The 288,292-nt window shown below is 34.0% G+C and overlaps 16 protein-coding genes, 1 long non-coding RNA gene and 1 pseudogene across 37 annotated transcripts; 8 read left to right on the plus strand and 10 right to left on the minus strand.

Annotated features, from left to right (window-relative positions):
* Window positions 1-795: 795 nt before the first annotated feature.
* LOC105221147 (ninjurin-A) lies at window positions 796-8,482 on the plus strand. Its single transcript, XM_011197884.3, has 4 exons — window positions 796-1,153; window positions 7,170-7,272; window positions 7,967-8,166; window positions 8,238-8,482. Exons 1-4 carry the CDS (start codon window positions 1,094-1,096, stop codon window positions 8,412-8,414), a joined length of 540 nt encoding a protein of 179 aa, XP_011196186.1. The 5' UTR covers window positions 796-1,093; the 3' UTR covers window positions 8,415-8,482.
* A 2,768-nt stretch (window positions 8,483-11,250) lies between these two features.
* On the minus strand, window positions 11,251-47,694 carry LOC105221148 (nocturnin). 6 transcript variants are annotated; one of them, XM_011197891.3, is made up of 6 exons: window positions 47,141-47,694; window positions 14,153-14,376; window positions 12,825-12,890; window positions 12,530-12,651; window positions 11,734-12,453; window positions 11,251-11,668 (listed from the first exon to the last, which is right to left on the minus strand). In XM_011197891.3, the coding sequence occupies exons 1-6, from the start codon at window positions 47,203-47,205 to the stop codon at window positions 11,546-11,548; spliced, it is 1,320 nt and encodes a 439-aa protein (XP_011196193.1). In that variant the 5' UTR covers window positions 47,206-47,694; the 3' UTR covers window positions 11,251-11,545. The 6 variants fall into 6 exon arrangements, with proteins under 6 accessions (XP_011196193.1, XP_054085430.1, XP_011196189.2 ...); XM_054229455.1 differs by lacking the exon at window positions 47,141-47,694 and adding an exon at window positions 37,920-38,390; XM_011197887.3 differs by lacking the exon at window positions 47,141-47,694 and adding an exon at window positions 28,429-31,054.
* A 1,941-nt stretch (window positions 47,695-49,635) lies between these two features.
* LOC105221144 (phospholipid scramblase 1) lies at window positions 49,636-58,136 on the minus strand. Of its 4 annotated transcripts, none has more exons than XM_011197877.3 (6): window positions 57,980-58,136; window positions 57,692-57,920; window positions 55,262-55,583; window positions 50,782-51,272; window positions 50,552-50,710; window positions 49,636-50,177 (listed from the first exon to the last, which is right to left on the minus strand). In XM_011197877.3, the coding sequence occupies exons 2-6, from the start codon at window positions 57,824-57,826 to the stop codon at window positions 50,118-50,120; spliced, it is 1,167 nt and encodes a 388-aa protein (XP_011196179.1). In that variant the 5' UTR covers window positions 57,827-57,920; window positions 57,980-58,136; the 3' UTR covers window positions 49,636-50,117. The 4 variants fall into 4 exon arrangements, with proteins under 4 accessions (XP_011196179.1, XP_011196180.1, XP_011196183.1 ...); XM_011197878.3 differs by having other exon boundaries at window positions 57,976-58,112; XM_011197881.3 differs by lacking the exons at window positions 55,262-55,583; window positions 57,692-57,920; window positions 57,980-58,136 and adding an exon at window positions 53,365-53,868 and having other exon boundaries at window positions 50,782-51,259.
* Window positions 58,137-58,948: 812 nt separating this feature from the next.
* On the minus strand, window positions 58,949-60,125 carry LOC105221145 (phospholipid scramblase 2-like; annotated as a pseudogene).
* LOC105221143 (phospholipid scramblase 2-like) lies at window positions 58,949-85,626 on the minus strand. 2 transcript variants are annotated; one of them, XM_054229480.1, is made up of 8 exons: window positions 85,222-85,626; window positions 83,503-83,737; window positions 81,274-81,725; window positions 81,054-81,212; window positions 62,586-62,691; window positions 59,634-60,267; window positions 59,413-59,571; window positions 58,949-58,995 (listed from the first exon to the last, which is right to left on the minus strand). In XM_054229480.1, the coding sequence occupies exons 1-6, from the start codon at window positions 85,306-85,308 to the stop codon at window positions 60,182-60,184; spliced, it is 1,125 nt and encodes a 374-aa protein (XP_054085455.1). In that variant the 5' UTR covers window positions 85,309-85,626; the 3' UTR covers window positions 58,949-58,995; window positions 59,413-59,571; window positions 59,634-60,181. The 2 variants fall into 2 exon arrangements, with proteins under 2 accessions (XP_054085455.1, XP_011196178.1); XM_011197876.3 differs by lacking the exons at window positions 58,949-58,995; window positions 59,413-59,571; window positions 59,634-60,267; window positions 62,586-62,691 and adding an exon at window positions 75,736-77,903.
* LOC128921540 (uncharacterized) lies at window positions 62,938-64,647 on the plus strand. The gene is made up of 2 exons (XR_008470980.1): window positions 62,938-63,136; window positions 63,223-64,647. It is a non-coding gene; the product is annotated as an uncharacterized LOC128921540 (long non-coding RNA).
* On the minus strand, window positions 67,671-75,796 carry LOC105221146 (phospholipid scramblase 1). The gene is made up of 5 exons (XM_011197882.3): window positions 75,661-75,796; window positions 74,398-74,458; window positions 69,627-70,105; window positions 69,406-69,564; window positions 67,671-68,862 (listed from the first exon to the last, which is right to left on the minus strand). The coding sequence occupies exons 1-5, from the start codon at window positions 75,772-75,774 to the stop codon at window positions 68,836-68,838; spliced, it is 840 nt and encodes a 279-aa protein (XP_011196184.1). The 5' UTR covers window positions 75,775-75,796; the 3' UTR covers window positions 67,671-68,835.
* A 155-nt stretch (window positions 85,627-85,781) lies between the features above and the next one.
* Window positions 85,782-87,436, minus strand: LOC105221142 (phospholipid scramblase 2). The gene is made up of 4 exons (XM_011197875.3): window positions 87,052-87,436; window positions 86,490-86,980; window positions 86,241-86,399; window positions 85,782-86,178 (listed from the first exon to the last, which is right to left on the minus strand). The coding sequence occupies exons 1-4, from the start codon at window positions 87,134-87,136 to the stop codon at window positions 86,155-86,157; spliced, it is 759 nt and encodes a 252-aa protein (XP_011196177.1). The 5' UTR covers window positions 87,137-87,436; the 3' UTR covers window positions 85,782-86,154.
* Window positions 87,437-87,588: 152 nt separating this feature from the next.
* On the plus strand, window positions 87,589-89,183 carry LOC105221135 (peroxiredoxin-2). 3 transcript variants are annotated; one of them, XM_011197867.3, is made up of 5 exons: window positions 87,589-87,733; window positions 88,174-88,352; window positions 88,417-88,534; window positions 88,594-88,999; window positions 89,059-89,183. In XM_011197867.3, exons 2-5 carry the CDS (start codon window positions 88,181-88,183, stop codon window positions 89,116-89,118), a joined length of 756 nt encoding a protein of 251 aa, XP_011196169.1. In that variant the 5' UTR covers window positions 87,589-87,733; window positions 88,174-88,180; the 3' UTR covers window positions 89,119-89,183. The 3 variants fall into 3 exon arrangements, with proteins under 3 accessions (XP_011196169.1, XP_011196168.1, XP_028901927.2); XM_011197866.3 differs by lacking the exon at window positions 87,589-87,733 and adding an exon at window positions 87,898-88,118; XM_029046094.2 differs by lacking the exon at window positions 87,589-87,733 and having other exon boundaries at window positions 87,898-88,352.
* On the minus strand, window positions 88,807-91,024 carry LOC105221137 (spliceosome-associated protein CWC27 homolog). The gene is made up of 4 exons (XM_011197868.3): window positions 90,843-91,024; window positions 90,245-90,789; window positions 89,778-90,185; window positions 88,807-89,718 (listed from the first exon to the last, which is right to left on the minus strand). Exons 1-4 carry the CDS (start codon window positions 90,882-90,884, stop codon window positions 89,184-89,186), a joined length of 1,530 nt encoding a protein of 509 aa, XP_011196170.1. The 5' UTR covers window positions 90,885-91,024; the 3' UTR covers window positions 88,807-89,183.
* A 104-nt stretch (window positions 91,025-91,128) lies between these two features.
* Window positions 91,129-92,986, plus strand: LOC105221138 (protein CLP1 homolog). Its single transcript, XM_054229479.1, has 5 exons — window positions 91,129-91,269; window positions 91,376-91,541; window positions 91,599-92,151; window positions 92,207-92,711; window positions 92,777-92,986. The coding sequence occupies exons 2-5, from the start codon at window positions 91,443-91,445 to the stop codon at window positions 92,886-92,888; spliced, it is 1,269 nt and encodes a 422-aa protein (XP_054085454.1). The 5' UTR covers window positions 91,129-91,269; window positions 91,376-91,442; the 3' UTR covers window positions 92,889-92,986.
* LOC105221139 (YEATS domain-containing protein 4) lies at window positions 92,974-93,976 on the minus strand. The gene is made up of 2 exons (XM_011197871.2): window positions 93,297-93,976; window positions 92,974-93,233 (listed from the first exon to the last, which is right to left on the minus strand). Exons 1-2 carry the CDS (start codon window positions 93,853-93,855, stop codon window positions 93,073-93,075), a joined length of 720 nt encoding a protein of 239 aa, XP_011196173.1. The 5' UTR covers window positions 93,856-93,976; the 3' UTR covers window positions 92,974-93,072.
* Window positions 93,977-94,312: 336 nt separating this feature from the next.
* On the plus strand, window positions 94,313-110,116 carry LOC105221141 (neurexin-4). 3 transcript variants are annotated; one of them, XM_011197873.3, is made up of 14 exons: window positions 94,313-94,792; window positions 96,747-96,863; window positions 101,786-101,982; window positions 105,214-105,355; window positions 105,429-105,799; window positions 105,858-106,665; window positions 106,725-106,850; window positions 106,918-107,121; window positions 107,195-107,786; window positions 107,871-108,208; window positions 108,274-108,453; window positions 108,531-108,875; window positions 108,942-109,076; window positions 109,144-110,116. In XM_011197873.3, the coding sequence occupies exons 1-14, from the start codon at window positions 94,711-94,713 to the stop codon at window positions 109,332-109,334; spliced, it is 3,828 nt and encodes a 1,275-aa protein (XP_011196175.1). In that variant the 5' UTR covers window positions 94,313-94,710; the 3' UTR covers window positions 109,335-110,116. The 3 variants fall into 3 exon arrangements, with proteins under 3 accessions (XP_011196175.1, XP_011196176.1, XP_028901923.1); XM_011197874.3 differs by lacking the exon at window positions 101,786-101,982 and adding an exon at window positions 102,889-103,085; XM_029046090.2 differs by lacking the exons at window positions 94,313-94,792; window positions 96,747-96,863 and adding an exon at window positions 102,889-103,085 and having other exon boundaries at window positions 101,841-101,982.
* On the plus strand, window positions 97,943-99,234 carry LOC105221140 (L-aminoadipate-semialdehyde dehydrogenase-phosphopantetheinyl transferase). Its single transcript, XM_011197872.3, has one exon. The coding sequence runs from the start codon at window positions 98,191-98,193 to the stop codon at window positions 99,091-99,093; it is 903 nt and encodes a 300-aa protein (XP_011196174.1). The 5' UTR covers window positions 97,943-98,190; the 3' UTR covers window positions 99,094-99,234.
* Window positions 110,117-113,671: 3,555 nt separating the features above from the next.
* On the minus strand, window positions 113,672-144,990 carry Inpp5b_0 (uncharacterized). Of its 4 annotated transcripts, none has more exons than XM_054229482.1 (3): window positions 144,789-144,990; window positions 124,946-126,063; window positions 113,672-119,106 (listed from the first exon to the last, which is right to left on the minus strand). In XM_054229482.1, exons 2-3 carry the CDS (start codon window positions 125,378-125,380, stop codon window positions 118,747-118,749), a joined length of 795 nt encoding a protein of 264 aa, XP_054085457.1. In that variant the 5' UTR covers window positions 125,381-126,063; window positions 144,789-144,990; the 3' UTR covers window positions 113,672-118,746. The 4 variants fall into 4 exon arrangements, with proteins under 4 accessions (XP_054085457.1, XP_011196167.1, XP_054085458.1 ...); XM_011197865.3 differs by having other exon boundaries at window positions 144,714-144,990; XM_054229483.1 differs by lacking the exon at window positions 144,789-144,990 and adding an exon at window positions 132,940-133,192.
* A 12,909-nt stretch (window positions 144,991-157,899) lies between these two features.
* Window positions 157,900-167,386, minus strand: LOC105221179 (neuropeptide SIFamide receptor). The gene is made up of 4 exons (XM_054229534.1): window positions 165,707-167,386; window positions 162,211-162,399; window positions 159,720-159,850; window positions 157,900-159,519 (listed from the first exon to the last, which is right to left on the minus strand). Exons 1-4 carry the CDS (start codon window positions 166,642-166,644, stop codon window positions 158,645-158,647), a joined length of 2,133 nt encoding a protein of 710 aa, XP_054085509.1. The 5' UTR covers window positions 166,645-167,386; the 3' UTR covers window positions 157,900-158,644.
* A 92,717-nt stretch (window positions 167,387-260,103) lies between these two features.
* Window positions 260,104-279,839, plus strand: LOC114805345 (carbonic anhydrase 1). 5 transcript variants are annotated; one of them, XM_054229211.1, is made up of 6 exons: window positions 260,104-260,310; window positions 261,155-261,485; window positions 272,062-272,109; window positions 277,374-277,786; window positions 277,872-278,099; window positions 278,856-279,839. In XM_054229211.1, exons 2-6 carry the CDS (start codon window positions 261,431-261,433, stop codon window positions 279,105-279,107), a joined length of 996 nt encoding a protein of 331 aa, XP_054085186.1. In that variant the 5' UTR covers window positions 260,104-260,310; window positions 261,155-261,430; the 3' UTR covers window positions 279,108-279,839. The 5 variants fall into 5 exon arrangements, with proteins under 5 accessions (XP_054085186.1, XP_054085184.1, XP_054085185.1 ...); XM_054229209.1 differs by having other exon boundaries at window positions 260,111-260,310; window positions 261,175-261,485; XM_054229210.1 differs by having other exon boundaries at window positions 260,113-260,310; window positions 261,178-261,485.
* A 1,389-nt stretch (window positions 279,840-281,228) lies between these two features.
* LOC105221178 (carbonic anhydrase 6-like) lies at window positions 281,229-282,439 on the plus strand. Its single transcript, XM_029046195.2, has 3 exons — window positions 281,229-281,687; window positions 281,757-281,984; window positions 282,164-282,439. The coding sequence occupies exons 1-3, from the start codon at window positions 281,352-281,354 to the stop codon at window positions 282,437-282,439; spliced, it is 840 nt and encodes a 279-aa protein (XP_028902028.2). The 5' UTR covers window positions 281,229-281,351.
* The last annotated feature ends 5,853 nt before the right edge of the window (window positions 282,440-288,292 follow it).

Genomic DNA, 288,292 nt, shown 5'->3' on the forward strand with positions numbered 1-288,292 from the left:
CTTACAAAAAAAAGCCACAGGTCTTGATATTCTCATATCCGGTATTTTGAGGTTTGGAAATGTACAAACCAAATTAGGTCAAGTTTAGATAAGAATTAGCATACATTAGGTGTTCTAATACACGCATTTCAAACCCATTCCCCGAAACGTCATCAGAAGTTCACTTTAAAACCCTCGCATTTTCAATGAAACAACCTTTGGATTTGTAGTGAGAATTAGTTAATTAACTTTTAATATATGTACATACATACATACATCATACTATATGTACACAATCAATTCATTCATAATTCCGTTACACGTGAAATGAGTAATCAAAATATTTGTGTGTAAGTAATTCAAAGTGTGTATATTTGGGGGTTTCTCTACTATAATGGTTTTTCTCCAATTTCCTTCTTAATGTTTATCTCACATGGAGTCACATATGTACATATGTATAATAATGCATAATAATTACATACAATATATGTACGTACATCATACAAATTCATATGAATTTGTTTTTGTGTTATGAGTTCTGCAAGAAATCGATGCTCTACGCTTGGCCATTGCAATAGTACATATAGAATATACACTTTGAAAGCGCTCTTGTTTTTCTTCTTCTTATTTTTCCGTGGGATTTCACCGCAAAAGCTTTGTAAACTTACTAACAAACATAAATACATACATCCGTCTACAGATACATATGTACTTGACATAGCGTGCTGAAGCGTTGCTCTTTCTCGCATCTCGTTGCTAGCAAATGAGAATGGACAGTAGTTGTTTGATCGCATATTAGTTGTGCTTGTACGCTGAGCATTTATAAAAATCAGTTCATCGGGAGCCGCAAAAGCGAGTGCACACTTGACTCGTGGTACTGTTGTGAAAAAGCATCCAAAAAAACACATAAAATAAAACAAACAAATTATAATAAGAAAGTACATATAATATACTCATTTGCTTATAACACAAATTTAGCAAAGCAATAAAAAATATACTCTGCAAAAAAATATAAAAAGTTAATCGGCTCCGTTTTAATACATAGCATATACATAATTTCGCAACTTTTATCAGCGCTCGATTGAATTCAGATTCTAGAAGTATAAGCCTAATCATGTCCACGCTACAGCAGCCAAATGGATTACTTGACACTAAAACCGGCTTCAAGGGAGAGGTAAGCTAATTTATCATTTATCTATTTATCTTTTTCCCTTAAATTATGACTAATGCTATCGGCTATCGGCTATCGTGTGCGACTGTAAAGTCAACCGAAGAATTATAGTATGTATTTGCTTGTGTGTCTGTGTGTATTGTCTGCGATCATGTCACTAAATATAAGTGTTTTAATTAGAATTGAACGTACATAGTTGTAAGTTAGTGTTAAATACGGTAATTAATGATGAGTTATTGTCATTTTTCTGTACTAAAGTAGGAAGCATTCGCTGCTTGTGTAAATGTTAACTAAATTACAAAAAAATATATACATATACAGTATGTCAAGAAAGTGTTTTGACAAGAGAACATATTTCTCTCATACTTCTATTGTCACAACACTTTCTACTTTAATTTTAAATATTTTTTAAATGTAATAGTGCTATAAATTGTTGCATACATATATGAACAACTTAATACAATGTATGTTCATATGTGTATATGTATATCATACAACGCTTGAAAAAATAACAAAACATTTTGGCATTTATGAAATTATTCTAAAGAAGAAAGAAAAGTCGGGTGTAATCGAACATTTAATACCCTCGGAATTTATTTATTTTATTAAGATAACACGCAATTTGAGCCGTATATTTGGCATAAAGTCCCCTTTCGACGAACCAAAATCAAACTCCACAAGTCCCTTATCATTCCCGTCCTGCTTTATGGTGCAGAAGCTTGGACGATGTCAACATCAGATGAGACGACACTAGGAGTTTTCGAGAGGAAAATTTTGCGCAAGATTTATGGTCCTCAGAACATTGGCAACGGCGAATACCGCAGACGATGGAACGATGAGCTGTACGAGTTATACGACGACATTGACATAGTTCAGCGAATAAAAAGACAGCGGCTACGCTGGCTAGGTCATGTTGTCCGAATGGACGAAAACACTCCAGCCCTGAAAGTGTTCGATGCAGTACCAGCCGGAGGAAGCCGAGGAAGAGGAAGGCCTCTACTCTGTTGGAGGGACCAGGTGTAGAGCGACCTGGTAACACTAGGGATCTCCTACTCGCGCCGATCTGCGAGGGAAAGAGAGGAGTTGCGCGCTATCATCGATTCGGCTATAACCGGCTAAACGGTTGCAACGCCAATCACATACATACATACATTTGGCATAAAGTCCACTAGAGTGACGAAAATTGTTAAATTTATGGAGCCGACTTCAACTACATATGTTTCCCATCTACTTTATATATAAGATTATACGCTCTTATATAAATTCACCGTATGTTTGAAAACCCATATATTAGATATATAGGGCAGTTATTACCCGATTTTAATCATTTTTGGCACAGACACAAATATTTTCTTCGAATTTTTATGAAATATAGGATAAATTTATCGATATTTGCGGTAACAAATTAGTCTCACTGAGGTCACTAATGTCTTCATATACGATGTTGGGGGCCTATGAAAAGTTGTTGTAGTCCGATTTCGACTATTTTTAAAGGAGCGATGACACACCCCCAACACTACTTGTATTCCGTTATCTTCGTTGGTTCTCGGCTCATATATTCCAAAGCGAAGGAATCAGATTGAATTTAAAATATGAGTTATATGGGAAGTAGGCGTATTTGTAAACCGATTTTACCCATTTTCCATACGTATTGAAACGTTCTGTACCATATTTTCTATAAAATTTTAAGTTTCTGAAATTTAATGAATTAACGCACATATGTACCTCATAAAGTACCAAAAAATGTTGTAGGTGGCGGGACCACGGCCACTTTCTCAAATTTGATCCAAATATGACCGTCTTTAGTGTGTTCCTCTGTATTAAATGGATTGTTAATGGTGTGAAATGGACACAAAAATATATATTTTCGACGATTTTACGATCGTTATCTCGATTTAACGATATTAGAGGAAAATGTTGGATAATGAAGCTCATGAATATTTTGATTTAATAAAGCTGCATCCAAACTGGGTTCTGCATAAGATCAGAATCCATCTAAAACTTTAAAGAATCCATAATAATGAGTAATGTTAATTGTCATATGTGACATGTCAAAGATCAATAGCAATGATCGTCAAATTGCATAAATTGTGCTTCTGCTTTATAACAACAGCGGTTCATTTAACGTAAGCAAAATTTGCATTACCCGTTCGAATGAATCTCTCATTTTTGAAAGAATATTTGCAACGCTTTCTATCATAATTTATTGCTTGCCCCTATTTCATTCCACAACAATTAATTTAATTATTTAGCAATGCATTTAAATCATTTATAATGATTATTCATTTATATAATATTGTAATTGATTGCAGTTATAATTTATTCAAAATACTTGAGTATAGTATATCACTAAAGTGAACACATGCAAACAAACATATTTCTACATAAGCTGTTATCGTATGCTTTTATTTTTTAAAACAGAAAGAGAGGAATTACTAAACTGCACGCCTTTTTAATGTTTCAATGTCTCTGCGCATGTGTTGCGTGTTTACATCTCACAATAAAATGTTAATTTATTTATTTATTTGAACAGAGTCATTAGCACTACAAGTAGTTCATTTCATTTCTTTACATTTTCTCTTTAATTTACAAAATATTACTTCGAATTAATTGTTTTAACATTGATCACCATCTGAGGTACAAATCCCATACAATATTATTCAAATATACTAAGCATCTGTAATACACATATACACTGTGCGACAAAACTAAAGCACGGAATCCACCCCGTCGGTATTTATATGAATAAAATCATGAAGTGGGCATTGAATGATTTAATTTTTTCTTTTCATTTTTAGACCAATTAGTCTTCTTTTTAAATTAGTAAACAGAAGATATAATTTTTTATATGAAAAATTCCAAAATTTTGGTGCGATAAAACTGAAGCACATGGCTGTGATTTTTAATTTTACTCATTAATTTTTTGGCTAACTGTTTTTAATGATTAGCAATTTTTCGAATTGTGTAGTTATTAGGTAAATAGAAAAACAATTAGTGCATTTTCAGTTGCAATTCGATATTTAATGAGGTTGGTTGTACATCAAAGTGAAAAGTTGTTCAATGGGTCGAAATTAGTATTCTGCTCATTTTAGTGAAAAAAAATCTTAATGTTAACAGAGAATCTGTTATGACTATTGCAAAAGAGTTTAGAACGATTCATATTCTTTTTTCCCGAATATTAAGCTGATTTTGCACATCAGACTCTTTAGTTACTTTGCATAGAGGTGGAATGACGTGGAAAATAACTGAATTAGAGCGTTCAAGCAATAAAAAAAAAAAAACATTTTCTATCTGCAACATCTATTGCAAGGTAATTACGGTTAAATATAACACAGAAATCCATACAACGTCGAGCTGTGCACGGTGGCTTTTCACGCTACAGGAGGAAGTACATAATATGGACGATTACAAAATGTCGTACTGGACTTTTTTCTGACATATGAAAGGTTCGGACGGATTGAAGGTGGTACACAAGCCGCAAGGTCAACGCCTCAATCAACGTTATACAACAGGCACGGTGATGCGCAGTGTACTAGTGTGGGGCTGTTTTTCACTTCATGGAATAAGGCCAAATCATCGTATTAATGGTATAATGGACAGATTTAAGTATAACAAGTAAGGAAGGGCTAAGTTCGGGTGTAACCGAACATTTTATACTCTCTCAATTTATTTATTTAACTTCATTTATATTAATGATACACAATTTGACCCACATATTCGTCATATATATTGCATAAAGTCCATTGAAAGTTGGAAACCATAATATTAGGCTAGAAGCACCGAGGTCCTCGTGTTCGATATATGGGGCCTTAAAAACCTATGGCCCGATTTCGGCGGTTTTTAGAATGGGGCTGCCACACTATTAATATAGTATTTGTGCAAAGTTCTGCACCGATATCTAGTGCTTACTTTATATATTGTAATGTAAACGATTCAGATCGTCTTCAAAGTTCTGGTATATAGGAAGTAGGCGTGGTTGGGAAGCGATTTGGCCAATTTTCACAACATATTATTGGGAGGTAAGGAAACTATTACAAGCCAAGTTTCATTGAAATCGGTCGAGTAGTTCCTGAGATATGGTTTTTGACCCATAAGTGGGCGACGCCACGCCCATTTTCCATTTTGTAAAAAAGTCTGAGTGAAGCTTCCATCTGCCATTTCTTAAGTGAAATTTAGTGTTTCTGACGTTTTTCGTTAGTGAGTTAACCCACCTTTAGTAATTTTCAACCTAACTTTTGTATGGGAGGTGGGCGTGTTTATGATCCGATTTCTTTCATTTTTGGACTGTATTAGGAAGTGGCTAAAAAAACGACTGCAGAAAGTTTGGTTTATATAGCTCTATTGGTTTGCGAGATATGTACAAAAATCTTAGTCAAGTTACCGCTTGTACAGACGGACGGACGGACGGACGGACGGACAGACAGACATTCGGATTTGAACTCCACTCTTCACCCTGATCACTTTGGTATATATAACCCTATATCTAACTCGTTTAGTTTTGGGTGTTACAAACAACCGTTATGTGAACAAAACTATAATACTCTCTTTAGCAACATTTGTTGCGAGAGTATAAAAATATTCTTTAGAATATTATAGTGCTGCATGTTGAAGAAGAAATGCCTCTAAAATGGATTTATCCACACGACAGCTATCCGCAATACAATCTTATTTGTGTAAAACAATGGTTTTTTGATAACAAGAATGAGGTTTTGAAGTGACCCGCACAAGCGCATAATCTAAATCACATAAAAAAGCTATGGGAAGTTTTAGATCCAAGAATTAATCCTGAAAATTGTAAAAATAAGGTCGCTATATTCATACAAGTAAAGGAGGCATGAAAATGCATTTCAAGCGACATATTAAATTAATTAAACGAGTCCATGCCTCGCCGATGTGCAGCTGTATTGATAAATAAGAAATATTAAAATATAAACATTTTTCAATCAAAAATTTATTTCGTGCTTTAGTTTTGTCGCACTAAAATTTTGGAATTTTACATTTAAAAAATTGTATCTTCTATTTTAATAAGTTAATTTCTTCAATGTTTACTAATTTAAAAGGAAGACTAATTGGTCTAAAAATGAAAAAAAAAAAAATAAATCATTCAATGCACACTCCATGATTTTATTCTTATAAATTCCGACAAGGTGGATTCCCTGCTTTAGTTTTGTCGCACACTGTACATAACACACACAAACGAAAAGCTATGGAATCAGAAATAATTTATTTAGAGAATGAAGCTGCAAATTTTCTCTCATCAATATGATATCACGTACATGTCCGGCGTCATACAAATCGTTGATAATCTTTGTTCAAATGCCGAAGTTTCATCTTAAATTGCATAAGAGAATATAATGATAGAGTAGATAGTAAAGTTCTCATAATTACATTAATTTCACTAATTCAACTACTTATCTTACAACCTAAGTACTCTTGGCGAAGTATCATTGTCTGCAGGTGCATCTCTTCGTGTACTAATAATATAAAATATGTCAATGAGTCATGATACGATGTGAATTTAAATAAGGTTCCGCATTTGCATTGCAAATATACTTATATTTCAGACCGCTTTCGCTACTACATAGACTGGGACGGAACCATGTTTGATAGAAATGACCCATAGTAGTTGCAGCCATGCCTCTAGCATACAATTGTGAAGTAAATAATATTTTGTTGTTGTGGTTATAATTGATTATGATGAATCTCAGAACACTCACCGCATGTTCCCACGAGTAGTTTTTTTTTCTGAAAGCTCTATTGATTGATTGTCTATATTCTAGCCAATCTTAAACAAATTCAGTAAACCTTTCTCAACATTGCAAAATTAAATAACAATATACATATGTATATATAATTCATTAGAAGACAAACGTACTCAAATCACATATGAAATACTTACACATATTACTTATTATAAACTCCTTAATGAACGCATTATCACGTTACTACCGCCCATGTTATGTCCAAATATTATATTGCACATATCCATTAATTGATTTATAATTTGAAATATTTGCAGGAGTTTATTGATATGGGAGAAGATCACTCGGAGAAACACTCGCTTAACAATGATTTCATGGATTCGGAACGCAGTGAAGTAGATGGCGCCGTACGACACCCAGGTAAGCATTAAAAGAATACAGAGTACCAATATGAACATTTAAATTGCGATTACAAAAGTAGGAAATTCATATCAGAAAATTGCGGTTCTACACAAGTATAATATTTAAATGGAATTCATATTTGCATGCTAGATGTTGTTAGGCGCCTAGTTGAACTTATACATTCCTTTTGAAAAGTCCCCATAAATTTCAACATGTATTACATATTGACAGACGATAATAACAGAATGGGGAAATTACGCAAAAAATAATTAAATCATAGAGTTAATGCAACTGCATTGAATATTAACACGCTATGAATGCGCTTGTTTCTCACCGGTTTCATTTGCAGTAACTGCACTCATTAAATGAGAATATGTATGCATTTCAGAGGCTTGTTACGGTTGGTTGGCTAGACGAGTGAGTGCTAGCGTTCAGCATTTAGTGAGAAATATAACACACACATTTATTAAAAAAATAATAATACCATGTATTTCACTTTAAGAAGCGGATACATGCGGTGTATTGCTTTTTAACGATATATGTTGATCCTAAAGGAAATCGAGCACTGTCATTCAACATTATAAAATAGCTTAAAAATTTTTAATCTATATTTAAAACATTCTTCCTAATGAAATATTTGTCGTATTATCATACTCTCCATTTATTATCGATTATCAAAATCACTTAATAACGAAAATTTTAAATTTTCCAGAGGAATTGGATGCTCTGGAAGAGTACGCTGCTGTCGATGTAAATGCTTACGCTCATAAGAAAACATTGGCGCAGGGTATGATGGATTTGGCATTACTCACGGCAAATGCCAATCAGTTGCGCTATGTGGTGGAGACCTATAAGAATCATCCATATTTCTATCCCAGTTTGGTATTATTGATACTTAGTATTGGCTTCCAAGTAAGTTTGTACTTTTATTCAACCGTTTTAGACAGAGTATCTGAATAATTTTGTATTTTCTAAAATTTCAGATAGCCGTTGGCGTTGGTTTGATACTCAACAGCCGTTACAATATTGAAGACAAAAAGGAAGTGTGTCATGCTGAAAAAGTCAGCAATTATACAATCTGTGGCATTTTTATAATAACTGTGATCAATGTCTTCATCTCTGCCTTTGGTGTGGCGGACGCCCCCGATGGCAAGCAGTAGTGGAGACCGTGCCCGTTCATCTGGGTTGCGATAAAGAAACCAACAAAAAGCAACGTGATATCCAATACTATATGGTCGTCTTGTCGCGATACATATCTCATTTTATAAAGTGCATTAGACATTTAGATATGTACGTTTTAATAAGCTAACTTAAGTAGGCACAAATAATTGTAATTCTTTTATAAATGTATGTAAAACTACATATGTACAAAAGCATAAATGTATATTAATTAGGCTCGATCATTTCTCGAATACTCTATGCACATTTAACACATGTATATTATTATATTACATATATATATATATGAGTATATTCTTATATTAATTCGAAAGTTTTTTAAATATATGTTTTTTTATATTTTTAATTCGTACTTCGTCTTTTTTTTATAATTAATATTAACCCGATTTGAAGCATTGTAAGATTGTGTTAATTTCGCTTTGAACTTTTTACCTCAAATAGTAATGAGTTTACTCATTCTTTACTTTGTTCAATACCTTTTGTTCAAAGGCTTTCCGTATCGTTTTGGGCACTCTTTAGCAATATCGTGATTCTATATATTTTTTGTAGCAAAATGATTAAGAAGACGATATAATATTGAACCGGCTATAAGTTAAATTAGTTCCTAAATTATACCAGGCTTAACTTTAAATATTCTCTCGCATATTAAAAACCTCAAACCTGAATATTACGTTGGTAGCATGAACATTTCTGCATTAGATTCCATAAGTTTCATCCTATATGGATACATATGATTTTTAATCTTGTTTAGAGCAGAAAACTAGATTTACATTAGTTTTCGAATTTGCCATAACTTAGAATTATTTCTTGGGGCAGCGATTTTTAAAGAAAATTCAAATGTTAACGTCTCAGATGGTCCGTTGAGTCTAATTTTCGATGACTCGTTCGAGCATTTCGACTGGTAACTGGCGAATGACAGAGAATGATGTTTTTTGAATTTAGATTTTACATATCCCCACAGGAAAAAGTCTAATGAAATTATCATCTCACTAAAGTGTTCTCTCAATAAATAAATTGATTGATGTGGTGTGTGGGAAGTTGCGCCGACTTGTTGAAACAAAATGTCACTGAGATCAGAGCTTCAATTTCAGGCATTAATTAGCGACGGTTGCTGCGCCGCGGCGCCGAACCGACTCTCCATGCTTATCTTGATCATAAGTTGAGCGAAGCGCGAGAAACACATTCTACAGCACGTGAATTTTCGTAATGAAGTTGAACAATTTGTAAACGTTTGGTAATGGACCATAAGTCTATTATTGTTATAAAAAATGAATTAAAGGAAATAAGAGTAATTTCGGACATGTTCAATATGTTTCCGCATTAATATCATCTACAATAAATTTGGTGTTTAAATAGTATGTTTTATAAATTTTTATAAGATTACATAACCTTATTTATAGATTTAATTTATTTTTTCTTCTGGTAAAATTGTCGTTTTATTATTGAGATATCTGCATAACTATCCTATATCTACTACAGTTGAATGAAAATTATTCATTGTAAGTATTGTATGGAAGCTAGCCCAATGTTTTGTGATGTTTGAACACAGTTTGACAATAAACCATATTGCGATCTGTCTACCGCCTTAATATACCTCACATATTGGCCGATATTTATGGCATAATAGGGGCTAGGGCATAGGGCTATTTTCGGGTGTAACTGAACATTATATACTCTCGCAATTTATTTATGTAGTTTTACTAAGAGAACACATAATTGCACCCGTATATTCAGCAGAAAAAACTTGAAAACAAAAATCATTAAATTATATATAGTTCCCAGACCGATTTCAACTATTTTTGCTACCTAGCTACATCATATCCAAGATTTTTCGGTCAACTAACTAACCATTATATGTATAAAGTCCACCAGAAGTTTGAAAATCCGTATATGAGGGCTATGAGGGCTATAGGAAATATTGGCCTGATTTTTCCATTTTTGGCAGTTTGAATTTCTTTAAAATATCTAAGAGATTTACCAATACTTTCATTAAAAAATTAACTCAAACTTTGAAGTCCACTTGTTCGATATCTGGGGCCAATTTCGGTGGTTTTTATACGGGCTCTGTGCAACATGTTGCGAGAGCATAAAAGTGTATATATTAATGCCATTTTTAGACCAAATCCACGTTATCACTTAAAATAATTAGATACCTCACAAATTACCCGTCATTTTCAGTATAAAGTCAGCCGAATTAGCATTAATTTAAGTGTTAAAATAACCCTAAAATTGTCTCCTTGCCATTTTGATTTGTCTATCATGATTACCATTTCTCTTCAAATTGAAACCACATACTTAGGTTAGGTTAGGTTAGGTTTGTAGGCAGATCTCTGCAAAAACAGAAGATCTCACTTAGACAGCCTGGCGTGGTCCATTGTGGTACCAATAAAACTCCCTATAGATCAAAGACCTTTAAGATTCAGCAAAACGCTTGGAATCCGTTACAAATTTCTTAAGACGGCTAATATCGATTCTAGCCAATTCGCTAGGATCGCCGAAAAAGGGCTTTCCGAGGTGTTTCAATCTCAGTCTTGCAAAAGCTGGACAGTGAAGAAAGAAATGCTTAGATAATTCCATCTCGCCTTCCTCCATACAGCATTGGCAACTTGCATCTGCCACGATCCCAAGTCTCACCGCATGGGTACCCATTGGACAATGTCCAGTAAGTACACCAATGATCGCGCTGAGATGGACTTTGAAACCACATACTTACTTATTTCACGCCCATAATGGTATTAGAACATACCTCATTAAACATCTTGCTTTTCCATAATGAAAAGAAGGCGCTTATTTGTTCCACATACATATCCATACACATATATATTTATTTATTGATTTATTTAAGGTTTATTGCTGTCAATATTACAAAAAATGTATCAGTTTGCATTCTACTCGGTTTGTTGGTATGTCAATGAAACTACGTGTGTCTAAAGTACTATATATATCTAACAACTAATATCACAATTATTTAATTGATTTCGTGAATGCCAATGAAGTGAAAGTTGTGCGGCTCCAGCAAATCTGAAGAATCCCATTAATGCTATGCTCTCATTATGTTTGTTGTGATGTCTGTTGTACTTCCAACGTCGCATTACAAAATCAACAAACATATTTATTGCTTATCTAATAATTCGAAGTCGCACACCAGTGAGAAGTGATCGGATGGATACTGGAAGCTCGGTGTGCGATTTTTGCCAACTTCATCGTCTCGTGGAAACTCCAAGCAATTGCGCACCTACAAAAAAGAGAAAGAATTGTCATTAAAAATGCTAAAATTTTTACAAACGCCTAAGTACTCACCTTAAACTGCTCAGGTGTGTAGAACACATAATCGATTGTGTGACATTCTTCACCATCTTCACGTATTTTCCATGTGGTATAGGGTGGTTCACATTGTATGGATTTGATCACTTTATCATCGCACAGTTGCACCTGCTCCGCGTCCACTTCTTCCTCGTCCGTCGATTGTGCCTGAGCATCATCACTTGACTCTGCATTCTCCTTGTGCTCCCTAGCGCTATCATTATTACACTCATCGCGCTCGGCTTTAATATCTGCATAGGCGCTGGCCAATTGCATTTGCTTGCCGCTCAATACTGTGGCATAGACAGGTTCTGTGGGCTCAGCATTGAAGTCGCCGCAAATTAAGACGGGCATTTCGCCACAGAATTGTTTCACGAAATTCAAAAGATCTCGTCCTTGCTCATTGCGTAGTTTCGCCAATAAGGAACCGTGGCGTGCCTTCAGATGAGTTGTGCAAACGCAGAACTCTTTGCCGGTACTTTTCACGACAAGATTGACAACAATTGCCACTTGATTGCTTTGTACACGCCACACCTCCAAAATGCGCGTGTCGAAATTCTTCAATTCGAATTTGTCGCGCCTAAAGAATATGGCACAACCATCGGGGCCGTTATTCTCTTCGATATACAGACATGGTGAATCGGGTTTCGGAAAGAAAATGCCCTCATAATTTTGTGTGCCCAGAATTGTTTGTAGGAATTTGAAGTGATCCACTTCCTGTAGGTTCCACAAGCAAAAAAAGTCTTATATGAAAGTATTCAGCACAATTTGCTTCAAAATAAGAAGACATTACCTGTAAACAAATAATATCTGGATTGTATTGTAGTATCTCTTGTACGATCAGAAATTTGCGATGCTCCCATGTCAGAGCCTCCTCTGGGCAGCGCACGAAACCGTCATTGTTCTGTCCCAATGCTACAAATAGTGAAAAACAAAAAACAAAAAAAATGCAAAAATAAGAAAATAAATATTTTAAAATTCAAAAATGTTAAAAAATGCATGCGAATGATATCTGCGCCTCATGAATTCTTCATAGTCTCACTCGGCTGGCAGACAAAGAAAATTTGAATATCCTGTTTAGAACTTACTTTGTGATAAAATATTCCACTGCAAAACGCGTATATGATTGGGTAACGACGAGGCCACGTTATAATCTGAAAGCGTAGAAAAACAAAATGATCATTATCATCACTGAATTCATAATCAAGAACAGATAGTAGGCAGTCTCGAATTGCTATCGTTATCTCGAGTTTGTGAAACAAAATAGATTTTAAATTGTATACAAAATTACATATATAAAGAAATAGATATTCCACGGAAATTAACTTTATTCCTAATATTTAACGATCACTATAAATGTTCTAAGTTAATTATATAACTTAGTAACGGGTGATTTTTTTGAGGTTAGGATTTTCATGCATTAGTATTTGACAGATCACGTGGGATTTCAGACATGGTGTCAAAGAGAAAGATGCTCAGTATGCTTTGACATTTCATCATGAATAGACTTACTAACGAGCAACGCTTGCAAATCATTGAATTTTATTACCAAAATCAGTGTTCGGTTCGACAAATCGAAAAATCGACAAATCGACAAATTTTGTTCAGCGATGAGGCTCATTTCTGGTTGAATGGCTACGTAAATAAGCAAAATTGCCGCATTTGGGGTGAAGAGCAACCAGAAGCCGTTCAAGAACTGCCCATGCATCCCGAAAAATGCACTGTTTGGTGTGGTTTGTACGCTGGTGGAATCATTGGACCGTATTTTTTCAAAGATGCTGTTGGACGCAACGTTACGGTGAATGGCGATCGCTATCGTTCGATGCTAACAAACTTTTTGTTGCCAAAAATGGAAGAACTGAACTTGGTTGACATGTGGTTTCAACAAGATGGCGCTACATGCCACACAGCTCGCGATTCTATGGCCATTTTGAGGGAAAACTTCGGAGAACAATTCATCTCAAGAAATGGACCCGTAAGTTGGCCACCAAGATCATGCGATTTAACGCCTTTAGACTATTTTTTGTGGGGCTACGTCAAGTCTAAAGTCTACAGAAATAAGCCAGCAACTATTCCAGCTTTGGAAGACAACATTTCCGAAGAAATTCGGGCTATTCCGGCCGAAATGCTCGAAAAAGTTGCCCAAAATTGGACTTTCCGAATGGACCACCTAAGACGCAGCCGCGGTCAACATTTAAATGAAATTATCTTCAAAAAGTAAATGTCATGAACCAATCTAACGTTTCAAATAAAGAACCGATGAGATTTTGCAAATTTTATGCGTTTTTTTTTTTTAAAAAGTTATCAAGCTCTTAAAAAATCACCCTTTATAAGTATATCATATGACTAATTTCTTCTCAACTTTGTTTAGAATAAACTAACGCACCAAAAAAGGGAAACCTCAACAGCAACTCACCTTTGGCTACCGTATTTAACTTTAATGAGCGCAATCCATCAGTTACGTCACTAGTTAAAGATGGCTTAATAAAGTAACGGGAAAGCAATTGCGGCTGATGTGGACCTCTCAAATGTTTGACGTGCTTCAACAGTTCGGTGGTATTCAAGCCTTTCGGTATCTCTAGACTGTCATCCTGCGAGTCGACATTGTTGATTTTCGGTGCTGAGTTGAAAGAGCCCATCCTAGTAAAGAAAGAAAACAGAAAATATACAAATTAAGTTGGTTGAAATAAATAATAATAAAAACTGGTTATTAGTTAGCGAAAAAATAACAGACTAAACACAAGAGTAAGTTGGCAGTAAATGTGATTAATTTATAGTTCTCTAGGTAATCATTTAGAAAAGTCTTGGTGGCTATCTTGTTTCTGATTCTATTTTTATACCAATTCTCTTTAATAGCGACTTAAAGACTTCCATAACCCAATAAGGTAGGGTGCTAACCAAAAGCGCCAACCGCATCTATTGACCAATCTTGTGCTAAATTGGAGCACAAGTATTTTTATACTCTCGCAACTTGTTGCACCGAGTTTAACTGTTTTGATTTGTAACACCTAAAACTAAACGAGCTGGATAATAGGCTTATATATACCAAAGTGAGCAGGGTAGCGAGTAGTGCTGAAATCAGGATTTTTGTCTGTCTTGCTATTGCAAATGGGCGAAATCAGACCATTGCCATGCCCATAAAATAGTGTTAACCGAAAAGCTATACAGTTGTAAAACTAAGGCATAAGTAAAGCTATAAAAGTGGTACAGTAAATCACCAGGTAGGGTATATTTGAGCGAAATTTTTATATACTATAAACCTACTAGGCACAGTTCCATTTAAATCGACTAACAACCACTCCCACACTCCAATGTCACCCACTTTTTGATCAAAATTCATATCTCAGAACCAATTCGACCAATTTCAGAGAAATTTGGTGCATTCTAGTGGACCTTATGCCGAAAATATAGGTCAAATTGTGGGTTATCCTAATAAAATTAAATAAATGAATTGCGTGAGTATTAAATATACAGTTACACCCAAGCTTGGCCCGTCGATACTTTTTATTTTTTTCTCTCTAATTAGAGTTTAGTTAGAAATCGTCTACATATCATATTACCTTGGGCGGTCGGAGGTTTAAACTTTAAAGTACTTGAATGGATTAGAATGATGCTCATAATAGAGAATATTTACAATTATGGCTACATTTATTAGGCCTACAACTTTGCTTCCGCCGTTTTTTTTGTAAATTTAAGGCTTTTTTTCACTTAGGACAGCCTCACAGTACGTATCCGAAAGCAGTCGATGACCCTCAGCCGAATTTTTCTTGGAATTGAAAAAGAAAAGCAAAATTTCCCGCAAATGTCGAGAATTCGGCTCAAAAAGTGACATTTTCAGTTGAGAATAAGTTTGGCATGCAAAAAGATCTGTTGTAGGGTTAATGTTGACACAAATGTCCATGATCGATATAAAAAAAATCGATTTAATCGACCAGTGCTTGACCCTAGAGACATCTATTGGAAAACGGCAGAAGCAAAGTTGTTGAAATTGAATTATGTAAAAATTACTATATATTTATAAGCGAAAGAAAAAGTAATTGCAATTGTGGTCTAAGAGGAGTGAAACTAAATTTAAGCGCACGGGCGTGATTCCTTTTCGGTATCAATTGCACAAATGGAATAGGGGTTTTATCCATACAATGCAAAATACTATCGAATAAAATAGGTAAAATTTCCATTGTCAATATTAAAAATAAGTTTGTGACAAATGCAAAAACAACTAATTCATTTTACAAGCTCAATTTTCAATAACAATACATTTTCAATATTAGTTACGTTATTAGATATACGATGTTTAAAGAACTGATTATTTAAAGCAACCATAGAAAGAATAAAATACTATATATTAATTTTAGAATATTAAAAAATTGTAAATCAATGATTTTTATTATTGTGGAAAATAAAAATTTCTATACTAAACAATTGGCTTAATTATATAAACTGTATAATAATTTAACTTTCAAATTTTAATTTTAAATTTTAAATAAAATATTTTTAAATGCCTTCAAACAAACGGACGTGGTTTTAATGAATTATAGCAAGTTCATTGAAATCATATATAGTCAAATGATTAAATATTCTTTTGAATAACTAAAAATAATATTCATATTAATAATTATCTAAAAATGTATTTTTATTATAAATAATATATAATTTCAATTTTATTGGCGGCGGTTATGCTCTGAGAGAAACAAGACCACAACGGCTACTTGTATTATGATTGTGATTTGTGGGAATACTTCAGCAGTGAACGCACAAAAAACATGCATAAACTGAATTCATTCACAAAAACGCATATAAATAAGTACATACGTGCATATGTTTGTACTCACAATGCCTTGCGTAAGTATAAAGTTGCCATAAATACACTATGGTTATGCCTTACGTTCATGATATGCAACATTTCGCTTCTAAAGAAAGTACAAGTATTACAAATCAAGTTTTACTCTTAGCAGTCAAGTGCCAAATTGAATGAAGGTGAATAAGTGAAGTGAATGCTGGTAAATGCTATATTTAAATTATGGGGTTAACGTTAATAACCGAGGATTTTAAAGGAAAATAACCATTTATTTTATGACTGCTGTGTGAGCTGTAAAATTACAGTATAAATACTCTTTTATTTAAAGATAACCGTTACACATTTGCAGTTTGCATTAATTTTAAGGAGTTGCTATCGTATTTTCTTGTTAAATTTCCTTTATAATACAGTAATTTCATAGATTTAATATTTAATGCAAATTTTATAAATGTGAAGCAGATAAAGTTTTGTTCTTGAAGATATTGGAATCAGACTTTATAAGAATTTTATTTTTTTGTCTTTGGCGTATATAATAGCAACTGCTGAAGTAGTACGGTGTATTTATGTATAATTAAAACCAATTAAGAAAATTACTCATAATAATCAGTAAAAGTATATCTTATAACTTTAAATTGGGTCATGCCTATTGGGTGAGAAACGAACCATAATGGGATATCTATGAGAAAACAATTTCAAGGAATATTCATTCACACTTTTGAACGTCATGCTAACTATCTCACAGGCTTTTTGAGCTATCAGAAAAAATATTTTTCTTGATTTCTGTGAATTTAGTGAAGCAGTTAACTTTACTTAAATCTTTGGTAATAAAAAATACCCACAAATATAAGTGAAAATAACCACTGAAAATGTATTAATTGTGGCTTATTTTTTTGAACAATTACATTTACTATCAAAATATTTAAATTATGTTTAAAAAAGTAACACCAAAATGGACAATTTTAATTTTTTTGGAATAATATTAGAAAATATAGTTTGAAGTGTTGGAAATTACCCTTTCCACATAGAAAATCGATAAATTCGGGAGAAAGATAACAGTATGGTAGTGGTATGACATATTAAACTTTTCGAAATTTTAGTGAGTAACAGTTTTTGTTCAAAAGCGTCGTATTCTTTATTCATTTCCATTTTCTAACTATCCGTTAAGTATTTTTTTGTTTTAACAAATCTATAATATATAAAGTCGTTTTTAACAAATTACAATAAGAAGTGGATTTCATTGACAAAATTTAAGCTGCTAATATGTTTTATTTATGTCAATTATATTTGATTGCCGATTGTTAAGTAGTGACAGGATTCATCTTTAAAAGTTGATACATTTGCTTCATATGAACTAAATCTTTCTTTTTTATTTTTGCTATTTCGATTTTTAATTTTTTTTTAATAATAAAAACTGTCATAAAAGTAAATTTTCATGGTAATGAAAATACACTTTGTTTACAACAACAATAAAACGAGTAATTATTGTGCTAATTTTCTCAGTTTCTTTGTTTTTTTTAATTTTTTTTAAACAAATAATATTTCAAATAATTTCTTTAACACTGCTTTTTACAATGATAGACCCATTGAAGCCTCAAATATATTATATATATCGCTTTTTATGTAAATATTGTTATAAGTACTAAATTTTTAATCACAAAGAAATGTGGTGAGATTGTAAAATTTTATATAAAATACTTATTTCATCGTTTTGTATATATATACATAGCTACAGAATTTTCTGTAATTCTTCTATGAATAATAATTTGCCGGCTTCAAATAGTATACTAATTTGCGTGGCTACAACTTGTCTAAGGCCAAACAAAATTAGAAGAGAAGCTAGGCGTATGAGTAATACGTGAATGAACAATGTCTGCAAACCTGATTTCGTATACAAACAAACCAGCCGCTCAACAAAGTAGCGTCAATGAGTTGGGAAAATCCCAACCACAATTGAATGCTGGTTTACAAACACAACAAAAACAAAATGAAAATATAAAATAAAAATGCCGCGATTTTTACTGCTACATACAAATAATGTGCAATAAATAATATATAATTTATTGTGAGAATCAGAATTTCGCAAGCCAAAATTACCTAGTTAACATCACTTTTTGCAAATACGACTTCCGATCATTTTTGCAAGGCATTTTATTGGCGCGTTTTATATGCATTGCCTCCTCCATTTTCACAAATAGATTTAAAACACGTTCCTTAATTGTACAGAAATTCACTTTTACTTTCGATATGCCGCACAAAAATTATTACGTTACACTTCTACACACAGTTTAGCGAGAAAAAAAATAAGAATTTGCTCTTTCACTTAAGTTGAACAGAGTTCGTAATGAAAAATCAATGCTTTGCTTTGCGTATATTGTCGTTGTTTGTGCTATTTGAATGTTCTTTTAGACATTTAGTCAAACCGTTCTTGAAAGCCGCTTGGATGAAACTGACTCGAATCGAAATGTGACTTATTAGAAACTGGTATTTCAATAAGTATTTAACAGCGATTTGGTTGGGTTCGAAATCGCTTCGATTTTGATTCTCACGTGTGCCAAACAACAATGAGAACACGGTTGACATCTTGTTTCGAGTTTACTTCGGCGTCAAGCTGGACAGAGCGCATGGAGCGCTGCTGTTTCGTTTTCTTTTTTCTTTCATTTTCAATTTGATGTTCTTTTAATGCTTTGTTTTTTGTTTTTTGTTTTTTGCTTTTTGTTTGTCTCAGTTCGTTTTTGTTTTGTTTGTTTTTTGCACGAAGTTCTTTTTATACTCCTTTTTTGTAGCTGTATTTCCATATTCTTCGCATTGTTTTTATAACTTAGGGTGAGCGGTAGTATAAATAAATATATTTAAATATATACATATAAAGAGCTACGTGCTTATATGTATGTTTGTAACATTTGTAAACGCACTTATGTTTTTCATATTCTCCGGACAAACGCTGGGTCAGCCGCCGGACAGCGACGCTGAGTGCTGGACCATATCTAACTCGTTTAGTTATGCATGTACGTATGTATGTATCGATGTGCATACCCATAAGTACAGTGTTGTACAAAACGTTAGCACAGTAAGTGTTAACAAGCCGTATTTCTTTTATATAAAGTAAACTAATATTTAATTATTAAATTTTTATTAAATAAATTCATCATAACAATTAACAAGTAAGGAAGGGCTAAGTTCGGGTGTAACCGAACATTTTACAATCTCGCAATTTATTGAAGTAATTTTATAAAGATAACACAATTCGACCCATATATTCGGCATAAATTTCAATAGAAAACGAAAATCATCATAAATAGTATATGGGGACTAAGGTTACATTAAATTACCTGAGGGATATACCGATATTTTCGGTGAAAAATTACCCTTAGGCACTGAGTTCTTCATGATCGATATCAGTGGCCTTGAAAAGTCATGGTGACAGATCATATATAGTATTTGTGTAAAGTTTTATTCCGCTATCTTCATTGGTTCCTAATATATATATTATAAAGTGAACGAATCAGATGGAATTCAAAATTGAGTTATATGGGAAGTAGTCGTAGTTGTGAACCGATTTCGCCCGAATCACCCGTGTCATCAGGGTGTCAAGAAAGTGTTATATACCGAATTTCATTGAAATCGGTCGAATAGTTCTTGAGATATGGTTTTTCCATTTTGTAAAAAAATCTCAGTGCAGCTTCATTCTGCCATTTCTTATGTAAAATTTGGTGTTTCTGACGTTTTTCGTTAATGAGTTAACGCACTTTTAGTCATTTTCAACCTAACCTTTGTATAGGAGGTGGGCGTGGTTATTATCCGATTTCTTTCATTTTTGGACTGTATAAGGAAACGGCTAAAAGAAATGACTGCAGAAAGTTTGGCTTATATAGTTTTATAGGTTTGCGAGTTATATACAAAAAAAATATTTGGGGGCGGGGTCACGCCCACTTTTCCAAAAAAAATACATCCAAATGTGCCCCTCCCTAATGGGATCCTATGTTCCAAATTTCATTTTGATAACTTTATTTATGGCTTAGTTATGACACTGTATAGGTTTTCGGTTTCCACCATTTTGTGGGCGTGGCAGTGGACCGATTTTGCCCATTTTCGAAAGCAACCTCCTCAGGGTGCCAAGGAACATGTATTCCAAGTTTCATTAAGAAATCTTAATTTTTACTCAAGTTACCGCTTGCACGGACAGACGGACAGACGGACGGACGGACAGACGGACGGACAGACATCCGGATTTCAAATCTACTCGTCATCCTGATCATTTATGTATATATAACCTCGTATCTAACTCTTATATTTCTTGGTGACACAAACAACCGTTAGGTGAACAAAACTATTATACTCTGTGCAACAGTTTGCGAGAGTATAAAAATTAATATCTGTCTATTATAAGATCAACTTTTATAACATAAAGTCGCTTAAATATATATATACAGGTAAACTTCCCTAACTCCATAATCCAAAAAAAAAACTTCGAGTTAGGCTCAATCCACACCGGCTTATTCAAAAACGTCTTTGACTAATAAGTCACAAAAAAGTATTTTGCTCAAATCCACACTAAACGAGCATTCGTTTTTGTCTCGTCTTGTTTGATGTGGGTTGTCGCATATGAAGCTATGGGATGCTGTCGTATCAGACAAGAAAAGGCGTCTTGACTAATCCGTGGTTTGTTGAGCTTTAGCGAGACTTCGAGTTTTAGAAGATAATTGTGTGAAATTTTACTTCTATTGCCAATTAAAGAGTTCGAGTTATGGAGAAATTCGATTTATAGAAGTTCAACTGTATTTAAATAGCTACGATCAACATACCAAAAATTGTATTTAGATTTTTTTTATTAAATTTTTTTTTTCGAAACCTTCTTTTATAATTTCAGTACTGAAGGAGGTATAGTCCAATTGCATCATATCATCTAACATTGAATACATTTGGAAGAATTTGTTTCTAGTATTTTCCTCAGCACTGTATATATATTATTATACACATTGACACACGTATGTACATATTATGATCCATGTGGGCGATAAGTTTGAACTCAACCACATACACACACGTACATACATATGTCCTTCTCCACACCTCTCAGACGACCCCCTACGAAAAGAGTTCGGGTGCACGTATAGGTAAGTCACCCACCACTGTCTGTGCTCCGTGCGACGGCATGCCTTCGGTGAGCGCGTGGCTCAATTTTCACAATGTCCGATACTGTTTACAAACCCAAATATGCAAATCTATACACACACACTCGTACCTATATCTCGTATATATGTAAATAAATTTGTTTAATTGTATTCTTCGAATTCGCACCCACTCAGAGCTTCGCGGTCTTTTTGTTGTTGTTGTTGTTGTTTCCGATTTTTTTGTTTCTATTCTATCTTTTCTTCGATATATGTCGTCGCCGCTTTGGCTCTTTCGCTATAAATATTTACATTCTTGTTTATTTTCATTTTGTCTCTAGGAAATAACAACAACAACAACTATATATATATTTACATGTAGATATGTATATGAATTAATAAGATGCGGCGCGCCAAAAATTTTACTCGCGAATTTAAACAAAGACAATAAAGCCATAGTAATCTGCATGGCATTTACATACATACATATGTATGTCGGATATGCACATATCTATGAAGCTAAGCGTTGCCTAATGAAATGCTCGGGATAAATTCGATTTTTAGTTGATGGAGCTTTGACGTTGCTCTTGCGAATGTATGTATATCCATGTTTGTACATATATACATATGTAGCTTGGATGAATATATTATTTTAAAGCAACTGAGTTTTTGTTCAAAAAATGCTAAACCATTCTTATCAACTGAATATAATCAACGTTTAAACTTTTTTGACTTCTATTCAGTACTTGTTGTTGTTTCGGATGAACGCACGTATTGGAGGTCGAAGGTAGCACCTTTGCATAAACATTGTTGCATTCGAAGTTTTATTGTATTTGTAGTTGTGGATAATTGTATAATTGTAATAGATTTCTTTGGCCATAGCTATAGGCTTTATCTCGGCAAGCGTTTTGAAATTTTTACGTTTTCTTATTCTTTTGTAAACCCCACGAATAAAAATTTGATATCCATGAAAAACAAGGAAACGCCATTACATAAGCAAAAGGTGACTAATTGGACCGTTTGTCAAAACGAGAGGTTGTTTGAAATACATAGTGTACTTCAGAACTATTTCAATTGAGGTTCTCAAAAAATCACGAAATCACTATTTAATATAAATTAAATAAACTCAGTACAAACGATTCTTATAGTGAATTAAAAAAATAAAATGATTATTCCTAGAACATTTCTCAAAATGACCGAAACATAAAATATATCTATATATGTATATGTTACTTAAAAATGACGGTATAGTCTTGCAAAATGAGGTCTTGTCATTCTCGAACTCAGAAAATAAATCTTACACTTCTATTACGAGTGTCGACTGGCAGTAGATAAGCGACTACAGAGACATTATCAACTACTCGTGCTATTGTAAGCGTCTTTCAATCGCTCAACCATTCGATCATTTGTCGAGAACTATTTTTCAGTCATTAAACTCAAGTAACACAGTCGATACTCGCTATTTTTATCAACAAATATTGAAGAAGCACACTCCAAGCGTGAAAATTCAAAGATCGGCGAATGTTTAAAAAAAAAAGTGGGTTTTAAAATTTGAAAAAAATAAGTAGTGCAATATTTTTAAAATATTATCCAAAAATATCAAATCAATCCGAGTAATATTGTAAGAGATATACCCTTTGGAAATTTCGTACATCAGGGCAGATCAGTATGAATGTAAAACTTTAAATGCGTTTATCTCCAAATTCAATTTTGTAAGTCAGTCGACACGATTTCTCGAAAAGTTATGAATCGATTTTTTTTCAAATTTTTCACACATCTTTAGAATAGTTAATCTAATTAATGAAAGAAGGAGTTTTTATATTTTTATTACAACTATTTTGCAAGCCAATATATTGCAAAAATTTTACCAAAGAAGTTTTCAAAAATTCATATTTTAATATTTTATTTTTTCCTTCGTTCATTAACTAGGTTTATCCACTTACTATCGAAATATTTTTGGTTTATTGTTTTTACAAAAACCAATCATGACTTATGATGTTCAAGGGAAAACATTTTTTTTGTCATGTCATTGGAGATGAGGTGCGAACAGCTGATAAATGAAATATATGATTGCATGTATTAAAAAAAAAATTCTAAAAATACCCTTTTTTTAGTCTCTGAAACCCATCTAACCCCTTAAATGACGGTAGACCTATTTCAGTATCTAAAACAATTTAGATGAATAATGTGCCTTTTAAATATTATATTTATAATATGGTGCTTATAGCACAGTTAAAAGCTAAACAATTTTAAGGATGCGGACAAATAAGTCAAAATATATAATAATGTATATATGCTCTTCTATATCGTTCCTTCAAAAAACTACAATAAATGGTATTTGATATATATTTTTACAAGCTCAAAAAGGCTGTTGCATAAAAATCACAGCCTAAATGTTCATGGAACAAATGTATTGAAAGCATTACTAAATAAAATGTGTTTTTGTTTGTCATAATTTGTCATCATATACAGAATTTATCATTATTTTCAGATCTAGAAACTGTGGTACTTTTTGCTTAAAAAAGCCCCTGTGCTAAATGTATTGCTATATGAGATAAAATATAGATACGCATTTCGCTGGAATATAAGTTCCATGAGAAATTTCACTTATATGTCTCTTGCTAATTTCAACAATAAATCTCTCTTGTTAACACACATTAAGAATTTCAGAATTTCATGTATTTAAATATTTTTTTTTATTTTATATGAGCATGAACACAACACAAAGGATGAGTCAGATACGTATAATTGATCCAGTTAGCCTTACCTTGGTATGGGCACTGCGACTCGTCGACGCGTGAATGTGCGCAACGTCACAATGAGACGCGATGACTTAAGCAAAAACTCCATATTGCAGCTAATTTGTGTGTGTGTCTGTATTTTACGTGTGTGTGCGTGTGACAGCTTTTAGGCACAAATTGATTGCGTCAATTAAAAATACTAATTACCACTGTTAATTTTTTGGACGTAATATATTGATATATATGTATGTATATATTATTTTATCCAAATACATAAATCAACATTATCATTTTATTGAAAACTGAATTCACGTGGCAAACAAACGGTGCTTATCAACAAAGGTATGCCACGAAATACGAAAATAACACACGCTGACACAATAACTGCTTTATATAATATACTATAGTGGTTATGTGGCAATTAAAAAGTACTTGTACGACGTGCTATAGATATTGACAGTATCATAATGTCAAAAAGTTTCAGTTTTAGCAAATGATCCTGCAAGAAGAGAATTGGAAATATAAAATCAAATAATTGTGTTAATTACAAACAGCTGTGGAAATGATGTTTTTTTTCAACTTTACGACTGTAGTGGTTTGCAAGCGTGTGTTGCACTTTTGAACTTGCACTGACAACATTTCAGTTAAATAGTTGCGCTGTATAGATAAGCACTCCATATGTGCCTCACTTACATATGGTTCGTAGGTTTGTGCGAATGACTTTTAGGCGCGTGCAATTCACACATATGTACATATTTACATGATCTCATATAATTCGTAATTGCAATTAAGTAACTGTTGAAATATTATATGGCATTTAGCGATAACAATGTTCTATTAATTAACCCTTGGATGTTCATATGCTTACACATGTGTGTGTGTATGTCTTCATTTATTGTAAGTGTGTAACTAATATTCATGTCAATCACTTTTGCATGAGATTTAGTTTTGCTTACTCAGTATTATAATTGAATATGTATAGCAAAGCGTCAGTGATTAACAAATTGACAATAAAAACCAAATACTTTGTAAATGCACTTTGAACGAATTTCGTAAGCACATGCATGACAATTTTTTCACAAATGCTAATGGATAACAATTTTCCAACAGATCGATTAATTGATATTTTTTTGGAACTTTTGTTTTTTTTTATGTAATTCATCATGAATTCATTCATCAAGCATAAAAGGAATTTAAAACATTTTAAGAATTTATAAAAGTCAACTTAAACTATTTTTCTACGAGTCAAAATTGATTAGATAGTGACGTATATTTTGTTAACTTCCCGAATTCAAATTCATCTGTCGAGATCGAATATATAAATCTAGATCTTATTACTACTTAAAAAAAATTATTAAACATACATATATATGTCATGTTCCAATAATGAGAGATCATTTTTAGAAAGTAATTTAAAGTCGAAAACAGTAATTGAGAGTTGAAAAAAAAATTCATAACGTGCAAAGGCTAAGTCTCATATATATGTATGCGTATGTTTTCCATTAATTAATCAATCGTATTATCATATTCCAGCTTAGAATATTTAGTTGGCCTATTCTGCGATAAGGGAACTACAGGTCGTATGAGTAATAAGAAAAATTTCTTTAATGCTGCTTCAAATTAATGGCGAAAATTATTGTAAAATTTTAACTTATAAATGTCTTTTCTTTCTTTACATACAGCTTAAACATATTCATAGTAAATTAAACCCACTTATAATATAAAGAACATTATTAATTCTATATTGAAGGAGCTACCACCAGGTCGTATGAGTAATACCAATTTAGAGAGTTTTTCAAAAGGCACAAAAGTAGACCGATAGGGACAGAAAACGATGCCATATTTTTCCCGCTCTTTTGACATTTCACTTCAGTAAGGTTTGCTATTTCATCATGAAAATATATACGACCCAACAAGAGCGCTACGTCCAATTTATGTTCGGCTCATTTCTGGCTGAATGGCTACCGCTTAAGGATAACCGAATATTTTTGGCCCAAATTGGTTGATATGGACTTGGACAATACGTAGTTCGTAGAGAACGGCGAAAATTGGGTTCAGCGTCTGGACTTCTGCAGGCATGCCCGTGGTGGACATGCAAAAGAAATTGAGTTCCAGACATAATGGCATCGAGTATACTTTCACAAGAATAAAGAATTTCATTGATATCCCAAACCGTTTTTGTTTTATTTATCTCTTATCTTATCTCTTATTGAAAACCCCTATATAATATATTGAAATTCTTTTAACAGAAAGTTTGCGTCCATTTTGAAATAAAATAGTACTATTTTTGAGATATTTGTAATAATAATATTTGTTCTTTCAACAATGATCCCCAAAACTAAATTTTTATAAAATTTAGTATTTTAAGGGTGACCATTTGAATTAATTCTTATTGAAATAGAACTGTAACAGACATGTTTAAAATTTAACTCATATCGTTCTTTAATAACTACTGAAACTTTTAATACGTAAATATAAGATCATACAATGTGGAATAAAAACGTACTTGCAAAAAAGAAAGTAAATATTAATTTTGTCTAGCCAGTAGCATTATCTTTTGCTCATTATCCAAACTCTGTACACATAATAAAGTATCGTTGTCGTATATATGTACGTATGTATATAAATGTATATACGTAAGCATGCAGATACTTGTCAAAAGACAACCTTGCCGCAATTAACCCATTATTGCTGCTCATAATACACTTATCATAATCAATCTAAAATATTTGCACAGAAAAGATACGAATACATACTTAGATTCTTAAGTACTCTATCGCGAATATTTGCGCGCACATATGCACTTATGTACATAAATATTTACTGTATCAACAAAACGAGAGCGATACATACATACATACATTTCATAGTATCCGTGAGTGAATTGCGAAATGTTGTAGAAGTCTATATTTTATGTTAGTCGACCTTGAACTTCAGGCTTACTTTTGTGCTTAGTTTTTTGTTTAATTCATTTATATTTATACGTACATACAGATGTATAGAGTTATTGTGCGTGCGTTAATGTTTATCTTGCGGATATTCATTCAAGCATTTTAAATCGATTGTTGCTCTCGTTACTGAAGTAGCAGCACTTTTGCGCGCTTAATAAGCCAATTATTTCAAATATTATTCAATTGTTGTTGTTAGATGTATGAAATATATTTTTCGTTATTGAAATATCACTATGTACGAGTGACCTTTATAAACTTTTGTTTATTGCTTGTGATCCTCAGAAATTAATATATTCATAAATCGAATTAAAGCCATACGAATACGCTATATTTGCGAACTAATATACTAAAATAGTTTATACGCAGAAATATATTTGTATAAATAGAAAAATTTCAATAAATTAAGGTCAGTAGTTCTAGAAGTAGAAACACAAAACCTACGCTTAGATAGGTCTTTGACCTAACCAAATGGTCTTTTCAATATTGCAGCAATAGTATAACCTATAAGGAATATTCGCAATTTTGATTTATCCAATACAAATAGTAGTGACAATGGTTTCATTAACTTGTCTAGGCTAGCGAGTCAGAGAACAGAAGACTGATTTGCACTTAAGAGGCTTACTTTATGTTAAACAATGAATACTACTACTACTTATCAGTATTAAGAATACTACTTATCCATATTAATTATATCTAAAAATATCCACACAAAAATTAGGCTTTCAGATTTCAGAAATAGAGATAAAATACATGAGTATGTACATATCAATTAATGCAACGTAAATTAAAAATAACGTAATATTAGTATCTTCTCATAGATTGATCAGTTACGCCTTAACCCAAAAACCAGACTCTGTGGTGAATTAATATTATTTTCATTAAGTACACTACCAAAATATAAAAAATTCGCCAAAACCAACCGAAAACAGCAGAGGTATCAAAAGCTATCGAGCTATGTATACCTATGTACATATATCAACCGCATAACCGAAAAACTGGCATTAACTACGTGTATATGAATTGCCACTTATCGTAACGACGCCTAGTCTTTTAAATGGTTATGTGATAAGTTACTTAAATTACATGGCAATTACCTCACAAGATACAAAAGCAAGTCCCGCGGTGGCTCGTAATCGTTTACAACATACTCCTCTTGTTGCTGTTGTTTTCTGGTAGCCACATTGTCTGCGTCGACGATACCAAACGCGTCGTCGTCGTTGTCATTGTCACTGTCAGAGTCACAATCACAGTCACAGTCAGAGTCACAGTCACTGTCACTGCCATTTTTGTCGTCGTCATCGGCGTCGTCGCGTACATCGCCTTCGCTATGCACATTTTCGGTGCAGTCGCTACGACGAACGGCGCTTGCATCTTGACAGTTGTTGTATTTATCGTTGTTGTTATCAGTGCGGCTGTTTACATCGATCGCATGAAACGCGTTGTTGTTGTTGTTGTTGTTGTTGGAGTGCGTTAATGCGTTATGTGCTGGCGCAAAATTGGCTGGCGGCACACCTTTTTGTTGGTTTTGTTGTTGTCGCTTTTTATGTTGCTCACCACGTCGTCGATGTCGGTGCTTTTCTTGTCTCGCTTTTTGCTTTTTCGTCGGCGACACACAACCGTCTTTGTTTGCCACCGCTACGGCAGCATCGAATGCATGCGCCGTTACATTGCCCGCCAACGCCGCAGCTGCTGCCGCTTTGGCAGCATTCGCATTGGCGTTCGTAATTTCCAGTTGTCGCGCCGCCAGACGCTGTTTCATTTGCACCGTAGAGGTCATTGCTGAGGTCTTTGCCAATGCTTCCGCAATTGCGAATTTCTCACGGAAGTCCTTCAGCATGGCCATCTCATGTTGATCAACGATTGGGGCATTCATACTTTTATCGTTGTGACAGTGAGCGCGACCACCATCGTAGCGCTCGTCGTCGTCGTCGTCGTCTGATTTATTCGTCGTAGTTCCATCAGCCGCATCACGTGCTGGCTTACCTAAATTATTGACAAACTGAATGAATTTTTTTGCATTGTCTCCAGCCTTCTCCTTTGGTTCGTCAACAAAACTGGAATCACTGTCTGTATCGTTCGTGCTGGCTGTTAAAATATCCGTGAGAAATTTTTTACGCTGAATGGCAATACATGAGGGCGGACGCATACTATTCGTAGGCGTCTCTGCTGTAGTGGCGGACGTGACTAGGTCCGTGCCGAAAGTTATTGGTTTTTCTACAGCTGCGGCAACTCTATCCACTTCATCTACAGTACGCGCCTTCTGTTCTTCATTTATACTGGCACACACTGTATCTTCTGAGAAAGTGTGTTGCAGCTGTGGTCGCTGCTGTAGACATGTCTCTTTCACATACTCAGCCAAGGCCTCCTGCGATTTCAAGGCCATCGCAGATGGCGGTTCTAAACCAGCCAAACTCAAACGCAAACGACACTCATCCGTGCACAGCCGACGACACATCTCATTGATGGCTGTGGCGCGTGCACCCATATCGCCTGGCGCACTGTCAGTACAGGTCATACAGGGTGTATAGAAAACTGAATTGCCTACAATGGATACGGCGTGCTCATTATCTGATGCATCATCATCGCCATTACTACTACACTCCGAAACGAGTAAGTCGTATTCCTTTTCAAGGTTGAGTTCATCACTTGAAGATTGCGCGTCGTCATTTTTATTGGTCTCCTTTTCGGCGGTATGTTCATCTTTCATATGTGATGAGAAAGAGCTGGGTTCTAGTTGGAAGAATAATGGCGGTCGCTCATCATCCGGCGTGCGGCCATCACGCATGCTGGTACGCATAGAAGACACTGTGGGTGGCGGAAAGTGTAGGAGCAATGATGTGACAGGCATAGCTTTGCCCAGCGTTGGAGTACGGCGATGACCATAACGTTTGGTCGTCTCAGCGCCGAAAGTATCCTGATGAGATTGCATGGTGGGATTCTATTGAGGGATTGTCACGAGTTAAGGATGTGTGTAAGTGTTTGAAGAATTCAAAAAACAGTTTTCATATATTCTCCATGCATTCAGTATGCTGTCTTATGTATAAATCAAATCACACGCTACAATTAAGTTTTATTTGGAATAACTGTATTTACTTAAAGTTCACTGGCACTTCACATTATTTATGAGTTTCTCTCTAATGCTTTCTATATATATTCGTATTTTTTATTAACTTCCAATTCACTTAGTATTTTTGATAAATTTTTATTTGTGTTAAAAAATTAATCTCGTTGATCTTCACTTTTCCTTTAACCATTCGAGTTATTAGTCAAATATCTGTCAGCTAAGTTCAGCTCACTTTGGTTCCGCACAATTCAACTCGCGTGTGCACTTTACGTTTAGAACATTGAACTAGTAATCCGAGCAGCAAGCGGCATTTCTTATTTATATTCGCTAGATCGAGGCTAACAGCATTCACAACATCGGCTAGCAGGCTGGCTAACTGGCTGGCTGTTTGGCTTGGTGGGCTGCTAGTCACGGCACAGTGTTAAAAAGCCAACATTTATGCGCATAAAATCTTGTTATTAGAAAGATTGGCACGACTGATTCTCTTACGTTAGTAGGATGATTGAACATTTTACAATCAGGCAGCAAGGTAATGTCGTCTAAAAATGCCCTCAATAAATGCAGGAAATGTGGTGGCTGAGATCTGTTGTGTAATTTACTATGAAGGAAGCAAGTACCAGAAATTAGTACCCTTTCGACGTCGATCCCAATCATGAGGCAGATATATTATTATTTATTACCATCTTTCTTTTCTTGTTTTCAGTCTCCGATTCTCTTTCCATCTGATTTATGACATTAAATAATGTACTTGTCAAGATAAATTTTGCTCGTAACCATTTTAATGAATTTTCAAACACTGTATGAGTTTTGAAGGGATATTATATACTTAGGCTGATTTTATAATTTATTTCTAACACAAAAGTATTCAGGAATTTTGTGGTGTTATATGCTGGAACATTCAAAAATTTTTTTTATTCGAAAATCAGCAAATACAATACTTATTTATAAATAATTTCGAAAATTTTCGATATCACATTCTGGACCACAGTGCACGGCGTCGTTGCCATATAAACATCGTCATTGTTGCAATTAATGCTGTTGTTGTTATTGTTGTTATTAGCTGTTGTCCGATCGCACACACACTCCGTCAGCATATATATTTACCTACAGGTAAGCACTACAGCGTTGCTTTATGTCAGACTGTCAAACAGTCAGATGTTGGAAGTGTTTTTGTTGTCAATTGATTAGTTTGCCAAAAGTGCGCTTGAATTTCTTACTGTCATTGTTTTTGTTGGTTAACAGTGTAGTTTTTTTTGCAATTGATCATTACTTACGTTTTGAAGTGCATTTATTTGTGTGTTTTCAAACCTTTAACTCAATTTGTTGTTTATAATTTGTGTTGTGACAGCAACGTAATATCAGTCAAAATAGTAAACAAAACACTGCAACTAAGGATGAACAAACAAATTTCGGGTTTTCTCAGGGAGTAATGATGAGTTGGTCATTAAGACGAAATCTAACAACACTATGTAAGTAAGTGTGGTGCAACAAACGTAATTGTAATGTTAGCAAACAGTTATATGTTTATTATATTATTAATTTCATATTTTTAACGTTATAAAATACTTATGAAAATTTGTTGTTTACGTATTAATTGACGTAAATGATAACCTTTCTTCATATATACATATAGTATAATATACTTCTTCCTCAAAATGCCCATTCATCTTGGATTTCATTAACGAAAGGGATACTCCCCTTTTCCTAACACACCCATTTCTATATGGACTTAGATATGAGATGATGATTATGTAAATAGCCTTATTTCATTTGTTTTTTTTTTTAGTGTCTATCGCATACTGCTGATAACGATCTTTATATGGAGAAGTGATAAGTATGTAAAGCTTTAAGTTAGAGAAAAATAATTAGCATCGGTTTCCATAGAGACCCCATAAAAATTATTTTCACTAAGTTTAAAAACACGTGAAGTAGTTTTGTACTCGTGAGAAATTTGGATATACAAGTAATTAATAACTCCCGCTAATATTTTTTATGAAAATATCAACAGGACCCTATGCCCTAGTCTGAGCCTGAGTAATATTTCAAGTAGTATTTTTATACTTTGATTAAGAACAACTTAGAATCTAATGACAATATGAGATCGGAATTCATCTAATATTCGTATAATTAAGGTCCACAACATCTCTGTTCGGAGTAATTAAGATTCATCTCAATGAGACCTTAAGACTTGAATGATTCCAATAAATTCGATTATTTACACTTAACATATTTAACAGTTATGAACTCTTATAACTTCAGCATCCCTCCACAGTACCTCCCGATATACATATATACATATATTGATACTTTTCCAAAATTACTTTGTTAGCTTTGAAAGCTTGGCCCAAAACCTTCACTACCTCATTTTTAGTATTATTTCTTGCTTTCAACCGTTTTGTTTACAAGTTCACAAAATCAACTCGCAATTAAGCTATCAAAAGTGTTATGAAAATTCCATTTATTTGATTTGTTGTTTATCAATTTAAAGAGTTCTTCTCGCTGTTGAAGCTGCACATCAACACTTTTATTGTACATAAATATTTATAATTCTGTGTAACTAATGTTGTTGTTGTGGGATGCTCGCGGTGATCGATCTTTTGTTTATATTAATATTTATTAATTTAATTTTTTCTTGAGTTTCCTGTTTGCAGTTCAAGGCCACATCTCTTGCAGCACGTGCCATGTTAGTTTGTTGTATTTTAAATTTATTTGACTTACTGCTAAATTAGTGATTAGTAATTATAATTGGTAGTAAAGCCTTTTAAGTATGTTTGAGTAACTTCTAGCGACGAAGCTGATATTGTGAGAACAAATATTTATTGTTCAAATATCATTGAACATGCATTCTTTTATGCCTTAGCAAATCCGAGGAGCTACATATAAAATATAAATTTGTATACATAAATAAACACATAAGCATATATGCATTAATATGCAACAAACATACATTATATGTTGCACGCATACATGCAACACACATACATTTATATGAGGCACGCATGCATCTATATGCAACACGCATGCACTCAACTACTAATTAATAAACATATTTATATGTATGCACAAGATAACCTATTGGTTATAAAAATACATTGGGGCAATTGCTTGTGTGCATTTGAAATAACCCCTTATCGTGCAACATATAAAATATACATATAGACATACACACATACACACATACACATATAATTAGTTCTTAAGATATTTCTAAAATTTGTATATAAGTAAGTAAAAAACCAAAATAAAACTAGAATGAAATAATTTCTCAATAAGGCTAGACTATCATTTATTTTCCCCCACCAGCGGTAAGAAATAATTGACACAGCTAGTCTTAATATTTATAGAATTCAATCTTAATAAAATACAATAAAAAAATTTCATAATAAGTGTTATGCAATATAAAGTGACACACCCTTTTAAAAAGCGGATTAAAAATGTATGTCTGGATTCACAACTCAAAAAAAATGGGGTTATGTTTGAGATTCTCGCAAGCAAACATATGGTTTGGAGCTTAAATGAATTTTAGCCGATTTATGTTATAAATATAGAGTGATTCTCAATTTTTTTTTTCAAATAGTTTTCGTTTGTACTTCTAGGTTGCCACTTATAACCATTACTTATATATTATTTTATTTTTTAATTTAGATAGCAACATTCTGTATATTTCTTCATTTCCAATATCTCAAAATAGCTTTCACGCGATTAACTGATCAAATTGTTACATAAAAAAACATTAATTCATAGCAACAACACTACAAGCTAATAAGCCTTGGCTATTTTTATATTTATGTCTCCTATTTCTCTTACATTAAAATTGCTTATAAAACTCTTACATATCAAAAGCATAAACAGACCCATACGCCTACATACACGTACATATATGTATAATACGAGTATATGTATTCTAAGTTCTAAGCAGTCGTGATTTATTAATATATAATATAATAAACGGCAATTCAGTTGCATTTCAGCGATTGGCATTCTCAAAGCACTCAAGTGCACTTTCACATGCTCGTAGATAAATCTAATTTATTTCCGGCAAACAATTACACTTGCCGACAAAACAAAAACAAAAACAAAACAAAATAATGTAATAAAATCCGAGCGAAATGCAATTGAAATGCATAAGAGTCAATCTAATATTTGATCGAAATGCCTACATATATGTAAATGAATATTGACACAAATAGACATAGTAACGGTATTCACTAAGAGCTAGTTATTTGCGAAGAGAGGTTAGAGTTACTTTTTATGAGAAGTTTTACATATTTGTAGGCTGATAAATGAGATAGTGTTTATAGAAATATTATAAATTAGCCATCTTCTATTCGGCTGAATATCCTACATATCTAAGATCTAAAGATATTTAATAAAATATTTCACTAAACTAAAAGCTGTTTTGAATTCCATAATTCAGTGATAGCCATTCCGAGAACTAACGTAAGCAATATACTAATTTCTGTGATTCAGATTGACAGATATCAAGCAGGATATCTTAACGAAACGATAGTATTTGAAATAGAATTCATAGATTAGTATATGGTGGTATTTGATTTAAGGTGTAAAGGCAATAATATAATACAATTTTTAATGCCAAACATTATGAAGTTTAATATTTTGAACGAATCCTACGACAGTAGAATATATAGCCCTAGCTCTAGATCACCACAAAAATATGTATTCCTGAAACTCAGGAGTCAAATACATAATATCCTTATTTAGCAGTCAAATGCGTTACAACTGAAATTTTTAATACTGTAAAAACGGAAAAAATTGATATTCCCATATTTAAGGCACACCTTAATGGCACAAACGAGTAAATTATGAACTGATGCTGCCTAGAAGTATGCCATATTCTCAATTTATTGTATTCACGAGCATAACATACATATAAATATGCTTTTGTAAATATGTATGCAAAATATAAATAATTCCACAAATTTACGCCCGGTTACAACAAATACATACAAACATACATATACACATATAAATAATATATTTATATTCATAATATTTTTCAGACTACCGTTCATATATGTATGTATGTATATGGGACGGAATAAGTCCGAATAAATATTTTTATAGTTTATTGGACTTTAAAAGGCTATTTTACTATGTGTTTACTAAAGAAATAGGCACCTTGAAATACAGATCAAATGCGAATACTTTTACTTCCAGCTGGCAAACTTAGCCGCTGATAAGCTGTCTACACATTATGTACATACAAACATATGCGATCAGAAGTGTCAAAATGCCTATGTGTCGTGCAATCCTTTATAGAATATTTTACTTGTTATATATATTTGTATTTCCACACAGCCACTATCGCAAATACTAAAATTTCAACATGAATACACACATACATATAAGGCATACAAGAACAACTACTTTTAGGTGAAATGTGTCAAATCAAGTAGCTGCTGGTTTATTTTTAAAAGCAAGACATACGAGTGGCATTCTTAATGATGGTAGCTGTTATCAATTGCCTTATTTACCACACACTTGTTTCACAATTTCTATTTGTACGTACATATGTCTGTATGTTTGCATGAACACTCACCGTGCCAGACTCTTATCGATCTCTTGGCCAATTCGCAATTGCATGTCTCCCAGCGCGTAAGCAAAAATAAAAGCATTGGAAGTACACTCACATACAAAAACATACGCTCATACATGTGTATGTAGAACAATGGCAAAATATATATATATATATGTAGATATATACGATTCTTTAATTATTTTATTTAGTTATTCACGCACGCACTTTTAGTTGCTAACAGACCGACTTTTGTTTTGTCAATTTTGTACTATGTGGCGCGTTTTTCATTGAACTTGTCTGCTTGGTGTGTCTGAGAGGAAGCAGAAACTGTGGGAAATCACTGTCATTGCGTTTGATTTCGTGATCTAATAATAAACAATGAAACAAGAACAAGAAATGTGTATCTTTTTGTAGGCAATGTAGCCACATCTGTGTGAATTTACGATAAGCGCGGCATTTCTGGGATTTTACTTGGGTCTTATAGCCATAACTATAAACATCAATATTGTTGGACATCTCTTTTACACTTCATTAGATTAAGTGAGCCGAATCAGCTTTTGCAGAATATTTATGGTTATGGCACTCTGACATCTCTACAGCATATTCTGTTAAGAGCAAGGACTATGATTTAAAATTTGTTGTATTGATTATAATTGAGTTGAACTAGTTGAAATTGAAATCTCAGAAAGAAATTCGACACATACAATCACTCGAATAATATTCTCACATTAAATAGTTTGTAAGAGGAATCATTCCATTTTAATGAGTAACCTTGTAATTTTTAAACATCCCTCTTGAAGATAACACCAAGAAGCGATCTATATTCAAATATCTCACAAATTATAAAGTCGAAAGCAATCAAATCACATATGATTAGCAGTAGATTTTTATGGAATTTTAATTTTTATTAATTTCATTTCGATAATCATTTTCCAGCTCCGCGTACTCACTAAAACGTACCCGCGAACCAACACAACTACACAAGAGTAATACATCTCCCAAACTAGCTATTTTGGAACACTTAAGATAAGCTATATCATTTATAAGGTGTGCTTGATGATTTATAGAGTATTAGTTTCGGTAGCAAAGGTAGGCCTTTGCTTCTCAATTTTATACCAAACCAAACTATCGCCACTTGATTTTCAAGTATTACACTCAATATTTCGTGTGTGTCGCTATCATTTGGTGTGTTCGAAGTCTGAAGTTTTTTTTTCATATAAGCGCAAGTCTTCGCAGACAATATCGCGACCTTCCTTTTTTTAGCTATTATTGACGATATGATTAGTTCAATCAATAAAGAAATTGTACACCTTGTATGAATATTTGTTATCAAAAGTCACTGAAAATTATTTGAGTGTTAGAGAAAGTTTAAGTGCATCTGATATACAGTTCATATTTTCAACTCACTCAAATTTACTGTGTTTTCGAAAGGATCTACAATTGTATATATGTATAAATAGTTCCAGAAAAGTTTGAGATCCATTTCTATTGGAACACTTAACATTTATACTCAAAGAGATAAAAATAATAAGAGGGCAGTTTGAACATAAAACTGGCTTCCCATTATTAGATAGTTGCAAAGTAAAACAAGTTTACAGCACTTTGAAGATGTATCCATAGTGGGAAATCTAAACTAGCGAACAGAGACCTGTAGAATGAAATACGGTTAATATTTTGAAAAAATGTTTTCAAAGTACATAATTTTAAAGGTTTTAAATCATTTTTGTTTAAAAAAAACGTTTACAAACAACTATAGCAGATATAACAACCATTTTGTGGTATGAATACAACTGACGAATAGAAGAATAGCAAGTAGCGAGTACTTTATGTAGTATAAAGCAATTATGTAGTTTTGTTCTACATCATTGACCAGATGCATATACATATGTACATGTATATATAAGCAAGTAATGTGCGAATGCAACACGCTCGCCCACTATCAGTCGCAGTCGTAAATGGGTTCATTATGATGTTATGCTTACCATTTCCATGGATTGACTTCAAAGTGCACTTGTTTCGAAACAAGTAAACAAAACCAGCGTGAATTTCTTGAAACCGGATAGAATTGCTTTTATGCGCTTAGAAGCACTTTTTCTGTTGATTTCACTTTAACTGTATATATGTATGTATATGATACACTAGACTTCTGCACAGGTTATATTGATTAGCAACTTAGTACGCAAATCCGTACACAAATTTTCGAAGAATGTCCTTAAAAATAGCTCAGCACAGTTACACTTTTGCTTGTGAGACACTCTTTGGAGGAAATACACGTACTTTTTTCACTAAAGGCACACATGTCAAACAATTTGCAAATGAAAATATATGTATACGAGTATAGAGTAATGTGAAAAGGCTTCCAACTAGCGAACAGCACCGGACCAATGGCGAGACTAAAGTGTACCAAAGCGTTGTGGTAAACCTTGTGAGATCAGTATGCGCACTCAATTCGAAATCAAATTTAAATTATACATAGTACCAACTACATACAGATATACACATATATAGATCACACCGAACATACATATAGCGCGACACGCTTGTCGGCGTTCTCTGATAAGGATAATCAAGTGTAAATAGTACTCGCTTTAAAGGAATGAAAGCAAAAAAGCGAAAATGAGAAGCATAGTACTAGCAGCAGAAAATTCAATTTGATTGTGCCGAGCATGTATTATATAAGTAAACAGAGCGTAAAATGAATGACGCGCTTCTGGCAAAGCTCCCGCGACTTTTTTTCTACACGAGTACGAGTACACTTGTATGTGGTAAGTGCTGTGCGCTGGTTTACTCACATTTGCCCTTTGTTGGCAATCACCGTAAGCATTCTCAAGCATGTGTAGCTACGAGAATGGTGTGATTCGTCATTCACTTTATTTTTCTGAGGCAAAGGAGAGCTCCCCCAATTCGTTTCAACAATGTTCCCTGTTAGTCATGGTTTCAAAGGAGTATAAAAGTTTCCACGTTTTAAGAACTTTCAAGTCGGAAGGGTTCCTCAAAACTATTTAGAAAATGTTTGAACTTTTCTACCAAATGGGGACTTTAATTCTGAAGACTCTCAATTTAATATATATTTGAGTACTGAGAGTTTTTCTAGAGTAGTAAATAACTTCAGTATCCCAACTGATACCTAATTAGAAGAAATTATTATTATACTCTCGCAACAAAGTTGCTATGAGAGTACTATAGTTTTCTTCACATAACGGTTGTTTGTAACACCTACAACTAGACGAGTTCGATATAGAGTCATATATACCAAAGCGATCAGGCTGACGAGTAGATTTGAAATCCGGATGTCTGTCCGTCCGTCCGTCTGTCCGCCTGTGCAAGCTGTAACTTAAGTAAAAATTAAGATATCTTAATGAAACTTGGAACACATGTTCCTTGGGGCAGTGAGAGGGTTGCTTTCGAAAAAGGGCGATTGCCACGCCCACAAATTGGGGAAAACCAAAAACACATAAAGTGTCATAACTAAGCCATAAATAAAGTTAAAAAAGTAAAATTTGGAATAAGGGATCGCACTAGGAAGGGGCATATTTGGCTGTTAGGTTGAAAATTACTAAAAGTGGGTTAACTCACTAACAAAAACCGACAGAAACACTAAATTTCACAGAAATAATAGTAGAAGGAAGCTGCACTCAGATTTCTTCTAAATGGAAAATGGGCGTGGCATCGCCCACTTATGGGTCAAAAACCATATCTCAGGAACTACTAGACAGATTTCAATGAAATTTGGTATATAATATTTTATTTACTCCGGATAAAAAATGGGCGAAATCAGTTCACAACCACGACTACTTTCCTTATAACTCAAATTTGAATTCCATCTGATTCCTTCACTTTATCATGTATACATAAGGAACCAATGAAAATAGTGGAATAAAACTTTACACAAATAGTACATATCATCTCAGACTTCACTTGTGAAAAAATTGTGGAAAACGGACTATAACTTTTCAAGGCCCCAGATATCGAACATGTTGAACTCAGCGCCTAAGGGTAAATTTTAACCGAAAATATGCGTAAATCTCTCAGATAATTTAATGTAATTCAGAGGAAATTGTTTTCTTCTAATAGTGTTCTGTTAAAAAAAATTATTAAAACTGGGTCATAACATCTCCTAGCTCCCATATACCTAATTATAGGTTTTTCAAAAATACGGTGAGCTTTATTTCTTAGCAAAATTAAGTGAGCGTATAGTCTTGGATATAGTGTACCCTGCTGGTGAAAATGAAAGAATTACCTCAGCCCTCATATAGTATATATTACGATTTTCGTTATTCTATTAAACTTTAAGACGAATTTATAGGTAAATTTTGTGTGTTTGTAAGTTTCTTCAATAAATTGCGAGAGTATAAAATGTTCGGTTGCATCCGAACTTAGCCTTTCCTTACTTGTTCTGATTATAATTTTTCCATCATGGAAGAAAATAGGCATAAACAAATGAAAGTCGGTTCTCACTATACACTCACTACTGTTTATTACTCAAGATCGGCTGGTGGGATTTAGACGATCTCTGGTTTTTTGAAGTTATCTTCGAATAACTAAACTAAATTATTTTTTTATGGAACCACATAGATGTTTCCTATAGCTTGAATAGTATAAAAACAGTTTAAATAAAATATATACCTAATTATCGAGCTACCCTCGTATGTATGTAAATTTGTGCGTTAATTTGCCAGACGCGGCAGTTGGGGTTCAACTTATCAACAGAACGATAGACTGATTGATTAAGTGATTCACTAAGTCATTGCATAGTAAAATAAATTTATTAGTGCAAATGTAACATACAAGTACTATATACCATAATCGAAATAATTTTTATTTTCTCCAATACAAAATTGATTCAATTTGATTAAATTTGAATCGTTCGTAAAGTAACTTATGACCAAGGTTAAAAAGGATTAAAAATCTTAAAAACCACCAAATTAAAAAAATAATTGTAAATGACATGTTTGAAAAAAATTTTTCTTAATTTTATAATATTTTTATGTTCTCTATTGTTCCTGAAAAAAAGTAGTTTGCCTTTTTTCTTGATAGCAGAATCAGATGTGATGTAGTATTTAAAGTAGCGAAGATTACAAAGAAAGTCCAGTCTGACCTATCGTTAGCTTTCTAGTAAGTCAAAATGTCTGTAATCATTATTTGAAGGTTTGCTTTTGAATGTTCTTGTTTGGGGTTAATATTTTATAATTCGTTAGTATTAATATAGGAGGTTCATTTTATGACTATATAAAAGTCAAGTGATTTCTGAATTGAGAAAGCCTCTTCCGACATTGATTTTTATCAGAAGATTAAATGCGTAAGATCTAGTTACTATATAATTAAGCAATAAAGGAGAACATCAATTAAAATTATTAGGATCATAGTGACCTTTAATATATTATATGAGCTTGACAATTAATGAATTTGCCTAGAGAACGTTTTGCTTCATGATGAACATGAACCTAAGAATGCATAACAGCTCTTGAAGAAACTGTAAATGATTCCCCCCTGTGTTAGAGCACTACCTCTATCACGCCTTTATCCAGAAAAATGTTTTCTTTCAAAATTAAATATATTTGTTGGGTATAGAAATCCTATATGTATTAAAATGATTTTCAGTGTTGTTACGCAGATAACTTTCAGGGCTATATTAGCCGTCTCCGACTATATACATTCATACATATATATATATTATACAAATGTACGAGCTGGTGTTATCAGTTCACAATATGGCTCGCAGACTTAGATTGTTGTGTATGTCCCCCGCGCGTGTTCTTTACCTTTATGTTGCTACATTTGGGGGTAATATATATATTTTTTTTCACACAATCAACCAGACGGTCAAGTGAGTTCGCTGACAATACATAAGTGTAATTGAACATATATTTGTACAGTAACCACTTACAATTCTATTGGCACACGCACGGTTTTGATGTATTTTTCTGCTGGTTCCCAATACTCTGGTATTACATTGGCCACTGAACTTAGAAGTCATGACCATGGCACAAATTTAAGGGAAAAAATTTTCGCTAGGAAATTCACGGAGATGCGAAAAACAAAGAGATGTCAGAACAGCTCATTCAAAAAGTTCAGGTAGGTAATTATAGTTGGCAAGGGTTTAAAAGCTTAAAATAGGACCTTTTATGAATCTATTGAGTCTACTTCAAGCCGTTTAATGCTAATATATCGACTTCTTGTAGGGAGCTTTTGTTAATTTAATTTTGAGCGCACACCGTTCATTTTTATACCACTTAAGAGTCACTTTTTTGTACCATCTTTACCATAAAATTATGGCTTCTGCCTTTTTTCCTTTTTAAATTAAAGGTCTTTAAGCAATTTTCAACAGATCCTTTTTATGAGTGATCTACTCGTCACCCTGATCATTTTGATATATATAACCCTATATCTAACTCATTTAGTTTTAGGTGTTACAAACAACCGTTATGTGAACAAAACTATAATACACTCTTAGCAACTTTGTTGCGAGAGTATAAAAGGAGATACCAGCCCAACTGTAACCCTTCTAATTTGAAGTGGTTATAATACTTTAGCATATCAGTTTACGTTCTTCTGGGAACCGCTATAAATATATATCACCGCTATAGCCGGTGTATATAAATTGTTTGCTCACGCCAACTTCAACAGCCAAACCATTTGATAGGATCAACATAACCAATAAACTTCCTAAATTTATAAGTTGACGAAAATAGAAATTTACTTAACTAAAAAAGTTGAATTAACACACCTGTTATCAAATAATAAAATACAATTAATGATAGCTGTAATTGCGTAAGACAAATCTGTCAATGTATTTGTTTTCACAAGAAATCCAAATAACGAGTTATCACGCTCCAAAACGTGATCGAATTTGGATGTCCTATAGTTTTGTAAATAATATGTACTATACATATGTATGTACAATACGAGTATATTCCGTATAATTATATATATTTATTTACATACATACATATGTACATATGTATTTATTACTCCGAATTTGTCATTATTCACTCGTTCTCCGTGTGGTTTAATCACATCTGCGTCTGCTTCCATTTCTGATAACATTCCTATACGGCAATTCAATGTGCTCCACTGGGGTGCGATACGATCAGTTTTTATTCTGGTTTGTTCTTATTGTAATATTTTTACTGTATTTATCGGTGTGAACAGGTTTCAGGCAGTAATCCCTTACTGTAAACTATCTTATTGAATAACTATTGTAATTAATATTAAATTTTTAACAAAAATACGAAACACTGTTAATTGTCGAAATCGAATATATGTATACGTAGTTACGGCGGGTATTACAGATACAGATCGCATCCATTTTCGATATATTCCAGATATATGTCTAAAAATAAAGGCCTAGTTTAACTTTCCAACGCTGAGGAGACTAATCTTCATTAAATATTTTCAGATCTGGAGATGACTCAGAGAATGAAATACATCCTATCGCCAATATATGTATGTATGTATGTATATCATTCAAAGCAGTTGTTGTTAATCGAAGTGATTCTACTTTACATCCTAAGGCAGACATTACGGTGTTTATGGTGCTATGCTGGTTTCAATGAAAACTCTCTGCTCAAGTATTAAAACAACACGCGTACCACTACCTTTCAAACACAACTAAGTCAAATATTCTTCTGAACTATTCCATGTTCTATTAATCCTGCTTACGTAAGCAAACCAAACCTTTATTTCAGAGTATACTCAATGGATTAATAGAACAAGGAATAGTTTCAGCCTCTGTAAAGGAGAAAGTCATATCATAATCATTAGCTTTAAGGGGTTAGGTGGGTTTCAGACGCTAAAGACAAGGGTATTTTACATTTTTTCCTTTCATGTAGATTATATATTTCATTTAAACAATTTACCATATACAAGATATTTAAACAGTATTTTGTGAAATTTTTATTTACAAATTTTGAAAAATCAGCCTTATCTTCCATGACGTGTCAAAAAAAGGTATTGCGGTGGACATTATATCTCATGATGGATTCATCTAAAAATATTTTGATAATAATTGGATAAATCTAGTAAATAAACGAAGGAAAAATTAAAGTACTGTAAATTTTTGACAGAATTTTATTCAAAAAACTCACTTTCATGATAAAATTTTCGCCATATATTGGCTCGAAAAAAATAGTTGTAATAAACGTAAAAAAAATCCTTCGTTCATTAATTAAATAATGTTATTCCAAAGATGTATGCAAATTTGAACAAAATCGCTTCATAACTTTTTGAGTTATCGTGACCTCCGACTTGAAAAATTGAGTTTTGAGATAAATGCGTTTAAAGTTTTACATTCATACTGATGTGGTCTGATACCTCTTAGAATATTTCTCGGATTGATTTGATGTTTTAAAACTCTCGCAACAAAAGTTGTTAAGAGAGTATTATAGTTTTGTCCACATAACGGTTGGTTGTAAGTCCTAAAACTAAACGAGTTAGATACAGGGATATATATATCTAAATGATCAGGGTGACGAGTAAAGTTCGAATCCGAATGTCTGTCTGTCCGTCCGTCCGTCTGTGCACGCTGTAACTTGAGTAAAAATTGAGATATCTTGATGAAACTTGGCACACTTGTTTCTTGCAACCATAGGAAAGTTGCTTTCGAAAATGTGCAAAATCGGACCACTGCCACGCTCACAAAATGGCGAAAACCGAAAACCGAAAACACGTAAAGTGCCATATTTGGATGCAATTTTTTGGGAAAGTGGGCGTGGCCCCGCCCCTACTAAGTTTTTGTACATATCTCGTAAACTACTAAAGGTATATCAACGAAATTTTCAGGAGTCGTTTTTTTTCAGGCATTTCCTTTTACAGTACAACAGGAGGAAATCGGATTATAACCACGCCCACCTCCCATACAAAGGTTATGTTGAAAACTACTAAAAATGCTTTAATTAAATAAGGGAAAACACCAGGAACCTCAAAAATTGCACTATAAAGAAGGTACAGAAGGGCCCCACCGAAATTGGTATACACAATTTTGAATGAGTGTGGTTCCGCCCACTTATGGGTCAAAAACCCTATCTCCGAAACTACTCGACCAATATCAATGAAATTTGGTTTGTGATATTTTCCTTGTTTCTAACCTAATATTAGGGTTTCCAACTTTCAATGGACTATATACCATATATATGACGAATATGTGGGTCAAATTGTGTATTATATTAATATAATTAAATAAATTAATTGCGAGAGTATAAGTTCGCGAGAGTTCGGTCACAACGAACTTAGCCCTTCCTTACTTGTTATTTTTTTCAAATTTTGAAATTTGAAATACACCTAACCCATTAACATAGATAAAAATTGGTCTATAGAAATTTTAAAGATAATTCTCTCGAAGTTGTTAATATGTAAAATGTATTCAACACATTATTATTGAAAAATAAAATAAATCTTAAATTTTATTTTAAAACGACATGCAAGGGTTAAGCCTGTTGATAGCTTCTTCAACGCCGTCACAACGAAATAGCACATGCGTATGGAGAACTTAATTCACTGGAGAGCTCTGCTACACTGAGCAGAGAATAAAAGTGCTCTCAATTGGCTTTGCAGAAATTGAGATGAGAATAAGAGCCTCTACCAAGTATGTACCTATACAAGGGCATATGAAGGAGGAGTGGAGCAAAGCAATAAATTAGTGGAGGAAAAAAGTATCAATTGTTTATATTTTTTTTATTATTTGCAAGCGATTTGAAACAGTTATTGTTTGTAATGCCTCTTATTAACTGATAAAACAACTTGCTGAACACCATAAAAGCATCAGCATTTTTTTCGGAATTGTCATATAATATACATGCATGTATGTATGTATGATTCATATGCCTCGAAAGCTAAAATCTATTTAATCATGCGTTAAATACATAGCTCTACATATCGACCTTTAATCAAGAGTTCAAATTAACCAATATTAGTTGAGCAGAAATGTGTAATGTTGTAAGTGCTTTCCTACATTTAATGTAATTATTATTCTGTTTCACTGTCTATCATTTTTTTCACACATTCGTTCGTCTTATGTTGGAAAAGTAAACAAATGATCGAAAGTATTGCAAGTGTGTAATAATATACTTGTGTATAATGCATGAGGGTGTGCCCTTTTCTAGCGAATCGTCTGCAATATAGTCGGTATTTTAATTACATTTTAATTATTAGAAAAATGTGTCTCTCTGTTTGATTATTAAATGGAAAAATAAATTTTAAGTGACTGAAAACCTCTTCATAAGATCTGTGAAACGTTTAGTAAATATAAAAGTTATTTTTTTTTAAATGGAAAGGCTTTGGAAGTCGGTAACAATTTATTAATTGACCCGGACTACTTTAATATACGGGTATGGCTACTAAAATAAGCTCTATATACATAAGATTACAATATTGAAATTCTATCCGATATTAGAAACTTTTCTCACTCATTTTTGTCATCTCATCTTTGTATTATTTTTTTTCGAAATGCAGCCGAAGATATTGAATGATTTTAGAGCCTAAATGACAGTAAAATCGCTTAACTGTTTTTCTCATCACAAATTAAGGTACAACAGTAAACATCTTCACGTTTTTATCGGGGCTAGTTACCATTGCTTTTCCACGTTATAGTGGATAAAAACGTTCACCGTTATGGTCACTGTTATATATATTGTATATGTGAACAAAGGACTGGAATAATTAAAAAAAAATTCGCATAATCAAAGAGAATAGAAAACCATTATAAGTCTTTAATGAGATGATCTCTTGTATTAGATTCAACTGGACAGCTCTTTTATTACTCTCACATTTAATATTTTTGACAAGAGAGTAGCAGTCAATCACAGCTATCAGATCATTTGACGATACGAAGATGCCTTCTATGTATGTATAGTTTTCAAGTAAAATATGTATTCCACACAAAGAAGGCTCACCCTTATGTGCATTCAATAGTAATACACACGTTGTTTTGTCGATATTACTTTGCATTGCTGGCGCACTGTATGTTTGTGTGTTTGCACGTTTAACGGGCAAAACTTTCTACGGCAAACACCAACGTCTTAATGAAATTAGGTAATATGCAAATGAGGACGAATAATGACTGACAAAGTGGTGAATGGTGAGTGGTGAGTGTATCAAAATCACGCGATGAAAGCTGCAAACCGAGAAACACCCTATACACATAGATACGTTTTTACTGGACATTAAATTGTTTAATATTTAACTATTTTTTTTTCGCTCAACTCACATGAATTTCTTGAAGAGTTTGTAAAGCGCCACCACGTAATGGACAATCGTCGAGATCAGGAACATATTGCAGCCACATTCGAAGCCGCGTGCTTAGGTCAAATTGATTTAATTTCCGTTGCCCCAATGCACTTGCACTCAATTAACTTGATATATGTATTTTGTAACACTTGCACTTAAGGTGTGTGCATACTTTTCGCAGAAATATTTTTCAATACTTATAGCTAATTTACAGCGCCTTCCCCATAAGGGATAATGCACCAGCGCATACACTTATCACTCAATAATAAATTAGCTTGTACGTTTCATCACACTAACACTTCACCAGTTGTATTCATACGATTCATAATACACGCGAAATCGAGAGATTTGTTGGAAAAATCAATTAAAAATGCTATATTAGTATGTAAGTAATCACATGCGGCTATTACGCGACGTGATGCGCTACAACGCTTCCGATGTTTGGTAATGTTTGTGCAGAACTGTCATCAATGTCATTTCCGTAATGAGGCGGCAGTGGCATGCCCAAGTGAGACGTCAAGTGACTGCGCACACTAGCCACGCCAGAGACATGCAAGAGCGAACTGCTTTCTCCGGCCGAAACACTATACACTGCTTCTTATTACAGCTAATGCCTTGCATTGTTGGTAATTTCTATTAGCTTCGCTGATTGGTTCAATGCGTTTGGCGTCTACGTTGACGTTAGCTCCAGTGAGTGCAAGAGAGCTGAATCACAACTACAAATTTGACTTTATTCCACTGTTTATTTTTGCTATATCATTTTGGAATTTTTTTCTTTTGGCATTAAAGAAGCATTGTATTTAGCGTCTGAAGAGAGCGGCTAAAAACCAAAATGTTTGATAAAATGCTTCATTTACTTGGACCTTTCCCTTAGTATGTTGATAAGTAAAAATTTTTATCGACCTCAGCGACTTGGCCAATATCAACTGTTCAGCTTATGTTAAAGTTGATGGAATTTTAAAGGGTTTGAATTTAGAAATGTACTAATCAAAGTAAGGTGATTTTGTTTACAAATGATATGCAATTAGTATTCTCCCACCCAACTTTGTTCAATCAATAATTCTAAAAGGAATTTGCAAAGAAATAAAAATAATTTCGAGGAAAATGATAAAACTATTTAGTCTTTAATGGTTTAGAATGTTGCCGTTCTATGTGAAAGAAACTGGTTTATGTTTGGTACCAGACTTCGGTGGGTAAATCTATTTGTCATTATAGTAGTTTTTTACATTAAATACTTATTCCATCACTCGATCCTCTATGCAAATTGCTTTCTATTACTCATCAGTTAGTGAATTATAGCGTTTAATCCAAAACTTTCCAGATCTCAAGGTGTTGGTGGGTTTCAGAGGGTAAAAACAAGGGTATTTCTAAATTGTTTTTATTATATACAACCATATATTTCATCTAAACAATTCCAAGATTCATATATACAAGTGTATTAAAGATACAGTATTATTTTTTTGCCGTTGGCACCTCATCTCCAATGACGTGTCCAAAAAAAATGGTCTTGCGGTGGACATCAAACTCATGATTGGTTCATTTAAAAACAATAAACCAAAAATATTTCGAAACTATCTCTAAAATAGGATAAATCTAGTTAATGAACGAAGAAAAAAAGAAAATATTGAAATTTGAATTTTTTACAGAGTTTTAACCAAAAAACTCACTTTTTAGAATATTACTCGGATCGATCTAATATTTCTGTATACTATTTTAAACATATTGCACTATATAAGACAATTGTTTTCAAATTTTGAAGTTTTGAAACTCACCTCACACCTTTAAAAAACTATTACTCCAAAACTATTACTAGGATCGATATTTTAGAAATATTGTAGAGATGTTGAGGAATTTAATAATTTTTAAAACGTTCAGTTAACTTTAGTATCGCCGTTCCTATCACTTATTAAATATCTAATTTACATATACTCTACCTAACGACAACTCTGTAAAATCCGATTGAAGTACATACAATATAACCAGGATTAAGCCTATACAAAAATTTCAAATCAGATAAGTTGTGGAATCTTATCAATATAAAATAATAATTAATTTTGAGAAATTTTTAAATACTTGTCTTATGAATTGCGCTCATCCTAAAAGTATGCTGTACTATTTTGACGCAAATTCAAATGATTTCGACAGAGAACGTATATATAAGAAGAAGAATGATATACGTTCTTTGGTGTAGATACGCGTTCTTTCGGAGCGTCAGTTGTATTTTATTGTATGCATTTGTATTACAATGGTATTTTTAATGTTCTTTTGTGTATTTTATTATACACAACAATATCAGACAATCAACAGCAGAATCAAAAAAACTTTTTATTAAGTATTAAGTTGGACATTTATTTAGACTGTTCTTTCATCTTTTAATAGGCATATTTAACAATTCAATTAATACAAGATTCATATATACATACATATAAATATACATAAATAGTATATGTACAATTGCACATACATATATATATATATGGCGATAAGGCAACATGTATTTAATTATAAACGATTATTAAAAAAAATGTACATTTATAAAAATAACAGTAAAAAATTCGTACATTTCAAGTACTTTGCCTAGCTAAACTCTTTATAGTTATTGTACATGAGTATATACATTCATTACATTTGTTATTAAGGAACAGCTTACATCAAATGCATAGTTAAATAAATAATTTACACTTTACAAGCGATCAAAGCATTTTAATTGACAACAAAAACTTTTTTCCTTAAATTCATAAGTTCGCTGTTTAATAATAATTTTTTAAATTCACTTTTGTTTTTTACTTTGGTTTGAAAGTGACTAGTACGTCATAATATATCGAAAAAATTTGTATTCTATACATTCGAATGGTTTGTTATTGAGATAAATTTTAAATTTAATATCAAATAACACCGACTGGTGTCTATGTTTTGATTGCAATAAATATTTTTATTATCTTTAAGCGCCGTATTGTTTAAAACATGCCTGGCCGGTCGGATTCACGATTTCCTTGTTTCTCAAAGAACATGGCATCCTGGAATAAATAATAAATAAATACAATTTAATATATTATATACATATATTCAGTGCTTTAGTTTAATACTAGCTTAATACACTGTCTGCAAGCAGCTAATATTTCAAATCATTATTCATATGGGGTATATACACATAAATGAATACATACATACATTTATTAGCCAACTACTGTTTATACACTTTTAATAATTATTTAGTTTTTGGTTTTACCTCAGTCCTCAAATTCTTCGACGCACACGATTTAACAGTTTCAAACGATAAAACTTAACGCTATATGCCTATTCAGTATAATATACATGTATATACACAAATATGAAATTTGAACGCTATATGTAGTAGCCGAGTCCACCTGAAAAGCTTACGAATACTTACAATAAGGAAGGTAGCGCCCAAAAGAACAGCTTTCATGCGCACATCCAAGTCCATCGGAAAGGTAATACCGAAGAAATCGGCATCGGTGAATATTTCGCGTGCTAAACCAGACCATTGTTTTGAGATCTTCCCCACAGACTCACCGGTTAGAGAAACCACCTAATAATAAATAATAAAAATACATGTTAATAATAATAAACAAATTCAAAGTGATATTAAAGTGATTTTACCTTAAATTCTACATCACCGCACATTGAGAAGGTGCAAATAGGACCCTCAATGCGTAACACAGTATCGCCGATGTGATTTTTAATACGAAATGAAGGCGAACAGATGGACCATTCTTGCTCGATACTGCCAATTACATTGCCCGGTGGTGCGGACACTTCCATTGTTTGTAGGCAACAGGGGAAGCAACATGCCGAACAGGCTAATGGACGATACATATGGATGACTTCGTTACGGAAATTATCGAAAACTTTCATATCAAACGGACGTGCTGGCCCACACATATTACGAGTGCAGCAATCGTTATCCTCTACGGCGTAATAGACTTTCTGACCAAGCGCATTTTTAATTGAGAATTTATTATTGGTTTCGAAGCCGGTGAAGGCTTCGAGTAATTCGACTTTTTGTTTAACCAAAAGCTGGTCGACCATCGTAAGGTACTCCAAGCCGCGTGGACAATTCGGTATGCCGGCGGGTATACTCATCCAGTCGCCTGAAAATACATACATATATAAACATGATTCATTTGTTACATTAATGATCAATTTTGAGTTCAGTTTTTAAATTATTCCACATATATATTACTAAAACGTCAATTTGAAACCATTGAGCCTTCAGGAATTCTTAAGTTCCGTGCGCAGCGGGTTCCGATCCGCTGAAAGCTCAGAAAGGTAGAGAGAGAGGAGTCTCTGTATAAGGAAATTAGGACATCAACTCGAAAACAAGATGCGACTCGCAGAATACAAGTAATAGAAACACAAGAGGACTTCAAGGAAAGCATACAGCGAAAATCTATTCTCGCAAGAAACTCTACACCCTTTGATATCGCAGAAACGAAGTTGCAAATTGAATTTCAGATAGTGCTACTCTTGTACGCTAGCTTTGAACTGCACCCATCTACATTGGATTGTTACCATAGCCTTTTCTGAAAATGGCGTTCAAGTCAAGGGCTTCTCATTCTATGCAACCCCTTCTTACTATTATGGAATTTGAATTTTCTCGATAATGGACAGTTGTTAGAACCCTTTCTCATAAAATATCTTTTTATGGGCCAATTTAAATTCTATAGAAAACAGACAATCTTTATCAAATGAAATTAAATTTAGAAATTCCTTATCAAATTAAATCAAACGATTAATTCAATTCAGAAGAATAATAATAGTATAACATTGTCATTTTTGCAAGTGTGATAAGTTTTATGGTACTAATGCATTATCATTCTTATGTATGTGTGTACATTTGTAATGTAAACAAAACTGAAAGCATTACCATTTGAATTAAAAAAGCATGCCAATTAAGCGACAACAATTGAACAATATCATTTGAGGAAAGACACACAATGTAAGTGTAAACGTACACAAGCAAATAGAATCAATTGTACTAGAACTTGCTTAGATTTCAAAGTCAACAATAATTGAGTTAGTTTAGTATTAGGCTTTTGTCATTCATATGTGTGCAACGGTTATTTTTTCATTCTTAGGTATTTGTCTGATTTCATGTGTTAACCCATTGAGTGTAATAAATTAATTTTTAATTTTTTATATATTTATGTATGAGGTGTAATGATCAAAAGTAAATCCCCCGAGAGTCAGAGGTAACCTAAATACAATCATTGTCACTTGGACACTTTCGAGCTCCACAGCGATAATGATCTCAACAAATTTTCACTTGAATTAAAAATAACAATTTCTGGTTGTAATCAGTAAAAAATTAATGTGTACGAAAGGTACATTTCGTTTACATAAATAACTGTAAATTCATAAACACTAATTGTATCTGGTATCTTATCAATTACCGATATCATAAGTGCTTCGTCATTGTTTTGGCCGGACTGAACTTACGTTCTGCTTAATTTTTAGCTGATTATTTGTCTAGGTTTGAAACCAGTAGTAGAGAGTTTTAGAAGATTTTTCACTTCCTTTGGATAGGGTGAAGTCAATACTGGCTTTTTTAACAAACGGTCATAACAGTAGTTCTATACAAATATATGGTTTACATATTGCGTTATTATAACGATAGCAACTCGTCTTCAATAAATAACTTTTATTGAATTTACAGATTCATTATTTCATATTCCCACTTTGTTCATTTCCAACTCAATACCTGGTTCATTTAAATACTTTTAACGAATAATACAAAAATAAAATGCTGTCAAACAAAAAGTAATTTCGTTAAATAATAGTGGCGATTAATGGGTTAAAATTAATATTATTCATACGATGTATATATTAGAATGTCCAGTGTGAAGAGTAGATACGAATATACATACACACACTTATCAGTATATATTCCAAAATGAAAAAAATCATCGTAATATCTTTAAGTGGCATCAATATAAAGACATGCATAAGTACTATTTCTTGCTTCTGAAAACGGAATGTCTTTGTTCCTCATTTATAGTGTCATAAAAGCCTCTTAGTGATAAGAATTTCATAGATAATTGTTTTAACTATCACGCTTGCATCCGAAGATTCATACGATAAGTATACTTAAAAAGTATTTATTCACTGATTATTACCAGCTATATTTAGATTCACAAACTTTTATCTCAGCTATTTAGCCTCACTTCAGACATTTGCGCTCACCTCTTATCCTCATCGCTTATGAAAAATTCATATCCTTTCTGTTTTGCTGATTTATTTAAACGCAGTGAGCGGCGAAATTTCTTCGCCAAAGGTTTGTTCGCCTCACGTTCAACAATAACTTTTAAATTTCCACTGCGTCTGCGCAGATAATCGTATTTCTCATACAGACTATGCCAAATGATGCGCAGCACACTGGCGCCCACATCAACGAAACCGTTACTATTCGAGTTACCAGCGTTATGCACTTTCTTAGAAGAAGCAGCAGTTGGAGCATGCAACTGAACTGTGGAAGCATATAAATTTGTAACCGTTTGAGATTCGCACATTATGTTTGACTAGCTTTTGTAGCTTTAGTTTGTTGTAATGTCAGCACTTGCTTTCGATAGCTTTAATACTAGTCAAATTGAACATTTAAATGTTTTTCTTTTATTTTTGTATTAATATGTTAACGCATGGTATTGTCCAGCTGGACCGTTGATGGCACACTAAATGTCGGTGAGAAAATTTCCAGCCGACGAAGGCGTAGCAATCATCACAAACGCTTATAACTGACGGCTGTGCGCGCGCGTTTATCACTTAATTTGCTCAATTAAAGAACTTAGTGATAAGATGTGAAGGTATTCATATAGCAGAATTTACAACGCGCAATGTAAACACAACACATATGATTTTATTATTTTATACAACCACTTGCGTGTATCGTGAGACAGAAGGTTACGGCGGCTGGCGAATTTGTAATTACTGAAAACGATAGTTATATACTAGTTTTAGCATAACGACAACTAATTGTTGTAGCATGTGTGCGAGCGAATGTGTAATTTAGGCTTACTTCATGCTTTTTTCTTAATAAAGTAGGTCGATGCTCTGCATCGCTAGCACACGAGTGCGTGTTTTTTTCACATACGTTCAATTCGAACTTAAAATATGCAGGAAAAGTACAACAGCATCTTTATTGATTTGTCTCATCGTGGCTCTTCATTTCATGTTTGTGAATACCAGGTCATTGACTATGTGCCTAACGAGACTATCACATATTTGTTGGTGGGGCTTATCGCAAGAAGAAACAAGTGAGTGCTTTCAATAACGACTTCAATGGTCAACGATGATGAAATACATAGTATGCAAATAAAAGTGTTGTATATTAAATACGAATTAATAAACTTGCATTTATATTTATAAATGTACATACACACATTTCCAGATAATAACTGTCAACAATACGTTAATCCTACCCTAGTTAACTTCATGATGGTTCAAAAAAATCTTTCTAAGTACATAAATATGTATGTATACTTATTTAGGGATGTACATGAAATAAGGTGCTGTATTCATTTGGTTGTTATGCGTTATAGTTAATTATAGTTATCAAAGTAATTACTAATATATTTTCATGTAGGGAATATTCAACATCAAAACTAGGCTGGTGAATGGAATTTTTCCTCAACAGAATTTACTCAATAACTTTGGCATATATATTCATGAATCACATCAACAACGAACAAAAAATATACAAATCGAAACTAGAAAACTTTATGGGTATCAAAAACAAAATACAAGCAAATATTTCAAATTTCCACTCACAGCAAAGGCTTCTACGAGCACTATGAGGCAAAAATTAAATACGTAATATGTGTATCTTCTTGCTAAGCGCTTAAAAGCTTATTAGATTAGTTAGATTTATGTGCACAAATAATAATTTAAATAACAGTTAAGTTAGTACACTTAAAATATGTTGTGCAATAACTTGCGGTTTTATATAAACGGTAAGCCTTTCGATAAAAAAAATGCAAAACAAAACAATCACAGAAAAGCTATGCAACACACACCTAACTTCTCAATAGAAAAACATATGATTTTATGCATATTTCGTAAATAAAAATGTACAAATAGTACTCACCTGCTGGTCCCATTGGCTGTCCAGGTGGCCCCATTGGCTGCGCTGGCGGTGGCATTCCTGGTTGCGTAACTATTGGCCCCTGTGGCCCATAACCAGGTCCTGGTTGAAAGCCACCTCCACCATTATATTGCGGCTGTGGTTGAACCATGCCGCCATAAGGTGGTTGCTGACCCCCATAGGGTGGCTGTTGACCACCATAAGGAGGTTGTTGGCCGCCGCCATATGGAACTTGCTGACCACCGTAATTCGGTGGAGCTTCACCGTAGGGCGGCATTTGTGGTACGGGCGTATAACCGCTTTGTGGCTGTCCTGGCACAAAACCCTTTAAAGCAAAAAAATTACGTTAATATCAACAAGTAAATTAAAATATTCTCTATTATTTTTTGGCGAATTTATTATTTCGCAATAGAGCGTGTTCGTCAAAACTCATTTCGTTTATAAGCATTAATCTTACATTAAATACTCAGAAACAATTAAATAAAACCATTATACCTGTAAAAAAACTAATTCTTATCATTCGTATAATGTAATGCTTGTAATGAATAAACTCGAAAACTACTGCGCCGATTTCAAAAATTCTTTCACCATTGGAAAGCTACATTCACCCCGAGTAACATATTTATTGCTAGAATCTCAAATTTCTGGAAATAGAGAATCTTAATCTGTAACTGAAAATCGTCTTACAAGTCATTCTCTTCGCATCCCAATCGCGTGAAAATTTTAAAACCTATAACTTATAACTTTTGAAATGTTTGTTTAAACACGTGCGAAGTCGGAGCGGTCTGCTTGTATATGGGAGATTCTATGATAAGAGGTAACTTGTGCGGCAATCACTTATGCGAATAACGCAGATGATGGAACGTTGAGCTATACGACGACACTGACATAGTTCAGCGAATAAAAAGACAGAGGCTACGTTAGCTAGGACATGTTGTTCGAATGACGAAAGCGCTTCAGCTTGGAAAGTTTTCGATGCAGTACCCGCTGGTGGAAGCAGAGGAACAGTAAGCCCTCCATTCCGTTGGAAAAACCAGGTAAAAAGAAACCTGGTTTCTATTGGTATTTCCAATTGGCGCCAGACGGCAAAAAAGAGAGAAGACTAGCGCAAAACTAGATTTGCCTATAATCGCATAAGCGGTGCATACGCCAAACATGTATATATATCTTTTGAAAGGGCAGAAGATATATTACGTCTTTAAAAAGTCAGAAATGTTTTTGAAGGATTTTAAGATTTTAATATTTAATATTTGTTTCGTTTATTTAGGATAAAGAGTGAATATTATTATTATTTTAATTTTATGGTTTATTCATCTAGGAGAGTACCTTTCATTTGTAATACTATTTTACATTAATTTTTTGCTTTTGGTAAAATAATAATCTAAAATAAAATTTACGTCTCTCCCCTGGCCGATGTATTTACCATGGTCGTCGATAAAATAATAAAATATGTATAAAGTGACTTGCCCTTACGTGAGAAGATCAATAAAAGGGACAAAAATCATAATACAGAGGTGTCATGAAAAAAATCCAAAGTTTTTCTTTGGCCGTTTTCTCTATGCAATTGAAACCTCTTATCGTTGAATCACCCATATAATAAAGTCTAATGTCGAGTTAGGCCTACATGTGGTTTACCCTTATTACTCATTTAGAGAATAACAATATCAATGCGGTTTCGCGTCATCATTGGAGACATAACATTATTCGTTTCATTTCTTTTATACTAACTTTTTATTTGCTCTTTAAATTTGTTTATGCATTAATAAAAAATTTGCAACAAATAATGTCGACTTTACAATTTTCCTTTAAATTTAACTTATTTAACTTTAAATTATAACACTATAACGGCAATAGCGTTTTCTTCATACAAAAATTGTGCATTTATTGTGCCCTATTCTTGGTCTGTCAAATTCACTTGTTCTTTTCTCAACATTTTTGCGTTTTCTTTGTTCTTTTCTCAAAATGTTACACTCTAACCAGAAGCAAGTGCAACATTTTCTACCCTTCGCAAAACGTAAAGGTGACAGTCGTATAGCATGAGAGTGTGACATTCATATTGTTCTTTCGTCATGAGAAAATGGAACATTTTCACAGGATGTTGAATTGTCGTTTTTCGTCCTCAAGTTAAAATATGCAATTTGTTTAACATCATGCATATCCGCATTTGTATCGGGTGCTTTTAGATCATTGATGTCGTACTGCTATTTTTTCAAACACTACTGTATATACAATATTTTTACATAGCCTGATAATTTCTTTTGAAGCTGACTCAATCATTGTACCAAAATGACTACCAATGCATTATAAATATAAAAAAATGAAAAATTAATAAACTTGTATTAAAAATTAAGGTACATATGTGTGAGAAGCAAATTTCAATGACGTATATATGTTTACGCCCCTTTTGTTAGTAATTACAATATTGTTACTTACATATGCTCCCGGTGCTGACGGTTGATAACCGTCCACTTTAGGCACGTTAGGGTCATTCCCTCCAGGTGGATATCCAGCTCCAAATCCCGGTGGCACATATCCGCCCTTATTTATATTACTCATTGGCATTGACATTATGCGATAAGACGTCTAACAAGCAAATTTTTGTTAATGGGGCTTTCTCTGGAAAACTCTCGCTCTTTTAATGAGACACAAGCAATTTGTATACCTAAAATAGTATTGGCTATTTCGTCATCGTTTTAATATATAAGCAAACTTTTTACAAACCACCGGTTGCACTAGATTCTAGTTGACCAAAACTTTTTATCTTCGCACAACAAATATTAAACTTTTCTAAAATTTCTAATTTTGTTTCCAGTGCAAGTAAAAACACTTGTGATCTACTGAATAGTTGTTTTTCTTTGAACAGTGTTGCCCTTCTGCACGAATTTAGCCCTTTAATGGGTATTCACAATTGAAGTAATCTTTTGTATTCTGAATGGCTTATAATTTATTATTTATAAATAAATAATTAAACATTAATTACGTTTATTGTGATTTTGTTTTTCTCACTATTTAATTGTATATATAACAAATGAAGAAGAACTACGTTCGAGTGTAACCGAACATTTTATACTCCCGGAATTTGCGAGGCTCAAAGCTGTGAAAAGCTGGTATTGCAATGGACGAGACAAGCACGGAAGAAGATGCGTCCTTGTGATATCTACTACAGCGCCCATATAAAGGAGCTCAGCGCTGTTAGTTCTGCTTTTAAAAGAGTCCCTCTATATCTTATGGAGGCGAACATAAAATATCATTTTACACTTATGGATTGAATAAATTATGTAACAAAGGCATGACATATAGATGTCAAGACCCAAACAAAATCACAGAATACATTTTTTAACATTATGTACATAAAACTTTTAGCTTTATAAATATATTAAACTGTGTCTAAATCTAAATGTCATTGAGTATTAAAGTGGTCATTTATTTAGACTGTTCTTTTAATTTTTTGGTACGATTATATGACAATTTAATTATATAGTGTATTAATTATTTAGAAAAAAAATTACATTTATAAAAATAACAGTAAACATTTTTATAACATTTATAGTTATTGTATATGGTATACATATATAATGAGTTCACATATGTGTACATTAAAATTTTTTAGTAATTTTTTTGAATAAGTACCACAGTTTCTACAAAATGCATAGATAAGGAAATAAGTTATAATATTTATAGATTTATAGATAATAGATTATAGATTGAGATTATTTGTTTTCAAAGAACATGCCATCCTGGAAAAAATAACAAAAATATTAAAAGTTAATATGTAATAAATAATATATAGATATGTGTTATTATACATATATACTCAATGTTATCTTTATTAGAGAAGAAAAATTATTTTTAGAAAAATTATTTTCACTCCGAAAAATTTAACAAATTGAAATAACTCCGATTATAGGAACCAAAAAAAAACGTGTACACTTACGTTGACAACACTTTAAATACAGTTATTTACTAATTAAAGTTATTTTTGTCTGCTATTGATTGCGTATCGCCAAACCGCATATGTCGGTATGCTAATTTCATTTGACGAACGTTTTTAGTTTTTGGAGGAAAAATTATTTTTTAATTTTTCGTATAAAACTTAATTTTTTTTAAATAAATTTTATTTACTTTCAAATAATTATAATTAGTCGAATACTTACAATAAGAAGGGTAGCGCCCAAAATAACAGCTTTCATGCGCACATCCAAGTTCAAAGGAAAGGTAATACCGAAGAAATCGGCATCGGTGAATATTTCGCGTGTTAAACCAGACCATTGTTTTGAGATCCTCCCCACAGTTTCACTGGTTAGAGAAACCACCTAATAATAGTAAACGTATATATAATTATGAACTTATTCCAAATGCAATAGTGTTATTTTACATTAAATTCTGGTGAAATTCCTTCGATGCGTAACACATTTTCGCCAATGCGATTTTTGACATGAAATAAAGTTGAACCAAAGGTCGGTTCTTCCTCGACAGATCCAATTACATTGCCTGGTGGTGCGGACACTTCCATTGCGTGTGGATCACTGGTGAAACAACATGCCGAACAGGCTAATGGACGATACATATGGATGATTTCGTTGCGGGAATTATCGAAAACTTTCATATTAAAAACACGTGCTGGCACACACATATTACGTGTGCACCAATCGTTATCCTCTACGGCCTAATATACTTTTTGGCCGAGCACATTTTTAATTAAGAATTTATTATTGCTTTCAAAGCAGGTGAAGGCTTCGTGTAATTCGACTTTTTGTTTAACCAAAAGCTGGTCGACCACCGTAAGGTACTTCAAGCCGCGTGGGCAATTCGATTTGACGGCGGGTATACTCATCCAGTCGGTTGCAAGTATATTAATAGGAATCATTTGTTAAATCTATGATGAATTTAAATTTAAATTTTAGATCCCTTCAAATTGCTATTCTAATATGAATGCCATCGTTCATGATAAGGTTCGTGATCGACTGCACCAATCTTGATGGAATTTTCAGATGTTGTTCGTTGTGTATCTGGGAAGGTTTAGAAAGTATAATTTTCCTGAGGAAAAGTCGGAAAATTCCAAAAACTAACTTTTTTCCATAAAATTTTTTTTTTTAATTGTTATACTCTCGCAACACAGTTGTTAAGAGCGTATTATAGTTTTGTTCACATAACGGTTGTTTGTAACGCCCAAAACTAAACGAGTTAGATATAGGGTTATATATGTATACCAAAGTGATCAGGGTGAAGAGTGGAGTTCAAATCCGGATGTCTGTCCGCCCGTCCGTCTTTGCAAGCTGTAACTTGAGTAAAAATTAAGATATCTTGATGAAACTTGGCACACTTATTTCTTGGCACCATAGGAAGGTTGCTTTCGAAGATGGGCAAAATCGGACCACTGCCACGCCCACCAAATGGCGAAAACCGAAAACACATAAAGTGCCATAACGAAGCCATAAATAAAGCTATGGAAATAAATTTGTTACAAAGGATCGCCCTAGTAAGGGCCATATTTGGAAGTAATTTTTTTGGGAAAGCGGGCGTGACCCCGCCCCCTTCTAAGTTCTTTGTATATATCTCGTAAACTACTATTGCTATATTAACGAAACTTTCAGGAGTCGTTTTTTCAGGCATTTCCTTATATACATAGTCTAAAAATGGATATCGGATTATAACCACACCCACCTCCCACACAAAGGTTACGTTGAAAACTACTAAAAATGCTTTAATTCAGTAAGGGAAAACAACAGAAACCTTAAATTTCATTATAAAGAGGGTACAGAAGGGCTCTACCCAAATTGGTATACAAAATTTTAAGTGGGTGTGGCTCCGCCCACTTATGGGTCAAGAACCATATCTCCGAAACTACTCGAATAATTTCAATGCAATTCGGTTTGTAATATTTTTCTTGCATCCTAATGATATATTGTGAAAATAGGCCAAATCTGGTCACAACCAGAACTTTGAAGTCGACCTGAATCGTTTACTTTACAATATATAAAGTAAGCACTAGTGAAGATAACGGTGCAGAACTTTGCACAAATACTATGTTTATAGTGTGGCAGCCCCATTCTAAAAATCGGTTTTCAAGGTCCCATATATCGAACATGAGGACTTCCGTGCTTCTAACCTAATATTAGGGTTTCCAATTTCAATGGACTTTATAATTACGAATTATTTATACGAATATCAAATTGTGTATTATATAATATTTAATAAATAAATGGCGAGAGTATAAAATGTTCGGTCACAACCGAACTTAGCCTTCCTCACTTGTTTTTATTTATTTTTTTTTTTAAATCTATCTATCTAAAAAATTCGGAAAAGTTTCAAAGTGGCAAATGGCAACAGGGAATTCAGAATTGCGAATGAACGATGATTTGCTGTTGATTGAAAAATTGTTCATTATTATTAGTGGCAAACTATTCACTGAAATTTATATGCCAGCGACAAATCGTCAAACCAGAGATGTACCGAATGTACCAACAAGTACGAAGAATTGTTCCATTATTGTATGAGCAGCAAAAGAGTATTCGATATCATTGATTTTGTCAACAATACGATCTCAAAATGGCATTGCGTTGACTCTCGCATCTACAGGAATTGCTGCAACGCGACTACAAGGTGGAAGAACGTCACTTTCTGCACTAAAGCTTCCGTTAAACATGCAAATCAATGAAACACCTAGCAAAAGTGTTGAAGAATTGTAAACTGATAATATGAGATGAGTGCATAATGGCTCACAAACTTGAAGCACTTGACAGAACAATAAAAGATCTGTGGAATAATAATCGTCGCTACTAGGTGGCCCAATGATACTTTTAGAAGGCGATTTTCGACAAACACTACGACAAACACTACGTGAAAACCATACGATTGACTATGAATATGAGAGTGTTCCTGCAACAGGACAGCACCGCAGAAGTTGATGAATTTAAACTATTTCCGAAAATATTAGAAATAACTATATAATATTCATTTCTTAGAAGAAAATTTAATAAGAACCGATATTCATAATTTAATGTAATAAATATATATTACTAATTTGAGCACGGAAGAGTTTTAAGTTTATTATCTATCCGAATACAACTTTATAGTTGGTAATTTACTAAAAACTCTACGAATATATTTTAATTGTTCCAACATATTCGCCCGTAACCATATTATTTGAACAAATAATAAGTAGGAACTGCTAAACAATAGTTAAGGGGGCACAGATTAAAAATGTGTTGTGTAAAAAATTTCGGTTTTATATAAAACGTGAATTCTTTTAATCTAAAAAGATAAATGCAAAACAAAACCTTAATCGATTTATGTATGTACTGATGTACTGATATGTAGAACTCACCCACTGGTACCATTGTCGGTTCTGGTATTTCCACTTCCGGTTGTTTAACTATTGGATCTCGTGGACCATATCCAGGCCCTGGTTGAAAGCCACCACCACCATTATACTACGGTTGTGGTTGGACCATGCCGACAAAAGCGAAAAAATAAACATAAATTAATTAATAATAATTATATATTTGAACATATGTAAATATTTAAGAGTAGTGGACTGTATGTGTTCTTACATATTGCTTATCTTACATATTTATATTCTTATTCTTTATATATATGTAGAATAATAAAAAACTAAATATATCGATGTGTAATATTATATTCTTTGTTCTTCTCTTTTAAAATTATGCCTCGATAGTAAAATTTTAAATGTTGTATTATGCCCTGGTCGAAAAGTTCGATTTATGGAAGGAAATTTTTATGAAATTTGATTTCTAAACGATATTGCCAATTAAAAAGTTCGAGTTATGGAGATCTTCGAGTTATAGTAGTTAGAGTTATGGAAGTTCCACTGTATTTAAGAAATAACAATTAAGTCGAATGTGCACTCTAGAAAATGTCTGCCGTTACGATGTAGCAAGAGACAACCTAAAAGTAGCCATTATTGACGGCAACTCCTCCTCACCAAGCACAATGCAGAAAAGATGCGTTAAAATCGACGTCAGACTGTCGGGATCCTGCGGGTCCCCACCTGGAGTTTGACTCCTCTTAAACTCTTAGGGATTATAGGGTCATTAAGTGCGCGGACCAGGCCTCTCTGGATTTCCTAAAGGGTAGCGTTGCTAAAATCAGAGACACCTTTGTAGGCCTCCAACTCAAACTATAAAAAGCAGTCAGAAGAGCCAAAAATGACTCATGGTGTTCGTTCCACACATCAATAGAAAGTTGCAGAGAATCCGCTGGCTGAATAAAATGCTAGCAGCAGCAAAATGTTAATGCAGCAAACGGCAATAACGGAGGTTCAACCAGAATCACCTGCAAACGCAGCTGACTACCAAGACCTGATAGTAGACAAAAGGAGAATTCAATACGCCACAAATAGTTTCTCACCATTCAAAGCGGCAGGTCCAAACGGAATTATGCCCATAATGCTGCAAAAGGCTTGAAAATATATACAAAGCAAGCATCATACCAAGTCTTACATCTTAAGTTGGAAAAGAAATAAAGTGGTATTCCTACCTAACCAGGCAAAAGAACACACGAAAATGCTAAGGATTTTAGACCTATAAGACTCACATTATTCATACCGAAGATACTAGAAAGGTACAGGAATGACAAAAAAACGGAACACTTACATGTAGTGACTTTAAATCGATGTAGTATCAACAAATCAAACTCTCATATAAAAGAAAGTATTTATTATACTAAGTACATTATTCAGATTCAAGAAAACACTTTTATTTATTTTCCTGAGTGTACACGTCATTGCAAATAAAATGAAAAGTGCAAAAAGGCCAAAATTGAGTGAAATTCAAAGAGAGTCAAATATGTTTGCTTCAACAGTCAATGAGATTAAGGAAAGGGCACTACGCAGGTTAAACCTATGGGCTACGAACAATGGACTAGGTATTAACCCTATTAAAACAGGACTGATGCTGTTCACAAGCAGAACCAAAATTCCCCAGTTTTATCTTCCAGTACTAAATGGTACAACACTGTCTCTGACTCCCACAGCTAAATACTTGGGGTGGAGTTTGACATCAAACTAAACTGGAAAACGAATATTGAAAATAAGAACAAAAAACCTATATGGTCTACTACATTTGCAAGAATATCGCCAGCAGGAATTGGGGCCTTAAACCTTGTATAATCATGGATGTATACGGCTTTCATTAGACCAATACTTACATATGGAGCATTGGTATGGTGGCCAGCGCAAAAGAAGCAATACAACATCAGAAAATTAAATGGAATACAAAGAGCAGCATGTGCAGTAGTTACTGGTGCACTCAAGTCATGTCCGACTGTTTCTGCATCAGATGTCTTGATATTCACAAAATAGCAGCATGTTCTGCAATAAGAATAAAGGAATTGTTCTCCCAAAGTTGGATTCCAGTAGTAACTACCAGGTGAGGTAAAAAAACTAACGAATTTGTAGAAGCAAAAACTAGCAATAATATCATATTTATGTTAGAAATTAGTGTTACTTACATGTACCCCCGGTGCTAACGACTGGTAAACGTCCGCTTGAGATATGTTATCTATATTAATTATTTCCAATGACATTGTGCGTAAAGACGCTTAACAAGAAAATCTTTGACAAATGAGACTTCAATTTCCGGTTATTTAATGAGACACAACCAATTCCTATAACGGGATTGGTATTTTGTAATGTTTATGAAAACTTTTTACAAGACACCAATATCACCAGCGTTTTAACACCGACTTAAATCGACCTTAACGTTTCATATCTGCCCAACGAATGTTTAAACTTTTTTTGTTTTTATACTTTAAACCAGTGGTCGGCAAACTCATACACCCAAACAATTTATTTTGCGAGAGTGTAGAGTGTTGAGAGCTACTCAACTAACCAAGTAATACGTTCTACTGGTTCTGAACTTTTTCAAGTCTAGTGAATTTAGGCCCAACACTGGTTTCATAAAAATCGTTAGTTTCACACATATTATCAAACGATATTACTGCGTAGAAATATGTATAATGTCTTCATAAATGCATAAGTAAATTTCATGTAATTTATATTTTTTATGGGAAACAAATTCGATAGTTTCTCTTCTAATTAACAAATCAATTATTTATTATATTACTAACATTTAAAAAAGTGAATGGAGTTGGAAAATTAATAGTTGTTTTTTTATGAACTGAATTACAAAAAATAATAATAAATTAAATAATGAAAATGTTATAAAAATTTTTATAAAATCATTGCATTTGGTTTTATACGTATAATTTTACCATACGTCTTACTCGCTGTGAAAGATGACATGATACGAATGTAATTTTTCCACAATCCGAATTCACTGATCTCTCATTTTCAGTTGGTGGCAATGCAAGTTGAAGGAATTTTTGACAGCTCATGTCAGAAAAGTCAGTATACCAGAAGTATTACCGTTAAAAGTATTGATAAAATCAGTGGAAAATAAAATAAAATAAAATCGACCTATTTATAATTTTTTTGAACAAAAAATTTCACATGGTATAAAATATGTAAATTTTATTGAAATGAATTTGCTATTTGATATGTCCCTGCGGTATTCAAAATGTTCAAGGCGATAGCTTCAAAGCCACATTTCTAGCTATGTCTTGTCGTGTCGTCATCTTTGATGATGCTCTGAAATCAGTGCGCACTCAGAGAGAGCTCGGCGATCAATGCCGATCACTGGCTTAAACGGTGTTGCAACTGCATTGGTATTAATCCCTCCAATGGATATTCACTACTGGAAAGTTATTTTGTATTTATTCGAGTTTATATTAAGTGGTAACTGTAACGATGTATTGAATCCTCTTAATCTAGCTTTATGAGAAACTTAACTTAATTTATGCAATTGTATTATATATTATATGGAAATAACAAACATATAGAATTAATGATTTCTTGATTTTTTTATTATCATTCGTCAGAAATATTGTCACACGGTTTGAGGCTGATCGACTTCGCTGCGGTCCGATATATGGTTGTCTGTAGTACCAGATTCCGATTCCAACCAACTCGGCTGTGGATCAGTCTTGTAGCAGTGAAGATACGCATTCGCGTCTGTACTGTAAAGAACGCCCGTGAATAAACCCAAGAAACGATGTACGACGGAATGTTGCAATTACAACAGACAGACGAGCAGTTTTCTACTCGCCTTACACATCTGCTCATGAACATCTTGATATAAGGGAACTTTGGAAATGCATCTCAAACTCACTACCTTTTTATCGACTTTATAGCCCCGTTCGAAAGCTCCAATTGGACCTGCCTCCATGCCGCTATGTCAGAATAAGGTATCCCAAAGCTTATACGGCTATACATACTAGCGTTATCGGATATATCGGATTCGGGAATGACCTCTCCGAACCGTTCGGTATCAAAAGAGGTTTTAAGGAGCACGACTCTTTATTGTGTGATTTCTTTAACCTGATACTGGAGAAAATAATAAGAGCCGCAGAGCTTGTCTATTTACAATATTTTACAAAAATGTAAGTTGTCTGCATATGTGGATGATATCGATATCTTTGGCATTAATAACGAGGCAATACTAGACAATTAACAGCAGAAACAAAGAACCAAAAAAAATTTTTTTTCTGAGTATTACAAGGCACATTGATTTAAACTGTTCTTTTTTTTGAGTTGCGTTTATAAGGCAACACATATTTGATTATAATAATTATTAAAAACAAGTAAGGAAGGGCTAAGTTCGAGTGTAACCGAACATTTTATACTCTCGCAATTTATTTATTTAACTTTATTTATATTATATAATACACAATTTGACCCACATATTCGTCATATATATTGTATAAAGTCCATTGAAAGTTGGAAACCATAATATTAGGTTAGAAGCTCCGAGGTCTTCGTTCTCGATATATGGGGCCTTAAAAACCTATGGTCCGATTTCGTAGATTTTTAGAATGGGGCTGCCACACTATTAACATAGTATTTGTGCAAAGTTCTGTACCGATATCTTCACTAGTGCTTCGTTTATATGTTGTAAAGTAAACGATTCAGATCGTCTTCAAAGTTCTGTTATATAGGAAGTAGGCGTGGTTGTGAAGCGATTTGGCCTATTTTCACAACAAATCATTGGGATGTAAGGAAACTAGTACAAACCAAGTTTCATTGTAATCGGTCGAGTAGTTCCTGATATATGGTTTTTGACCGATAAGTGGGCGATGTCACGCCCATTTTCCATTTTGTAAAATAATCTGAGTGCAGCTTTCATGTCTTAGTTATGGCACTTTATGTGTCTTCAGTTTTCGCCATTTTGTGGGCGTGGCAGTGGTCCGATTACGCCCATTTTCGAACTTAACCTTCTTATGGTGCCAGGAAATACGTCTTCCAAGTTTCATCAAGATATCTCAATTTTCACTCAAGTTACAGCTTGCACGGACGGACGGACAAACAGACATCCGGATTTGAACTTTTCTCGTCACCCTGATCATTTTGATATATGTAACCCTATATCTAACTCGTTTAGTTTTAGGACTTACAACCAACCGTTATGTGGACAAAACTATAATACTTTCGTAGCAACTTTGTTGCGAGAGTATAAAAAGTTATGAAAATAAAATTTGGAACATAGGATCGCATTACATTTGAATGTAATTTTTTTGGAAAATTGGGCGTGACCCCGCCCCCAAATATGTTTTTTGTATATATCTTGCAAACCAATAAAGCTATATAAACCAAACTTTCTGCAGTCGTTTTTTTAGCCGTTTCCTTATACAGTCCAAAAATGAAAAAAATCGGATAATAACCACGCCCAACTCCTATACAAAGGTTAGGTTGAAAATGACTAAAAGTGTGTTAACTCACTAACGAGAAACGTCAGAAACACCAAATTTTACATAAGAAATGACAGAAGGAAGCTGCACTGAGATTTTTTTACAAAATGGAAAATGGTCGTGGCGTCGCCTACTTATGGGTCAAAAACCATATCTCAAGAACTAATCGACAGATTTCAATGAAATTATATTATATAGTATTATATTATATAGTATATAATATTTTCTTGATACCCTGATGACACTGGTGGAATATGGGTGAAATCGGTTCACAACTACGCCTACTTCCTATATAACTTAATTTTGAATCCTTCTGATTCGTTCACTTTATAATGTATACATAAGGAACCCATAAAGATAGCGAAATAAAACTTTACACAAATACTGTATTTGAGCTGTGACATCACTTGTGGAAAAATTGTCAAAATCGAACCATGACTTTTCAAGGCCTCTGATATCAAACATGAAGAACTCAGTGCCTAAAGGTAATTTTTCACCGAAAATATAGGTAAGTCTCTCAGATATTTTGAAGAAATTCGGAGGGAAAATCTTTCTTTTAATAATATGTCTCCGTGATGGACTTTATACAATATGTATAACGAATATGTGTGTCAAATAGTGTGTTATATTAATGAAATTAAATAAATAAATTGCGAGAGTATAAAATGTTCGGTTGCACCCGAACTTAGCCTTTCCTTATTGGTTTAAATTTAGTTTTCGTTTTTACTTCGGTTTGAAGGTGACGGTGTCTAGTACGTCATAATATTTTCAACCATTCGAACTTTTTTATTCGAATAGATTATAGATTGCGATTAGTTGTTTTCATAGTACATGGCATCCTGGAAAAATAATAAAAATAGTAAAAGTTAATAAGTAATAAATAATATATAGATATGTTGTATTATATATACTCAATGTCATCTTTATGAGTTATTTGAATGTACTTAAAATTAATTTTAGAAAAATTATTTTCTCTCCGAAAAATTAAAATAACTCCGATTATAGGAACCAAAAAAACGTGTACACCTCCGTTGACAACACTTTAAATACAGTTATTTATTTACTAATTACCGTTATTTTGGCTGCTATTGATTGCGTATCGCCAAACCGCATATTTCGGTATGCTAATTTCATTTGAACGTTTTTAGTTTTTGAAGAAAAAAAGGTCAATAAACAAATACGGAGTTATTTTATTTTTTTATTTGTCGGAGAAATCTTAATTTATCTCACTTTCGAATTCAAGTCAATATCTTAATTAGTTTAAGAGATAAGTAACTTCAAAGTCCAAAGTCAAAGTCTATGTATACGATTTTTTGGTTCAATGTATGTATGTAGGTATATACAAATATGAAATTTGAGTGCTCTAGCAGTCGAATACTTACAATAAGGAAGGTAGCGCCCAAAAGAACAGCTTTCATGCGCACATCCAAGTCCATCGGAAAGGTAATACCGAAGAAATCGGCATCGGTGAATATTTCGCGTGCTAAACCAGACCATTGTTTTGAGATCTTCCCCACAGTTTCACCGGTTAGAGAAACCACCTAATAATAGTAAACGTATATATAATTATGAACTAATTCCAAATGCAATAGTGTTATTTTACATTAAATTCTGGAGCAATTCCTTCGATGCGTAACACATTTTCGCCAAAGTAATTTTTGACATGTAATAAAGTTGACCCGAAGGTCGGTTCTTCCTCGATTATGCCAATTACATTGCCTGCTGATGTGGACACTTCCATAGTTTCTGGGACACAGGTGAAACAACATACCGAACAGGATAATGAACGATACATATGGATGATTTCGTTGCGGGAATTATCGAAAACTTTCATATCAAATGGGCGGTTCGACCCAGACGTATTGCGCGTGCACCAATCGGTATCCTCAACGGCGTAATATATATTTTGACCGAGCGAATTTTTAATTACGAATTTATTATTGCCTTCAAAGCCGGTCAATGCTTCCAGAAATTCGACTTTTTGTTCAACCAAAAGTTGGTCGACCATCATAAGGTATTCCAAACCGCGTAGACAATGCGATATGCAAGCGGGTATACTCATCCAGTCGCCTGAAAATACATACATATATAAACATGAGTCATTTGTTAAATCGATGATGAATTTAAATTTAAGATTTTAGATCTCCTCAAATTGCTATTCAATAATAAATGATTTCGTTCATTGCGATAAATGTTTGTAGAATATTTTACATTATCACAACAACATGAATCATTAATAATTTCCGAATGAATTAAAAGCAAAATATACTATATCCAAGTTGCACGAGAAATCCACCAGCTTCAGTAGCATACATACTAATGAAACGATGAAATCTCAAAGTCAAAGTCAAAGTGCGGTTATCGGATCTGATCACCATCTTCTAGTTGGAAAAGTTCGATTGAAGATAGCTTGAGAGGGAATATAAAAAACTCGATGCCGATAAGGTCAGGTCGGATAAATTAGATTATCTTTTAGCAATGCGTCTTCTACATACAATAGCCATCAATCCGATTCGGATCGGTGGGAATACTGTGGAAAAATTAAAAAAAACTTGGAAACTGGGGAAAACTTACTGTGAACTGAAAGTCTTATCACAAAATCAAAATCAATGGATACATTTTGTTGCAACTAAGAAAAATCAGTTAAATATGGCGTTCGTTGTAATGCATAATAACGAATCTATCTCAATCTTCAATAATAATCTAATTATTGAGTTTTCTATTTTTATACTCTCGCAACAAATGTTGCTAAAGAGAGTATTATAGTTTTGTTCACATAACGGTTGTTTGTAACACCCAAAACTAAACGAGTTAGATATAGGGTTATATATACCAAAGTGATCAGGGTGAAGAGTGGAGTTCAAATCAGAATGTCTGTCTGTCCGTCCGTCCGTCCGTCCGCCTGTGCAAGCTGTAACTTGAGTAAAAATTAAGATATCTTAATGAAACTTGACACACTTATTTCTTGGCACCATAGGAAGGTTGCTTTCGAAAATGAGCAAAATCGGACCACTGCCACGCCCACAAAATGGTGAAAACCGAAAACACATAAAGTGCCATAACTAAGCCATAAATAAAGCTATGGAAATAAAATTTGGTATAAAGGATCGCAATATGGAGGGGCATATTTTGATGTAATTTTTTTGGGGAAGTGGGCGTGGCCCCGGCCCCTACCAAGTTTTTTGTACATATCTCGCAAACCAATAGAGCTATAATATATAATATATAGGAAAACCGCCAGAAACACTACATTTCACATAAGCAATGGCAGATAGAAGCTGCACTCAGATTTTTTTACAAAATGGAAAATGGGCGTGGCATCGCCCACTTATGGGTCAAAAACCATATCTCTGGAACTACTCGACCGATTTCAATGAAACTTGGTTTGTAATAGTTTCCTTACATCCCAATGATATGTTGTGAAAATAGGCCAAATCGCTTCACAACCACGCCTACTTCCTATATACCAGAACTTTGAAGACGATCTGAATCGTTTACTTTACAATATATAAAGTAAGCACAAGTGAAGATATCGGTGCAGAACTTTGCACAAATACTATGTAAATAGTGTGGCAGCCCCAATCTAAAAATCGCCGAAATCGGACCATAGGTTTTCAAGGCCCCATTAATCGAACACGAGGACCTCGGTGCTTTTAACCTAATTTTATGGTTTCCAACTTTCAATGGGCTTTATACAATATATATGACGAATATGTGGGTCAAATTGTGTATTATATAATATAAATAAAGTTAAATAAATTGCGAGAGTATAAAATGTTCGGTTACACCCGAACTTAGCCCTTCCTTACTTGTTTATTACTACGTTAAGTGCATAAATAGTATAAAGTGCGGTACTTATTTGGAATCCATTATAGCTCACACAATAGGCGAAATTACCAAAACAATTACGAATAGTTTATCTTAAGGTCATATATGGAATATTTTCAAACTACAATAATTTGGTAATCGAAAACTCTACTCCATAATAGAGTCCGACCGATTAATCGGCATCGGCCACAAAATTCAACATCGGCATGTCATTCGCCATAGATGGGAACAGGTAATAATCATTTGGTGCTGGTTTGGACTATGAGGTGTATGTAAAAGAACCTCCCAAAAAAGCTTTCTTTCTGTCCTTAAGGAGAAGGGAAAAAAGCTCTATTGCTGACGTAGAACTTGTTTTGAGAAAAGAAAATATTATTTTTTCTATCTAGATTATAAAAATAAGTTATTAGATTTGAATATTAATTGAATTAAAAAACACTTTCAATTTATATATGAACTGATTTTTTTTACTTATTATGTGATGTTATTTGTTTTTGTTTTTCTTTTGTTACTATACTAGTTTACTAAATAAATTTGTTCATGAAAGAATGGGCATCAGCCAAAAATTGGGTATCGGTCGGACACTACTCCATAATTATTTGAACTTTCGAAACATACATGATGGATTTCCGAAAATATTACAAAAAATTTTTTCTTTATTATTTCTTGAAAGAAAATGTACTAAGATCCGATATTCATAATTTAATTTAATAAATATATATGTAACACTAATTTGAGCACGGAAGAGTTATGAGTTTATTATCTATTCGAATACAACTTTTTAGTTGGAAATTTAGTAAAAACTCTACGAATATTTTTTAATTGTTCCAACATATTCGCCCGTAACCATATTATTTGAACAAATAATAAGTAGGAACTGCTAAACAATAGTTAAGGGGGCACAGATTAAAAATGTGTTGTGTAAAAAATTTCGGTTTTATATAAAACGTGAATTCTTTTGATACAAAAGGCAAGTGAAAAACAAAACTTCAATCGATTTATATATGTACATATGTATGTACAGTAGAGTGGGTCAATTTTTTTCTTCACAAAGCGGTTATCAAAATCGTAAACTACAATGAATTCTAAGAAAATTTGCCCAAGAAACCATGGGTCTAAAATGAAAATCGAGCTTCCGGTTTTTAACGAGAAACTTTTGTATATTGTATTTTATAAAAAAAAATCCAATTTCTATTCCACTGTCGATTGTTTGCTTGTTTTGTAGATATCGAAGCTAATTTGTTCAAATTTGGTATGTGATGTTGTATTTAAGCAGAAAATTCGACGGTACAGAAATTTTTTATAGGGGGCGTGGCACTGCCCACTTATGAGTTCATATGTATATCTCTGGAACCACCTCACCGATTTTTTTCAAATTCTGTATACGTATTACATTATGCCTATGTAAGCGATATTTGGAAAATTATCAAAAGCGGCAAAAACCACGCCCACCTGCCATATAACGGTAATTTTTGAAAACACTAAAGATCAGAAATTTTAATAACTGTTGAAGAGAAACATCTTGAGTTTGGTATTCGGTGTTGTATTGCAGCCAGAAATCCGATTATATGAAAATTTTGGCAGGTCACCGCCCACATTTGAGTGCATATATAAATCTCTGGAACTACTTTATGGATTTCGTGTAAATTTGATACACATTTTAGATTGTACCTAGTTAGGTGAGGTTATGAAAATGATTAAGATTGGGCAAAAACTACGGCCACCTCCCATATAACGGTATTTTTAATATTTACCACAAAATCTGCTCGAAATTGTAAATAATGTTGTTCAAAATAACTCATATCTTGCACATTCAGAAAATGTTCTACTAACAATGCTTTTTGATGCCAGAAAAGAAGTGCGCCAGAGGGCTATAAAAAAATACTATCGTGAAATACTTTACGACCCAACAAAATTAAGAGCTTACAAAAAACCAACTATAAATTTTGACTGCACTGATTATGTTGAGATGATAAACTTAGATAACAATAGCATTTTGTCGGAGCCGCCCTTCACTGCAAACACACCCTATGACCATTTGCTCGAATACATAGAATTTGGCAATCCTCCACTTCCGGATCCACAAATTCCTCCACATATTCAAGGAACCGAGCGCTTTGTGCAACTGCTAACTAGCGTTTCACGTCGAACTATAGAAAAAAATCGTGATGGTGTTATGGCAGTCACGTTTGCAAGTCGAAACGCAACATCTAGGATGGACAGCAAACAAGACCTTAAACTAATTAATTGTGAACTTTAGAAGTATATTATATTTTCTTTGGCCCTTAACAGTTAAGTTTTTGCTTTATATATAGATATAAAATGAAATTGTTAATTTTTATGGGTGGATAGGTTACATATGAAAAAAAAAAACAAAATGAAAAGTTTCTCGTTAAAAACCGGAAGCTCCATTTTGATTTTAGACCCATGGTTTCTTGGGCAAATTTTTTTAGAATTCATCGTAGTTTACGATTTTGATAACCGCTTGGTGCATTTTTTTTGCTCCATACAAATTGACCCACCCTAATGTACAGATATGTAGAACTCACCTGATTCTGGCATTCCCGGTTGCTGAACTATTGGACCTGGACCACCACCATTATACTGCGCCTGTGGTTGGACCATGCCGCCAAAAGTGAAAAAATAAACATTAATAATAATAATAATAAATATAGCGCTTTTGTTTAATTTTATTACAAAATCCAGGTTATTATCAACATTTTTTGGTGATTTTAAGCGTTAATCATACAGGAAATACTCGAAACAATTAAAACACTATACAACAGTTGTAGTAATATATGGACATGTTTCCAAATACAAAATATATGAGTAGGCACATATGTAGATGGCTTTTAAATACATATCTCAAATTCGTATTATCTTGGTATTATACATACCAAAATCCAATTCCAGCTTACACATTTGTATGGTTTGGCGATACTAATTATTTAAGAAATATCAATTACGGCAAATGTGCTGTCCAGAAAATGTCTGCGGTTACGCGAGAGCATTCACGACTTATCTTCAGGTTAAGAAACTTTTATTAAGTTTTTATCCGCTTTATAAGCTCGTGAATTGTTTAAGCGTTAATATGTGTAAAATGTTCAAAAAAGCTATTTAATGGCTGCTTTGCAAATCTCGTTGAAAATTTCATATTACGGTATAACAATATATGTACCTTTTATATTGAAATTTTCATTTCAGAAGTCTGAGGCGTTCTTAGGATTAATTGAATTTTATCACACTTCCAAAAACTTTTTGAGGTAATTTCTGTCGATCACATACTATGAAGGTAGTAGGTAGAGGATTACAATAGCATTACCAAGATAATTAGGCCTACATAATGGGAAAGGAATCGGCTGGATAACCAAAGACGATCAACTCGGTATCATTGATTAAATTTATTTTCGGAATATCGAAAGTTTCAGAAACAACATATCGCATTCATTCGTCCTCATGTTATAATTGAATATTTCATTGTCAGCACTCTGAATATCAGAAAGAATTTAAAGGCCACATATAACGAAATAACCTCAAAAATAAACTTAATAATGGTATTTACGCATTTGTAACGGGTTTCTTTAAATTATGAATGTCGTCCTGCTATGTTTACATACACTGCTATATGTATAATCATACAGAATTGCTCTATTTTTTTTTTTTGATCTTCACTCATTTATAATACTAAAATATCTACCAAGATGAATTTATATGTTAAATAATGTATTAATAAACCTGTAAAAAAATTAACAATATACAACAATAATAAACCTCTAAAGTAGTATCATATGTTAGAAATTAGTGTTACTTACCCTAGGTGCTGACGACTGGTGAACGGCCGCTAGAGATGTGTTAACTATATTCGTTCTCGTTGCATATCTAACTCCATATCTGGACGCATATCCGCTGTTACTTAAATAACTCATTGGAATTGATATTGTGCGAAAAGACGCTTTACAAGAAAAGCTTTGACAAATGAGGCTTCAATTCTCGCTTATTTAATGAGATGCAACCAATTCATATAACGGTATTTCCGAATATTTATGAAAACTTTTTACATGTAACCAATGACACTACCGTTTTAACACTGACTTAAAGCGACCTTAACATTTCATATCTGCACAAAAAACATTCAATTTTTTTTTGTTTTTATACTTCAAACAGTGTTGCAACTCAATACCAATTAATCCCTCCAATGGGTATTCACTACTCGAAAGATGTTTTGTATTTAATATAGTTTATATTAAGTAGCACCTGTAACGATGTATTGAAATTAATAGATATAGCTTTATGAGAATCTAAACTCAATTCATGCAATTGTATAATATATAGAAATACCGAAAATATAGAATTCATGATTTCTTGCATTTTTTATAATCATTGGTCAAGAAATATCGTCACACGGTTTGAGGCAGATCGACTTCGCTGCGGTCCGAGAACTACGTGGCTCATGAATATTCTTGTGTCTTGCGAAAATCGCTCAACCAAATCGATCATGTTGTGATAGATAGAAAGATATGTTTCCAGTGTTCTAGACGTGCGTGGACCAATATAGCAAAGAACGCCCGTCAACAAACTCAAGGAAGGTTGTACGACGACAAGTTGCAATTACAACAGACAGCCGAGCAGTTTTCTACTCGCCTTACACTTCTGCTCATGAACATCTCGATATAAAAGAACTTTGGAAATGCATCTCAAACTCACTGCGTACGATGAGGATTGCCGTTTCGCAGTGGAGAGAAAGCAGACTTCCGATCTATCAGCGTTGCGATCGAGGAGGATAGATACCCAAAAAGAGGCCGAAATGCGTGAGTAAGAGAGCTTGAAAAACTGGCAGAATGCTTAACAATTTAACATTTCTAAGACCGGAGCATTCTGATATAGGAACCCAGGAGATATTCTAATCACTGATAACCAGTGTACACTGATTTTATGGAAGGAACACTTTTCCAAACAGCTGAATGACAGTGAAAGTTTCGAAAGCACGAAATGGAGCTGCCGCCATGTCAGAATAAGGTATCCCAAAGCTTATACGGCTATGCAAACTGACGTTGGATAATATCCGAAGCGCAGTTCGGTATCAAAAGGGGTTTCAAAGAGGACGATTCTTTATTGTGTGATTTCTTTAACCTGATACTGGAGAAAATAATAAGAACCGCAGAGCTAAATAGACAGGATACAATATTTTACAAAAGAGTAAAGAGTGCGATATCAAGGTCTTTGACATTAATAACGGCGCTGTTAGTTCTGCTTTCTCCAGGCTTGTCATCAAACAAACAATTGGCACCAAAACCAAACTCTACAAGTCGCTCATTATTCCTGTCATGCTTTATGGTGCAGAAGCGTAGATGCTGTCAACATCCGATGAAACGGCACTAGAAGGTGAAAAGTTTTGCAGAAGTCGAAATGAATGGCAAGCTATTATTGATTCGGCTATACTCCCGTGGTTATCCTTATTGTGCAAGATGTAAAACTATTTTATTGAGATATATATAAATTACGATAGTGAATTCATTTGTTGTTGTTATTGAACTTTGTTGTACAGCAGAAACAAAGAATCAAAACAATTTAATTAAGCATTAAAGTGGTCATTTCTTTAGACTGTTTTTAAGTTTTTTTGGTACGAAAATTGTTATTAAAATTTAATTAATACAAGCTTGATATGACGATTATTTAATAATGTACATTTCCGGTAAATCAATTCGTAAAATTCAAGAACTTTGCTTGGCTTTAATCTTTATAGTTATTGTACATAAATATTTAGTGAATATATACATACGTACATTAAATTGCTTACTAATGATTTTTTTAACTTAGTACATAAGCTTATACAAAATGCAAAGATAAATGAAAAAAGCGATCGAAGCGTTTTAATTGACACCAATCTGAAACTAACATGTTTGCTATAGTTGAATGCTATTTACTTAGGCTTCGTGACGTACTAGTCATAATTCATATATGTATCCTAAAAATTAGTGTTTTTTCACATTCGAATGGTTTGCTATTGTGATAAATTTTACATTTAAATTTCTTATGTTTTAAAGAAGATTACATGCTGAAATAAGTAATAAGAATATATATATATTAGATATAAATATTCAATGTATCATTTTAATAATAGCTAATAAAATATAATATATGGGCATTTTCGTCATTACAATCGCATTCATATTGACTCCATTTGTACTATTTTGTGCACATTGATATTTTTGCTCATATGTAAATAAATAGTGTAAAAGTATCTATTCACATACTTAAGTCAATTTTATAAGACAAAACATAATTTCCAATTTTTAAATTTTAAGTAGTTACCCGAATCACAAACCTTCTATTTTTTGAACAAGGTTTCTGTTTATACTCTCGCAACAAAAGTTGCTAAGAGCATATTATAGTTTTGTTCACATAAGGGTTGTTTGTAAGTCATAAAACTAAAGGAGTTAGATATAGGGTTATATATATCAAAATGATCAGGGTGACGAAACGAAACAAAATCCGAATGTCTGTCTGTCCGTCCGTCCGTGCAACGGATAACTTGAGTAAAAATTGAGATATCTTGACGAAACTTGGTACACATGTTCCTTGGACCGTGAGAGGGTTGCTTTCGAAAATGGCCACAATCGGGCCAATGCCACGCTCACAAAATGGCGAAAACCGAGAACACATAAAATGTCCTAGTAAGGACCATATTTATATGCAATTTTTTGGGAAAGTGGGCGTGGTTCCGCCCCCAAATAGGTTTTTTGTATATATCTCGCAAACCAATAGAGCTAACTTTCTGCAGTCGGTTTCCTTACGTACTCCACCATACACCATGAAAATAGTTGAAATCGGATAAAAACCAAGGGCACCTCCCATACAAAGGTTAGGTTGAAAAATACTAAAAGTGCGTTAACTCACTAACGAAAAACGTCAGAAGCACTAAATTTTGCAGAAGAAATAACAGAAGGGAGCTGTACTCAGATTTTTTACAAAATGGAAAATGAGCGTGGCATCGCCCACTTATGGGTCAAAAACCATACCTCAGGAACTACTCGACAGATTTCAATGAAATTCGGTATATAATATTTCCCTGATGACGCGTGTGGAAAATCGGATGAAATCGGTTCACAACCACGACAACTTCCCATATAACTCTATTTTGAATTCCTTTTCATTCCTTCACTTTATAATACAGTAGAACTTCTGTAACACGAACTTCTTTATCTCGAAGATCTCCATAACTCGAACTTTTGTATTGGCAAAAGAAGGCAAATTTCATAAAAATTTCCTCCTATAAATCGAACTTTACTACAAGGGCAAATTCAAAATTTCAAATTTTATTATCGAGGGACAATTTTAAAAGAGTCCCTCTAAATCGTATGGAGGCGAACAAAAAATATAATATTACACTTATGGATTGCATAAATCATGCAACAAAGGCATGGGATACAGATGTCAAGAGCCGAACAATACCAAAGTGCAACAAAAACAAGTAAGGAAGGGTGTAACCGAACATTTTATACTCTCGCAATTTATTTAACTTTATTAATATTATATAATACACAATTTGACCCACATATTCGTCATATATATGATATAAATCCATTGAAAGTTGGAAACCCTAATATTAGGTTAGAAGCACCGAGGTCCTCATGTTCGATATATGGGGCCTTGAAAACCTATGGTCCGATTTCGGCGATTTTTAAAATGGGGCTGCCACACTATAAACTTAGTATTTGTGCAAAGTTCTGCACCGATATCTTCACTAGTGCTTACTTTATATATTGTAAAGTAAACGATTCAGATCGTCTTCAAAGTTCTGGTATATAGGAAGTAGGCGTGGTTGTGAACCGATTTGACCTATTTTCACAACATATCATTGGGATGTAAGAACCTATTACAAACCAAGTTTCATTGAAATCGGTCAAGTAGTTCCTGAGATATGGTTTTTGACCCATAAGTGGGCGACGCCACGCCCATTTTCCATTTTGTAAAAAAATCTTAGCGCAGCTTCCTTCTGCCATTTCTTGTGTAAAATTTGGTGTTTCTGACGTTTTTCGTTAGTGAGTTAACGCACTTTTAGTAATTTTCAACCTAACCTTTGTATGGGAAGTGGGCGTGGTTATTATCCGATTTCTTTTTTTTAATTTTTGGACTGTATAAGGAAATGGCTAAAATAAACGACTGCAGAAAGTTTGCTTTATATAGCTTTATTGGTTTGTGAGTTATACACAAAAAACCTATTTGGGGGCGGGGTCACGCCCACTTTCCAAAAAAATTACATCCAAATGTGCCCCTCCCTAATGCGATCCTATAGTCCAAATTTCATTTTCATAACTTTATTTATGGCTGAGTTATGACACTGTATAGGTTTTCGGTTTCCGCCATTTTGCGGGCGTGGCAGTGGAGCGATTTTGCCCATTTTCGAAAGCAACTTCCTCAGGGTGCCAAGGAATATGTGTTCCAAGTTTCATTAGGATATCTTAATTTTTACTCAAGTTATCGCTTGCACGGAGAGACGGACGGACGGACGGACAGACATCCGGATTTCAAATCCACTCGCCATCCTGATCATTTATGTACATATGTATAACCCCATATCTAACTCTTATATTTCTTGGTGACACAAACAACCGTTATGTGAACAAAACTATAATACTCGGTGCAACAGGTTGCGAGAGTATAAAAATATACCAATAAATTTCGAGAGTATAACATGTTCGGTTGCACCCGAACTTAGCCTTTCCTTACTTGTTTAATTAAATTGTATAAAAATTAAATGTAAAATAGGAGCTACAATGCGACTTGGCTTTCGTATATCTTAATTTAATATAAATTTAATATAAATAAATTTAAATATTTCCCTATGAAAGTATGCAAAAACTTTGTAATTCTAATAATGTTTAATATTTGTCTGTGGTGGACCTTCTGGCGGAAATGCCCATATGCAAGAAACTAAAATTTCAATATTTATTATATACATACATATAATTAATACATATGTAAGTGCATATGTACATTTATTAGCCAACTACTGTTTATCACTTTCTCATAATTATTTGAGTTTTGCTTTACCTTAGTTCAAACAATTTTCGCCACGACGCATGCGATTTAACGGTTACACTATAATATGTATTTTTATATGTATATATTTACACAAATATGAAATTTGAACGCTATATGTAGTAGTATGGCCCAGCTGAATAATAAACGAAAATGTACTTACAATAAGGAGGGTAGCGCCTAACAGAACAGCTTTCATGCGCACATCCAAGTCAATCGGAAAGGTAATACCGAAGAAATCGTCATCGGTGAATATTTCGCGTGATAAACCAGACCATTGTTTTGAAATATTCCCCACAGTTTCACCGGTTAGAGAAACCACCTAATAATAGTAAACGTATATATAATAATTAACCAAATCCATAATCAAACGTGTCATTTACCTTAAATTCTACTTGACCGCATATGAGGGAGCAAGTAGAACCCTCAATGCGTAACACAGTATCGCCAATGTGATTTTTAATACGAAATGAAGGCGAACAGATGGACCATTCTTGTTCGACAGTGCCAATTACATTGCCCGTTGGTGCGGACACTTCCATTGATTGTAGGCAACAACATGTCGAACAGGCTAATGGACGATACATATGGATGACTTCGTTACGGAAATTATCGAAAACTTTCATATCAAAAGGACGTTCTGTTCCACACATATTACGAGTGCAGCAATTGGTATCCTCTACGGCGTAATATATATTTTGACCGAGCGCATTTTTTATTGAGAATTTATTATTATTATTGGTGAAGGCTTCCACTAATTCGACTTTTTGTTGAATCAAAAGCTTGTCGATCATTGTAAGGTGCTCCAAGCCGCGTGGAATACTCAGCAAGTCGCCTGAAAATATATTAACATGAGTCATTTGTTAAATTAATGATCAATTAGAGACTGTTCAAATATGAATGCTATCGTTCTTTGTGATAAATGTTTGTAGAATATTTTACATTATCATAACAACAACATGAATCATTATAATAACTTTAATATTATAGTAAATTAAAAGCAAAATATATCTCCAAGTTGCACGCGAAATCAACCAGCTTCAGTAGCATACATACTAATGAAGCCGCAACAACCGGTTACAAATCAACAATACATGTTTGTAACAAAATTGTTTGAATGATGTCTGGGAACATTCCTCCCTCACAGCTCCTGGCAAAGAATGATAAGCCGCGGAACTTTAAAAATGATGGGAAAACATGAACTCGGCTGACACGGAGACCCACAGTTATTGAAAGAGGTGATGAGGTGCCTCATTGTTCTCGTAAGGAGTGTCACAAGGCGACATAGGTGTCCCCAGACAATGTATCCGAAAACCAGATAGAGAATTTCTGCATTTTCAGTTTAGGGAGGCGGTTATCGGATCCGATCACTATCTTCCAGTTGCAAAAGTTCGATTGAAGATATCTTGAGAGGGAAAATAAAAAAATCGATGTCGATAAGCTCAGGTCGCATAAATTCAATTCTTTTGACAATACATCTTCCACATACAATAGCCCGATATTCGGTGGACGTGGGAATCCTTCAGGCATTTCCTTATACAATCTCAAAATGGAGGAAACTACGCCCACCTGCTATACAAAGGTTGTGTTGAAAATCACTAAAAGTGTGTTAACTCTCTAACGGAAAACGTCAGAAACACTAAATTTGACAGAAGAAATGGAAGAAGGAAGCTGAACTTAGATTTAAAAATAATGGAGAATACTTTCTTGACACCCTGATGATACGGAATATGGGCGAAATCGGTTCAGAACCACGCCCACTTGCCATATAACTAAATTTTGTATTCCATCTGATTCCTTCACTTTATAATATACACACATATGTACATATATATTAGGAACCAATGAAGATAGCGGAATAACACAAATATTATATTTAAGCTGAGGTATCACTTGTGAAAAAATTGTCGAGATCGGACTATAACTTTTCAAGGTCCCTAATACCGAACATAAATAACTCAGTGCCTAAGAGAGATATTTTAAGTAATTCAGAGGGCATCTTATTAGCCTTTCCTTGCTTGCCGTAACCATATTATTTGAACAAATAATAAGTAGGAACTGCTAAACAACAGATAAGTGAGCGCTGATTAAGAATATGTTTTACAAACAATTGCGGTTTTACAAAAAAACCCTAAGTTCTTTTGATATAAATAGGCAAATGCAAAACAAAAATAGTTTTTGACGTCGTAAAAAATAGTTGTTGTAATCATGTCTTCATAGAAAAAAATACGTCTGAATATGTGCTTTGTAAATAAAATACAGTGGAACTTCTTTACCTCGAATCACCATAATGCAAAAAAAACTTGGAATTAGAGAGACTTTGAGATGATTTATGCAATCCATAAGGGTAATATCATATTTTTTGTTTGCATCCGTACAATATAGAGGGACTCTTTTGAAATTCTGTCTCGATAGTAAAATTTTGTATTTTGTATTATGGCCTGACCAAGTTCGATTTATGGAAGGAAATTTGTATGAAAGTTGCCTTCTATTGCCAATTCAAGAGTTCGAGTTATGGAGAACTTCGAGTTATAGAAGTTCGAGTTATGGAAGTTCCACTGTAGTTACAATCGATTTATGTATGTACGTACAAATATAAATGTAGAACCTACCCGCTTTTGACATTGGTTGCACTACTGGTGGCATTCCCGGTTGTTTAACTATTGGACCTTGTGGACCACCATTATACTGCGGTTGTGGTTGGACCATGCCGTTATAGGGTGGCTGTTGACCACCATAAGAAGGTTGGTGGCCGCCGCCATATGGAAGTTGCTGAACACCGTAATTCGTAAGAGCCTCACCGTAGGTCGGCATATAACCGCCTTGCACTTGTCCTGGCACAAAACCCTTTAAAGCGAAATACATTAATAGTAAAATTATATATGTATGTAATTTTAGAGCTTTTGTTTAATATTATTGCGAAATCGAAGGTGTTATCCAAAATTGTTTCCATTTTTAAGCGTAAGTCATACAGGAAATAAACGAAAAAATTAAGATAAAAACTGTATACTTTTGGTTAAACTAATTCTTATCAGTTGAATTAGTATATGTACATACATGTTTCCAAATATAAAATATACTATGTGTAGATTCATGCATGGCTTTTAAATATGTCAAACTACAGTGGAACTTCCATAACTCGAACTTCTATAACTAGATCTCCATAGCTCGAACTTTTGTAATGGCAATAGCGTTTGGGAATTAAATTTCATACAACCTTCTTTCCATACCTCAAACTTTCCGAACTCGAAGTTCTCCATAACTCGAACTCTTGAAGAGGCAATAGAGTGCCACTTTCATACAAATTTCCTTCCATGAATCTAATTTTTCGACCAGGATATAATACAAAATTTAAAATGTTACTATCTTGGCCGAATTTTAATAAAGGCCCTCTATATCATATGGAGGCGAAAAAAAAATATCAAAATTAAAACTGTGTATAAATCTATAGTTTACAGCTTTTTGAAAAATTGTATGTTTTAAAAAAAATTCTATAACTCAAAGTCTCTCTAATTCCAAGTTTTTTTTTTGTTATGGCGATTCGAGTTAGAGAAGTTCCACTGTATTTTGATTCTATTATACATATTAATCCAATGCCGACTAATATACATATGTACGCTAGATGTGATTTGGCGATATTAATTATTTAGGAAATAACAATTATGCCGAATGTGCTAGAACGCGGTTACGCGAGCGCATTCACGGCTTAACTTAGGTTTTTAAGTTTTTTACTGTTTTATAATGTCTTGAATTGTTTATGCGTTAATATGTATAAAATGTTCAACAAATAATGGCTGCTTTTCAAATCTCGTTGAAAATTTCATATTACAATATAACTCGGTATCATTGATTAAATTAATTTTCGGAATATCAAAAGCTTCAGAAACAACATATTGCATTCATTCGTCCTCACGTTATAATTGATTTTTTCATTGTCAGCACTCTGAATATCAGAAAGAATTTAAAGGCCATATATAACGAAATAACCTCAAAAATAAACTTCATAATGGTATTTCCGATCCAAACAGGGTTAGATCGCCGAAAGGGCAGCCCTTGACCGGATAAAATCCGGTCAACTCCGGTGCGTAGAACCGGCTGCTGTGGGAGTTGAAGGTATTTGCGCCGGTAACCGGTTGTAACCGGTTTTTTTAAATCATGAATGTCGTCCTGTTTTTTTTTCGGACGCTACTGTATGTATAATCTCACAGATCTTCACGCATTTATAATACTAAAATTTAAATATTAAATAATTTATTAATAAACCTGTAAAAAATTACATTAGATACAAAAAATAGCAATAAAATCAGATGTTAGAAATTAGTGTTACTTACATATGCCCCCGGTGCTGAAGGCTGGTGACCGTGTCCAAATCCGGTATTATATCCGCTGTTATTTAAATTACTCATTGGCATTGACATTGTGCGAAAAGACGATTGGTTGTTAACATTGGTCTATGACAAATGAGGCTTCAATTCTCGCTTATTTAATGAGACAAAACCACTTCTTATATCAATAATGGATTTGATATTTTCGAAAACTTTTTACAAGTCACCAATGACACTAGCGTTTTAACACTGACCTAAGTCGACCTTAACGTATCACAACTGCCCAACAAATGTTCAAAATTTCTAAATATTTTGAAAAGTTGTTTTACTTTAAACAGTGTTGCAATTCAATACCAATTAATCCCCCAAACGGGTATTCACTAATCTAAAATTTTTTTTGTATTTAATACGGTTTATTTATATTAGGTGGTAACTGTATAATAGATTAAACAGACGGCAAAGTTAATTCGCTTTTAACTGTATTATATTGAATCATCTTAATCTAGCTTAATGAGAACCTATACTCAATTCATGCAATTGTATAATATATAGAAATACCAGACATATAGAATTCATGATTTCTTGCATTTTTTATTATCATTCGTCAAGTGTTTGCAAAAGTAGCAACATTATATATATTTCAAAATATTTGCAATATAAGTGTAAATTTAGTCTTATTATATATATTGTAATTGTAAATACTAAAAAAATATATTGTCAAATGGTGTAAAAAGGCTTTCTCGGTGTCATCTTTTTTGCGTAGGTGAGTTTGTAAGTACTTTGTTAGCATTAAATTGACGAAAAGCATAAAAAGTGTACGCTTTATGGAAGAAAAAAATGTTAATGTGCGCGTTGAGTATAAGTATTTTTTATAAGTCCTTTATGTTGAAGCAATATTTGCTATACTGGCTAAGCTCAAATGATCATTATAGCATATTTCTAATACTCAAAATGCACCATGTCCTGGAAAAAATAGAAAGATTAAAATTAATAAGCCAATCGGAATTTGGAAAGACTCAAATTACAATAAGAAAAGTTGCTGCCAAAATAACTGCTTTCATTCGCACGTCTAATTCAATTGGAAATTGAACCCCAAAATAATCGGCATCAGTGAACAATTCCTTATTAATACCGGTCCATTGCTTTGAAATTTTACCAATCTTATCTCCATTCATAGCAAAAATCTAGAGAAAAAAAAATTATTAGTCAATCTTGATATATTATTGCTGTTATATATTTATGATTAAGTGATTTAAAAATCTGAAATTCCTTACATCAAACTCCACATTAGCACAGCATTTGAAAGTACAGCGTGGTCCACGTACACGCAAAACAGTTTCACCATAAGCATTTTTTATTAAATACAAGGGGCGCAACAATGACCACTCTTGCTCCACACTACCAATAACTGAACCGGGCGGTGATGATACCTCTAATGTCTGCAAACAACATGGAAAGCAACAGGATTCACAACGCAATGGTCTATATATATGCAGCACTTCATTCTGAAAGTTATCAAGAATTTGTATATCGAAAGGTCGACAAGAACCGCACAAGTTTCTAGTCAAGCAGTGTGTATCTTCCACAGCTAAATAGACATTCTCGCCAACAGAATTCTTTATTTTTGATTTGTTTTTCATTTCACAGCCAAAAAATACTTCAACCAAATCCACTTGTTGCTTTATAAGCAACTGATCCACGGCTGTTAGATATTCTAATCCAGTTGGGCAGTTGGGTATGCCAATAGGAATACTCATCCAAGGTTCTATTAGTATGGAAACCATGAAGTGTTTAGAAGATACTTCATCCAAAAAATTCATTATTAAAATAAATTACCTGCTGGGTACATTGTAGCTCTTGGTTGCCTAACGATTGGTGGAGCATCTTGTGGTACGCCTTCATAGTCCCGATTTTTTTGCATTGCGAACGTTAATTATACTTTTTTGATGTGGATGAAGTAATCGTAAGCACTTTGAATATTACTAGTGTTGGGAGTCCGGCATTCGCAAGGCTTGGTAGGGGTTTTAGAATTCCTCTAACCAAAATCTTAACTTTTATTTTATAACAATTTCAATTGCACTTCTTTAGCTCTATTTTTGATAAATCTTAAAACATTTCTTTTAAATTAAAACAACTAAATAAAAAATGCGTAACAGACACTCCTTAAACAAAAAAGGAAAATTAAACTACAACAACAATCCAATTGCCAATATGAATGATAGAAAATGTTGATAAAAACATAAATTAAATATGTACGGGTGTATTTGAAAGGGAACATATTTTTGTTTTGTTAAAATCGTTTTTAACTGCAATAAGTAATGTTAGATGCTCAGATGTATAATAAATAATTATTATATACACAAAATTGTGTTATTGTTTTTTGATTTATATTGAAAATGCAATAGTTTGCGTAAATTTTTGTGAATATATTAGATACTTATAATGCAACCCTGTGTTTAGTTATTTTTTGCCGGTTCAACTACTTCAATCTTCATTTTACTTTTACTACTTCTACAATGTGAGTAACGCTAGATTTTTTTCTTATATTATAAACAAATAAATATAGAAATATCCTTAATTGTAAAAAAAAACAATAAAATTTGAATAAGTTATACAATCACAGAAGCATATTTTCATGAAAATAGTAAAAGCTGTTTCGAAAACAGAATTTTATTTTGTTATTATTCCCTTATTTGCTTCCGTCATCAAATTACTAGTGCCCTCTCGTTTTCCTTCAATGTATAAAAAACAATTTTAACTGATAAGTTGTTATTGCGTGAAATAAGCCGGTATCAATCAAAAACTTTATCAATAACATACGCAAGAGTACTATGTATGCACGTATATAGTGTCCGCATAAGCCCATTCGATTTGATACCACTCTATCGTAGTTAATAAAAATTGTATGCGTGGCTTGTGTATGTACGTGCCGATACTCCTACTAATTGATATCTTCAGATTTCAGATGCTACCACGTACAATGTTGCCGAAACTTTGTATTCTTATACTGTGTTCAGTACTAACAGCGGGCAGCAAATACGAGGAAAGTGGGTCGTGCCATTCCTTTGCAGGTGGCTCTGTTTATCCTTCTGAAGGACCTCGTGGCGACCACAAGCTGCAAACCACTAAAGCCGTCAGTAAGTATTCATTTATTAAATTGTTTGTGATAAATTTCATCGCATACATATATTCTTTTTGTAGTATCCAAATCAGCTCCAACGTTTGAAGGTACCGCTGTTGTCAAAGGGGAATTTGTCAAATTATCCCTTTCCCAATATCATGGAAAATATTTAGTACTCCTTTTTTATCCACTTGACTTGTAAGTTGTAATTTATTTTCACCAGTTCAACAAATTTCTTCAATACTTTTTTATTTTAGCACCTTTGTGTGTCCCACCGAAATTATAGCGTTCTCCGACCGCATCGAAGAATTCCGCAAGATAAATGCAGAAGTCGTGGCAATCAGTGTAGATTCGCATTTTACCCATTTAGCTTGGATTAACACACCACGAAAGGAGGGTGGTCTTGGATATGTAAAAATTCCATTGCTTTCTGATTTGACACATAAGATTAGCAGGGATTATGGAGTTTATTTGGAAGACTTGGGTCATACACTACGTGGTCTATTTATCATTGATCATCGTGGTATTTTGCGACAAATAACTATGAATGACTTGCCGGTGGGACGTTCAGTAGATGAGACGATTCGTTTAGTGCAAGCATTCCAATATACCGACACACATGGAGAAGTTTGTCCAGCTGGCTGGAAACCCGGCGCAGAGACAGTAATAAAATAAACAAGCACATTTTCTCAATTACAAACTAACATATTTTGTATTTTCAGATTGTACCAAATCCCAAAGAGAAAACAAAATATTTTGAGAAGATTAATAAAATTCCATAATTTCGCCGCACTTTACTTCCAAAATTTATATTTTGATATCAAAATAAATATGTTTCCAATTTTAACTACCGTCGTTTTGAACTTTTACTGCTACTTCCTCCGCTTTTAGAACCTTCTCCTCTTTTACGTTTGTTCAGCGGATTCCTGGGATCATACGCATCGTACCAATCGTCGCCCTTCGTGGATGCATCTTTGGCTAAAATAGGTGCTACTTCTTCGAACTTCAATGTGTGCGCCAACCAATCGTCTCCTTGAATTTCTTTCTCTACAATTCCATCATCTAGAGACTCAGTGGCGGTGACTTCATTTGTTTCACTTTGCTTTTGTTTGAGTGCATCCAATTTATTTCGAAATTTCGATAGTAAACTTAATGTAAAGTCCTCTCGACTAGCCCCTTTTTTGGGTATTTTCGTCTTTAAGCCACTGTATTTTACTTTTTCATCGACAAAATTTTTTATGAATTCATTATTTTCAGCGGCATTAGCATTGACTTCATCAGTTTTGCTCTTCTCAGTTTTTTTATCACCCAGATTTTCTCTTTGACGTTTTTCTGTTTGATATTGTTTTTTCAGGTTTTGAATTTCTTGTCGAATTTCATTCCTAAAAAGTGCCATTAATTATTTTTCAAAAAATGTTCAGGAAATATAGTTTTAATTTACCTCTTTTTTTCGCTTTTTATTTTACGTTCCTGCTCCTGCGTCAAAAGTACATCTTCATCAGAATCAGACAATTCCTCTTTAATTTCAATTGTCTCCGTTTTTATTAATTTTTTAGTCTCATTCGTTTTTAATTGCAATTTATCTTTGATTCGCTGGCGACGCTCTTCCATATCATCATCATCCAACGGTTCCTTTTTGACAAGAGCCAATCTCCGTTCTTCTTCTAACTCCTCTTCATCATCTGATCTAGTGTTGCTACCTTCGATAGGTAAGGCATCTTTGCTAAGTTTGGGATCGTCTCCAACGTCGTGCATTGATTTTGCTTTCCCCGCATTTTTTTGTACAAATTGATTAGTTTCTTCTTCATCTTCTTCAGCCTCTTCACCAAAGGAAAGCAAACCAAAATTTCTGTAAAGGAAACCATATGTAAAAGAAGTCACTGTTATATTAGTATTTATTGTAATTACTTGACTCCCTTTTCGCGTTTTTTTGTCTTTTCTCTTTTGGTCTCTTTTGCTATTTTTCGAGGTACTATATCTTCAAAGGGATTACTTAAAATTTCGGCACGCAATATTTTTTGAGGATACATGGGGCGTTCATTGTGATCCACTAAACCGTCCTCCAGTTTCAGCATATTGTATAAAGTATCTCCTGTCACTTTGCCGAAAAGTGTGTTCTTGTTTTGAAGCTCTGGTGTAGCGGCCAAGGTGAAGAAAAACTGTGAGCCATTATCATCCTTATCGGCATTCGCCATTCCAACAAGTCCACGTCGCGCATAACGTAGACGTGAATGAAATTCATCCTTAAATGTATGACCGTAAATAGATTCTCCACCAGTTCCATCGCTATTGGGATCACCCCCTTGTACGATAAAACCTTTTACAACGCGATGGAAAATGGTGCCATTGTAGTATCCTTCCATGCATAGTTGTATAAAATTGCGGCATGCTTTTGGACATTCTCGAGACCAGAGTTCTATATCTATATCACCGACGGTAGTCTTGAGGAGAACCTGAAACGAAATCTTATAATTTTACTGTTATTTTGTTAAAATAAATAGCTAACCTTTCCCGAAGTCGGCGGTTCCTGAATGTAAATGTTGCTCATCCTTCAATTATTTGTTTACAGATTGATATTCTATTATTTATTATTTAGTTCTGATAAATATTAACAATTCACAATAGAAAATGGCAAATTCACAAATAAACTCGGTACTATATTCCGACGTTTAAGGTGACTACAGAGTTTAACATTTTTGTCAGAAATTATTTAATTGAGAATAAAGAATTTCATAATTTTATATTAAATTCATTTTTAATTGACAAGTTTTAGAAAAGTTCTATAGATTTCAACAAAACGTTCTTGGGTCTATTAATTGTCTAATAAATTTTTTGAAAATACTTTGTTGAAAAATTAATTTGTGGAAAATTTATAAAAACAAGAAAATTATAACGCAAATTGCATGACATTTCTCTTTGCACAGACTTTGCGGGTATAAATCCATACAACTCTGCATTTGTAATCAGCTGTTTATAAACAAAACAACTTGGTTTGAATTAATTTTATATTTCCTTAATTCACGAAATTCTTGTCCACAGAAAGGATTCTAGGATATACTCTGTTTATTTTTCGTGTTACTGTTCGTGTAATAATCTCTTTCGAGCAATGTCTGACGAGGCCAAAGAAGGTGAAGAATTTACATTGGAAGCAGATTCTGAACTGCGTTTTGAAATAGAAGACAAGGATGCGAAAGTTTACGTTACGGTAAGTTTAATAACATAATAATAAAAATAAGCAACGTTATTTAGTGTTTAAATTTAGCTCATTTCTGGTTTTGCCGAAATGTTCGGTACAGAATTGGTAAAGAAGAAAAAATATGAGTTTCTAACAGGCGCGAAAGTGGCAATTTTTACCTATCATGGTTGCGTGCTAAATGTAAATGGCAAAACTGATGTTAGTTACATTTCAAAAGAGACTCCAATGGTACAATACTTAAATTGTCATGCCGCATTGGAGCAAATGCGTGCCAGTGCCGAGGAAAAGGATGAACGCGGACCGATCGCAATGATTGTTGGACCCTTAGATGTAGGGAAAAGTACGTTGAGTCGCATATTTCTTAACTATGCTGTACGGCTGGGTAGACGTCCGCTATACGTTGATATTGACGTTGGACAAGGATCAATCTCTATACCGGGTACCATAGCTTCCATACTAATTGAACGACCTGCCAGTATTGAAGAGGGCTTTTCTCAGACGGCGCCTTTAGTATATCACTTTGGTCATAAAGGCCCTGGCAGCAATAATGTACTATACAAAGCCTCAGTATCGAAGATGGCAGAAGTAACGCTGGAATCAATGAATGTCAACAAGAGAAGTAAGTAAATTTTTCTCTTAGTAGCAGTAATATATGTAAATGCGTATGTTTATAGCGAAACATTCCGGAATGATAATAAACACATGTGGATGGGTAAAGGGTGACGGCTACGCTCACTTATTACACACAGCACAGGCCTTCGAAGTCAATGCGATATTTGTATTGGATCAGGAACGTTTGTATAATGAGCTTTTGAGAGATATGCCTTCATTTGTACGCGTTGTTTTGTTGCCAAAAAGTGGTGGTGTTGTGGAACGGAGTCGCGATTTGCGATCTGAACAACGCGATCTACGTATTAAAGAGTACTTTTATGGTCATCGTACTCCTTTCTATCCGTTCTCGTTTGAAGTAAAGTTTCAAGATTTGAAGTTGTACAAAATTGGTGCTCCACCGCTGCCGGATTCCTGTATGCCGATTGGAATGAAAGCGGAAGACAATAAAACAAAAGTTGTGGCGGTAACTCCAAGTCCCTCGTTACTACATCATATCTTATCGATTAGCTTCGCTGAATCGACTGATGAGGATGTTATTGGGACTAATGTGGCCGGTTTTGTTTGCGTGTAAGTAATATAATAAATATAACTAAATAAAGTAGTAACAAATTTGAAATTTTTTATAATTTTAGTACTGATGTGGATATGGACAGACAGACTGTTACTGTACTATCACCACAACCGAGACCACTGCCTAATAACGTGATGTTATTATCCGAATTGCAATTTATGGACATTGTGTGAAAGCATTACATATTTATATATGCCAATTGTTCTATTTTAGACATAAATAAAATGTATATTTTTTCATTCAAATAAAAAAGGCATATTTTTATTCATAAGTTTACTTTCAGTTCTTTAAAGTTCAAGAAAATTGCATATTGCATAGGGTTCCATATTTTGTTTTATGAAAGCTTAACTTGTATATTTATGAAGTGGGTGGCTTTTGTATTTTAGCAAGTTCAGCTTTGAACTTAGCTATTGTCTCTCGTGCTAATTTTAATTTGTCCTTCAGTGAGTTTATTTCACTTTTTACTTTTCCTTTTACATCAATAATGTTTTCCAATGTCTTCTCTTTTTTCGTTTCAACTGAAAATGTATTAAAAATAAACATTTGCTATAATTTTAATAAATAAAGTTTATAATACTTACAATCGGTATCATGGGTGTATGATCCACTCGTTAGCGGCTGTACATTCATGAGAAAATGCTGCATTAACTGTGTGGGCTCTTGGAAAACGATTTCCTCATAGGACTCGGATACCAAATGAACATTAGCGGCACCCATTCGTTTAGTATTGTCCAAATTTGTACTTGATAGCTCTCCATCAACCACTGGACTTTGGAAGAGTTTCAATATATGGTAACAAGTTACCGGCCTTTCGGTCGGATCGTGGAAATATATTTTGATGACTACTTCAAATTCACCCCAACCGGTTTCGGTAATTTCATATGGTGGCTTCGTTACAATTCTATTTGGATTGGCATAACTTTCGTGTAATTTAAAGTGCACCTTTTTTACATAAACAGACATATCTTCATTGTGATACGGTTTTACATATACTTTCCACTGATGTGTATGTCCATCTTCGTTCTTTTTGCCAAAGGATCTTGCAATATTTCCATATACAATAGGCTTAACTATTACCAAACCTTTTACACGTCCACCCGAATCTGGACCAAAATCCGTGGGTATATTGAGGCTGTTCATGTTTACAATGTGCCTTAATTAACCTTTTCACATACAATTAAAGGTTTTTGTTTTTAATCGTGAAAAAAAAATCAAAAAATGTTTCGCGAAAGGTTGTCAAACTACTAAACAAAACAAAATTGATGTATAAACAAACAAATGAAATACGATTGCAATCATTAACCACCCTGTGTTGCGATGCTACCAATTCATAATTAAGCTTTTATTACATATTTTATTACAAGGTATGAAGTATATTTGGTTTAACCAAATATTATAATAACGTATAAACAACAACATGAACAACATAACGTAGTTTTTCAACAAATTTAATACATTTAAATAAAAAATAAACTCACATTTGTGATGCAACCCTGTAGTGCAATGCTGCCAACGTCAAACGTTTCTTTCCTATTGCTTCGTACAATTTTTCTTATTGGAATGTCAAATTAATCAAGAGAACTTATAGAAGAGATCATTAACTCTTGGATTCAAATTCGATTCGAACGTGGAGTTGTCAAGTTGTGAAGAACATTATTCGACTGCTGCGGTGTGACGGTTTTGTTTTATTTATTGTATTATATTGTAAGAAAAGAATTCTATAAAAATTTAAAAATACATTTGAAAAGAGGAATAATTTTACGCCTGCTTTATTTGCGTGCATTACGCTGAAAAAGTTTCGGTGCGTGAGTGCTGTAAATTGTGCTGGTGTGTCAAGCTAGCGCTCCGCTGGGCAGCAGAAGTAAATTTCACTGCCAACAGCTTAAAGGAATTAAAAAGTGGTCAAGTGGACGCCTAACAAGTGCAACATATTTCCATGCATTCATAAATGCACTAAATGAATTCTAGCTGAATATTTAATTATATTATACAATAATGAATGCTTTTGGTTTGACGACAGCGCTGCTTTGTTGTGGAATTTTTTTCATAAGCTGCAACATACGGAATGTGACTGCAGGTAATTATAGAATTGGAGAAAAAGAGATTTTGTTTTATTTGCACGCTTTATTTTACATACCAATAAGTAAAATAATGTGAAAACTTAAAAATATTGTAAAAGAAAATATTGAAATTCATAAATTTTTTGGGTGTGACTCCACATTGAGATCGTAATGGCGATGTCTCATCATTCGTTCGTTGCTCTTGTTGTGGTTAATTGAACATGTTGGCTATTTACGGTAACAAATTATTTGTCCATACTCGCTCAACGCCATTTACGTGTGATCAACGTTGAGAGCATATTCAAGCTGAGCTTGCTTGCTCCAACGCTAGATAATAGCGTACGAACTAGGTAGCCAAAACAGAGAGCATAAAAGCAACACCCATATTTGAAGCCAGAGTGAAGGTATACTCAAACTCGGTGTTGTCTGTGTTTTTTTTATATTTTTTCCAGACTTGAGCTGATAAAATATTCTTATGCAAAAAAGGTGATTCATAAAACTAACTTAACTAGTGATACCTTTTAGTTGAGATTAATTAAAATTATTTTCCAGTAGCATTAAGTACTTCAAAATGCATGTATTTACATATGTATATTGATGTACGTAAAAATTGCAATCAGTTTGCTGCTGGATATGCACACATTGTACCAAGGACAAAACGGCACCGGCTTTTAAGGCATACTGCCGGAACAGTTAATGCGCATGCGAAATATTTTGGTCAAAGCTTCAGCCGCATTTCAAACACGTGATTAAATGGGTTCGCGGCTATAAAAGCACTTACATATAAATTTAGAAAAAAACTATGTTATCATAATGCTCCAGGCAATGCTCCTTTGAATTCATATTGGGAACAGTTAGTAAACACTAATAGTGACTTCGATTTAACAAATGCCATGCATATTTATAAACTCCTAGACAACACAATAATTGATCAAGCAAAATATGCATAGCCAAACATGCATTGATACATATGTATGTGTGTATTTCTACTGTACTAAAAGTTTGGGATTAACCATTTTATTGCTATAGTTCAAATACTACATATGAAATGAAATAATAATTATTAAAAAACGGTGTTTATATTACTGAAATTTTTTTTAATAACTAAATTCTATATGCATTTCATGGTAGCTTAATGAAATTCTCTAGTTATTCACTAAAAAAGCTTAATTCTAGCACATACATTCGTACGTATGTATATAAATTGTTGCATTATACTTTGGTTGGTTGTCGCACTTGAGTAGTGGCACTTAGCCAGGATAAGGCGGCATGAAAACAACATAGACCAAACAATATACACATGCGACGGCGACAGCCAGCTTGTCTACACCATTCAACAGCAAAGGGTGGTTTATTTTGCAAGCGTAGGTAGGGTGTTGTTGGTCTTGTTTATATAAACATGAGCAGATGCTCATTCATATATAAATTTTATATATACTTACATATGTAGATGATATTGGATGTGTTCATGAGCAGGATAAAGCCTTAAGTTTTCTACTTACATTACCTACATTAGTATATATATGTATTTATATAGTGTGTATGATTACTGCTTTAAGGAGTATTGCATGACTTTCATGTTGAGCTATCAAAATGAAAAGTTTACTGACTTGTATGTTAATTTCACTTCAGAGTAGGTATTTTCGTCAGATTATGACATATTTAAACAAGTCTGCTTACAGCAAGCATAACAATGATTTTTTGCTACTATTTCTATAAATATGTATGAGAAATGTGAGAAAATCCATTTCTTTTCTTTTTGAGTGAAATAAAATAGCAGATATGAAAATTTAATTACAAGAACTGACAACTTCAGCTGGATAAGTGCCAGAAAAGAAAACCTTGTGTTTATGAATGTGGGTCACTATATAAGAAAAAACAAACAATAAATTAATTTTGGGAAGCACATAATTGTGCGTTTGCTTTACATATTCCACACTTTATTTATTATAAATTTAATTTCATTTCCAGATTCCTATAGCGACTACTTTTCTGATTACGATTGTAATCAGCCACTTATGGAGCATGCCGTCCTCACGGCCACTTCTTCTTTGAACGATCGAGGACCGGAGAAGGCGCGACTTAATGGTAAGTGTTGATGGAATATTGTGTATATTGGTTTTCTTTTTTAATTCCACCATTTATACATATACATATGTGTGAGCCCATTTATCAAACACCGCGCTAGGTGGTTTGCCAATTTAAAAATATGTATGTTCGTTCACACATACTTTTGTTTTCATTAAGAATTCCACTATTTTGTACTTAAACAAATAATGTGTACAGTAAAATGTGCTTTCAATAAATTTCATTGAAAAGACTACATGCAATTTTGAGTACATTTTTTTTATCAGCAGATATACTTATGCATATGTATAAAATTTAATACACATATTGTTTAGTTATAAAAAATAGCAATTAATAAGTATTTTTATCAAATAATTTATATAAAAATATAGTCAAGGTTAGCTATTGTAATATAGCAAAAGGGAGTTCATGTGTTCTGATTTCTACTGTACCAAAAGTTTTATACAATAATTCATATATTTAAGTACAATCGCAAAGTTTTTGTTGTGTGAAAGAAGAATGAAAACATACTGTTGGCTTTTTAGTAAATGCTACAAACATTTTTGTTTTATATGAATATTAAGTTATCTTTAAATTTGCTATTTATAGTTGATTTATGAAATACCTAAGTGCGAGATTTGTAGCTAGACACGTAAGAATGTGTCTATGCGGATACAAGTTATGAAATTTTGGATTTTATTTTTTGCAATATTTTTTACAGTACTTTATTTTAAAAACGATTGTTAACATACGTATGTACATAGTGGCTACAATTGAATATTGCTCATATATTTTTAGTTTTCTGTGTACGTATGCATTTCATTATTTTAATAGTAATTAATTTATTAGCTGTATAAATCATTTATTCTTTTTTATTGTGAAATTGTATTCAAATATATTTGATTATATTATATAAATAGTAACGCTAGATTCACATTTATTATTATTTTTACTTAAAAGCATATTTATTTAATTAGAAATTATAAACATACATATATTTATTTATATAAAAGTATGCGGTTATTTTTAACCACTATTGTTATTATTTTTAATTTCTTTCGAAGTAACTCCTTAGCGCAATCTGCCCTTACCACGGTATGTTTACGTTTTTATAGCTTTGTAATTTAGCGGATGTTGGCAACACTGCATGTACTCAGTGTGAAAATTTTCTCTCTTACACTGTCTCTCTTCTTTATCGCTATTTGTGTTTTTATTATGCACAATTTGACATTTTGACAGTTTCCAATTGGAATCAACTTGTATGACTCGTTAATTGTTATTTTAATAAATTTTTAACCAAAAGTATAAAGTAATATTTCTATAAAATACTTTACCCAAGCTTAAGGCAATGAAACAACATAAATGCATTCGTTGGGCTTTTGATTTGGCCAGTTGGAATCCTACATTAGCGCAGTTAGCGCAAGCGGTGGCTGTGATTCAGCCTGAGGAACGTAAACGTTTGATGAAATTTGTTTTTCTTGATGATTTCCTTTCCTCGCTAGTTGGACGCCTGTTAATGCGAAAGTTCGTCAGTGCGCACAGTGATATTGACTATAAAGATGTGCGATTTGCACGTGATGTGCGTGGAAAACCTTACTGGTTACAAGCAGACCATAAATACCGCAATCAACTCTCCTTCAATGTATCACACCAAGGGAAGTTTGTAGTGCTTGCAGGCATTTCTAGCGAAAGCAGACAGGAAGCCACAGCTACAACACCTACTACAACCGCCATACCAAAAGTGGGAGTTGGCGTTGATGTTATGAAAATTGAGTACAGTGGAGGTAGAAATCTAGCTGAATTCTTTCGTATAATGCAGCGTAAATTCTCGGACAATGAATGGCGGTACATACGTCATCCACAGCATAATGAGTACGATCAGCTGAAAGCATTTATGCGTCATTGGTGTCTTAAGGAGGCGTATGTTAAGGAGCTTGGTGTGGGCATAACTGTAGATTTGCAAAAGATCAGTTTCACTGTTGATACAACGCATGAATTGGATGTTGCGGCATCACCACTAACTGGCACAACATTACGTGTCAATGATTTGCCACAAAATGATTGGCACTTCGAAGAGCATTTACTACAACCAAAGTATTGCGCTGCAATTGCATTTAAAAATTTCAAACCAGAATTGGAAAAATTTGAACTTTTGAAAATTGAACAACTTTTGGTGGTGACGGAGAAGGCAACAGACGCTGGGATAGTCGACTACTGTAGGGAGGCGTTAAGGAAGCGACGGAAGACATAGTTTATGCATGTGTTTATCTCTCAATCTAGTTTTTAGGTATAAATGTGTTATACTCTTGCTGATGTATGTTGTTGGATAAAATATATATATTTTTTATATTGATTGCATTTATTGTAATATAAAATGTTTTAGCTTTTATAACTGTAGTTGCAGTTAACAAACTCTGTTGAAATTGTTTGGAAATTTATTAAGATTTTATAGAAGCCTTATATTCGTTTTTCCTATGTTTTTCCTAAAAAACATGTAAATGGTGTATCAAATTTCCCCTAAACCAAACTATCAAAACCATTTACCTTTATTGAACTAACCGAAAACTATTTATGTGCAATATCATAAAACTTAACGAGGCGGAAAATCCTTTAAACAAATTCAACGAATTCTTGCCGTGTGGTCGATCAAAAATAAAAGGGTGTCTGACATTCAAATATTCACAAGTCCTTCAAACTCACACTAGTTCGCACCTGCCGCTTCGTGTTTTGCGATATATGATCGGTTCAAATCATATTCAATGAACTTTAAACGTTTCAATGCAAAAAAATGTTTTTTTTTTTTCAAATTTGTGAAACCCTTTCAATTGCTATTTTGCTTTGCGAGCTGCACCATTTATTTTAATTGTTGTTTTTGTTTTTATTTTCGGAGCGACCGCAGTGCCCCGTGCCGTCGTCGCCTCCTCACATTACGATTTCCTATACTTTGGTTAGCATTACCCTTTTCAAAAAGCAATTGCGCTGCGGCAAATGCACGTCAATGGGCATATGAATGTACCTTGCCTCCCCTAGTTGTGTGAAAAATTCACAGCTTTTGAGTGTTCCTTTGAAACGTTGAATTGTTAGCTGGCAAGCATATTTGTTATGCCGCGTGACCATTTAGTTTTGGCACTGCTGTCATGCTCGAAAAGGAAATATCAACTATTCGAACTTGTGTGAGCCGGTAACGTAAAAGTGTATGTTTTATGAATGTGCACAGAGTTCGATGCTGCGCCATATTGCAATTTCGTGTCCTTCCAAAGAGCACTACTGCACCAAAAACCAAAGCGATAACAAAAAAAAAAACTGAAAGGAATGATTTCATTTCCAAATATTGCACTATCCCCCTAGTTGGCCTGTATTTTGGGTTGTTTGTTGTAAGGGTTGTTTTCTTGCAGAGCGTCCCCTTTACATTTCATGCTCTTTGTTGTTTCCTTTGTGTTGTTATTGTATGTAGTTGTAACAAATTTTGGGTGATTTTGATAATCATTTCAATTAGTTTTAAATTGTATTTTGCACTCCTCTCTTCTTTAGCTGTTTTCTATAGTTTGGCACCTATTCAACTTCAAATTTATTGTTTTCTCCCAAATCACCCGTAGGTCTGGTCGTTTTATCTTCGGTCTGCGATTTTGACACCGCTATTGTTTACTCCTACAAAAGCTGTTAGTTATTTTCTGCATAGAGTGTGCTGCATTAGCTACCCCCTGCTCCTTATAACAAATTTATTATTATTTCAATTCATTCACCTACTTTGGCTTTTCGCATGCCCTCAATCGTCAACATCCATTCGTCCTTTTAATATTTTGGGATTTCGCGTTGTTATTGTACGATTGTTTGTAAGTGCCTCCCTTAGTTAATTCATCGTTTCGGCGTTCACGTGTTTATATTTGAGCGGCACGCCACAATTGTTAGAACGTGCCTAATAATGCGAGGGTGTCACGCTTACAAATCAATCGATACACTGGTTTGCTCTGCGTAAACAAAACTGGTACTAAACTAATTGTGCATGACTTTAGACTATTCAGCCGAAAGTAGGATAAAGTTAACAAATTTTTTTACTATAAATTGTTTGTGATTTATGTGTCTATTGATATTGCCGGCGGTATTTGTACAACATTTGAATTGATACAACAACCGAGTGTGATCTCAAACTATAACCCACTCCCTGCTTTGAAATAAGTTTTATTCAATGACAAGTAAACTAGGAACTCAACCCATTTGTAACTAGAAGCGGCATATTTACAATTATTCTATTAAAACCGTTGCTATCAGAGTTCTCCGAAACTAATCTATCCAAAAGTATTTCTTTAAATAAAAAACCGTTCTATCGGAAATATTTGCCGGCTTGCAAGATCTTGGCATTTAATTCGCTCACAAAAAAGTTAATTAACTATGCCCAGCCTCTTATATCTGACACCAGATCAATTTCACTCGAAATTTTCTAAATTTTTTTTCTCTTTTCGGTTGTTGTTTTAACGGTTATCTAAACCATATTTGAAGAAAAGGTTTTGATGATGTCGACCTTAAGGAAAGGGATGTCAGATGAGTTCCACTATCTTATATTAGCCCAGACTTGTACCCCACTAGGCCGTAGAATGTTGTTTTATCTATTTTTTAATTTCCTTCTGCATTGCGACTGATTTTAAGCCTTAAATTATTATTAACTAAACTTGCGTAATAACTACAATTACTTTTTATTTTTAAGTTTAAGCGTAAGTGAATATTTAATTGTTTCTTTTAGACCATTTAATTAACATTTTTAGAAAATATAAAGTATTACTTTATTGTTATTGTAAAAATATTTTTGTAATTTATTTTTATCATTTGAGTGCTTTGTTGTTTGCTTTATTTTTTGTAGTTAGTATTTTTGTTTATGATTTCTTTTATTTCTTGACTACTCCCGCACAAACATTACACACAACGCCCATACATGCATCTTTGTCTAGCCGGTACTTCGTGGTCTGCGAAAAATTCCGATTTCGATCAACGGCTTATCATCGATTTGGGTTATGTGAGAAATGTGACACACATCGCATTGCAAGGACGACCGCACAGCGATGAGTATGTCACTGAGTATTCAATTAGTTATGGCATATCTGATTTGGAGTTTGCCGACTATAAAGAACCAGGTGGCAACATTAAGGTAAGCCACAGCTTTACAGACATCAGCACACAAACATACATATGTACATATGTATATTGAAAATGCTGAATAACAAAATGGTGAATGACTTGGAAAATGTTCAAAAAAGTAATTAAAGATAACAAAAGCTGGTCAAACTAATTATCAAAGAATATATGCATGACATATATGCAGAATTATTGCATTCCAATTTGAATTATTACACAAGACTGACATATGCTGTGCTGTTGTAAGTATGTAAGTGGCTGCATTTACATATTTGCAGCGGCTTACTGCAGTATGGTGCTTGGGTGCACTCAGCAGGACTTACTACCACTTTTTACCCACACGTATTTCCTCTCTTTTTGTAACGGTAATATTGTGCTAATCCGTAGTTATGCTGCTAATGCGCTTATTTCAATTATTTGCTTTGGATTTTGTACGGTTTTTATTTTTTTTTAGAATTCTGTAGTATTCATATTTTTCTTGTAGAATATAAATAAAATGGTATCTTTTTGTTTCTTACATATTCATTTTCTAGATTTATTTTTTATTTTCCAGTGATTTTTTTATGGTGTGAGTGTGATTGCCATTTGCACGGTGTGTGTTTAACAAATTATCAAGAATATTAACTAATAACTTATAACTAGTAAACATTTTAGTATAAAGGGTGCATAAAGCAGAGTTGTAGCGTTACAAAAAAATAAGAAATTTGACAATTGCGAATTGTTGGGAAATGTCATATCATTGAATGTTGTAAAAAGTAATATTCACCAACTCCCAATGGATATGCACCCTTTATACCCATATGCCTATATGTATGTATACCACATCGCTTCACTAACCCCTACACATTTTCTTCTATTTAAATTAAAATTTAATACACAAACTGCTGCGTAAATAACAAATAACCCATTAACAATAAAGGCGACTCCGCTTGGACACCGATCGAGAATACTTACAATCACTTTCTAACACTCGATCTGGGTGAAACACGCAAGACACGTAAAATTGCCACAATGGGCCGTAAGCATACACAAGAATTTGTCACCGAGTATATTGTGCAGTATTCGGATGATGGCGAATACTGGCGCTCTTATGTGAATCCGTCGAATGAGCCACAGGTAAAGTACGAGTTTTTGAAATGCATAGATGCTTGTGGACACACAGTCCATATAGATTTGTCGTATTGTCTGGTCCAATTGTTTTTTTTTTTGTTGTAATTATATTGGTTAGTTTTTAGTCCTTGTTTTTTAGTGTTACAAAAACTTCAACTGTCTTTGAATTTGTAACAAATGTATCTGATCATCGTATGTAGTACAGATTTCGTAATATCTTATCCAAAATTTAAAGTAATTGTATACGAAAAAAATATCCAGTTTCGAAACCAGGTTAACTATGTTTTTGACATAATGTTAAGTTCTTCTACGCATTTTTAATATATCCGTGCTGTAAACAGAAGTCTAACAAATAGCATTGAAATTACTGGACATTTTTAAACCCATTGATTAAAATTTTTAACCTCCGATTTTTAGGATAACATTGAATTAAGTTTTTTAGTGTGATTTAACCATTGGATCACATTCTATAGCGTATTCTCCCTCTTTTACAATATTTGTTTTATGTAAAAGTACGATTTTGTTGTGGTAACAGCATAAAACTTTTCTTAAATATATTCGGCAAATGCTACTGAGAAAACCACTCTTACTCGGATATAAATTTGGATTATTTTCAATTGTGAAAGCTGTGGTATTGATGTATTTGAATTATAGAATGTTTGAAACGATGTAACTATTGCACCATAAAACGTTTTTCAACTAATATTGAGTCAAGTTGACAATCCTTTACCGGAAATAAGCCCAAATTCGATCCAGTTACTTAGAATTTTATTCATTTAACCCATGAAATATATAACAACTCTTCTCTATATATATCAGCCTAGTAAAACCATTTAAAATATAATAATTTTTAATTTTTGATGAAGGTATTAATGGAAATTGAGTGATTTTCATAGGTTTCAGTATTAGTATTACAAGTTGACATTTTTGATTTTATAAAAAAATTAAGATGTTTATGTTTATTGCGTCGATAATTTTGTTTATAGGAATAATTTTATTGTGTAGTTAGTTTGCCTCGGTTTTCCTTTGCAGAATTGATTTATACTTACCATATAACAACTTTACATCAGCTTGCAGAAATAAGTTTTATGCCCGGTTTCACAGTTCGTACTTAAGTTGTGCCCAAATAAAATCTTAGCTAAGCATTGTTGTTGACTGAGTAGTCATTTGCGTTTCACAGTCAATGCTTATTTTCTATAAAATTCTATTATGATATATGGCAGGACAATGAAAAACATTTGTTTAAAAATACCATCAGACAAATTGAAATTATTGTTGATGAAAAATAAAATTGCGACGAACAAATTTAGAATCTGGGAAATGGATGGAAACAATAAAAGGACACCGAATTTCACCGCAAGCGAGTGGGGGCACCTATCGCAACTCGCAGGAAAGCATGTAACCGTTATTGAATGCAAGAAATTCCAAAAAATTTTTCAGCAAATAATTTTTATTTTATTTTTTTGACAAATAAGTCAATATTCAAAACAAAAATCAGCTGTTACTTAAGCACTGCTTAAGTCTCCCATTTTCAGTACTTAAGCAGATCTTAAGTATGAACTGTAAAACGCAATATTTCTGTTTTATCTTAAGCACAACCTAAGCACTGACTGTGAAACCGGGCATTAAGCTTTTTCGTTCTTAATTTTTATAAAAACATATATTTATTTATGAAACACTAATAATGAATTTAGAGTAGTTAAAAAACAGACCAGCTGAAGTAAATACCACCAAAAATAATAAAATAATTAAAATTTTAAAATGTTTAAAGTGGTTGTGAATTTTTCTCTATAATCCATCCATTATAATTTTTTTTGTTATCATTCATATTATTCTTTATTATTCATTTTATTACTATTTATTTTTAAATTTATTTAATTTGTTTTATTTTAATTTTCACAAATGTCTTTATGTGATGCATTTTTTATTTGTAGTTTTTACATTTGTTTACTTATATACTTTTTCCAACATATTTTAATTAATTCATGCAAATCACACTTGGTTAACGGTTACTAAAATCTACACACTGCATGTTTTTCCACTCTACTTTTTGGTGATTTTGTTTTGATTGTAGTTGAATTCATTAATTTTGAGGTTATATTTCTAATACAAAACATAACATAAACCTCCACAGATGTTCAAGGGTAACTCCGATGGCAATTCCATACACTACAATGTCTTCGAGGTGCCCATAATTGCGCAGTGGGTTCGCATTAATCCAACGCGCTGGCACGATCGTATTTCAATGCGTGTCGAACTCTATGGCTGCGATTACGGTGAGTCTGATTACAGACATTTTAATATGTATAATATACGGAAATCTAAAAACCTTTTCTTTATTCACTTTAGTTGCTGAAAACCTGTACTTCAACGGCACCGGTCTCGTCACCTACGATCTGCAGTATGAGCCAGTGGCATCCTCACGCGAATCAATACGTTTCCGTTTCAAAACCGCTTTCGCCAATGGCCTACTAATGTACTCACGCGGCACACAAGGCGATTATTTTGCGCTGCAGCTTAAGGATAATAAAATGATATTGAATCTGGATTTGGGCAGCAGTTTGATGACTTCACTTTCCGTGGGCAGTCTGTTGGACGACAATGTGTGGCACGATGTGGTGATCTCACGCAATCGTCGTGATATTATCTTCTCTGTGGATCGCGTCATAGTACGTGGACGCATTAAAGGCGAATTCACGCGCTTGAATTTGAATCGTGCCGTAAGTATTGAGATTATGGTTACGAAGTTAATTTGAGCTAACGAATTCACCATTTTAGCTCTACCTTGGCGGTGCACCCAATATTCAAGAAGGCATAATTGTAACGCAAAATTTCACCGGCTGCATGGAAAATATATTCATCAATTCAACGAATTTCGTGCGCGCCATGAAGGACAGTTTCGAATATGGCGACGCGTATCGTTATACGAAATACCACACCGTTTATGCATGCCCCTCGCCACCGATATACCCGGTTACATTCACCACACGCGGCTCATATGTGCGCATAAAGGGTTATGAAGCGCAAAGCACCATGAATGTTTCCTTCTATTTCCGCACTTACGAGGATAGAGGCATAATGTTGCATCATGATTTCGCTTCTGGCGGCTATGTGCGCGTATTTTTGGATTATGGTAAGGTGAAAATCGACATGAAATTGGGCGATAAGCCACGCATCATACTGGACAATTACGATGAACAATTCAACGATGGCAAATGGCATTCGTTTGTGCTGACAATTGGGCGTAATCGTTTGGTGCTCGACATCGATCAACGGCCGATGACCACAACAAAGAACATACAAATATCTACGGGCAAGGTTTACTTCATTGCGGGCGGTGTGGATAAGAATGGCTTCGTCGGTTGCATGCGGCTGATATTAGTCGATGGCAATTATAAGTTACCCAAGGATTGGGTGCAGGGTGAAGAGGTGTGTTGTGGTGATGAGGTTGTGGTGGACGCCTGTCAAATGATTGATCGTTGCAATCCGAATCCATGCCAGCACAGTGGTGTTTGCCACCAGAATTCAATGGAGTTCTTCTGTGACTGTGCCAACACCGGCTATGCGGGTGCTGTGTGTCACACATGTAAGGCTTTCAAGTGATTTAAACACAGTGCTTGTAACTAATTATAAACATTTCTGCAGCTAACAATCCACTCTCGTGTCAGGCCTACAAGAATGTGGGACATGTGCATCAACGCGTTAATTTGAAGATTGATGTGGACGGCAGTGGTCCACTCGAACCGTTCCCAGTTACTTGCGAGTTCTATTGTAAGTATAAAATAGGCTTTGGGTACATTTATAAAGTATGTTCTTATCACTGTCTCTTCTCCCGCAGCCGACGGTCGCGTTGTTACCACTCTCAGTCACAGTCAAGAGCACACAACCACCGTAGATGGCTTCCAGGAGCCTGGCTCGTTCGAACAAAATATCATGTATGATGCCAATATGCTGCAAGTCGAGGCGCTGTTGAATCGCTCACATACCTGCTGGCAGCGTTTGAGCTATGCGTGCCGCTCATCGCGTCTCTTCAATTCGCCTTGTTAGTACTCAATCGTGTGCTTCAATATTTTCACTTAACCTAATACTTTGCCTCACTAAATACTTACTTACAGCTGAAGTGGGTAATTTCCGTCCCTTCTCTTGGTGGGTGTCCCGTCACAATCAACCTATGGACTATTGGGCTGGCGCTCTGCCCGGTTCGCGTAAATGTGAGTGCGGCATTTTGGGCAAATGTCACGATCCCACAAAATGGTGTAATTGCGATTCTAACAACCTCGAATGGACTGAAGATGGCGGTGATATACGTGAAAAGGAGCACTTACCGGTGCGTGCGGTGAAATTCGGCGACACTGGCACACCGCTCGATGAGAAACAAGGCCGTTACACCCTGGGTCCACTACGTTGCGAGGGTGATGATCTATTCACCAATGTGGTGACATTCCGTATTGCCGATGCCACCATTAATTTACCACCATTCGATATGGGTCATTCGGGTGATATTTACTTGGAATTCAAGACGACACAAGAAAATGCGGTGCTCTTCCATGCAACTGGACCGACAGATTACATCAAATTGAGCATAAACGGCGGCAACAAATTGCAGTTCCAATATCAAGCAGGCAGCGGACCACTTGGCGTGAATGTCGGTACAAGCTATCACTTGAACGACAATCAGTGGCACACAGTGAGCGTGGAGCGTAATCGGTGGGTAGTACTTAATTCTTTTTAGTGCAATCTTGCCAAATTTGTACAAAAAACTCATTTAATTTCTTTCTGAAACCTTAACAGCAAGGAAGCTCGTCTCGTTGTTGATGGTTCCATCAAAGCGGAGGTGCGTGAGCCACCAGGCCCAGTGCGCGCTTTACATCTCACCTCAGATTTGGTTATTGGCGCTACAACGGAGTACCGTGACGGCTATGTGGGCTGCATACGCGCTCTGTTGCTCAACGGCAAAATGGTGGATCTGAAACAATATGCATTACGTGGACTGTACGGTGTGAGCGCCGACTGTGTGGGCCGTTGTGAGTCTAGCCCATGCCTGAACAATGGCACATGCATCGAACGTTATGATGGATACTCATGCGATTGCCGTTGGAGTGCATTTAAGGGACCCATTTGTGCTGATGGTAAGGCTGCCTCGTTTATAACAAAAATAGTGCTTGTTTAACAATTTTTTTTGTTTTTCGTTTAGAAATTGGCGTCAATTTGCGCACCAGCTCTATTATACGCTACGAGTTCGAGGGCTCCTTCCGCTCTACGATTGCCGAAAATATACGCGTTGGTTTTACAACAACAATACCAAAAGGTTTTCTACTAGGTTTCTCGTCAAATTTGACTGGTGAATATTTGACGATACAAATATCAAATTCAGGTGGGTGTAACGGGTTTTCCGAAAAGCCAATACTCCTATTGATTTTCGCATGCTAAACTCAGAATTTGCCTTTGCAGGTTTCTTGCGTTGTGTTTTCGATTTCGGTTTTGAGCGTCAGGAGATTATATTCCCTAAGAAACATTTCGGTTTGGGTCAATACCACGATGTGCGGTTCTCACGTAAAAATGGCGGTTCAACGGTGGTGCTTACTGTGGACAATTACGAGCCGGTCGAATATCATTTCGATATAAAAGCCAGTGCGGATGCGCAATTCAATAACATTCAATACATGTATATAGGCAAAAATGAATCGATGACGGACGGTTTCGTGGGCTGTGTGTCGCGTGTGCAATTCGATGATATCTATCCGCTGAAGCTGATGTTCCAACAGAATCCACCATCTAACGTGAAATCATTGGGCAGTAAGTGTCGCAAATAAACTGATTGATGTTGCATTTGATTTATATTTTTACTATTCTCATACGCAGCTCAACTAACGGAAGACTTTTGCGGCGTGGAACCCGTTACACATCCGCCCATTGAAATTGAAACGCGTCCACCACCACTTGTGGATGAGGATAAACTGCGCAAGGCATATGGCGGCTTCTCCATTGTTTTGGGCTGTAAGTAATCATACACACGTATGCCTCTAAAAATCCATTTTACTTACATAAAACGCTTTCGTTTCAGTCATTTTGGCTATACTGCTGCTACTATTGCTGCTCATGGTCTTCTTAATTGGCCGTTACGTGCACCGTCATAAAGGAGATTATCTGACGCATGAAGATGAGGGCGCCAACAATGCCGATGATCCGGACGAGGCCGTGTTGCACTCGAGAACAGGTCATCAAGTGACGAAACGAAAAGAGTGGTTCATATAGTTCGGTATGCAGCACATAGGCAATTGGAGCACGTAGTCGTCGCGGTAGCTACAACTCCATATAGCCTGCTGCTCACCACTATACAACGCACGTATGCGTACGCACCCACACACACACAAACATACACTTGTAAGAATCAGAAATTGTTGAATGGATTTTTCAAAAGCAACTCGTTGCCGTAGAGTAGCGTCAAATACATTTTACACATAATAACTATGTAATTATATTAAGCATGACATGACAAACGGCGACGCAGACGTTTAGCCATAGAGAAGTATAACGTAATGCGTGTGAAAAATTAAAATTGTAAACGAAACTAAGAATTTGCAGCAGTACATTAAGAAAAAAACTGTGAGCGAAACGAAAGTAATATTCATTTAACTCAACGAATGAAAAAATCAAAAGCAAATCACAATAAATTAAGCGAAATTAAAGTGAGAACATTTCTCGTTGGACGTTGCGTGTCACACTGCCAATTTTGAAATAAGAAAATACCAGTTGGAAGTGGTATATTACGCAAAAGGGTCTTAGACGTCGCGGCATACCTATAAAGTCAAGTGTTCTTATCTACATAAATTGAAAAAAAAAAACCAAAGGGCATATACCATATACAGATATTGCCCGAAAATTAGACCCACTAACTTTTTCTTCCAACTGGTTGTTTGATTATGAGTAATTTTTGTGGTCATTCTTTTTGCTGAATTCTTCGTACTGTGTTCGGTTGCTTACTTTAGCTTTTCGTTTAGTTGCATGTTTCCATCGCGTATTTCTTAATTATTTTTTACAAAACTTTTATAGGTTAGTTTTTGAAAAATAATCTTTCAAAAGATAGGCATCTCACAAAAGTAAATTTATACCGTCCATTTTTTCTTATTTATTTTAAGTTTTCTATATGAATATACTTTTTTAAATTTAATTTGCGCTAAAAATATGTTTAAGCAAACAACAAAGAAAAATCAGCAAATGAAGTATCTAACTGAATATCTAAATTTTTTTTTGCCTAAACCACTTTAGGTTTTTTCTATATTTTTGTATATAAATGCTTTGTGCTTTAAGTAAGAAATTTAATTTCACAAATGTCTCTTAAGTAACAACAAATAAACTTGTGTTTTTTACCGCTATTTCCGAATGACATTTGCAGTGTGTGTTGTAAAATTGGTACCGTCTTTTACGGTACGGCCACTTATGAAACCCAAGAGATAACGTGCATTTGATTTGAATTGTTATAATACCCGTACATTCCATTAAATCATAAACAAATTTCACATCGACATGGTATTCACCACATACTTGAATATATACGAAGTAATACGAAGTATAAAAAACGAAGTTTTTAATTTTTTTGATAATTATTTTCCAAAATTTGTATTCGTATTTACTGTTATGTAAGAAAACATTTGTATTCGAAATGGAATTCGTATTTTAAAACAAAAAATATATGTGGCAACCCTTATAATTGTACAATATTTTTAAAATTGTATAATAACTCAAACGCATAGATAATTGTGCACATAATTATTTGGTCTGAGTAATATTATTACACTCACAAATAATTTTTAAGCAACTGTAATCAGCTATTGTTAGGGTTCCAAACAAGTTGTGTAAATTGTCTATGTCATTCATTTTTGAAACGAAAAAACAAATAATCGAGTATATAAATTAAAATTATTATGAAATTGAGCTAAGCGTTTAGACACAAAAGCAGAATTGTAAAATAAATTGCAACAATTAATGTAACAACAACGTATTAGAAGTATGCATATGTTCATAGATCATACTAAGTTATGAAATAGGTATTAATTTTTAATAAATTTTCATTAATACACACACAATAAACGCATTGCTTTTATTTAAAAAATAATAAATTTGAATATACGTTTGTATAAAGTGGAATACGGCCACTTTTGAAAATATTTTTAAACAAGTGCGATGGCTGTTACACGAGTTTACGTAAAACTTCATCGGCCAAATTTGCACCTGCGATTTGAAACAAAATCGATAAATTTCTCAAATGGATGGTTACTGTTAAAGAAAAGTGGTTCAGTAACGAAAAGGTCAAGCGAAAACGGTCGTAGTGGAATTGTGGTGAGACGGCGCAAACGGTGGCCCAGCAAGAGTTTGTTTAGTGGATTTGACAGAGCATAACTTATTTGCAGCTGCTTAACTGGCCAAACTTAATTCGAACCTGTACTGTCAACAAAGGAAATAAGTGCCTAGAAGCGATCTGCCAATAGAAAAAAGAGTTTTGTTCCATCAGGACAACGACATATCACACATATCGATAGTGATTCGATAAAAGCATCGGCAGCTTTTCTCGGAGTTTCTTTTGTATCCACCTTGTAGTCCAGACCAGGCAAAAAATGATTGCTTGTAAAAAATACGCCTCAAGAGAAACTTGAAAAAATAGACTTTATCAGACCTCTTTGTTAATACATAGCAACGAGGGTTTCTAGTAGCTTCAAAATCTCAACAAGTTGTTGAACAAAACTGTGCTAAATAAATCCTTCAACTTAATGCTAGAATTCAATATAATGAATTTCTTTTTACTAGACTTTATATTATTATCCCGATTGTTTCAGTCAAATATTTATCTTATAAGATGAATTTATGTTTTAAGCTTTAAAAGGTCTACTCAAATATCCACAACGTAATTGCGAGAAGGTAGGTCTTTCACTAGAGTTCTGAGGGTCTTGTTGCGGGTCTGTACTATGACATTATAGCGGTCGTATATGAAATGAGGGATATGAAATGACTAACAGATATAAGACCCAAAATTTTGGAGTTGTTAACTAACGTAATTTGGTTGGTGGTTTCGGGATATAGAAGTTCGAAGAAGGTACCAACCTGCAAATCCCGTGTTTAATTTTTCAAATGTAGATTTTCCCTGCCTTGATTTTTTAATTACATCCAAGTATTTTACAGGTCCAACGCTTCCAAAATGGTCTTTTCATATTTTGTGTTTATCTGGTGTGTATGCCGTTAAGTGTTAAATTTGTTGGTACAAATCCTAATACAATATCGACCTTTCGCCAGCGCTTCTTCCAATCGTTGAAATACTTCTCAAACTCGATTTTTGGAACCGCCTTTATCTCTTTCAGCGATTTCTTGTTTGCTTGTAAAACGGCAGCTTTCTCTTTGTTTGTGGAAATAGGAAAAAAATATACGGAGAGTGTCTGGCGAATATCAGATTTGTAACCGTTATAGTATTGTTTTTGGTCAAGAATTCACGAACAAGCCATGCTCATAAAAACATATCTAACCTTAGCGGCTGCTAAGACAAATTTAGCAATGAATACAAATACATTATTATAAATATTTTTTATACACAAACCCGTGACATTTTAAATTTAGTTTTTTACATAGCTAGACTATGGTATTTTTTTTTTTAAATTAACCAATGCAATTCAATTAATAGTATTGATTTTATGATAGTTTGTGAACTATTGAACTTGAAACGCTTTGAAATACCGAATCCCTATACAATAATTTTATGATCCGCAGTATTTATAATTTACTACACATTAAATGCTAAATAATTTAAAAAATTTTATACTTACTATTTAAAAAAATAATTTGAGAGAAAAAATGCGTTTTCTACAGATTAATTAAAATCCAAATTTATTTCGAAATTGATGTCTAAAATATCTAACTTTAGTAAGTAAGTATCTATTTATTAACGTTTATTGTTTTTTCATATTGTTCATAGTCAGTTATTGTGCTAATTATTTATATATTATGTAACAATGTTATACATAAATATTTTTTTATTGGTTGCAAACTACATATGATTTTTTTGGTATTTACCGTAATAAGGTATGTACTTATTTTCGGTAGTTCCAAGTATAACTTTTGAATATAAATTGTTCCACTACACATAACAACTAATTTTGATTCTCTAAATCCTAGGGAGCTAACTCATCATATTTCGATGTAAATCTAAATAAATAAATTATATATATACTATATATGTATTAAATGGTAAGACTCCACTAATGTGTACATGTGTATTTAAACTATGTATTTCTAGTTATATACTTTGTATATTTGTTGTATAAGTATTGCATATATGTATAAGTGTTTGGTGATATTTGTTTTTGTTTTTAATTTTAATTTCTCTTTTTATATAATAGTATGTGTATGCTTTGATTTGCGTTATGCACAATTTATCATTATGTCTGTGTATTTGTATAAAAAATGTAATCTCTAATTCCCACTGTTAATAAATATGCAAATACGAAAGACTAAACCATCAATGTGTTTAATTATCCTTTGATATACCATTTTTTAGTATTTAATTGTATCTCAATATATGTATTATACGTATACCATATATGTTATGTGAGTCTGTGCATATATTCATATGAGGTCCTCTAATCAACGCACATATTCTAAATTATTATTTTTTTATTCCAACACTTCATACTAATTTTATGATATTTTTTATTTATTTTTTCACATACATGTGTCTTTTATAGTCTCTAAGGTTCAGAAGGATATTATTATTTTTCGCTCGTCTCGCTGAAAGCTAAATATAGTTAATAAATGATTGAACTGAATGCGACCTGGAGCTTCGATTAAAAATTACATTAAGTTTGAGTTTTCAAATTTTATTGGAAATACGAAGGCTGAAAAATAAATAAGTTATTTTTGGTAGAGGAAGGTAATCTAATAATTTCATGTTTTGCAACTAAGTGATATCTTTCAAAATATGTGTCGAAAATTTCAACTGAATCCTTTTGAACTAGAACATTTCTTCAGGGTTGACAACGCGATCCTATTTGTTCCACACCTTTTTGGTGGAGTTCATTGTTTGGGCTGCATCTTGAATAATGCTGTTTTTTTGTTAGAAATATAGAATATAGAAATATATATACACAATCGATTGTGGAATCCTATGGAAATCACGGAATTTATCTATGGCTGCTAATGTGATTACTTCATCGAACCATTTTGGAACTAAAGAAAATTATTTCTTTAGGATATTTCAATGATATTGTTTAATTTTCTTCAAACAATGAATGTTTAATAAAAATGAAACCCCGATTTTTGGTGAAACATATTGAACATGCCACTTGTGTGAAAGCGGCAAATCATTATATAAATGTAAGAAAACTTGTTTGGGTTTAGAAAATTGGTTAATGTTTGTCAACGACTATTATTCCATAATAATTATGCTGATAAGCATGATACAATAATCAATATGTGGTTCTATAATATCTTTACGGTCGCTAATGTCATCAAGAAACAAATCTTAGCCTTGAAATGATTTCAAATTAAGGCTCAGATTTGTTAAAAGTATCGATGACTTGAGGACTTATATTCGATCAAAACATCTGGGCATAAAAAAATAACATAAAACCCAAATATATTTAGAAATGCTTATTGGAAATATATAGAGCTCTCCTCAACCCCAATCCCGAACATATCCAAGTTTTGAAAATATCTGCGCAAAGGACAACAATATGGTAATAATAATATGCTAGATTCAGATTACACTGTGTTTCACTTTTTAGTAACAAAAAATATCCGAAAATAAGTTAAAATTTACTGTCAAGAACTCCACTTTATTAAATCGATGCTATAAAATTAATGAATACTCTTATATACGATTTCCTCGAATACACAAATTCAATCAATTCCTATTTTGGAAAATATTTTGCGGACTTTTGTTTTTAGTTTTTAAATTTACTATTTTTTTGTTTCTTGGTATTTATATATGTACATATGTATTTCGATATTCTTTTATATGTATATATGTAGCGATAAGACGATATGTGCTCAATTCTTAAATTTTGTCAGCTTAAATTTGAATTGGTTTTTCGTTACTTTATATTTATTTATTCGAAGATTCAATAAATTCAACGCTTTTTGTAGATTATTTGCTCAAAAATATTTCACTTTTTTCATATTTTAGTTGAATGTGTATTATTTGCATCAACACAGTTCCTCAACGTTGTACAAATTTTTAAAATATTTAGTTGCGTCTGAGAGTTTTCAATACTGTTCGGTTTTTTCATTGTGTATAACAAGTTTAGAGGTTATTGAAATCTAAAGAATTGTAAACTATTGAGAGTAATAATAACATATAAATAAAGATTCCAAGAGTGTCAGTGATTATTGATATGAAACGAATTAAAAGTTCAATTAGTTTAGCTGAGAACATGGAATACTGTTGCTTATTAAAGAAACACAAATCTCAAACCATAATGTACTAATACGAGAAGCTATTTACGATTTATATTAGATCCTATGGTTTTCTGTTGCTTTCATCAGCTAACAAGGTGACTTTGGGAAAGACTTTATGTTTTTAGCTTCAGCTTTAGATCCCATCAACATCTTTTTAAATGGTTATTAGGTTAATAGCTGCAGAGGACTAGTAGTTTTATAGATCACTCTTTATTCATCCCAATCCAAAATATGATGTGTATATTATACCAGAATAATATGGTTTAATCAAAGTTAAATTCGATGACATCATTCAATGGAAATCTGATGAATGAATCTTCACTGAAATAATTTTCAGAATCATGTATTTCTAAGTTTAGGTCAGATATACGTAGTTGTAGATTATCACCTTACTAAGCTCTCTATGGAAGACTAAACGGCATTAGTATAATGCAGTTCCCAAGATAATCGGCTTTGTAACCGCCACGAAACATGAGCCAAGACATTTGCTGAATTGTTGACGTCTATTACTTGCATCTCGTTTCAGCAAGACCAAAATCAACTACAATAATGTTTGCATCATGAAAGGAAGTTTTGATGTAGTAGCAGTAGTCGAAAATGGAAAAGCATTTGATTTTTAAAAAAATATTATAAGGAACGAAAATAATTGAAAGCATGTGAAACGGTTCAACAAATACTGAGTACGTAAAAATAAAAAATATTTGAATATCGGTATTTTCTTTAGAATTGGTACTCTGACATTGTTCCAAATAAACCATTTTGACTTATGGATTTCTTTGAACGTAAATTACTAACACATTTAGTAACTAAATATGAATTTATATATCTATGTAAAATTACTGATATGTAATAGTACATGTGTATCTACTTATGTATTTTCTATATATTATAGATGTATATCTGTATTATGAAATTTTGTTGAGTGTCATCTACGGTGTACAAAGTTGCGCTATGATATGACTTCATTTAAATACAATATATCATGTCTAAATTTATAAAAATTTTTAAAATTAAATATTTTCCATATAACATATGACATTATACTAATAATGAAGATTTATTTAAAACTAACTGTTAGCTAGTTTATCTAATATCTTAATTATAAAAAATCGCTCTGTCAAATATATTTAAGAACTGAGTATTTGAATTGTAATATTGGCACGCTGCATGTTCGGTAAGGTAATTAACGGTACTTCATTTATTAAAAAAAAACATGTTTTTACCATAGTCATTGTAGCGCTTGGACCTACTCATATAAAAGTTAGTCTAAGTATTTCGTTTTGTGAAGTGATACTCGTATTAGCTATAAGTAAATTTTGGTAAAAATATTATGGTTTAATGCCCGGTTTCACAGTCAGTGCTTAGGTTGTGCTTAAGATAAAACAGAAATATTGCGTTTTACAGTTCATACTTAAGATCTGCTTAAGTACTGAAAATGGGAGACTTAAGCAGTGCTTAAGTAACAGCTGATTTTTGTTTTGAATATTGACTTATTTGTCAAAAAAATAAAATAAAAATTATTTGCTGAAAAAAATTTTGGAATTTCTTGCATTCGATGACGGTTATATGCTTTCCTGCAAGTTGCAATAGGTGCCCCCACTCGCTTACGGTGAAATTCGGTGTCCGTTTATTGTTTCCATCCATTTCCCAGATTCTAAATTTATTCGTCGCAAAGTTATTTTTCATTAACAATAATTTCAATTTGTCATATGGTATTTGTAAACAAATGTTTTTCATTGTGCTGCCATATATCATAATAGAATTTTATAGAAAATAAGCATCGACTGTGAAACGCAAATGACTACTCAGTCAACAACAATGCTTACCTAAGATTTTATTTGGGCAGAACTTAAGTACGAACTGTGAAACCGGGCATAAGTGTCTAATAATGTATCAAAGTTTTCGACGAAAGTTAAAAAATGTATTTATGTGAGAAATTGTTTTGTATACTCTCTGACTTTCTGGATATAGTATTTTAGAATGAATGCTGCATTGCAATTCCGAGACAGTTGTCGGCATTTCTGTAATTAGATTCGCCACTGTTTTAGCAGTCTAAATGAAATTGTTTTGATGTTGAAGGTTCCTCTCGTCAATCTAGTTGATAAAATAATGTCGAGAACAATACTAGGTGTATCGTAAAAATTAAAGGGTAACAATTAGTAACCTACCGGTGATCTAAAACATAATGTACTACTGGATCATATTTATTATGACCAATTTTAACGTTGTCGAATTGAGGTTTTTTCTTAAAGCACTCCGATTTTTTATTCTTATTTACACCGAAGTGGGATCTGCATTGCTTTTGGGTATCATGTGTTGTTTTATTAGAAATTGAACTTCCCAAACGACTACTGATGTTTAGATATATGTGGTTCAGAATATGTTCCTTCAAAACGAAGATTAACACAAGTTTTTTGAAATTATTCTAGAAGGGTGTTTAATATAGAACATATACCATGAATTTCTTTAATGATTAACTTAGTGAGCATCTAGCTATGGATTAATCAGATTTTAGTAAGTTAACTTGCTATGATATCTAAATAATTTTAAGGTTAAGGAAAAGAGAGTTTGGTAATAGAACTTTTTTTGTAGATTTGATAAATTTCCTGCAAGAAACGGAACTCAGTGTTTAAAAATATTTGACGAAATGCATGTAGATTAGAGTGTGTATGCCAGCTAAACATCATGTTCCTTCTAATATTGTTTAAATTAATTAACTTCTCTCATAAGTAAACTAAACAATAATCACTATATTGAAAGAAATAAAAATAAAAAAATATTATTAAATTTGTTTAAATCTAAGAATATCAAAGAAACGTACACATTTATCACATGGTTAGAGAGGGGAAAAACTTTGTTCTTTGAACTACGATAATCTATGTAAATATATATATCTATGTATATATACGTATATATGTAATTATGGTTTGTATTTGTTGCTAAAACTAACTACAGCTAGACTTACACGCCAACGTTTAGTTTCAGCAAAAAGTGTGTGTCACCGCAACCTCAGAGCACTCCACCAGCCAATCCACCGTCAAACGTTTACAGCTCGCACTTCAACACTTGATTGTTATTGCTGTAACTCAGACAGACGTATGCATGTATAGTATATACATTATTTACCTTACACATTGAAGTACAGACGAGCCATCAGATTCATGCGTCTGGTAGCGCGCGCCTCCTCCTCACTATTCATCATCTGTAGATATTGGAAAATTTTATCTCACAAAATCGTACAGACAACAAAGAGCGCCAGCACGAAGAATAACATCGCCACAATGTCTTTGTGCAGATTGCGGTCCCGGTAAAAGGGGCGCGTTGTGTACGATTCCTTGCGCGTCTTGCGGAAGAGCCACAATGGTATGATTAATTGCAGTATATCTGGCACCATAAAACCGATATCTCGTACTATTTGATGCGCGTACCCTTCGCCACGCACCACATTCAAAAAGAACTGATCGAAACTGCTGGCTGTGATGTGGAGTATGGCGATGCCAACAATACAGAAGACCTTCTTCGATGTGACGGTGTTGGTGGTGTTCGCGAGATGCATGACCAGCAAGGAAGATATCAATTCGGTCACCTGTAATAAAGTGCGAAACGCAATAATTAAATTCACATTGCTTGAAAATATTATTTAAAATATTGTTTTTGCTAGTCACAACTACCCTCTTGGCGGGCTGCTCACTTAAAATAAAAAAATGTAAAGTGTTTGAAATAAAATTGGAATTTTTTTCGCAAGATGGAGATGTTGAGTACCGTTTTTTCGAATCGTAGAGTTAAATTATTTTGAGCACAGTTTAATGTAAATACTTATTTATATTTATAAATTAAAGCCATGTAGCCATTTTCCATCAAATCTGCTAATACTACTTACGTTTGCTTATTTGCAGTAAGTTGAATAAGCATTTTTCTCTCAAATGCCTTGAACAGTTCATAAGCTTATAAGCTCATAACTCACTTATTATACGGTTCTGGCAAAAGTTTGGTTAAGTGCAAGTTTGCTTTTTAGAAACTTTGCTTTTGTTTAACTTTTTTTCTCTCCAGTAATGAAAAACTATAGATATGTGATGATTTAATTTCAAAACTATGTGCGCAGAGAGGTATGATAGAAAATGTTAAAAAAAAATAATAAAATCACCAAAGGTCATCAATAAAAGAAGTTTTGAATGCAAGTTTTTTTTAATGAAACAGTAGTTTCTGGATATAGTATAGTTTATTAGGTAATCACTAAAAATGTGACATATAAATACTTGTTACCGTTATGAAGTTTATATCCCTGCATAAAAATACTATTTACTTTTTGGAAAATGTTGTGTGTGGCAATTCTACTGGTTATGGTGTTGATTTGAGGTGGACACATAAATAACACATTTTTAAATATTAAGTTTTTTTAATATTGAGTTAAGTTCTGGTGGTTCTGGCAAGTCTGGTTAGCAGGGCGGATCAAAAAAGGAAAACCTCCTGTCGAAATGTTTGAAATAATGTTTTTCTATCCAAAAATTTTATGTAATGCTCTTAATGCGGTAAAAAAGAACCATCTTGTGTAAAAATAAGATTCCATGAAAACCTAAGTCACGTAAAACCGATATTAGTGTTGACGAAATCATATTAAGGACGATCAAAGCTGATACTTTCGAGTCTGCAAAACAAATTATGTTCGAATTTAATGAAGAATCTTATGTGGATGTGTGTAGAAAGCTTGTAAAGCACTCCTGTGTAAACGCCACATCAAAAAAAAAAGGTACGCTGGTATTGGAAAAGGTCCACAGAAACAACCCTTCTGAATTTTGACAGAAAGTGCTTTGGAGTGACGAAAATAAGATAAATAGGACGAGTTCAGATGGAAAAAATTGTACGTCGTTCACATGTTAATGTTCTTTATCCTAGTAGAATCAAATAAGCCATTAACCCTAGGTAGATCACAATGGTGGAAGCATGATGGCCAGAGTCGCGGTTTCTTGATATGGCGTTGTGCAAATTGTATTAGGTCCACAACTTTGCTTCTGCCGTTTTTTTTGTAAATTTAAGGCTTTTTTTTGTAAAAAAAACGGTTACACAAATGTTATTCAAAATATTGGACGTCGCTAGCTACTACTTTTGACCATCTTTCTGGCAACATGCGTTTCCGTGCAAATTCGGCTCATAAATCGACATTTTCAGTTGAGAATAAGTTTGGGATGCAAACTGATCTCTACAAATATTTTGTTGGGTTAATGTTGAAACAAATGTCCAAGATCGATGTAAAACGATTTAATCGACCAGAGTTGTAGACCTCCGAAACACACCGCAAAGGTAGTAAGGCAAGGAAAATGTTAGGCTATTGGATTGAATCAAAGTGATGACATACCCGTTTTTGAGAATAAAATAGTAAACAATTCAAGTATTTGTTTACATTAACCCGTCTATTTTATCTTGAACAATATAATATATATTGATAAAATTGTTTGCAATTTGTCAGTTGGAGCACAAAACATTAGTAAATTGCTTCCATGAGTTGTTTTTCATAAGCAGAAAGTATTCGGCATTTTCTTTTATTCATTTAAAAAATATTTTTTTTTTGGTTTGAAATTTGTTTACTTTTGAATTTCAAAATTTGAATTTTTGAATAAACGTAAGGGTTAAATCGATGGCAACAAACATGTCAAATTCGGGTAAAAAAAATTAAATGTCATATACTTAGTTCACTTTGTTGAATACACTTTGGATTGAATGATATCAAAACACAAGTAGCATAGAAAAACTCAAAATTTTGGGTGATTTATGGGCTGGAGTTGAGGACGCTTGATATACAATCTCAAAGGAGTGATCTCAAAAAATGGGGGAAAGTGTGCATCAAAGTTGGGAACAAATAACTAAGAATAATGGATGCACATATGTGTACAAAATACTAACCAAGGGAACAATTTATGTGTCCCAGCTGTTTCGAGGGCTATTGAATTTTTCGTCTATTTTTTAAATAAATTGAATAATCTACTGTTTTCGTGTTTTCATAATATGAAAGTGAATAATTTGCAAAATAAAACGAATGCCTCTTCAAATACTTACTTGATAAACTTAATGAATAAATTAACGTTTTTGTTATTGAAGACCACGTGTGCTATTTATATGCCCATGGCTGTATATAACAATACTATGTCACGTTGTTTGTCCGGGATTCACGTCAAAACTACTGAACCGATTTTAGCGAAAATTTTTCACACTGTGTACAGTTTGATTCAACTTGAGGGAAGCGATACCCTCGTTTAAGGTATGTTTGGCATTTATGTTTACGATACTATGACAAAATTCCATACGAATACTTAAATTGGATAAACATTACAAAGCGTGGAAATTTATTTCCAAAACCTTTCCAAAGCGCAAATGCACTCAACATTCAACATTTGATAAACATTATGATTTATAACATTCTGATGACAGACAGCACAAACACTTTGCTCAAAGGCAAAATATGTAATATGAGCTATACTACAGCAACCAATATGTGTGTATTAAAAAGTGCATTTTCATAAAAGAACATAAACCATTTCCATCATCATATTTATTGGATTTTTACCTTGATTCTGCATATTATTAACTTTAATTAATATCGTCGAATACACGAAAACTAACGTGTAAGCGTTTAATTAAGTTCTTAATATTTATAGCACCTATTTATCGAAATGCTAACCATGTATCCTTGTCTACATATGTATATGTATAATAGTGCTCTTGTACAATTATGTGCATACACATAGTAATATGTGTGCATGTTTGCTAGTTAATGACGTGCCTCTGCTGCGCCTATGTCGCAGTCTTTGGAAAATCATTTGTGTATAAAATATGTTTAATTAGTTTACATTTAACGAGCCACTTTGCGCGTAAGTAAACGAACGTGTGTACAGTTATGATCCAATTAACAGGTACGACGCAACGAACAATACATTAATTGTAGTTGTGTGACTAATGACTAAGGAGTTTTACAGGTTACTACAAATACTGAATAAGAGAAGAGTTGTAATAAGTTGCCTAATAACTGATATTCATCGTATGGAAGTAAGGTTTTATGATTATGCAATATAATATTATCTAATTTAACATGATTTAATCTAATAGACGGAAAAGTTAACGAGTCTCACAATGTTTGCTGATCGTCTCTTGGCTCCTATGAAAAATCATATTGATGACAACAGCTGATCCTATTGAATTTTTTCGCAGCTAACTTCACACTTTACCGCTTTACAGTTATATAATTGAACAGCTGATATAGTAAGATTTTTTGTTAAATTTTTTGTTTGGTGTCCTGTTACTGTAATGTTTTACTATCAAAAAGGTAAGAATGGAGGTCAAGGAAGTCGAACATTATGTGATATGTACGGAGAAGATGTCTTGACCGATCGATAATGCCATAATTGGTTTGCAAAATTTCGTTCCGGCAAATTTCGATCTTGAGGATGCATCACGTTCTCAAAGGCCTCCTGCAGCCGATGTCAATAAAATCGTTGGTCGATCCAAAACGTTAAATAACAACTCGAGAGATGGTTGAAAGATTAACGCGACCGTTCACAAGCACATGAAGCACATGTCTAGGATTAATTTCGAAACTTGACATATTGATTTCCTTAGCTAACATCAAATTTCCAGACTGGATAAGGAAGCGAAGCGTTTGGGCCTGGTGGTGAGTGAGGACAACACGAAATATCTCCTGTCGTCAAACAAACAGTCAGCGCATTTGCGTCTTGGCTCCCACGTCACTGTTGACAGTCATAACTTTGAAGTTGTAGATAATTTCGTCTACCTGGGAACCAGCATTAACAGCAATAACAATGTCAGCCTGAAAATCCAACGCAGAATCACTCTTGACAACAGGTGCTACTATGGACTGAGTAGGCAATTGAACAGTAAAGTCCTCTCTCGACGAACCAAAATCAAGCTCTACAAGTCCCTCATCATTCCCGTCCTGCTCTACGGTGCAGAAGCATGGACGATGTCAACATCCGATGAGACGGCACTAGGAGTTTTCGAGAGAAAGGTTTTGCGGAAGATTTATGGTCCCTTAAACATTGGCAACGGCGAATACCGCAGACGATGGAACGATGAGCTGTATGTGTTATTCGACGACATAGACATAATCCAGCGAATAAAAAGACAGCGGCTACGCTGGCTAGGTCATGTTGTTCGAATGGATGAAAGTGCTCCAGCTCTGAAAGTATTCGATGCAGTACCCGCTGGTGGAAGGCGAGGAAGAGGGAGACCTCCACTCCGATGGAAGGACCAGGTGGAGAGGGACTTGGCTTCGCTTGGTATAACCAATTGGCGCCAAACTGCCAGAAGGAGGGATACGTGGCGCGCAGTTTTGGACTTGGCTATAACCGCGTAAGCGGTGTCTACGCCAGTCAAGAAGAAGAACATCAAGGAAGTGATTCATTTTAGAGCGCATTGTTACTGGCGACGAAAAGTGGGCTGTTTTCAAGAACGTAAAGCGTAAGAGATCATGATGTAAAATGGATGAGCCAGCTCAAACCACTTCGAAGCCGATACCCCCAAAGAGGTTATGATGTCTGTTAAGTGGCATTTCAAATGGATCGTTTTTTGAAGCTTTAGCCCGACAATACCACAATTAATTCTGAAGTGCATTGGAACAATTCTGAAGTCAGTTGGACAAATATAGTGTTGCACTGAAACAGATGACGACAGAATTGATCAATAGGATATGTCTGGTGTTCCACCAAAAAAATCGTTATAAATATGTGTATCATTTAACAGTGGAAAAAACCTCGGGGAAAACTACATATTGTCTGTATAATTCCAATTAAGTAGTGCCACAGTCAGATCAGTTGTTGAAGAATCCATAGATCCACACAACACATTCAGAAATATTGAAAAATACTCTAGACGTTTAATGTTCGTTATTGTAATTTCAATAATTGGTGTTCGGAACAAATAGATTAGTTAAGATCATATGGGTAGATCTAAATATAATTCTTTGTTCAGTGAATGAAAATGTAAAGAGTCTGATCTTAATTTAAAGTATTCACGAAATGGTTAAAGGGGCATGAAAAGTAATATTTTATTAACTGATTAGTTGGGTAATTTTAGCATTTAATAATTCTATTATCCATAATTGCTCAGACTTACTTACACTTACACTTTCAGCATTAACATTGTTAATATGCTGTAAATTTTTCTAACAATATTCTAAACGTCTAAAAAACCTACTCGCTTTATCCACTATGAATATTAAATTTCATGAAAACGAGTCCAAATTGACACATTTAGCACTGAACCTGTACTGACATATTTGCTCAGCATTTGGGAGGAAGAGCTGAAAGTGGTATACAGAACATAAACTGCTACAGACTTTGCCTTCAGATGCTATTATTACTTACAGCAATCGACTCACACTCACATTCACACCCACTGCATAACTGCAAAGGACTTACCGTAAAAAATAGCTGATGGTTCCATTGCTGGTAATAGTCATCGTTGTAGTAATTTATGTACGCCCACCAGGCATAATAGTGTGAAAATATCGACAGCGAGAAGAGCAACAACATCGAGTAGCGACAACGTTGTTGCAATATCAACGCAATCAACTGTTTAATGCATTCATAAAGCGCAATAACAGCGAATACAGTGAGCAGCCACATTTTGAATGAATTTTGTGTGGCATTGAAGTAGAGATGCTTGTACGAGGCAACACCCGACTCGTACGGCCCCTTGAATATGGTGTCCCAGCAGGAGCATGTACAAAAGTGCTTATCAACGTAACGCGAATAATTCTCCCAAAAGTAGGCCAACACCAACATGTGAGCGGGCGGTATAAGAGCGGGTGCCAAACTGCCACAGGCGGCAGGCAACCATTTCGTATCGAACATCTTGCTGCAATCTCCGTCTCTCGGCTACCTTCGCTATGAGTTGTTCAAATATTTTAAGAGTCTCGCTGCGGTTTGCGCACCCACTTCGACTGCGACAATATGTTTCTATGCCTCAGTGAGTATTGGGTAGTGACTTTGTTAAGTGGCTAAACTAGTGGCGTGAACTCACTTAAATCGATGTAGAATGCATTAAAAAGCCAGTTACCAGCATTATTTAAATTTATTTCTGTGTGATCGCTTTGCCGTTGCCTGCTGGGCTGTTCGGCTGCTGTGCTGTCTGCTGTTGCTCCGTTTCGTAATGATGATGGATGCGTTGTACTTGTTGAAGACGAACTGTTGACATTGGCGTGATTGACGGTGGTGCAGATTTTCTACTAGATATGATGATTGCTGTCGACAGTCACGCACTCGGCGACATTACCCAGCCTCTCACTTACTTAAACAGGTGTGGTGTTGGTGTCTTCACGCATGTGTTCTCGCGGGGTAATTCCTGCGTAGTCGCACGTTTTGGTTCTGCCTTTATGAATATTTCATATTGCCAATGCCTTAAACGGATTTGCTCATTTGAGCACTTGGAATATTTGTCATATATCTATACAAGTAGTAGGGTTTCTTATGTAAGTAACTGTTGAGTGGGTATATTTTTTTGTACGTTATTTACTAATTCCATTTTTTATGTATCACTGTAAGAAGAAAATTGAAAAAAAAGGTTAGTAACATAATGACTTTCTACTTTAGTTTTCTTCAGTAAATTCAAATAGAAAGATCATCTGATATCTTAATGTTTTTGATATGTGACAACCCTTGTTTGAAAATAATTACAAATTAACAATCTAATCTGGCCATTATCTTAGTGAAATTAAGTCTGTGATGACGCGGTCTTCTGGGCTGGGTCTATCTCGGTATATAGTTCTGATCGTAAAATACCTTTAAAAGTTATTTAAACAGCATATTATGTCAAAAGTACTTAAATAGATTTGATGCTACTTTTACAAAGGTTAAGCACCGATTGTTGAGGTTTATATTTCGTAAGAAAGATAACTCGCGTTTTGGTGTGGTTTCTCGTATGCTTGTAAATCGGCCTTTAGAGGTTCTCTGTATTTATGGAAATAGTAAAAAGTAACACGTAGTCATATTTGGCGAATATGGAGGCAGGGGCACCATTACATTATTGTCACCATTACATTATTGTCTTCCCGTTATTTTTTGAACACACCTCGTATAATATTCAGAAAAGTCTACTATACAATTCGTTTTCCATGCAGTCCAGTCCAGTCCAGTTTTTGACTGCAACACAAATAGACAACTTCGCTAGAGCCTTATTGTATTTCTAGATTATTCGAAGCCATAGAGCCCAGTTTATCTGCCGGCTTCACTCATATTGTGAAAAAATAAATAAATATCGAGGTTAAGAGAGTAGTAAAGTCAAGTGCAAAGGAATTCTTCATTTTCTCTTTTTTTTTGCTTTAATTTTGCCTTTTAACACCAGCAGATATTATACTGAAAAAAGCGCTGAATTTTACTCTGCATCCCTTTGGCTGAAAGTGTTAAAATTCATAAAATTTTAATCCCCTTTCGTGGAGTCGTACTCGTGCAGTGGAAATGTATTTGATGAGTTCGCAAAAAGTTTCAAGCGAATTGAATAAAGTAAAAGTACTCTTTCAATATTTCATACCAAATACATATATGGTTCGCAGCAGGCTTTTGTAAGAGGTTGGTTTGATAAGTCAAGGCTTTTTTAAATTCATATTCAAACGGTGCAAAGTCAATTGGTGTACTTATACCTATATATTCGGTATATGAGACCAAGGGATGGATTTAAACGAAATTTATCCATTTTTGGTACTTGAAATACTTTATATTAATCGTGACACCCTTATTGAGATATCTATCTCATTTATTTTTAACAAAAATTCATTGACTCCCGAAACCTCTCTAGTACTTTGTTTACAATACGAGTGTAAATATGTACCAATAGTGTATGCATTCGTTGAGAAATTCGGTAATAAGTTTTAACTGTTGAAACTTCTGTGCAATTGCTGTTGAATGGCATTTTTTGTAGCCAAGTGCACACACACATACGTGGAACATATATAAGTTCAGAAAAGCAATATTTAATTAAGCAAGGGGTTAGTTGCACCTTTAGTTGAGAAGTAAAGTATTCTTCTTATGAATTTCGAGCAGTTGGCCAGCTCAGCAACTTTGTACGTTACTGAAACTGTGAATTTTTCTTTTAATAATCCATATCGCATGAAATCCAATAAGAAATATCATTATTATACTCATACTCTCGCAACAAAAGTTGCTAGAGAGAGTATTACAGTTTTATTCAGATAACGGATAACTTGAGTAAAAATTGAGATATTTTGACGAAACTTGGTACACATGTTCCTTGGGACCGTGAGAGGTCACAAAATGTCGAAAACCGAAAACAGATAAAGTGTCATAACTAAGCCATAAATAAAGTTATTAAAGTAAATTTTGATACAAATTTGGTAAAGTTATTTTTTTGGGGAAGTGAATAGGTTTTTTGTATATATCTCGCAAACCAATAAAGCTATATAAACCAAACTTTCTGCAGTCGGTTCCCTTACGTACCCCACCACACACCATGAAAATAGTTGAAATCAGCTAATAACCACGCCCACCTTCCATACAAAGGTTAGGTTGAAAACTACTAAAAGTGCGTTAAGTCACTAATGGAAAACATCAGAAACACTAAATTTTACAGAATAAATAGCAGAAGGAAGCTGCACTCAGATTTTGCAAAATGGAAAAAAGGCGTGGCATCGCCTTTTTTATGGTCAAAAACAATATCTCAGGAACTACTCGACTGATTTCAATATAATTTCATATATAATATTTTCTTGACTCCCTAATGACACGTGTGGAAAATGGATGAACTTGATTCACAATCACGACTACTTCCCAAATAACTCAAAGTTGAATTATCTCATACCTTCACTTTATAATATGTACATAAGGAACCAATGAAGATCGCGGAATAAAACTTTACACAAATACCGTATCGGACTATAACTTTTCAATACCCCGGATATTGAATATGAAGAACTCAGTGCCTTAGGATAATTTTTCACCGAAAATATCGGAAAATCTCTCAGATATCTTAATTTAATACAGAGGGAATCTTTTTCTTATAATAGTACGTCTCTGCCCCAGAAATGGTTAAAATCGGGTCATAACTTCCCTAGCTCCCATATACCAAAGAATAGGGTTTTCAAAAATACGATGGGTTTAATAGCTCATTAATCGGTTAATATGTGAAATATCTTAGCCAAATTAAGTGAGTTATAATCTTAGATTAATGTATGTTTGTGGTGAAAATGTGCGAAATCGGTTCAAGAATTACCTCAGCCTATATACTAAATATGATAATTTTCGTTTTTCTATTTGACCTTATGCCGAATATAAGGGTCAAATTGAGAGTTGTCTTAATAAAAATATAGCAATAAATTGCGATAGTATAACATATTCGGTTGCACCCGAACTTAGCCTTTACTTACTTGTTTAATATTATTATTTTGTTATTCCTCTATGAAACTTGTAGTATTTCCTACTATTTGGCAGAATTTTTAAATTTATATTACAAAATCTTCAGTGAAGGTACAATGTTGAATCCGCATAGAGCGGAATGGATTTGGCGTTAATTGAACAAAATTTCGAGAAGTAGATGAACGTACGATTTTCAAGATTACTCACACATAGAAAATGAAATCCTCTTGTTTATAAGTAAGCTGTTTTAGTGAAAAAAATATATTTGTTTTAAGAGAAAAAGATTCCGATTGGAATGCGGATCCGAGGGGTTCAAGAATATGAAATTTATTCCTAGTTCAGCAGGATAGCAGACATCTCCCGAAAACACCCAAAGAACAGTTCCACTGATATTCGACGTAAATGCCCGTATGAATTTAATGCCCATATAACCAGGAGGACAACTATCCACAGTTTGCTCGAATTTGGACTGCATAGCATGAGGCTCCTTCTAATTATAATTAAACGAAAACGACGATTTGTAGTGTCCCATTGGCCTTTGGCTGGAAATCAATGGAAATATGTCATTTGGAGCTTTTAACCACAAAGTCCCGATCTATCGAAGGTATGTTTGAAGGCCAATAAATCAAAAATTAGATTGAAACATACATGAAGTGAAGGAAGTGTAACGAAGTTTTTGATGGTATGGACCATACCATACCATACCGTATGGTGTTTCTTATGGGATTGATGGAATTTTCAATACAGAGAGAAACGTCGATATTATGAAAATGTGATGATGCATTGTGAAGAGAATATTTGCCGGATATATGAAAAATAGAACAGGATAATTATTCAAAGGTAATGAGAAACTTACAGATAATGTATTTCAAAGAAAATTTTATTAATGTTTTGAAACGGTAATTGCACAATTTGTTAACTGAGCTGATATTTATTACTATTTCACCTTCTCTAAACTCTATGAAATGATATGTACTGTGTAGAAATTAGAAAAATGTAATCAATAGTGATGTTATTAAGCATAGCAGGTTAGATTTGTGGTCGTCGAATGAACACGGTAGGGGTTGGACAACGACCAGTACCTGTGTGACTGCGAGATCATTCTGGCCTAAGGTGGATCGTAGGAGGTCTACTGATATATTTGCTCTGAGCAAGGTTTAGCTCGCCGTAATGGTAGGAGTCTACTAAATATTGCTCGCTGGGAATACATGTCGTGAGGCTAAATACTCTGTCGGATGCAAATTGGCAAACCTTCATGGATCGTGACTCTTTCTCCTTCATTATCCTGCTTTTCCTAGACTACAGCTGAAACATCTTCACAGGCCGAACTTCGGAAAACCAGTTGAACTGTCCTGTTAATTGCCTCAACAAATTCGTAAAAAGCTCAAAGCACTCTGTCGTCACTTGAGGGTCTCGGGCATCTATTTTGCGGAGTTTGCGACATCACAAAGGACTTAGCCGTCCAAGTGAGATCTCTTGTGACACACTGATCCGCACTTTAACCGAACCTAAAACGAATACTGCGGAGTTGACAATTCTTAATCGGATATAAAACGGTAGGCGCAATTGTCTCGACTGTATTTCGAAAATAATTAAACTATGATAATTATAATTGGCAACTCGATGTTAAGGTTGGAGCGATCCTGTTTCATTTAGGCTATGTTCACACGTCATTTATTGTAATATTCAGTTATTCAGTTATTTTTTCTAGTTTTATAATAAATTAAGGATATTACTAACTGTAGCACTGAAATCCTTAAAACCTGAACTTTTGTTTATGTAGTGTATATACTCAGCGGAAATGTACACGAATTTATGAACATAAAAATAAAATATGTAAATTATTTGAAACTAACGGTATTGTAATAATTATTGTTTTTTATCGCCTTTTTGTTAGCAAACGCGCCACCCACATAATCAAACGCACAAACACACACCAGTGTGTATGCGTAAGTGTGCCGTAGGTAATTACATAAGATTGCGTGCCAATTGGTTATATTTATTAGCATACCTTCACACCAACGGCACTTTTATCCACTTCATTTGCATACTCGCCTGCCTATCGCCATATTTAATCAGCCGAATAAAATTAGATATGAGTGAAAGACTGCGAGTAAGGTATTTAAGGAAGTCACGCCAACCGGATGTGAAGCAAAGTGAAAAATCCATGCAATGCGCTAAAGCATTTCAACGACTGCTTAGTTCCTAGCGGCAAGCAACAATGATTACCTAGGCATGTACTTATGTATGTACGTTTGTACGAATATGTTTCCCAATGGATCCATTCGAATGCCCAACTAACCATGTAATTATTGTGCTTTGGCCCTTCAGTTTGCATTCCTTCACATTCACAGTCAAATGCATATATACATATTTACAGCTGTGTACTGATATACTTGCATGCACACAAGTATATATGTATGTACTTCTCAGTAGTTTAAGAAACCTATTTTGGTTGTTGCCACTGCATGCTTGACTCCTGTGGCATATTCTCGGCATAATTTCAGCGTGCAACACGGTTGAACGTCTCGTATACGCCACTTGTTGGCACTTGTTTAGTTTTGGGCATATGCATACTCGTACACATACAAAAATAGCCCAATTAAATTCTCTGTCTAATTATAATTCAACAAAACGATGTGGAAACGCACAACCATATATATACATATATATATATATATATACATCTGTGTAAATGTGCATGCAAGCGTGGAATTTGTGTTGCATGCAACTTTCTACAGAACACATTTAACAGGTTATGAACAGGAGAATAAAAACACATAAGATAGAAATATTTTAATTTTTGTGTTTGATCTCTATAGTCTAAAAACTTTATCACAAACATACGATTTTCACATTTTCGAAATCCAAGGTCATTTCAAAGGTTTTGTTTTTTGCGTCTAGCTATTAGGATACCTGATAAGTATGAATGTTCTGTTTTTCTTATAAGCACGATAAAAGATATGGTTATGACCAGTAGAGCTAAAATTTTATAAAACCTTTTTTTAGTTCCAAATTTCAGGAGACTGGTTGTCCATTTGACCACTTTAACTGGCGCTGTGTATGGGTCTCGAAGTTATCCACAAGGTGTGAAATATATTAATGACTATAGGTTGTGAGTAAGATATTAGATTTTTTTTTAATCCAGAAATTGATAAACAACAATACTACAGACGAGAAAATGTAGTTATCTGCTTCACATTACCCTGGGAACAGTGAATATAGAATGTAGAAAGTTAGAAGAAGAATAACAACTACTTGGTCTCCACCTAAATATTTAATAATTTTTATACTCTCGCAACAAATGTTGCTAAAGAGAGTATTATAGTTTTGTTCACATATACCAGAACTTTGAAGACAATCTGAATCGTTTACTTAACAATGTATAAAGTAAGTACTAAGGAAGATATCGGTGCAGAACTTTGCACAAATACTATGTTAATAGTGTGGCAGCCCCATTCTAAAAATCGCCGAAATCGGACCATAGGTTTTTAAGGCCCCATATATCGAACATTAGGGCCTCGGTGCTTCTAACCTAATATTAGGGTTTCCAACTTTCAATGGACTTTATACAATATATATGACGAATATGTGGGTCAAATTGTGTATTATATAATATAAATAAAGTTAAATAAATAAATTGCGAGAGTATAAAATGTTCGGTTACACCCGAACTTAGCCCTTCCTTACTTGTTTGGTTTCTAGTTAATTTCCAGCAATATTGACTTCATAGAATGTTCTATTTAAGAACTACTTCATATGAATTTCCCTACAGGGTGTTTTTGATAAATTATGTGTATATGTATATTCTTGACAGTTGTCTGGTATCTACTATAAACAATGTCAAGAATTTGGCGGGTCAGCGATTAATTGTGTGCCGGCTAACTCAGCAATGACTTCAGAGCATACATACATATTCATATAAGAATCTTTACATTTTCTTATGCACATAATTTATATCTATGCCTAACTGACCATTTATTTATAAATAAGAAATTATACATATTTATGTATGTGCATAAAAAATAATATAAATATTCACCTACTTGATGTTCTGTGTACTTATGTTCATGCCCAATATATGTATATGTATGTGTAGATGTGGCGTTTGTAATTTATTATACTGTGTGTATTGACGTCATAGTTGCTTTATTTTGTTTATTTCACTTTCTAGTTTATTAATGATATTTTTTATATTTTTAGTTTTGATATCATTTTTATTTATTTTATATTTTTTATGTGATACATATATGTATGTATGTCTACCTCATTCATGCGTATGTCTCTTTGAAGGAAATATTGCGATGAGATTCTAAATAGTGTTATATGAGAATATATTCCAATTTTTACTCCAGTTATTACTTACACGACTGGATGAATAAACAGACATTGAGATTTAAACTAGTCGGCCATGCTGATTATTTTGATATATAGTATACTTGTATAACTCTGTTACTCAGAAGTTATCTGGAAACGACTAATATGCCAACATAACTAATTTACTCTGCCATAAAAAAAAGCTTCTACAACTATTTTCAAGGCCCACATGATATCGAAATTGTATGGACTCTATAAGGTTATGGACATTTTCAAATAAAATTGTATTATTTTTAAAGTTCCAATACAATCCTGATGATGGTCTTACTTTCAAGGGAATAGGGAAAAACAATGAAAAACTGCAGTCACATTTGGATTACTATTGTTATATGGACAGTAACACGAATAGAATATTAATCTTATCTAAAGGGTTTTCCAATAAGAACGAGCAAGAAAAAAGAAAAGAGCAACGTTTTTTTAAATAAAATAAAAACGGTTTGGTATATCACTGAAATTCTTTATTCCTGTGAAAGTACATTCGATGCCATCATGTATGGCACGACCTAGGCGGATAATTGGCTGGGCCATTTCGTGAGATAACACGTTCACCAAACTTGGTTTTCATTAAATCAATTTTGATATTCGCTGTTTGGTCCATAAATATTCGAAAATTATTGAGAGGTTGCGATTGCTATTCTCAGTAAAGTGCCATTCTTTATCACTATGGAAAAAGTACGGCCGAAAGACGCCGCCGGCCCATTTTCCGCACCAAACCGTAATTTTTTCGGGATACAATGATGATTCAAGGAGTACGTGTGGATTGCTGCCTGACCAACAGCGCATATTTTGCTAATTGGCAAAGGCATTCAGCCAGAAATGAGCCTCATCGCTATGTAGAACGTAGCGCTCTTAAATTTGAGGCTACTGACTCTGAATTTCGGTAGTAAATTTTATTAATTTCGACTCATTGTTAGATCGTATATCTTTCCATGATGAAATGGCAAACCTTACTGAAGAGAAATGTCAAATGAGCAGGAAAAAATATGTCGTGGATTGCTGTCCCTATCGGTCTACTTTTGTAGGGTCCCTTTTGAAAAACGCTTTATTAATATAAATCACAGTTAAAGCAATACCAGAAGACTTATCCAGATGGTGGAGGAAAACATTTTGCTTTTAATTTCAAGAGATTTCATAGAATTGACCTTAATGCCTTTTGATAACTAGATTTAAAATATATGGAATATAGGATTAGTTTTTGATATTCAAGAATGTTTTTAAGTCCAACTTCTGGAAGATATTCCTAAAATCGATTTCATTTCTGTCCCCTTCAGCATTAATATGCGATCCCTCCGACTATCTTAGTAGTTCCAATCTCTGATTTGATGCTTTATACTCGTCTAGTGTTCAAACGCAAGCACAACCATTTGTTATTTGTTAGTCTCTTGGTATCACCAAATGTAAATTCCGGACAAATTCCTTTCACATACACACACGAGTATACTTTAGTAAATTTGCATATCGAAGGCATTAAATATGTCCAAAGAGTAGCGCACAACAAGTATAGAAGCGATTTGGTATGTTAAAGCTCACAGTAATATCCTGCTAACGGAACTTGTTTTACCATTTTTCAAACATGCAGAGGAGCACCTACTAGTACATATTGTATATATAGAACATGTTATACCTATGTGTATATATTGTATTTATGTGAGTACATAAATGCGCATTCGCTAAGGTAAGTTTCTTCTTGCTGGCGAAGCAAAAATCATTACGCGCCAGCGGCTTCCGGCAACTTTGCAAACTGTTAACGGAAAATATTTGTAGCTAAAGTTTTTGCTATAGGAAATGTTCAGGGCTTTATTTTTACATATTTATATGACCGCTACACGCAAACGCCCTCTCTTGCTGGTAAATACTCGTACATTTCAGTTTAGTGTCTGCTCCATTTTTCGCGCTTTTATTCAACCCGTTATTGTTTTCGTTTCTTTTCTCAGTTTTTACTGAGTTTCGCACAGTTTCTGACAGTTAAATTGCAGGCGCGGCTGAATTTTTTTCCTTGCATAATGACCCGATAGGAAATCAAAATGTTATTGGTAAAGGTTGGTCTCAAACGAAGGATATATTGTAAAATTATATAAACACATGGTTCTTCGAAACGCTATGGATCAAGGTTATTGGATTTGATAATATTTTTTTCGACTCTAATAGGAAACATAGTTCCCTAGTTTACTGCTCTACTATTCTAACATACGTTTAAATGGAAGGGATCCTATTTTAAATGAATTAAAGACTGTTTCATTGAAGTCATCGTGGCATCTTCACTTCACTTCAATTTTGTATTAGCATTTCTAAAGAAATCGCTGCAGCTGCGATATTTTACAAATATATCTAGTGCAACACATTTCTCACATGGTGGATTCCGTACGAACCACTGTGTACATTTATCGGTCATATTTCACACGAAGTAACGCTTTAAGCAGCCACATGACATGTTTTTAACTTCCCTTTATGTAGGTTGTGCACTTTTGTTTATCTTCTTTTGCGTGGGAGTTCTTTTCTAGTGATATGGCAGTCATCTTATAGTTTTGGTATGGGAATAGCGTGCGCTATATATGTCTAGACATCGTTGTCATGTCTCCAGGGAGGCTAAATAGCGTCATTAAGCACATCAAATACATATAAATGATGTAGATGGAAATAAATGTAGAAAGCAAAACTCCGCTTGATAGTGATAAATCGTAGGTCAAAACAGAGAATATGTAGGAGATTACATTGCAATTTTGAGATTCTGTTACGGAGATTTGTATTAATCATTGATTACTTACGAAGCTATTCACACGCTTAAACGCTTCAGAGTGTTAAAGAAATTAAAACACTGACGGAGGTGAGTGCTGATCCAAAAAGTGGTAAGATTTATAAACTGAAATTCTTATTTCATTTATTTTATAAATAATCAGATTACGTGTGTTTTCGTTTTCATTAATTATCTTACTAGAAATGTATTCGGACACATTTATTAATAAATGAAGTGGTCATTTAGGTGAGGCAATTAAGATGAAAATTGATTTATTACGCTTGCAATTCATGTGTTCGCAATTTAGCTTAAACAATTCAACTTTTATGAATTATTTAAGTCAAAGTCCATATTCTCATCAATTTTCATTTCGAATCTTCCGCTGTTAACGTCAATGTGTGTTTATGTACAATGATGCATTTCCTCTCTTGCTAAACACACTCCATTGCTTTACTTTGACACTTCTAATTAATTACTTAATTGCTCTATTTAATGGTAAAGTGAAAACAATTAAGGATTAAATTGTAGAATTCTCTTTACTTATTTCATTTGAACATGGAATAAGTTTATTGCTAATAACGAGAGTGAAATAAGTTTGGTCACAACCGAATTTGTAAAAATTGAAATCATGCAAATATTTCATGGTGTTTGTAAAACTTTATTTACAATTGTAAATGTATACAGTGATCTGAACATTCGAAATGTTTTGTGCGAAATGTTTGAAACAATTTCGCTCGTTTTTACAACTAATAACCTTATGCTATAGACAATATGCACACTCATATCCCTTAAGGAGTTATCTAGATTAATATATAAAATATTAGCTCCAAAGCTAAATTATTAACAAAATTCTGTATTTTTGCCAAGATTAACACTGGCGGATGAAATTAGACAATTTTTAGATACGAGTTTCTACATTTCAGGAGTTTTGGTTTTCTAAGTTCATCTTTGATTTCTTCATTATTAAGAGTTATATATTGTAGAGTAGAACAAACTAAAATTAAGATGATGTGTATTGAAACGTTTGTGGCGTGTTTCAGGTTTTAGTTATTTTGAACATTATATGATTTTATCCACTTTCAATCTATATACATATGTATATTTCACAAACCGATTTCGACTTTTAAATGAGTGATGTCACGCCTCAAATTCAGTGTTTGTAGAAAGTTTTGTACCGATATCATCACTTGTGGAAAAAATGTCGAAATCGGACTATAAATTTTCAAGGCCCCGGATATCCAACATGAAAAACTCAGTGCCCATGGGTAAATTTTCACCGAAAATATCATTAAATCTCTCAGATATTTTAATGTTATTCAGAGGAAATCTTTTTCTTCTAAAAGTGTGTCTCTGTACCAAAACTTGGTAAAATCGGGTACCTAATTATAGGTTTTTCAATAAATAAATATAGTGTACCTTGGTGGCGAAATCGAGTCAGGAATTACCTAAGCCCTCATACGATTTAAACCATCTGCAGAAGGCTGGATACACAAAAAAGCTTGATGTTAGCCGCATGATTTGACACAAAAAAACCTTCTAGATAGAATTCACGCCTGCGATATGCTACTGAAACGGAATAAACTCGACCCATTTTTGAAGCGGATGATGACTGGCGACGAAAAATTGTTCACATATGACAATATCAAGCGAAAACGGTCGTGGTTGAAGGCCGATGAATCGTCCCAAACAGTGGCCAAGCCGGGATTGACGGCCAGGAAGGTTTTTTTTCTGTGTGTTTGGTGGGATTGGAAGGGAATCATCCAGTATGCTCCCATATGGCCAGACTCTTAATTCGACCATCTACTGCGAACAACTGGACCGCTTAAAGCAGGCGATCGACCAGAAGCGTCCAGAATTGGACAACAGTGAAGGGTGGAAGGGTGTAGTGTTCCATCAGGACAACGCCATACCACACACTTCGTTGATGACTCGTCAGAAGCCACGGGAGTTCGGATGGAAGGTTTTATCGCATCCACCATATAGCCCGAACATAGCGTCAAGTGATCACCACCTGTTCCTGTCCATGGCGAACGCCCTTGGTGGTGTAAAGTAAAGTTGAACGCAGTATTATGAAGTTGCCGTCTAAATGGAAACAGATTATCGAACGAAACGGCGCATATTTGAACTAAATCCCATCACTGTACCACTTTTTATAAAGCGTTGAATAAAGAGCAAAAAAGTGGTAGCGGATATTTGCCAAACCTAATAGCGAACTCGTTTAGTTTTAGAACTTAAAAGAACCCGTTATGTGCACAAAAATATTATACTTTGTGCAAGATGTTGCGTGAGTATACAAATATTACATCCAAAGGTAATCTATAAATACTTAGTATTGTTGTTTCTTGAAGCAGTTAATAAAATATTATGAGCTGTTTCCCAGTTCAAAATTATAGAGTTTAGGCACTATCTTTAATGTAGCAAACATGATTTTACTATTTTATTTTACTATTATTTGAAATATAAGCCTGATAGTGCTTGTCGCTAAAATTATTTATGTCGCTGACAACATATACTAGTTTTACTAGCCCCTGACCTTTCCTAATTATGTTGTAATGTTCACTCCCCTTTTAAATACATGTATATGCTGAGTATACTACTTATCCGGCTTATATTCTTTAAAAATCATTTATTAACAATTTTTAAAAGTCATAAAGAAAAAGATGATTGTATGATAAAATGACTTTTTTACTTTTCGAATATAATTGGAATACAGAACATTCCGGAAGTGTCAGTCAATGCATATTCTTTAAATATACTAAAATAAATTATCGGAATTTTTTTTTCTAATTAAGATTTGGGCCTAGGTAATCCTATGCTAAAGACATCCTGCTATAATTGCTTAATTTTGCCTGCCTACCGCTTAAAATCCCTACGAGCCAATTATTAACCATGGCAGCTCTAGGTTTTGCTCCCCACTGGGTTACTAACATTGCCAGCTAAAAAAGCAATAACCAGCCAGTGACGGCGGTGCAACCAATATGAGCCGTTAAAGTGTGCGCCGACACATATTCATTGGTTTTCGCAACTATGCAAATATAAAGGAAAAAATCTATGAAGAATTCCAAGTAACGGAAAGCACAAAAGCATGCGAATGCTGCAAGTTGTGCCGTACCATTTCACGGTAAGAAAGAAAAAGCAACGGTACAATTTATTAAAGCCATAACCAATGCTGAGCAGCAAACATGTGAAACGTCCAGAATGACACTGCGCTGTGCTCTGCTTACACAACCGTTTTCATATATTGTTGTTGTTGGCCCATGCTTAAAGTTGGCAAAAAATAATGTTGTTCCGTGTACACATGAGTTTTTTTATGTGTTTTTTTTTTTGTAGTAAAGCAAAACTACTGATCCACACACGTACATACGTATAGAGTGTTTGATGTGCGTGCACCGGTGCGTATGAGTGATGTGTGCGGAGTGAGCTCATTCGGTTGTAGTTGAATGTTCATCATACGCCCTGCCGTGCAAGCTGGTGTTAGTGACGGCTCATTATTTTTGATTTAATGTTCGGTTTTTGTGTGCGTTTTTGCTAAAATATAAAGTTTTATGTCGAGAATTTAGCCGAGTTTAATTTTTTTGACATTGATAAATTTAAATTCCATTGCGCACACCTTTTGAATGTCCTTAGAAATAACTTAATGCTGCTTCGGCAGTTGGATGCTCGTTTAAAGCAAGTAAATGGATATTAAACGGTTATGTGTTAGTGACTCTTTTAAAGTCAGAGTTTAAAGTTTTGATGCCCCAAAATGTGTGCAAATATTATTCTGAGATTTAGTCTCCTTAAAAACTCTCGTTTCATATATAAAACTCTTCGTAAGCCTTTAAAATTTCTCCACAATGTAGTTACCGTGCCCATATGTCTTAAATAACTACCTTAGCTGTAATCCTAAAATTACTTGTTTATTGGGAATTTTGCTTCGCCTTTGCTAATAGATAACGGTAAAATTGTGAAAGTATAATTCTCATTTTTCTTTTAAAAACAAACACGTGTAAACAATCATGCATCCTAAACTTTTCCACGAAGCCACTTTTCGTATGAACTATCTTCAGGCAGCTAAACAATCAAAGTTGAAGTATCGTAAAATCAACAATAATCAGCAATAATACGTTACTATACTATATATATTATAACTATTGGTCTACAACTTTGCTTCCGTTTTCTAATAGATGTCTCTAGGGTCAAGCACTGGTCGATTAAATCGATTTTTTTATATCGATCTTGGACATTTGTGTCAACATTAACCCTACAAAATATTTGTAGAGATCCCAAACTTATTCTCAACTGAAAATGTCACTGTTTGAGCCGAATTTTCGTAATTTGCGGGAATGTCTCTAGGGTCAAGCACTGGTCGGTTAAATCGATTAAATCGTTTTATATAGATCTTGGACATTAGTGTCAACATTAATCCAACAAAATATTTGTAGAGATCTGTTTGCATCCCAAACTCATTCTCAACTGAAAATGTCACTTTTTGAGCCGAATTTTCGACATTTGCGAGAAATTTTGCTTTTCTTTTTTAATTCAAAAGAAAAGTGGGGCTGAGGCTCATCGAATGCTTTCGGATACGTACGGTGAGGCTATCCTAAGTGAAAAAAGCCTTAAATTTACAAAAAAAAAAAACGGCGGAAGCAAAGTTGTAGACCTACTAACTAACTATATAATAGGTTATGAAAGAATTGATTCGAAACAGCGCCACTCTTTGAGCGATACAGCGAAAGCTATCTAAGTAAAATTACGATAGATATTCGTCATCTTATGGAAATTACTAGAAAAAGAGAAATAGAATTGTTCTAGTAAGAGGTCTTCGAGATATAGACAATGCACAGAACATATTAGAGTTGTTGTTTATTCTGATGACTTCCAGCTTTTACAACTAAAGTTGCCCAAATACTTCTAATATGGAATATGAATCCATCTTTATCATAAAAAGCTATTTTGGAAATCGCCGAATTGTGTTGTGAAATTTTAGTTTGGAATCTCATCAAACAAAATACCAGAGTTTATCTGACGGTCCATTAAAACAGGACTGATTTAAGTGAAACCTGAATTTTTCTCGAACAGTGTTAGTTGTGGTAATAACATTCTTTAATCAGTTACTGATTTGATATTGTGCAAAGGAGGGATGACCAAAAAAGCTGGATGCTAAAGAAACAAAAAATTGTGTTTATTCAAGACTGACACCGAATTAGAAGATATTAGGTTAGGTTACTCTGGTAGTAAGAGGCTATAAAGCCACACATAGACCACTTTTGGTCCTTTGGGATACCAGATGGAGTGCCTTCACGTAGTTGATGAGGAGTAATCATTCTTTAGGATGCCTGAGCTTGTTGCGAATTTCAAAAGGCTTTGTGGCTGAAACAGTTGTCTTTAAATGCTATTAAAAGATATATACACATTTTCAGCGATAAGAGCTCAAAAAAAAATATAACAGGAAATAAATCCATGAATTTGTGCATTCGTTTTCCACAATATTTACATTCACTTATAACTGTAATCACTTCCGTGCAACTTGAATTCGTGAAAATGGTGGAGGATTTATTTTTATAACTGTTTATATATCCAATGCAGGATACAAACAGAGTCGCACTACTAATATGTGCTTAGAGACAGCTGTATTTAGGTGTATCTAACGAATGTGAAATATCTGTTTAGTCAATATTGATATAGTGAGTTGAATGTAGAGAACTGTTGCCGAGTTTATCCGTCATTGTTGCTACAAGAGAAACAACAATGCAGTTACTATGCACATATTTGCAGGGGAACAGCATTAAAAGTAAAGACTTTGCGTGGGATATTTATGCGTTGGCTAAGTGCAGTTGCAGGCATGATTTTTATGAAACTATGACAATGGTAAACAGTATACTTAGTAAATATGTATGCACATAAATAAATTGTTATTGCGCGAAAATATAATAAATTTCTTCTTAATATATCTTGTTTATTATATTTTCAATGTTATTTGAACTCTTTTGTTTATTCTGAAATACAGTGGAACTTCCATAACTCGAACTTTTTAATTGGCAATAGCGTTTAGAAATAAAATTTCACACAAATTTCCTTCCCTAACTCCAATTTCTATAACTCCAAGTACTCCCTAACTCGAATTCTTGAAGAGGCAATAGAGTGCAACTTTCATACAAATTTCCTTCCATAAATCGAACTTTTTGGTCAGGACATAATATAAAATTTAAAATTTTACTGTTTTAATAAAAATTCTATAACTCGAAGTCTCTCTAACAAACTCTAAGTTTTTTGTGGATTATGATGATTCGAGGTAGAGAAGTTCTACTGTATTTGTTATCTTGAAAATTTTAAGTAATTAAATAAGAGGATTTTCAACTATGTGTTGTTTGTAACACTAATGTACTCAAGTCAGATACATATATATAGGATCAATTCAAAATTATCTGATTTCCAAGCAGGAGGTTTTATGATAAGAAATACTACATATGTTCCTAAGCCATCTTAAGCTAAAATCAAAATTTTTTGATGAAAGGCCTATGTAGTATATTGCTTTATGTAGTTTAAAAAATGGGTTAATGTCATAAAATAAAAACTAAATTTTATTGTTTTATCAGAGTGTGAAAATGGCTCAAGTATAACAAAGCCCAATTTTTTAAGTACATTCTTCTGTGCGTGTATATGTCATGGAACTCCTCCTAAACGGCTGGACCTATTTGAATAAAATTGTTTGTGTGTCTTCAGGAGGATTCGAGAATGGTTTGTAGTCAACATTCGTTCAAATTTAAATAGTGCATTTAATTAATTTTTAAATTATAAATTTTTTGTGATGATTTATATTTGCCAAAAATAGATGACGCCATTCTTACTGTATAGAAACCGCCTGAAGGTAAATAAAACTGTTTTTGATTGGAAAATGTTTTATAGTTGGATGTTGCTACTGTCGGTGTACCAAATCTTTAATCCAATCATATATTAATTCCAATTATTTTATTAAGTGTGTGTCATTTCGCTAATTTTATATATGGAAGATCGTATCGTAAGATATTGTTTGGAATAGAAAGTATGTTCTTAGTTTATTGTATTTATCAAGAGCTAAAGGAAGCATCAGTGTAGATTTGGAGATCAAAAAACTTTCCTGACCCTGACCCCATAAAAGGGATGTCCGGACATCCGTTGTTACTACTCATACGATATGAGACCGCTATCCTTTCACCTTAATATGTAACAACGATATCCAATAAATTACTGGATTTCATTCGGTTTATTTATTTAAGTGTATCTAAATTTAGGCCGAGTCTATACGTAACTATTCGATCTCATCTTATTGTGTTTAGTATGTGATTCACTAATATGAAATTCAAATATACATTTAAATATGAAGAAGTATTCGATAGAGCAGTTTAATTATGCGTCTGTTGACTTTAAGTAAGCGCAAATGTATTTCAAAGGAACTATTTGAAGACAAGTTTGATATTTATAAAAGTTATATACATATGTATGAAAGGTTATGTTAGTTAGTATTTCTAAGGATAGGAGGACACGCCGGCAAGCTGAGGATACCAAACAATGATTACTGCAGGAGCTGCAGAGAAGTAGAAGAAGACGATACTGTTGTACACCTTCTATGTGAATGCAAAGCATTGTACAAGAAAATAATCATAACAATCGGATACTTTTTTCTTGACGACATCTTGGAAATTGCACACATTAATCTTTTTGAGTTATTCAACTTTACAAAGGCTGCAGAGTGGTTCAAAGATAATTCTAATCCCGGTGGATTCACAATGGGCCTCCTAGGCTCTAGGTGAGTCATCTGACATCTAATATACCTACCTAGCTACCTATCTAGTATTTCTAATTGTTGATTATTTTGCTCTCTGAATGCTTTTAAGTAATTTTTTTTTATATTTTCAATATTATATGTCTAGATTAAAAATAATTTACAAATTTATTTTTCACCCCTTCACTTAAACCTTCTTTCGTATGATGTGGAATTTGAGGTCAAATAGCGACAAAAAAATACATATTTCTTTGTTTTATCTTCTAATGATGCAATAAGAAAGTGAAATTCTAAGAGTGTTGCATATATATTCTCAGAGATAACACCATGCATAACACATTGTATACATATGAATGCATGCAATTAAACAATTTGTAAACAATTAGCCCCCACACTTGCAATACTTTCAACACTGCACCACTTTTCACTGCTTCATTTCCAAAGAAAAAAATCGATTGGCTGAAAATTAGATAATCTTTACATCGCTGCTAACCACCAAAAACCACTTTCACTAATTGCAGATGCAAATTGAATTCTTTTAATGTCATTTGCTTTGTATTTTACTCTTCATCACTTTTTCTCTGCTTATATGTTGCGCTTTGTAGCTTCGAATATGCAATATGCAATATGTAATGTGTCCAACTGTGAGTATGTATGCATGTATTTGTGCGTATGTCAAATTTTGCATTTTCATAAGCGGATGCTTCGTATGCTGCTCATTTTGCTTTGCGTGCGAATCCCACAGCTCCTTTCATCTTTCGTCCTTCGCTTGCACTTCACAGCACACATTCACATGCACATGTGTGTATGTATACATCACTGTAATCACAACACCAACACATACAAGTAACTTATTTTTTTGTTTTTCATTTCTGTACTCTACTCCTTTTTCTGCTTCTTCTTCTTCATTTAAGTAATGCTTTACACTTGATTATACTCCTTTTTAATAAAATTTATTTATTTACAATTTCTTCGCAAGCGCCTATAATTTTCCAACCGCGTTTTGCACAATTTTTCCTTATCCCAGCAAATTATCTCACATGAAATTCAATAAAATAAAAAAATGTAATTTTCTTTGACTTGAAACTTGCTGGCAAAAAATGTTGTATACATTTTACAAGAGCAACGCAGAGACTAGCCGAAAATGTTGTGCTTTGCCAACGACGATAACGACAACGTCGACGAGTCAAACAGCTCCCACGAACGCAATCAACGAGCGCGAGCATACGAGCCAATTTGCACCAACGACGACGAAATGTTTTGTATGGAGCAGACACAGAAGCAGTGGAGAAAACTGAGGTGATTTTTGGCTTTGCTGCGATTTTGATTGCTGCTGTGTGGTGGCTGTGAGCGGTGCTAAAGCGTTAAGTAGTGCGCACCGTGGACGATTCTGACTTTTTTCTGTGTACTATTGTAGTTACCATTAATATAATTTTTAACTTTTAATTAATTCTGCGATTCTAATTCAAAGTTTAAGAAAACTCCGAGCTTTGTGAAGAGCGTGGTAGAAATATGCCCAGATCTTGGAGTGATAGCATGGTTCCTAAAAAGACCTTCTTGTGCCTCTTCTAAGGCTATCACATATATCTAATATATCAAAGTCTAAGCAATATGTGAAATTTTGCTGAAGTCTTTTGAAATTCCGATGACTAATCAAAAAATTGTCAAATGAAGACCACAAATACATAAATAACTATTAGTCTATGAGTCTTTTAAAATATCTCGAAATTATTTTTTTACTGACTCAACTCAACTGGCATCCTAAAATGGTGACCAACATCAAAATTCTTCTACAGCTCGATTCTATTACCAATAAGTTGAATGAAAGACAGAACAGTGTGACTCATATGTTGCCCTGGATTTTCAGAAAAGTTATGGGTGAAAATATTTGCTGAAATGAGTTCTGGATCAGAGCATAAGGCTTTGGGGAAAGGCAAATAGGAAATATTTTTTTCCAAAATCTTATTTAAGAATGTATTACTGATCTTGTTGCTGAAAAATCAATATTAAATTTTAGTTCCATTAGAATTTAGGTCCGTATATAAGATTAATACATTTTTTATAAATTCTTTCGACTTTCTTCAATGAATGAAACTTCTTAAAAATTTAATTCAATTTTTAGTGTCTATTATTTTCATAAAGAAATCGGGGTTTCATTCTCTAGTTAATAAAGTGGATACCACAAACTCCTGTCATAGATACTACGATCGTTAAGAGTAGTCTCCATTCTATTAAGCTTGTTTCACTATTAAATACAGTATTAAGTTTTTCACTACATTCACTAGATCACATATCCATAATTATTAATTCTTACAAATAACCGTTTAAATAACAGTAACAAAGACAAAAACAGCTCCACTGTCTGAGAAGTGCGCACAGGCTAAGGCTCTCAGCGTAGGTGCGTTGCCATAGTTGTTGCTGCCGTTGCAGACTTTGCTGTCAGCTGCTCGCACGAAAATACTGGGAAATCTAACAGTATTCGTGAGAAGAGAGCGCGCATTTTTTGTTGTAAACAGTTGTTTGTTTTTGTCTGTATTTGCTTGGTTGGCTGGTGGGTGGTTGTTTGACTTCTTACTTTGCTTGGTAATTTTGGCATTTTTGTTGTTTGTTTTTCCAGCTTTAGTCTTCAGCGGGCAATTACAAAATTATTTAGTTGCTTTTTGCCGGCATTGTCTGGTTATTGTTCGTGTGCCTTTAATGAGTACACATATATGTATGAATGTATGTATATGATGGTATATATGTATATGCATGTACATACATAGCTTGCAGGTGATTGCAAAACAAATTAAGCAAATTGTTGCAGATCTAAACTATTTATTGCTTTAAATCTCCAAACGAAATGTCCGGTATTTAATTAAATCTTGAATGAACAGAGAGTGAATAAATGTTTAAATGTAAATGATTTATACAGAAATTGCAATACGAATGGTGGTATTTTAAAACTATCAAAAACACAAAAACTGAAATTTACAATTTAGCTAAGTCCTTCTTTAATGGCTTATACAACGAATATGCGTGAAGAAAGTATGACATAGTTATCGAAATTTTTCGTTTTACGAACAGGTTCCAAATTTATAGGTAAGTTTCAAATTAAAAGAACACTTGAAACATAATGTTTTTTTATAAAATTCAGAATCCAAAATTCGCTTTCTGGGTTACTGTGGAAGTGGAATATCTTCTACTCTGAACGAAATATTGTACTTATTGGAATTAGGTTACCGAATATGGTACAACCTGCATTATTTTTGGGAGAAATTGGAAACTGAGATTTGGTCATCCACCCAACGAATGACTTCTAGCAGCTTAGAAAACGATTTTGATTCTGAAGAAGAAGTTATTCAAAACAAGTAAGAAAGCGCTAAGTTCGGGTGTAACCGTACGATTTATACTCTCGAAATTTATTTATTTAAATTTATTAATATAACAAACGATTTGACCCACATATTCGGCATAAAGTTCAATAGAATAACGAAAATCATTATAAATAGTATATGGGGACTGAGGTAATTCCTAAACCGATTGAACTCGTTTTCATCACCAAGATACAATATATCGAAGACTATACGCTCCCTTAATTTAATATTACTTATAATTAGGTATATGGGATCTGGGGGAAGTTATGACCCGATTTTAACCATTTCAGGTACAGAGAGAAACTGTTATAAGAAAAAAACTCAGAGAGAATGTATTACATAAAAATATCTGAGGGATTTACCTATATTGTCGGTGAAAAATTACCCTTAGGCACTGAGTTCTTCATGTTCGATATCAAGGGCTTTGAAAAGTCATGGTTCGATTTTGACAATTTTTCCACAAGTGATGTCACAGCTCATATACAGTGTTTGTGTAAAGTTTTATTCCGCTATCTTCATTTGTTCCTAATGTATATATGTATTATAAAGTGAACGAATCAAAAGATTTCAAAATTGAGTTATGTGGAAAGTAGACGTAGTTGTGAACCGATTTCGCCCATATTCATCAGGGTGTCAAGAAAGTGTTATATACCGAATTTCATTGAAATCGGGCGAATAGTTCTTGAGATATGGTTTTTGACCCATAAGTGGACGACGCCAGGCCCATTTTTCATTTTGTAAAAAAATCTCAGTGCAGCTTCCTTTTGCCATTTCTTATGTAAAATTTGGCATTTCTGACGTTTTTCGTTAGTGAGTTAACCCACTTTTAGTAATTTTCAACCTAACCTTTGTATGGGAAGTGGGCGTGGTTATTATCCGATTTCTTTCATTTTTGGACTGTATAAGTAAATGGCTAAAATAAACGACTGCAGAAAGTTTGGTTTATATATCTTTATTGGCTTGCGAGTTATATACAAAAAACGTATTTGGGGGCGGGGTCACACCCACTTTTCAAAAACAATTACATCCAAATGTGCCCCTCCCTAATGCGATCTTATGTTCCAAATTTCATTTTCATAACTTTATTTATGGCTTAGTTATGACACTGTATAAGTTTTCGGTTTCCGCCATTTTGTGGGCGTGGCAGTGGACCGATTTTGCCCAGACGGACGGACAGACATCCGGATTTCAAATCCACTCGTCATCCTGATCATTTATATATATATAACCCCATATCTAACTCTTATATTTCTTAGTGACACAAACAACCGTTATGTGAACAAAACTATAATACTCTGTGCAACTGGTTGCGAGAGTATAAAAACCATCCAAAAATTATGTTATGTGTTCCTTTGCAATGAAATGAAAACTCGAACTCGATTATTTTTGTGGATTATGACTATTCAAATTAGGGAAGTTCAGTGTATAGAGTATAGAGTTTTTATTATTTTCGAAACATCTGTCATATTATTATGTATGTATATGATTGGCGTTGAACCGTTTAGCCGGTTATAGCCGAATCGATGAGAGCGCGCCACTCCTCTGTTTCCTTCGCAGTTTGGCGCCAGTTGGAGATTCCAAGTGTAACCAGGTCGCTCTTCACCTGGTCCCTCCAACGGAGCGAATGCCATCCTCTTCCTCGGCTTCCTCCGGTGGGTAGTGAATCGAACACTTTCAGAGCTGGAGTGTTTTCGTCCATTCATATTATTATAGTCCATTGACATAAGAAGGCTATATATGACACCATACTTTTAATGTTTTGGTAATTGTATTCAGTAATTAATAATAAGCCTATTTTCATACTTTGAAGGTAAATATTTCGATAATGAGAGCTATCTTCGAAAAAACGGGGAATATACTTTATTTACTTATGACTCAATTTCCGGAAATAATAGCTTGGTCCAATACTCAACCGAGTATACAGTGCTGTACAACAATAACAACTGTAAGACTGTTTACTATATATGTGCTGACAACTCGTATCTTCTATCCTTAACAGAAAACTAACCTGAACAAGAATTTTTTTTCTTCGGATCTGCAACTCTGCACCTCGTTTATAGAACCAAACAATACCAATGAGCCATTCATGATGATGAGTTACTTCTGAGAGAAATTTAGAATAAATATGTAAATTTTATTGGGAAACAAATTCAAATTTTAGTACACTGTACGTTTACTTTTGCGTCGTACTGTCATGTTCACTTCTAAGCTTTTCACTTTTTACATGCCATGCAATTTTTGTTGTCATTGTTGATGTGGGAATTGGTGATGAATGAAGGTGTTAAAGGCGAAGAGTGAAGTGAAACAGACGGTAAATGTTGAGAAAACCATGGACTATTATTATTCTGTGTGGGGTTATGCAACATTGCTATTGTTGTTGGTGTTTTTGTACAATTTGTACAGATTTGCAAAATTTATAATATACCTGTTGGACGAGGTGACAGATGTGACGCTTATGCAATTTGTATGCATTTGCATGCAACGTACATCATACCCACACATCATACACAAACACACTGAGTACACTTGTTAGCGCATATGCCACTATGCATTGCAAATGTAATTAGAATAATAAGGCTGATAATAGTTTGAAATATTTTATTGAATCGTTCATTCAAAGATTAAATTTTTTGTTGTAAAGTTGAAAGACAATTTGATGCTGATTACCAAATGTCGTAGGAATAACTTATCATATTTTTTCTATTTCTCTATAGATTAATGATGGGATATAAGATAAAAGAATTGTAAAACCGAGTATTTAGAACTTGAGAAATTTGATAATTGTTTCAGCAATCCAGCATCAAATCGACCCTATAACTCGACTAAACAATCATACATTTATCCAAAACTAGTCACTCGCATACTAGTTCAAATCTGATCATTAAATTATTCATCTGACCAAATAATATTTAATGTACTAATTTAAGTATCTATTAAGAATACAAAGTCATGTTTACGATTGCCACTATTTATTAGCCGCAAAATTACCGCAGCGTTGAAGTTGCCGTCTGAACGCCCTTTGGGTGTTAAACGATTGAAATGTGACAGCAAGAAGCTATGTAGAAGCGGAGAAAGTGTAATTGCTACAACAAAAGTAAAAACTTTACGCAGCATCTTCAATTGCAATTATCCACCACTCCACACTACACTTAAACGATTCGGGTTTCGTTCGATGATTGGATTTCCAATTGAGCATTTAATTTCACTTGTTCAAATCGTTTTAAAATAAATCGACGGAGAGAACTATTTAACGATGCATACTCATACATACAGATATATAAATCTATATGTGTGTTTGTCCTTATTCGCTATACGAAATCAAAAGTTTACGGATATATGTATGCAGTAAGGATATTAAGGTGACTTGATTTTGTTTGGTGATGGTGTTCTTCTAGCAAAGTTTTTTGTAGTTAGTCAACTTCAATTATCAAGCTGTGAAAAATGATTCTAACAGAGATCGCTTTAGATCTTATATTGGATCGTGTCACAGAAATGGCCAAGTGATTAATGTTCGAGATTTTAAAACGCAATTTTATTTTATTGTTAAATCCATAACCATCCCTATTCGGTATGACATTGTCTTTTATTGCTCTATTGTACAATCTGCAGAGTTCCTCAAAGGTTGTTTCACGTCAGTGATTTCGCAGAGGACCATTCCAATTCCCTACTCCGTAATATGGTTATTGTTGCAGATCATTACAATCGAAAATATAATAATATGCTTAATTGTATATGTCATTAAGACCTATATCTTTCGAAAAATTAACAGAAAAAAACCTACACACACAATTTGACTCATATATACGGCATAAAGTCCAATCTAATAACGAAAACCAACATAAATAGTATATGAGGACTGAGGTAAGTCCTGAACCGATTTCACTAATTTTCACCAGCAAGGTACACTATATACAAGACTATAAGCCCACTTAATTTGGTTAAGTCATTTCACATATCAGCCGATTTATAGGGAGTAAATCTTATCATATTATACAAAAACCTATAGCTAGGTACATATATAGGAGCTAGGAAAATAGGCACTGAGTTCTTCATGTTCGATATCAGGGACCCTAAAAAGTTATAGTCCGATCTCGACAATTTTACCACAAGTGATGTCACAGCTCAAATAGAATATTTGTGTTATTCCGCTATCTTCATTAGTTTCTAATGTATCTATACTAATAAATAAAGCTGAAGAGTTTGTTTGTTTGTTTGAACGCGCTAATCTCCGAAACTACTGGTTCGAATTGAATAATTCTTTTTGTGTTGGATAGTCCATTTATCGAGGAAGGCTATAGGCTATATAGGTGTAAAAAATGGGGGAAATTATTTATCTTTGAGGGCTTCCGTTCCTTGCGCTGCGAAAGCGGTTCAAGATTAGATACGCTAAGGATCGAGAACGGTTGAACCATTCTTGATGAAATGTTCAGAGGTTGTTCGTTGTGGATCTTGGAAGGTTTAGTCGGAAAATTGTAAAATTCCAAAAAGTGACTTTTTTCCATACATTTTTTTTCAATCTATCTAAAAAAAAAAAACAATTCGGAAAAGTCGGAAATAGGCAAGTGGCAACAGAGAATTCAGAATTGCAAATGAGCGGTGACATCTACAATGAAGCATTGAAATTCATATGCTATCACCAAATCGTCAAATTAGACATGTACTGAATCGTGCATACGACAGAATAACTTTGGAACAACAAGTATAAAGAAATGTTACATTATTTAATGAGCAGCAAAAGACGACCTATGATGAATTGATTAAGGCTGTCCATGATGGAAATGGTGGACTTTTATTTTTTGATACGCACGGTGGAACTGGGAATCCTGATTGATTCTGACATCATTGATTTTGGCATTACGTTGGCTCTCGCATCTACTGGAATTGCAGCAACGCTACTTGAAGTTGGAGAAACGGCACATTCGACATTGTAGCTTCAGTTAAACATGCAAATCTATGAAACATCTATGAGATGAGCGCAATTTTCTAGAATTTTCTAGAAACTCTTGACAGAACAATGAAAGATCTGTGGAATAATAATCGTCGCTTTGGTGGCGTATTGATACTGTTATTGACAAACACATGCTGTTATTTCGAAATCAATCGAATATGCGTGTGCTCCTGCAACAGGAAAGCACCGCAAAAGATTTGCAATGAACTGGGCAAATTCTGGTTAATACTTCTAATAGTTTGATATCAATTCGAACATTAGCCAAATTTATCGTAACTACGATTGGTTGAGTGCACGCAGATTTTTAACTGGCAAAAATACCGATGTCGATGATTTAATCTATACGACTTAAAGTCAACTTCCGGTGTTCATACACATCGATCGATCATGTTGAAAATGAAGACGAAGCTGTGAATTTTCCAGTGAAATTTCTAAATTCTTTGTCATTATAATGCTTTGTCATTTATTTTGCTTCGCAATCTTCAAGCAGCTATCGAATAATGTAAGAATTGCAAGAATTTTTTAAAAGGAACTTACAAGAGGGCAAAATGCTTGATTCCACGAATTTCTTTGAGTTCCAACGATTTGCCATTTCAGTTCAAACGTATTCAGTTTCCAATGAGACTTGCATTTGGAATGACAATAAACAAGTCTCAAAGACAGTCGCTGGAGGTGTGTGGCATAAATTTCATTCACGAGTTGAAAAATCATATTCTCTGTACATTTACGCACCGGAACAGAAAACAAAAAATGTTGTTTATTAAGCTGAGTTACATTGAAAAAAAATTAGAGAAATCACAAATAAATGTTTTCCAACACTATACAAATTCAACTTTGTTTTCAAAACAAATAATTTCACGCAGTGCAAGGACTGCGGAGTCAGCTAGTATATTATAATGTGATGATGGATGGAATTCAGAATTGAGTTATATGGGCTTGTAGGCTTGGTTGTAAACCCATTTCGCCCATATTCCGTCCGTGTGATATGGCTAGCTTTATTTATGGCTTAGCCACATTTTATGTTATTGGTTTTACTACATTTTGAGGGCGTGGCAGTGGTCCGTTTTCGCTCATCTGCAATACCAACCGTCTCATGGTGGCAAGGAATACGTGTAGTTTCATTAAGATATCTCAATTTTTACTCAAGTTATCGCAGACGGACGGACAGACATCCGGATTTTAAATCTACTCATCATCCTGATCACTTTGGTATATATAACCCTATATCTAACTCGTTTAGTTTTAGGTGTTGCAAACAACCGTTATGTGAACAAAACTATTATAATCTCTTAGCAAGTTTGTTCTAAAACCTAAAACAATAAGTAAATAGTTTTTAGGAATTCTCAAATCTCCTTTCAGTTCCCGAAACAATGTGCGTTGATTTTAGTTCTGATTTACTCAACTTGGATTGCTAAAATATAGGCTATAACAGTAAGTGCTCATAAGTGGTGTTATGAGGTTGTCGAGGTGTTTTGCAGAAAAATATAGAAGACACGCTGCTTTCTATTTTCAATTCATGATAAGTGATGTTTTTTAGAGGAGTTTTAATACCAAAGCTAAGATCCCATCTACTGCACACAGTATTTATACAAATATTTGCTGACAGTATCTCGAATCCTATAGTTTCATTTGGACATCCATTTTAATTAGTTTTAATATAATGCTTTCATTGGTAAAATTCCTTTATTTTTCATTCTACCCTTATGTGCAAAATGTATTTAATTGCATACACATACGAGTAAATATATAATTGTGCTTGATCTTTTCCACTCAACAGGATTTGCTTAAGTAAATTGCGGTAATAGTAGGGTAATTAAGTAATTAAGTTTCATTGACGAGTGCTGGTAAATATACTCGTATGTAATGAGTACACACTCGTGTATGCACTTGAGAGTACCTACATACTTACGGGTATCTTTTTGATGTGAGTTTTCTTTTACGGAACATTTCTGCAGAAATCTTTTGTGAATGAATTTCTTAATGGGCAAGTTATCAAAATGAAAGTCGCAATTATGTCTTCGGGATAGCCGAAATGAAAACGTTTAATACATTATATATTATATATTTATTTATATTTCTTTTAATTAATTACAAATACATTACTTACAAATACATTTACATTGACGTATTTTCTGACATTTTCATTACACTTCAATTCATACATTTAACAAATTCTTAAATTAAAAGAAACATACAGGCTTTTGTACTTATGCGTTAAGTTTACGTTTAAAAGGTACATGTTTTCACGTATATTTAAGTTAAAACACAGATATGTTAGTACTTTAATGTCAATTGAAGTAGTTGCCTTAAATAAATTCCATTACAATTCATATCTTTTTATTTCTTACTTGTGCTTAGTAACACTTTGTACTACTGCCTGTAGTATTCGCAGGTTTCAAGGTTTCTTAACCCTTTCATGCCCAATGTTGCCTATATATACATTATACTTACCGGTTTCTAATTCACGTTATTTAAATTTTTTTGACCAGCGATTTTTTCAATTTTCTGATATGAGCTGTGCACGTGTTCATTCAATAGGCGTTCTCAACAGAGTGAAATTGGAAAAAATCGTTTCGCCAAAAGAGTTATACATAAAGTGTTCAAAAACACAAAAATAACTGTTTTATTTTAAAACAAAGTGAACCAAATAAATAAAGATAAGAGAGTTATTAAACAAAAACAATGTCATTAGAAAACTGTTTAGTTTATTTATAATAATTTATACTATAATCAACATCCTGTAACTAATGTGCCAGGATACATAGAACTTTGAAATTTTTATCACTTCGTATTTGAGTTAAGACTAATATATATCTGTCCTAAAAAAATGTTAGCTCCGCCCAGTTTAATTCGGGCATGAGAGGGTTAATAGGGATATGTTACGAAGATTGGAAAAATTTATAGCCAATCTCGGGAAAGTAGAAAGAGAGAACGACAGGTTTTTTTTTTGGAATGGACGTTTTGATTACTCCCTACTCTCATCTAGATTATTATTGGTTATTGAATGAAATACTCGTACTAAAATTACCCTAATTATTCATTTTGGATTTTCAAACACGATCAAATAAAGTTAAATTGCATTTCACACTGATAGTGCGTAATTAATAGCAATTACTTTCCATCAAATATACATATCATACTCGCATATTTAAAAATTTAATACTTTTACATTCTCAATTGCATTTTACATTCAGCCGTCTGTCGCTATAAGCGCATAATTATTGCATAGACAGTACAGCTATTACATTACAATTACTAACAATGCGTCGCTTTCATTGATTTTATTTCATTATCATTTTTATTTCTCAATATCTTATTTAATTTGTCGTCTGATTGTTTGCATTCGTTGATTTCTCCTTTCATGGCATTACAATAAGAAAACAATTACAACAAAGCGTACAACAAGGCATAACGCAAATTCTCTATATAACGGCAGATTTGACATACTTACACACAAAGTATGTATATATAATACTGATATAAATTGTGGCTCAGAACTATTAGTCTGATGTCTTCCTCTTCATTTCCCTTTGGTCAACATTTTACCTTTGTTTGTTTGTATTCGTGGAAGTGTAATTTATGTTTTTTTATATTATTTGAATTTTTATTTTAATATTGTTCCGTTGTCTTTGTTCTGCTTTGCCACCATTTTCATTCCTCTGTTGTCCTTAATTACGATTAACTTAACATTACAAATGCTCTTAAATATATGTATATGTAGCTCTAAAGAACAATGGTTATAAAAGTAAAGTAATGAATGGCTTTTTTTGCTTTGGCATTATCCTTTGATTTTGCGTGCCCATGTACTTGGCGTATTTACAGTAGCGTCCATTATTACAGGGGTAGACAGTAGAACTATAGGATTTATAAAATCTTATCAAATTTTTAAGAAAAATAAGTCTATACTTGCTTCAGGTTTAATCTCCAATCACTAATCTCTATCGACCTAAACTTTTTTCCGCTAATTTAGTTCCTTAGACTATCAGTTCCTAGTTGGGAGTCACTCCAACTAAGTCTCATTCAACAGCTCGATAAAAATGATAAAATTTCAAAGTTTTTTCCACCCCAGCTGCTCAATTTCATGAAAAATGGTTCATAGAAAGATATTCCGTCTCAACCGGAAGAGTGCACGCTGTTCTGAATTGTTGAAACCCTGGGTAATTTCTACCCATATTTTCATATTCCATATCTTAAATATATTGAAAATAATAATTTAAGCAGCTAGTACTCTTCGATAAATTACTAAATCACTTCTAATAACGATCAAAATGCGAAGCACTTATATTTATATAATTTAGCAATGAGGTATTAATATAATATTTTATTAAATTAGTCTACATTACGAGTTGTCAACATACAACTTAACGTTCACAACTCGTTATCATTTGTAGCAAATAAATAAAAACAAATTTGTTTAATTGTCCCTATTTGAATGTTCATCACTGTAAGGATTTCTATGTCAGCTTATTGCTGCTCATTAACAATGATGCTGGTAAATATTTTCCTTTTGCAATAATTATCTTTTATCATTTTCAGTTGGCGGATGCGTCGTAAGCCCAAAACGCAAAACAATTTCATACAATGATCACACAATGTACTTTTTTATTTACTAAGGATATGAAAAACGTTATTTGTTTCAATATGATTTTTAGTAATATATATAGACATATGTATGTATGAACGTCTATTAATATACATGTGTATGTACTTAAAAGTAAACAATAATACCTATACAATGCATATTTTGAAATTAGTGTGAGTATTTATGACATTCCTTATTCAAATAATTTTTTATAATAGTACATATTTCATACGTTAATGATAAATTATTCAAATTACATTAATAGTAATTACAAATTACAAATTCGTTCAATTTCAATAGCAGGTACTTCATTTTAGTAGTATTGTAGTCCTAAACAAACCTTCATCTAACATGAAATAAATTGTGTGTAGTTGATATATCTACTCCTTTCTTATTTGACAATTTATTCTTTTTTTATTTATTATGGTTCAAATTCCGACTTTAGTTAATTCCATGATTACAAAAATTATGTTCATCTCACGCTCGCCAATATGACTCTGCCCATATTTCTGACACCCAATATTCTAAATATTATAGTGCGGAAAATTATTTCAAATATATTTTGAATGGATAAAAATATTTTAAATACCCTGGGTTCTAATGCTGATTTAACCTCAATATCTTTATCACTTATTTCAAAAGTAACTCGCAGTTTGGGTCAGATTACGTCGATGCAAGCTTTATAGTTTACTTGAAGAGTACATGTCTATATTTCTAGGTAATTTATTCTTAACATGAATTCAAAAAATAATACATATTTGTTTTAACTGCATTTACAGACAAATATCTCTAAAGGAAGTCGGCCTCAAGGGAACTTAATGGATGTTACGCCTATACCAAATTAAATAAAGTCACAGTCTTAAACTGATCTATCTATTGGTAGTTTCAAAAGATTTGCTCTCATATTTACATCCATATATAGGAGCTTTCTTTGATCAATTGATGGTACCAAAGTGGTACAGACTGATTGAGTCAGAATTTCTCTTGATTTTCAATTGTTTTTAGTTATTCTGCTTAAAAAGTCTAGCAAGATTCATGATTCACTTATTCAACCAAAGTTCAAATAGATCCTTTTAACTTCGACTATATTGGCAACCAACTTTTTTTGAAAGTAAAACCAATCAAATACTGTTTTAAAGATATTCGATCTTTAGTTGCCGCTACTAATCAAGATACCCTATAGTTTATAAGGCTAAACTAATTATGTGATTAAATGCGTTCTGAACATCAATTCTGAAAGATACTCAATTTAGGATACTTTCATATACATTAATACATAATCTGAAGGAACTTGTCTTCACCTCATATTGGAGCGATGTCAATCAAGAAGAAACACAGACGTAAACTTGAAAGATCTATGTAATTATTGTAAAATAAATATTCTGATCTGTGTGTGGTCTTTAATGAATATGTATGTATATATTGTATATATAAAACTCTCTATCTAATTATAGTTTTCGGTGTAGATCCCAATTTGACTTTAATGATAAAAGGCATTCCTTAGCCATTGTACTGAAATTAAAATCATTCACGTTTTCGTTTAATAATTCTCAGAGTTCATCTTCGTAGGTACGGATCAGTATTAAAGTTCGATTTCCCTAATTTAGCCCGAAAATCTTTTAAAAAATACGCTAATTACATTACATAATTAATGCTTTAACTGGCATACTTTTAATTCTCTATGTTGTCTCTAGATTTAACTACGCTATTCAACAGATAAATTCCATTACATATATATACTCAGGTGGTTATTAAGCCTAACATAAACCATTATACGCATCAATGTACATATACTTTTAAATTATTTGAGATTAAGAATGTATACATTATCTACTCGCTCATAATTCACATATTATCTACGCACAGTTAAACATTTAAATAATATAATAATAATATGCATATACTTAGAATACTTACGTATATTTTGTTTGGCTATAACAGCATTTTCCAGCAACTACAACAACTACAACAATTGAGCTATTTACATGTCATTATATACACATCTTTCTATTAAAAACGACTTTGCTCAATCCCATCACTAAAATTTCCCCTTATTGAAATATCATATTCCTCATCGTTCTCCTCTGTCACTTCTTGAAGAGCCTGTAAATTATTTTGCTTTTTCGCATTTTCAATGCTGCGATTTCGCACGTCCACATCACTGATAACGCGTAAACGACGCGTGGACGAACGTGTTAGATACGAGGAGCGTGTCGTTGAGGTGCGCCGCAAATGGCCGCGTCCCAGCCACAAGCGTCGAAATTCCATGCGAAAACGCGGATGTGTCGCCGCATAGAAGTAGGGATCAATACAGGCGGCGGTCTTGCAGAAGAGCGCCGGTATCATGGAGCCCAGTGGCGTTAGATATTCTTGTTTGCCAAAAACGCCCAGCATAGCAACGATGGAGTACGGTGTCCAGGCTAGAAACCACAAGCCGATGATGCCCACCACGATAAGCGCCAATTTTTGTTCAGTCTTATTTTTGTCTTTGCTGGATTGTATGCGATTGGCGGCGAACACCACTTTCAGTATGTAGAAGTATGAGAAACAAATGATGCCGAAGGGCACACACCAAGCGGCCACAAAGAATGAGAACATAAATATGCGTGGCCCCAAACCTTTGTCGAGATAATCGAAACTACAAGTGGTGAGGAAACCTTCGGGCACATACACAGACAGGCCTATATCCAGCGCTGGTACAATGGAGAACGCAAAACTGTAAATCCAAATCAATGTGATTATGTACGCTGAACGCACCTTGGCCGTCTTGCGAAGTGGGTCAAGTGGATGCACGACCACATTGTACCGATCGAGTGCTATGGCTGTGAAAGTCCCTATGGACGCGGTGCCACTTAGTCCACCAACAAATCCGTAAATGCGACAACCTACGAAGAGAAGGTAAGAAGGTAAGTAGAAAACCAAATATATGTAAATAAGTTTTAAATTAATAGATCCTGAATCTGGAATTTATCTAATACATAGTTCAATCATGACATAAATCGAGACAGAAACTGTTAAATTTAAGATTTTAAAAAATATGTTTTATTCTATATTCTACATACATATCTATATGCTTCGTACTTACCAATATCACCGAGCGCTGGCCCCTGCTTGAAATTATTAAAGACCGCTATGGGACATTTCATTAGCATGAGAAGATCACTCACAGCCAAATTGATAACCAATGTGTTAGCAGGTGTGCGTAAAGATTTGCAGCTGTGGAAATACCAAACATATTAAAATGGATTAATTGAAAGCAAGAACTATTAATCTGTAGTATTTCGAGAAATCCTTAAAGAAAGTTATACACTATAATTGGATTTTAAATTGCTGAAAACGTTTTATCATTAAGATAATATCCTCAACACTATCATGGTTCTCAAGGTAAACTCCGCTAAGAAATAAATGAGTGCTTTGGTGCAGTTCACCTCAGTTACTGACGCTAGATTAGAGGGTTCATGGGTTTTATGGTTTCAAAAAATCGATTTTATTAGATTATCTTACTAAATTCAACAGCACAAATCTTTGTGCTTTCAGTTGTTCCGTAATAGTTTTGAAGAGTGAAGATTAGCTTTATTGTCGCACACACTTTAAACGTGTTTTTTTAGGTCTTCGAGATACAATTTGCTTGGACTTGGACGAAGTATTTTTTAAAGTACAACTTAAAATAAAAAACACGGAATTTGAGCCTCTGTAAAAATTCAAATTTCTTTCTAGAAGTTATGCTGTCAATGTGGACGCATCTTTTTGTCGAAGACTCATATGGAATAACACTAACAGGCAAACTTTTTATTTTATTATTTTTCAAATAACTCAGTAATCCTTCATAAAATGTTTTTTTTTTTTAACAATAAAAAGTTAGAACAATATTGAAAATAGACTGGACTTAATCAGGCGAACCTGTTCCGAAGGAGACAACGACTGTTCTATCGACTGAACAGAACAGTGATAATAACCATTTTCTGGTATAACTATTTTCTGGGATTTATAATGTGTGTTCTACAACGCCTACATAAAGAACGGTAAGACGGTCATAGGGATTTACTACACCGAATTGCTGGGCCGAATTAACACCGTTTACAAAAAAAGGAGGAAGTATATGTTATCCGAGAGCCTTGGTTTGTGGGTTGCTAATGTAAGAAATTCCGAATGTTTTGGAAACCTCCACTCTTATTTAACCTTCTCTCAATAATAATATTTCCGCAAGCTTATGCAGTATGTGAGTGAGTGTATCTAAAACCACGTGTGTGATATCACTTACATATGGCATACTCATATATTTATGTGTTTAGGTGAAATATGCAACTAAGCATTTATAGTCATGACTACTACCTTGTGGATAATGGCAACTAACGCAAAGAGGAATGTTTAAACTTCAAATGTGGGTATGCATTTGAAGTAATATAGTGGAAATAAAATCTCGAAATTCTCAACATATATGTAATTCCATGATATGTAATACGCAGAGGTAAGTAACTACAGGGTCTTCAGTTGGTTAGTTAGCTAAAGCCGAAAGTTTTGGTTGACCGCAGATTTTCGAGAACATGATAATTATTTACTTATTCGTAGAATGGGCTCAACAATAGTTCCAATATGCATTCTGTTTATTCTGTTTGCCATATTATCTAGTGTAATAGAAGTTCAAAAGATTTTGACAGAAATTCTGGAATTTTAACCCAGACATTTAACATACCGGGAGAGATTATTTCTCATTCACCGAAAAAAATATTAAATAATAACTTTTCTTATTTAAATTACCTATCCCAGTATCGACGGAGCAATAATTTGGACCCTTTTTTATTCCATGTCTACAAATTCGTAGAATGCGTAAAAGATAGCAATTGTGCTAGAGTCAACTGTGATATAACAATTGCTTATTCAGCACTTTATCTAATCTCGTCTGTAGGTATTCAGGTAGATGTACATAACTGGCTACTATTCACCTCGTCGTTTCATAGTCATCCGTGATTAAATACGCACATACGAATGACATTTCTTCTTTGCTTATTAAGGCACAACTAGAATGTGTGGAAACCTTACGTCACGAAGTTAAGTGCGTTTGTAGGATACTTGTGTAATGTTCGAGTAAAAGGCTTTTTACTTGACTCTGGTTGCCTAATTTAATTTGGAATGCAATGTTAGCCACAGAGTAACACATACGTTTAATATGAGCTAAGCAAAGCAAAACTTTTTCATTTTATGCAGAATTTTCATTGGGTTCTCCGAATACTGGCTTTATCGAGAGAGATACTTTTTGTTGTACGAACCAAGTAGAGACAAATTATTTTGTTCAACAGTTCTCATTTATTTTGAAATATGGGCGACCTCAAAGAGTTGATATGGAAGCTCTTGGAAACCACATTCAGTGAACTGTCTTGGAATTTTGTATACAACAACTTTGTTTTCTCTAATTATTTATTTTATAACTCTCACACGCCTGACCAGTTGTACTTCTGATCCATACTAGTTGTAAAGTAGTAGTTTACTCTTAGTAGATGTGACTACAGGGTACTTACGTGTATGTGTCTATTTAAATGTTTGCTTTTATGAATGCATGTTTTTGCACCTTCACTTACCGTACGAACATAAATATGACGAGTGAATTGCCAAGACAACCGACGCTTGATATGATGATATAAATTATGGCCATAATGTAGTAGGTGCGGGTGCTTGGCGGTTCAAATTGTAACCAAAATGGATTTATTCTCGCTATATATGAAACATCATAGTCGCCATGGTAACGTCTTAGCGCAGGGTAAGCAACACTACAATAATAAAGAAAGAAAACCAATTAACACAGTTGTTGTAAATATTATCTAGTAGTGTGTACGTGTATGTATGTACATATGTAATCTTATAGCATTTCCTATTATCACAAAACTCTTGCGTTTAGTCTGTCCTATTTTTGGGTTGTTTAATTTTGCCTGTCTCACAGAAAACTTGATGAGTTGGATATTGGGTTATATATATCAAAACGACCATGATGACGAGACGAGTAAAAATCCATATGTCTGTCTGTGCATGCGTCTGTCCATTTAGAATTATGACACATTTATTTTATTCAGCATTATTAAGGTATGGAAGATGTGATTAGGTTTCGTCTCAGAAGTCTCATAATTACTAAGTTTTGCAGGTATAACTGTTACATGAAGTAAAGACTAAAACGAAACATTTTGGAAACATTATAATTTTTTGAAAGTTCTGTTATTCGAAAACCTGAGGAGTTCATTAGAAAGGTGTTTGTATTGAATTAAGATACTATGTTTGTACGATAACTTATCCAGATATCTCGACTAGGGCACAATACTAAATTTACAATTATACTATCGAGGCAGAGTTTTAAAAAAGCCCCTCTATATCGTATTGAGGCGAACCAAAAAGTATGATACTCGTATTACACTCAACTCCTTCCTAAATAATGGTCATCATGGTTATAAAACACAAAACCTCAACCTTGAATCCTATCACAAATTGTAAAAATATAAAAAATGTACTTTCATTTGATATGGGCAGGCAAAAAAATGGACAAATTTTAGTAGCGTATATTGCATTATTCATGGATATTGTGTCTATCTTGCATTCTTCAGACTTTCTTAGCTTTGTTGAATTTTTTGCAGAAAATTTTTAAAATGATACATAGACGAACTAGCAATTCTAACGAAATAGTCACCTCTATTACACTATATTTTAGTAAACAGTGTCACGCTTATTTTATAGACACTTCTTCGAATGGCTTGTGTATAGATGACAAATAACAGTATGTACAGGGTGCTGTTATATATATGTATATACTAGTATATTATATAGCATGTTCGTAAATATTAAATAACTTTGACATTAAATAACCTACAACTTTGGTTGGATGTGTTTTGGGAACCTCAATTCAAGTCTATGAAACACATTCCCTACCATCATTTACATTACTTTGTAAGATTATTTGAATAGAATATTATATGGCAGAAACCCTACGACCAATGAAGTGAGCAAAGCAACTGTTTCTACCGAAATCATCGTATGAAAACAACTCCCAATATATTTTCAATTATTCCAATTAAAAAAGTCGACCTTAGTGTTTTTAGATAATCGAAAGTTATAGTGCACCCCTTATGTACATGCACCAGTATATGGTATACCCATAAAAACCACAAAAATATCCCTCACGTAAAACTGCAAAATCTTCCATTTGTATTTTTTTGGAAGCCTACTCGTATTCTTTTGAAGTTCTATGGTGACCCACATAAAGTACCGCATGCCTCCTACTACTAAACACCAAATAGCCTGTGCATTCAATTGTGGCGTGCATAATTCCCTTTATATGTACACATGCGCAGCGAAGCGGTAAGCGTTATATGATGTATGTATGTACCTACTTATAACGGATTAACCTGTACCAACAGCCGATTTTGACGGTGAAATTTGCGACTGTCATAACTAAGATGTTAATGACATGTTATTACAAGATAAGCATAAGTAAAGATGTGCCTGGTGCTTCTATTGAATAACTGGGGTGTCAAAATATTAAGGGCAACGAAATGCTTACGACCAGTAAATTATGCTGCTTAGAAGCATAAAATTAGGGACAATGAAAATGAATGCCCATTGTGCTCTGTTAAATAAAATAGTGATACAGGACAAAAAGTTGAAGGTTTTCATAAATTAAATACAAGTAAGGAAGGTTTAGGTTCGGGTGGCAACTCAACATTATACTTATACTTTCGCAATTTATTTATTTATTTTATTTATTAAGATAGCATACAATTTGACCATATATTCGATAAAGTGAACTACAAGACTAACGAAAACTATTACATATAGTATATGAGGCTCGGGTAATTCCTTTTTCTATAAAATTAAGTGTTTCTATCCTTTGTTGTTAATGAGTTAACGCACTTTTAGTAGCTTTCTTCATAACCTTTGTATGGGGCTTTAGTGATTTGCAAGATATATATCAAAAACGTATTGGGGTGTCACGTCCATTCATCCAAATATGCCCCATGTCCTAGTATGATCCTCTATACGAACTTTTACTTTAATTATGGCTTAGTTATAGCACTTTATAAGTATTTACGAACGGCATTTTGTGGGCGTGATAATGGTTCGATTTCGCCCATCTCCTATACCAACCATCCTTTAGTACCAATACGTGCATCAAGTTTCATCGAGATTTCTAAAATTTTACTCAAGTTATCGCTCGACGGAGAGAGGGAAGTAGGATTGCAACTCGTTTCATCATCCTCATCTCTTTGGTATATACATATAACCCTATATCTAACTTTTAGTTTATTGACGCAGCTCTATAATACTGCTGTCGAATGCTTTGAGACAGCGTGCTTCCATACTATGCGTTTTGAAGCCTTTCCTATATTATACTGCTTTTTGGTTAGACTGAAGAGAGGCAGATGTCAATGTTCTCTCTACTGCCATAGGAGGTGATATGTACTCCTAGGGATGGCTTTTTATCCTTTTCTTCTTTTAAGTTAAACACTTTATTTTAGGATGGATACAAAAGTTAATTTAATTAGATAGAAAAATAATATGTAATATACACGGAAAAAGACAACTGACCTTTTTGAATTCTCATGACGAGTGATTCAATTTCGAAAACTTTGAAGAACAAGTGTTCTCGTCCCATACAGAACAGTATTTTTGGTGTTCAGCAACACTGCTTTTAGAGGACACTACAAACATGACGTTTCGAAACGATTCTATAGAAAATAAGGATTGAAAATTTTGAATTAACTTCCAATTCTTACGAAACAACGTCAATTGTAAAAAGTTTTGAAATTATTAAAGAGAAACATTAGCTTTATTTTTTTCACTTACTGATTTACTGAATAATAATATTATCCGCATGAACTTGTCATGAAGAAAAGCACTGTCTCATCTTCGCGCAAGACATTAGCAAAGTTGGTTTTGTGCGTCCCCAAACTCCCCTGGCTGTCAACACTGCTCAACTGTCAAAAACTCAAGAGAGCTTCTTCCCTGCTGTCTAAGTGCTTGTCATACTCACGTGTCTCTCTCTATATATGTATGTACATATGTATGTGCATGTGTTAACGTATTTCCACTTACCTTAACGTTTCATTTGCCAAATCCATTTCAATTAAATCGACTTTGTTCGTCGCTGATTGATTCAACGTCGGCCAACTAACGCCATCAGCTGACCAGTTATTGCTCGTGTTGTTGTTGTCAAAACCGACGACCGTGCCAGTGGGCGGTAATAGATTGCTGGGTATATTGGCCAACGCCATCGAAGCGGACGTGGAGGCAATTGTAGTTGCAACGGACATAATGGCGCGACCAGTTTGGCTACCAAAGTTACTGTTGGTGTTATTATTGGTGGGGGTGCTGCTGTTGTTGTAGTTGTTGTTACTTCCTATAATTGGCGACGTGTTGAACATGCTCGGAGCGTTGTTCATGTTGTTGTTGCTGTTGCTCAAACTGTTGCTTGCACGCTTGTTGATGCCGCTCCTTCGTCGATTGCTATTCTTGACACGCCACGTGGTCACCATTTGAGCAATGTTGCATGCACCCACAGTATGTGCCCCGGGCAACACGTCCAAGGCAATTATGTTGCTGCTTATTTTGCTTATGACGGTGTCAAAGTTGATGTGTTGGCAGCAGCTGCTGTTGGCGTTGACGGCAACAGTTTTGTTCGCTTGCACTTCTTTGTTTTGTTGTTGTTGTGCTTGTGGATTATTAATTATCAACACTTTGTTTTCGTTGATTTTCCGTGCCACTTTGCTGCTGAGCCTTTGACGCTGTCGCTGTTGCTGTTGCACGCTTTGCTGTTTGTGCACCAAATTATAAACAACAACTACATTTACTGGTTGATCCCGTGAATTTATTTGTCTATATTTGGCCCCTAGTTCTGCAATGCAAGCTTTTTTGTTGTTATTATTATTATTATTGTTATTATTGTTTTTGTTGCTGCTCTTGCCGCTGCTAGAAATGCAATCACCAACTGCTTCTGCTGTATTGCTGCTGTTGTTGTTCCTGCTGCTGCCCATTTCAACACCAGTTTCAAATTTGATGCTTCAATCGCTCGTCGTTGAACACTATTGTCGTTGCTGTTCTGTTGCTACCACTACTACTTGCTGGTTATTGTATAACTTTTTGAGTTTTTTCCTCACTCTTCTGTCAGAGCAAACATTTTATTTGTGCAATTTCGGCTGCCTAACTGTGGCAGTTTAAGCCGGCTATTGCCAGCTGGACTTGAAGCTGGCGTTGTTTTCGGTCGATAAACGACTAACGGTAACGACATGTCGTGTCTTCATACATGCACGCTTCATTGCACACATTACAATTTTCGCTGGTGTTCGGGGGTGAAATACCTTCTTCGCTATTTGTTGGCCTAATCGGATTAGTTGTAAGTGTGTGGGTTGGCCAAAACCAAAATTTGTTTGTTTGTGTCTTTTATTTTTCTGGAACTCTTAACTTGCTCCGTGTACCTTCTACATTGACAGCAAATAAAATATTAAATATGAATTTCCATTGAATTTTGATCTAATTATGCAGCCATCTCAATTGGCATTGCCATTTGGTTATTATACACAAGCCACAATTAGTTTAATTGGCAAAATTCCCTACAACGACCAAGAAGCTAAAAAGTTTCCAATTATATTGATGGAAATGAAATAAAATACAAACATAAATATGCCTGCAACTCCACGCAAAACTTGAGAAAATATGCTTTGAATAAAAACTGTTCTGCGAAAAGAAATGTTATTGAGTTGATAATGATCGAATTTTTACACATAAAAAAATTGCATATATTCGCTCTTTGGCGCTGTATTTTGTAATACTTTACCAGTTTAGAAGTGGAAAGTAAACAGAAAGATATTGTGGGACGATAGCAAAATGCACTCTACAGCTCCCAAAATAAAGTGAGAGACTATGACACCCTTTTCAAATTAAGCTTTGCAGAAATTTCCCAATTCATTACTATTTAGGGAAGTATTGCACTAGGCCAATATACTGATGCAAAAATAAGCCAGATATGTATCCTTGGTTATGAGTTTTAAAAATCCGCTTTCGGAGTACATTTTTATACTCTCGCAACAAAAGTTGCTAAGAGAGTATTATAGTTTTGTTCATATAACGGTTGTTTGTAAACTAAACGAGTTAGATATAACGTTATATATACCAAAGTGATCAGGGTGACGAATAAAGTTCAAATCCGGATGGCTGTCTGTCCGTCGGTCCGTCCGTCCGCCCGTACAAGCTGTAACTTGAGTAAAAATTTAGATATCTTGATGAAACTTGGAACACGTGTTCCTTGGCACCATAAGAAGGTTAAGTTCGATGGGCGGAATCGGACCACTGAACCGAAAACACGTAAAGATATATAAAAAATTCATAAATTAAGCTATGAACTTAAAATTTAGTACAAACGATTGTTCTAGAAAGGGGCATATTTGGATGTAATTTTTTTGGAAAAGTGGGCGTGGCCTCGCCCCATACTAAGTACTCGTAAACAACTTAAGCTATATCAACGAAACTTTCAGGAGTCGTTTTTCTCAGGTATTTCCGTATATAGTCCAAAAAAAATGGAGGCAAAGGTTATGTTGAAAACTACTAAAAATGCTTTAATTCAGTAAGGAAAACCAACAGAAACCTTAAATTTCATTATAAAGAAGGTACAGAAGTGCTGCACTCAAAATGGTATACAAAATTTTAAATGGGCGACCCACTTATGGGTCAAAAACCATATATCCGAAACTACTCGACCAATTTCAATGAAATTCGTTTTGTAATATTTCCCTTGCATCCCAATTATATGCTGTGAAAATAGGCCAAATCGGTTCACAACCACGCCTACTTCCCATATACCAGAACTTTGAAGCCAATCTGAATTGTTTACTTTACAATATATAAAGGAAGCACCAGTGCAGATATCGGAATAGAACTTTGCACAAATACTGCATTACTACTACTATAGTGTGACATCGCTCTTCTAAATCATAAGTATTTAAGGCGTCATACATCGAATATGAGGACCTTAGAGCTTCGAATCAATTTTTTAACGAAAATATGGGTAAATCTCTCAGATATTTTGAATAAATTCAGAGGGAATATTTTTCTTCTAATATAATGTCTCCGTGCCTAGAATACGTGAAATCGGGTCATAACTTCACCTAACTCACATATACTTAATATTAGGATTTTCAAACTTTCAATGGACTTTATACCATATATGTATATGCCGAATATGTGGGTAAAATTGTTTGTTATCTTAATAAAATTAAATAAATAAATTGCGAGAGTATCAAATGTTTGGTTACACCCGAACTTAGCCCTTCCTTACTTGTTTATATTCTCATATTTTGTACAGGCTAGTGCCTTCAAGGTACTGCACTCCACCTCTAAAATAGAAATAATAGCATATGAGGAGGAGGAAGTGACTAATTATTTACCAAATAAATATAGTTTAAAACAAGTAAGGAAGGGCTAAGTTCGGTTGTGACCGCACATTTTATACCCTCGCAATTTATTTACTTAATTTTATTAATATTATATAAAACACAATAGTTAGCCAGTACAATAATGGTAATAATACTGAGTAAATACTTTGCTCATTGTAAACACTTATCTGAAATCGTAAATTTATTATCTTCGCGTAATTTTCTCTTTTTTTTTTTTTGAACGAATTGAATGCAGGCAAAACGTCACTGACTCTATAGCGTGCATAGTATCAATATTAAATAGTCGCGTTATTTAAAATTGGAATTTCTTTATCCAATAGCAGTTAGTTAAACTAGCGTCATTGCACACACGCATGCATTTATATTTGAAAAAAAAAAAAAATATATTAAGCAAAATAATTGTAATGTCAAGCGCCCTTGGATGTGCAATGGCAAATTTCCGAGTGCATTGTCAGCGGAAAAAGCGAATTTCATAAAATGCTGCTGCCATATGGAAACGTCGCTCTTGCTTGCATCCATACATACAGACATGTGTTTGTGAAATGATAAAAAATTATTCATATAGAGACATTTATACTCATGTACACACATATTAACAAATACGTACCGACCAGTTTATTTTTAAAAAGTCTCTACTATGTTTTTATGGTTGTCTGTTATTACAGTTTCGACGAAAAAATGCTAGGATATCCGTCCTAAACGATGAGCTATTAAAGCATTCAATATGCAGTGAGTGCAGTTATATAAATGCCATGGCATGAGTGCAGTACGAGTATATGCATACGGTTGATTTTCAACTAAAAAGTCGCATTTATTTATATCAGTTTAGAAGAGTATTGATTACTTGATGAATATAAATTCATATTGCAGCAAATATCTTTACATAAATTAATAAAAAAAAAGTTTTTCAAAACAAGTTAACGCATCCGTAAGTTTGGTTATAATGAATATTATATACTCTCGATTCGACCCATAAAGACTAACGAAAATCATTATTTATAGTATATGGAAGCTGGGATAATTCCTGAACTGATTTCAACTAACTAAGCTACATTGTATCCAATAATACAATCATTTAATTTTGTCAAGATATCTCAAATATTAATCGATAAAGTCCGGAAGTTTGAAAATCCGTATATGAGGTAAAAAATAATGTTATGTTTCGATGAAACATTAGTGGTCACACTCATCGTCCATGTTTCATACCAATCTTAGTGCAGTTGTTGCAGTTTTTTGTACCACCTTTTTGGTGTAGAAAAAAACTTGATAAAGGGTGGTGCCACGCCCACTTTCCCCAAAAAATTTATCCGAATATGCCCCCCCCCCTACTTTGGTGAAGACAGACCCTTTCCATACACTAAATTTTTGATTCTGTCACATTTTCCTGCACCTCTTGGAATGTTAGTCTATACTCCTCACAATCTAGGAGGAACTAATACGTAAATAGCTAAATAAATGTATACTAGAGCTCTTGGTATTCGACTAATCGACTAACGGAATTAACCGAAAAGGGCATTATTCGAATAATAATATTCGGTTTGCACTATTCGGATAGTCGTCAGTCATCGACCACTCGATTAATCGCTTATTTTCGACTATTCAGTTAACCGTACGTTGTCGTCTATTCGAATAGTGCAAGTTCATTCATTTTCTTAATTTTAATGAAAAAAGGGAAACATTAAAACTAACAAAAAATGTTCTTTAAAATACAAAAAATAACAATGATATCACGGGAAATAGTTTTTAACCATTTCAACTGGGCGAATGTAGTAAATCAGTATTTTTCATAAAACGTATATTTTGATACAAGAAACTTGACATTTATTCGAATAGTGACAGTATAACTATTCGAATAACCGCAGTATAACGACTATTCGAATAGTCGTAACATTGCGACTAATCGAATAGTACTAACCGGTTAATATTCGTACGAACGGTTACAAACCGGATATTCGAATGATCGATTTTCAGGTTAATAGAATAATTTTAAGATAAATATTTTAATTTATCAAAGCGGCTTTGGAATTCTGAAATCGAAATGGATTCCATGCATTAAATTTTAGAAAATAAATAATGAGAAAATAATGAAATAGATTGACACCCATTTCCAAAGAATGAGAAGGTTTTGACTTATTTTTTTCTGTATTTGATATAGTTAGGGTTTTGGAATACGAAACCACATTTTTATGCTTGATTAGTTAGGATCTGAAATTAGCCTTTAAGTAAGATAGTATCCAAAATATGTACAACCCATCCATCATAGCATTTGCTCTCCTATTCAGTTTGCAGTTGTTGATTTTGACAGGGTCACTTTCAGTTGAACCCACCAAGTTTTTAATTGCATTTGCTAGAATTTTAGTGATACATATAAAGCAAAGTGTTACGCAACATTTAATTTACGCGAATTGCTTTAATCGGATCTCTGCTTTACTACCATTTTTGGTAAACTCTCGGACTATTTTCGAGCGATATTCGCATATTAATTTGCTTACATACATATATTTTGTGTGTTAAGCGGAATTTCCAGCACTCTTTAGAATTCCATGGAAAACAGTATTTTGTTTGGAATGCCCCTCAGCCGTTTCAAAGAAAAAAGTTAAACGCTGCTATTAAATTTACAAAATTGTTACGCGAATTACATGCAGTTTCCGCTGTACGCAGCAGGGGTTAGGAGGCGAAAGTTGAGTTGCTTGATTTTACACTTAAACTTTTTTGTCAGCTTTCATCCGTTACACACAGTGAAAGTTTGCAGCCGGCTGGCGTTGTGTGTTCCCGGCGTTTGCGCACGTGTGTAATAAGTCTAATTACGTATAATATGCACTACACATGTACTAATAATAATATATGTACATATGTCCTCACGTGCGAGTGTGTGCAAACTGTCGCCAGGCATTAATTTCTGAAAAGCTTTAAATTGTCGCAGTCATGGGGTTTCACTGCATGCTCTTTAATAGCAAATAGAAGCCACAAGTTTACAACAAGAAGCATAACAAATTTCTTAAAATACTTTTTTTCTTAAATCTGCACATTTCATGTGTTTATGTACATACATTCAGTACATATGTATAATAAAATAATATTTTGTCCCTTTCAGCAAATCAAATATGACCGATATTTACTATAGATTTTATGGCAAGCGTGGCGTGCTTAGGGCATTGGTCGGACATGCTAAACAGGCACTTGCTCTTGAGTGCTTATACACATCTGTACATATTCATGTTTGCAGACACTTAGTTATTGGGTGTTTAGGAGAAGAGTGTCATAACTCAAAAACAAAAGAAATCGTTTAAAAAGCAAATTTACATACTTTTTGTTCATATAAAGCATCAGTATATAACGGCATCACTTAAATTCATGCTGTTGCCGTATCATTACTATAGCTGAAAGCTATAGTATCGGTCGAAATTTAAGTCTTCACGTATAATCGTTTTTCACTTGTTCTCTTACATGACAATTTATATAAATCAGTATTCAACAGAGATTTCCATTACGTGTAGAAGAAGTAGACTGTGCCCCATATTCTCTTTTGCAAATTTCCTTCTGTCAATTCTCCTCTGTAGAGCTCCCTGCTGCACAAATGCTGGTCAAAAGCATCTAAAAAGTGTGAAAGTTAAGTTAAGTTAGTTATTTTAGGCCAACCGCCTATAAAATCATCCAACTTTCGATCTGATTTTCGTTTGTTAAAAGCTCACACTTCGTTGTTTGTTCGTGAATTATTGATCAGGCATAATACCGTAATGATGTCGCAGCCTCCATATTCGCCAAACATACTTCGTGTGGCCTCTTCCTATTTCCAAAAATTAAGAGTACCTTGAAGGGCCGTGGTTTTACAAGCATATGTAAATAGCTGAAATTTCCAAAGGCTATCCTAAACAAGTAAGGAAAGGCTAAGTTCGGGTGTAACCGAACATTTTATACTCTCGCAATTTATTTATTTAACTTTATTTATATTATATAATACACAATTTGACCCTCATATTCGTCATATATATTGTATGAAGTCCATTGAAAGTTGGAAACCATAATATTAGGTTAGAAGCACCGAGGTCCTCATGTTCGATATATGGGGCCTTGAAAACCTATGGTTCGATTTCGGCGATTTTTAGAATGGGACTGCCACACTGTAAACATAGTATTTGTGCAAAGTTCTGCACCGATATCTTCACTAGTGCTTACTTTATATATTGTAATGTAAACGATTCAGATCCAGTTCAAAGATCTGGTATATAGGAAGTAGGCGTGGTTGTGAAGCGATTTGGCTTATTTTCACAACATATCATTGGGATGTAAGGAAACTATTACAAACCAAGTTTCATTGAAATCGGTCGAGTAGTTCCTGAGATATGGTTTTTGACCCATAAGTGGGCGACGCCACGCCCATTTTCCATTTTGTAAAAAAATCAGAGTTTATATAGCCTTATTGGTTTGCGAGTTATATACAAAAAACCTATTTGGGGGCGGGGCCACGCCCACTTCCCCAAAAAAATTACATCCAAATGTGCCCCTCCCTAATGGGATCCTATGTTCCAAATTTCATTTTCATAACTTTATTTAGGGATTAGTTATGACACAGTATAGGTTTTCGGTTTCCACCACTTTGTGGGCGTGGCAGTGGACCGATTCTGCCCATTTTCGAAAGCAACCTCCTCAGGGTGCCAAGGAACATGTGTTCCAAGTTTCATTAAGATATCTTAATTTTTACTCAAGTTATCGCTTGCACGGACAGACGGACAGACGGACAGACGGACGGACAGACATCCGGATTTCAAATCCACTCGTCATCCTGATCATTTATATATATATAACCCCATATCTAACTCTTATATTTCTTGGTGACACAAACAACCGTTATGTGAACAAAACTATAATACTCTGTGCAACAGGTTGTGAGAGTATAAAAATCGAGTTTGAGAAGTGTTTAGACGATTGGAAGAAGCGCTGCCATAAGTGTCTAATATAGAATGGGGACTATTTTGTTTAATATTTTTATGAGAATTCTGTGTCTTTCTGAAAACTTTTAAAGTCTGACAATAATTTCCTCGGAACTAAAGTAAGGGTCTTACCAAACCTACATTAGTTCTTGCTACAAAATCAATCAATCAACAACAACAACTTCACCGAATGCCAAATATTATTTGTTTTTCAAAATATTTCATTTTTTGATTTTTACAATTGGAGAAATGAGTTTATTTCCATGCCTTCCAAATATTTATTTAAATACTACTAAAATTAAAAAAATGTATGAAAAAATATTTTGATGAAAAATGTCTCTATTGATAATTATATTTATATATATCTATATATATAAATATTTGATTACATGAATTTATGAACTTGGGATATCTCATCACATATGATGAGTTATCAGATTTATTTGCATTGCAACCAAACTATGTAATTATACATATATGTGGTTATAGTGAGGTATATGTATGTATGTATGTGCGTATATCAGTTTAACTAAATATGAAAAATGTTGACTTCACTCGTCAAAATTCCATAGTAACCCACATTTCAGTATGACAAGCATGGATTGTGAATATGCAGCTAATATAAGTAGTATATTTCTATGTAAAAAAAGTCAAATTACTAAACGTGCTTGAGTTTTTGATTGAAAATTTAAGTACCCTCAGGCTTTCGTATGTATTTCAGGACATCATTTGGTAACGCATACTAAATATTTATGCCATCAACAAGTAAAAAACTGGATAAATAGTGCATGTGCGATTGTTGTTTTAGTGAGACTGATATTAAAATTCAATGTAGTAGTAATGTAGGCGAAAATCCGCAATTTGGAAAGTGGTGCTAGTATTCAAAACCAATTAATGATCCTACTTAAACTACCTATTGAAGTATGGTTCCATGAATATCTATAGTAAATCTGACATACAAAATTGTTCTTGGGAATTTTATCATCATATAAAGTATAATACACATCGTAAGCTTTCAAAAGATGCTTTACTTTTATGAGAAATGAAAAGCTTTGACTTTAACATATGTATAAAGAAGACCCATATAACCAAAATAGAGCCCACTAAAACGGATATTAGTAAATCAATCCATAGTGGGGTAATTCCTGAACCGATTTCAACCTTTGCCACTAAACTATATTATATCAGTTTACTTAATTGATCTTAAGATATCTATATATTTACCGATACGTTGTAAAACACTTGGAAGTTTGCAAATATTAATATTATGTCCTACCTAGGACCTTAAGAAGTTATAGACCACTTTCGAAATTTTTTTTAGCAAAGCCACATCTCCAATTAAGAATTATGCAATGTTTTGTAAAGTTGGGTCTCTCATTAAGTAAACAGTATTTCATGCAAGCAACTCATGCTATTTACTACTAGGATCAACGAAGTCTCTTAACCAATAAATTTGGCGTCTTTCTGCATTTTATTATCAACTGAATACGAGTACACAGACATGAGTGCGCACATAATGCCGTACCACACTTTAGTATCGCGTCCGAAATTTGTGATTCCTTCCGCTAACACAAACAGCAAATAAGAGTGAATTTTTGATATCCGAATGCAAGACATTTCGTTAAGTTTTTGAGTACTGCTTGTTTCGCACACAATTTATTTTGTCAACAATTTTCCGATTCATGTGTTTAAGTTCACATTATGCGGTTAGTAAACTCGGCAGCGTGTTGTATGAAACTCAACAAGCTGAGTCTATGTGTGGCTTGGCCATGAAATGTGTGGCAACCAAAATGATAGTCGAGTAGAATTTATCCAAACTAACGGTTTGCGCGAAAGGGTGATGTATGTGCGTCTACAAGAATATATATGTATATACTATTTGACTTGCTGAACAACTAGTGGTCCAGGCTAGCTGAACTATTCGAACTCAAACAAGTTGGAGAGGTACAGATAAGGTAAATGCATTAACTAATGCACAAATTATGGGCAGTCGGATGCTTGCTAGACAATTGATTGTAAGTGCACTCAGTTCAATTCACAGAAAGGAATATCACAAGATCTGCGTCAAGTACTATGGAATCATACAATAGATTATTTTTTGGAGTTGAAAATAGAATATGACGAAGTCGAATTATTCACTTTTCTGATATTTATACTCTCGCAACAAAAGTTGCTAGGAGAGTATTATAGTTTTGTTCACATAATGGTTGCTTGTAAGTCATAAAACTAAAAGAGTTAGATATCTTAATATATAAAAACCACGTGCCACGTTGTTTGTTTTCGATGGACTCCTAAGCTACTGAACCGATTTTAATGAAATTTTTAACATTGTGTGCAGTTTGGTCCAACTTGAAAGATAGGATAGTTTATAACTCTCCTTATAGTCGCATTATTTATTTATTGCAAATTATTTGTTTATTATTAGCAAAGAGCTATCTACCAGTTGATGGCGCTACATTCCTTTCTAAATTTTCATGAATTTAGGCTGTCATAACAAAAGCTGCCACTTGCTAAAAACATTAAATTAAAATGCGTTGTTTGAAGTTTATATTATTTGTGGTAAAGTTATACGAATCTATGACTTCCAATATTCTAAATTTAAGAAAAAATCACATACAATCCGTGAAATAAATAAAGTTATGTACATATGTATGGTCAGACAAATAAGCAATGCTGCCACTCTTTTCCAGTAAATCTTCCTCGAATTTGGGAGATTTCAGAGGAATTTAGGAAATCGCAGAGTTGATTTCTGCATGTATTTCCCAAATGCAAAAAAAAAATTCATTTATTTGCATTTAGGTATAGAATTTTGTATGGCTAATGCCCGGTTTCACAGTCCATACTTAAGTTGTGCCTAAATAAAATCTTAGCTAAGTATTGTTGCAAACTGAGTAGTCGTTTGCGTTTCACAGTCAATGCTTAATTTCTATAAAATTTTATTATAGTTATGGCAACGTTATGGGCAACATATGTTTTAAAAATGACATTCATAAAAATATGTTTGAAATGTTTAAATTATAACAGACAATACATAAATTTATATCAAAAATTGATGAAAACAACAAAATAACCCCAAATTTCATCACTAGCGAGTCGGAGCACCTATGGGAACTGAAGGAAAAGTATAAGCTGTTATTGAGTGCAAACGAACGGACACTTGCCCTATGCCACGAAAGATGTCGCTGAAAATTCAAAGCAAATTCAAAACAAAAATCAGCTGTTATTTAAGCATTGCTTAAGCCTCCCATTTTCAGTGCTTAAGCATAACCTAAGTATGAACACGCAATGCATTAAACTGCCAAACAATTTCTCACAAAAATTGAATTGATTCAAAGTATTTTCCCGGATATACAAAATAATGATTTAGATCATAACTGGCTCAGTGGGCGGGCTATTTTGGAAGCCAAAAATGTTGATGTTGACGAAATTAACTTCCAGATACTACAGTTGTTGCCAGGCGATCTGATGTCTTTTAAATCAATCGATACTGTTGTTGATGAAAATGAAAGTGTAAATTTTCCAACTGAATTTTTAAACTCTCAAGATATATCCGGAATGCCACCACATATTCTTCGGTTGAAGATTGGTTCAATTATTATTCTTCTGCGTAATTTGAATCCCCCTCGGTTATGCAACGGTACACGTTTGGTCATCAAAAAGTTAACAGAGAATATTCTTGAAGCAACCATTTTGACTGGAAAGTTTAAAGGAGAAGAGGTCCTGTTGCCCCGTATTCCAATGATACCGTCAGAATCTACGATACCATTCAGAAGACTACAGTTTTTTATTCGTTTAGCTTTTGCCATGTCCATTTGTGGGTTAGATTTGGATAATCCATGTTTTTCCCATGGGCAATTATATGTTGCATGCTCACGTGTGGGAAAACCATCAAATCTATTTGTGTTAGCTCGAGACAGGTTAACCAAAAATATTGTGCACCAATTAGTGCTAAGTTAAATTAAAATGTTTATAATTCAAAAAAATAAATACTACTATTAAAAATTAAGAATTATCTATCCTAAGATTATAAAATTAAATGTTACATGTTATCAACTAATAATTTTGTAATTAACTTATTTGTTAAAAACTTGAATATTTAATCAAAAATGAACTATTTTATGAAAATTTGTGCTTATTATCAACTCTACGAAAATTTTCATCAATAATTTTAAAAATTTTGACCTCAAGTTCAAATCTCAATCCCGTGGATTTTTATTCATAAATAATAATTTCACTGTAGTGAATAGTTTACTACAACACAGCAAATCTAAAAGTGAGGAAATGTTCATTCTGAGAATTCGAATGATTCAAACCGATTTATCGTTTAAGTTCAAAATTTTACAGTTTCATATGTACATACATACATAGGTATGTATGTGTCATGTTAGCGTGTTGGAGAGCCATCTTCTTTATTTGTTTACACGCTACACAACAAAACAAAGAACGAACTTCGCCAAAAATATTTAAATTGATCAGAGACGTTATTCCCTGAATATATTAACATTCCATACAAATAAATGGCCTTGAACAGAGTTCAAAAAGCGTTTTAACTATTTCAAATAAAAATTGGGCGGGGCGAAGTTCGCCGGGTTAGCTAGTAGTTATATATATATCAAAATGATCAGGGCGAATGACGAGACGAGTCAAAATCCGAATGTCTGTTTGTCCGTCCGTCCGTTCGTGCAACGGATAACTTGAGTAAAAATTGAGATATCTTGATGAAACTTAGTACACATGTTCCCTTCGTTCGGTTCCCTTACGTACCCCGCCACACACCATGAAAATAGTTGAAATCAGATAATAACCACGCCCACCTCCCATACAAAGGTTAGGTTGAAAATTACTAAAAGTGCGCTCACTCACTAACGGAAAACATCAGAAACACTAAATTCTACAGAAGAAATGGCAGAGGAAGCTGTACTCAGATTTTTTTACAAAATGGAAAATGGGCGAGGCATCGCCCACTTATGGGTGAAAAACCATATCTCAGGAACTACTCGAAACTTGACAACCCGATGACACGTGTGGAAAATGGGTGAAATTGGTTCACAAATACGACTACTTTCCATATAACTCAATTTTGAATTCCATCTCATTCCTTCACTTTATAATATATACATAAGGAACCAATGAAGGCAGCGAAATAAAACTTCACACAACTACTATATAAGATCTGTGGCATCACTTGCGAAGAAATTGTCAAAATCGGAATATAACTTTTCAATGCCCCGGATATCGAATATGAAGAACTCAGTGCCTTAGGAAAATTTTTCACCAAAAATATCGGTAAATCTCTCAGATATCTTAATTTAATTTAAAGGACATATTTTTATACTCTCGCAACCTGTTGCACAGAGTATTATAGTTTTTTTCACATAACGGTTGTTTGTGTCACCAAGAAATAAAAGAGTTAGGTATGGGGTTATGTATATATAAATGATCAGGATGACGAGTGGAGTTGAAATCCGGATGTCTGTCCGTCCGTGCAAGCTGTAACTTGAGTAAAAATTGAGATATTTTAATGAAACTTGGAACACATATTCCCTGGGACCATGAGAGGGTTGCTTTCGAAAATGAGCAAAATCGACCATAAATAAAGTTATAACAGTAAAATTTGGAATAAAGGATCGCACTAGGAAGGGGCATATTTGGATGTAATTTTTTTGGGGAAGTGGGCGTGGCCCCACCCCCAAATCGGTTATTTGTATATATCTCTAACCAATGAAGCTATATAAACCAAACTTTCTGCAGTCGATTCTCTTACGTACCCCACCACACACCATGAAAATAGTTAAAATGGGATAATAACCACGCCCACCTCCCATATAAAGGTTAAGTTGAATATTACTAAAAGTACTAACGAAAAACGTCAGAAACACTAAATTTCACAGATAAATGGCAGATGGGAGTTGCACTCAGATTTTTTTACAAAATGGAAAATGGGAGTGGCGTCGCCCAGTTATGGGTCAAAAACCATATCTCAGGAACTACTCGACCGATTTCAATGAAACTTGGTTTGTAATAGTTTCCTTACATCCCAATGATATGTTGTAAAAATAGGCCAAATCGCTTCACAACCACGCCTACTTCCTATATACCAGAACTTTGAAGACGATCTGAATCGTTTACTTTACAACATATAAACGAAGCACTAGTGAAGATATCGGTGCAGAATTTTGCACAAATACTATGTTTATAATGTGGCAGCCCCATTCTAAAAATCGCCGAAATCGGACCATAGGTTTTTAAGGCCTCATATATCGAACACGAGGATCTCGGTGCTTCTAACCTAATATTAGGGTTTTCAACTTTCAATGGACTTTATATAATATATATGACGAATATGTGGGTCAAATTGTGTATTATATAATATTAATAAAGTTAAATAAATAAATTGCGAGAGTATAAAATGTTCGGTTACACCCGAACTTAGCCCTTCCTTATTTGTTTTCTAACAGTGTGCCTCCATACTAAAAATTGATAAAATCGGGTCACAACTTCCCCGAATTATAGGTTTTTTAGAAATGCTATGGCCTTAATACCTCAGTCAAATAATTATATGTGCATGAACCTTTTGCAAAAAAATTAAAGATTACAAAATAGCAAAATATTTCTGAGTAGCAGGTTTGTTATTATTAATGTATACGATATAAAAAACAAAATAATTAACAAATTTCAATATATTTTTTAAACTATAAAACAGAATTGAATTGAAGCTAATGGTAAATATTTATATGTGCATTTTACTATTTTTACTAGTAAAGCCTATACATTTGAGTTTAACTGAAAGAAATGTTTATTTTAATAGTCAGTAGAATTGTCCTTATATTTTAAAACTAAATTAAGCCGCTTAATCAGAGAATTAACTACTGACTGTAGAATAGTTATGTAAATATTGGCAAATTATTGCTTTATGTCTAATTTAAGGTGACGTACTCTTTCAAACTGCTTTCCGTTTTGGAAAACAGGAGCATAGAGGTTCCCCCAGAGATCCTCAATAGGATTTAGGTTCGAACTCAATGCTGCACATTGTAATACCGGAATTTTCCGGTCGTTAAAGATGTCCTTCGTGTGGATTAAAGCGTTATCCTTTCGATATGTCCAGTTATATGCCATAAATATTGCCAACAAATTTTATTAACTCGCTGTCCAAAAGATCTACATTGATATTAGTATTCATTTGAGTGAATATAAAACATGTAGATAGCTTTCCACAGCAGCAAAATGCAGCCCATGAAATCAAGGTACCGCTTCCAAAACATCGCTTGTAGTAGGACCGTCGTTCCTGGTGCGAATCTCTCCAATATTTCTTGCAATGACCTGGGCCGACCAAATTTAATTTTTTTTCGTCACTAAAGACTGTATTCTATCACTCATCGGCACAGAATTGGTATTTATTTGCAAACCTCAAATGTGCTTTATTGCGTCTTTCTTTAGCGTTGGTTTAGGTGCCTTTTATTCCACATTTACCGAAATCCAAAAAATAACAGTGAATAAGAAATATAAACAAAAACCGAAATGCACATATAATTATTTGACTAGGGCACTTTATAAATCGTTTAATATGTGAAAAATCTTAGCTAAATTAAGTGAGCATAAAGTCTTGGATATAGTTGACCTTGGAGATGAAAATAAGTGAAATCGGTTCAGGAATTACCTCTGCCCTTATATATCATATATGATGATTTTCGTTATTCTATTGGACTCTATGCCGAATATTTGGTTCAAAGTGTGTGTTACCTTAATAAAATTATATCGATATAGTATAAAATGTTCGGTTGCACCCGAACTTATCTTTTCCTTACTTGTTTAACTTATATCTGTTCGGGTTGCTGCTCATTAAATGCAATTATTTATTTGTTTCTTAATTTGGGCTTTTTACGACAAGAAGAATTACATCAAGGTCTTAGAGAACTTAACCGCATCGCGAAACTATTTAAGTGATCCTGACGAATACCGAATAGTTTCAGAATTGAAAGTAGACACTTTTTTGGTAGCCGTTTTAGGGACATCTTGGAGTAACGCATTAAAAACCGACGAGGGATACTCGTTAATCCAATTGTTGGTAGTCGGCGTTGATGGTGAAGAGTCACCAAATACAACATTCAAACTCTCTATGCAGACTTCACGGCACAATGCCTCTTTCAAAATCACAGAATTTTATCTAGACTGATATTGCGCTTTTTTCATTTTTCTTAAATGCTCTCTATGTATTATACTAACAGTAATAACAGCCTGTTGGCATCTGGCGTTGAAGCTTCAACTTCCATGGCCCCTAACAAAATAAAAAGCTTTGGTGGGTAGATAAATATTTTTGTATGGAGCGATTAAACACACACAAGCTTTGCGGTGCACAAATAGTATCTCTGTATACATATACTCGTACGATATACACATACATATATTGTACAAGGAAAAACATCTGAATAGACATCATGACTGTTCCATAGTCGATAGTAGGCCGCTCGGAATTTTTACCACCGTGTGCCCTCATATTGTTAGGATTATTGATTTATTATACTCGCTCAAAGCGCGTCGGCCATAAGACACAAGAGACACTTATCATTGCGACAAGCCAAGGAAATTGCACTTACGGTCCGCTTGAGTTGACCAAGTTGTTGAAGCACTTCAGCAGCATACATTGCATTGCAACCTTATATTGCACTGATAAATGTAATGTTCTAAAGGGGTTTTCAAAAGGGACGCTACAATAGTAGACCGAAAAAAACATAAAGGGACAGCAAAGGACGCCATATGTTTGGTGAATGTGGCCCACCCAAATGGCCGCCGAGGTCGTGCGATTTGACGCCGTTAATCTATTTCATGTGGGGCTACGTCAAGTCTAGGGTCTATGGCAACAAGCCAGCAACGATTGATGAACATTATACGAATATCGAACATGAGATTCGAGCAGTATCGGCGATTTATGCGTCCGTCGAAAATTGGGTTCAGCGTCTGGACTTCTGCAAGGGTGCCCGTGGTGGCCATGCAAAAGAAATCGAGTTCCATACACAATGGCATCGAATGTACTTTCACACGAATAAAGAATTTCATTAATATCCCACACCGTTTTTCTTTTATTTAAATTTAATTTTTAGCACTCTTATTGAAACACCCTTTATATAGGGTGTTCAAATGTGCATATGTGTTTGTGTACATGTAGGTTATTCGTTTGCCTCAAATGCTCGTAAGTTGCACCCGGCAAATGCTGACGACATGAATATTGCCACCTACAATTATAAAAAAATCATTGAAAAACTTACATAAGGTTGGGCTATGAGCGAACGCAGCCAGATAATGGTAAAGTTGCTTCTTGTGTTAAAATACTTGTATAGTTTCCTCGAAGGTTAAATCACACATATTATCAAAAACAAATAGAACACATTACAAATAGTTACTTTGTAATTACCTATACATGTGATCCACCTAACCAAACCACATTTTAGTTCTGAACTAGTTTTGTGTATAGCAAACTTTACGGTAGATAATTCGCTGATTTTTTTCACTTATTAACTTTGGAGTTGAAAACTGAATATTTAAGATTTGGATTTTTTTAATTTATCTTTGTCCAGCTTCCTTCCTCCTGAAAGCGCTGGAAAAGATTTTGGATGCGCATATCAGGAATACAGCGGCTTTGGCAGCTTGTCCAAACCGCAGCATGCTTATACAAAAGGCAGATCCGTATAAACTGCACTATATTCACTGGTATTCAGCATTGAAAAAGCTCTAGAATATAAGGTATGCGCATTCCTGGACATCTCTGGAGCTTTCAACAACGTGACAACGGACGCCTTTCTGATTAGTATCGAGTCAATAGCTGTTGTGACTGTGAGAAGGATAACAGCAGAATGGAACGATGCCAAAATTATCAAGGAAGTCTGTTGAGGCACCCCACATGGTAGTAAGACCAATTCTGCTCTACGGTGCTATAGTGTGGTAGACAGGCGTACAGAAATCCACGTACCGAAAGCCAATGGAAAGAGTTTAGCGGCTGTCTGCGCTTTGCATAACGGGAGCACTAAAGACCACTCCAACGGCGATTCTTGAACTAATACTAAATCTGCCACATTGAGTATGTGACGGCACACCATCTGGTATCGCAAAGGACCAAAATCGGTCTATGTGTGCCTCATTGACTGCCAGATTCACCTAACCTAACCTTTGTCCAGAATCATTGAGTTCGAATAGCTTATCAACTTCATTACACAACTTAGGTTGCAGTAGATGAGGAGTCAGAATCAAAAGAGAAGACAATTAAAAATTATATCGAATATCCTCGATATTAATCTTCTTATGATCTACACTGACTTGTAAACAAATATTATACATACCACTATAGGTCATCTTATTTGTGCAGTTTCTATAAATATAAACCCTTAATTCAGTTGTCGCAATTTTATTAGGTAGAGGTTGGACGATTCGAAAAACTACGAGTTCGATATTGTAGACTAGTGTGAGTTGCGTAATTTTAAAAACTGAACTCAAGCCCGAACATTTTTGCGATATAATAAAAAAAAACTCTTAAAAAATTTAATCTAGGAAATTCTGGATGTGAAACTTAAGTAACAAATTATGTTTGAGACTGAACAAATCAGGCTAATTTCAACAAGGGTCGGGAGGTCAAAATTGTACCTGGTGATGATGTAACTATACATATAATAGCGCAAAAAGGCAGAAAAGGAAAAATGGTTTAGGATATTTTTGTGTAAACATTTTTTAACAATCTTTATTAATTCTTTATATAAATGAAAGACCCGTCAGTGGACTTAATTAATTTTGCTTTATTTTTTGTGTAATGTCGAGAGTTTAATTTCTCAGCAAAATATCCGTTTCATGTATAGATGGATAGATGGACGGACAATCGGATAAGTTCACATATTTCACTATACAAAACTATTTCTAAGTCAATAACTTTATGCTACAGTCAACAACCGTTAAGTGAACAAAAGCATTTTACCACTACGTGCAACAGCGCGTTAGTGCAGTATAGTATATTATTCGAAGCGCAACAATAAGCGGTGGTAAATAATTCAAAGTCTCCGCTGCAACTGTACAACTGCATACATATTTATGTGCTTGCATGTGTTTATGTGTATTAGTGATTTATTCGAGTATGTATGTGTATGTATGTATGAATGCATATGCGCATGTAAATATATGCCAGTCTGCAAATGTGCCAAGTCTTCTACAATTGCCACTTCAACCGTTGAGCCCGTTATTTTCGCGTTTGTCATGCTGTCTACTTTGTCCCATTGTTCTTCAACGCCTTCTTCTTTTACCATCCGCGCTGCTTTACGCCCTGTTTCTGCTTCATCTGAGTTTGATGTTGTTTTTGTTGTTGTCTCCATAGCTCTTTCAGCCACCATCCGTTAGTTTAGTTGCATTCATTTGGCGCAATTGTGCAGCAATAGGTTTATGTAATCGCATCGCCATTTCGAGCACGTACATATACGCCACGGTGTCCGCTTAAGCATAAACAGATGGGCGAATAATGACATAGCGCATTAAACTGCTGTACCTTTCTCCTCGCATTTCTTGTGTGTTTGTGTTGCACATTCATTTAAGGCGCGAGAATTTAGTAGATACTCTTAGCATGAGGATTTCCCTTATTTGCCGATAAAAAAAAAGGCAGACAAGGTACATGAGTTTCTGGTTTTATTGTGTAATTGGCTGAAACCCATTTTTTAAAGACTGGTTGGGCGAAGCGGTAAAGAGTGGAGGAATGTGAATGTCTATTTCATTCAAAATTTAAGAATAGAAATTTAAGTTGCAAATTTATACCTTTCCTAGAACAAGAGGTAACTGGAATATGTAGAGTATTATTGGAGCAAAATAAAAAAATCTGCGAAGTTAACCTCGGCAATATATATTTAATATACTGATTGGCGTTCAATTGTGTAATAATTTCGACTTGCCAATGGCTGCGGTCCATTATGTCACTGATAATAATAGCCATTTTTTCATGTAATTGTTTTCTTTTTACCTATGAATGTACCTAATGGCATTTTAAGCTGGACTCTTTCAAATTTATATTTTGTAATTAGCCGGCCCATACCCCGCCACAGCCTTAATAAAAGCTCCACAAGTTTTTGAGTGGGCACGTAAATATGTTAAACTTTTTTGTCCATCGTTGAACAAATTAACATTGAATTGTCATATCTATATGTGTATGCATATAGATTTTCTCTAACTTACTGACTATGCGAATGTCTAATAAAACTAAAAAGCCTGTAGCTAATTACATAACTTTCCCGGTTCAAAACTATGTAGTTAGTTGTGTATATTGTATGTGTATTGAAATTATGAGACATCCATGTGTATATTGGTTTGCTAACTGTTGATATTGCCAAAAAATATGAGTACTTAGCAAAATAATCAATACGAGACAAACTATGAAACACACACATGGAAAATATTTAAAATTTGAATGAAGTTTAAATCGGCTAAAAATGTTCATGGCAATATCTAATGGTTACCTGCCTATTGGATAGTATGTAATAGTAACATCATTCAAAGCAATTCCAGTGTATGCGGTGGGTTTTCAATATTTCAAATTAAAAAAAAAAATGTTGTCTTATTCAATGGTACAATGTGTTTAAAATATTCTCCAAAAATTTCAAATTGATCCGAGTTAAATGCTAAGAGATAGTTCCTTTGGAATTTCCGCTCTTCAGGCCACTTTAGTTTCAATTTAAAACTATAAATGCGTTTATCTAAAAAAAAATTGTAAGTCGGTGGGCACGATTTCTCATAAAGTTTTGAACGTTTTCGTTCAAATTGTGCACACCTCTTTATCTAGTTATTGAACGTAGAATGTTTTTTTAGTTTTATTACAATTAATTTTTTCGAGCCAATATATTTATATGATTGTGACGCAGCCATCGAATAATGTGCTATTCATCTCTGTACATTTCCGCACTGGAACAGAAAACAAAATTTGTTGTTTATCAAGAAGAAAAACCGCAAATAAATATTTCCAAAACAATATATCCCACTTTGTTTTCCTTTCAAAACAAATAATATATTTTCCAAAATTTTTATTTTTTTGTTCAAAGCCTGCCAAAAATTAAAAATTTCATATTTTTCTGTTTCCTTCTTTTTCAATAACTAGATTTATCCATGTTCTATCGAAATATTTTTGGTTTATTGATTTTAGATGAACTAATATTGACTTATGTATGCTGTCCACGGAAGGATAATTTTTGGACACATCAAGAGAGATGAGGTACCACCGGCTGAGTTTTCGGATTTTTTAATGAAAAATTCACAAAATACTGTTTAAACATGTACCTTCTATATGCTAAATTGGAACTCACCTAATTCCTTAATAACTTAAGCTTCTTTCATCAACGGCAATAGCATGTTTTTTGTGGTAGAAATATCCTCATAAAACTATCAAAAATACATTGAAAGCAAGCTTCAAAGTAAGAAAATTTTTTTAAAATTTTAATAAATATAACTGAATATCAAGGGATTCTGGAAATTATGTTGTTATTATGACAAAATATAAAGATATTTTTCATCTTACTTAACTTAGAAATTGATCACGAATACATAAACTGTTTAAAAAACTCATAAATTACGATGAGTTGGTTAGCGTCGTTAATGAACGTTGAGGTTAGAGGTATGAAAATATGCCAGTAATGGATTACAACAATAAAAGAGGAAAATGTTTGCTTCTCTTAGATAAATATACATGACGAAATATTGCGGTATTAATGAAGCATTTTTATGAAATGGTAAAGTGTATAAAATGTACTTAAAATCACCCTTTATTACAAAACGAAAATTGTATCTAAAATTGTTTTTATATTTCTTGCTGGTCAGCTACATCCATTCGTCCGAGGGGTTTAAAATGTGCCGACCCAAAGTTGATCAACTGATGACTTTAATAGTTAGTGAATATATTGCGAACCGTTAGGTGTTTGTAAATATGTATGTAATAAACCTTACAGTAAATATAAAAGGTTAAAACCGGTAGAATCACAGTGTTGATTAAGCGGCTTACGGAATTATTTCAAAAATCTGAGGCACTAAAATTTTCCTTGGCTGAAGCTTTGCGCCCCAATTTATTTGGCGGAATACTCATATTTACTTCTAATACCTTATACATATTTCTTGCTTATTCAAACTAAATACACTCACTACATACTTGGGTATATATTTATGAGTATGAGTCGTAATATACACAAACAACAAGAGTATTCATCCATCGTGCGCGCATTATTTGGTTCGGTTGACCCGCAAAACTTGCCAACTTTTAATTGACTTTTCCAACCACAAAATACGCAGGAATTATATAAGGCGCAAAGGCAATGCGAATTGCCGGCTTAATCCGCATATTTGGCCAGCTGAAAATACTCGGAAATATGATTTTTCTCCTTAATGCAAACGCTTACAATGGTAATATTTGTTAATTCATTTAAGGAAGGATTTAAGACGATACTCGGCAATGTTTTTACTGATATTAGGATGTATTTTAATGTAACGAGAGGAATATGTGTGTATCAACATTAAATGTTGTCTTTTATATTATTATATTTTATTTATATTACCGAGTTCTAGTATATTAACTCTAGTCTTAAAAGTATCCAGAATACTACCCAGAATACTACAAAGAAAATCAAATCATAGAAGAAACTTCTAAAAACATTCAAGATAGATAAAGTTAAACCCGCGATTACTTTTCTAAAATGTATAAACTTCTATGATATATCAACCGAGAATAGTCGAACACAATCAATAATCTAAAACAATAACAATTTAAGACATTTCTTTCCACTGACATGACACATTCCGGAATAGCTTGGGTGCAACGAATTTGTTTGCTAAACTATATATTTCAATTTATTCCGCCTAATTATTATACAGCTGCATAAGATATGAACATGTGATGACATACAATAACAACTTAAAATGTTTACCAAGAAATTGTTTTCATGAATAGCTGGAACAACATTTTCATGACGCAAATTGGAGGCTAAATGATTGATTGACTATTTTATAAGTAATGCTATTGGCAGAAATGTGCATAAATATTATATAAATTGCAGACTAATGATCAGAATTGGATAAAATTAGAAATGAATTGAAAACAACGGGCATTAGGCTCCCACTTTCTGTTACATTTGTTACTATTTACCTATTTACGTGTTGAGACCACTCATTCCAACTGCTCCTCTGTCCATATTAAATTGAGTTGTTTGGAGGCCTACTATATTATTTTCGTTATCTACTGTTCTTTACTCCTCAGTGGGATAGTTTTTTAGCACATCGTGCTAGTTTTGACGTCGCAGAGCGAGGCAGTCATTGGAGATTCGTACCTCGTTATATGGAAATCAAGCACTAAACAAGTAAGGAAGGGCTAAGTTCGGGTGTAACCGAACATTTTATACTCTTGCAATTTTTTTATTTAACTTAATTAATATTATATAATACACAATTTGACCCACATATTCGTCATATATATGGTATAAAGTCCATTGAAAGTTGGAAACCCTAATATTAGGTTAGAAGTACCGAGGTCCTCATGTTCGATATATGGGGTCTTGAAAACCTATGGTCCGATTACGACGATTTTTAGAAAGGGGCTGCCACACTATAAATGCCGTATTTATGCAAAGTTCTGTTCCGATATCTTCACTAGTGCTTACTTTACATATTGTAAAGTAAACTATTCAGGTCGACTTTAAGGTTCTGGTATATTGGAAGTAGACGTGGTTGTGTACCGATTTGGCCCATTTTCTTGACATATCATTGAGATGTAAGGAAAATATTACAAACCAAGTTTCATTCGTATTGGTAGAGTAGTTTCGGAGATATGGTTTTTGACCCATAAGTGGGCGGAGCCACACCCGCTTAAAATTTTGTATACCAATTTGGGTGGAGCCCTTCTGTGCCTTCTTTATAATGAAATTTAAGGTTTCCCTTACTGAATTTAAGCATTTTGAGTAGCTTACAAGATAACCTTTGAATGGTAGGTGTGCGTGGTTGTAATCCGATATCCTCCATTTTTGGACTGTATAAGGTAGTACATAAAAGAAAAAAATCCAGAAAGTTTGGTTGATATAGCTTAAGTAGTTTACGAGATATGTACAAAAAACTTAGTAGGGGGCGGGGCCACGCCCACTTCTAAACAAAAATTACATCCAAATATGCCCCTTCACAGTGCGATCCTTTGTACCAAATTTTAGTTCATAGTTCATTTTATTTCATAGTTTTATTTATGGCTTAGTTATAGCTCTTTATGTGTTTTCGGTTTTCGTCATTTTGTGGGCGTCCGATTTTGGCCATCTTAATTTTTACTCAAGTTACAGCTTGCACAGACGGACAGACAGGCATCCAGATTTGAACTACACTCTTCACCCTGATCACTTTGGTATATATAACCCTATATCTAACTCGTTTCGTTTTGGGTGTTACAAATAACCGTTATGGAACAAAACTATAATACTATTTTAGCAACTTTCTTGCGAGAGTATACAAATTCATATTAATCTTAATATATATAACCCAAAAACTATTTATGTTATTTGTATGAATTTCAAATAATCACTAGGTGAAAAAAATATAATATTCTCATGCAACATGTTGGGAGAGTTGAAAAAATCAGGGCTGTAAACCACTGTAATCAAAAACCTTGTACAAGAGCCTGCTGATGAGTATCCATGAACTGCGGTTTGGTTCAAATGGATATATGAAGTGATTGAAAAAAGAAAAAAATAGACAGAATGTGGCGTTGAGGACGAAATAAAGGTTACAATAGAAGTTATAGGATTTTCGAAGCTATTTAATTATATTTAAAATAAATATTTTTGTCCAAAGCAAAGCGAAGCCTTCTTGGAAACTATTATTCTCAAGCTTTTGAACAGATGACGAACTATTTTAAAATGATGGTATACATATGTATATGTACATACTATTTGAAATTGCAAATGTTGGCTTTGTTTATAATTAAATACGCTGGCTGTGAAATAGCTACTGTATTGCAATAAATGCGCGAATGTTTATATTGTAAACACAAAAAATGTATTTAATTAAATTAATATTTTTAATTTTTTTCATTTGTAAAATATTTTCAGCGGTGTATTTATTATTGAGGGATTTATTTCTTTTTGTCGGCATATTTAATGAAATCGTGGGAATATTTGTATAATAAAACAGAAGCATACTTTTATCATTGTAAATGCTGAATGGTGACATGTTTGACAGCATATTAGATTTCTGGGTAAATAATTAACCAATAGCTTAAATCCGTATAAATCAATTATTATAATTTATCCAAAAATTTATTGTATGTGTGTATATATATTTGTATTGTTGTCACATGAAAATATATGGTTTAATATATTCCGTTTGACTTTGCAAAAAAAAATTTTTAATTACTTTTGCAGTACCTTACCGTATGATAATTATCTGAACTTTAGAAAATAAAAATATGGAATTCCATTTAAGTGTCGAATTAAAAAAACTTATACAAATTATATAGAAATATAAAATTCCAAAAAATTAAATATATATTTTTTTTAATTTTAAATGATCAGCTATATTCAAAACGTATAGAACTAAATTAGAACTAATTTAATTTAATTAAAATTACATGAAAAACGTAAATAATTTAATTACATATTAATGTAAGTATTTAGTTTTTGGTATTTTTTCCTTGCATAAGCATTTCGTTATAAATATACCAAACAATCACATTCACTTGCATCAATAACATTAACATTTGCATACTTTTGTAATTATGTTACAAATAGTTGAATAATGAATGCCAGTAAATGTGTGCATGACTTTTAATTGTTATTTAACTGATTGTTGATGAAGCATTTGTTGGATATGAGCAAATAAATTGTTTGCATTAATCTGAAGCGCTGTTAATTGGCTCACCACCAACATATAAATTCCAATGTATTTATTTATATACTAAACATATTTAAGAAACACAGGCCTCGGATGAGAAACCCCCCTTTTGATGACGACCACGGCAAACGTATAAAGGACTATGATTTGAGGGCATGCACCTGGAATGTCCGGACTCTTAATTGGGAAGGTGCCTCTGCCCAGCTGGTTGATGTCCTCATACAACTAAAGGCTGACATCACCGCCGTCCAAGAAGTGCGATGGACGGGACAAGGACGGAAGAAGGTGGGTCCTTGTGACATCTACTACAGCGGCCATATAAAGGAGCGCAAATTCGGTGTTGGATTTGTGGTGGGAGAGAGACTACGTAGCCGAGTCCTGGCATTCACCCCGGTGGATGAACGTCTTGCCACAATCCGCATCAAAGCGAGGTTCTTCAACATATCGCTGATTTGCGCCCACGCCCCAACGGAAGAGAAGGACGATGCGACCAAAGATGCTTTCTATGAGCGCCTAGAACGCATCTATGAGCGCTGCCCCCGCCACGATGTCAAAATCGTGCTTGGCGATTTTAACGCCAGGGTGGGTAAAGAAGGTGTCTTTGGCACAACAGTCGGAAAATTCAGCCTCCATGACGAAACATCGCCAAACGGCCTGAGGCTGATCGACTTCGCTGGGGCCCGAAATATGGTTGTCTGTAGTACCAGATTCCAGCATAAAAAAATTCATCAAGCAACGTGGCTGTCCCCTGATCGAAACACGCGCAATCAAATCGATCACGTTGTGATAGACGGAAGACATGTCTCCAGTGTTTTAGACGTGCGTACGCTCCGAGGACCAAACATTGACTCGGACCATTATCTAGTAGCAGCAAAGATACGCACTCGCCTCTGTGCAGCAAAGAACGCCCGTCAACAAACACAAGGAAGGTTCGACGTCGAAAAGCTGCAATCACAACCGACAGCCGAACGATTTTCTACTCGACTTGCACTCCTGCTCTCGGAGAGCACTCATCAGCATCTCGATATAAGGGAGCTGTGGAACGGCATCTCAAACTCATTGCATACCGCTGCAGCCGAAACAATTGGTCTCCGGCAACGCCAAAAAACCAGTTGGTACGATGAGAATTGTCGTTCCGCAGTGGAGAGAAAACAGACTGCCTACCTCGCAACGTTGCGATCGACCACAACACGTTCGGGGTGGGATAGATATCGAGAACTGAAGAGGGAAGCGAGACGCATTTGCAGACGTAAAAAGAAAGAGGCCGAAATGCGTGAGTATGAAAAGCTTGAAAAGCTGGCCGACATGGGTAATGCTCGAAAATTTTATGAAAAGATGAGGCGATTAACAGAAGGTTTCAAGACCGGAGCATTATCATGTAGGGACCGAGAAGGTAATCTGGTAACGGATGTCCAGAGCACACTGGGATTATGGAGGGAACACTTCTCCGACCTGCTCAATGGCAGTGAAAGTACAACACCAGGAGATGGCGAACCCGATTCCCCAATCGATGACGATGGAATAGATGTTCCATTACCCGACCATGAAGAAATTCGAATAGCAATTACCCGCTTGAAGAACAACAAAGCGGCGGGGGCCGATGGATTACCGGCCGAGCTATTCAAATACGGCGGCGAAGAACTGATAAGGTGCATGCATCAGCTTCTTTGTAGAATATGGTCGGAAGAAAGCATGCCTGACGATTGGAATCTTAGTGTGCTCTGCCCAATCCATAAGAAGGCAGACCCAACAATCTGCGCCAACTACCGTGGTATAAGTCTCCTCAATATCGCATATAAGGTTTTGTCGAGCGTATTGTGTGAAAGACTAAAGCCCACCGTCAACGAACTGATTGGACCTTATCAGTGTGGCTTTAGACCTGGAAAATCTACAATGGACCAGATATTCACCATGCGCCAAATCTTGGAAAAGACCCGAGAGAGAAGAATCGATACCCACCATCTTTTTATCGATTTTAAAGCTGCCTTCGATAGCACGAAAAGGAGCTGCCTTTATGCCGCGATGTCTGAATTTGGTATCCCTGCAAAACTAATACGGCTATGTAAGCTGACGTTGAGCAACACCAAAAGCTCCGTCAGGATCGGGAAGGACCTCTCCGAGCCGTTCGATACCAAACGAGGCTTCAGACAGGGTGACTCACTATCGTGCGACTTCTTCAATCTATTGCTGGAAAAAATAATACGAGCTGCAGAACTAAATAGAGAGGGTACAATCTTCTACAAGAGTGTACAGCTCCTGGCGTATGCCGATGATATTGATATCATCGGAAGCAACAACCGCGCCGTTTGTTCTGCGTTTTCCAGACTAGATAAAGAAGCGAAGCGTATGGGTCTGGTGGTGAATGAGGACAAGACGAAATATCTCCTGTCATCAAACAAACAGTCAGCGCACTCGCGTCTTGGCTCCCACGTCACTGTTGACAGTCATAACTTTGAAGTTGTAGATAATTTCGTTTATCTGGGAACCAGCATTAACAACATCAACAATGTCAGCCTTGAAATCCAACGCAGAATCACTCTTGCCAACAGGTGCTACTTTGGACTGAGTAGGCAATTGAAAAGTAAAGTCCTCTCTCGACGAACCAAAATCAAACTCTATAAGTCGCTCATTATTCCCGTCCTGATGTATGGCGCTGAAGCGTGGACGATGACAACATCCGATGAGACGACTCTTGGGGTTTTCGAGAGAAAGGTTTTGCGCAAGATTTATGGTCCTCTAAACATTGGCAACGGCGAATACCGCAGACGATGGAACGATGAGCTGTACGATTTATACGACGACATTGACATAGTTCAGCGAATAAAAAGACAGCGGCTACGCTGGCTAGGTCATGTTGTACGGATGGAAGAAAACACTCCAGCTCTGAAAGTATTCGATGCAGTACCCGCTGGAGGAAGCCGCGGAAGAGGACGACCTCCACTCCGGTGGAAAGACCAAGTGCAAAGTGACCTGGCTTCACTTGGTGTTTCCAGTTGGCGCCAAAAAGCAAAAAGGAGGAATGAGTGGCGCGCTCTGGTGGATTCGGCTATAATCGCTTAAAGCGGTTCCTACGCCAAATATATATATATATATAAACATATTTATGTTCTGCACTATAAGCACTCTCACGCTCAGATGCAACATGTTGCACATACGAGTATATTTTATTAGTCGTGCATATACAATAAAATACTCAGACCGAAGTGAAGTAATTATTGAACTATTACGTTCTTTCTTTTTTTTTTAAGGTCAATCAAATATTTTAGTTATGATACTAATTTACCGAATTTTCCTTAGTTAGAAGGTAGTCACCAAAACATTTGTATGTTACCACTGACACTTCCCTATATATTCCATTAATGTCGGTTGATATTTAATTTTTGCTTAAATTCCTTAGTTTTACTCAATTATTGCAATAATTAAAGATTTTCTTAACTCTTTAGTCTTCGCATGAAAAACTGCTTTCGTTAAAGTCAGGCTCTTGATATTTTTCATCTTAAGCCACTTTAATAGGCATTTATTCAGTTGCATGATAATATTTGCTTGAAACGATTTCACAGGAAAGCACAATCTCCGTTTTCATACATCTTTTAAGCCCATATTTTAAGCAAACAAATTTTAATATCATTCAAGAAATTTTCAGAATTCAGCATCATGGGAAAAATATAAAAAAATGTTGTCAGCGCAACAAAAAAAACACGCACAACAAAAATGGATTAAAACAAGTAAGGTAGGGCTAAGTTCGGGTGCTACCGAACATTTTATACTCTCGCAATTTATTTATTTATTTTTATTAAAATAACAAACAATTTGACTCACATATTCGGGATATATATGGTATAAAGTCCATTGAAAGTTTAAAAACCCTAATATTAGGTATATGGGAGCTATGGGAAGTTATGACCCGATTTCAATGATTTGAGAAGAAACATATTCTCTGCAGCCCTTCTGTGCCTTCTTTATTATGAAATTTAAAGTTTCTGACGGTTTTCCTAAGCTTTACTGAATTAAAGCAATTTTAGTAGTATTCAACATATCCTTTGTATGGGAGGTGGGCGTGGTTCTGATCCGTTTTCCTCCATTTTTGTACTAAATAAGGAAGTGGCTAAAAGCAACGACTCTAGGGAGTTTTGTTGATATAGCCCACTTCTCAAAAGAATTACATCCAAATATGCCCCTTTTCTTGCTAATAAGTATTCTGTAATCACATGAATGCATCTATATGTAACTATAATGACTATATATTAATGACTATATATTAGTGGTTTACGATAAATATACCAAAACTCTCTTGGGTTTTTTCCGTACCTAATTCATGTGTTCCGAATTTTATAACATAAATTGTAGCTTTGTTATATTCCTATTTTTAGTCGTTGCAGAAGTTCGATTTAGCCATCAAGAATACCAATATTCTCATAGTATTAATGCTTAAGTTTGAGCTAAGTTATATTAGGATATCCAGATCAATTTATCGCTTGACCAAATGACCGACCGGATATACGGATGTTGAGCTGTGACTACGTCCATTTACGTAAAAATGTCTAGATCCTAATGTCCTTCGGTCTGGTGAATATCTGTTGCATAACTTATTTTTTTATTTTTTGCACTTGTCAGGTTTTGCCTATCTACAATACTATCTCATATTGATAATTCTAACGTGTACGAAGTTTTATTAAGATATCTAGATTTCAATTCAAATTATCGCTTTATTTATACATTTTTTGCATGAACCTATGGCTCGGTGGTTTCGATAGTCTTTAAGCTTTAAATTTCTTACTCAAGTAGGAAATGGAGCAGCTGCTTTTTTTGTCACAATGTAGTAATAAACTCACATTCTCGATATAATCACCTGTGCTGGAAATGCTTTTTGCTTTGTAATATTTTATTCTTTTACAAGCATTTTTGAAGATCTCCATCACTTTGCCGCTTGCATTCAAAGAAATTTCATAAAGCACAATCAACTATGCAATTCACAACCGGCTGCACTTTAACAAGTGTGCTTTTATACGAAGTTGTCTATAAACCGAATATATGGGTTATTCTACGATAAGAGGTAACTTGTGCGGCAATCAGCTGGAAGTATTGTTTTTGTCATTTAGGTTGCTATTTTTTAAATGATTCACATCATATTAATGTAGTGTATTAAATAATATTACAATTTACTGCATAATTAAAACAATTTTTTCTGAAATTCCGTTCAAAGTCTAATAAAGTCTCTTCCCTGGCTTGTCCCGTTGCTAATTTTTATTTAACTTTCGGACAATACATATATATTTTTGTATGAGATGCTAAACCGAAACTAAGTTCAATCGGAAGTAAAATAATTAAAATTAAGTATTTTTAAAATTAAGCTTTATCCCGATTTTTTTATGTATCTACACTGCCAAATTTTGTTCCGCTTGTACGACATAAATTCAAAGACGATCGCATTGAAAAAAGTGCTCAAGGGCTCATTTCAGCCTGAAGTTCCGTTTGAGCGCTGTAGTTTTTTAGTTATTATGCCCCGATCGTGCGGTGTACTGGATTCGAAAACTGATTTTGTCTCTCCCCTGGCAATTCATATAACGAATACTATTAATTTAATTTATTTGCCTTTATTGTCCTAAGTTACTAATACTGTAATAATTAAAATGAAATAAATAATTAACCCAAAAAATAATTCAGTCAATTAAAACAATTAAATTTTTCCTGAAAACGTCTCTTCCCTGCCGTATTTGCCCTGACAAAATAATTGCCAGGTGAGAGATTTAGAGGGAGTTACTATTCATCATGACAGCCGGACCGGAAGTCGTGAGCTGCTTGAGTCTTGATACCTTCTTGCGTGAACTTCTGAACATGACCCTTCTCCGCCTCCAGCCATTACCAGCATCAACAAAACCAAAAATATTAGCCTCGCAATCCAATGCAGAATCGCTCTTACCAACAGATGCAAATTTGGACTGAGTGGGCATTTAAATGTTAAAGTCCTCTCTCGATGAACCAAAACCAAACTCTACAAGTCCCCGTTCTGCTTTATGGTGCAGAAGCATGGACGATGTCAACATACGATGAGACGGCACTAGGGTTTTTCGAGAAAAAGGTTTTGTGGAAGATTATGATCCTTTGAACATTGCCAAAGAGAATACCGCAGATGATGGAACGATGACACTGACATAGTTCAGCGAATAAAATGACAGAGGCTACGTTAGCTAGGTCATGTTGTTCGAATGGACGAAAGCGCTTCAGCTTGGAAAGTGTTCGATGCAGTACCCGTTGGAGGAAGCAGAGGAACAGTAAGCCCTCCATTCCATAGAAAAAATCCAGGTTAAAAGTGACCTGGTTTCTATTGGTATTTCCAAGACAAAAAGGAGAGATGACTAGCGCGCTCAAATATATTCGTCTATAATCGCATAAGCGGTGTATACGCCAAATATGTATATATATAAGTATGTATATATAAATAAGATCAGGTTGACCAGACTCTCCCCATGCCAAATTTTCTTTTGAAAGGGCAGAGGATATACATATTACGTCTTTAAAAAGTCAGAAATTCTAAATATTTAATAGAGAGAGAGAGTACCTTTGTAATACTATTTTCCATTAATTTTTTGCTTTTGGTTAAATAATTAACTACCATAAACTTTACGTCTCTCCCCTGACCGATGTATTTACCCTGGTCGTTGAACAAGTAATAAAATATGTATTAAGTGACTTGCCCTTACGTGAGAAGATAAATAAAAGGGACAAAAATCATAATATAGAGGTTTCATGAAAAAAATCCAAAGTTTTTTTTGACTGTTTTCTCTATGCAATTGAAATCTCTTATCGTAGAATTATCCATATATGTAATTATTTATATTTATCATTTTATAGGAATGTAAGCGTGATCATTATAAATAGATATAAATATTAAAAACAAGAATTAATTGATTCAGTACATTTTTTTTCCACATTAACTACGCTTAGGTTTGGCATACTTTCTAAGACTTTTCCAAATCTCTAAAATATAATATATAAGAAATAACTATTTCCATACAATTTTTGTCTTGTCGGGGTTGAACCAAATTGGGCTCGTCTGTAAGCGTGATCCGCTCTACAACAAAAGCTACTTCTCATATAACAAAGTTTTGTATCCCCTTCTTCTCCTATTCCAAGAATCATTCAAGTCCAATTATTATGTTCTTCAGTAAAATAAAATCAAACAATTCTATTTGTAAATTCTGTAAAATTTGTCAATATCTCTTTGTCTTACAATTTACAAGTTTTCAATGGCATTGAACTTCTCAGATATTTTGACTGTCAAAATAATATGCGTGCCTTTGTGCAAAAATAGACATTGTAGCTATTGAAATGTCACGTGAGTATTTTTAACGCGGTACGTTTTCCATTTCAATTGACAACACAAACAATGAATTCGTTGAAGTCAACGAAATAAGAAAGTTGTGCATTTAAGAGGAAGCAGGTGATTCATATACCAGATTTACATCTCGTGGATTTCAAACACATTCGACTCTTCCTTTGTAACTACTTCCAATAATTAATTATGCTTGCCTGGTCATGGTAATGCTAAAGGGAATAATGTATGATATCTTAACAAAAGATGTAACTTGTAAAAATATAATGCATAATAAAGATAATGATGTCAAAAGATGATTTTGTTTTAGATCTATCTAATTCTTAATAGTCGGTTATCCACATAAATGTACATGTGTATGATATTTGTGCAGTATTTTTTTGTGGTGTTAACTTTTCGACTATTGATATTATAAAAGCAACTAACGAGAATGTAAGAAAAAAATTTAAAAATAATTATATGCATATAAAAACCACAACTAATTTTAATTTTAGAGAACAATGCCACTTGGAACCGAATTTCGTCTGAGGAACAGATCAAGATTGAGATTATGAACAAATATGTTTTAAAAATTTATGTAAACACTGCTGAAGTAATGTGGCATCGAAAAACCATACGAAACTTTTTAGAAACCCGAGGAATACAAAAAATATAAACGTACCGGGACAAAATTTTCAATAAATGAATGTACCAAATGGCATATTCGCAAGTTGGCAACTCAGGAGATGATGAGTAGCTCCAACTTAAAGCAGTATTTGTTCTATAAGAGCCAAGACAACAAATTTTGAAAGACTTAAATCTTAAATATGAATCCAAAGTGTCTAAGCGGCGCTTATGAGATCGCATCTTTTTTCGAAAAATACAAATTCCAAGAAGTACAGTTTCAAAATTTGATGTTTTGTGATGAAAAAACATTAAATTTAGATGGATCATAAATATTAGATGGATCTACGGCACCCTCGCCATACTTACTATAAGCGCAAACATGGCGGTCGATCTCTAATGATGTGGGCTGCTCTTAGCGCCAAAGAGAAACCTCCCATTGCCTTGTCCCGAGTCGTATGAAAGCAAAATATATATGGAATTGCTGAACAGTGAACTTATCACATTTGCTAAAGCATATCATGGCAATAACTGGGTGCTCCAGCAGGATAACGCGCTTATCCACGTCGCAGGGTATAATAAAGCCTTTTTTGAGTCGCATAATATTCCCTAACTTCAGTGTCCGTCATTAAGTCTAGATCTGAATTCAATAGAGGACTTACTTTCCATAACATCTTTTTAGCTGAATAAAGCAGTATGACAGCTAAAACAAGCCATTGAGGAGGAATGGGCGAAGATAAACCTATCAGTACTGTAAAAGATGGTCAATTCTTTGATGAATTGGCTAAAACTTAAAAAAAACAAGAACGGAGGTACAATTTTATATTAATAAATCAAAAAACATTTCATTCAAATTGTTTACCTATTTAAAACTTAATGCTTAACTAAAAATTGGAATTTTGCACAAATATCAATTTTCTATGGTATAAAATGAAGTTTTAATAATTTGGTTAATTTGGTCAATTTTCCTGAGATATATGTCTATAATGGATAGGCCGACCAGAGAGTTATATATCTTACATATGTACTTGATACTTACAAGAAACATTGTATAAACTAAGTCAGTTTTAAAGAATTTGGGAAAGAATGTTCTGCTTGTTATTTTATATAATGTATATATAATCAATATTGGCTGAATGGTTCCAGCAGGAGACTTCAGTATGACATACAGCGCGAGAAATCAAAATTTTAATGGGATAGAATGTTAAATACCAAATCATTTAAAGAAATGGGTCTAACAAATGGTATAATTTTATTGAGTTACGTAAGGCAAGAGGACTTTTCTAATAAATCAGTTACAGCTGACTACTTGAAAACTTTGAAACTAGATAACATAAAACACAAACGCTAATAAAGTTATCAATAAAAAAACAAAAGTTTTGTACTTCTACCAGATATAAATACACACCCATTCTTACTTCGATTTTCATGTTTTCTTAAACTCGTCATAAATTTGGCTGCCTTTTGTATTGCCTGCAATGAAGGAGAATAAATGAGCAAATTCATTTACCAAGTATGTCCTTTACAATCTATCTGACAATTGTTATTATTGTTATGATGAGCGGCTCATCGAATTGCCTCCCATAATTGGTATATCTTTTGTCGCCCTCATAGCTTTTTGTCAACGTTCATTATCCCCACCTTGAGCTCTGGTAAAGCGGGATGAATGTACACACGCATGAGTACGCAATTGTTGAATATACGCCACTCTATTTATAGCACTGTCATGTCGGTATGTATTGTGATTATGTTGCCGAAAGCATGTTTCAATTGGAAGTGGAATAGCTTTAGCGGATATGAAATTGTTCAATTGTTTGCCAAAGTTGTGGGCGCAAATCTGCGCTTAGTTGAACGCTTACTTGCCAAAATTCGATTGCACACAACAAAATAACTAACTGTTTAGAAAGTAACTGTTTAGCGATTAACGGATACTCGTATTTGCAATTGCATAGATAATGCGCTGTTTATAATAGCTATTATCCTGTAGTTAAGCAATTTTGGCTAAGCTTTTATCATTAAATACATATTTTATTTGTTTCCGAAAAGCGCAAGAGAGCTTTACCTATTTATATACTGAGACCATTTTGCTCTTCAAATGCAAACAATACTTTTATTTAAATGAACTCACTTCAAAAACATAAATTTTGCTCTATTGTGACAAGTTCGCTGATGGAATGAAATGCTTTGCGACAGCTGAAAGGAAATTTCGCATAATTTTCTATCGACATATTTCCAAGTTTATGGTTTAGCTTTATTTATATACATAATCTTTATTACACGACTGTCTTTGATTCGCAAGTAGTTGAAAGATGGCGAAACGAATAAAACAAAAGGAATAATACATTGAAATAGAGCGATAGAGAGTATTCGCTTATTCCTTTACTTTGAACTCGCAACTGAACTTTGTTTCAGCTGTCAAATATAAAATTTTGACATGAAAGAAGTGACCGGCCAATGACAGCTATTATATTATATGTATAATAAGTTTTTGCATGATTTCTTAGTATTTAGTTGACCTTTTTCTGGCATTTGTAATATAATTTCTTATACATATGTTTAAGAAGAGCTGAGGAACTTGAATTATAAAAATACAATACTTCATGAATTATACATGTTCATAGTTGAATAAACAAACCACCAAGCCATAAATACATACGAGGCATTTATGCCATATCAATTTCGTCCAACTTTAATAACACAAGTATACACGGTAAAAGTGGTTTCTATGACAATTGATGACACTGAATCCGAATCTTCATTTCGTTTTTTAAGATTGACTCTAGTTTTTGAAATAATCAAGAATTTAATTTTTTATGATTTTTGTCTAATAATATTCATTTTATTAACTTAAAAGTAGCATATCAGAAATGAAGATTGGTGGAACTTTGCCTTTTGTATTGTTTAGTATCTGTTTCACGTATTAGAGTCCAACAGTAGTCGCTCATCATGCCTTCATCCCAAAATCCTTGGTATCTTCTTTCAATGTTGGCTAGATCTTGGTTTAGCCGCTCTCCTTGTTCGTCGCTCGTATCACCCAAGCTTTCGGGAAAAAAATATAGATGGGAATGTAGAAAATGGATCTTTAGAGACATTCTAGCTCCAATCTTTCGATAATTTTGCAACATATCGCCAATAATTTCCTTAAAATTAGGGGATTTGTGATTACCAAGAAAGTGGTGAACGATATTTTGAAAAGATGCCCATGCGGCTGCTTCATCGGGCGATAAACATTTTGTAAATTTTTTATCAGCCATTAATTTTCTAATATCAGGTCTGACAAATATTCCTTCTTGGATTTTTGCATATGACAATTTAGGACACAACTTAACTAAATACTGAAAAGCCGGTCCTTCACGGTTAATTGCTTTGATGAAGTTCTTTATAAGGCCTAGTTTAATGTGAAGAGGTGGCAGGAAAATGTCTTGTGGATTTACAAGTGGTTCAGCGGAGACGTTTTGATGTCCAGGCTTATCAAGCAGTGCCTGTAAGATTGGGAGAATTTTCCTCAATCGGTATTTAATTGCTGTTCTAGCAAACTGTGCTTGTAACAGCACAATGGTGCTATCATGCGAGAACTCGGAAACTAGAATCAATCTTAAAAAACTAAATGCATATTCGAATTCAGCATATCAAATATAGTTAAGAATCGTTCTTATCTGCTCAGATCCAAAAGTTGACCTGAATTTGTAAACTTGTGTAATTAGTTTCAACGAAAAATGCTTGTGATCTTTCATCATTCATGCATTCTCTTAGAGCAGTTATTGTGATACTTAACATCATCAACATTTTGTTAATTTTTGACAAAAAATTATGCTAATGGGTAGTTGAAATGCATCTGTGAGCAGAGTTCCCATAAAATGGACTGAACAAAGAGGAGCAGAAAAGAGAAAATATGTCAACCAAAATCGCTAAACAAATCACGATTTGATACTGTATAGTTCTTTTATAACAAAGAAACCGATAAACACGTAAGGAAAGGCTCGGGTGTAACCGAACATTATATACTTTAGCAATTTATTTATTTAATTTTAATAAGATAACACACAATTAATAAAGTCCACTAAAATAACGTTCACTTAATTTTGCTAAGATTGTATAAAGTCCACCGGAATTTTGAAAATCCGTAAATGAGGTATATGGAGGCTAGAGGAAGTATTGACCCGATTTATCAATTTTTCACACAGAGACATAATATTATAACAAACACATCTCCTTTGAATTTCATTAGCATATCTGAGAAGTATAGGATAAATAGAGAGCGGGCTCCGCCCATTTTCCCAAAAAAATTTCATCCAAATACACCCCTGTCTAGTGTGATACTCTCGATAGGTTTTCGGTTATCGCCAGTTTGAGGGCGTTTTTGGTCCGCTTTCAATTATTCCCTTTTTAGTATAAGTTTATTTTGCCTCCAGTAAGGAAGTAAAAAAAGTGAAGTAAACTGATTTCAAATAACAACCTAACTATCGAAATGAAATTTTCGAGTTGCTAAGCTATTGCTGTTTTGATCTTATATAACGACGAGTGATTGTGAGCTTGTGGAACGTTACGTAAATATGTCTAATCTTGCATCAGTAACAGTTTCCAAGAAATTAATAGTGTAACTCAAGCATACAGAATAAACTAGTTCATTATCACGTAGACAACTTAGCGTACGTACACATGCAATAATTCTATGAAAGAAAAGTATATATGTATGTTCAAGTGTATATTAATGTTTGCATGACAGAAAGAAAATGAAGAAACAAATAATTGACCAAAAGCACGTTTGTAGACACATGTGTTCATTTATCAATTGACTTTGTGACTTTGTTTTATTTTTCGGAAAAGGGAGCAATCGCAAGACTTGAACCGTTTCTAGGTTGTGGCTATTATCCCTATAGTGGCAGACAAACTAATAATAAATAGATTTAAAAATTTAATACTTAAAGATTTCATAATGAACTTCCCTTCAAATCACTGATTTGGATCACATCACAAAGATTGAGCTTAAATATATCAATCAATAATACTCGTATGTACATTGTATTTTAATTATCACCATTTCCAGAAAGGTGTTGAGAATTACTTAAAATACAACACGTCTTCTACCGCAAACATGTGGTTTAAATGCTGTGAGAATTAAGGTTACACTACGTTATTGTTTCTACCAATGAATTATTCAACAAATTTGCCGTAACCCAAATAAGTACAATTCAAAGCAATTCATAGCATCGATAAAATGCGGTTGTACCTTCGCCTGCAGAAATGTCGACAAATTTATGTGGTTATGAACCAATTTGACGCATACATAACAATGTCTGAGGCACATTCCAAGAGAAATAGTACATTTATTAGGTCTACAACTTTGCTTCCGCCGTTTTTTTTGTAAATTTAAGGTTTTTTTTTATAAAAACTGTTACAAAAATGTTATTCAAAATATTGGCCGTCGCTAGCTACTACTTTTCTCCATTCTGGCAGCATGCGTATTCCGTGCAAATGTTGAGAATTCGGCTCAAAAAGTGACATTTTCATTTGAGAATAAGTTAGCAAACAGATCTCTACAAATATTTTGTTGGGTTAATGTTGACACAAATGTCCAAGATCGATATAAAACGATTTAATTGATTTAATCGTCCAGTACTTGACCCTAGAGACATCTATTGGAAAACAACGGAAGCAAAGTTGTAATAACAACTAGATAAAAGTCTCTTATTTATAAATACGAAAATTACTAGACAAAATTCATTAATTTTATTAGAAAAATGATCCATTATTCACTTAAAATAAATGTAGTTTAAAACATTGTTGCCGAGAATATATTCAAAGCAACTGAAATGGAGTGATAACATTTTGCTAGATGATATAATATTTCAAAACAATTTTTTATTGCAAAATTTATCCACTTTTATTGTTAAATATCTCCATGAAGTGTAGTGATCAAAGTTTCATGAAATCGTTGCCTACATTCAGGAGGAATCAGTATTTTAACGAAGATACACATACCTATTACATTGAACAACAAATTATAAATAATAAGTCTAAATTGTTATTGATTTTGGGTCTGCATCATTACTGGGAAAAGTTTCGGTCACCCTATTCCCTATGTAAATGTATGTTCCTAAATGTATTTTATAGAAATCATAATCACAAAATTCCATAATTTAAAGAAACAAGTAAAAATTACAAAAAAAGACCGCTTGCTTTGGAATGGCCCGCATATACTTATATGTACATATCAACAGTAGATTGCTTTATAGAACAAGTAGAAATGAACTTTTTAATCTCACTCAGGTACGAAATTTTATTGCGCGGCAAATATGAAATGAGGGCGTCTTGCCGGCTGACATAAGTGCATACCCTTACACATACCGATATATATATATATTAATGAATTTCTGTACATACATATATTTCAATACGTATACCCATGAAACCACAAATTCAATATTCATTGAAACCCATTGATCGAACTCTGTGGGAAATGATGCTTTGTTGTTGGTGTTGTTGGCTTGTCGGTACATCGGCACATTTGGTACTTTGGTACTTCGGTACATTGGTTGCCGCCATTGGCACACAAATTGATTTTAATTACCATCTCATTACGAGAATGTCGCTGCGGCACTTGCCGACCGCCTGCTCAGCATTCAGCACTTATGCCATTTTCACTTTTTCGTATTTGTGCTGCATTATCACATTTCCGTTGCATTATGCACATTTTCAATTGCCACTAACACAGGCGCGAAATATACTCGTACACGGACACATTATCGCTACCTTCGCTTACAATTATTATTACCCCGGTTACTTTTTTATTTTCTTTATTTCGTTTTTTTCGCTGTTCCACACGGCCTTTTTACAAATCACTTTGGCACTTGTGGACACTTCTATGGCGTGTTTATCGCTGACTACCAACACTTTGGTGTGCGCATTCTATTTTGCATACAAGTTTCTGGAAAAAATAAGAAAATTCTTAGCAACAAAGTGTGGATTTTGCGATTTTTCCATAGAAATTAGCGATATATCTAAGCATCTCACACGGCCATATTAACACACACATATCTGTAGACATGTATATGTATGTATATATTTGTATTGACACATGTATATGATTTTACAAAATCAACCTTGTCTCATGCACAAACATATATGTACATATGTGTAATGTGTCCGGACTTTCGTTTATGCATTGTGGTTAGACAGGGCGTATGCGGCTGCTGTTAACAACGACCAGCAACCGCTGGCGCACTTTTCAAATACAGACATATGTATTTACGCAATGCTCAGTGAGCACGCCGCTGCTGCAACATCACTTGGGGTTCACTGAATAATAGACACATACGCGACTTTTGTTCGCAATGTTTGCTGACAATGCTCAACGCCAAAAAGCATACTTCAATTTTTGAATTTGCATATTTTATTCATATCTGTGTACATATTTGTATAGTAACAACGACATACAGACATATATACATATTTTTACACAGTTGAATATATAATTTGTACAATAACCATGCATGTATACCCTGCAGAAAAAGACAGTTATTGAGTATGGATCAATTTTTTAGGGAACAAGACAATCAACATTTTTCTCAATCTCTTTATATAGAACACCTATAGTAGCAGTTGAGATCAGCACATTACTGATAGTTTCACTGTACAGAAAAAATTACATTTTCCCCTTATAGCATCTGTCATATAGTTTAGCGTGATCAAAAAATGTTATACACCATTGAAATATACATATTGAATTTTTGTGTAACTGCATGTTGTAATGAATATTTATGATTTTCAATAAATATGTTGGCAATTATTTCAATATTGGAGGCTAACTTGGAAACATGGAGAATATACTTATTTTACTTATGATAAGAAAATCAAAATTTGCGTTATAAAACTGAAAGAGTTACGCCCTTTTAGAGTTTTTAAAAAGGCTTGCCTTGGAAAATCAATCGTGAGAATTTTTCCCTTTGTGGCTTTATGTAACAAGAAGAAGTGTAATATAATTTTAAATTAACTACCAGTTACAAGATGATGGTAATATCATTAATCTATTAAATCATCAATTTCCAGAGAGCATACTTTCAGCAAAAAATAGAATTTTGTGAAAAGTCCAGCATTTGATTCAAGTCGATTTAAATTCAATTTAAAATAAATGGAGATTTTATTTTGTATGACAACTCGACCTTCAGCTTTGTAATCGAGCAGAGACCGGTTAATTGATCAATTAACTGCTGTGTGAAAAGGCCATAATTATTATATTAGAGAAATATTTACTCAATTGTGTCCTTTTGCGAATAATGATATTCTAAAGAGATATTGGACTCTAAGCAATCTACCGTATTACTTTTGGAATTTTTTATCTTTTACTGCTATCGCCAACCATTAAATGTTGTTTCAAGCAGAACTATAAAATTAACTTAACAAAGTAACTAAGAAGTTATAAGGTAAGAATTTGTGAGTGTACCTTAAAGGGGTATTCTGGTGCAGAAATAAAATAAAGTCGATTTTTTGTTTATATTTCCAAATTTACTATTTAAGAATACGTTTACAAGAGGATTTTTCAAAATTCAAGTTACTTTCGGAGATATATGGTTTTTCCTGGTCCGCTATGCAAACTGGCTCGTCTTGAAGCTTAAAGTTATTCGTTTTTTTTTCGAAACTATCTTTTTGTGATTCTTTTTCAACTTTTCCATAGTTTAAACCATAGTAACATTACTACAGATTAATATTAATTTATTTTGTTCAGATTGGTGGGTGTGGTCACGTGGCAATTTTTTTTTGACCCCCACTTAATAAGCTGCTATTTTGCTTGCTTATAATATTAAAAATATATATAAACAAGTAAGGAAGGGCTAAGTTCGGGTGTAACCGAACATTTTATACTCTCGCAATTTATTTATTTAATTTTATTAATATAACAAACAATTTGACCCACATATTCGGCATATATATGGAATAAAGTCCATTAAAAGTTTGAAAACCCTTTGAAAGTTCTGTTCCGATATCTTCACTAGTGCTTACTTTATATATTGTAAAGTAAACGGTTCAGATCGACTTCAAAGTTCTGGTATATAACTAGGCGTGATTGTGAACCGATTTAGCCTATTTTCACAACATATCATTGGGATGCAAGGAAAATATTACAAACCAAATTTCATTGATATTGGTCGAGTAGTTTCGGAGATATGGTTTTTGACCCATAAGTGTGCGGAGCCACACCCAATTAAAATTTTGTATACTAATTTAGGTGGAGCCCTTCTTTATAGTGAATTTAAGGTTCCTGGTGTTTTCTCTTATTGAATTAAAGCATTTTTAGCAGTTTTCAACATAACCTTTGTATGGGAGGTGGGCGTGGTTATAATCCGATTTCCTCCATTTTTAGACTGTATAAGGAAATGCCTGAAAAAAAACTTCTGAAAATTTACGAGATATGTAAAAAAAAATTAGTAGGGGGCGGGACTACGCCAAAACAATTACGACCAAATATGCCCCTTCATAGTGCGATCCTTTATACCAAATTTTATTTTCATAGCTTTATTTAAGGCTTAGTTATGGCACTCTATGTGTTTTCGGTTTTCGCCATTTTGTGGGCGTCGCAGTGGTCCGATTTTGCTCATTTTCGAAAGCAACCTTCCTATGGTGCCAAGAAATAAGTGTGCCAAGTTTCATCAAGATATCTTAATTCTTACTCAAGTTACAGCTTGCACAGACGGACGGACGGACAGACAGACATTCGGATTTGAACTCCACTTTTCACCCTGATCGATTTGGTATATATAACCCTATATCTAACTCGTTTAGTTTTGGGTGTTACAAACAGCCGTTATGTGAACAAAACTATAATACTCTCTAGCAACTTTGTTGCGAGAGTATAAAAAATGTATAGTAAATATATTTATTGCTTTTTTCACGGCACTTAAAAAATGACTTGTAATGCATTTCCTTAAACCAGAATACCACCTTAAAGAATCGGCAGCAAAGCTTTTATTTAGGTTTACAAATTAATAGTCTTTCTAACGTTGATATGTAAATATGAATATCAGACTACAAGATACGAAACCCAGTATTCTTTTACAAGGAAATAAAATGAAATCTAAAGCATTAAAAATGTTTTTCCTGCAAGGCAAGTAGGAGTGCATGAATCCATTAAAATCGCATCCTCAGTACATGTGTACTTAGCAATTCTATAGTCGCCGAAATGAAAGCACTCACATCGCATTTGAAAGAAAATTCAACCGAAGTGCAGCACAGTAAGGTAAGCGACTACTTCGTTAAGGAAATGTTAAATTTCAGAATAAAAGTATCGGTTCTTTTTATACTCTCGCAACAAAAGTTGCTAAGAGAGTATTATAGTTTTGTCCACATAACGGTTGTTTGTAAGTCCTAAAACTAAACGAGTTAGATATAGTGTTATATATATCAAAATGATCAGGGTGAAGAGTAAAGTTCAAATCCGGATGTCCGTCTGTCCGTCTGTCCGTCCGTGCAAGCTGTAACTTGAGTAAAAATTGAGATATCTTAATGAAACTTGAAACACGTGTTCCTTGGCACCATAAGAAGGTTAAGTTCGAAGATGGGCGGAATCGGATGAATGCCACGCCCACAAAATGGCGATAACCAAAAACACATAAAGAGCTATAACTAAGCCATAAGTAAAGTTATGAAAATAAAATTTGGAACATAGGATCGCATTAGGGAGGGGCACATTTGAATGTAATTTTTTTTGGAAAAGTGAGCGTTACCCCACCCCCAAATAGGTTTTTTGTATTTATCTTGCATACCAATAAAGCCATATAAACCAAACTTTCTGCAGTCGTTTTTTAGCCGTTTCCTTATACAGTCCAAAAATGAAAGAAATCGGATAATAACCACGCCCACCTCCCATACAAAGGTTAGGTTGAAAATTACTAAAAATGCGTTAACTCACTAACGCGAAACATTAGAAACTCCAAATTTTACATAAGAAATGGCAGAAGGAAGCTGCACTGAGATTTTTTTACAAAATGGAAAATGGTCACTTATGGGTTAAAAACCATATCTTAAGAACTACTCGACAGATTTCAATGAAATTCGGTACATAATATTTTCTTGACACCCTGAAGAGAGTGGTGGAATATGGGCGAAATCGGTTCACAACTACGCCTACTTCCCATTTAACTCAATTTTGAATTCCATCTGATTCCTTCACTTTATAATATACAAATAAGGAACCAATGAAGATAGCAAAATAAAACTTTACACAAATACTGTATATGATCTGTGGCATCACTTGTGGAAAAATTGTCAAAATCGAACAATGACTTTTCAAGGCCCCTGATATCAAACATGAAGAATTCAGTGCCTATAGGTAATTTTTCACCGAAAATATAGGCGAATCTCTAAATAAATTGCGAGAGTATAAAATGTTCGGTTGCACCCGAACTTAGCCTTTCCTTACTTGTTTTTACTGATGTTATCAACTGGAATGAAATGTTAATTCGCAAAATTATTTTTATCTACATTTAACTAAAAAATTAATATTCCCTGATACTGAAATATATCAACTTTATGTGAAGCTTTAGAAATAGAAATATACTTTTTAAGTTGAAACTAAAGGGGAATAAAGGAAGGAAGACCCTACAAATAAATTATAATTCTATTAAAAAGAATGTCCAGAATAACTACTTCAAAAATAACTAAGGGTCAATTATTTATCGAACATCATAGATTAACTATATACTAGTTAATTGTGAACACGGCTCCAACCGGTCTATCTATACATATATATTAGTAGGTAATTTCAGAATGATATAACTGGTTCCACTAGAGATGCTAAGAAACAGGTACCACATATACATACTACATATATGTAAATACAAATAAATTTATTAATTTTAATCTATACCACTATTATAAAGAGAACAGATTTGTATGTATGTTTGTAATGAATAAACTCAAAAACCATTGTGCCGATTTCAAAAATAATTTCACTATTGGAAAGCTACATTCACCCCGAGAAACATAGGCCATACTTATTGCTAGAATCTAAACATACTGGAAATAGTTCCCAGGTGAGGGTATCAAAAAGGCTCTGTGATGGAGAATCTAAATCTGAAACGAAACGTAACGAGTGCTCGGAGCTGCTTGCTGAAAAAAAATTCAAAACCTGTACGCGTTTGAGAGTGGAGTGTAGCGGCTTGAAAAACAAAATATTAGAAATATACAAGCTATACTTTTGAAATGTTTGTTTAAGCCCGTGCGAAGCCTGAGTGGTCTGTTAGTTTAAAATAATTTTTGCAATTCAACTTTCCATTCAACATCAACTGCCTCATTACTATTTAATTGAAAAAAAAAAAAATTATTCATAATTTCAGTAATTTAAAATTCATGTCATGTATTCAGATGTTCTTATTAATTTGCAAAAAATATAAAATGTTCTCATTAATTAAGTATGCCAAAATAATTGTTTGTCTACCAAAAAAAACATATAAAAATAAAAAAAATAATTTTTAAGTTCATTTCTCTGCGCTGGCAGGAACAACTCTAGACAACCAATATTGTGCTATTTATAAATAAATATAGAAGGTGTCTTTTAGTATAGTTTATGAAATATAGAATGTCTGTCAAGTATACTTGTCAAACCAGCTGTCAAAGTGCTTGCAAGAGTTTGACATTTATGTTCAACATAATTTGACAAATGGCACTAAATGGAAAAAAATTTTAAAATTACAGAACATCACTGGCAATATTTCTGACTAAGACGTTAATATTGTTTTTTTTTTTTTTTTTTTTGCTACAAGACTACTTTGACTCTTTCAAACTACTTTTAAGTACTCAGCATTAAATTAAACATAGATAGACAAAATATCAATGAACTGTTCAAACCAAAAGATAGCCAGTTCATAAATTATTTTTTGTTATTTGCTCCAAAATTTGTACAAATCAAAAAATGAACCCTTTATATAGATAGTGAATTACTCTGGACTTTCTCATTTCTAATTTATGGCATTCTTGTAGTTAACTCGTCTCGCTTGTACGGAAGTTGTGGCAGTAAAATGCATAGTATAACGGCTACTTGTGTGCAGTTTTATTATTTCTGTTTATCTTCTTTACTTAGCTTTACTCAAATATTTGCATTCGGGTTTGTATGAGTTTTGATGCTACTACTCTGTGCGCTTACTCACTGAAGGCGCCTGACTTTCACGATTGTTTATGAATTTCATTTATTTTTATCGCCACACAAGCATTTGTGTGTGAGTATCTCTCGTCTTGATGTATTCTTAAGTGAGTGAAGTATTACTTAATTCAGGAAAATTTTTGCTTTTCCCACGAATATTATTTCTAACACGAAGTCTATAAATGAAATTTTATTTGAAATTTAGAAACTTTGATTTTAAAATTGTATTTCTCAAAATTGCAAAAATAAATATATGACATTTGGCTGCAATAGAGCTCAGCTATTCTTAACTTGTTCTCGTTATTAAAATTTAATTTTTATAAAAGGAAAATATGCAGGTATTCACTGTTCAAGTTGCATGAATAATATTATCCAGATTATATTTGGACTTAATATACAATTTAATTAACTCCTTAATTAACTAGATTTTTGGCCGTTTATTTGAATTTGTTTGTTCATTCTGCTTCCTATACAAATTTTAATATATTTTGTTGTGCTTTTAATCCACTTTGTTAGAATGAATGCATCAAAAAGTTCAATAAAAGGTAAACATCCTCCTGAACTAATATTTCAGACTGAACTTTTTATTACGCAATATTCCAAATCATATTAAAATTAATTAAGTTTAAAAGGGAAATGCGCACAAAAAAATACAATGAAAAAAGACTCGCTTTCGAAAAAATAAAATTCTATTGGTAAAATATTGTATTTAATTCAATAGAAAAGAGAAAATATACGCGATTAACCAGAAGTCATAATCAGCTGTAGTTGATTGTTTGTAGCAACAAAAAAAACTATATGGAATGCGCTGAGTACAGCAGTGGCTTGTACGCAATGACATTTTAAGTTTGTTCCGAGAAAACGCTAAAAATAGCTCAAATAAAAAAAATTACAAAATTATTATATTTCAATTTATTGGATTGTCAATTTGCTTTATAACTGAAAACAAAAAACAAAAATAAATTTCGCTAGATAATCTATTCTATATCAAAGAAAAAACGCCTATTGGATAATTAAAATGTAAAACAAGTAAGGAAGGGCTAAGTTCGGGTGTAACCGAACATTTTATACTCTCGCAATTTATTTATTTAACTTTATTTATATTATATAATACACAATTTGACCCACATATTCGTCATATATATGATATAAAGTCCATTAAAAGTTGGAAACCATAATATTAGGTTAGAAGCACCGAGGTCCTTGTGTTCGATATATGGGGCCTTAAAAACCTATGGTCCGATTTCGGCGATTTTTAGAATGGGGCTGCCACACCATTAACATAGTATTTGTGCAAAGTTCTGCACCGATATCTTCACCAGTACTTACTTTATATATTGTTAAGTAAACGATTCAGATTGTCTTCAAAGTTCTGGTATATAGGAAGTAGGCGTGGTTGTGAAGCGATTTGGCCTATTTTCACATCATATCATTGGGATGTAAGGAAACTATCACAAACCAAGTTTCATTGAAATCGGTCGAGTAGTTCCTGAGATATGGTTTTCGACCCATAAGTGGACGATGCCACGTCCATTTTCCATTTTGTAAAAAAATCTGAGTGCAGCTTCTATCTGCCATTTCTTATGTGAAATTTAGTGTTTCTGACGTTTTTCGTTTATGAGTTAACTCACTTTTAGTATTTTTCAACTTAACCTTTGTATGGGAGGTGGGCGTGGTTATTATCCGATTTCAACAAATTTCATGGTGTGTGGTGGGGTACGTAAGAGAACTGACTGCAGAAAGTTTGGTTTATATAGCTTCATTGGTTTGCGAGATATATACAAATAAACGATTTGGCGGCGGGGCCACGCTCACTTTCCCAAAAAAATTACATCCAAATATGCCCCTTTCTAGTGCGATCCTATGTTCCAAATTTTACTTTTTTAACTTTATTTATGGCGTAGTTATGATACTTTTTGTGTTTTCGGTTTTCGCCATTTTGTGGGTGTGGCAATGGTCCGATTCCGCCCATTTTCAAAAGCAACCCTCTCACGGTCCTAAGGAACGTGTGTTCCAAGTTTCATCAAGATATCTCAATTTTTACTCAAGTTATCCGTTGCACGGTCGGACGGACAGACGGACAGACAGACAGACAGACATTCGGATTTTGACTCGTCTCGTCACCCTGATCATTTTGATATATATAACCCTATATCTAACTCGTTTAGTTTTAGGACATACAACCAACCGTTATGTGAACAAAACTATAATAATCTCTTAGCAATTTTTGTTGCGAGAGAATAAAAATTGATTGAATAATAAAGTAAAGCATTTTACACGAAATTACTTAATAAAGTTAGAGAGCACAGACTATGTAGGCGATTTATAAAGCATAAATCATATTTCCTAATTACATTCAGTACAAATGTTAATCATACGCCATGGATGGTTGGGTGATATTTATGCTCTCGCAACATGTTGCACAGAGTATTCTAGTTTTGTTCACAGAACGGTTGTTTGTGTCACCAAGAAATAAAATAGTTAAATATAGGGTTATATATGATCAGGATGACGAGTGGAGTTGAAATCCGTCCGTCTGTCCGTCGGCCCGTGCAAGCGATAACTTAAGTAAAAATTAAGATATCTTAATGATACTTGGAACACATATTCAACCTGAGGAGGTTGCTTTCGAAAATGGGCCAAATCGGTCCACTGCCACGCCCACAAAATGGCGAAAACCGAAACCTTATACAGTGTCATAACTAAGCCATAAATAAAGTTATGAAAATAAAATTTGGAACATGGATCCCATTAGGGAGGGGCACATTTGGATGTAATTTTTTTGGAAAAGTGGGCGTGACCCCGCCCCCAAATAGGTTTTTTGAATATAACTCGCAAACCAATTAAGCTATATAAACCAAACTTTCTGCTGTCAGTTCTCTTACGTACCCCACCACACACCATGAAATTAGTTGAAATCAGATAATAACCGCGCCCACCTCCCATACAAAGGTTAAGTTGAAAAATACTAAAAGTGCGTTAACTCACTAACAAAAACGTCAGAAACGCCAAATTTTACATAAGAAATAGCAGAAGGAAGCTGCACTGAGATTTTTTTACAAAATGGAAAATGGGCGTGGCGTCGCCCACTTATGGGTCAAAAACCATATCTCAAAAACTACTCAACAGATTTCAATGAAATTCGGTATATAACACTTTCTTGATACCCTAATGAGCCAGGTGGAATATGGGCGAAATCGGTTCACAACTACGTCTACTTTCCATATAACTCAATTTTGAATTCTTTTGATTCGTTCACTTTATAATACATATATACATTAGGAACAAATGAAGATAGCGGAATAAAACATTACACAAATTCTGTATTTGAGCTGTGACATCACTTGTGGAAAAATTGTCAAAATCGGACCATGACTTTTCAAGGCCCCTGATATCGAACATGAAGAACTCAATGCCTAAGGGTAATTTTTCACCGAAAATATAGGTAAATCCCTCAGATATTTTTATGTAATTCATTCCCTCTGAATTTTTTACTTATAACAATTTCTCTCTGTACCTGAAATGGTAAAAATCGGGTAATAACTTCCCCCAGATCCCATATACCTAATTATAAGTAATATTAAATTAAGGGAGCGTATAGTCTTCGATACATTGTATCTTGATGGTGAAAACGAGTGAAATCGATTTAGGAATTACCTCAGTCCCCATATACCATTTATGATGATTTTCATTATTCTATTGAACTTTATACCGAATATATGGGTCGAATTGTGTTATCTTTATAAAATTACATCAATAAATTGCCAGAGTATAAAATGTTCGGTTGCACCCGAACTTAGCCATTCCTTACTTGTTTTCTTTATTTACAAAAAAACTTGAAGCGAAATTTTAAAAGGCTTATTGTACTGTGGTTAATTTCCTGAGAATATCAATACAAATCTCTACTTAACACTGCTTTTATCTCTATATTTGGATTGCTCATTTTCAGTCAGAAAATAGTAATAAAATTGCTCTAAAGAAAAAAATTATTAAGAAGAAAACAACAAAAACGTTGTTGAAATAATAAAATAAGCCAAAAAAAATTTATATATCCCTCCTCTGTATAAATCCCTCCGGAAGTTTGAAAATCGTAATATTAGGAATATTGGAGCTAGGGGAAATAATTACCCGATTTGACAAATTATCTGAAAAGCTTTGAATTTCTTTAGAATATTTGAGAAGGAAACCGATTTTTTCAGTCGAAAACATTAGTCACAGCCACTGATGTTAAGTAAATGGATCCTTGAAAAGTTATATCCAATTTCGACTATTTTTAGATGAGCGATGCCACACTTCCAATGATGTAAAAGCTGATATCTTCACTTGTGCTTCATTTATAAATTGTAAAATGAACAAATCAGATAAATTTTAAACCTGTGTTACGTGGGAAATTATTGTCTGCCAATTTCGCCCAATTTGTTGAAAATTGGTGAAGTAGTTCCAGAGATATGGATTCGACCATTTTCCGTTTATCACACCAATCTGAGTGCAGCCCAGCTTTATTATTTCTGTAAATCTAGTGCTTCTGGCCTTCTTCGTTAGTGAGTTAACGCATTTTTAGTAGTAGTAGCCCATTTTCAGACCATAAAGAGAAATATCAATGAGAAATGTTTTAAGTAAGTCTAGTTTACGAGATATACAGAAAAACCAATTAGGAATAGGGCCACGTTCATTTTCAAACTAAGATTCTCCAAAGATGCCCCATAATATGATACTCCTCTATAGCTTAATTTTTGGCTTGGTCACACTTTATAGTATTTCACTTAATGGCATTTTGTCCGATTTCACCCATCTGTCATACAAACCTCTCCAGACTGCTAAGGAATATTCTAAAATTTTGCGAGAGTTTAAAATATAAGTTCGCGAGTTTGTTATTAATTACCCAATCTATACTTGGAATGTATTATTATAATGGTTAAAATCTAACATTCCGCCTCAAGTTACTCATACGTCATGACTGACAAATATTGAAATTACTTCAGCATGGTATTGGAGATGAACTTTAATAAATATATTATTTTATTTCATATTTCATAATTTACGCTTCCATATACATAAGTAATACCGTTCAGTTATATCAAAAACTACCTAGTTGCAAGTTACTCATACGCCATGACATTAAAGACTTGTTTATCAAAAGTCCACTAAAAAATTTAGTAACTATAACAGACATTTTACGCCTGAACCATCAATCTTGAAATAATACACTATTTTGCCTAATATGTGAAGTTTAACCAAAAATTAGGTTTCTGGCACGAATTTCAAAAAATTCTTAAAATCGGTTGACTTTAGTAACCAATTCAATTACGAATACAGACACAAAAGTCGACCTTTTCACACTTTTACTGCTAATGCCAACTTTAAGAGAATTCCAAAGCAAAGGGCGTGAAATTTCCCTCCGCGGCATTTTGACAATTCTGAGCGACCATTATCCGGGATTTCGCACTAAAAACATGCAAATGGCATTTTAAAGGCACCGCACTGCAATCGAAGGCACAAGCTGAGCTAAAGTTAAGCCTACACAGCAACACAATGCCATTCTCCAATCAACGATGCAGTTGCACGCACACAACACTACAAATACTTCGAACGAATTGCACAAACACTTTCTGGCAAAGTTAATGCACCTATGAAGAGGTGTATATAAGTGTGCGTGTGTGCCTGATTTGCTCACTTATTTACATTGTCGAACGAAAGGCGCGCACTCGAAACGTGCAGTCAACTAGTCGACAACGCGACGCCGAACACAACCGCAAACTGAACCACAAATCTCACAAAATATAAACTACATTACAACAACAACCAAAACGATAGATCGAAATATTTTTGTAAAAATTTATTTTGACTTTGCCGTTAGAACGTTATTTAAGCTTCTACGCACAAGCCGTTGTTGACGTAAACTTTCACTTGCAGCGGAAGAACACGCAAATAGTTCAAGTAAATCAGTCACAATTCACTGTCGAATAGAGCCGAGTAACGAGGTTGGGCTGCCAGCAGCTGGTGCTGGATGCATCTGCATCCGTCAATGGTCCGTGGCGAACTGAGTTCACAGCATCACACGCAGACGGTTTTATCAATGAGCATGGATTGCCGCCATCGAAGCTGACTAACTGATGCGCCGGAAGAACACACATGCACACTCACACAATTCCTTGCCGCAAATGTATGTTGTTGTATTGGTACCATCAACGTCATAATGCTCTGCCTGCCGCACAATCTCATTATGATGTTTACAACAACGCACCTCATACAAGCAGTCATACCATGCTTGTGTATTGGTTAGGACGCTTCCATCACATGTTTGAGCACTCGCTCTCTGTCGTCACTTCATTCATTGTTATCATAATTGTAGCACACATTTTAGACTCTGCGCACCATGTTGCAAAAGAGAGAGAGAGAGAGAGAGAGAGAACAAGAGAAAGTGTTGCCAATTTGTTTTGGAATTCCTACCATAGTTTGAGATAATTGTAGTGTTTGTTGTAATAACTAATAAATTCTGTGCCTTGTTTTGAATTTTAAATACTGTTATAATCATATCACACATTAAGATTTACATATTATCCTTTCATTCAGGTCTATAACTTATTACATTGGAACTTCTCTAACTCGAATCACCATAATCCACAAAAAAACTTCGGGTTAGAGAGACTTCTGAGTTACAGAAGATAATTTGTATGAATTTTGACATCTATTGCCAATTCAATAGTTCGAATTATGGAGAACTTCGAGTTAGACCAGTTCGAGTTATAGAAGTTCAACTGTATTTTATTCTTGCAACAGGTTTTGCTCACCTAATAGCTGCTTGTAAAAACATAAACTAATCGAGATTGATATAGAGTTGTTTACGAAGTGTGTTCAAGAAGTAATGGAAATTTTAAATCGTCCAATTGTAATATTTATACTCTCCCAACAAAATTGATATGAAAGTATAATAGTTTTGTTCACCTAACGGTTGTTCAGATATCTTAATGAAACTTGGTACACGTATTTTTTGGCACCATAGGAAGGTTAAGTTCGAATATGGGCGAAATCGGACCACTCCCACGCCCAAAAAATGGCGACAACCGAAAACATATAAAGAGCTAGAACTAAGCTATAAATTAAGCTATGGAAATAAAATTTGGTATGAGGGATCGCACTGTGAAGGGGCATATTTGGATGCAATTCTTTTGGGGAAGTGGACGTGGCACCGCCCCTAGTAAGTTTTTTATATATATCTCGTAAACTACCAAAGCTATATCAAGGAAACTTTCTAGAGTCCTTTCTTTTAGATACTGCATTATACAGTCCAAAAATGGCCCACCTCCCATACAAAGGTTATGTTGAAAACTACTAAAAATGCTTTAATTCGATAAGGGAAACCGACAGAAACCTTAAATTTCATTATAAAAATGGTACTGAAGAGGTGCACTCAAAATGGTATACAAAATTTAAAATTGTCGTGGTTCCGCCCACATATGGGCCAAAAACCATATCCCCGTAACTACTCGACCAATTTTAATGTAATTTGGTTCTTGACTTCACAATGATATGTTGTGTTGGTTCAGAGTCACGCCTACTTCCCATATACAAGAACTTTAAAATCTATATACTTTACAATATATAAAGTAAACACGAATGAAAATTTTGGAACAGAACTTTGCACAAATTCTGCATCGCTCTTCTAAAAATCGCCGAAATCGGACCATAAGTATTAAGGGGCGTTGAATATGAGGACCTCAGAGCTTCGATTAAATTTTTTACCAATTGGTGTAATTTTATAAAGATAACACAATTCGACCCATATATTCGGTATAAAATTCAATAGAATAATGAAAATCATTATAAATAGTATAAGGGGACTGAGGTAATTCCGAAACCGATTTCACTCGTTTTCACCACCAAGATACAATATATCGAAGACTATACGCTCACTTAATTTAATATTACTTATAATTAGGTATATGGGATCTGGGGGAAGTTATGACCCGATTTTTACCATTTCAGGTACAGAGAGAAACTGTTATAAGAAAAAAATTCAGAGGGAATGAATTACATTAAAATATCTGAGGGATTTACCTATATTTTCGGTGAAAAATTACCCTAAGGCACTGAGTTCCTTGAAAAGTCATGGTCCGATTTTGACAATTTTTCTACAAGTGATGTCACAGCTCAAATACAGAATTTGTGTAAAGTTTTATTCCGCTATCTTCATTCGTTCCTAATGTATATTTGTATTATAAAGTGAACTAATCAAAAGTATTCAAAATTGAGTTATATGGGAAGTAGGCGTAGTTGTGAACCAATATTCCCATATACCCACCGTGTCATCAGGGTGTCAAGAAAGTGTTATATACCGAATTTCAATGAAATCGGGCGAATAGTTCTTGAGATATGGTTTTTGACCCATAAGTGGGCGACGCCACGCCCATTTTCCATTTTGTAAAAAAATCTCAGTGCAGCTTCCTTCTGCCATTTCTTATGTAAAATTTGGCGTTTCTGATGTTTTTCGTTAGTGAGTTAACGCACTTTTAGTAATTTTCAGTAATTTAGTAATTTTTGGCGTTTCTGATGTTTTTCGTTAGTGAGTTAACGCACTTTTAGTAATTTTCAACCTAACCTTTGTATGGGAGGTGGCCGTGGTTTTTATCCGATTTCTTTCATTTTAGGACTGTATAAGGAAATTGCTAAAATAAATGACTCAAAGTTTGGTTTATATAGCTTCATTGGTTTGCTTGTTATAAACAAAAAACCTATTTGGGGGCGGGGTCACGCCCACTTTTCAAAGAAAATTACATCCAAATATGCCCCTCCCTAGTGCGATCCTATGTTCCAAATTTTATTTTCTTAACTTTATTTATGGCTTAGTTATGACACTGTATAGGTTTTCCGTTATGTGAACAAAACTACCCCAGTCAAATAATTATAATAATTGTGCATTTCGGCTTTTGTTTATATTTCTTATTTACTGTTATTTTTTGGATTTCGGTAAATGTGGAATAAAAGGTTGCTATGTTACCGTTACTATGCAACGAAAATTGTTTCATACTTTTCTCGTTCGTTGTACAGTTACATTAAGAATGTGCTTGTGAATTGGGTGTTGCATAGTAAATATTTATATGTGCAAAATCAGTTTAGCGGATCTTTCTTACTGATAGTGTCGCAGCAAATACTTTTTTTGTAAAAATTTGTTTTCAAAATTATTGTAGGTGCATTAACTTAATGAATTATTAAAAATTTGATTACATTTCTTCAACTTTAAGCCTAAAATGCCTCGTGGTACAAGTTTAACAGCAAGTAATAATCATAGGAATGCATAAAAGCGGCGACATCGGAACTGTATCTCAAAATTTCTTAAAAACCCCACTAATTATGGTATAGTGCGACGCAGCGGACGAAAAACAACATTGATTGATTGGCTAGTAGTTGCGGACTTGATAAGCAGCGATTAAATATGGACCTAGTTAAGACAGAAAATCACAATGAATATAAATTCCATCCAATTAAACATAAAAATCAGTTTCTGAAACACACCTCCATGGCACCTAAACCAACGCTAAAGAAAGACGTAATAAAGCACCTTTGAGGTTTGCAAATAAATACCAATTCTGTGCCGATGAGTGACAGAATACAGTCATTAGTGACGAAAAAAAATTAAATTTGGTCGGCCCAGGTCATTGCAAGAAATATTGGAGAGATTCGCACCAGGAACGACGGTCCTACTACAAGCGATGTTTTGGAAGCGGTACCTTGATTTCATGGGCTGCATTTTGCTGCTGTGAAAAGCTATCTACATGTTTTATATTCACTCAAATGAATGCTAATATCAATGTAGATCTTTTGGACAGCGAGTTAATAAAATTTGCTGACAATATTTATGGCATATAACTGGACATATCGAAAGGATAACGCTTTAATCCACACGAAGGACATCTTTAACGACCGGAAAATTCCGGTATTACAATGTGCAGCATTGAGTTCGAACCTAAATCCTATTGAGGATCTCTCCATTTATAACTTCCTCCGTTTACTATCCAATTGGAAGGTATAAATCGGCACACACTGTTCAGTCGAAAACAAATGCTAGGCATCAATTTCACAGAAAATGTTGTTTTTTTTCAATTACACTAAATTATTAAATCTGGCGGATTTGTAATTTTTTACAGCACATTTTAGTTATCAGTTTAACTTTTCAGCTTAAAAACAACAATACCAGCTTTTCACAAGAAGTAACAATTGAACTAATCTCCGAAACATCATCTGTTGTAATTTCCCTGTAATTGTACAGTTTAAAGTTAACTGAGATAAATACCTGAAAGCGTTAGCTAATCCGATTAATTTCAGTTAACACTTGTAGTTAGTCCGGCATACATATCGCACACTTAACACAAAAACTGAATTTATTAATTACACAATAAAATGCCCAAAAAACAACTGGCAGCATAACACGAAATGGTAATATTTCATTACCACAACTGCCACAAACAGCTTTCACTTTCGTCGAGACACACGAGTTTAGTGGAACACATGTGCTTGGTCACTCATACGCCGCGTCGTCCACACAATCAAGGGAAAGTACACGTGCTATTTATATTCTGATAAAAACTAGAATCTTGAGTATTACTTTGAGTGTTTATTGAAATTAAAGCGCGCATTTTTAGTCAACCATTTTGCGAACCAAATTTTATAAAGTCAAAAACAACAAAACAAGCACAAAAACCTAGACAAATCAACACAATTTAATGCAACGCAGGCAAAACAAAGTTAAAGGCTTGTGTGTATGTATATGTAATAAGACCGTTCAGTGATATTTGCGTACAGACCACATGCCGCCTTAAATGAGAAAACGATGCCGCTTGATTGCAAGTCCATCTTTTGGCATTGAAAATTGCTGCTTCCGACTTAAGTTGGTCGTTCACTATTTGCTTTTGTTTTTGTATTTTTAATATGCTACTTTTTCAATGCTTCTATATATAGTCATATGTCAGTAAGCCGCTTTACTATAATCACAATACAATTACCGCGAATCAACGGAATTTGAGCTATCGCGTGCAAGACACACACACATACACTTGCGGCGCTTTCGAAGACCGTCGCGCGTTTGACTTTGCTGCCGCCAGCTAACGTTTGATGCGTCTGCATCCGTCAAAAGTCCGTAACGAACTGAGTTTGTGGCAGCCGCTGCGTGCAGTTTTATCAATGATTGCCGCCATGGATGATGCTCTTCTTGTTGTTGTCTTTCCTAGACAACGTTTGTGATAATGAAGTTCCATCGATAGCGCAGATCATGCTCATTATGATGTTTACATGTGCACACAAAGAGCCGCGTCAATAACTTTCGCAATAAATTATTTTGCTCATCAGACACAGCACACAACCACTCTAAGTCCATTTTCGCGCCAAACATTGTAGTTGTTATGTCGGTTGAGGTTTGGATGCTGCGCATTTTCCTCAAAGAGAGCGAATGAGTGGCAGTGTTGCCATTCCGGCGGGCTTTTTCCCCTAACAAGTGGTAATATTTTTGCAGCTTGTGTCATTATTATGTTTGGACACATGATGTATGTACATAATAATAATAACTAATAATGGACTCAGGTGTTCTTCTATTATTGATGGAAACACTAGAGTTTCGTAATACTTAATCATATGGCTGTGATAAACTCAGATATCAGTTCGAGTTATTTTCACCTATCGGTTATTTGGAATCTCGTAAAATAATATGTAACCTAACGGAGACATATATATAGATATACATATATATATATATATTTGTCGTAGAAACCGCTAAGGCGATTATAGCCGAATCCACCAGAGCGCGCCACTCGTTCCTCCTTTTTGCTTTTTGGCAGCAACTGGAAACACCAAGTGTAGCCAGGTCACTTTGCACTTGGTCTTTTCACCGGAGTGGAGGTCGTCCTCTTCCGCGTCTTCCTCCAGCGGGTACTGCATCGAACACTTTCAGAGCTGGAGTGTTTTCATCCATTCGTACAACATGACCTAGCCAGCGTAGCCGCTGTCTTTTTATTCGCTGTACTATGTCAATGTCGTCGTATAAATCGTACAGCTCATCGTTCCATCGTCTGCGGTATTCGCCGTTGCGAATGTTCAGAGGACCATAAATCTTTCGCAAAACATTTCTCTCGAAAACCCCAAGAGTCGTCTCATTGGATGTTGTCATCGTCCACGCTTCGGCGCCATACATCAGGACGGGAATAATTTTTTTTTTTTTTTTTTCATATAATTCTTTATTTATTGAATCTGCTCTTTGGAGCCTAACAATAAGTTATAAAATCTTAATTCTAATTAAAACTAGACAAGCTCAACCAATTGATTGAGTTGTTTTGGTGAAACGTTGCTCCTCAGTGTGCTGGCATATCTCTTCTTTTTAGACGTGATTGATTACAAGAATGTAATAAAGCATTAGCCAATGGGTTTGGGTGATCGCGGAGTTTGGACAAATATTTATTTCTGCTGTTCTCTACTTCTTTCTTTACCATGAGAATACCAAGATCTTTATGGATATTTTCATTACGCATATACCATGGTGAGCACGTGATTGTTCTAAGCATTTTTGATTGGAATCTCTGAATTATATCGATATTGGTTGCACAGGTCGTACCCCACAGTTGGATGCCGTACATCCAAATCGGCTTTATGACCGCGTTGTATAATAGAACTTTGTTGTCTAGGCTAAGTTTTGAATTTTTATTTAAAAGCCAATTTAAATGTGCTGCTCTTATCTTCATGCAGGTTATTTTGCACGATATGTGTTTTCTCCACGTGAGCCTTCTATCCAAGTGAATACCAAGATATGTTACTTCAGTCGCTTGGGGTACTAAAATATTGTTCATTTTAACTGCCGGACACGTTTTTGGTCTTAGAGAAAATGTAACATGCTTGCACTTCTGTTCGTTTACATTTATACGCCAGTTTGCTAGCCATTCTTCGACAAAAATCAAATGCGCTCCTAATACTTTTGATGCTATAATTGGGCATTTGTTTCGACTCACTAAAGCTGTGTCATCCGCAAAAGTTGATGTCAAAATATTACTAGCTGTTGGAAGGTCTGCTGTATATATTATGTATAGAGTTGGCCCTAAAACACTGCCCTGAGGTACACCAGCTTTTATTGGTCGTTCTTCAGATATGAAGTCTCCTACTTTGACAGTAAACTTTCTATTTTTTAAATAAGACTCCAAGGTTTTATGCATTTCGAGAGGTAAGCTTTTTTTAATCTTATATAAAAGCCCGTCATGCCACACTTTATCGAACGCCTGAGCCACATCTAGAAATATAGCAGAACAGTACTCTCTATACTCGAACGCCCTTCTGATTTCGTTAGTAATTCTATTTACTTGTTCTACAGTGCCATGTTTTGCACGAAAACCGAATTGGTGCGTTGGTATTACATTATTTTCAAGGAGGAAAGGAGACATCTTTGATAGTAACACTTTTTCAAATATTTTAGAAAGACAGGGTAGAAGACTGATTGGTCTGTATGAAGACGGCTGTGTCAAGTCTTTACCTGTTTTCTCTATCATGATGATCTGCGACTTTTTCCATGAACTTGGATAGTACCCGAAACTGAGAATAGCGTCAAAGAGCAAGGAGAGTACTGTTAAAGCAATATTTGGTAACTCAATTAGCATTTTTGGAGTAATTTTATCGTGTCCTGCCGACTTTTTAGGATTCAGCTCTTTTATGATTTTAATAATTTCAGAAGATGACGTTTGAATAGACCCAAGCGACTCGTTAGCGCTATTGGAGATGATTGGCAGCTTAAAGCTGTTCTTTGGGCAATTAGGTTGAAATACCTTTTCTAGGTGGTTTGCGAAACAATTTGCCTTATCCTCGTCACTTCTTGCCCAGTTTCCACCCAAGCCTCTTATAGGCAAGTTGGAGTCGACTGGAGGCTTCATTGACTTTTGGGCTTTCCAAAGGGAATTTCCTTTGTTTGAATTTGGACACAGTTTCTTTATATAATTGTGAGTGTGGTATTCTTCCTCACGTTTAAGCGCTGTTTTTAGTTTTCGTACAGCATATTTTAGTTGCAGCTGAGTAGAAGGGGAGCGATTTAACTGCCATTCACGTCTAGCTCGCCTTTTTTCATTTACAAGCTTTTCTATTTCATTATTAGTGAGTTTTCTGCGGATAATCGGTTTATTGCTTATGTTTGGTGTTGCTATGACAGCTGCATTTGATATTACATCATTAAATTCTCTTATACCTTCATCAATATCTCTTTCTGTATCTATTTTTACATCAATATTAATGTGGCTACTCACATATTTTTTGTATTTTAACCAGTTTGTTTTGTGAGATGTTAGACCCACCTTTGGCTCAACGAATATGGGTGCTTCACACAGGTGAATTAGTACAGGTGAATTAGTACAGGTGAATTAGTACAGGTGAATGATCTGAAGATAAGTCTGTACATGTATCAACTGTCACAAGTGATCTATCTATATTTTTGGTTACAGCGAAATCAATTAAATCTGGTATTTTGTTACGATCACTGGGCCAGTATGTAGGCTTACCAGGAGATATTATATCAAGGTTATTGTGGTTCATAATGGTTTGGTACAACTGGCGTCCTTTCGGATTATTAAGACGTGACCCCCAGTACATGTGTTTTGCATTATAATCTCCACCTGCTAGAAATCTATGACCTAGCGTTCCAAAGAAGTCTTTAAATTCGCTATCTGTAATTTTAAAACGAGGTGGGCAGTATATAGCCGATAGATTTAAATCACAACCCCGATTTTTTAACGATATTGTTGTAGCTTGTAACTGTGCTGTAGCATGAGAACCCAGAGTAAAGTGGTTTAACCGATTTCTAACCAATACTGCCGTTCTGCCATGTGCTTTTCCATCCGGGTGATTTGTAACATACAGTCTAAATCCCGGTATTTTAAAATTGTTTTTGTTTGTCAGATGAGTCTCTGATATTAACATTACATCTATATTTTTTTCAGACAGAAATCTAATTATCTCTAGTTTATGTTGGTTAACACCGTTAGCGTTCCATATACAAATGTTTAGTATGCTCATTTTTTACTTAATAAGGTTTGCAGCATTTGGTTTTGTGATTTTATTAAATCTTGGATCATGTTTTGCATCGTAGACATGAATTGTGTCATACATTGAGTCAGATTTAGAATCATATTTTCAATACCACTATTTGGAGGATTTTGCGGTGGTTGCATTTGTACATTGTTGCCTTTTACAACATTGGCATAGCTCCCTTGTACAGTATTATTTTTAATATTACTAGATTTCGGAATATGGTCTGTGATATCTATAATGTCAGTACGGGGAGTATGTAACATTTGGTTACGTCGTGCTTGAATTCCCTGTGACAACTTCGATTTCAAATCTTTATAAACAGGACAACCCCTGTAGTTGGCAGTGTGACTTCCTCCACAGTTGCTGCATTTTTTGTTTAAATCCTCTTTCTTGAGGATACATTTTGAAGTGGGATGTAAATCTCCACATACCACACAAACACTGCGTAGAGTGCAATAAGATTTGGTATGCCCATACTCTTGGCAGTTGGTGCATTGTACCGGACCGTTTCTTTTGTGTGGTTCTTCTACGGTTACTCTACGGTGCAGCAAATATTTTAAATTATATATTGGATGCACTTCGTTCTTTTTAAGCTGGTTAGAATTCGGCATCAATTCAATTCTAAACATTGGTTGTGGTACTTTGTTTCTGTTAAAGATGTTTACGACAGTTTTAACTTCAAAGCCACATTCTTCAAGAGCTTCTTTGATTTCACTAGAGTCTACAGATGACTCTATACCTTTAATTACTACAGCTAGGCCCTTTGAGCTCTTCAACTGATAGGAATAATAATTTTTGTTTTTATCCGACAAAAACTTGACAACATCCATAAAACTTTTCTCAGTGTATGTCTGTATTTTCGTTTCATCTATATTGCCTTTTTTTAAAGGCACTATATGAAAGTTTTTTGTACTTACAATTTCGCTTAATTTAGCAACAAGAGTATTTGAGCTACGCTCGCGCAAATATATTGGGGGCGGTTTGGCATACGCGACTGTGGTGGTACCCTTCGCATCATCATCAGAACCAGTGCTTAGTACGGCAAATCTGTTGCCATTTAAAACGTCAGGTTTATTCTTGGTTGGCGTGCCGCCTAGAAATTTTTTAGGATTGACCGCTGACTTCACAGGACTTAATTTCCTTTTAATATTGACGTAGCGGTCAATGCCAATCTGAACAGATGGACCTTTTTTGATTTGTGCATTCTCACCTTGCGTTTTCTTCGCTGGACTTGTAGAGTTTGATTTTTGTTCGTCGAGAGAGGACTTTACTTGGAATTGCCTACTCAGTCCAAAGTAACACCTGTTGGCAAGAGTGATTCTGCGTTGGATTTCAAGGCTGACGTTGTTAGTGTTGTTAACGCTGGTTCCCAAGTAGACGAAACTATCTACTACTTCAAAGGTATGACTGTCAACAGTGACGTGGGAGCCAAGACGCGAGTGCGCTGACTGTTTGTTTGACGACAGGAGATATTTCGTCTTGTCCTCGTTCACCACCAGACCCATACGCTTCGCTTCCTTATCCAGGCTGGAAAAAGCAGAACAAACGGCGCGGTTGTTGCTTCCGATGATATCAATATCATCGGCATACGCCAGTAGCTGTACACTCTTATAACGGGTGATTTTTTTGAGGTTAGGATTTTCATGCATTAGTATTTGACAGATCACGTGGGATTTCAGACATGGTGTCAAAGAGAAAGATGCTCAGTATGCTTTGACATTTCATCATGAATAGACTTACTAACGAGCAACGCTTGCAAATCATTGAATTTTATTACCAAAATCAGTGTTCGGTGTTCCGCTTTTTTATCGACAAATTTTGTTCAGCGATGAGGCTCATTTCTGGTTGAATGGCTACGTAAATAAGCAAAATTGCCGCATTTGGGGTGAAGAGCAACCAGAAGCCGTTCAAGAACTGCCCATGCATCCCGAAAAATGCACTGTTTGGTGTGGTTTGTACGCTGGTGGAATCATTGGACCGTATTTTTTCAAAGATGCTGTTGGACGCAACGTTACGGTGAATGGCGATCGCTATCGTTCGATGCTAACAAACTTTTTGTTGCCAAAAATGGAAGTACTGAACTTGGTTGACATGTGGTTTCAACAAGATGGCGCTACATGCCACACAGCTCGCGATTCTATGGCCATTTTGAGGGAAAACTTCGGAGAACAATTCATCTCAAGAAATGGACCCGTAAGTTGGCCACCAAGATCATGCGATTTAACGCCTTTAGACTATTTTTTGTGGGGCTACGTCAAGTCTAAAGTCTACAGAAATAAGCCAGCAACTATTCCAGCTTTGGAAGACAACATTTCCGAAGAAATTCGGGCTATTCCGGCCGAAATGCTCGAAAAAGTTGCCCAAAATTGGACTTTCCGAATGGACCACCTAAGACGCAGCCGCGGTCAACATTTAAATGAAATTATCTTCAAAAAGTAAATGTCATGAACCAATCTAACGTTTCAAATAAAGAACCGATGAGATTTTGCAAATTTTATGCGTTTTTTTTTTTTAAAAAGTTATCAAGCTCTTAAAAAATTTAGAAGATTGTACCTTCTCTATTAAGCTCTGCAACTCGTATTATTTTTTCCAGTAATATATTGAAGAAGTCGCACGATAGTGAGTCTGAAGCCTCGTTTGGTATCGAACGGCTCGGATAGGTCCTTCCCGATCCTGACGGAGCTTTTGGTGTTGCTCAACGTCAGTTTACATAGCCGTCTTAGCCGGAGACATACATACATATAAATATATAGAAACAAAATTTGGAAAGGTTTAATTTTAATGATGAAGGCATATTAGTCCACAATTTTTGCAACTGAAAAAAACGAGCTTCTTTCGTTTACGCTACCCTAAAGACGAACGCTTCATACTAATTATTTCCGCCTTTTTTATTCGAATCGGATGACCTTCATATGATGCAACGGAAGTACCAAAGTCTTCCAAGAAATTTAAAAATTGTGTGTTTCGTTTGAAATAAAAACTTCATATGAGTTTAATTGTTGAATTTAATTGTCAGAATAATGAGACTAATTAAAACCGAAAGCCCTCTATGACATTTGGTCCAATGACGTCAACAGGTATGTTAATTTTCAACCGCCAATTAATTGAATTTCGAATGAGACAGCTGTTACTTGATTTATATTCAGTGTAGTGTTTCATTCAATATGCTTTTATTACCTTCACTTGTATGTATGTTTGTTTGTTTGTAACTTTTTCCACTGCAAGAAGGCGATAAAAAGTGTGAGCAACTCAGCAAAACGATGCGCTTAAATGCAGCATATGTATATAAATAAAAATTCCCAATGAAAGTATACTTTTATAGAAAAGCTGTACATACTTACATATATAGCGGGGAATTTAAAATGCAAAGGCGCACTTAACAAAAATGTGTGATAACATAAAAGTAAAAATAAAAGCACACCAAGAGAAATAATATGAAATTATGCAAAACCATTGGCTTTCAGGTAATAAATTTTAGTTTTGTAATTGCAAAGCTGGGCTTATAATGGAAAGAACTTTTGGTGGTCATCAAAACAAGACCTGCATTAAACACTTCCGAAAAGCAACTGCAATAGAAAACTCGTTTTAATATGCTTTTCCACCTGTATCTTTAAATGGTTGTAACTTTTTTTTAGTGGCACTTAAAATATCTGAGCGATACTGTAAGGAAGTGCCCTAAAAGTATGTAACGCCTACCTATAAGTTATTTGAATAACATATGTTCATATGTTCCAAAACATCTCTATACGAGGGCTGCTATATATATTTCTGGCCTAATAATGAAAATAGGAATATTTATCAACGAAAATGGTTTTATTGTTTTTCAAAATATTCTCCATCAAGATTTATACACTTTTGCATGCGCTCAAACAAATTTTCGGAGCACTTTTTTTGAGCCTTTTTTTGAGCGATTGTCAAATTGTGCGGGATCCAACGAGAACAAACCTATTTTACGTCCAGGTGTTCATGCAATATCGAATGTATGCTGGTGGGAGAAATGCATAGGCATGCCTCTATCTGAAGGTATGTTACATGGCGGTCTTGCATTATCAGTTCATGTACGGCATCGATGTTTTCAGGCACAACGGACGTTTTTGGACGACCTTCGCGGAATTCGTCTTTGAGCGAGCGTCGGCCACGATTGAATTCGTTGTACCAGTTTTTCACAGTGCTATAGGATGGTGCTTCATAGCCATACAAAGATTTTAGTTCATCGATGCACTCTTGTCGCGATAATGCACGTCGAAAATTGTGAAAAATGATCGCACGAAAATGTTCACGAGTTATTAAATGACAAAACGTTCTGAGTGATGTTATGCTAAAAAATGTCAAACTTTCCAATGGAAATGTCAGATTGCACCTGGCACACTTAGTGTTGCCTAGGCCAGAAATACATATAGCAGCCCTCGTAAAAGCCAATTAGTAAGAGGAAGGTTCTGCGTAAAAACTGAATACTGCCTAATTATCGATTTTGAGATTTTCCCTTTTAACAGAACTGCTGACAGCATAACATCAAACTAAAAAATTAAACATAATTCTTAATATATGCTGACAACAAATTATTAACGAAACATATTTTTATTTTTGGTCAAAAAGCGTGGGTGCTTTGTATTATAATTTTCTCATATTGAGCAACTCACGATTTTTCAACTAAAATACAAATTTGTTTCCTTAATTATTTTAGTCAGCATATATTAATAATTATTTTTAATTTTTTAGTTTGATGTGGTTTAAAAGCGTGTTTTTTAGTTTTTTAAACTATATTTATTACAACTGAAGAATACGAGCTTGTGTGGATATTAATGCTTTTGTTCTATATAATGCTATAAAGCATCACTTTATTGAGAAGTTCTTTTTACTGACTAAATTGTAATATGAAATAGATCTGTTAATTATCCATGTACTGTGAGTTGACTCAGTCATTAGTTGTTGCTGTAATATCAGAGACGTTATTGCTCAGAAAAGAAATAAGTAAAGAATCGGTCGGATAACCTTCGTCTGAGGCAGCGGCGGTCAAAAAATGTTCAAAGAAATATATGTATTATAACAACGAGTGATTTCTGTGAAATAAAAGTTTCATATTTGTTTAATTAACTGCGATATTAAAATTTATTATTTATTTGCAATTGCTAAGGACAATCATACAATGTAATTTTATTCAATATCATTCTTAAGTTGATATATTTCGAGTATTCAATTAAGAGAGAAACTTGAAGAAATAACTTCATTCTAAGCACGATAATACAGTCAGTGACAAAATTGTGTACACCTAGAATGAAATTTTATCATTTATATGGTTCCATTGAATCATATACGACCGCAGAAATGGGTTCATGTGAAGTCGTTAATGTTCACAATTGATATGTAGAGTTCCCGCGTAAATGATTTATTATTTAATTTATATTAAAATAAATTATTTATACTTTATTACATTTCATGAAGCTTAAATTTCTTCAAAAGCTGGTGGTATATAGGTTAGCATCCCTATATCCATAGTTCAGAATCATATATTAGTAGTATAAAGGTGGCAACTCCTCTTTCTTTAAAATGCTTAATTTGAGACAGAAATAAAAACATTATAATAAAAACATTGTAAAGTGGCGCTCTAAAGAGTGTTAGATGGATTACTATTGCACTTCATTAAAAATAGAAAATGAAAAAATGCAGTATGCAAAATTTCGCAACCTAATGTATGTAATATAATCTTTATTTTAATATGTGGAAAGAACAAAGTACTTGACGATGAATTTAAGTGAATTATGCGCTTAGAACAAAGTCAAACTACTTTTTTCCTGCCTTTCATTTTTCATTTTTCACTTTTAATACTTTTTCCAGACTCAAAGTACCTTTTTCTACAATGGTTGTGACGGCAACAATGACAATGAGAAAGCATGAATTCATGCTCGCTCACGCACATGAACGAGTATAATACTCTAAAATGCATATGATATATTCACAAACGAGGGTTTTCCGATAAATCGGCGATGGTATCCGGGCAGCTGAGTGTTATGTTCACATGGCCCTTGATGCTCGAGCTAAATTGAATCGAGCTAAATGATCTTAGCAAGATTCGTCTTACATTGCTGATGAGCAGGCTAGGTACGTCAGGCTCACGTACAGTGGATTGAGAACAAGCAAGAGCACCACAAGTAGGGCTTAAGCTGAACTGAGCCAGCGCTAGATAGTCACGAGCACTTGCTCTGTCGCAAGTTCCTTCTCACTCAAGATAAATCGCAAGAGATCCGCAAGATTCCACTTAACATTATTTACTTCGAAAGGTTCTATGAGATCTAGTCAAACATTTCTTAGATTTCATATATCATAACCTCATCTCAGGTTTACATTTCGCTAGATGCGGGAAGACTTCCCTTCCGACGGTCCAAATTTTGCTAGCTATATATTGAAATGCCTGCTATCTGATATCTTTAATCACGAAATAGTTAGAATACAAACCAGTCGAACATACAGAGCTGGATCAAGTGTAATCTTCAATGAATTACTCCATTTGACCGACTTCTTTCTGTTTTTCCCTAAACCGCTAGCACTAGTGGCGCATTACTAAGCCACCATTATCAAGCAACCCTCGTGGATATCACGTAAACACATTTCAACTACTTTGAAGTAGCTGCTCAAAACTGCATTGTGGATAATGTGCAACTTTTTAAATTAGAATCTTGAGCAGATTGCAAAGCCTCAACATTTCATTGCATATTCGCACCATACCTTTCTCCCGCGCACATTCGACCATTCTTTACAATTACACACTTCCGATTTTTTTGTTTAAGTGCTTGTGGGGAATTTACACGTAAGTACCTGTGTTTGTGGGAACATTCACGTTACCGCATATCCCTTACAGTTAAGTGTACGTATGCGTGCATGCGTGTTGGTTAAAAGTTGAATTGTTTTGCAGCATGAAATATATCAAAGTGCAAACAGAAATGTGACTTTGTAAAAAGTTGGTGGTTTATATGGAAAATGTGTTTATATGTTTGTATGTGTCTACATATGATTTTATATGCATTGCAACCACATTTTGTTGACTTACCTTACACTTTGGAAACGCATTTAAGTTGCATTATTGAAACTAATATATACATATACAAATACAAGTACACATACTCGTATACCAAATGATATATTTATACTCTCGCAACATGTCTTGTTCACATAACTGTTGTTTGTAACAAACGGATGGAAAACGGGTAAAATCGATTCACAGCCACGCCTACTTTCCATATAACTCATTTTCGAACTATATATGAATATTTAACTTTATATTAATCAAGAACCAATTAAGATATCGGAATATAATTTTGCACCATTACTATATTTGTGTCATTCCTCATCTAAAAATGGTCGAAATCGAACTAAAGTAGAATTTTCTAACGTTTGGCATTCAAATAAAGATTAGTCGAGAACATATTTTTCTAACCAATTTTATTAAAATAATTCAAAATGTAATCCTAAATCCTAAAAAAAAATAAAAAGAATATACATCCTGGAAAAAATTAAGGGATAAAAAAAAATTCAAAATTTTTGGGAAAATTTGAACAGGCCGTAACTTCGAAAGAAATGGTCGTACAAGAAATCGATGAAGAAGGAAATTATAGCTCTGCGGTTTTTGAGTAATCGTAGAAAAACCAGCAACATAAAAATTTTCAAAAATTTTTTAGTTTTTTTTTGGTCTTCAATTCTGACCAAAAAAATAAAAAAAAAAAATTCTTTTAGTGCAAAGTAATTAGTCTTGAAAAAACCTGTTAAATAAAGCGATTAACGAAGGATTCGTAAAAAGTAAAATAAAAACCAATCTGTGAAAAGCGTGTGAAAAAAAATCGAAATTCGATTGGGGGTATTAACTTTTTTTTTTTTAATTTAATTAAATGGATATCAGAGCAAAAAATGTGATCCTTTAATTTTTTCAAAAATTCGCTCGAGTGAAACAAAAAAACGGCTGGCTGGATTAATTTGATTTTTTTGTAGGGTTTTTGTGGACATATTGAACTGAATTAGAGGTTTCCTCAATACTTTCGATCTACCAACCACCAAAAGCCCTTTTTTGTTGCATTTTCAAATTCATGTGACAATAAGAAAAAAAAAAAATTCGGAAAAGCAAAGGCTAAACATTAAGGAGAATTCATTCAACTTCTTGAAACCCACCTTTAACTTTCTGTGCGATCATTGGTTGCTGAGATATCGATAATCAAAGACAAAAGGATCCTTTTCCATTTGAAGACCGATATCTCGGCGAAATCGAGGTGTTCAAAAAACCAAATTAAAGCTAAATGAACAAAGTATCCGATCATTATAGTGATTAAGCTAAAAAGATTTTTTCCATGCCCGTAGACCAAAAAAAAAACTAAAAAAAAGTTGAAAATTTTTTTGTTTTTGGTTTTTCTACGATTACTCAAAAAACGGCAGAGGTTATAAACTTTTAAAGCTATAATCCAAAAACTAGACTCTTGGAGCTATAATTTCCTTCTTCATCGATTTCTTGTACGACCATTTCTTTCGAAGTTGCAAATTTGCCCAAAAATTTGGAATTTTAATTTGATCCCTTAATTTTTTCCAATAGTGTATAAACTAAATTTTCTAAGGTTTTCCACATATTGACCGAAATATATTTACGATATATTTAAAGTCAATGGGATATTTAAAGTTTTATAAAGTCTCTGGTGATGGTGCTTATAATCTATCACTGACTACATCTAAACATATATTTATTATTTTTTATAAGCACATTATTACTACCGTAATATGTAACGGTACAAATACAACAACATAAATAAATTTGTTGTTATATTTTATTTGATTCAATAATAAAATGCCGTGTAATCATAAAATCGCTACATTCAATTTTGTTTCATTGTCTGTACATCTAAGTGAATTTAAGTGACAAACATACCTTCCTAGATGTTAAATATATATATATAATTTTATTATTTTATAGCGCTTAACGGTGAAAAATAAACCTACGCTTATGCGTATGTAATATAATTCTTAGAAGGAAACAAAAAGTAACCATAAACTGTGAGTGAATGTTTACACGAGTTTCTCTTTATGAGTATAAGCTATTTCGAAGAACAGATAAAATAAACAAATGTTGCTTGTTTTCATGTATTTCACACATAAAGGATGTTTTTTAGAAACATAGCATTTAAAATTAAATATTGAAAAAATAATGAATCCATATTAATTCGCATTTTGAGTATGGATTGAATTTCAAGCATACTCGTATGTATGGTCGCGGACGATCTTATAAAGAAACATCTTATAAAAGTCATTTTAAAATTCTAATTTTTAACAATTTTCATAACCCATAGGCTTTCCTTAGCACCTAAAAACGTCACCAAAGAGAGTGATATAATAATATTATAATAATATAACATTGCTGGCCAATTAACATGTCCAGTTCTGATATGAATCGTTTACCAAAAGTACTTCCTATGCGCTTTAGGTTTTAAGAAAATTGTATATTTCAAAATAGACACCCTCTAAATATACGTTTAGCTTGCACTGTTAACGTATGAAAAATAACATAACAGCCGTTGGTATGTGACACTCTAGCATACTCACCTTTGTCAATACTTACGAACAACACATACATATGTATGTGTAAATGTTTATTATAGTTAGAAAAGTAAAGTTTTTCCATGTTTATCAAAAACATTAAGAAAAGAGTACAAAAGAGGTCATTAGTAAGAAAACGGAAAGGAATTCTGTAAATAAAGTGCAAATAAAATACTTTAGATTTTATAGCATTTTATTTAATTTTGAAAGCGGCAAAAGAAGATAAAGATGAAAGAAAAAACCTTAGCTGCGGTCAAGATGGCTTGACAACTTTTTAACCCTCATTTGTACTAATGGGTCCAGCCAATACTTTTTTGAACTTTAAATCACTATTTCATATACTAGTACACACGTTTATGTTTCAATACTTCATGATATCCTAGATGATATATTTTAGTATGATTTTGTTCATATATATATTTATAAAAATTGATAAATAGTTTTTAAATTATAGTTTTCAACCGAAAAGTCATATTGAGTACTAATGGGTCTGGCACACATTCTGGGCGCACAATAGTAGCTGACAACTTTTTTTCCTCTTTAAATTATGTAAGAGGCTAATAAGCTTGGGGCTGTCCTTCGTTGGAACCCTTCGAAGCAATAAAGTATGTATCCCACCTGAAATGAAGAAAAACAAGAATAGGGCAGTTCTTTCATCTGAGTTTGGATTTCATCAAGACAACGTAGCCATTTGTTGCTTTAAGTGAATAAAGGAAAATTAATTATATTTTCAATCTTTTACTTGCTTTTCGTGAATACTTTATTTGAGTTTTTAAAATGTTATTTGAAATAAAAAAATTAAAGTTTCTCCAAAATGATGTTAGGTTTATTTTGGGTCCAGCCAGGCCTATTGGTACTCTATATGACAATCCAAGTATCCGTCAAAATGAGGGTTAAGCAGACGATTTATTGTCGGTCGGCTTGGAGTGGGTGTAACGGATTCCTCTTTATTATCAAACAACTCAAGGTGATAATATTCGGCTTAAGTTACTTAAGTATAAAAATATTTATAACATCATAACATTAGATTTGGAGCTGATTGTGGGCTTTCAAAGGAAATTGGACTGTGCATCTTGGTTAGACTAATCTATAGCAAACGCATATATTTTTAATAAAATTCCAAAAATATCAAATATAATCAAACTATCTTTACCAAATTTCAAATGATATCATTAGAGGGATCTGTAAAAAATTTAATGGCTTATCGCATATTCGTGACATCTAAGTAACCTAGTTCTTAAACTAAAATTCAACTTGGTATGATCCCAGCAGATTTTAGGATGATCGTTTGAAACCTCCTGGATTAATCCTTTAGGAGATATCCTATACTCCCTATTACTCCTAATACTCGTGTGTAAATACACGTAAAATTGTATACTCGTTTTTAACATTGCATGTCATTGGAACGCGAGTACTCCTCCTAATGGAGATCTCTATGATTACTACTATAGGAGATCTCTATGATTAATCCCAAAGGAGATCTCTATGATTACTACTATAGGATATCTCTATGACTAATCCCAAAGGAGATCTCTATGATTACTACTATAGGAGATCTCTATGATAAATCCTATATTATTTTCAACCTGCAATTATTTTAACAAAAACAAATTTTTATAATTTTATTTTTTATTAAAGTTTTTTAATTAAAAGAATGTACATGAAATCTATTATTTTTTTTATTATAAGTGTTTCTGTAGAACTGAGCCTTACATTTGCGAAACGCCTTTTTGATCTTTGCCTCAAAATCAGGGTATGAGTAATCATCTTTTAAGGCCTCTAAAAATTAAACTTGTTAAAAAATAAATGACATGAATTGAAATTATGTATTACCGTAAAGAAATTTATTGAAAAGTGCAACTTTTTTTTTGGCTCCATCCCAATTCACTTTTAAGAGCAGGGACTCCGCAATCACTTCATCCAAAATTTTTGTTAGGGGTCTCTTTGAAAATGTTTGCTTCAGATACGCCACCTATAATAAACTCAAACTGTTTAGTAACATCTTTTCAAATGTATTTTATCATACTCACAATTTCTTCCTCAGGCTTATTCAAAAGCAAGGACTCTGTAGATGCTAAATCATTCATGTTTTTAATAGGAAACATCATTAATTCAATCTTCTCCGGTTGCAATATGTCAATAATCCGCTCCAGGAGTATAGTGTTCTGCGCCGATATTTTCTCTATCTTCCGTATTCTTTGTTCCATGTTATTCTGCCAGGAGGAGGTGTTTCGGGAAGTATTGGTGGACACATTGATATATTCTCCACTTAAAATTGAAGAACTTCCGCATTCTAGGTGGTAGGTAAAAAATGTGCTAAAGAGTTATGAAAAAATATTTGCAAGAGATAATATTATATTATTTTACATGTATTATATTATGTTTTTATTATTATTATATATTAATTTAGTAACAATGATGCAAAATGGGAACAAAATGAAAGTGATCGTCTTCAGCAATTGCAAAAAGCTTGCACTAAATTATTAAATGGTTGGAAAGATTGTAAGAGCTTATTTTTTGATATAGGCACATTTAAATTTTGTGAGTTTAACATTGCAAGAAGACTATTACATGCGGCCTTTGTTATTCGATTTTCAATTGCCCAAATGGCTAACTGTTTTGAAAGTGGTTCAGCTGGCAAACAAAAATCTTCTATCACTTCTTTCGAGCCTGTACCACTTTCAAATTCTTCAAAAACTTCTTTAGAGCCTATATCACTTTCAATTTCATTTACACTATCCATATCATTTTCATTTTGTGTATTATTATTTTGTTTTTTTATGTAAATTAATTAATTTTTTTATTCACTAGGCGTTTTAAATGCCTTTTAGAGTACATTTAATTATCAATTTAAAATATTTAATACTCAATAGATATTTATATCACTTACACTTATTTTAACACTTACGTCTGCACGCTTTAAAAAACACAGTTTAAATGAACAATTGCTTGAAGACAAAAATTAACAGTTATTATTTCCCGTTAAATTGTAATTTTTGAAGCAAAGGTACGATTTTTAAGCTACGAAAAATTAAAAAATCTCCTTTATTGCTCCTAAAGGAGGTCAATACTGAAATGAAGTAAAAAAAAAATCACAATATAAGAACAAAATTAAAAAATCTCCCTTACTGCTCCTAAAAGAGGTCAATAGGAGGACTCCTTCATTCCTCATTTCAGGAGATCTCGGTTTTAAATCTGCTGGGATTATGCATTTCACGCACATTCAGCAAAATCTCATTGCCCCACACATACTTAAATAACTCTTGATGCAGTTGAACAGACTTTAACAGCATCAATATATCCTTGCTACTTCTGCAAAACAAGTTCATTGCCCAAATACTTTAACACATATATAAATGTGAATTCCTTACATTTTTTTAAATTCAAGGGCAGACAAAGAAGCAATTACACACGTCACAGTCATTGTATTTTACGTCTAGCATAAAATATATATATGTATGTATGCTACATATGCTCATAAATATATACACACATGCACGTTGCCGGCTTTGATTTGCATATCCACCCAGGCTTGTTGTGCGATGTTAACCTCGCCGTCTCGACACTGCTGCAGTCATTTAACTACACAGTGACTCTGGTAGACAGTCAGACAGACAGGCAATATGACATTGATCCGTCTTTTACTCACATCTGAGACTCTCTATGTTAAATACGAATAAATTCTGGGAGAACACTCTTAATTCTCCAGCAAAAGCAACAGTATTTCGTCACCTAAAATGCAAAAGGCCGTAAATAACAAAAAATTCAAAATTGACTTTTTGATTGATTATGAAGTACTTAACCGAAACACGTGTACACAGCGAATTTTACATGCATACGTCCAAAAATAACGACTTTATAGGCGAGAATCAGAAGGCCGCAACTACAACTTCAACAATTTCATAAACCAAAAAGCCGTATGGTGAATATCTGGTCAGTTGTCGATTTTCCAGGTCTAAAGCCACACTGATAAGGTCCAATCAGTTTGTTGACGGTGGGCTTTAGTCTTTCACACAGTACGCTCGATAGAACCTTGTATGCGATATTTAGGAGGCTGATCCCACGGTAATTGGCGCAGATTGTGGGATCTCCCTTTTTATGGATTGGGCAGATCACACTGAGATTCCAAACGTCAGGCATGCTTTCTTCCGACCATATTCTGCAAAGAAGCTGATGCATGCACCTTATCAGTTCTTTGCCGCCGTATTTGAATAGTTCTGCCGGTAATCTATCGGCCCCCGCTGCTTTATTGTTCTTCAAGCGGGTGCTTTCGTAGATTTTTCATTGGTACTTCGTTTTTATGTGGTGGGTCCCAAGCCCAACGCACAACCGCATAAGCGGGCTTCGCCTTCTCACTTTAGCTCGCCTTCAAACGGATGTCTGTTGGCTACCCAGAAGATACTTGGTCTAAAACCGGAAGTCGTGAGCTGCTTGAACCATGTGGAGAAGAATCGTTTCTGGCCACTCCCAAGTGAATGACAATCAAAAACTTTCCTCACTTGCGTGAACTTCTACACATGATCCCATCCTCCATTACTAAGATACTTTTGTAAACCATGGTATACGTTTTTGTTAGCATACGGAAACTGAAGAGAGTATTTATTTTATCCTCTTTTTGAAAAGAGGCATCAGATTTTCAAAACAAATCGAAATCTGTGAATAACGTTTGCAATCTATCAACTGAAGAGAGTATTTATTTTATCCTCTTTTTGAAAAGAGGCATCAGATTTTCAAAACAAATCGAAATCTGTGAATAACGTTTGCAATCTATCAAAAAACATAGAATCTGCTCTTATGATAGATGCTATACCAAATTAATAAAATTTAAAAGACATCGCGGTTTTAAGTTCGAAGATGGGCGAAATCAGACCACTGCCACGCCCACAAATTGGTATAAACCGAAAACACATAAAGTGTCATAACTAAGCCATAAATAAAAACCATAAATTCAGCTATGAAAGTGAAATTTGGTATAAAGGATTGTTTCAGGAAGGGACATATTTGGATGTTGTTTTTTTTTTTTGAAAAAGTAGGCGTGACCCCGCCCTCTATTAAGTTTTTTGTACATATCTCGTAAACTACTAAAGCTATGTCAACAAAACTTTCTGGAGTCATTTCCTTTCGGCACTTCCTTATAAAGTCTAAAAATGGAGGAAATCGGATTATAACCACGCCCACCTCCCATACAAAGGTTATGTAGAAAACTACTAAAAATCCTTTAATTCGATAAGGAAAACCACCAGAAACCTTAAATTTCATTTTAAAGATGGTACAAAAGATCTGCACTCAAAATGGTGTACACAATTTTAAATGGCCGTGGTTCCATCCACTTATGGGTAAAAAAACCATACTCTACCAATTTCAATGAAATTCGGTTCATAATATATGTTTGGCTTCCCAATGATATGCTGTGAAAATAGCCAAATCGGCTATCAACCACGCCTACTTCCCATTTACCAGAACTTTGAAGCCAATCTGAATCGTTTACTTTACAATATATAAAGAAAGCACCAGTGCAGATATCGGAATAGAACTTTTTCACAAATACTGCATTTATAGTGTGGCATCGCTCTTCTAAAAATCGCAAATCGGACCAGAAGTATTCAAGGCCTCATACATCGAAAATGAGGACCTTCGAGCTTCGAATAAATTTTTTAACGAAAATATAGGTGAATCTCTCAGATAATTTGAATAAATTCAGAGGGAATATTTTTCTTCTAATATAATGTCTCCGTGCCTAAAATACGTGAAATCGGGTCATAACTTCACCTAACTCACATATACTTAATATTAGGATTTTCAAACTTTCAATGGACTTTATACCATATATATGCCGAATATGTGGGTCAAATTGTGTGTTATCTATACTAATATTATAAAGAGGAAATGTTTGTTTTTTGTTTGTTTGTGTCGAATAGGCTCCGAAACTACTGAACCGATTTGAAAAATTCTTTCACCGTTGGAAAGCTATACTATCCCTGAGTGACATAGGCTATATTTAGTTTAAAAAAAAAATAGGATTCCTTACCAAAACTCCGATAATGTAAAAAATACCAAAAAACTTTCTTTAATCGCGAATGCTGCGAAAACGATTGAAGATATAACAAAGTGATGTACTACAATTTTGTAGAACTTATCGTTATCTACAAAAAACGTCGCGACATCATACCTCTAACTATTATAGTTTTGTCACAATAAGCGATTTTATATATAAAAATTAATTAATATACCACTACTTGAAAAGGCTCTTTATTTATACCTCAGTATTAATCCTTATCGAAATAAATGACTTATTATTTAAGATCGCTTCAAAACCTTTATATAACTTTTTGAATTATTAGATTCTGACATACCATTCAAAAGATATCACGAGTTAAAAATTTTTAAATTTTTGAATGATCCTGTGCGGAATTAAAAAAAAATGTCGCTTGATAATAATATGATATAAAAATGAATTGCTGTTCGTTTGTGCCGCAAAAAAACGAGAACGGCCAAACCGATCTGGCTAATTTTAGTCTTGAAATATTCGTGGAAGGCCAGAAAAAGATTAGAAAGTGAGTAAATATGAAAAAATTTCGAGGATGATAATAATAAGAGAATTTTATTCGAGTTGACAAGAAAAATATAAAAGAGAAAAAAAAAATTATAATTTGAAGGTTGTCATTGTTGCTTTGTTAAAATATTTTTGTTATTGTTCAATTGTATAAGGTTGTGTCGATAGCCCAAAACAATTTGTAACAAATAAGGAAAGGCTAAGTTCGGGTCCAACCGAACATTTTATACTCTCACAATTTATTGATGTAATTTTATTAAGATAACACACAATTTTACCTATATATTCGACATAAAGTCCAACAGAAAATCATCATATATAGTATATGAGGGCTGATGTAATTCCAGAACCAATTTCACTCATTTTCACCACCAAGGTTAACGGGAATAGGGGCGACTTGGCACCTGTTAGTAGGCAAACATACGGCACATTCGGCCTTGAAATTACTCCTAAATTGCAAATGAACGAAACACCAGTCAGCAAAATCGTCAAAAATAGCGCTTTAACGAAAATTTTCCAAATATTCAAGAAGTCGTTGGAGGTACTGCACAGGACTTTAAAAGATCTTGATTGTCGATGAACGTTTTTGGTGGAGCCAGGATTCTGTTAGTAGGTGATTTACGCCAGACTCTTCCAATTATTCCTGGATCAACTATTACTGACGGGCTAATCGCATGCCTAAAATCATTTAATATGTGGCGACACATAAAGAATCGCCAATTAACAACTAACATATGAGTGTTTTTGCAACAATACCAAATTGCGATTGTAGAAATAGTTGGCAGTTGACACCTCGATGGATTAATAGCATTTCTAACAGATTTCTTTCACTTCATTGACTCGAAAGAGAAGTTTTCCTGACATGAAACCTCAATATGATAACCATAAATGACTGATTGAATGACCTATATTGGTGGTAAAAAAAAAATATCGATGATCTTAATGCGACAATTTAGAATTTCGGTCCAAGAGAGTTGACACAGCTACTAACCAGGATGACGTAGTCAATTATCCCAAACTATTTAAAATTGCCTGCACTTTGCAATTAAAAGTAGTGTGAGTTGTAATCATGCTGCGTAACATAAATCAACCTCGAGTAATCAATATCGTCGCCGAAGCCAAGATTGGACCAACTTAACTTAATGTATACCTTAGCCACAAAAACGTGTGGCCGGGTCTGCTAGTATTAATGAAATCTACAAATATTACGGGTAAATGTTGCCTGTGAATATGAATAACCGAATCTGTACATATTTTCATACATGAGTCAAGTGTTTCAGGACATATAATATCAATATCACAGTAAATGTTCTCACTTTCAATGCGATTATGTGGTGTATGAAGGAGTCTTATTACGAATTGAACTGTTACTTTTATAGTTCAAATATCTCGATTTTACGTTGAATGCTGTAAGCTGTATCCGATATTAATATTCATTGCAATTAAATACTTTTCCCTCGGCAAATTTCTAAATTGTATATTTAAAGTGTGACACCGAAGAGGATATAGTTCTGCCATACTGTCCGAGGTTTTAAAGTAATTATTAATCAATTAACTATGGGAAGTGTTGCATATTCCGTATTGCATAAAATGTATTAGGCCAGTGAGCCATATACACATGTTAATTAACCTTCAGAGCACATTTACACATACATTCTTAAGAAATTTAAATAAATTTAAATAAACTTTTATACACCATACCAAGATCACGAACTTTGGTCAAAATTCAGAAATATGTCTATATTATATTTCAAAAAAGATGAAAGGAAGAAAATTTGTTAGGCGACGTAATATGAACCTGGCCTTTTCACAAACTTTTTTATACATCTGATACTTTTCTAACATACTATTTTATTCAAGAAAGTCAATGCAGTCATGCCATTCATTGTCATTTACAGTACAATACATATATAAGTTGTATATATTATATGTATATAATATTTATATATTATATATTAGAGTACTTCAACTTCTTATCCTCTACTTTTATATTTTTTTCGGCTTCTTGGAAGTATTTAGATAGATATTTGTATATACACGGTGGCCCAAAAAATGTTTCTTCAGTGAAATGTTTATATTTTCATGAAGCCATTAAAAGTCTTATAATACAATAAGAAGAAGATAACTAAGCTAACTCTGAGGAATGAAAGAAATAGATTTATGTCTGAATTACACCATGAACTAATGTAAACTAATTAATAAAATCAATGTAACACAACTTTGCTGATGAGAGAACGTTCGGAAAACCCACAAGTTGGTATTAAAACTCCTAGTTATGATCGAGGGTTTTCGTCTCAAACCCCTCTATGAAACTTCATATAAGGACCAATTCACTTAGAAAGTGATGGACGATATACTGCGTTTTGATGACTATACATTTTTCGGGCATGCAGGAAAGGATTGATGTTCATCGATTGTTCAGGATTGTTGAGGCGTACATTCCTGAGACCTTGGGAAAATTTACCTACAACGCTACCCTCTACGGATTCTGTCCAATAAATACTTTGCTTCACCGCCAGAAGCCACTTTCCCAAGAGAAACTGCCTTTATCAGGCAGTGAATAGTCGCAGATCAGACTCATAGTTTTGTTTTGAAAGCGTAGACCTTAGAAAGATGAGAAAAAGTTAATGTTCTCGTAATGACAGAAGCCGATTGAAAATGAATAAAATGTTAGGCCTGTTTCGTCATCGAATTGCAAAAAAAGTCCAGGCTCATGGCTCCATCGTCCATCGCCACGTCCAATTTAGTCAAAGTTAGTAGACTACAATAAATATAGGGGACACAGGGGATTGCAACCCTATCCACCGTTTCCCCACGTGAACCCCCTTTTTTGTTTCCAAACATGAAGATGTGACTCGCCATGAAAAAATGTGAGTCAACTAAGGCAAAATAATTATCGGACCGCCGTACTTTGTTTTCGAACCATTCATTACTGTGTTTTGACCGTGTCAAATGGTCTATCTGCCACCCGCCCCATGTTTCGGCTTCGGGACAGTGACGGTGCAAAGCAGAGAATGCTGAATCTTAATTAGCCTAAACGATGCCGCCACTTTGGGTTTGTGGTTTGTCTCGCTTAATTAGACAAACTACCGTAGGCAAGTACACACATACAAACAAAGCGTAATACATAATCGCGCATATAAATACATAGTCACATGCAGAAACAAATGAGTGATTGTTAGTCGGGCGACTGATGGACGATGGTGAAGTGACAGAATTGACTTGATGAGCATTTAACTTCTAACGGGCGGGCGTTGGGCTCCGCACACTTCTGTGCACCGCTATTGTTGTTGTCAGTAAGTGACAACAACGAAAAATGTCCAGCACTGCCCACAAATATGTAGAGAATGGAGAGAGCTGCTGATAAGGAGACAGGTGAATAATATGCCGGTTAGATGGTTACTCATTAACGTTGCTTAGAGAAGTAAGCAGTGCAATAATTATGTTAGATGTCATGGTGTTAGGGAGAAAATGTGCAGGCACTCATGTCATCCCTTTGAACGCAATTAAGACAACTGTCAACTCGAATTAGCATAACGGTGGTTTGAAATGATTCACAAGAATGTTTTAGGACTCAATTGGGAAAAATTATAATGAAGTAATACTGGTAATAGTTCCATTCAAATCGCAAAAAGGGCATTAACGAAATGTGGTTGTACCACGATTATCCGTTATCCTCGGTATCGGAAGCATTATAATTATATTTTTTTAAGGTTTAAGGGAAGCCATAATCTGTATGGAACATTCCCTATCTAAGTGAGTGTACCACAATTTAAGTATTATATCGATATGTGTTCAAAAAAGAACAGGAGTCACTTTTGTCGCCCGGGAGAATGTTCAAAAATGAACATGTGCGTATATATTTAGTTTTTTATTACTCTACATATTAAGAATATTAAATAAGATAAATGTAATAACACATACAGTCCACTGAGCATAAATATGTATGTTCAAATATATTTAATGACATACATACATATAATACATACATTTATATATACAACGTACATATATTTATATGAGGCACGCATGCATCTATATGCAACATGCATGCACTCAACAAACACATTTATATGTATGCACAAGATAACCTATTGGTTATAAAAATACATTTGGGCAATTGCTTGTGTGCATTTGAAATAACCCCTTATCGTGCAACATATAAAATATACATATAGACATACACACATACATATATAATTAGTTCTTAAGATAATTCTAAAATTTGTATATAAGTAAGTAAAAAACCAAAATAAAATCAGAATGAAATAATTTCTCAAAAAAGCTAGACTATCATTTATTTTCCCCCACCAGCGGTAAGAAATATTTGACACAGCTAGTCTTAACATTTTGAGAATGAAATAGTTCTCACTCAAGCTTGGTGTTTCAAATATTTTCCCCGACCCGCGGTAAGAGGTATTTGAAATCAGCTTGTTTTAAACATTTGGTCCTTCGAGCCGGATAGAGAGATCCGGAGCCGAAGAGAGATCCAATTAAGAAGGCCTGCTATTAGAATATAGAGGCACCTATTACAAAATTTGGTCTTTAGAGCAGAATGTGAGCTCAGACAAATAAAAAGACCTGTATATAAAAGAAATACAGGCAAGAAAAAGTCCTATACATGAATTAGGCAAAAGACAAAAAAAAAATCAATTGAAAAGATTGTATGTAAAACGTATTTGCGAGAGACAATACGCATTAGTTAACTGTTATTCAAAGAATTACAGCAGCTGTGAGTCGAGGCACAGCAAGATCAACAAGGCGATCGAAACAAAAATCCTCAAATTCTTTGAAGAAAAAGAACAGTTTGTTTTTTTATAAAATTTTAATATAAAAAATAATATGGAAGTATGCCGCATTTGTTGTAGAGTTGGGAGACAACAACAAGCATCCAAAGGAATGGATACAGGGGCAAGAGCGTATAGCCCAACCGAAAAAGTGGCAGACCACTTATTGCAAGCAATTGAAAAAAGATCAGAAAGAATTATATCTATAATTGCAGAGGTAAAAGCAAATATATATATTGCTGACGAAGCTGCACTTGAAAGGTATGAAATTCAATTACAACATTTTCAAAACCTCGTGGAGCAAAATTTGGATGAGTTATCATATAAATACGACGAGAAATTTATTTATATTGAAGCAGAGGAATTACTGATTGAAGTCGCCGAAATTGTACGAATGTTGAAAATGCAAAGGGAATTATTCAACATTAAATTTTCGAGCCTACCTTTTAAGGCTCCAGCTACTAGTGGTTTTGACGCTGATACAAAGGATAGTGTCTTTGGTCAAACCAATACATATGACTCAGATCCAGAAATGCAATCAAATAAATTTTCGAGCCTAATTTTCAAGGCTCCAGCTAACAAAGGTAAGGTGGAAGCTAATAGTGGAAGTACTTTTGGCACCGCTACTACAGTTGGGTCCAAGGCATATGACGATGGAAATATGCCACTGGAGAGACTTGCCGGTAATGAACAACCAACTAATGACAAATACACATTGGAGAAAGTCACCTACCCTTATGGTGATAACCCAATTACAAAGGACCTGAAAAGAAACGACGACGCAGATGCATTACATGTCAAAAAAGTAGCAACACAGAAGGAAGATGTTACTACTTCTTCAAAACGTATCACTGTTCACAGCGAAATTTCGTTTCCGCATTATATGCTGTCAGAAAAAATGTTCATGAAAGAAGAACTTATTTCAGAAAGTTCTTTAGCAGAAGAATCTCATGAATTTCTTTTATCTGAGGAAAAAACAAATAAATTGGTTGAAGAAGAAGAAAAATATACACAAGGAGTTATTACTGAAAGTAACCAAATCGAAGAAAATATTGAAGATTAAAATGTCCAGCAATACAGAAGCAAATCGTGCAGGAGCTGGAGAATAACAATAACACCGATTGTGGCAACGATGATTGGTGGAGATATTCGTGGTAAGAAGATACCAGACAACAATACAACATATAGGAGGAAAAATAACATGCTTGATTCACGAATGAAAAAGAAATACCACTATGTGAAAAAATTAATATATAAAAAGATGATAACATTACTGAAGAAAAGATCCAATGCGTTGGAAATTGATAAGAAGACATTACTACAATATATAAGGAAAAGTCGAGAACAATTTAAACTTGCAAAATACAGTCAACAGATATTGTTTGAAAAAGTGGATGTAGTAACAACCATTTGGGAGTTACTAATACCATGGCAACTTATGTTGGAGCAGATATGGGCCATTAAAGGCCACTTTGGAATTAGGAGCACGATGCACTGGTCGCTACAAAGGCGTTATTCTTGCGGCTTCCCAAAACTATCACACACAAATGTTAATTGGGGCATCGGTAAAGACGAGGCGACGATTACAAGCTGAGGTCATCTATCCAGGAGTCACCATTGTCGCCCGGGAGAATGTTCAAAAAAGAACAGGAGTCACTTTTGTCGCCCGGGAGAATGTTCAAAAATGAACATGTGCGTATATATTTAGTTTTTTATTACTCTACATATTAAGAATATTAAATAAGATAAATGTAATAACACATACAGTCCACTGAGCATAAATATGTATGTTCAAATATATTTAATGACATACATACATATAATACATACATTTATATATACAACGTACATATATTTATATGAGGCACGCATGCATCTATATGCAACATGCATGCACTCAACAAACACATTTATATGTATGCACAAGATAACCTATTGGTTATAAAAATACATTTGGGCAATTGCTTGTGTGCATTTGAAATAACCCCTTATCGTGCAACATATAAAATATACATATAGACATACACACATACATATATAATTAGTTCTTAAGATAATTCTAAAATTTGTATATAAGTAAGTAAAAAACCAAAATAAAATCAGAATGAAATAATTTCTCAAAAAAGCTAGACTATCATTTATTTTCCCCCACCAGCGGTAAGAAATATTTGACACAGCTAGTTTTAATAATATGTGTATCAGATATATGGGGACTAGGGGACGTATTGAACCGATTTAGTCTATTTTTAGAATATCTGAGAAATTTATTTACTGCCTTCCCTAAACAAAAGCGTTGGCGGAACCTTTTTTAACGCTCAGCGTTAACGTCGATGCGCCATCCCTAAACAAAAGCGGCAACTATACGTCAAATATCAAAATGTTTACTTGAATTGTTGTTGTGACATTTTTTTGTTACAGAGAAACTTCGTTTTTCGCAGCCAACTTTACTTCGGAACGCTCTGTCAAAATAGAAAATTTCAACCGTTCAGCATCGTCGTCGCATTATTTCGGTATGCGCCATACAAATTGTATGGGCATGAGAATTTTTTGACAGTCATTTTCCGCTGACACTTTTATTTAGGGAAGGCAGTTAGTAAGTTCATGTTCGGTATCCGTGTCGTTGAACAATTATATTCCGATTTATAGCTTAGGTATAGAATTTTATATCATCAACATAATCTACAATACCAACCTACTTATGGTGCAAAAGAACATGTTTAACTAATTTCTTTAGGATAGTTACAGCTAAAAAATATATGGACAAACTGTCGAACAGATATACATCCGAATTTCAACTCGTCTCGTCATCCTCATTACTCAGGTATAAATAACCCCATATCTAACTCGTTCAGGTTTAGGTGTTACAAACAACCGTTACGTGAACAAAACTATTATACTCTCGTAGCAATTTGTTGCGAGAAATTATCATAATAATATCAAGCATACCCTAATGTTGCAAATCCGTAAACATAATTGTGTAGTTAATTGTGAACATGAGTGTGAAATTCTGTGTCAACCAAGTTGCCTGAGTGATATGGAGAGGACACATTGTTTCGGAATCTATGTAATTGCTAATCACTTCGTCAAATTACCACGCAATGTTTTACTCACTTTTGGTTTTGGGGGAGAAATTGAAAGGCCCTTAAGTTTTGGTATTTCCGATTTCGTATATATGGACGATTCTGAAATGAAATTGATTGCTGACTCCTTATCTCCTATCAACAAAATATGTTTGGATATATTTTGGTCTGAAGATAATGGTTTCTGTGAGATATTTATTTCTTTTGCAACTAGAGCAAAGAAAAAACAAGTAAGGAAGGGCTAAGTTCGGGTGTAACCGAACATTTTATACTCTCGCAATTTATTGATGTAATTTTATAAAGATAACACAATTCGACGCATATATTGGGTATAATGTTCAATAGAATAACGAAAATCATCATAAATAGTATATGGGGACTGAGGTAATTCCTAAACCGATTTCACTCGTTTTCACCACCAAGATACAATGTATCGAAGACTATACGCTCCCTTAATTTAATATTACTTATAATTAGGTATATGGGATCTGGGGGAAGTTATGACCCGATTTTTACCATTCCAGGTACAGAGAGAAACTGTTATAAGAAAAAAATTCAGAGGGAATGAATTACATTAAAATATCTGAGCGATTTACCTAAGTATATTTTCGGAGAAAAATTAGCCTTAGGCACTGAGTTCTTCATGTTCGATATCAGAGGCCTTGAAAAGTCATGGTTCGATGTTGACAATTTTTTCACAAGTGATACAACAGATCATATACAGTGTTTGTGTAAAGTTTTATTCCGCTATCTTCATTGGTTTCTTATGTATACATTATAAAGTGAAGGAATAAGATGAAATTCAAAAATGAGTTATATGGGAAGTTGTCGTGGTTGTGAACCAATTTCGTCCATTTTCACACGTGTCATCAGGGTGTCAAGAACATATTATATACTCGAATTTCATTGAAATTTGTCTAGTAGTTCCTGAGATATGGGTTTTGACCCATAAGTGGGCGACGCCACGCCCATTTTCCATTTTGTAAAAAAATCTCAGTGTAGCTTCCTTCTGCCATTTCTTATCTAAATTTGGTGTTTCTGACGTTTTTCGTTAGTTAGTTAACGCACTTTTAGTAATTTTCAACCTAACCTTTGTATGGGAGGTGGGCGTGGTTATTATCCGATTTCTTTCAGTTTTGGACTGTATAAGGAAATGGCTAAAAAAAACGACTGCAGAAAGTTTGGTTTATATAGCTCTATTGGTTTGCGAGATATGTACAAAAAACTTAGTTGAGGGCGGGGCCACGCCCACTTCCCCAAAACAATTACATCCAAATATGCCCCTTCATAGTGCGATCCTTCATACCAAATTTTATTTCCATAGCTTTATTTATGGCTTAGTTATGACACTGTATAGGTTTTCGGTTTCCGTCATTTTGTGGGCGTGGCAGTGGACCGATTTTGCCCATTTTCGAAAGCAACCTCCTCAGGGTGCCAAGGAACATATGTTCCAAGTTTCATTAAGATATCTTAATTTTTACTTAAATTATCGCTTGCACGGACAGACAGACAGACGGACAGACGGACGGACAGACATCCGGATTTCAAATCCACTGGTCATCCTGATCATTTATGTATATATAACCCCATATCTAACTCTTATATTTCTTGGTGACACAAACAACCGTTAGGTGAACAAAACTATTATACTCTGTGCAACAGGTTGCGAGAGTATAACAAGTGGTCGAGGTGTCTGTTCTCTAGAATTGGTACCAGACGTTGAAAGGGGTTATAACTAAAGCAACTGTTAAAATATATTGTTTTAAAATGAAACAGTATTAAGAATTTACTGATTTTCTGTTAAAATATGTCTGTACATTTTAAGATCTATAATTATAAGCCTTGCTGAATGTCTAAATAAATTTCATTTAGTGAATATTCATAAATCAAATGCAAAAGCACTATCTCCAACGCAAACCCATATTAGCATATAAAAATGTGCATTTAATATACTAAATAATTTGTGAACAAATTATGACAGCATTTTTCCACACCTAGAAAAAAATTTCCAACGATAAACTAGCCATTAGCAATATGCATAAGTATATAATTTTCACATCGAATCTTGCGAGCTGATCTAGAAGTACGCTTTCAACTAATTGCTTTCGAACACTTTCCGCAATTAAAATTTCAATTTTTCACCATTCATTAAAGTGGCTACTCATTAGATAAGATTTATCTATCGACGACTTATAATTAGCGCATACGGCACATAAAGCATTTCCATAATAACGTATTTAGCAGGTAAGTTTGTACGTGGGTAATATTTAGTAGATTATAAATAGTTGATTATGCATATATTGTTACCGTTGGGAAAATAATAGCGATTAAAAACTGTGAAAATACTGTTAAGTAAAATGCACTTTGGTTAATTAGTTGGTCAACAACAACCGCCGCAAACGAATCGGTTGATGAGGTACCTTTTTATGATTCGAACATTGATTAAACTCAGCATTTTGGACAAATAAAAAAGAACTAATTTGGGGCAGCCGAACATTCTATTCCTTCGTAATTTAAAGATTCAAAGAGTTACAACATTTTTGAATAACATTAACATTAAGGTACAAAACGCGAGAAACTTAACAACACTACTTTTAAGGGTGTAATTACCAATAATCATCAATGATCATAACCAATGATCATAAACTAATTCTAATGGTTTTGAATGTTAGTAAATAGTATCAGGGCCACCTCCTCGGCGAGAAGATAATTGCGAATTTATACTCGAAAAAATATTTCCAGACACCTTTATTACACCTTTCTAACCATTCATTGATCTTTTCGGCACTTATTAACCGATCCACCATCAGCAGAACTCCCAAGAAAATATTTACTAGTTACTAGACTTGAGATTTCTAACAATACCAAAATTATTATTATTGGTATTACGCTTGTTATATTTATTATTACCTCTAAGAGGTAGATAGATGCCTGGGAATAAGTATATATCGAGAGGCTCTGGTATATACGTATATAAGTTTTTGAATAAGAATATTCCTCAACAGTCATCTCACATGAATATATTTATTATGGGATATGAGATTTCATCTCTTTTTAGATATATCGGGGAGAGGGAAATTTCTTTACTCTAGAACATGTTTCACGACATTTTATTAACATACAAATTCGGCATTTATTTGAAGATCATTATATACATTTAATGAAGGGGTTGGGTTAAATCACGGTTCGATTTTACCTATTTTCGTCATCAAACTTCTGTATATTCAACAGTCACTTAATTTTCCTAAGATATCTTATATAATGACCGCTGAATACGGTAAAAAACCACGAAAGTTTGAAAATTCTTATATCAGTTATATGAATGCTAGCGAAAGAATTTTCTCGATTTTATCCATTTCGTACCCGGTATCTGAAAAGTTATAATTGTATATCTTCATTGATGCTTGATTTATATATTGTAAAGGATAAGATGGATTTTAAAGTTTTGTTTTATGAGAAGAAGAAGGCGAGGATGTTTTGGTCATTTTCAAACTCAGTTATTAGGATTCAAAGATCCTAATATTAATCCTAATTGCTTACAATGGGGAAGCCAGAAAGTCTTACAAAATTCCATTCTTAATAAATTTACCCAGGGTCTAGGTGATAATGACGTACTAAGCAGTTCTAATCTACGGGGCAGTAGAAGTCATCCCATTTACTTTTTCTGTCATTAATTTATCTATTAAAAATCTTTATCTATACCAATTAAGTAAACAATTTACTACTTACTACTTAATAATAGTTTACGAATGATAACTACAAATAATACAAATACGACAGCAAAAATACATAATAAATTACAAAATATTATTATAGTTTAATTGTATAATTACATAATTTATTACAATGTGTCGGAGTTTTCGTTTTTTTTTTTTTGCAATTAGATAATTTGTGTTAGACCGATTCACGCTTTACGTGTTAGCTGGCAATTTTCAGAGTAAATATATACTTACTGTACACACATACCTATAAATATTATAAATAATTTACTCAACGACATCGTTAACATTTTTAACGGTAGTCCAACAACAACACCCATTCAAATTTAAACAAATCCATAGGGAACAATTCAAGGGAATAAATAAATGGAATTCGATAATTGAATGGAATTTTTACTACATATTAAAGCAAAAACAGTTTTCCCATGATTTTCTAAGTTTTTTTATTTGAAAAAATCTTTCAAGGGTTTCGAAAAGAAATTTAGTTATTCAACAAACCTATTGTAAATATTTCCCATTGAATAAACTATCAAGCAGTCTTCCCGATTGTGTTTCTCAGATTCGTCATTACTTTGATGAGAACATTATGCAAATACGCCGACTTCAGTGGATCCATATTGAAATCTAGTTGGTGTGCATAATTATATAAGCTAATTGCTCACAATCCAATAATACATATATGTAGAGTAATAACTCAAATAGTTCCAGAACAAGCAGTTTTGTAGTTAGGACCAAAATGATGAATGTTTTAAGGGACCGCTGTCGAAGTAAGACCAATGTGAAAAATAACTACGGTAAATGAAATGCAAGACCTTGTGAATAAAATAGTATCCCTATAATTTTTACTAAATATCTGAACTGCTTCTCCTCCCATCTGTAAAGTTTGCATTGATATTGTGAGATAAACGTATGACCTTTCATGTTTTAGGCGGTTTTGAACGATTTTTTAAGAAGTTTTTAATTGCAGAAATAATTGCAAAGGCTTGTCAATGTCCGGACCGGTGGCTGCTGTAAATATATCCTTTCCATATAAACCAGTTTTCTACGTATGCACTTCTATAAATATCTTATTCTTCTTTCTTCATTTTTGTTTATTCGTATAAAATGTGATCTTTTTATATATTTTACGCTGAAAGCTCTGAAAACCCATATCAACTAATAATATAGTATTAAACAGTTTGTACACAATACGAGCGTAAACAAATATCCAATATGTACATATGCTATTTACACACGTACCGAGAGTCATTTATAAATAGAGCCAAGTGTTTCTTAAATCAATAAATTGGAGAAAAATTGATAAATTTGGCGCGTGTGCTTAAAATAGATTCGCAGTGATCCAAAATCAGTTGCACAGTGATCTGTTTTATTAGCAACTAGAAGCAAATTACGTGATTGATTTAGACAATTTTTGATATTTAACGAAAATAAACAGTGGCAAAAATGTGATCCGGACATGTGATCACATCTGAACCGAATTGAAATTGGCAGCACACTCGCACTCTACAAACCCCCATCAATCGGCTCATGGTGGGATCTCTCAGGAATCTATATATGAATTTGGGGTAGAAAACTAAATACAGTGATCCTGGCTTACGACCAAGACTTCTGTTAAAGAAAATATAGCATATTCTCATTGGATATGAATACGAGTGCATACATGCCCTGTTATCTTATGTTACATACTATATACAGTTTAAGAAATATAGAACGATAATTCGCAAATATTCGAAAAAGGTTCCTTACATTTTCGACACTGTTAAGTAATTTGTCAATTTTTTTGATTGAATGCCTTCTATATCATTCAGTCAACAATTTTTAGCTTTAGATATAAGATCGCCAATACAATACTTATATAAAAACATGAAACATTTGGTGTGAAAAAAAATCAAATAACCATTTTACCCAAATCTATATTGATTGAATTGGAAAGTGACGGACTTGAATTGTTTCTACCCAACCCATTTAATATTTAAATTTGCTACTCTAACTGCTTGCTCTTCAGACTAATTTAAGTATAATTAAATGGTAAATTGACTTTTATTGAAACAAGTTTGTCTTTTGAACGAATTCATTAAATGTGAATGGCTTGATTGACTTCGGCTGCAGCACGCATGCCTTCCCAACTTTTTTTAATAGCCCATAATGCCGCTTTGAGGTCTGCTTTTCCCATGAATCCCAAGCGCCACATAAAAAAACTCGATCAATCGTCAAATGATATATACTTAATTTCATTTAAGACGCCCAAAAGGCATTGAGCCACGCTGTTACTGCGAGTGTAATTAATTTCGTGCAGCATTGTCTGGTCGCTTGCCACATGTGTTGCAACGCCAACGCGAAACTTATGTGTATGAAAAACAGGGGCACGAGCCCTTTAGGAAATTATACACTAGTGTATAGCTTTAAATTAATTGGTAAAACTTTGTCTATACGTAATAACATTGAAAAAGGCCATAACTGTTCCAATCCTGCTAATAAGACATATGTAAGAACTATTATATAATACTGATACTACAATCTTGGTACTACGCAAAGATAATTTCTTTGGGTTAGAAAGCTTTAGAGGACTATTCTTAAAAACAAGGACTGGTATACCTCCAAAGTAAGATGTATATAAATATTTGTTAATATACATTTTGGATAAAAGAAACTATATCGTAATTTTTTGATACATGGACCTAAAGAAAGGATGTTGACTGTCTCTTTCACTTTGCGGTGAACTAAAGTTAATTTCAAGACCATTCTAGTAAATTGTACATTTTAATAATGGAATATGTACAGAGAACATATGAACATATTTAACTTTAAGAGCGATACTATATTGGTTACTTTGGTGTATTCTGAGCATAGTATTTCAACAGTTTTCCTCAAATGCATTTTAATTTGATAACATAAACATTATCAAACAAAAATCCACATTTTTCTTTGTTCTCAATTTGAAAAAGGCAAAATTTCCAACATTTTCTCAAATATGCAACGAGAAAATGGTCAAATTATAAAATGATGGGAACAGATTTGAGAAATAGCCTTGGAGAAACATTTGAGAAAATGTTGTCTTTCAAATTGCATAAATATTGAACTTGAAATAGAAAATTAATATTTTCACCAACGTTGGAGAATTTCAATTCCAATGTTTATTGGGTTATATCATGTTATATATGAAAATCAGTATTGGGGCATAATCTAATATGAAAACTACTCTCTTGACATTTTAACAACTGGGATAATCTTCAGTTGTATATTTAAATTGTAATTGAATGTCTTGTAAAAACCATCGAACTCTAGGTTTATCCTTGAATGTACCTGGAGACGTACCCTAAAAGCCTTATTTTGCTAACGGATCTCTGACTTGTTTACACTGTGTTGTCATAATTATAAACCATACAAAACTCTAAGACATACGTAGGTGGGGAGTATTATTACATTACCAATGATCATTTATCTTAATTTTTTTATGTGGGTCAAATCTGTCTGTTTATTTGACAGCAGAATATAGAAGTTTATCTACTAAGATTAAACTGATTATTTCTAATGGACATGGCATAAAATCCCCTTTGGATTCATCTTGAAATGTATCGGTCTTGATTATATGTGATATAAGTACATATGTGCCCTTGTTACCAGATGATGATGATGTATTTCAGAAAGAAATAAATTGATTTTGTTGTACAAAATTGGTTGTTGATCCTAGTCTTGCAGAATGGTATTGCGAAAAGAACATTTTAAATTAGGTTAAGAAATCAAGAAATTCAATAATGTGCAGATGTGTTGTATTAATTTCATTCAGCTATGTATGATATCCATCGCGGTTATTTTATTAATAGTCAAACTTACTTGTAAACTCCAATAAGGTTAGTTAAGGGGATCATCCCAAGTGACGGCCTTTTTTAAGAATTTTTTAGAATTTTTGTCTACAACCAGTAAATAGGATGACCCTCTAAAGCAACGCTAAGTTTTAATAAAAATATATTTTAAACAGAACTTCCAAGAGCATTTACTCTAGATAAGTTATTTAATTTTTTGTAAAGAGAAGTACAACTTTCCTAAACCAATTAATCTTCATGTGATCCTCCTTTTCTTTCAGGAAAATGTTGTCTTTCTGTTTTAAATACTTTCCTGCCAGTACCTCAAGCACAAGCGTTGCGCATAATTTTAATCTACATACGAGTATGTTTGTATGCATCGTCGGGCATTACCATCGATAAACCATCAGTTTGACAAGTTCATCAACGCCTTCCAAAGTCTAAACGCCCCAGCTGACTTATGGCTCACTATGGTATGCCCCATTGCTATCGTCGTACATGTCGTTGTTGTTATGCTTTCATTTCATTTTTTTGTTGTTATTGTTTTGTTTATTTTTTCTGTAGAGTTTGAATGTGGTCGCTTGTGCGCTTGTGTGTTAGATAGCTGTTTTGTACACCAGCTTACGCTAACTCAAGCTGGTCGCGCGCTTAACCATTTCAGTTCACTATTGAAGCGCGCCTCTTAGTGAACAGTTCGACAGTTCGTGGCCACAGCTATAACGGTTTGAGTTTGGGCAATAAAAAATTTGTTCAAATTAGGCGAAAAAAAGAAATTTTCCAAAATTTCAACACACTAAGTGAGTGGTTGTAAGCGACAACGAAATTTTTAAGTGGTTAGTACATACCAACTCAAGGTTGTGAAATAAAGTAGCTGTTTGTGGTTTAAAAATATTTTCTAAACTCTTATTAATAAATATAAAAGAAATTCTTTGAAATAATAATATACTTGCACCGACTCTAATAATAATAAATTTATCGTACTTTCGAACAAAAATATAAATATTTGAAAAAAAAAAAACATTAAATATTAAAAAAATAAAAACTGGAAAATTCCTTTATCGAACGGAAAATTGTGTGAACTCTTATTAACTTAATGATTTACGGCTCACTGTATTATGTTGTTGTTGGAATCAATCAGTGTCAGGCAAACAAACAGAGTCAATAATAATTGTCCAATTGTGAGCTCCCCCATAATAGCAAAACCAAATAACGGCATTTATAGACAGCTATATGACAGTGGCGACAGCAGGCAGGCAACCACTTCACCTACATAAATGCATATTTACATATTATATGTATCTAGAAAAGTAAACGGAAAATTATTAAAAATAAAATTTTTAGCGAATTCGCCATTCATTAACATTAAAGGAGTCTAAAAATACGGATTTTTTTTTTTCCTACAACCATTGTAGGCTGCCATTGTTTTTGTTGTTGTGCGAAAAAAAAAATTAACATAAAAGTCCGTCACAATTACGTTGCACAGTTGGTGTCTGTTTTGACGCTGAGCTTACCTGCAAGTCCGTCCGTCCATCACTGCGTGCCTGTTTGTCGTCTTGTCTTACAGAGCTCCTTGGCTTTCGCGCGGCGCTAGACTTTGAAGTCTGCGTTTGTTTGTCTGCCCAGACGCTACTCTATGTGTGTGTGTATTTGATGGCAGTTATTTTTAAATACTTACAGCTGTGTTTATTGTCTTCTAGCAGAACAACAAAGTGTGCTAAAAGCCAACTTTAGGTTAAACAGAGACAGAGAAGCCGCAAACGCATTGCAATCTCGACAGCTGAGCTACTACATAGTTTGTGTTCGCGTTGTGTGCGTGAGTGACCGTCAAAACTTGGTGTCATTAAAACAAATAAACAAACGGCGGTAAAAGTCAACCTAAATTACTTGTCTGGAAATTTTGAGCGCGTATCTTTCAGCTGCTGTTGAAGAAAAAAGTGTGTTTTTCTTAACAAAATGCAGACTTTGAATTTAAATGCCGCGGCGTTGATCGCTTTAATTTGCTGTAATGGTAAGTTGAGAGAAAATCAAATTATTAAAATATATGTATGTATGTTTAATTACACATTTGATAATGACGCTGGCAGAGGTTCACTTAATAATCTACTTAATAATCCTCATTGGTGGTAAACAAAATTAGCTCAAAATAAATTTACGACTAAAGCCAGTGTAAATTAATGACTAAAAGTACTTGTTTTTAGCGCATCTTCTTTGAAATCTACCATACATAAATCAACGTAGGTCAAGCAGACTCGGTCTACATTAATGGGTAAGGTAAATATTACCTTAATTGTGCAGAAATGTTGAGATTTATTGCGTTAAAAAATCACCTGTGAGTAACCACAGAAATGATCTGTGGACCTACATTTAATGCTAGCCCTAACTGTGTCATTTTGATTACTTTTTCAAGTCATTAAAATCGCGAAGGTCACCTAAAAAGAAAAATAATAACATTTGAGAAATGGCTCCACCGCATCGTTCCACTCGATGCCCAAAATTCGCTTATACTATAAGGCCAAATGATACAGGTTCTCGAGAGCATAAGAGCTATGCTATTCATATTCTTTTAATTCAGAATTGTCTTATTTTTTTTCCAAATTAATCACTTAATTGGTCGCCGCCATAATATAGTTAATATTAGGTGACTTTTGACCTTTTGATGCGTAATTTTCAAGCATGGATGATACGTGCGTACATACATCTAAAAAACTTTAGTCTTTATGAATTCTTACATATATATAAATAAGTGTCTTCAGACTTAGTGTCTTCAGACTAAAACAGAATATTAAATGCATTGTCCAGACAGTCTATCTACTTCCTTAATATGTATTTTCTTGTTAAAAAATTTGAACAGTAAAAACCCTATAATTTTAGGCAAACTCCCTATCCACTACCTAACCTCAAATCATACCTTGAGAGCATAATTTTTATGTAAGAGGTGTATGAAGGAGTATCCCTTTCTAAATTTTCAATGAGACCGAAACGCACAATTTGATATTGATATAAACGTTTCCACAAAGAAGTAGATTGTATTAACTTGCCCATGGAAAAAGGTTTTCTATTTTAGATGGATCTATAATTTATAGAAAACCTTTCTAAGTGAGTAATATACCTTTCTATAGGAATTTTTGCACAAATTGGATAATCACAATTTCTGGTCGGTACAGCCTTTTAGAAGACACCCTGTAAATAATTATTCGTCTTGTTGCCCTCATTCTGTAAATATCGTTCAGTATGACAGATATTCTTGAAAAAAATTTAGTTATTATTTTAGTTGTTCGTCAATAATCAATATGTAAAATGTCTCATAAAATCTGTTGAATAAACCAAAAACTATAAAATGTGTTCAGATCTTCCCTAGCCCAATTATAATGAATTCTGAATGAATTTATTTCTTGCACATTTTAAGAGCATCTAATTTTCTTCTTTGGGCTTATTACAAATTAAACAGTTTAAAATTCGTTGATAATAGACACCCTAATGTGCGTAGCATAAATTGAGTCAGCACTTTCGTATCAATCGTATGTGTCTCCAAAGTAATAAAATAATTGAGTTGAAGAAGAAAAAAATCGATTAAAAACGCACAATCGATAAAGTGTCTTAATTTAAGAATAAATTAAACTGCCAAAAAACTGTTTCAACTAATGTCTGCTTTACAAATTGAGATAATTGATTTAACGCACATTTCGTGTGGAAAAGAATGTACTTACTTATTGTAAAGGGTGTTTGTTTGGTAGTCTTCGGGATACAATATATGAAGAAATCCATTACTATAAATTGAAAGTTATATTTAACATAGTCAGAATGATCCCGTTTTGTTAATATATGAAAGATTTCATTATAATTTCACTATCTTGGAATCCCTTGTCTTTATTGACAAGAAACTGAGACTGTCGCTTTTTACAAGCCTCTCTTTAGGCGAATTTTTTACGAAAAAAATTATTCACCAATGACAGGAACAGCTAGTTGTTGTTGTTGCTAGTAATCACCTGCTGTCAGGTCCTTACTGTAAGCTGGATGCATAAGATCCTCCCAAACAAGCTCCCCGAGCTCCTGGTAACTCATTATCCATGTGTGTGTGGTCTTGCGTTGTCCTGATGGAACACAACCCCTTTCCTATTGACCCAATATTGCGGCTTCTGGACAATTGTTTCCTTCAGACATTGTAATTGTTGAAAATATAGGACTTAATTAAGAGTTTGGAAGTAGGATATCAGCTCATATTAGATGATTTCATCCCAATCCCACCAAACACATGGCAAAACCTTCTTGAGCGTCAATCCTGGTTTGGCCACTGTTTGCGACGACTCATAGCGACTCAACCAGTGCCATTTGCTCTCGGCCTGGAATACCTTCATTACTTTTCCTTAAAAAAAAACACTAAGGTTTTTCGATCCTAACCTCAAATCAAAAACAACCGTTAGTGTTATTTAGTACTTCATATGTATAGAAGACTACATGGAATAGATGCATTCGAATTCTTGATTTAATATAATATTTATTCCAACGATAGGCGATTCAATATTCATAAAACCTTATGTAGATGCAAACCGGTGCCACTGACCACCGGCCATTGACCAATGGACCAGTCGAAAAGCGGAACAACGCACAGACGCAACTCGCAGCTAGAGAAAGGAGTACGAGTATTTTTCCGCATTCACTGCACGATACCAATTAACACGATCCCAGATACGCAATCGTTGTCACAGTCACAATAATGGTCACAGTCGACGGTGCCAGTGTCAGGCAATGTTATTTGCGTTAGCCAATTTTCGACCTTTCCTGTAAAGAAGATGTGTAAAAATACAAACATACATATACATACATACTTACACGTGCATGTTTGTATGCTTGTCAAATAATCCGCTTTGATTGGGACTAATCTAGTCGGCAGTGTCTTTCTGACCATCAGAATGCAGTCATCCAGACAGTTGGTCAATCTACGATTTGCAGTTAGCGCGAATTTCGCAATTAGAAACACGAAACATACAAAAACAACACGAACAACAGCGACAGATAAATGCTGGTAATAAAAGACAGCAAGAGCAAGAGGTTGCTAAGGGCAATGGATCGGTCTTTGGCGGCTTCGCGTTGCGTGTTGAACAACAACACAGCTGTTGTTGTGGTCAGCAACGAGTATGGGTATACATACATATGTATATTCGAAACTTGCAAATAGAGTGCATTGTTCGGAGTTAAACTGTTTTGCATGAGCCGCTCTGCACTTTGTCAGTCAAACGATGTTACTGTTATGAGGCTAGAAACGATTTTTTCGAAAATATTTCGCAGATTAAGGTGGATAGATTTTAAAAAAGTGCCAAAATATTCGAAAAAGTTTTACTATCAAAAATGTCTCCTTTCCTCCATGAAAATAATATAATACCAACCCACCAATTCGGGTTTCGTGCTAAACATGGCACAGTAGAGCAAGTGAATAGAATTACAAACGAAATCAGGAAGGCATTCGAGCACAGAGAGTACTGTTCAGCTATTTTTCTCGATGTAGCTCAGGCGTTCGATAAGGTCTGGCATGAAGGCCTTTTATGGAAAATCAAAAACGTTTTACCTTACGAATTGCATAAAACATTGGAGTCATATTTAAGAAATAGGAAATTTACAGTTAAAGTAGCAGATTTTATATCAGAAGAACGAGCAATAAGGGCCGGTGTACCTCAGGGCAGTGTATTAGGCCCTACTCTGTACATAATATATACAGCAGACATTCCAATAGCAAATAACGTATTGACATCCACTTTTGCGGATGACACAGACATAGTAAGCCGAAACAAATGCCCCATTAGAGCATCAAGAGTATTAGAGGAGCACTTAACTTGTGTCGAAGAATGGCTAGCCAACTGGCGTATAAAAATTAATGAGCAAAAATGCAAGCATGTTACATTTTCTCTAAGACCAGAAACATGTCGGACAGTTAAAATAAACAATGTATTAGTACCCCAAGCGAATGAAGTAACTTATCTTGGGATTCATCTGGATCGAAGGCTTACGTGGCGGAAACATATAGCTAGTAAAGTAACTTGCATGAAGTTAAGAGCAGCAAATTTAAATTGGCTTCTAAACAAAAATTCTAAACTTAGCCTAGACAACAAAGTCCTGTTATACAATGCAATCATAAAACCGATTTGGATGTATGGTATTCAACTGTGGGGTACGACCTGTGCAACCAACATTGATATAATTCAGAGATTCCAATCTAAAATGCTTAGAACAATAACGGGTTCACCATGGTACATGCGTAATGAAAATATCCATAAGGATCTTGACATTCCTATGGTAAAGAAGGAAATAGAGTACAGCAGAAAGAAATATATTTCTAAACTTCGTGAACATCCAAACCCATTGGCAAATGCTTTGGTACATTCCACTCAAACTCGTTTAAAAAGAAGAGATCTACCTGCCTACTAAAGAGCAACGTTCTGCCAAAAAGCTCAAACACATTCTTGAGCTTACTTAGTTGTAAATAGATTTAAGATTTTAATACTTATTGTTAGGCTTTAAACAAAGCAGATTCAATAAATAAAGAAACATTGAAAAAAAAAAGTGCCTAGAATGTAATTTCACAGTTCTAGATATAATTTTTGAGGATCGCGTTATGACTTACAATACTTTACTTCAGACCTTCAAAATCGCTGGCACTGTAGATTATTCTCTAAAATTTATTGAGCTATTTCATAATGAAGAGAGAAGAAAAGATAATTAAATTCACACCAATGTCTCACTAAACTTAAAATTCACTGTCATAACCTTTAGAATTTCTTTACTTTTCTAAGTAAAAGGTTGATCCCAGCGATTCGGTAAGGCTCCTCTTTAGATTAAAATTTCCATTCGGTTAGTAAAATTAACCACTTCAGGAACAAAAATTGAATCGCCCTTTCTCAAGCCTGGAGAATATGGTAGCTGGAGTACTGTTCGTAGTCCCCTATGGTATATAAGTGGATAAAGATTTGTCAACAGAAATTTCGCTTGTTGTCGTTAGGCTAAATACTTATGTATGTATATTCTTCAAAGTAATAAATGCTTTTTGAAATATTATATAAATATAATAATAATATAATTAAATATAAAATAAAATACAAATAAATAAATAAATAATAGTACTATTTCCTTGGTTCTTTCTGAAAACTTTCGTCAGGAAATCCAAAAGAGGTCAGGCGAATTATAGTCGAGAGCGGCGACATTAATAATTACATACCATAAGTACCATAAAATTACCTACCAATTACAGTTGTACAGAATAAATTACAAATAACGGTAGTCATCAACAGTTTTACATAATTTCAAATACCCAAACAATTACGTTGACATTCACACATACATACATGCACACATATTTATATAAAAATGTAGATAAAAGCACAATGGTGTCAATATTCCCACTTCAAAAATATTCCCAACGCAGAAAAAAGTCATCGATGACGCTACACATCCGCTTAGCATTCCCTTGACAAGCGTTTATTAATCAGCGGCATAACACTTCACTATTGTTACATTTGCATATATACACATACATATGTACATACATAAATATATTTCGTGGCATTTAGTTGGAATTTGTTGATTTTAACACTTAAGTGGAAATCAAACAGCGAAAAGCGCATACTTATTTGCACACTCATTTGTGGCGATATGCTATATCTACCACATAATTATTCGATGAGTCCACAAATGTACATACATACCTATATGGCCCAATTATGACGCAGTCAATTTATAGAAAAAATATTTAATGTTCTGCCAAACAAAACAGAAGCATAAAAAAATCGGAAATAATGTAATGTAATTGATTGCTAATGAAGAGCTAATTGGGTATGTATGAAAAAATTCCACAATTTCCGAATATTACTTTGTTGATAAATAACAATAATAAAGAGTTAATATATACATATTCGTAGTGAGAGAAGTGATTCATCGATATTACTCACAGAATTATCGATAATTATATAAATAAATAAAATATTAAAATTACTCAAATACTAATCACTAAACAATACCCACTACTTATTATAAAAGCTAAAACCGGTGACTTGTTAGTTATATTAATTCCAACCGACGTCATTAAGTTTCAAATACAAACCCAGTACCAACTCTCATATAGCTCATAAATTAAGTGAGCATATACTCTCAGATATAATGTATGTTGGTGATGAAAATGAGTGAATCGGTTCAGGAATCACCTCAGCCTATATACTATATATACGTGATACGTGGCGCACTGTTGTGGACTCGGCTATAACCGCGTAAGCGGTTTCTACGCCAGTTAAGAAGAAGAAGAAGGAACCATACGTTCGATATACATATGTACATATATATAATAAAGTCCGTCCATAAATTGTGCTATCTTCAAGTAAATATTAAATTTTACACTTTCTGTGCCCAATCCAGACAATTTCGCGCATTCACACCCCTGTTTTTGTTCACAAGTAAATACGGCTTTGGGTAAATATTTTCACGAGTCAAAATCTGTTTGCCTGAATGCAACAATATTGCGCACGAGACATGTCTGTGGAATTATTTAAATATTGAATTTACGTTTTAGGCACGATAGTTAACATAAAGCACAAATGGACAAATATTTTCTGTCTTATATTCTGGACAATTGTATCCATCTTGGAATGAAGTATAAATAATATATAGAATATATGTGATCAAAAAAATTAATTTGGTCAAGGAAAGTTATTGAAATGAAAAAACATTCTCTTGTAGCGTTCAGAACCCGTGTTTTTTTGTAACCGATGATCTTACTACTATTCAAATATCCCAAATAACAAAATGTTAGATTGTAAGACTACTCTAGAACTAATGAGTGCTTAATAGAAATCTCTATAGAAAAAACTTTGGACGGCCGACATCATCCATTGCGTTGGAAACCCACCCGCTTCAACTGACATTTGACTCTACATTTTCTAAGAATATAAATTTCTCAAATACTTTAATAGTGAGAAATTCACTTCAATTTGTGTATCCTAGCTATGAAATTCTGTATTTATATGCAATTATTCATGGCAATTCGTCGAATAATATTAAAAAATCTGAATCTACATACAAATTTGTGGAATAAATAACTAAATGCATATTTTCCCAATCGATTATATTTTCTGTTTAAAATAAATCGTCGCAAGTTTATGTTGTTATTTCAATTGTAGACAGATTTTTATATTACGAAACCACCGGTTAATTTCCATACCAGTTATTATTTACATGGGTGTGTTATAATTAAGATAATCATTAGGAGGGGATCAATTACTATTTAATTGATATTCCGTTGGATTTAAAACGATATACAAACATAGGTAGAATATCTAAAATATTGTTCTTGAACTATGTGATATAACTGAAGTATAACCCCTTTTGGCACACGGAAGTGAAAATCAGTACATTAAGAGCAACCGCATATTTCATTGTTTTTCATTTAACTCAACCTGACTCTTTTTCTGGGAAGCATTACGTGACCGCATAAGCACCGATATCTATAAGACATATTAGTATTTATCCCTGGTATTTCTGGTATTTTAAATAAATGGATATCACAAAGGATTGATATCCAATATACGAATATCTTGTTATATATAGGATCTGCTAAATTATCTGATCGTCGTCTTTTTTCTTCCATATATGAAAGTGCCTTGACCGAAAAACTATATAAGTTCATGACGCCGAAAATGAAAGGAACATAGGAGTTTATTTCCAATGTTTTCAAAATTATGCCAAATGTTTTTATACTCTCGCAGCAAAAGTTTCTAAGAGAGTATTATAGTTTTGTTCACACAACGGTTATTTGTAAGTCATAAAACTAAATGATCAAGGTGATGAGACGAGTCAAAATCCGAATGTCTATCTGTCCGTCCGTCCGTCCGTGCAATGCATAACTTGAGTAAAAATTGAGATATCTTAATGAAACTTGGAACACATGTTCCTTGGGACCGTGAGAGGGTTGCTTTGTTGGGCAAACTCGGACCATTGCCACACCCACAAAATGGCAAAAACCGAAAACACATAAAGTGTCATAACTAAGCCATAAATAGAGTTCTAAAAGTAAAATTTGGTTCAAAGGATCGCACTAGTGGTATATTTGGATGTCATTTTTTTGGGGAAGTGGCCGTGGCCCCGCCACCAAATCGGTTATTTGTATATATCTCGTAAACCAATAAAGCCCAGGCCAGTACCCCACCACACACCATGGAAATAGTTGAAATCGGAAAATAACCACGCCCACTTCCCATACAAAGGTTAGGTTGAAAATTACTAAAAGTGAGTTAACTCACTAACGAAAAACGTCAGAAACACTAAATTTCACATAAGAAATGGCAGATGGAAGCTGCACTCTGATTTTTTTACAAAATGGAAAATGGGCGTGGCATCGCCCACTTATGGGTCAAAACCATATCTCAGGAACTACTCGATAGATTTCAATGAAATTCGGTATATAATATTTTCTTAACACCCTGATAACATGGATAAAAAATGGGCAAAAGCGGTTTACAACCACGACTACTTTCCTTATAACTCAATTTTGAATTCCTTCTGATTCCTTCACTTTATAATGTGTACATAAGGAACCAATGAAGGTAGCGGAATAAAACTTTACACAAATAGTGCATGTCATCTCTGGCTTCACTTGTGAAAAATTGTCGAAAACGGACTATAACTTTTCAAGGCCCCACATATCGAACATGTTGAACTCAGCGCTTATGGATAAATTTTAAATCTCTCAGATAATTTAATGTAATTCAGAAAAAATTGTTTTCTTCTCAGTTCCAAAAATTATTAAAATCGGGTCATAACATCTCCTAGCTCCGATATATCTAATTATAGGTTTTTCAAAAATACGGTAGACTTTATTCCGCATATATGTATTGGTTAATATGTGACATATCTTAGCAAAATTAAGTGAGCGTATAGTCTGGGGTATAGTGTACCTTGCTGGTGACAATGAATAAAATCGGTTCAGGAATTACCGCAGCCCTCATATCTATATATGGCGATTTTCGTTATTCTATTAAACTTTATGCCGAATATGTGGGTAAATTTGTGTGTTACGTAAATAAAATTTCTTCAATAAATTTCGAGAGTATAAAATGTTCGGTTGCACCCGAACTTAGCCTTTCCTTACTTGCTAGAATTCCAAGTTCTTAAACTTTTTAAACCCTTCGTTTGACAATCATTTATCCAGCTCGACAAATCTAGTATCAGAATTTAAGCGTCATTGCCATTATTGCGCCTATTGCCTACTTTTTCCACTCACTGTATGTGTGTTTTAAGTTTATAGATCATACGTGCTATTAATAATACTGTTTACATAAAACGTTCAATTTCGATTTCAATCGTTTCCGCCTGCCGTTGACAGCTCGGAGTTACATAATACACACAAGTAATTGTAAATAAATATGTTTGTGAGTATGATTATTTGAATTTCGCTAAAAATGTAATACCGACGATTAAATTTTTGCAAAATCATTACCGCCAGGCAATGGCATGAGCGTAGAAACTGTCGCATGTCTGTTGGAAATTTGATGATTATATTTAACTTTCGTTTGAGTTGAAGCGCGCGTACAGCTAATGTAATTAGAATAATTATTTTCACAGCGACACGCAGATCGGTTAGCTATGTAGACCCATTTGATAAGATGAGTTGATTTTTCACTGTGTGCACATTGAGCGACTACATATTTTCTAGATTTGTTTCGGAGTATGCTACTAAAGTATAATTGCTCTACCAGAGAATATTCCACCCGATCTAAAAGTTCGTTTACCTAACATAAACCCTACTGTGTTGGAACTATTTTGATCCATTGGATCAAGAACCATTAACAGTGCAGTAACACATCGGGAATAAAGTTTGTAACCTTTTTAAAAAACCCTCACTCCGGCTTTGACAAACTTTGAAGATTCTACCGAGGATTCTAAATACCTAAATACTCAAATCGAATACCTAACCTCGAACTATATTCAAATATAGAAACTTAATAATTCCGCAGTAGAAAGTACTGAAAGAAATCAAGCCTGTCACTGAAAGAAGAAAGTCCCCTCAATTGATTAGAAAAAGAAGTATACCAAAACGTCTTCAAATCAATTTTGTTTCACATCGTATTTACCCATATTAGATAATTTGATATAATACCTTGTATCAATATGACTTTCGAACATATACTAAGAAATCTAATTTTAGAGATGGCATGTAAATAATCTATCAATCACAATGAAATTTTTGGGATATTTTTGGAAATGAATCTTGCAAATTTAATTCAGTTCTCATAATAAACAAATTAAATAAATGCCGAGACGGACATGTAGCCTAAAAATAGAAGACACTGCAAACAATTCGATTTAACATTGAACAGCAATTTTAGCACTTTGATGGCGCATGCTACTTGCAACCGCCACAACTTATAGTTAATTGAGCTTTCAATTAACGAACAACTTCATCAAATTGTCGTCGGACGTCTGCAAGCGTAATAAATTATCACTCTCTCAATAATAACGGCAAATAAAATTTCAAATTAAATGCGCACACTTTACTATTTAACTAAAAAATACTCACATGCTCGCGCTTTTTGTACTTCTTTTTACAGTTTGTGGAGTGACGTTGGCAAATGAGTTCGCCTACAATGGAGCTATGGGTGAGTAAATAAGCAAATGAACTAAATATAACTCTGCCCAGAATGTGGGTACAGATTTTTTTAAATTATATATGCAAGAAAAGCTGTCTGGCTGATTGATAAGGAAACAGAAAGCTTAAGATTAAATATTTCGACGCTTATATCACAGCTGCTGCACTTAATCAATAATATAAAACTGTCAAAACTTCAACTCCCCAGCATCAAACCTGAACATTTGAGAGATACCTACTTCTTTGAAAATTTTTGATATTATAATTTGGGCGAAAATAAAAACAGAACTCGAACAAAACTTGAGATGAAATTATATTTTAAATTAACCAAACGGAAAATACAAATTTTCATCGAAAATGAATGAATGAACTTTAATTTTTTTCCTAGGGCCTGAACATTGGAGTGAACAGTATAGTACGTGCAGTGGCAAGCATCAAAGTCCCATAAACATTGACTCGGTCAATGTGATAAGACGAACTTATCCGTCACTAATTGCTGACAATTTTGGTACACAGCCACTTAGCGCTGAAATAGTAAATAACGGCCACACAGTGGTCGTACGCCTTGAGTATAAAAACCGACCAACCGTAACCGGTGGTCCACTAGCTGGTGAATTTGTTTTCGAACAATTACATTTTCACTGGGGCGATAATGACACATTCGGCAGTGAGGATCGCATCAACAATGTCTCTTTTCCAGCTGAGCTACATATGGTTTTCAGGAATACCAAGTATCCCACCTTCGATGATGCGGCAAAGGAGAGTAATGGTGTAGCGGTTTTGGCGTATTTCTATAAGGTTCATCATACATTTATTCACCAATTTTCAGTTTCATTTTAATGTTTTATTTTCATTTATGTTTTACTTTTTAGATAACAAGAAAAGATAACCCTGAGTATGATGAGTTTACGGAACTATTAGAGCATGTTGTCAAACCAGACACAGTGGCCAAGTTCCGTTATCCACCGAACCTTTGGGATTTCGTTAACACTGAAATCGACGATTATTATACTTATATAGGATCGCTGACCACGCCACCATGTAGTGAGGATGTGACTTGGATTGATTTCAAAGAACCAGTATATATTTCTGCTAATCAGGTTAGAATCACATGACAACCTAATTGGTAGTTTTAAATAGAACTTAACAAATTCGAGTTCAAATTATGGTATTATTGTCGATCCCTTCTGTACACGTTAATGAACTCTAGGTCCATATAAAAGATATAGGACAAGCAAGGCTAGTTAGGTTGCCCACTATAACTGCCCGTCAAAAATATAAACTGTTCTCTCACTCACTACTCTTGTAAATCTAATTTCTCTTACCTGTTCAGAACAATTCTCGTCGGATCATCTCAAGAGCCTGAACGCACTTTAAAACCATGAATAAGAAAGTGCATTCCTCCTACTCCTTCATTGAATCAAATATGCGATTATGAACCAGTTTCTGGCAGTAAATTATTTAAAGAATGCTCCCGTTAAGAACTCTACCTTAGATACTTATACATATATGTACATATATTCTTCATAAAAATATTCTTAAAAGGCAGTACCTATACCAAAAAGGGGATAAGATACAACTTCAAATAGTTGTCAGTTTCCCAAAGCGAATAGTCTGAGAATAATCGATAAATAAAATCGACGATATTTATTACTTCTAATGAGACTGTATACATTCTGTCAAATAAGTACCCGGATCATTTTAAATGCATAAAAATATTGAATATTTGTGTGAAATTTTTTTGTTTCAAACGAAATTTCATGTGCCAAAACGTTTGAATTGAAAAATACCACTTAACCTTAAAAAAGATATAAGTTGGTTTGTAATTATCTAACAATTTTTTTATTGCTTATAATCCCAATTTTCAAAGAGAGCTTATAATGGAGTTGTTTAAAGTTTTCCTAACAAAATCATGATTTGTTAAATTTTCTGTCAAAGGATGAATTTTTATCGAGTCAACGAATCACATCCTTAATAAAATTCCTCGCTGACCTCAAGTTATTATTTTTCATAATTTATTATATTTATTTTCTCATTCATCTATATTTTTTTATTCAGATCGAACGTTTCCGTCATCTCTACACACACGACAATTCGCCAATGACCCACAATTACCGTCCACTACAGCCGCTTAATGATCGTACCGTTTATTCTTCGCTTCCTTTGAGAGAACCAAGTAATCGCACCAAGACGCCAGCAACCGATAATTTGACTGGCGGAGCAGCACTGCAGAAGCCAGTTGGACTCGGTGTTATAGCTGTGATGCTTTTGTTGAGCTTGTTTACCGCTGTGTGAATGACAATCGCTAACTTTTCTTAAGCGTAGTGAAATAACAGTATATAAGTCTTATTGCCAATCACATTTGTATGGCCAGTATGTATTAACAGTTATTATTTGCCTAATTCGACGCTTACCAAAGTATAAGTATTACATGTGGACAAATTTGTTGGGGTGCTTTTGTACATAAGAACATTATGGTGGTCCTAAAATGCCAGAAGAAAATTATGTATCAGGTTTTCGAATTCTCAATTTTTAATTTGATAATATTTATTTCTAAGTCAATTTAATGCACTGAAATGAATTGAAATTATTTTTATGCAATATCGATTTTTTTTGTGGTGATACTCAAGGCATTTAAATTGAAATCAATGTGACCCAAGTGCTATGAACCTCAATCGTCTCCTAATGGACGCAAAATGTGAATGCGAATGTCTTTGACCGTGGTGTTGTCGATTGAGGGAATTGAAATTAACAAAATATCACCCTATTAGTTTTTTAGGACCCACCCTAATAACCCCTAAATTGTATACTACAAATAACATACATATGAAGATGCACATAATCATGAAATTGTTAATTAAGTTCGCGCGTACATAAGTACAGGCATATATATAAACTCGTGCTACTTTAGTTATAATTAATTGAAAACAGTATTCTCACTACTCACATACCATCTAATGATTAAGTTAATTTGAAATATGTACCCATTAGGATCGGTATTTTAATTTCGTGATTTATAAAAGAAATTGTTAAAATAAAACCAAAAGTATGTACAAATTTCGCAATATCAAAAATTTGCTTTTTGGTGAGGTAGTCCGGTTAATAATGCCAGAGCAGAGGGTTTTATATACAAACCAACATGTGGCATCTTGTGGTCGGAAATTTCTTCTTCCATTCGTTTTTCTTTTTGTCTCCTTCTGTCTTTTTATTCGCTGAACTTTGTCAATGTTGTCGACTAACTTATACAGCTCTCGTTTCATCTGCGGTATTCGTCGTTACCAATGTTTATGGGACCTTAAATCTTCCGCAAAATCTTTCTCTCGAAAACTCCTAGTGGCGTCTCATCGGATGTTGCCATCGTCCACGCTTCTACACCATAAAATAGGATGGGGAATAATGAGCAAGAATAGAGTTGGTTTTTGGTCGCCGAGAGAGGACTTTACTTTTCAATTGCCTACTCAGTCCATAGTAGCACCTGTTGGCAAGAGTGATTCTGCGTTGGATTTCAAGACTGACATTATTATCGGTGTTGATGCTGGTGCCCAGGTATACGAAATTATCTTTAACTTCAAAGTTATGACTGTCAATAGAGTTAAGACGCGAATGAGCTGACTGTTTGTTTGATGACAGGAGATATTTCGTCTTGTCCTCGTCTTGTCCTTGTCGAAAGCAGCTTTAAAACGACAAATAGATGGTGTGTGTCGATCCTCTTTTCACGGGTCTTCTCCAAGATTTGGCGCATGGTAAATATCTGGTCAGTTGTTAATTTTCCAGGTCTAAAGCCACACTGATAAGGTCCAATCAGTTTGTTGACAGTGGGCTTTAGTCTTTCACACAGTACGCTCGATAGAACCTTGTATGCGATATTTAGGAGGCTGATCCCACGGTAATTGGCGCAGATTGTGGGATCTCCCTTTTTATGGATTGGGCAGAGCACACTGAGATTCCAATCGTCAGGCATGCTTTCTTCCGACCATATTCTGCAAAGAAGCTGATGCATGCACCTTATCAGTTCTTCGCCGCCGTATTTGAATAGTTCTGCCGGTAATCTATCGGCCCCCGCTGCTTTGTTGTTCTTCAAGCGGGTAATTGCTATTCGAATTTCTTCATGGTCGGGTAATGGAACATCTGTTCCATCGTCATCGATTGGGGGATCGGGTTCGCCATCTCCTGGTGTTGTACTCTCACTGCCATTCAGCAGGTCGGAGAAGTGACTAAGACTATACGCTCACTTAATTTTGCTAAAATGTCTCACATATTAACCGGTATATATCGTGTAAATCCCAACAGTTGTTTGAAAACACTAATATATATTGGAATCAGGAACAAATTGTGACCCAAATTTACCCATTTTGGGCACAGAGGCACACTATTATAAGAAACACATCCCCTTTGAATTTCTTTATAATTTCTAAGAGATTTACCGAAAATTGCGGTAAAAATCTAGTTACAAGCACTGCGATCCTTATGTTCCATATATGGGGCTGGAAAATTCGATAATTTTTAAATTATTGTGGTCACATCTCAAATACAGTGTTTGTGTAATGTTTTGTTCCGACATCTTCATTGGATATTGATGTATATATTATAAACTAAACGAATCGGATAGAATTCAAAATTGAATTTGATTTTTTTATTTGAATTCAACTTTTTTAAAAAATATTCTGTTTGTCAGAACTGTTTGGATAGTTAATCAATTGCACGGTATGTATTTAGTTTAGCATTTAAACGTATCCTAAGCGTGTCGGATTTGCTATAAATTCGTTCACTATTAATTTTCAATTAGCGGAATTTCGATTTGGAAATGGAATATCGCATTTAAGAGACAACTGATATGCAATGTGATTAAAAATGTATATACATAACTCTATATCAACTTGAAAAATAACCCTGCAGCGGTCAGTAAAGTACGTACAGATGTTAAGTGAATAATGTTAAGTTTATCATACAAAAATTAATTGGAAGATTGCAACCACCTAAAAACCCTCCCCAATGAAACGGAAACAACAGCCACGGATGAGTGGACGGAAATACCGCTTGTAATAATCGAGTAATGCAATTTCAGAGAGTAACAGTTCGGCTCAGAGTTACTCAAACTGTTTGAACTAAAACTTTCTACTTTATTGGAGATACATCTTGAGCATATTCGAAGAATCCTCTCGATCAAATACTTAGAGTTGTTAAATGTTATTGCAATTTGAGCAATTTTGAAAAATGCATATTTAGTTGGGGCCACGCATTTTGACATCTTAACTAATTTTTGATTTTTTATAGGACCCAATCATTGGGGTGAAAAGTTTAACACCTGCAGTGGCAAGCACCAAAGTCCCATAAACATTGATTCGGTCAATGTGATTAGAAGAACTTATTCGCCAATAGTTGCTGATCATTTTGGTTCGGAGCCAATTAGCGCTAAAATATTAAATAACGGTCATACTGTAATCGTACATCTTGAGTACGCCGAAGAACGTCCAACTCTATCGGGTGGTCCACTAGTTGGTGAATTTGTGTTTGAACAGTTCCATTTTCATTGGGGCGATAATGACACATTCGGCAGTGAGGATCGCATCAACAATGTCTCTTTTCCAGCAGAATTGCATATGGTTTTCAGGAATACCATGTATCCCACATTCGACGAAGCGGCAAATCATAGTAATGGTGTAGCGGTTTCGGCGTATTTCTATAAGGTTCTCTATATATTTGTTCAGCAGTTTTCAGTTTCATATTAATATTTTTTTATTTTTTTACTTACATTTTATTTTACATTTTTAGATAACAAGAAAAGATAATTCCGCGTATAAAGAGTTCACGGCACTGTTAGAGCATGTTGTTAAACCAGATACAGTGGCCACGTTCCGTGAACCACCAACCCTTTGGGATTTCGTTAACATTGAAATTGATGATTATTATACTTATATAGGATCGCTGACTACGCCCCCTTGTAGTGAGAATGTGACTTGGATTGATTTTACAGAGCCAGTACATATCTCTGCTAATCAGGTTAGTTAACATATTTGTCTATAAACTATAGGTTAATACAAATATTATATAGATCAATATAGAGACCGTTATGAAGATATAGATAGTTATGTAAATGCATCTGAGCTTATTGCAAAACTTTCATGTTCCTCTTCAAATAATTTGTACTACGGACTGTGTCCAAATCTTGTTTTTTCACAAGATTTGTATAGATCTCTTGGGAGAATCATACAATTCCATTTATTGGTTTCAGTAAGAAAAAATCTTAATGGATGAGAGTGGTACTCATCTGAGGGGTCGTTTTATGACTCTAACTTACTACTTCAAGGTTTAGTAATGCCCCTAACATGGTTTACAACTCAACTACTATTCAATTGAAATTTTACAAGCTCTTTCTTTCTTTCAACTTTCTGAGTGTGCATATTTTTAATATTAATTGAGTAAGGGTGCAACAGAACATTTTATACTCTTTCAATTTCTTGTTATAGTTTTATTAAGAGAACACACAATTCGACCAATATGTTCGGCATAAAGTCCAATAGAGGGCTGAGATAATTGAAGTTGATCTGACGACTTGTAATTCGTAATGGTAAAGAAGACTTTACCTGATTTAAAGTTGAGATGTTTCAATTGAACTAAGTATTTTTGTAGTGTCTACAGATTTTTAATGAACCCATTGGAAGACCAATAAATTGATTTTTCTCATTGTTTATTGAATTTATTGTTTTCCATAATTTATTATCTTTATTTTCTCACTCTCCTTTATTTTTCATTCAGATCGAACGTTTCCGTCATCTCTACACTCACGACAATTCGCCAATGACCCACAATTACCGTCCACTTCAGGCGCTTAATGATCGCACCGTCTATTCTTCGCTTACTTTGAGAAAACCAAGTAATCGCACCAAACAGCCGGCAAGTGCTATACCTTTTGTAGATAATTTGGTAGGCGGGGCAACGTTGATGAAGCCTTTTGGAGTCGGTGTCATAGCTATAATGCTTTTGTTGAGTTTGTTTGCAACTGCCTGAACAAATAGTAATACGTCTTAACCCAATTGGCGCCGCTGTTCCTGATCAGGTACAGCAAAAATATTGAGGGTATTTGTAAAACTTTTCAAAGTATTGTTGTTTGGTTCCATTTATTTTAATACGGCATACACGGTGCGCTAAATTTAGGTGAGAATATCAACAATATCTGTCACAAAGTGGGTTATAATTTATCAGTGTGAACGCTTATAAAGGCAAGCATACAATTTAATTATTTTTTTATTGATCTACATGTATAATTGTTAATTTATGTATCTTATTTTGTTGTTTGTACCTATACTTGTAATATTATTAATGAATAAATCGCAATTTAAGTACACCCCCCTACAAGGGGACCTAAATATTATATTTTTTTGTTTTTCATACTTAAGTGTTTATTTTGATTGTAAACAATAGTAAAATAAATATTTTGCAAAAATTACGCTGTTCATTTTACTTTGGCGGTTAATGGGTTAAACGGAATGGAATAACATTATATAAGTTTTATTGCCAACTACATTTGGATGGCCAGCATATATAAATTATTATTTGCCTAATTCGATGCTTGCGAAATTACTAAAGTTAGAATTACAAAAGGTCTGAAGAAAATTAAGCATCAGACTTCAGAGGTCTCAAATTGTTAATTAAGTGCTCGCGAGCATATGTAGTTTATGTATTTTAGTTATAATTAATTGAAAACAGTATTCTCACTGCTCACATATCATCTAATGATTACGTTAATTTGAAATATGTACCCATAAGGATCTGTATTTTAAAATTATAGTATATTTCAAATTATATTTAAATTGCATTTTATAATAATTTATAAGAGAAATTGTTAAGATAAAACCAAATTTTTTTCCGAATTTTAAGTATTCGTTTTGTTTATAAGAATCTTTATAGATTAAAGCTTTGAATGTAAAAATTTTAAAATGATAAATATCCGAAATACCGTCAACGATATTCGTACAAAGTTCTTCAGACATAGACGTAGAAAATAGAAAATAGTCTAACGGCGTCAAATCGCACGACCGAGGCGGTCAATTGACTGAGCCATATCGTGAGATAACACGTTCACCAAAACTGATTTTCAATAAATTTATGATGACATTCGCTGTAGCTTGTAGCGCCGTCCTGTTGGAACCACATATTGTCCAAATCCATATCATTCAATTCAGGCAAAGAATATTCGGTTATCATTGTGCAGTAGCGATTCCTATTCACAGTAAAGTGCCGGTCTTGATCATCACGAAAGAAGTACGGCCACTGGCGCCACCGGCCTATAAACCCCACCAAATCGTAATTTTTTTCGGGATGCAATGTGGAGTACGTGTGGATTGCTGCCTAACCAATAACGAATATTTTGCTTATTGACGAAGCCATTCAGCTAGAAATGAGCCTCATCGCTGAAGATGATTTTTCGATGAAAGTCCGGGTCATTCACGAGTATACGAGGATTCTGGTGGTCAAGCAGCTTCAGTTTTTGCGTCAATTTGATCTTGTAAGGAAGTAGGCCAAGATCTTTCCGCAAAATTTGACACAACGACGTCACAGAGATGCCCAACATTTGAGAACGACGTGTGAGAGACTGATTTGGGTCTTCCTGAATTGATGTGCTAGTGGCAGCAATGTTCTCGACACTACGAACACTTCTTTGTCTCACTGGGACGGGAAAATTTTGTAATGAGTCTGTGGATTCAAACGTTTCAACTAGACGCTCAATTGTTGATCTGACAGGACGATTATGACGACCATAAATTGTTTATAGCGGTCTTAAAGTTATAGCCACGGACTCCGAATTTTGGTAATAAATTTTAATAATTTCGACTCGTTGTTGAATCTTACATCTTTCCATGATGGAATGGCGAAGCTTACTAAAGTGATATGTTAAAAGAGCGGTCGTCTATTAAAAAACTCTTTAGTATGGGGTTGTTCCGGTTACTTAAACTCAGCTAACAAAATTACACCACTTGTTGAAGGTAAAAAATTACGAATAATAATTATTCTAACATCAGCCGTTAGACTATAAATTACAATTCAGCAGCTATTAAAGGTCGGTGTAGAATGCAGAATGCACCAACCACATTAACAAATCAAACAAATCCGAAAAAAACCTTAATTGCATTGCTTATTAACTTATTATTATTTATATTCCAAACCACAAGATGATTCAGTATAAATTATTTTACAGAATCTGCCGAGTGTCCTGGCAAATATCCTTCTCCATTAAATATCAACACTGTGGACATGATTAATCGAACTTACGAGCCATTCGCAATGGGGTCCTTTCAGGATCAACCAAAAATTGCTGAACTGATAAATAATGGAGACACCATTTTTTTAGAGCTCCAATATGACAATGGTGAACCATATATATCCGGTGGACCGCTCGAGGGGAAATTTCTTCTCGAACATATATACTTTCACTGGCTGGGCAATGACACATTCGAAAGTGTGAATCACACCAATTCTGTCTTTTTTCCAGCTGAGTTGCATCTGGCTTTCAGAAATGACAAATATCCCACATACTTCGAAGCAGCCCGCGTAAATAACGGTATTGCAATGTTAGCCTATCACTATAAGGTACATCATTTACTGTTCAATGGTTGGTTCAAGTTTGAAATTTGTGCTTTTTCACTCTTTTATTTTTAGGTGACGGAATTTGACAAAAATATTTATTATGAATTTATGAAGGCTTTAGAGGATGTTATCAAACCCGGTGCTGTGGCCAAAATTCGCGGTCCACTAAAGTTGTGGGACCTCATTTCGTATGATATTCATGACTATTACACCTATACGGGTACATTGACCACGATGCTATGCGATGAGGATGTTACATGGATTGAATTTAATGATCCAATTGAAATTTCCGAAAATCAGGTATGGGGTATAGGTTTGCAAATACACCCCAATAAGTAAGTTATGTCTGGAGTAAGTAGGCGAAACTAACGCTGAGCTCCAGACTTTACGTTGTCATTTCATTTTAATTATTTGTGTAGCTCTTACTTATTTCTGCTGATCATTCGTCTATATTTTTTCCCCTACATCTTTCCGTCTAGGTGGATATTTTTCGAAAACTCAAAGCGTACGATATGTCACCAATGATCTATAGTCAGCATCATATGTTGCCGCTTAGTAATCGCACGGTGTTTAATGCGTTTATTTTGGAAGACCCAGACAGCGGAATCCCGATTTATCACAGTGCTGTACCATTTGTGGATAATTTAGTTGGTGTGGCAGCTACGTGGAAGCCTGCCGAAATCCAAATTTGTATTGGCATATTTTCGGTTTTGATTACCACATTGATCACATCTGCTAGGTATATCATAGCTTAAGCAAAAGAAATATTTTACGATTGCGAGAATTTTAATGCATTCTTATTTCTAATTATGCATTGCAACGCTTATTGTGAATTGAATACGAAGCCTACCAAAATATTTTTATACTCTCGAAACAAAGTTGCTAAAGAGAGTATTATAGTTTTATAGGTTGTAAGTCCGAAAATTAAATGAGTTAGATATATGTATGTATATATCAAAATTATCAGGATGACCAGTAAAGTTCAAATCCGGATGTCTGTCTCCCCGTCCGTCCTTGCAAGCTGTAACTTGGTTAAAAATTTAGATATCTTGATGAACACGTACATGTATTTCTTGGCACCTTAAGAAGGTTAAGTTCGAAGATGGGCGGATGGGCCTCTCCCACGCCCACAAAACGGCGATAACCGAAAACATATAAAGAGCTACATATAACTAAGCCATTAATTAAGCAATGGAAGTAAAATTTGGTATGAATGATCGCATTATGAAGGGGCATATTTGGATGTAAATACAAAGGTATGATGAATACTATGCTTTATTTCAGTAAGGAAAACCACCAGAAATCTTAAATTTCACTCAAAATGATATACAAAATTTTAAATGGGCGTACCGAATATGTGACCCATATTGTTTGTTATATTAATAAAATTAAATAAATAGATTGCGAGAGTATAAAAAGTTCAGTGACAGCCGAACTTAGCCCTTCCTTACTTGTTATTAATATAAGACATATGTATGTGAGGTATTCGGTATAGGAAGAAGTTTATGAGAAACTGAAAGGTTAGCTTGATAAACGTATGAATGCAACTCTGTTTTTGTAATAGCCGAACCGTCTAGCAGAGAGAATATAAGGCGGTCTCACCAAAAGCTTTTTATTAAGATCTCAGTATTTATGAAAATTAAATTGTAATTAATATATTAATAATATATTTTCGTTAATTGTTTATCGCTGTTTGAACCATTAAGCTTTTGTGATTTCGCTAAACAAAACTACTATAATAATAAATAAAACTGCTGTATACAAAAGAAAGCATAATTTTGGAAAAAATTACGGTTTATTTATCAACAAAGACTCCCATACAAAACTACTCCACCAATTTCAATGAAATTCGGATCATAATATTTTCCTGGCATCCTAATGATATGTTTTGAAAATAGGCCAAATCGGTTCACAACCACGCCTACTTCCCATATATCAGAACTTTGAAGCCGGTCTAAATAGTTTACTTTAAAATATATAAAGTAAGCACTAGTGAAGATATCGGAACAGAACTTTGCACAAATACTGCATTTATAGTGTGGCATATCCCGTATCATCGAAATCGGACTGTAACTTTTCGAGGCTCCAGAAATCGAACATGTGGATCTCGAAGTTTGCGGCTATTTTTTATTGAAAACATCGGGAAATCTCTCAGATTTTCTAAGATGAAGTTTATATCTAATGAGACTGGCATTGAAAGAGGATTACCCAAATACGCACATCTCTGATACTCGTAAATCTGAAATAAATTCAAAGTATTTTTCTTAAAGTAAGTATAGAATTTTTGTTGGAAATGTCATAAAAAGAAAGCCTCATCGTTGCCCGAACTAAACCTCAACGAATCTCAAAAAATCCTTATCTTCCTTTGTGTTCCGTTATTTCAAAACTATTATTGGTTGCAGTGGAATTACATATAACTAACGGAAGTGTTGCGAAACCTCAGCAGTCTGCAATTGTGATTGGCGTTGCAACCGTTTAGCCGGTTATAGCCGAATCGACAATAGTGCGACACCTCTCTCTCTCCTTCACAGTTCGGCGCCAGTTGGAGATCCCAAGTGTAACCAGGTCGCTCTCCACCTGGTCCCTCCAACGGAGTGGAGGCCTTCCCCTTCCTCGGCTTCCTCCGGCGGGTACTGCATCGAACACTTTCAGGGCTGGAGTGTTTTCGTCCATTCGGACAACATGACCTAGCCAGCGTAGCCGCTGTCTTTTTATTCGCTGAACTATGTCAATGTCGTCGTATAACTCGTACAGCTCATCGTTCCAACGTCTGCGGTATTCGCCGTTGCCAATGTTCTGAGGACCATAAATCTTACGCAAAATTTTCCTCTCGAAAACTCCTAGTGTCGTCTCATCTGATGTTGACATCGTCCAAGCTTCTGCACCGTAAAGCAGGACGGGAATGATAAGCGACTTGTAGAGCTTGATTTTGGTTCGTCGAGAGAGGACTTTACTGTTCAATTGCCTACTCAGTCCAAAGTAGCACCTGTTGGCAAGAGTTATTATTATTATTAACCCAAACGATTACCCTCCTCCCGCCCAACCGACGCGTGGGGCGCAGTCCGCATACGAGCGGAATTTGCCGAGTCTAGAAAGGCAAGAGATTTTTAAGCGTCCGGTTCTCAAACTGCTCAGCTACAGAAAGAAACATTTCAACAGCTGAGATTTAAAAATATATAAAAACAAAAAGTTAAAAATTTCTGAATATTATTTATTAAGAGAAGACAAAATAGTTTTTTTGATGCTAAATATTGAGTCAGATGGATCAAATGTGCTGGAATGCGAATTAAAATCATGACATATTCGGCAGAATGGTTCATTTAACTCAAAATTTGTTCTAGAAGATTTTAGAAATAATGGTCTAAACTGCCTGGATGAACGCAATGGGACATTAAACTTAATATCAGACAAAAGGAATGAACTACAAACTAAGCCATTCAATAGTTTTACTAGGAAAATTATACCTAGCATTTCTCTGCGACTAGTGAGTGTGGGAAGACTTATAAGTTTTAAACGACTAGTATACGGGGGAAGATTCAATCTTGAATCCCAATGTAAGTGGCCTAAAGCAAAAAGTAAAAATTGTTTTTGAACGGACTCAAGCTTATCAGAATGGGATTGATAGCTAGGATTCCATACCACAGAACCATACTCCAATATAGGCCTTACCAATGTTGTAAAAAGAATTTTAGTAATATACGGATCACTAAATTCTTTAGACCAACGTTTAACAAAGCTAAGAGCACCTTTAGCTTTTAAGACAATTGAATTTACATGAGAATTAAAATTTAGTTTAGGGTCCATATTAACTCCTAAATCAACAAAGCTGAAAACTTGCTCTAAACTGAAGTTATTTATTACATAGGGGGAAAGATCAACAGTTCTACGGGAAAAGCACATCGTTTTACATTTTTTAAGATTCAGTGGCATATCATTTTTGTGACACCAAGTAACTAAATTATTTAAATCCGATTGCAACTCAGTCCTTTCTTCATGAGAAGTATATGATTTAAAAAGTTTTACATCATCCGCATATAATAAAATTTCTGAAAACTTAATTACTGAAGGTATATCATTGATGAACAACAAGAACAGAATCGGGCCGAGATGACTACCCTGTGGAACCCCTGAAGTGACACTAATTGAATCGGATAACGTATTATTAAATAAAACTTGTTGTTTTCTGTTAGTAAGATATGAGGATACCCATTCAAGAAGTCTTGGTTGAAAACCAAGAAGATTCAGTTTTTGCAAAAGAATTGAGTGGTTTACTCTATCGAATGCTTTACTAAAGTCTGTATATATAACATCAGTATTCTTATTATCCCTAAAACCCATTGACACATGGTTTACAAATTCAAGCAAGTTAGTTACTGTAGATTTCCCTTTACAAAATCCATGCTGAGAGAATGAAATTAAAGGAGAGATTAAGAAAGTTATTTGGTCAGTGACAATAGCTTCAAAAAGTTTGGGTATAGCTGACATTTTAGCTATCCCCCTATAGTTCTCAACAGATGATCTAACTCCACTTTTATGCAAAGGTAATATAAAAGAGTTTTTCCACATTGACGGAAAAATACCTTGTTTAAGAGATAGGTTAAAAAGCTTAGTTAAGGGCAGATAGATATATTTTGCGCAATTTTTAAGAAAGCTTGAGGGAATCATATCAGGGCCATATTTAAACGAATTTTTTAACGTAACTAAATAATTTAAGACATCTGTTTCAGAAATAATTGGTGTATTAATTACAGTACTCGGACATAACACTTGATGATATGGCACATTCATAGGGTAGTTTGAACAATAATTGGATTTGAAGAATTCTGCAAACATATTAGAAATAATATAATTGTCACATGACATTGTTGATTTATATTTCATCGCGGACGGAAAATTTGAAATCCTGCGTTTGGAGTTAACGAAGCCATAAAACAATTTCGGATTACGAATAATATTATTTTTTACTTTGATTATGTAGTTTTTATAACATTTTTTGTTAAGTACCTCAAACTGACGACGCAATTTAGAATATTTTAAATAGTCAACAAGAGCTCCAGTTCTTTTATAAAGTTTAAAAGCACGAGCTTTTTTATTTTTTAATTTACATAGCTCATTCGAATACCACAAATTTGAACTTTTTCTTTTGATAATAAAACATTTCGGAACAAATCTTTCAAAAATATTATAAATTGTTTCATTAAAATGTGATACATTTAATTCAATATTACCACTATAATCAGGCCAAGTCAATTTAGAAAGTTCACAATTAATCTTTTTGAAGTTAGCTTTCGCAAAGTTGAACCGAGAACAAAGGTCCTGTTTGTTGCATACAAGTAATTCGTCTATGATTTCGATATTAATTTCCAAGGCAGGGTGATAAGAGTCCTCTGGCAAAACTAAAGGATCAGATAGGACCACAGAAACTGTTGAAGAATTATCAACATAGACCAAATCTAAGAATTTACCAAACTTGTTCGGAATTAAGTTAATTTGGTTAAGACCCATCCCAGACATTTCTTCCAAAAACTCATTAAATCTTAAACGAGTGCAAAAAGGGGTAATGCAATCGTCAACAGATTTCCAAGATACACACGGTAAATTGAAATCGCCTAGAACAATTATGTAATCAGTATTCTTAGCAATTGAAAAAACATTATTTATTAAAGAAGCATGCTGCGTATATACAGATAAGTCCGATTGAGGCGGAATATAAGATAAAGTTAGATAAATAGAACATTTATTAATACAAATTCGTATGCACTTAAATTCAATAAAGTCCGCATGAGGAACTTCTACTTCTTCAGATGGAATTGAAGAATGCACAGCAAATAGTACACCCCCCCCCCCGACTCTGTTTAGTCGATCGCATCTAAAGATTTGAAATTCACTATTTAATATTTCGTTATCAAAGATATGAGGTTTAAGCCAAGTTTCAGTAAAAGCGATGACCTTAAAATTACAATTAGTGCTGTTCAAATACAATTCTTTTAATTTTGTATTTAAACCCCTTACATTTTGATAGTGAATTTGTAATGAATTTTTTATAATTAGTTTTTTGAATCCGCGGCATTTTTTGGAATATGAGCAATTACAGTTTGTTTTTGTTGCTTTTGCTCGAATTCGCGCACGAAAGCACCAGGTGGCCAAAATGATTCATCAAGTAGCAATTGAAAATTAACAGCTGAAACGCCTATCTTGAAGGAAGATATGTTTCTTTCGTATTTAAAGTTAAATTTTCTGACATCAATATCAATATCGTTAATTTTTAATTTCGACGAGATGTAAAACTTTATATCTTCGATTGTGGTATCCGAAGCGAATCTCGAAACGAAAATTGATTTTCGTTGAGGTATTACTACCAAATTTTTTGCCACAAACTCAGAGTTAATAGGAGGCGGATCCTGAATAGTTTTCCGCTTAAGGTTATCGTTAATTGTTTTCGGAGGATTAAGCACTTTTGAAGAGGAAGGCTTCTCTCCTTGAGGGCAAGGAGATGAGAGATTAATAAGGTCTAATTTCACCGGTGACATACTTTTCACGGACAAAGTGGCAGGTTCCTCATTAGACGGACGTTTACGTTTTGATGAAGGCTTAGCATTATCATCTTG

The sequence above is a fragment of the Zeugodacus cucurbitae genome, chromosome 4, assembly GCF_028554725.1.
Source record: "Zeugodacus cucurbitae isolate PBARC_wt_2022May chromosome 4, idZeuCucr1.2, whole genome shotgun sequence".
Classification (NCBI taxonomy): Eukaryota; Metazoa; Arthropoda; class Insecta; order Diptera; family Tephritidae; genus Zeugodacus; species Zeugodacus cucurbitae.

What these genes read in the sequence shown, in the direction of transcription:
- LOC105221138 (XM_054229479.1), top strand. Translation starts at nt 91,443, where the DNA reads ATGTCTGACGAGGCCAAAGAAGGTGAAGAATTTACATTGGAAGCAGAT. An exon ending in ATGCGAAAGTTTACGTTACG is followed by an intron (nt 91,542 to 91,598) that starts GTAAGTTTAATA and finishes GTTTAAATTTAG; the next exon opens with CTCATTTCTGGTTTTGCCGA. An exon ending in AATGAATGTCAACAAGAGAA is followed by an intron (nt 92,152 to 92,206) that starts GTAAGTAAATTT and finishes GTATGTTTATAG; the next exon opens with CGAAACATTCCGGAATGATA.
- LOC105221179 (XM_054229534.1), bottom strand. Translation starts at nt 166,644, where the DNA reads ATGGGCAGCAGCAGGAACAACAACAGCAGCAATACAGCAGAAGCAGTT. An exon ending in GTCATATTTATGTTCGTACG is followed by an intron (nt 159,851 to 162,210) that starts GTAAGTGAAGGT and finishes GTATTTCCACAG; the next exon opens with CTGCAAATCTTTACGCACAC. An exon ending in GCCAGCGCTCGGTGATATTG is followed by an intron (nt 159,520 to 159,719) that starts GTAAGTACGAAG and finishes TTCTCTTCGTAG; the next exon opens with GTTGTCGCATTTACGGATTT.
- LOC105221135 (XM_029046094.2), top strand. Translation starts at nt 88,121, where the DNA reads ATGCGTGGCTTGTGTATGTACGTGCCGATACTCCTACTAATTGATATC. An exon ending in CTTTTTTATCCACTTGACTT is followed by an intron (nt 88,535 to 88,593) that starts GTAAGTTGTAAT and finishes TTTTTATTTTAG; the next exon opens with CACCTTTGTGTGTCCCACCG. An exon ending in GGAAACCCGGCGCAGAGACA is followed by an intron (nt 89,000 to 89,058) that starts GTAATAAAATAA and finishes TTGTATTTTCAG; the next exon opens with ATTGTACCAAATCCCAAAGA.
- LOC105221140 (XM_011197872.3), top strand. Translation starts at nt 98,191, where the DNA reads ATGAAACAACATAAATGCATTCGTTGGGCTTTTGATTTGGCCAGTTGG.
- LOC105221144 (XM_011197877.3), bottom strand. Translation starts at nt 57,826, where the DNA reads ATGTCAATGCCAATGAGTAATATAAATAAGGGCGGATATGTGCCACCG. An exon ending in ACAGCCAATGGGACCAGCAG is followed by an intron (nt 51,273 to 55,261) that starts GTGAGTACTATT and finishes ATGTATTTTCAG; the next exon opens with GCGACTGGATGAGTATACCC. An exon ending in GCGGTGATGTAGAATTTAAG is followed by an intron (nt 50,711 to 50,781) that starts GTAAAATCACTT and finishes ATTTATTATTAG; the next exon opens with GTGGTTTCTCTAACCGGTGA.
- LOC105221146 (XM_011197882.3), bottom strand. Translation starts at nt 75,774, where the DNA reads ATGAGTTATTTAAGTAACAGCGGATATGCGTCCAGATATGGAGTTAGA. An exon ending in ACCAGTCGTCAGCACCTAGG is followed by an intron (nt 74,459 to 75,660) that starts GTAAGTAACACT and finishes GTCCAACCACAG; the next exon opens with GCGCAGTATAATGGTGGTGG. An exon ending in ACCGGGAATGCCAGAATCAG is followed by an intron (nt 70,106 to 74,397) that starts GTGAGTTCTACA and finishes GTTTATATATGT; the next exon opens with ATGTATTTTCAGGCGACTGG.
- LOC105221137 (XM_011197868.3), bottom strand. Translation starts at nt 90,884, where the DNA reads ATGAGCAACATTTACATTCAGGAACCGCCGACTTCGGGAAAG. An exon ending in AAACGCGAAAAGGGAGTCAA is followed by an intron (nt 90,186 to 90,244) that starts GTAATTACAATA and finishes TTTCCTTTACAG; the next exon opens with AAATTTTGGTTTGCTTTCCT. An exon ending in ATAAAAAGCGAAAAAAAGAG is followed by an intron (nt 89,719 to 89,777) that starts GTAAATTAAAAC and finishes GGCACTTTTTAG; the next exon opens with GAATGAAATTCGACAAGAAA.
- LOC105221147 (XM_011197884.3), top strand. Translation starts at nt 1,094, where the DNA reads ATGTCCACGCTACAGCAGCCAAATGGATTACTTGACACTAAAACCGGC. An exon ending in TGGCGCCGTACGACACCCAG is followed by an intron (nt 7,273 to 7,966) that starts GTAAGCATTAAA and finishes TAAATTTTCCAG; the next exon opens with AGGAATTGGATGCTCTGGAA. An exon ending in TACTTAGTATTGGCTTCCAA is followed by an intron (nt 8,167 to 8,237) that starts GTAAGTTTGTAC and finishes CTAAAATTTCAG; the next exon opens with ATAGCCGTTGGCGTTGGTTT.
- LOC114805345 (XM_054229211.1), top strand. Translation starts at nt 261,431, where the DNA reads ATGCAGACTTTGAATTTAAATGCCGCGGCGTTGATCGCTTTAATTTGC. An exon ending in CGCTTTAATTTGCTGTAATG is followed by an intron (nt 261,486 to 272,061) that starts GTAAGTTGAGAG and finishes TTCTTTTTACAG; the next exon opens with TTTGTGGAGTGACGTTGGCA. An exon ending in TACATATCTCTGCTAATCAG is followed by an intron (nt 278,100 to 278,855) that starts GTTAGTTAACAT and finishes TTTTTCATTCAG; the next exon opens with ATCGAACGTTTCCGTCATCT.
- LOC105221142 (XM_011197875.3), bottom strand. Translation starts at nt 87,136, where the DNA reads ATGCAAAAAAATCGGGACTATGAAGGCGTACCACAAGATGCTCCACCA. An exon ending in AGCTACAATGTACCCAGCAG is followed by an intron (nt 86,981 to 87,051) that starts GTAATTTATTTT and finishes CCATACTAATAG; the next exon opens with AACCTTGGATGAGTATTCCT. An exon ending in GTGCTAATGTGGAGTTTGAT is followed by an intron (nt 86,400 to 86,489) that starts GTAAGGAATTTC and finishes TTTTTTCTCTAG; the next exon opens with ATTTTTGCTATGAATGGAGA.
- Inpp5b_0 (XM_054229482.1), bottom strand. Translation starts at nt 125,380, where the DNA reads ATGTTCGATACGAAATGGTTGCCTGCCGCCTGTGGCAGTTTGGCACCC. An exon ending in ACCATCAGCTATTTTTTACG is followed by an intron (nt 119,107 to 124,945) that starts GTAAGTCCTTTG and finishes ACTTTATTACAG; the next exon opens with GTGACCGAATTGATATCTTC.
- LOC105221178 (XM_029046195.2), top strand. Translation starts at nt 281,352, where the DNA reads ATGATTAATCGAACTTACGAGCCATTCGCAATGGGGTCCTTTCAGGAT. An exon ending in TGTTAGCCTATCACTATAAG is followed by an intron (nt 281,688 to 281,756) that starts GTACATCATTTA and finishes TTTTATTTTTAG; the next exon opens with GTGACGGAATTTGACAAAAA. An exon ending in TTGAAATTTCCGAAAATCAG is followed by an intron (nt 281,985 to 282,163) that starts GTATGGGGTATA and finishes CTTTCCGTCTAG; the next exon opens with GTGGATATTTTTCGAAAACT.
- LOC105221143 (XM_054229480.1), bottom strand. Translation starts at nt 85,308, where the DNA reads ATGTCAATGCCAATGAGTAATTTAAATAACAGCGGATATAATACCGGA. An exon ending in GCGGTCAAGTAGAATTTAAG is followed by an intron (nt 81,213 to 81,273) that starts GTAAATGACACG and finishes TACTATTATTAG; the next exon opens with GTGGTTTCTCTAACCGGTGA. An exon ending in ACCGACAATGGTACCAGTGG is followed by an intron (nt 60,268 to 62,585) that starts GTGAGTTCTACA and finishes AAACCTTCCCAG; the next exon opens with ATACACAACGAACAACATCT.
- LOC105221148 (XM_011197887.3), bottom strand. Translation starts at nt 30,263, where the DNA reads ATGCAATCTCATCAGGATACTTTCGGCGCTGAGACGACCAAACGTTAT. An exon ending in GTGGAATATTTTATCACAAA is followed by an intron (nt 12,652 to 12,824) that starts GTAAGTTCTAAA and finishes CACTATTTGTAG; the next exon opens with CATTGGGACAGAACAATGAC. An exon ending in CAGATATTATTTGTTTACAG is followed by an intron (nt 12,454 to 12,529) that starts GTAATGTCTTCT and finishes TGGAACCTACAG; the next exon opens with GAAGTGGATCACTTCAAATT.
- LOC105221141 (XM_011197873.3), top strand. Translation starts at nt 94,711, where the DNA reads ATGAATGCTTTTGGTTTGACGACAGCGCTGCTTTGTTGTGGAATTTTT. An exon ending in GGAGAAGGCGCGACTTAATG is followed by an intron (nt 96,864 to 101,785) that starts GTAAGTGTTGAT and finishes ATCTTTGTCTAG; the next exon opens with CCGGTACTTCGTGGTCTGCG. An exon ending in CTTCTCCATTGTTTTGGGCT is followed by an intron (nt 109,077 to 109,143) that starts GTAAGTAATCAT and finishes CTTTCGTTTCAG; the next exon opens with TCATTTTGGCTATACTGCTG.
- LOC105221139 (XM_011197871.2), bottom strand. Translation starts at nt 93,855, where the DNA reads ATGAACAGCCTCAATATACCCACGGATTTTGGTCCAGATTCGGGTGGA. An exon ending in ATACACCCATGATACCGATT is followed by an intron (nt 93,234 to 93,296) that starts GTAAGTATTATA and finishes ATACATTTTCAG; the next exon opens with TTGAAACGAAAAAAGAGAAG.